At 40.1% G+C, this 216,800-nt stretch overlaps 18 protein-coding genes across 26 annotated transcripts; 6 read left to right on the top strand and 12 right to left on the bottom strand.

Moving 5' to 3' along the window:
* Window positions 1-1,391: 1,391 nt before the first annotated feature.
* Window positions 1,392-8,017, bottom strand: LOC119724300 (PCI domain-containing protein 2-like). Its single transcript, XM_038195288.1, has 13 exons — window positions 7,893-8,017; window positions 7,351-7,392; window positions 6,724-6,848; window positions 6,170-6,235; window positions 5,617-5,658; window positions 5,326-5,380; window positions 4,745-4,848; window positions 4,436-4,511; window positions 3,883-4,024; window positions 3,632-3,732; window positions 3,130-3,329; window positions 2,757-2,880; window positions 1,392-2,059 (listed from the first exon to the last, which is right to left on the bottom strand). The coding sequence occupies exons 1-13, from the start codon at window positions 7,926-7,928 to the stop codon at window positions 1,967-1,969; spliced, it is 1,206 nt and encodes a 401-aa protein (XP_038051216.1). The 5' UTR covers window positions 7,929-8,017; the 3' UTR covers window positions 1,392-1,966.
* Window positions 8,018-9,266: 1,249 nt separating this feature from the next.
* Window positions 9,267-32,128, bottom strand: LOC119724299 (filamin-A-like). Its single transcript, XM_038195287.1, has 19 exons — window positions 31,810-32,128; window positions 28,700-28,904; window positions 27,777-28,056; window positions 25,784-25,898; window positions 18,136-18,308; window positions 17,861-17,968; window positions 17,459-17,617; window positions 16,730-16,871; window positions 16,327-16,497; window positions 16,031-16,177; window positions 14,968-15,093; window positions 14,435-14,581; window positions 14,213-14,320; window positions 13,885-14,070; window positions 13,389-13,493; window positions 12,898-13,074; window positions 12,377-12,526; window positions 12,001-12,168; window positions 9,267-11,728 (listed from the first exon to the last, which is right to left on the bottom strand). The coding sequence occupies exons 1-19, from the start codon at window positions 32,126-32,128 to the stop codon at window positions 11,487-11,489; spliced, it is 3,228 nt and encodes a 1,075-aa protein (XP_038051215.1). The 3' UTR covers window positions 9,267-11,486.
* A 1,203-nt stretch (window positions 32,129-33,331) lies between these two features.
* On the bottom strand, window positions 33,332-36,594 carry LOC119724298 (trafficking protein particle complex subunit 1-like). Its single transcript, XM_038195286.1, has 5 exons — window positions 36,420-36,594; window positions 35,492-35,598; window positions 35,200-35,270; window positions 34,949-35,087; window positions 33,332-34,270 (listed from the first exon to the last, which is right to left on the bottom strand). The coding sequence occupies exons 2-5, from the start codon at window positions 35,588-35,590 to the stop codon at window positions 34,145-34,147; spliced, it is 435 nt and encodes a 144-aa protein (XP_038051214.1). The 5' UTR covers window positions 35,591-35,598; window positions 36,420-36,594; the 3' UTR covers window positions 33,332-34,144.
* Window positions 36,595-37,557: 963 nt separating this feature from the next.
* Window positions 37,558-42,675, bottom strand: LOC119724296 (cytochrome P450 2U1-like). The gene is made up of 6 exons (XM_038195284.1): window positions 41,812-42,675; window positions 40,396-40,574; window positions 39,711-39,923; window positions 39,042-39,278; window positions 38,249-38,582; window positions 37,558-37,804 (listed from the first exon to the last, which is right to left on the bottom strand). Exons 1-6 carry the CDS (start codon window positions 42,176-42,178, stop codon window positions 37,620-37,622), a joined length of 1,515 nt encoding a protein of 504 aa, XP_038051212.1. The 5' UTR covers window positions 42,179-42,675; the 3' UTR covers window positions 37,558-37,619.
* Window positions 42,676-43,921: 1,246 nt separating this feature from the next.
* Window positions 43,922-47,693, bottom strand: LOC119724297 (transmembrane protein 126A-like). The gene is made up of 4 exons (XM_038195285.1): window positions 47,615-47,693; window positions 47,005-47,195; window positions 45,953-46,206; window positions 43,922-45,011 (listed from the first exon to the last, which is right to left on the bottom strand). The coding sequence occupies exons 2-4, from the start codon at window positions 47,154-47,156 to the stop codon at window positions 44,746-44,748; spliced, it is 672 nt and encodes a 223-aa protein (XP_038051213.1). The 5' UTR covers window positions 47,157-47,195; window positions 47,615-47,693; the 3' UTR covers window positions 43,922-44,745.
* A 43-nt stretch (window positions 47,694-47,736) lies between these two features.
* On the top strand, window positions 47,737-115,668 carry LOC119724294 (disks large homolog 2-like). 6 transcript variants are annotated; one of them, XM_038195277.1, is made up of 24 exons: window positions 47,737-48,174; window positions 52,462-52,593; window positions 62,165-62,203; window positions 63,901-64,043; window positions 87,439-87,576; window positions 101,215-101,298; window positions 101,744-101,788; window positions 101,959-102,083; window positions 102,316-102,418; window positions 102,763-102,969; window positions 103,426-103,606; window positions 103,939-104,188; window positions 104,316-104,472; window positions 104,910-105,012; window positions 106,129-106,246; window positions 106,397-106,573; window positions 106,696-106,768; window positions 107,493-107,583; window positions 108,072-108,110; window positions 110,029-110,076; window positions 110,271-110,372; window positions 111,009-111,181; window positions 111,629-111,830; window positions 111,985-115,668. In XM_038195277.1, exons 1-24 carry the CDS (start codon window positions 48,156-48,158, stop codon window positions 112,089-112,091), a joined length of 2,856 nt encoding a protein of 951 aa, XP_038051205.1. In that variant the 5' UTR covers window positions 47,737-48,155; the 3' UTR covers window positions 112,092-115,668. The 6 variants fall into 6 exon arrangements, with proteins under 6 accessions (XP_038051205.1, XP_038051206.1, XP_038051207.1 ...); XM_038195278.1 differs by lacking the exon at window positions 62,165-62,203; XM_038195279.1 differs by lacking the exons at window positions 47,737-48,174; window positions 52,462-52,593; window positions 62,165-62,203; window positions 63,901-64,043 and adding an exon at window positions 69,065-69,223.
* A 1,105-nt stretch (window positions 115,669-116,773) lies between these two features.
* Window positions 116,774-122,321, bottom strand: LOC119724293. The gene is made up of 10 exons (XM_038195276.1): window positions 122,032-122,321; window positions 120,355-121,458; window positions 119,981-120,105; window positions 119,615-119,740; window positions 119,174-119,315; window positions 118,852-119,021; window positions 118,548-118,761; window positions 118,124-118,225; window positions 117,626-117,853; window positions 116,774-117,327 (listed from the first exon to the last, which is right to left on the bottom strand). The coding sequence occupies exons 2-10, from the start codon at window positions 121,448-121,450 to the stop codon at window positions 116,981-116,983; spliced, it is 2,550 nt and encodes an 849-aa protein (XP_038051204.1). The 5' UTR covers window positions 121,451-121,458; window positions 122,032-122,321; the 3' UTR covers window positions 116,774-116,980.
* Window positions 122,322-123,212: 891 nt separating this feature from the next.
* On the bottom strand, window positions 123,213-129,405 carry LOC119724289. Of its 3 annotated transcripts, none has more exons than XM_038195272.1 (11): window positions 128,407-129,405; window positions 127,517-127,641; window positions 126,944-127,069; window positions 126,392-126,533; window positions 125,662-125,786; window positions 125,260-125,452; window positions 124,897-124,998; window positions 124,408-124,653; window positions 123,940-124,212; window positions 123,820-123,863; window positions 123,213-123,744 (listed from the first exon to the last, which is right to left on the bottom strand). In XM_038195272.1, exons 1-11 carry the CDS (start codon window positions 129,221-129,223, stop codon window positions 123,724-123,726), a joined length of 2,214 nt encoding a protein of 737 aa, XP_038051200.1. In that variant the 5' UTR covers window positions 129,224-129,405; the 3' UTR covers window positions 123,213-123,723. The 3 variants fall into 3 exon arrangements, with proteins under 3 accessions (XP_038051200.1, XP_038051201.1, XP_038051199.1); XM_038195273.1 differs by having other exon boundaries at window positions 123,213-123,748; window positions 123,824-123,863; XM_038195271.1 differs by lacking the exon at window positions 123,213-123,744 and having other exon boundaries at window positions 123,820-124,212.
* A 464-nt stretch (window positions 129,406-129,869) lies between these two features.
* Window positions 129,870-132,826, bottom strand: LOC119724292 (nuclear cap-binding protein subunit 2-like). Its single transcript, XM_038195275.1, has 4 exons — window positions 132,729-132,826; window positions 132,130-132,311; window positions 131,147-131,285; window positions 129,870-130,868 (listed from the first exon to the last, which is right to left on the bottom strand). The coding sequence occupies exons 1-4, from the start codon at window positions 132,792-132,794 to the stop codon at window positions 130,770-130,772; spliced, it is 486 nt and encodes a 161-aa protein (XP_038051203.1). The 5' UTR covers window positions 132,795-132,826; the 3' UTR covers window positions 129,870-130,769.
* A 162-nt stretch (window positions 132,827-132,988) lies between these two features.
* LOC119724290 (nuclear fragile X mental retardation-interacting protein 1-like) lies at window positions 132,989-140,325 on the top strand. The gene is made up of 9 exons (XM_038195274.1): window positions 132,989-133,586; window positions 134,192-134,347; window positions 134,485-134,583; window positions 135,129-135,271; window positions 135,815-135,907; window positions 136,369-136,508; window positions 136,655-136,789; window positions 137,423-137,628; window positions 138,191-140,325. The coding sequence occupies exons 1-9, from the start codon at window positions 133,155-133,157 to the stop codon at window positions 138,926-138,928; spliced, it is 2,142 nt and encodes a 713-aa protein (XP_038051202.1). The 5' UTR covers window positions 132,989-133,154; the 3' UTR covers window positions 138,929-140,325.
* A 5,300-nt stretch (window positions 140,326-145,625) lies between these two features.
* Window positions 145,626-149,965, bottom strand: LOC119724288. The gene is made up of 4 exons (XM_038195270.1): window positions 149,620-149,965; window positions 148,830-149,071; window positions 148,507-148,670; window positions 145,626-147,937 (listed from the first exon to the last, which is right to left on the bottom strand). The coding sequence occupies exons 1-4, from the start codon at window positions 149,822-149,824 to the stop codon at window positions 146,788-146,790; spliced, it is 1,761 nt and encodes a 586-aa protein (XP_038051198.1). The 5' UTR covers window positions 149,825-149,965; the 3' UTR covers window positions 145,626-146,787.
* A 624-nt stretch (window positions 149,966-150,589) lies between these two features.
* Window positions 150,590-157,676, top strand: LOC119724287 (alkaline ceramidase 3-like). The gene is made up of 10 exons (XM_038195268.1): window positions 150,590-151,004; window positions 152,353-152,463; window positions 152,678-152,730; window positions 153,173-153,225; window positions 153,854-153,971; window positions 154,726-154,781; window positions 155,098-155,199; window positions 155,979-156,083; window positions 156,553-156,598; window positions 156,801-157,676. The coding sequence occupies exons 1-10, from the start codon at window positions 150,878-150,880 to the stop codon at window positions 156,960-156,962; spliced, it is 933 nt and encodes a 310-aa protein (XP_038051196.1). The 5' UTR covers window positions 150,590-150,877; the 3' UTR covers window positions 156,963-157,676.
* Window positions 157,677-157,810: 134 nt separating this feature from the next.
* On the top strand, window positions 157,811-160,681 carry LOC119725039. Its single transcript, XM_038196405.1, has 4 exons — window positions 157,811-158,115; window positions 158,848-159,188; window positions 159,627-159,789; window positions 160,060-160,681. The coding sequence occupies exons 1-4, from the start codon at window positions 158,024-158,026 to the stop codon at window positions 160,127-160,129; spliced, it is 666 nt and encodes a 221-aa protein (XP_038052333.1). The 5' UTR covers window positions 157,811-158,023; the 3' UTR covers window positions 160,130-160,681.
* Window positions 160,682-161,233: 552 nt separating this feature from the next.
* Window positions 161,234-167,272, top strand: LOC119724284 (phosphotriesterase-related protein-like). Its single transcript, XM_038195265.1, has 7 exons — window positions 161,234-161,439; window positions 163,280-163,439; window positions 163,991-164,175; window positions 164,724-164,879; window positions 165,327-165,491; window positions 165,864-166,081; window positions 166,512-167,272. Exons 1-7 carry the CDS (start codon window positions 161,406-161,408, stop codon window positions 166,644-166,646), a joined length of 1,053 nt encoding a protein of 350 aa, XP_038051193.1. The 5' UTR covers window positions 161,234-161,405; the 3' UTR covers window positions 166,647-167,272.
* LOC119724283 (amino acid transporter AVT1J-like) lies at window positions 166,860-175,011 on the bottom strand. The gene is made up of 9 exons (XM_038195264.1): window positions 174,921-175,011; window positions 174,532-174,652; window positions 174,062-174,158; window positions 172,673-172,829; window positions 171,830-172,015; window positions 170,947-171,236; window positions 169,073-169,294; window positions 168,157-168,343; window positions 166,860-167,502 (listed from the first exon to the last, which is right to left on the bottom strand). The coding sequence occupies exons 2-9, from the start codon at window positions 174,637-174,639 to the stop codon at window positions 167,343-167,345; spliced, it is 1,407 nt and encodes a 468-aa protein (XP_038051192.1). The 5' UTR covers window positions 174,640-174,652; window positions 174,921-175,011; the 3' UTR covers window positions 166,860-167,342.
* Window positions 175,012-177,775: 2,764 nt separating this feature from the next.
* LOC119724282 (probable indole-3-acetic acid-amido synthetase GH3.9) lies at window positions 177,776-183,089 on the top strand. Its single transcript, XM_038195263.1, has 7 exons — window positions 177,776-178,010; window positions 178,896-179,921; window positions 180,775-180,907; window positions 181,045-181,212; window positions 181,372-181,520; window positions 181,634-181,716; window positions 182,094-183,089. Exons 1-7 carry the CDS (start codon window positions 177,896-177,898, stop codon window positions 182,313-182,315), a joined length of 1,896 nt encoding a protein of 631 aa, XP_038051191.1. The 5' UTR covers window positions 177,776-177,895; the 3' UTR covers window positions 182,316-183,089.
* Window positions 183,090-183,799: 710 nt separating this feature from the next.
* Window positions 183,800-188,521, bottom strand: LOC119724286 (beta carbonic anhydrase 1-like). Of its 2 annotated transcripts, XM_038195267.1 has the most exons (6): window positions 188,370-188,497; window positions 187,798-187,861; window positions 187,488-187,618; window positions 186,923-187,153; window positions 186,553-186,804; window positions 183,800-185,822 (listed from the first exon to the last, which is right to left on the bottom strand). In XM_038195267.1, exons 3-6 carry the CDS (start codon window positions 187,575-187,577, stop codon window positions 185,571-185,573), a joined length of 825 nt encoding a protein of 274 aa, XP_038051195.1. In that variant the 5' UTR covers window positions 187,578-187,618; window positions 187,798-187,861; window positions 188,370-188,497; the 3' UTR covers window positions 183,800-185,570. The 2 variants fall into 2 exon arrangements, with proteins under 2 accessions (XP_038051195.1, XP_038051194.1); XM_038195266.1 differs by lacking the exon at window positions 187,798-187,861 and having other exon boundaries at window positions 188,370-188,521.
* A 1,828-nt stretch (window positions 188,522-190,349) lies between these two features.
* Window positions 190,350-210,225, bottom strand: LOC119724281 (retinal guanylyl cyclase 2-like). The gene is made up of 18 exons (XM_038195262.1): window positions 209,928-210,225; window positions 209,417-209,810; window positions 208,991-209,084; window positions 208,673-208,778; window positions 205,432-205,566; window positions 201,993-202,070; window positions 200,028-200,132; window positions 199,191-199,262; window positions 198,570-198,732; window positions 198,006-198,155; window positions 196,386-196,557; window positions 195,933-196,073; window positions 195,126-195,318; window positions 194,308-194,485; window positions 194,032-194,130; window positions 193,798-193,889; window positions 193,244-193,329; window positions 190,350-192,929 (listed from the first exon to the last, which is right to left on the bottom strand). Exons 1-18 carry the CDS (start codon window positions 210,165-210,167, stop codon window positions 192,380-192,382), a joined length of 3,048 nt encoding a protein of 1,015 aa, XP_038051190.1. The 5' UTR covers window positions 210,168-210,225; the 3' UTR covers window positions 190,350-192,379.
* Window positions 210,226-216,800: the final 6,575 nt, after the last annotated feature.

The following is a 216,800-nucleotide window of genomic DNA, read 5'->3' as shown; positions in this document are numbered from 1 at the left end:
TATTGTGGTGTACATGTATGTGTAGCTGTGTGAATGTAGCAATGCTTCTTAAATCGTGAGTGGAGTTTAACCTGTTAGGCCCTGCAATGCCCAAAAGCGCCCTGCCTTTTACTTCTTATACCCCCCCTGCTCTCTATGGTTTTCTGGATTTATCATGGGGTAAATACATTGTTATACTATGTAATACAATGTATTACAATGTAATGTAAGTGGTAATGGGTTAATTAACCTCAACTCCCTGGGCATTTTGCTAGGATGTCACCTCAATCCTGCAAAATCCTCCGACTCTTTCCATGTAAAAATTGCATACAGCCTCAATCCTGCAAAATCCTCCATTATTTCTTGATGTGATCCTTATGTGGTCCTTGGAGGGGTGACCACTGCCTCAATCCAGCAAAATCCTCCAGGAATCACTGTCAATATGTTGTTGTATGTTTTCTTATCCATATCAGAATTTTAATTTTGTGGCTCCTATTTTCTATTAAATTAAATCATTGACTGAAATAATTCAAAGGGACATTTTTATTCCTCAACCCCAAAAGTCTTCTTTTTTTAAATTTGTTCCCGAACGTCTATTCTGATCTTTAAAAGCTACATAGCATTGTGTGAAAAATGAAAGCAAAAACATATATATAAATAAATAAATAATTATTACTTTTAAAGTTTTTTTTGAAATTTTAATTCTGTTTTTGTGCACTTCACACCTGATATTCAGTTCATCTGAAACAAAATTAATGAGGTACTATTAGAGATGCATCCCCTATTTATTCTGGAACTTTTTTTCACGAAATCATTTTATATCAAGACATTTCAATATTATCACGGAGCTATGTCTGAAGCATGTCAGACGTACTAAATGTTTATTTGAAAGTTTTTTGTATACATTTATGCAAATATATCATTGTTTGGCGTACGTTTTTCACGAGTACAAATGAAGCACCCATAATTGTGAGGAAACAGCCTTTATGTATGGTGAATATAAATGTGTTAGGAATATTTATCACTTGTTCAGCATTAAATGTTATGCAAATTAGACTTAAAATGCGTTTGATTTTTCATGTACCCTGGGTTTTCTCTTTATCAATTCAAAATATCTGCATAGAACAATGTTGCGACATGGAGGGTTTCAAACATTCTGGACACAACATGGAGTACCATGGAGCACAATTAGTGTCTATGGAAAGTTGACAACAGCTGGTGGACACTTTACTGCACACTGACTCTTTAGGAAGACCTCCCATATGTTTTGTACACATCGCCAAATTGGGGACCTGTTGTCCTCTATTGTTCAATGTCTTCTATTGAATGCAGAAACAAACTCTACACACTGCGTGTCTATACACAATTTATTAAAAAAACCTGACAAATAAAAGTAAAAATACAACGAGGCATTTGAAGCAATGATTTTTGTATTCAAACTTTACAAACTGTACAAGTTTACAAGAGCAAATATCACCGAGTTTTTCCCAGAATGAAAATGATACAATCAATGATTTAAGTAGTTTCAATTGTGAATTGTTACCACACAAAAAAAGTTGTACAGATGTGATTATGGACTATGTGACGCCATGTACAAGTAAGCCGACAACGAGCAGTGATGTAGTCCAGTCCATCACACGTCCAGTCACGAGTAAGCAAAAATCAGATGACCAGACAAACAGACATTCAATATATCTGGTTTTACCCTGATTTTTGCTTCACACTGAAATCTGCTCATGTTTTCAGCTTAGCAGCTCAATGGAATCAGGATCCGCGCTGGTTGTGCGGCCCTTAAAGTTTTCCCTGCTATGAGGGACAATCTCAAAACTAAACACTCCCCATCAGCATATTTTGTCGGCAAAGAAAAAGGCAACGGAGGAAACGACTTTCTGTTCACCGATGACCAACTTCTTGTCCTGATTGGTGATGTCACCGTCGATGTAACCATGGCAATGAGAGAGATTTTGTCTTTTTCGACCAAGATCCGTCAGCAGAGAAATGAGGCCAGCGGTGGGAATGGATTCTGTTTACTGACGACCAACTTCTGGTGCTGATGGGAGATGTAACCCTTGATGTAACCCTGAAAACACAAGATTTATCACACAAATAAGCACAAAGATTTGAAAGAAATTATGCACTTTTTGCTTCACCAACGACCCAGTGACTTCCCAAATATTAATCAAAAGTCATCTGAAGTCACCTCAATATTAGTTATCGTAAGTCAATCACAAGTCATCATAAGTCAATCAGGAGTCATCACAAGTCATCACAAGTCATCACAAGTCATCACAAGTCATCACAAGTCATCACAAGGCATCACAAGTCAATCACAAGTCATTACAAGTCCTAAGTCAATCACAAGTCAATCACAAGTCATCACAAGTCATCACAAGTCATCACAAGTCATAACAAGTCATAACAAGCCATTACAAGTCATAACAAGTTAATCACAGGTCATCACAAGTCATCACAAGTCATCACAAGTCATCACAAGTCCATCACAAGTCCATCACAAGTCCATCACAAGTCCATCACAAGTCTATCACAAGTCTATCACAAGTCCATCACAAGTCCATCACAAGTCCATCACAAGTCCATCACAAGTCTTACAGTCCCAAGTCAAGTCACAGGTTATTCAAATATACTGTGCTCTAAAGGCATTCCTTTTCATTTGTTCATCCTGTTACTTGCCACCTGATTTGTGACTGACTTGTGATTGACTCATCAGCAACCATGCAGACAGAAAATGTGCTACAACTTGTCATCTGTGTACCCACCTGGTATATGAGATTAGCCAGAATGCACTCCACTTCTGCCGAGTCCACGTCCTCCAGCTCCAGGTAGGTCAGGACCACCATAAACTTGTCAATGCTCAGCTGGAATGACTTGGTAATCATGTACCTGAAACGGGAAAGAATTGGCACAAATCGAAAGAAAAATGTATAAATACAAATGTACAGACACAAACTTCTCAGTAAAGGATAATGCTTTTTTTATAAAGCGAACATATCCACCATTATGGTGATCAAGTTGCTACATTGTGTATGAAGTGTAAACATCAAGACTCAAGTTAAGGAGACATCACTTTGGTGAAAATTTGTACAGACAAAACTCTCAATTTTTAAGTATGATGAAAAACTTGTTACTTACACTTTCTTGAACAAGTTGCGGTAGGTGATGATTTTCAGCTTGTCCACTATGAGGTACACGCCGCACTTGGCAAAGAACGCTTCATGTGTCTCGATGGCTGAATTGAGGAGTTTTAGATTTCCCTCGATGACGGCCCGGGCCACGTTTGCAAACTGCATCAGGTCGTACTTCTGGAGGAGCTTGACCTTTGGCATTTGACCCTGATGAGTGAGTGTGGAGAACGAGAAAAACGAAACCAATAAATCTTCATAATAAGAATGCACTGCCTGTATTGAAGCATTGTGATAAAGTACACTACCCTAATGCCAACGCTGAACAGTTCAGATTTGTTTAAGTTTTAAGTTAGGATTTCTCTGAACAAAACTAACAAGTATAGTAGAACACCACGATAAGGAAACAAAATGTGGTACACAAAAGATTGTTCCACTGTGCTGGCCTTTGGTGGTTCAAGGTGTAACAGACAGAGTGGTTTGGGCAGTGTAGGACATTCTTCGTTTCTCACCAGAAGCATTTTGACAGGTAGAAGGTAGATCAGAATCAGTCTCTTGTTCTGTCTGCTTGCTCGATGACATCGCTGGAAAGCAAAGGTCAAGAACTCTTCAGCTGTGTAGAAAACAAATCCTAAATGTGTAAGACTTTCGGCAAATCTGAAATCTGCAGTTGATTTGAATTAGCCTGTAACATCAGTCTTAGTTGAGACAAGTGGATCAGTCCATTTAAAAACTGGACTTTGTTGAGAACCCGTCAACTCACCGCTCTTGAAGTCACTGTCAAACATGGCCTTCCTGCCGACATAGTACCTGTATGTGACTCGTTGGGAGATGCTGAACTGGTCCTTGAAACTGGAGCTGTCGATGGCTCGGATGAGGGGCTTACAGAGCTGGAGATTGTTGGTCTGAGTATTAAGGAGAAGGGAGGAATGAAGTTTCAGTCACAAGTCAATCTCTAGTTCATCACAAATCATCACAAGACAATCGAAAGCAATCACAAGCAATCGTAAGTCAATCACTAGTCAATTACCAGTCCATCACAAGTCAATCACTAGTTCATCTCAAATCATCACAAGACAATCGAAAGCAATCGCAAGTTCATCACAAGTCAATCATAAGTAAATCACAAGACATCACAAATCATTGCAAGTCAATCACAACTCATTCAAGTTAATCACAAGTTAATCACAAGAAAATTACAAGTTAATCACAAGTCAATCAAAAGTCGTCCAGTGTGACCCGACATTTGACCTGACTTGAAATTTACTTTTGCTTGACGTATCTGCTAATTTACTGCTTATTAAAGACTGACATACCTTGAAGTAAATCTTGAAGAGTTGGTTCACTAGGTAAAGCATCCCCCACTTTTTAGATTCTTCTACTGATGCTCGACTAAAGAACAGAACAAAAACAAAAACTGTCAATTTCCAGTGTTCATTCATTGTACACATACAGTGTAATCAAATTCTGTAACATACTTCACTATCTTGCTCGATATGGCAATATTATCGGATATTAACAGCAGCAATTTTGTTTATATCAATAATCTTATCAATTTTTTTTCTCAAAATATCGCCACACAAGGATATTTACTTTTTGAAAGTTTTAGGGATTTGTTGCATTACCTGTCGGCAGCACATATTCTGAAGCAGCCCATCAGCGTATCAGCTGCTTTCTCCAGCTTCTCCCCAGGCTTACACTTGCCTCGCTTGGCTAGCTGCGTATCGGCCTGCAGTAAACAATTAACAAAGGATGAATACCTGGCAGGTGCAACACGGCGCAACAGGTGTCAAAAAGTATGTGGGACCTTGCTGCATTGGGCCAGCAACTCCAGTGCATAAACCGCCATTTCAGAGACAATGAGAGCTAGTGCCATTGATCAATGCCACAGTTGTATCCTGCTGCAGTTGGTGACCACAGACTCTGAGGCAGTTTGGCCTTGAGATATTTGTTGGATATTGTTACAATGGGCGAGCTTCTCACTTTGATAACGTAAACATCAGTATTTCAATGAAGTCATGCATGACTTTTTACTTTTATACTACATTGTGCAATGGAAGTTGCATACTTATGAACTCAATGGATCGCCCGAAGGGGCTGTTTTCCTATACCATTTTGAAGCAGTCAATAGTTTTTATATAACACACTGTAAGTTTAGTTTCAATATAAAAACAATCTCCTGTAAATATGTTTCAGGCAAACTTACACTGTTGGCAAACAACCTCAGGTCCAAGGTAACTCCATACATGATAGGCAGGGCCCTGCAAAATATGCATATTCAACACGACCTGATGAATATTCAGGATGTGATTTGCATATCATAATCAACTGTTTCAAATGAGCACGTGCAAATTGAATACTGAATAGAAACATAACCTAATTAACCTTTGCATCAATATCAACATGCCTTAACCGTTAAGGACACATTCAACCCTTCGGTGTGTGTGAAGATTATTGTATAATTCAGGAGGAAGAAAACAAAATTTCAAGAACTTACCAGTTATCATCTTTGTGGCTCTGAAATATTTTATTGAAAGATCTGTGGGTTTGGGTTTAAGGTAACACAATTTTTATTAAACTAAAAGGGGGCTGAATTTTTATAACGAACCAACCCATCCACGGTAGAGCACTGAATATCTGCTACAATCAGTTATGACAATGAGTATTCCACTACGTTTACTGCATCGAGAGTGTATTTTCAACAAAATAGATACAGTGATTATTTCATGCATGTACATTGTAAACAATGATCATCAAATCTTCAGAAAATCAGATTTTTCAGTTTTGAAATTTCTCTTGAAACAATTTTTAAATTCATGAAAGAAAATTAAGCAGATGTGTATTGGAAAAAGCTTTGCGTCAGACAGTAATCTAGTTCATAACTGAACTCCGTTTTTCAAGGTAAATCACTTAAAAAGGCAAGGTAAATAACAATTTACGTCAAGAGGGATCGTAATACTTTGTGAAATAACCCAAAGTTTTGTAACACATGGCCCGTTTAATCTTTTTCAAGGAAGATGCAAAGTATTGAGTTGATCTGTTAAGGATACTGCACAACTACAGACTGGTAAGCGTAGGCTTCCACAAAGTCATGATTGGCCACACACTGGATGCACCTGCACGAGAATAAAGAGGCAACTTTAAAAAAAAAAAAAAAAATGGAAAAAATTGAAATAATTTATATTTGTCGTTTAACTGTTAACCAAAACTTCGCAAGTGTCTAATCAGAATTCAACTTCTGTTTGCCCCAAGAACAAACACAAAACAGCAGGAGATAGACCTTACAATGAATTTGCTTCAAGGGAAAGGATCAAGTTGTCTACAACCATACAAGAGGCTACATCTCGTTGTCCTGTTTTAAGAGGCAACTTAAATCCCACCTCTTCCCGATGCTAAGACTTTTGTGCAACACCAGCGACCATAAATGTTTCAAGAATTTTAATGAAATTTTAATGATACATTTGTTATGGTTTTTATTTGTTTGAATGAATTTTACATATCATTTTAAAGTCTTTTATAAGTGCATCTGGGGGTATGGGGGGGGGGGGATCATCACTGTGGCTCCTCCCCGTCAACAACAGAAATGTTTGTCCTCCCTACTCACTTCAAATGTGCTGCTATCATCTCGTCATAGGGCTGATCAAACCACTGCTCACATTGGCCCTCTGGATTATCGAGTCTCTGCAGCTTTGGGTTGGCAATGTGTGGATGCTTAAACGACAACAGTTCCTGCACAGAAAGAAAGCAAAACTCCTCAATTACGAACAGACACACTTGTACACGATCGAAACTAAATAAAGATCCATTTAATAGCTCAGTGTTCATAATGTGGTCTCATTCAATTAAAAGTGAAATCAAAAAAGCAATCCACTCATAACTGCTCAAGTTTTACACGCAATGAGCATCAGTAAAACGACAGAAAATTAACAAATGACTTCTTCAAAATTTACACTACAGTATAAATTTTGACACTCAAAACAAATTTTCTGAGATTTCGAAAACAAAACTTTTATTTGGCTGAAATATAATGGAATACAGTGTATTAAAAAATGCTTCAAAAAGTAAGCCAGTTATACTCGCAACAAAGTTTATACTATGATTTATCAGTATTTCCTAGATTGTTAAAAGCCGAAGTAGGCCACCTATCATTCTGAAATGAAATAAAATTTGTTTACAGGGATTCTCAGCAGTCTTTCTGAATATTTCAAGCACAAGCAAAAAATAATCCTACCGCTGCTGTTGGGCCATCTCTCCTGTTCAAGGCATTTTCAAGCTGGAAAGAAAATAATGCTGATATTAATATTAATACATAAAGGCCTAACTGGAAAAAAAACTGGCTAAAATAAAAATACACTTCCAACATTGTCCAACATGGACTCCAAGTTCCATAATTAAGATTTTTCTAAAATTTTGAGTTAATGTTAACCACTTGTGTTTTAAAATTAGTATTTGTTCAGAGTTCTGACCTCTGAATTATTTTCTTTGCCATTGGCACCCATAAAAAAATAACATTGTGCAGAAAACATCTCGACTACCATTCATTATCAATGTAACCAAGTGACATTGCATTGCAATTTGCATTTCATTAACATTGTCCGGAAACTGGACCCAAGATTTAATCACTTTATTTCATTGAATTCCTTGTATTCATGCCATTGTGACTTCCTAAAGAGTGTCCTTATAGGATATTGTTAATATAATAGTATTAATAGTGACCATGAAATACTTTGTAAATCGCTAACGAGAAACTTAACGAACGAAAAACCCACGAACCTGTTGCAAGTACTGATTGAGACTGGAGTGCGCCATTTTGATTCAAATGCAACCTCGTCCCCGAAGCCAATGCATTAATCGTAAAAGCAACTTCGTCCCAGAGTGTCGAGCAGTACGCTCCCACTGTCATAACCAGGCGCAGTGTTTCACGTGTAGGTGTTAAAGGGAATGTACATCATTGGCTTTTGCTGTAATTTTCAGAAAATGAACTATTTGAGGGGTTAGTATAATAGATCAAATATTGTTTAACTGGCATGTTTGAAGTTTGGTGTTGGAAAATGCTTGAAAAACTAAGAAAAACAAAAATGTTTAGGTAGTCTGGCACCCTGACTCCACTACAGATAAAAAAGATCAATTTATAGATGGTGGAAAATTGTAAGGTAAAGGAACCAGTCTAGCTGGCCTGCACCCGTTCATGAACATGTAACCAAGAGCAAACAAAATTTGGACTGAAAAAAAAAATAAAATTTGGAGCAGTAGTTGATAAAGTAGTTAGGCTTTTCCAACGGTGGTCGGCCGACCACCGTTGGAAATGTATACAAAAATACCATTTTCTTGAAAATGACTTGAAACCAGGTGCCATAATTTTACAGGATAATTTTAGACTGTCATTTACCAACATCCTAGTAAGGTATTTTGTAAAAACTTGGTAGTTTTATTTTTCGATGTTTGCAAATGTTGTATATTCCCTTTAACGGCCAAGAAATGTATTTATATGTCGCCGTATCTCTAAAACTATTTTGTCTAGAAACTTGGAGATTATGCACATACTTCCCCTACTATCCAGTTTTCTATCAATGTACATGTTTTTAGAAAAGAGTCCCACCTCTAGCAATTATAATCAAGCATCACTATATAACGGGTCTCACACACGGAATTTTTGAACACGCAACTGATGAAATTGGCCAATGGAGGATTATTAATTTATAACTCACTGTATTTCCAAAACGTTTTGGTCTAACGTAGGGATTGTTGCATGTTATCACCCTACTATCGTTGAAGCTTTCAGTCCATGCAAAATGTTTTCAGAAAGTCCTATTTCTAGTTACATTTATAATCAACCTAATAGCGGCCGCTGCGCTGTGCATGTTCCTTGCGGGAGCGCGCTTATATCCTACACACGGGACTTCTTGAACACACAACAGGGACATAATGGCCAAGAAATTATATATTAATTTATATATCACTGTATTTCCAAAACGTTTTGGTCTAGAAACTTAGAGGTTAATTGTTGCACAATGTTGCCCTACTATCCAGCTGTCCATATAAAATCTTTCTGGAAATCTCACTTCTTGATACATACCTGGCAAGCCGCTTCGTCCCGGGCGGGAGCGCGCTTATTATTGGAATAAAAGTTTTAAGCCGGGAGCAAAATTGTCTCGAAATCTGACCAAATTTTATTATTCTTAAGGCTTCCATACAAATTACGAATATACATATAAATGCATAAGCTTAATTCAGTGTTATTAGTAACAGTACTGAAGTTATGGCTCAGTAAATAAAAACAAAACATAAACAAAAACGAAAAGAAACAAGCAATAAAAAAAATCAGGGTAAATTTGCCAGTGTTTTTAAAATTCTCCTTTTTTTTATAAGATTCACTTGAAAACATGCTATCAGAAAAAAGAACGAACCAAAAATTATGAATTGGAAAAGCGGAAAGCAAAATTAAAAAAGCCAGGTTGGTTAGATCATGGATAAATCAAAGTTTAGATAAGACGCTTAAAGTGGACATGTTGCAAAATACTTCGTCAAATATAAAAAAAAAAAGCGTCAGAAGCGATTTCCAAAAAAAAAAAAATTTAAAAAATGGGCGTGGTTCAATTATCATAGATGTTGCAAAGACTCAATAGTGATGAACCAAACCTAATTTTCACTACCAAAGTTGGTAGAGACTTGCATGAAACTTGAATTGACTTTGAGTAGGCCTAATTTGTGTTGTATTAATAGTATATGCTGATTAAATGCACTTTGGTTCAAAATTAATTTTAAAATCAAGCTTTCAGTTTAACCATAGACATACATTTAGGATATTCAAGTTCAGGCTTAGCTGTATAAACTATAAAGAACTACACAAAAAAGAACACTTATTTAGTGCGGGGAGTTAATGGATCAGTATGTATCTGTGAAACTTGTTTTATCATTTTCAAAGGTAATTCTTCCAAATTGTCACCTTAACTATCCAAATTCCATCAAACAGATTCATACTAGTGATTACTTAAAGGCTAAATGATGTCTTAATTAACATTTTTACAAACAAATTACCCTCAAATCAAAGTTCAATAAGACCAATGTATGTAGCCTTAAAATACATTTTTTTTTTAAATCGTGATTTGTAATATAAAAAGGTGCCAGTTTTGTTAAAATCACTTTAAATTTGCCATTATGTGTGTGAACTATTCCTTAAGATATTTGTATTACAAACAGAACCATTTTTCTAAAAGAAATATGACCTAAATTAGCCCAGAGTATTAATTTTATTACTTATAATTACAATTCTATACACAAAGCTCGAAAGTGCCACAATCACACAAACATAATGAATATTTAATAACTATGCTGAACACATTTCAAAATGAATACTATCACACAAAAACGAACATTATGTATGTACAAGGAAGACTAAATTAACATGAAAAAACTTCAATTAACAATTATAATTTAACAGGTACAATTAAATAAGAGGTAAATGCTATATAATTTTTATAATATTGTAATATGAAAGTAAATCACTACAACTTTTGACCAGTGTTTGCATGACTACTGTGCAGGGACTGAACCATTTTAATACTTCTTAAAATAAAAAATTAAAAAAATTGGAGACATCAGTGGATTTCTAAGTTTTTAGGAATACAGTACAGGCTGAGATTTCAGGGTAACATCACGTACAAAAAAAACTTCAATCTTAGGTAGTTCTGTTGCTATGTACATGCCTTTTATTAACACCATCAAACTGTTTGAATGACTGAACCCAAACTCAATTACGGATAAACTGAAAATCAGCGATATTTACAATTAAGATCACAATTGAAAACTATCACCTGTTGGTCCATTTACTTTACAATGTCAAAAAATATAATCCTGCAATTTTGTAAATTAGGTGCCCCATACTTCATAATATGATTTTTGCAATCTTTTACAAGCTCCCAATTAGCTCTGAGATTAATTGTCCAAACGGCAAGGATTTTAAGCAAGAACGCAGCTCAATTTTGTTCACTAAAACTATGTTGCTCGCCTAATTTGAGTCTAAATATACCCGATTTTTTAAGTATACACTATATACACATGATCATTTCCACAAAGCTGTTTCTGTTAAAAGGGATTTTTCTGCCACGACAAAATCCAAATACCATCACACATCAGTCGGAAAACTCCTGAGTATTACAATTCTTGTATTACCAAAAAAATTGTTTCCATCATATGTATTACTTGACAAAGTAAGTAAGGGGGAAGTTAAGACGATTTTTATTTTCCATGTGGCACATAGTTCTTAAGAGTAGTGTACTATTTTTCATCATGGGTGGAAATTCTCACTTTTTTCATTTTACCACCCTTATACGCAGACATGGAAAGATGGCACTGTTGTCCGCAACTTCATATCTCCTCGGACCAGCCGTTCTGCTTAACCGGTCTCTCGTTGAAGGACGACATCTCTCTCATGAGCGCTTCCAGTTCTTCCCTGGTATCCACTACCTTGATGAGGAACGGGGAACCGGGCACGTGCTTGTCAGACCACTTGACCTGGATGGCGAACTCCCCACTCTCCTCGGGGTTGTAGCGGACGTCGATGGTGCGGTCCTTGGTGTCACTCCGTCGCATCTCTACCTTGAAAGCTCCTGAACCGAAAACAAAAGGTGAAAATTAAAGATGATTCACGTGACCCATGGTGATGTCATCATGACGTCATTGTTCATCGGGACAATTACGTTTAATCAAGATACAAGCTTCCAAAGTGACCAGAGAACCAAACGCAAAAACAAAGTAACAGATAAAGTCTTTGGGGTTTGGATAGAAGACCAACAGGATAAAAGAGCCAAAATCAGAACAACCTACAGCTTTTTTCGCAAAAGACAAGAAAAACCAAACTTCTTTTGACATGACCACCTACCTTTGGGTCCGTGCACCCTGACTTTCAGCTGTCCGGCCCCGGCTCCCTTCGTTTCACAGATAAACCTGCCGTTGAACGTGGACAGCACGCCGTGGTTCAACCCCGGTCCAAAGCAACGAACCTTACTGGCGTCTGGAGCCGCTGCAACACGGAGTGAGAACGGACTCCCTGGGGAAGGGGGGGGGGGGGGGGGGGAGAGACATGATGAAAATTTAAAGAAACAAGATGTTGCATCTTAGTCGGCAATTACAAGGCTTAAGCAACTACTGAGAAAAAATATGAGACGTAAACATGATTATAACTGATTATAATGTTCAATTGCAACACTAGGTTTTTTTTCTCAAAACTTTCTACTGAAATGACCGCCTTTTCTTACCTTGGATGTGTTCCTCTCCATATTTCACCTCCAGCGTGTGCCTACCGTGCTCCGAGGGACTGATTAGCAGTGAGTAGGTGCCGTTACGATTGTCTCCAATGTGCACCTCTGCCATTGAGCTGGGACCGATACAGCGCGCCGTCAATTCACCTGTTAGATCAGAAAGTCAGTCGGATTTGTGTTAGCGGCGCTGTGATTGACTGAACACAAAAGTTAAGTACTTCAGCTTCAGTGACATATAATTATTTAGAATTATTACAGAGCTAGTAGTTTTTTAGTGTGGGGGCGGGGGTGGGGGGTGGAGCATCAGCAATTATTATGGCATGAATCCAGACAAAAATAATAAAGTTATTATAACAATACTTTCTTTTTTAAGGAAGGGGCGTGGGGAAGAGGGGGTCTATAGAATAATTCTTTTTGTGGTAGGGGACCACCAGGGGGCCACTGGGAATTTGTGGGGTTGGGGAGGGGCACGTTCCCCCCCCCCCCCCCCCCCCCACTGTTTAATTGTCTCAACCTACCGGAGCCAGCCTCTCTGCTATCGATGACCAGTCGGGAGGTCTGGTTAGCCACGATGGTCTTGAGTGCCGCCCCGCTAGCGGTCACTCGACTAGCCCGGGCACTCTCTCCGACGGTCACTTTGAACGGAGATCCAGGCACCTGTCTGTCGGACCACGTCAAGTGAAGAAGATATGCACCTGTAACACAAGACAAAGCACACATAGTAAAGCTGGACCAAGAGTGCACAAAATTCTATTCATTTGATTCAGAATGGCTATTCACTGCAAGTCTTTTCATGCATCTAATATACATAATGAGTTGGCTTTAGCACATTCATTAGCATTACAGGGTAACCCTATACAATAGCACTGCCCGGCTCACAAAAAAATAACTTTATTAGTCTTTTACAAGAAAATGCAAAGGAAAAAACATGCTCCACCAAATGTATACTTTAAATATCCTCTGAAAAATTCTTTTGGGAATTTGTTTTCTGTTGGATTTTGTTTTTTACCTGAGACCTCAGGTGTGTAGATAGCCTTGTAGACATTGCCTCCTTGCGGTATGAGAGTCACAACAACATCAGATTTGACTCCGCTCATCCGCACACCCGGGGAACCTAGAATGGAAGGGGTACCAGTGAGCAGGGGAGCCAGTGGCACATCATAACAAAAATGGGAAATTATGACTTGAACAAAATACAAAAAAAAAAAAAAAAAAAAAAAAAAATCTATGTGAAGAAAAGCGTAACAGTCTACTGGTTAATGTGCCCAATTAACTCATGTGTAATGATACGCAGTTCAAGCCCTGACAAGGAACACATGTGCTTGTGTTCTTGGGCAAGACACTTTGCAGCAACTGCCTCTCTCCATCAGGGAGTATATATGGGTACCTGTGGAATATTAAAAGACCAGATTGCAGCTGTTGTAAAAAATTGGTTTCATGGCCTCATGAATAGGGGTAATAACTGTGAGGTGCTTTGAGAAACAAAGTGCTATAGATACACATACCCGGTCCGGCCAGCGATCCGTCCAAGATGAATTCACTCTGCTGCAAGACTTTACTCTGTTGCAGGCCAACGCCGTGACATTTGACCTGGGTGTGGTCGATTGGTACCCGCTGCCTCCTGCATGTCATCCTGTACGGGGAACCCTTGATGGGGTTGCCTGACCACAGGATCCGTAGCATGTAGTCTCCTGCCAAAAAAAAAAAGAAAAAAAAAAGGTGAGTTGAGGGGTGCGTAGGTGGATGTGCATGCTCCTAATAACAAAATTCTGTTCATGACAATTAGTCTCTCAAAAGTGGGGAAAACATACCAAAGTAAAACGTTTGTCCTACCTTCCTCGTCCGGTACAAATCTGATCGTGACTGTCCCGTCCGCCTCCACATCAATTGGCAGCTGCGTTCTCCGGTTGCTAGGCGTCTGTAACTCAGCAACCATCTTGCCTACGGGAGACCGAAAATATGCAAGGAACTTCACTGTTTGCTCTCAAAAGATTTAAGACTTCAAATAAAGACAAAAAGAAGGTTTTATAAATTTATTTTATGATTGATGCTTACCCGGCCCAGCCTCTGCGGTGCCCAGTTCCAGTATGTAGGCCTTGCTCGCCATCATGTGGATCATTCCGTTGTCCCCCATGCCGGGCACGTGACCCCCCATAACACGCACCTTACGCGAGTCAGTGACCTTAGGGTGAAACGGGCTCCCTGTGAAATCAGGAGAAAAGTCACGTTTTGATTAGCCTTTACACAAATCATCTTGTTTTTTTGGAGAGACCAAACTTTATGAGAAAAATCTACATCCCTGAGATAAAGTAGCCATCAGCGTGAAGAAAACAAGGCAAACATTGTTTTAATTTTTGGCTTCCATTTAGGGTCCAAGGAGTAAACAGCTTAAAAAACTTCCGAATTGGGGGAGGCAAATTTTCAAAACATGAGAAATAAAAAAACAAAGACATGCCACTTTATTGGCTTTCTGTTATAAACTCAGGTTAAATTGCATGAAAAACTAGACTCTAAAAGTAACGTGCATCGATCAAATTTGTACATGGAGATTTTTTCATCACTTAAAAAAACTTGAAGTAATCACATACCATAGATGTCTTTGCCGTTCCACGTGACCTTTATGCTAAACAGGCCGACCTCTACAGGCACATAGGTCACGGTGTACGTGCCGTTGCTATTTCTGTCAATGCTGCATTTGGCAATAGAGTGGGGACCTACAATGAAAGAAAAATATTCGTGTAAAACCAAGGAATTTCAAGGACAATAACACACAAGACAATGCGAAATGCATTCACAAGTTAATTACTCCAGATGAGAGTTTTTTTGGGATTCAATTTTTTTCTCGAGATGAGAGTTTTTGGGATTCACTTTTTTTTCCTGTTACATATTCTGAAAAGGCAATTCAATGTTATTACTGTGCAAATAAGAGATAATCATTAAAACTGACATCGTTTTTTTTTTTTTAATTGTCCAGCTTCAAAATTTGCCAAGCTTCAAAAACTAATAGCTAAAATGTCACAATGTACCACTGACTATGAAAAGAGAATATGAAAGGCGTATAATAGAGATAGAAAGCAGACAATAAAAGCTTGAATTTGAAATCTTTAATGATTTCTTCCATTAAAATGTATGTGAGTACAGAGAGAAGTTTCTGCAAAATTTGAATTCCTTTTAGAGGCTGAGAGTTAAGAAGCAAAACTTTTTTGTTAGCCTGGTCTTCTAACTGTTAGCATTACTGCAGAAAGCATTTGATAAAAAAAAAATGAAGCCGAAGTCTAACTGAAATCTGTAAGTCTCTGTAGCAAATGTTAAAACGTCTTTCATATGAGCACCATATCAAGAGGATATGTACAGATAGTTGTAGTCGATGCACATTGGATAAGTCTGAGTCCCAGTCCGAGTTCAAGTCCAAAATAACTTGGTTCAAGTCGATAAATCACGGGTCACATAATTGGTTCAAGTCAGAGTCTCAATCTCATGCAGGCACTTGTCTCACCCCGAGTCTTTTGTCAATATGTGTCTCATGATGCGGTAAAGACTCGAGTTCCAGTCCTGGCCTTGAGTCATAAACGTCTGGATACATCAGATCAGTATCTTTAGTTACGAGAGAAAGAAGTTTTGTCGATAAGGGAAAGAAAGCATGTGGCTGACCTTCTACAACTACCCTTAGCTCTCCCTTGCCGGCTTTGCGCGTGTCTACATTGAAGACAGTTGGCTGGTCTTCCCTAGCTTTGGAAAGACCCTCACCGGTAGCGATACACTGCGACGCGTCGTGGACCTCAATCTGCATCGGATTATCTACAAAGTCACAACAACAAATATCAATTAAAAATGGGTTTGGGCTTCATCCGTCGCTGACAAAACTTCATAAGGGTTGTTTCATCAGTTTCATCATGCAGGCTGTTTGCCCACTAGCCATAAGGGGGACTGTTGGATTGGTCTCATACCTGTGATATCCTCTCCATTCCACTTGATGTAGACGCTGTACGTGCCGCACTCCTTGGCCATCGTGTGGACCGTGTACACCTTTCCCTGTCGCACGATGCGGACCGGCAGCTGGGTGAATCCATTGCTGATCTCAACCGACAGCTCCCCGTGCCCTGCTTCCGCAACATCAACTGAAAAAAATTGTGGGACTCGTGTGAGAATGAGGCACTCCAAAGTACTGTCAAGTTCAAGGTTATTTCTGAGGATTTCCTTATTTTCAGAATTTTGTGAAGACTTTGAAAAGGTTGGACAAATTTTGACTAATAGTCAGTGATGTACATTGTATGTACTGTACTCTAAGAACCATTCTGCAGACATTGGTGAGCGGGGCTCAATCCCACAATCCTAGGTGCCAGGACTTACCCTGGAACTGTAACTGCTCCCCGACGGCAGCTGAAGACATGGTGCCGATACGGATGTTCCTAGGATACGATGTCTTGTCCGGCTCTATCAGAAAGTCGATGGGAAAGCCATCCACATTCTCATCCTTACACCATATTGTCAACTACAAAAAAACCCAAGAAACGAGAACTGTTAATTCCAATTTGAAATTTAAGACCAAACAAAAGCATGTGTCTTGTCTGCCCCCCCCCCCCCACCTAATAGATAAACGCCCTCTTGAGTCAAACATGGATCATCACCTGGCAAACATGTTTCACACATGCAGCTCAAAAGTCGGGGGAGGGGGAAGTAAATTCAAAGTTGCATTTTTCTTCAGTTTCACGTGGCTTGGTCAGAAATTTTAGAGAGGACAGCCTGAAGTGAAGGAAAATAGCATACCTGCTTTTTACTTTCAATACTTTTGAATATCAACCCAACTTTTTAAAATCAACCCTATATATACATAACTGGAAACTCTCTCTAAAAAGGGAAAACCAAGTTTACATACAAATATACCTTGAAATAGTACTCAAATAAAACAGTAATGTATTCAACCATCCATCAGAAATCGTCTTTCTATTAGACTAATCTATGACGAGTAGATCTTGGAAATCAGGCTGTCAATTACTTGGCATCTTCCCAATGATTTTGGCTACCCTGATCTGCCAAAACACTTTTGCGTTTATGACTGTGTTCCTTCTTAACCCTTACCTTGTGAAGTCCCTCCTGCAGGGGCGTGAAGGTGGTCTCCACTTGGTCTTCAGACAGGGCCTTGAGGGCGATAGCGATGGGTTGGCCGGGGGCTTGAAGATCGGCCCGTATGTCCTTCAGAGTCGCCTTGCTGTTGATCACGTTCAGTCTTAGGATGACCTGTAACAAGATAAATCAGACAGTCAGCAACGTATTCAGGTTTTATGGTCCGACAGATTGAGGGGGGGGGGGAGATTAAGAGCCTTCTTCTATTCAATATTAAAATAACAAAAAGACAAAAATAAGAGCAGAATTTCATTTGGTAACTCCATCAGCTATGTATTTTACTTCTTTCAGACAATGACTGCGCAAAATCTTTTGGCACGGCAGTAGTAAGGCAAGCATCAATTTGTCGGAACTCACCGGAACATTGACGGTTCCTTGCAGAGTTGTTTTCAGGGCGTTGTGTCCAGATGTCACGCGGTCTTGCACTCTTACGCTGGTCAGCTGTATGCACTCGCCCCAGTTTACCTGCCACCAAAGTAAGGAAAAAATAACTTTATGAAGACAGAAATGTTTTAAGAAAGCCTATCCTTAGCGACAAGGAAACTGTCGGAAGACGAACTCAAGACCTCTAGAACAACAGACAGGAACACTTCCAATGGATAAGCATTTGATTGTTTAGAGTCTGTTTATACCTTGGGAGGTGGTGGTTCACTATGCACCACATAGGACGCTTCCTTTGGCCATGGGGGCGTATGCTGGAAGCGAGCGGCATATGACATCACCCCTAGCTCATCCACGTCTGGGCTCGTGAACTCCCGAGCGCTCAGGGTGTGTTTGATGCCCAGCTTCTTCCCTGCTTCAATACCTAGAATTTGAAAGAAAATTCAAAAACTCTAATCCACAAATCGTGAAAGTTTTAAGGAGTACGATTTCTTAAGTAGGCTTAGAAAGCATGGGTGTAATTTTAGTTTTCTTGGCATTAATTACATGTAGTGTTAATAATTTTTATAAAAAAAACCAACCAAATGACCAATTTCGCACCTCCTGGACCCCAAAATTTGGATATGTTACTGAGCACCACAAGGTGTTCATGTTATTGTTTTGACAGTGTAGAAAGTTAGAGTTAGAGTAATGAACGACTACAAAACTGCAAAATTTGTTAATCAAACACAGATTAGTAAATAAACACACCAAACAAAATTGTGCATGCAGTTCATGTTGCATTTATATGCAACCATGTGTATAGTTATAAAAGCTGCTTGTAGCAATTCTATGGTAAAATACAAGTGCTAGCTTGCATCGTTTGCAAAAGACTTTGTAGATTATAGCAAGTCTTCTCTGCTCTGTTATGACAAAAAAGGAACACGGTTAGTCCGACTATACAAGTTAGTCATCAGAACGCAAAATTAAAAATGTGCTACAACACCACATACATTGTGGGATACATACAACTGAAAACAAATCTAGAATTAAAAGAATATCTAATGTACATCTATAATGTTAAATAGAAGCTATTTATACATATGAGCACCACTACTGTTTACCTGTTTTTTTATCCCGGAAATATACAGAGCAGCTACTTTCAGTGAGGTGGTTAGTGGAAGTAAACCAACTTCAAATTGAGACCAAAATACAAGCGACAGTACAGTGCCCCTCCTTTTCTATGGACGACCACTTACATGTAATGGGTACGAACTGACATGTAAGCCTCTTGGCAATGCATTTAAAGAAGGTATTATTCAACTTTTGAAATAGCCCCACCTTCTTTAGATACTCAGCTTTTGCTGCTCCATTCAGCAAAATAAAGCATTCGCCTTTTGGGCACAATGAGGGTTTTAGCGTCAAGGCTTGCTAAATTCACGAGTGAATGCAGCAGGTCGAGCGTCAACAATTTTATTTCGTTCAGAGGGTACAAAAGCCCAATGGAATCACGGCATGCAGGAAAGAACTATCACCTGGATGTAGGTGGGAGTTTATGTGGAAAGTTACAAGTGATTAGAAATATATGTTGCAAAACCCTGTCAAGGCCGTTGTTGTTGCAAGCAGTTACTTCTGCTTAAGTGACTAAACACTTTGACCCGATTAGTACTGAACTTAACACGGTATTTATGGTCAACAAATGAATTCAGGTTTAGGCTTTTCTCAAAAGTAACTTAGAACTCTGAAGTTTGGTTCAAATTTGACATGACATTTTAAACTTAAGTAAACTAACTTGAAACTTTCAGCAAATAGTCAAAATATCCTCAAGTCCATAACTTGGTCGAAAAGGACTTGAACTTTTATCACCAACTCAAGTACTATAAGCACCATTTTGTCCAAAAATAGTTCTTTACACTTTTCCAAAAGAATTTTGCGTTCTTTGGAAGTGACCTCAGATTTTTATTTCCAAATACGAACATTCGATGCTGTAACAGAGCAGTACTGTCAAGTTGCATGAGGAAAAAAACCTAGAAATGACAATGCGAACAAATGGTGCGTTGTAGGAATTCGCAACTAATAACTCATATTTCGATTTTTCTTTACATCTGTGCCAAACCGGAATAAATGCCCCTTTTGTTCACATGAATACAAACTTGGTGACCCTGTAGCACAAGCCTGTGAGTTCTATTGTAAATGGGTTTTACGCCGTTGACAAATCGTTGGGTACGTCCCAAAATTCCCCGCATTCCATTTGGATAAGTTTTTTAGTGGACGACTTCACAACATTTTAGTGGTGATGCTCAATATGTTTTTTTTGTTTTGTTTTTGGTTAAGAAAAACCTGGAGACCCTTTCATTTCACAAAATAGTTACAATTCAATCATACAGTATTCCCATGCATGTTGTATTTGGATTAGTAAATAAAACACATTAAGTTTAATTCTGTTGATGATTAGTAGCTAGAATACCAGCAAAGTTTGGTAAAAAGGCAAAACAAATAAGGAGTGTGGCACACAGGTGCGTACATAGATAAATATGATTGTAAAATAAAAAGCAAAGAAAGGAAAAAAAGTACATCAGATTAGAAGATATCTAAATGGAAAAATAAATAAAAGGGAAGTTCTAGACATGTGTAGCGTATTAGTTTTTTTTTTTTAGTATTGAAATGTTGTCAATGCTCTTGGGGTTTCCTGAAAAAGATCAAGTTGTTTTTCAAGATATTAGTGGGTCCTGAGCTCTCAAAATTTTGAAGAAAGTTAGCGGCATGCAGATTAGAGCAACATTTGTTAGTTTCCATGACCTGCCAGGGGAAGCGGAGATTCCTTAAGACGACGTAGAACGACGTACCATTCATGTGGCTGTACTGCTGGGATGTGCTGCGATTAACGTGATGCGCAGCCACGCCCCCATTGACGTGATGTACGGGCACGCTCTGTGCCCGCTGCGCTCCGTGTTGGACGTGCGAGGAGGAGCCATACTTGTATTTTTTCCGCTGGGCGGTCGAGGAGGTGGACGAAGAGGCAAACGTGGACGACGACATTATGCTGGCATTTCCTCACAGGCTGCTTCACCACAAAAGCCTCAACGGCTCAAAAAGGATTTTTGTTTTCGATTTGAAGATTCAGGATAAAAGTCCTAGGGTTAGGAGGGAAAATTGTTCATTTTTTTTATTTGATGTTTGAAATTAAAGACATTTTCTTGTGAGCTCCTCATGTACATGTAATTGAGCCACCCATTTCATGAATATACAATTTCTAAAGTTGCCCAAAGAACAGCCGGATCTTTGTGTAGGATTAGTGGTGTAATCTGATATAAGAAGTTGTGTAAAAATTTGAAGAAAAAAACCGAAACAGAAAACTTGGAAACTTTGCAGATTATATTGAGGCTCACACACACATTTGGAAAACCACACTATTAATTGTAGTATTGATGGCATCAATTGATTTCTGAATTTTCAAACCACTGCAATGCACCCCACAGGCAATTAAACAATTTTGAAATTACCACTTGTATTTCTGGTGCAATGAGGAGTGACAAATTATCTGTCCAAAGAATAAAAAAAAACTGCATATAGCACAATAAACGAAAAAAAGCAAGATTCATATCATTCACAAGAGGACTTTGAAATTAAAACAACGAAAATGTCAAAACAAGACCATAGGGGCCTACATGTACATGTTGGTTTCAGTTGATAAAGATGAAATTGATGGCTAAATCTGAAGTATTTACCAATTAACAGGGTGAGCTACATGCAACTCCAAAAATTAGAGTGAATCTTGGGGCATTTAAAAAGATTTTAATGGAAGTTGTTTCAGGTCATAATTGAAAACATTTTGATACTGAAAAAGAATTGCGTTCTTCTGAAACCGTCATATACATGATTTTATTAACTCTTCTTAATAAAATCTTGTTGCATTTATAAATCCTTCAACAGCAGATGAACTGACAAAGTTATTTGTTAATAATTACTGTGTTGACTCATTATAGTTTCTGTTGATTAAGTGAACAAACAAAAAACCCTCAAATATCAGACAGTTCCCACAGCTCCAGTTGTAATATCAGTGACTGTAACTTTCACTTCATGAGAATAGACTATTTAGAGCATTTTTAAAAAGGTGTTTGTGTCACAAAAAAAGTCAAAGGACAGAAACAATATTGACATGACATCCCTGGACCAATTTTAGCCAGAATGGCAACGAAGGCAACCCAACGAAGCAGAAGAAATACAGCTATTTAAAAAAAAAAAAGGAAAAGAAAGAATGAAGCATACAGTCACACATTTATCCTTGGACAGACAACGACGCTTCTATTTTCCCACACAATACTTGCTCATCCTTGAATCGACCAAAACTTGACTGGTGACAGACAAAACGGGAGCGACTGGGAGCGATGCGCTGTGGCCTTAACCTGGGGGAATAGTTCCCATGGCAGCCATTTTGATCCCATCCAACCATTTGTCCAAATCAAGGCTGCGAGCATGGGTATATGAAGGTGTTGACTAACCAATTCCTACACTTTCCAAAACCACAAGTATATAACTGTGAATAAGGAACTTCTACCATGGGAACTTAAAAATGATTTAGATTTTACGGTAAATACAAAAAAAAGAAGAAGAATAGACTCAAAAAGTGGTAATTTTCAAAGAACAACGGTTTAAAAAAAAAAGAAGACATTTGAACATTTTTTTTGAAATTGAAACCATTAAAAATCCTTGATTACAAATCAAATTAAAATTATAGACCCAGTTTCAGCTTTAAAGCTAAGGCAAAATAAAAAAAAAAAACATGTTTAGCGTCCTACCTCTTTGACAAAAAGGAAGGAGGAGGCCCTTTTTTTTTTTTTTTTTTTTTCAAAATGGCCGCCCGACACATTTTTCAAGACAACGCGGCCGGGCTATTTTTCAAGATGGTTACCAGCTTTTTTAAAAATGGCTGCCACTTGGACTCAGGAAATGACATATTGGCTTCTTATGGGCAAGATGCAACAGAAAATGAGACCAAAATGATCGTTAGACCAAAAGAGATCGTTAAAATTTATCAATTTGTATCTTTTAAAAAAAAAAAAAAAAAAAAAAAAAAAAGGAGGCGGCCTCTAAAAAGGAAGCGGGCGGGGACGCTAAACATGTTTTTTTTTTTACTTCGCCTAATATACACCATTTGCTTTTGCTGTAATTTTCAGAAATGGATGGATCTGTGGATTAGTATTTTATAGCAAATATTGTAACAATGACCTGTTTAAAGTTTTCTGTTAAGATACTGGAGCCCCTGGATTGTATAGACATCAGAGGAATTGTCAGGTTAGGGAACCAGACTAGCTTAACTGATTGCAAACAAAACGTGGACTATGATATAAACTAAATTTGGCAATTGTGGGCAGTATTTGAAAAAAGTCAGGTTTTTTCCAACGACACTTGTTGGATTTGTTTTGCTAAATCAAGCCACTCTAATTACATGTACATGTACTTGGCTACATGTATCTCTATTGGCCAACCAGGTGCCATGATTTCACAGTTTACAGTCAAGCAAGGTACATGTATGTCATAAAAATTTGGTAGTTTTGTTTTTTGATGTTTGCAAATGTTGTATATTAACCTTTAAAATTGTACGCCCAAATTTTTCATTGAAATTTACTATCTTATCCACTTTTAGAGGGTATAGGTACATGTAGGTTGGGACCTACAATTTTTTTAGGCTGAAGTTTCTTAACTTTAAAGGGAATGTACAACATTTGCTTTTGCTGAAAATTTCCGACATGAATGGATTTGGAGGATTAGTATGTGATAGAAAATATTGTTAAACTGACTTGTTTCACGTTTTGGGCTTGTAGATGCTGCAAAAACCAAGAAAACCAATCATATTCTAATAGTCTGGTTCCTGACCCCACTTAAGATGAAACGAAGCAATTTATAGACTTTGGGGAATTGTAAGTTCAGATAATTAGTCTAGCAGGCTTGTACCCTTTTCACATGTGTATAATCAATTGCAAAGAAAATGCCAAATAACTAAATATGAACATTTAGAAGCACTTTTTGAAAAAAGCCAGTTTTCTCCAACGCTGGTCGGCCGACCAGCGTTGGAAAAATACAATTTTTCTAGAAAATGTGAGCACACCATGGCAGCCATGATTTTACAGGATGCTTTAGACTGTCATTCCCTAGCAATCCAGTGAGTTTTTTCATGATTACTAGATCATTTCGTTTTTTGATGTTTGCAAATGTTGTATCTTGCCTTTAAAGAGACAAAAAAAAAGTACAAAAAGTCCACCAAAAAATTAATTTGTAATTTTGTAAGGAATTTATTCTTTGCCTTTTATTACTCCCGAAATTGGAGACAACTAGCTTTGAACTTTTGAAGGTCATCACATATACATGGAAATATTTGAAGAAATACTGAGGTAATTATGCAGATCAAGTTTTAAGACGTTAGAATGGTCAAGACAGTCGCACTACTGTTTTAACCAACACAACCGCTCTTAATGCAATGATTCTAAGTTGAATTTTTTTCTTTTCTGTAAGTACTGCGAACCAGACACCACACTACTTTTCATACTTCATATTCTGCGAATGAAGAAAAACTCAAGCACTGATAAAACCTGTCAACACCAGCAAATAAACTTCCACTTTATACATCCGTGCACAGACTAACACCTGCAACCTTGTATACCAACCACGGATTCCAAAGAATTCACCAATTCCAATGGAGTAAAGTTTTCATGGCACCACTCCGTGCAGCTCCACAAGTAAGACAACAGCCGGGCACACAACACAGCAAAATAGGAAATATATCCTTAAATCCAAAACTGATTTCAGTCCTTTCACAAGGCAAGTTTAGAATCAGCTTGACTGATACTTCTTCGCACTAGGCGTACAACTCCCTGGACAAGCTACATTACAAAAAGTAGTTGGTCACGGTACTATAGCCCTCACACTCTGCTGTCAAACATGGCCTTCCAGTACATAACCAGGAGTGTTTACTGCATGGGAATGGATACAGCTAGAAAGTGGTCATGCTTCAGTGATTCTCTATACCCTATAGGGGTGAGGCGCTGGTGAGCAATACAATCCTGTCCTTGCAATTGGGTTCCATTCCAGAGACTCGCTCATGCGTTACCCATGGCAGCCACTGGCGAACAGTGTTCAGAAGATTATGGTCTATTGATTATTTCTGGGCCAGGGAAGTAATTAACACTCAGAAAGTTGTGAGGTTGTTCAACCATGGTTAAACCTAAAGAGCTATAGACCATGACATGAATTTTAAACTGGAGTAAACTTTTGTGCAAATATTTATTCCTCGAGTGTATGAAAACTATTAGACATCCACTAGTGGCGTAAATAAACTTGGGGGGGGGGGCACTGAATAATAATATGTGTTTATGAAGCACTTTTATTATGAATGATTTTGCCAAAATGTTTCAAGCAGCATATCCCTATCACTGTGGGAGCATGTGCAAGTCCATGAATTGCGGTCACTGCCAAAGACACACAGTTATACCAGCGACAGAGTTGTAACTTTCTGTTGCTGAAGAAACGGGGGAATTGTTCGGCAACTATGCATGGTCAACACCTTCCAAGGTTCTTGTGGTTTGCGTTGGCTGCCTGTAACAATGTCAAGGCCTCGACCACATAACTACAATTATATTCCAAAGAAGACATCAAACCACAGAAAACTCAAGATATTTTCTATGAAGAAATACTAATTTGTTTCAATTGGGTACATATTTTAATTCACTTACTGGGCTATCAAAATAACTTTCTTACACTTTGCATAACAGTAAATTTATATTTAATAACAAAATGTTGATCTTAGTGAAAAAAATTAATGCCAGCACTTCCTGACAGCAAACTCAAAAAATACAGAGGCTGCCAAAAGAGGGCGCTATTTGCATTACAATGTTCGACTTTCAACCAATCAGCAACTATTACCTTTTTGGCAGTTGGCCAGCTTGTCGTCCTTATTGAGCTCCTTCCATTCGGGGCAGGCCCCCTCCGCTACAGCCTCCGCCAGTGCGCACAAGACACGCCCATCATTCCAATCACTCTTGATAATTCCAAATATAAAAGGATGAATAATTTTATTAATTAAAGGTAGTAATATACAACATTTGCTTTTGCTATAATTTCCAGAAATGGATGGAATTGGGGGGTAAGTATTTCATAGCAAATGTTTATACACTGCAGTTATGTGTTCGTAAATGCTGGGAAAACTAAGAAAAAAGTGCTGTATTTGTAGTCTGGTTCCCTGACGTAGGGTCAGGGAACCAGACTACAAATACAGCACTTTTTTCAAACGAAGCGGAGCACTTTATATATTGTCAGGTCAGAGAACCAGACTAGAAGGCTTGCACCAGTTCATGCATGTGTAACCAACTGCAAACTAAATTTGGTGAATTGGGGGCAGTATTAACAAAAAGTTAGATATTTCCAACGATGGTCAGCCGACCATCGTTGGAAATTATACAAAAATTCCACTTTCTTGAAAATGACAGCACACCATGCCATGATTTGACAGGATGCTTGACACTATTATTCACCAACAGCCCAGTAAGGTATTTCATAATAATTTGGTACTTAGGTTTTTGATATTTGCAAATGTTGTACTGCCTATTAAGTCAGGCTGCACAACTGGACCAAATTTGCTCATTAAAAAAATGTTACTTATATTAGCAATTTTCTTGTACAATAAAATGAGGCCCTACTAATAGCAACTCCTCCTGCTAACAATAATTTGTAAGAAACTACACAAACATATGGCCACTTTTTCAGAATTTTTTTTCAATTTTGACTCCATTCATTGGCTCAAAATCTGGCTACTTCACTGAATCACGCAAAAGTAACGACACAATTAAATCCTTAACACCAATAATGCAAACATATACAGTTTTACGTCCTGTACCCTAGTCTTGCCAAAAAACTAATCACTGATGCACTTAAAACGTAATAAATTATCTAAATGATTCCCCAATGTACATATGGTGTGAAAATATCTAATAGATCAAGTTAATAATTGACACATCAACGGAATTCTCAACAAACTAAGCACAAAAAGCCAGGGGAAAATTGTAAAAATTGTGATTTGTTCTATCTGCTTGTTTTATTTTTAAAACAGCTGAAAAAAATCTCATTATTTCTATACCATATGTTTCATTATTAGATTTAGTACGATTGTGATCCCTGTTAACGATTAACGCAGAGTAAACTAACGTTAGAAACACCTTGTTTTGCTCACAGTGACTGCAATATCTAAATGTCACAGGACTTTGAAGTTTGAACAAGCTTCAGTTGTCACACCCTCAGAAATACAGCACATTTTTTTTCTGCTGGTAAATTCAAGGCACATCCAGTATCATGCATTGATTTATTGTTTAAACCCTGCCAAACTAAACTAACATCATTAAGTTTTGTCCCTCATTCAATTTTTTTTAAACTAGAAATGATTTATCTGATGATAATTCATTTCACAGTAAGCCAGTAAAATACTAATTAATGCGGATTTTTATTTATACAATTTAATCCGGGTAACAGTAAAATAGTAGGAAGCATAAACCTAAATGAAAAACATTCAAATTACCATTTTATAACTCAAAACCACAATGTTTATGATACTGAGTTTTAGAAATTATCTGAGATTTTTCCTTTATTCATAGTGAAATTACATTTAGGGCACTGACCAAAACTGAACCAATATTCATCTTATTTTCTGAAGAATAGAAATTTGTTACTTACTTTCCAATTCTTCTGAAATAGAGTGGACACAATTGTTTTCCAGAACTCCTATGTTCATTTTGTAATTCCCAGTTATTGCCCCCCCCCAATAAAAACTCTTCAGCCCACAGTACCAGAAAAACATTGGAATTTGTTTAACATTTCATTTTGAGGATGAACAAAATTCAATCTCAAACAAATATGCTGGAATTACCTGAAAATTTTGCACGTTCATTTCTGGGACTTTCTTACGGACCCAGTTCAGGGTGGCGTACCATCCCGGCCCCTCAGTCCGCAGAAAATAAGACAGGTACGTCATCCCACTCAGTTCATCAATGTGAGGGTTGCACATGTCCTCTGGGGAGACGATCATCGGGATTTCAAATTTCTCTTTAGCCAGCTGCATGGCCCGGATGCAGTTGTCGTGGGCGTTGGTCGGGCTCATAGATTTGAAGTCGGTCATCAGCGTAGGGTCACAGTAATTGATCAAGGCGCTGTGTTAAAAATAAAGACAATGACTTGATGACGAGATGTTTTTCCTGTCCTTGTTATCTTCGTACTTTGTAATTTGCCCTTCAAGTATCATGAAGAATTACTTCAAATAATTGTTTTAATTATTGGGTAGCTAGTTTGCTATTTCACTCTTGGAGGGTGACTGTATTAAAGAGTGCATCAAAGTTATAAAATCATACATTTCAGATGTAATAACAGAGACAGGGTAAAACAAAAGTCAATGTATCGATATTACTTAATTATTCAATATTATTTTGATATCGATATCGCCGATAGCAATTTTTAAATCATATCAAAATTGGGACTTAATATTTTTTTTTTAATCAAAGTGTCATCTTTATATGGTCTGTAAGTTTTACATTGGAAAATTTATATCAAATATTCTCGATAATGAATTTCCGATATGCGAGTGGCCACTGATAAAAATAGCTGAAAACAGCTGAAAAAGGTGTAAAAAAGCTGAACTTTGGAAATCTCCTATACTTCTGTACACAGCAAGTGAGGGAAAAAGCTGAAAAAAACTGAAATCCAACACACACAAAAGCTGAAATCAGCTTTAAAGCTGAGATTTCACACCCCTGAATTATTGAAAATTCTGATATCGACAATGCTTAGGCAACACACCTGAGTGCTGTTCCGTCATTCCAATCCGTGGTGAAGTTTGTGATACGTCTGTCTGGTAAGACAGCGTCCATCCAATCCAACATGGACTTCTTGCTGGGCACCTTCGCTTGCTTGGAGGATCCCGTGCTGATCTGGTACTTCTGAATCAGTCGCCACATGATACCTAGAATCAGCTTGACATTACCATCTATGATGTCTTCCGTCCCTGAAAAAGGAAAACAAGTCGTATGGATAAGAATTTTTAATAAGAAAAAAAACAAATTCAACATGGTTTGAGGGAAAGTATAGCGAAATTATAAACCAAGAGACGAGTAATTTTGCATTTCTCCCCCACCCCGCCCCCCTAACAAAAATATGTTTATTTTTTATTGCACCTCAAAGGTTTCATTTTCAGAAAGGAAATAAAATCTGCAATAAATCCATAATCGTTCGACTATCGTAAAGAATTCAGCGTGGTACCACCAGCAACTTTCAATTGTAAATGTTGCATAGGAGTGTAGGAGCAAATTTTTGGTCACTACCTTCAGGTACCAGCAACCAATCGGGCGGTAGCACAGGTCACATGCATACTTATGCTCAAAGGTTAGCTACTTTTATTGTGGGGTGTAAACAAATTAAATCAACCAACAAAAAGCTAACTGGCTCACTAGCCGATGACTGACCAACTGAACAACCAATCAACACAATAATCATTCAAATGATAAACCAACCAACCAACCAACAAACAAACAAACAAAAAATCTACCAACAAACAACAAACAAACAAATGCACCATCAACTATTGCACTGCATTTGGAAAATTATTTCTACATGGAATATTATTTAAAAACAGATAACTTAGACAAAAAATATATAATACAGTAAAGGTGGCAAATGAAATGGCATATATATACCATTACAAATGAAGACCTATTTATAATATGCTATTTACATCTGAAATTAAATTTTAAAATCCATTTTAAAATTAAATATTTATCAATTGAAGAACACCATGTAAGCCTGCTCTAAAAACTCTCTCTTTCATTTCAAGTGCATGTTTACTTTTTAATGCAATGATGAATCTTTAAAAACACACCGCACTACGCAAGGTCATATTAAACACAAAGGCTTTGTTGGGGGAATTAACACACAGATCAATATAGCTGCATGTGTCATGTGGTTTATCCTTTCATACCAGATGGCTCAGAAATATAGGCAGAATGTTTTGAAAGACAAACGATGAATCGATTGTATTATGGAACTCATCCAATTTAACCCAGGAGATAGAGAATAATTTATGTTAATTTGTATGACTTGAAGCTTTGCATGGTGGATGAGATAAAAACAGAAACTTTGTGGGTAACACAAAGTGGAAAAAAAAAATCTCTTCTTGGAAGAAATGTGGTTATGAAAAGAAGCGGTTGGCTGAGTGTAGAACTCGACGTTTCGCACAGTGTGCTCTGTCCGTCCTCAGGAGGATGGGTGATGACATGTGGATGATGCTGGAGGTTTTATGGCTGTGAGTGTGCAGTGGCGTGTGACTGGATGCTTGTGCGCCGGGGTGTGTCGGATGAAGGATAATGGATAATTATGTTAATTTTCTGAGCACCAATTTTACAGTTTGCTAACAAGCAGACGAACAACTCACATTTTGAAACATTTAAAATATGCACACATTGCTTGTATACACTGTAAAATTCACAATAAACACATTATCGCTAACAGTCCTGAATCCTCCAATTTGAATATAATTTTGCACACCCCCTAGGGAGTTAGGGTTAAAAAATAAAATATGTACACGAAAGCATCTGGTTTATTTCATATAACATTGTATGCTGCAATGTACATGTATTTGCCACCTTCAATTGAGACCAAAACAGGTGCAATTTAAACTTCTGCTCGAAATCAAAGTTAAAAACTGGGCTGAACATTAAATTGCTTTTTTTTTGTCATTTTAATCGCCAATGTGCTGCTCTCTGGCAGAACTGCAGACAATACATGAAATCAGCATAAAATGAGGTCACGAAGATTATCTCTCACAATCAAATTTCTTTCATTTTAATTTCATTTGTCTCTTTCGTTGAACAAAATATTTGTTCTGTTGGTGACAGGAGCTATTCCGGATCTAATTCTGTAAAGTAAACACATTAAGATGGCATCAATGTCCACAAGTGCCTGCTGTAATATGTACACGCGTTCCAAAGTTCACTGGGCTTTATGGGTATGCAAACAAAAATGAAGCAATATGTGATAAAAACCGGATCCCGAGAATGGAAACAGCCTTGGAAAAGTTAAGATATTTCTAAGCTGACAATAAAAGGGGACATTGGTATTAATTTTGGTTGAAACCAAAATAAAAAATAAAAAATAATAACCTATACTAGGCATCACGTCTACTTTCTATAGCCCTGCTGAAACCCTTTTTAAAAAAAATAAAATAGTATCTTGCATATTATAACCTAAGAGGTCAAACTTTTATATGAACTTCACAACTGCTTAGATTATCTTTTTTATTTTCAATCATAAGATGTCAACAACAGTGTGAAATAAGATCTGCTAAAATATTTTACCATCCATAGGTAATCAAAAGCATTTTTCAATCAATACACTCCTAAAACCTTTATCATGCACACAGGTAAAATATTTCCCTCACATTCCCAATACTATTAATATTTATCTGAAAGTCCCTTTAACACCACAGCAAGTTGAAAATGGTACTTTTTTATTTTTCAGCACTTCATCATCCATTAAAAAACAATTGATACGAACAAACAAATACCACAACAAAAAAACTCAAATTTAAATTAGGGCCTGCAATATACCTACCTCTGTTAGGAATATCATGGGCGCAGTGGCAAGTTACACTTGAGAAGAATGTTGTGATATTCACTGGTGGATCCAAGGGGTGTGGAGCCCACCTACCCCCCCCCCCCCACCTTTTGTGACTGATCTTTCTTCAAATAATGCCATCTATCACTTGTGAGAGCCCTTCTGCCGCCCCTCCCATCCCCCGGCCCAGCCTAAGCCCCCCGCCCCACAGCCTCAAAATTCTTTTAACTACACACTTGTGAGAGATCTTTTTGAGGAATTGTGATGGACTCTACATGCACTACACTACCCAATGTACTCACCGATGTTGACTAACTTGATGCCTTCCCGTTCCATCATCTGCAAGGCGTGAGTGATGTTCTCCAACTTCTGGGCCCTCATCTTGGGGTTCTTGCTGTACCGACTCTGCCTCTTGTAGAGGGCCCCGCCCCGCGACGCCATCATCTGATCCATCAAGGCGATCAGGATCAAGCCGTCCTCCAAGTCCGTGCGGAGATTCTCCAGTTTCTTCCCCGTGGGTTTCAGCTGCTCGTTGCACCAGTTTATAAAGGTCTTCTCCTGGATTTGCACCCATCGCTGGGACACGGCAGGCTTGGGTTTATCCTCGGCTGAATTCTCCATGACTTTGTCAGTTTTATAAATCCTTATTTCTCACTCCGAAAAATATAGGCCTACGTTGGTTGGAAGCAGAACTATCTAATCCAATTTGGAATGCTACCGCGCGCTACACCAGCGCTCGCCCAAGTTTAAAGTTCGGTAACATCTGAATCGATAAGGCATGGGAATGATTATGATACTGTCCTACAGAAATTGTCGTGAAGTAATCTGACAAATCAAACACGGCTTCTGGTAGTGGTAAGCCTAAACATTATAAATAATCCTTGCTAGCCGATGATGACGAAATTCCTTCTCTACTAATAGTAATACGTCTGGAAACCGTTTAGTGCGTAACTGAACTCATTTCTCGTAGCAAAATAAAAAGACCACAAAATTCTCCTTGCTCAACCAAAGTTTTGACACAACTGCTTCAAATCGCAGTCCAGTCATAAAATGTCATCTCAATCAAAAACAATACCGACCTACTTTTGCCGCTAATCCACGGACAGTGCACGAGACAATTTACGATGTACAAACGCGCCAATTATGCAGATGGTGACACACCTGGCTACCATATCAAAGGTCGTTTCATTATGTGAATAATTGATCAATAACGGCGCTATCGGATTATAAAAAAATATGATCAATAGAGTTCAGATCCGTATATAGGCTTGTGTCTACACAATTTCAACCCAAAAGCTGCTTTGAAATTAAAGAATATTGTAGTAACTTCTTCGATCTTGCTTGCCTTAAAAAAGGCGTTAATTTGCATGCACCATCATCCCTGCACTATCATGATAAAAACGGAGTCAACATTTTCTGAAAACACGTGTTCCCAGCCGTGCGCGCAATAACAGGGCGCCCTCTGTTGATTCATCTTTTTAAAGGTGAAGTAATTTTTTCCCCATGGTGGTTCTTAATTTTGAATAGGTTCTTTGACTTGACTGTTTTTGCAACTTCTATTTTTAGCTTAATGTGCGAGGAACTGCAGCATACCTATGAAATTAAAATCTGTTTTTCTTTTCAAGCTGGGCCTTAAAAATGTTCAAAATTAACAAATGGATGAAAGCTAGACAGATTTCGTTATTTTGGGGTTTTTTTGGGGGGGGGGGGAGGGGGTTAGAACTACATGTGAACATGCATGGGTGGGATGGGGATTAGGGGAAGGGAGCACCTTGAATAATAAGGAAGAAAATAAACATTTCTCAGTCAGGATGCAAGTCAGCATTCAGTGTTAATGATTGATTTATTGTGTGGATTGCAATTTGATGATTTACAATAAAATACAGCGGCAGATCTGACATTTTCAAGGGGGGGGGGTGTTGGCTGGGGTGTCACAGCCCAAGATTCTTCAAGGGGGAGGGGGGTATTGCAGTCAATGTCTGAAGCCACACATCCAGATATTCAGTGATGATAATGAAATTATTCAAGAAACTCAAGTAACTTTGGGATTTTTGTATCTTAACACTTAACACTGGTCAGGGGTGATGGGGTAGGCCATTCCAACCCCCCCCCCCCCCCCCCCCCCCCCCCCCGAACTGCCCTTGCAATAGTACATGAACCTAGTATTCGTTTCAAAGATATTGACAATAATTCTTATTTAAAATTAAGTGGGGCTAGACGAAGGGTATTGGGAACTAGTGGGAGAATATACAGTGCATGTTAATTTTTAGCTAGACCTTCTTACAAACTCACTGTTCTTACTTCTTAGTCCAGATTTGTCCCAATTTCATGACTTTGCTAAACATGGAACTCTGAGCTTATGGTCATCATTTTATGCTTACAACACTTACACGTTAATATTGTAAGCTAAAAAAACACACTAAGAGTTATATGATGTATACATGCATAATATCTCGCTCATCCGTGAAAAAGGCAGAACTCAGTCTCTTCATAGCTCCAGCGCACATTGTTCACGGCGATCAAAGTTAGTCTGGGAATGCCACATGCAAGTATACATACTTCGATATATCAGAGATGTCTGGTTCCGACCTCCCAGTCTGCCATTTGTGCAGGGGGAGGGGGACACAGTTAGTTCATTCAGTTCACTTTAGTGAAGAACGGCAACCCCCTGACGTAGCTGTCCAGTTTGGTTTTAAAGAGTTGACTGTCGATGGCCTGGCCCAGTTTACTTAGAGGGTTCCTCACGACATGTTCGACAAATATCTACAGAAATATGGAAAGAAAGACCACAGAATCAGCAATTCCGATGGCAACAATTAAAGCAAGGAATGGGGTTTCAAACAGCCATTTCTGGGAATACCGTTCAAGACTACTTTTCTCTAAGGAAAAACAATTTCAAAATTATTGTGAGTTTTAATATTGTTTATTGCCAACAAGGCTGAAGTTGTTTCTCTACAAGTGGACATTATCATGAGATCTCATGCATATTTATGAGCAGGAAAGTGAGTATTTAATTTTTCAGTTATCAATTCACTACATATACTTCAAAAGAAAATGTAAAATCTTTACTAGTTTTGACTGCCAAATTGTGGTGTGTGAACAATTTTATTTATTTATTTTTTTGACTGGACAACTTGTCAAAGATGTTAATGTAAATTTGAAATGAGATTTGTATAAACTTAGAAGCCATATCATCGAATATTCAAGATAAGTTTTAGAAAGTGTTATCTGCAATAGGCCCATTACATTGGGCTTTGCTGCAGCATTCTCCTACATCTTAACACATAAAATGATCAGTTTGTAAACAAAGCTGATAATTTCATTGCGGGAAGAAAAAATGTTGAAGATGTACTGAAACCTGCAATTTATACCTGATAGAATGCGCCTAGATAATTATTTTTTTAGCAACTTATGTCGGAGATTAAACAAGATTTAACTTACTGCACTGTAGATGTGTTGCAGCTCGTCATGGATTGACCCCACGTTGAGGCTCGTGTTCATCACAAATTTCAAACCGCTGGCAGTCTCGTGGAAGTGTAGCTTGTAAGAACTGGTACAGAAACTGGAGAAACCATCCTTACTGAAATTGAAAAATCCATCAAGGAAAACAATAGTGTTGTTGGTAGCTGGATACAGCATCTGGATATGCTTGTTTTCCTTATTTTGTTTGGAATGTCTTTTCTAAAGGATACAAATCAACGGGTGCCATCCGACTAACAAACGACTTGATTGAGAAGATCATGCCATACATCAGCTTGAATTCCTGAAAATAAGGAAAGGAAACTGTCATTATGGATTGACATCAAGAAGCCAAACAGATTTTTAAAAATATATATACATTGAAGCATGACAAAATGTGGACTTAAAATGTACAAAAAACGATGTGAAGGGAAAAAGGATGGATAATAGAAATTAATTAAATGCTGTTGGTTAAGCAGGTTGCTAGAAAACTAAAGGTAGAGCAATGTTTGGTGATATACTGACCTCTTCTTGCGACATTCCTGGATGTTTTTCCCGTGTCCATTCTTGGTAGAACAGACACACGCCGTTGCGGTCAAAGATGTAAAGATTGTAGATGGTCATTCTTAAATCTGTGTTTGGCAGAAATTCAAAATTGGGTCAATGGTCAGAATAGCTGGATCTACCCAGTGTACGTGGGAGGCCGTCACTGCGTTTGTGGGGAAGTTTCTTTGGCAAATTTATAGCACCGAGTTATGGGGACTTTCTGCTGTCCCCACAGGAACAAGTATGGGTGAACAGGTGTATATACTTTTCTTTAGAATATGTTAAGCAACAGCTCTACTGACTGGAGCGCTAGACTGCGGTGCCCTTGCTACATTTAGTACGGAGTAACGGAGGGCACCACAATTCTAGCACTCCACTCAGTAGAGCTAGTTTAGCAACAGTTTGAAACTTAGGTTTTTAATTTTATCTATGAAATGTATGAAATACAGGCCTACGTGATGTCCAAACAAAACGTGAAAAATGGAGCGATATAATTAAAACACCTCCATGGAATGATCAAAATGATAAAAAGGTGCATGTGGCGGAACGAAGAATGTTGCAACCCGACGTTGCTTTTTGCTTCATCATGTTCATAAATCATAGCATAGCCATAGGCCTTGTAAAAAGTTGTAGCCCCTTTCATCTCAATAAAGCCTAAGGTCAGTCATCGCAAAAATGTGGAAAACACATGGACTGAGATTGAGAAACTTTCCAATTTTGTTAGGAAATAGGGCCTATACTCACTAGGCCCTGAGTACTAATTTTTTTTTTTATTTAGTTTTAGCCTTTACGTTAGGCCCCTTGAGTTGACTCTCAGCTCTCCAAGTCTCCATACTCCCCCATACACTTTGTACACAACCAAAATGGCGTCTAGATACTTCTTTCCTCCCTCTGAAAACCCACTTACCAAAGATGTAATACAATCAATATCGTCTATGACATGGTACACATAAGTGGCTCCCTTCTCAATGTCCACTGAACGCAAAAACTAGGATTATTTGTGATGGGAAATGCACCTTTTCTCGCCACCCCAAAACACTGGTTATACATGTATGACCTCTATCACCAGTAGAGGGCGGTATTCACAATTAACGGTACGATAGTTTTATGGGGGCGTGGCAATTCTACTTTTGAGTTTGAAGTCCGCGGACCAAATAATTATTGGAGATATTTAGACATTAGGGCCGGTCACGCATCCATGGTGTGGCTGAGTTGATTGATGTGCAGGATTAATATATAAGTTCATTTATCAGCGGGCCCTCGGCCAGCGATCACATGGTTGTGTTTGAGTCCCCTTGTCGTCATGAGAAATTCCCGGACATTATTTTTTTTGTATGAATGACAAAACACATCGGAGAAAAATGAATGTTTTTTTTTTTATTGTAGCCCCAATATTTTCGTCACACATGATGTTCAATGTCTTGTAGTCGCAGCTTTCTATCTAACTCTATTCAGAAGCAATTTATCATTTATCCCGAGAGAACGAATTCACCTTTTAACATGGTTCCCCCCTTCACATTAAACACACGAGGAGAATCAATACTTTGACAAGAGTGCTTTAATATTTATTTAAAAGAACATTTTCGACAGCTGTACATTTTAACTACTTACTTTAAAGTCTGATGTAAAATTGCAGGGATTGCAGACGCTCAGCATAATACATTTTTATTGTTAAAATAAATCTTACAAATTGACAATACGTTAAAGAAAAACCTAAAATTTCTATAACAAACATGGACAAAAATATATACTGTTATCTCGGAAGCTGCATATTTTACAAGAGGGCCCTTTTTTCAGAGGGTACACTCTTTTTTCACGAGCGCCCTTTTTTAAAGAGCTGGCACCAACGTCACCTATTGTCTGATGGTGCCCAATATATCGTCCAATTTGAACAGCGCCCCCATGGAAAGATGGTGTCCCCTACCCCTACCCCTTCCCTTTCCCTCTTTTTTTATTTTACGGAGGCCGGATGGCCTGTCCACCTTTTCAGCACCTTATGAGGCGAGTGCCCTTTTTCACGTCTACCCCCCCCCCCCTTCCCCAATATGAATGACCTTGCTAAGCCACTCTCTATAGTTAGTTGCGTGGATGGAATCGTGATGGTCTATCACGCATGCCTAGGCGTGGCACAGACACGGAAAGGGGCGGGCGACAGCGTTATCTCGAACACGCCGTCCATGCTCGGCGGTGGATCGGTCTCCGGCACGGTAAAAGTGAACCGCTGTAACAAGGTTACCGTGAAGAGAAAGAACTCCATTCTAGCTAGCTGTTCACCTGCACACACCCGTCGACCTGTGTAAATAAAAAAAAATAACGAAACTCCCAGGTGACTAAGCCAGAAAGCATTTTGAAAATTCATATTTCGGTCGCCAAGACCACAAAGCAATTAAAATCACACGAAGAACAAATAAGATAAATAATAACAACTCAATTGTTTTAATTAAGGGAGCTTAATGTGTGTTTGGCCGGTTTTAAACACTTTGTTTAGACCGGTAGGAGTTTGGATGCTGATTGCCCGAGTAGAAGACACCGGATTGTCGACATTTCATGTGACACTGGAAAAGTGTTTAAGACCGGCCAGCCATGTCTTTGTCCGTTTAGAACCTGTCACGTGACGGGCTATCGACCAATTGGAATGGGTAAACTGTCTTATTTATGAATGTAGAATGAAACCATAGGTGGGCGTGTATACATATAGTGACGTCACACTAAATAGGATAGCAGAAGAGCCTTTACCTATGCCGAATGGCAGGTACGAGGAATGCGTGGGTTTCACAACCTCCTTCCCGTCAGCAGACAGGAATCTTTCCGGACGGAACTGACCCGGGTTCTCCCAGTAAGCCGGATCGTGGTGGGCGGCGAAGATATTCACCAACACCATGGTGTCCTTAGGGATATTGAACCCCATAAGATCGGTGCGGTGTGCTGCCGTGTGTGGGACGGCGAGCGCGCCCGTGGGTCTGTAGCGGAGTAGCTCCAGCAGCACGGCCTCGCAGTACGGGAGGTTGGGTCGATCAGCCCAGGCCGGCTGGCGACCACAACCAACGACCCGATCAAGTTCCTCGTGCATCTAAATTGGGGAGCCAAAAAAAGGATAGATTGACTGCATTCAGTGGCCATCTTTGAGGTGTGTTTTGCTATGTTAATTTATTAACAATAATGCGCAAATCGTCTATATACGCATAACGTATCGCATGTTAAGCAGTTTCACGACCACACCCCTTTTCCAAGGCACTCACTTTCTCAACTTGTTAAGCCACGCCTACTTTATACGCGCTCCGGGTCACTTCGCCATCACAGTCTGGTCTCTTAACATCAGATTCATTATTATTTCGAGGGCGTGGTTGTCATCATGATTTTCTAACCACGCCCCTTTTCTCAAACCATATTTGCACCCATAATGACACTTCGGTTTCTACAGTTTTAAGCAAATAAACTTTTCCTGATTCGTCCCAAACATTAATCACTTAATTTCAGGCTTGGCTATCATCACTTGTTAACCACACCCCTTTTCTCAAACCACGCCTACCTTCTCTTGCACTTCCGGGTACTTTGTCATCGTCAAGATCACCCACATGAGCATGTTGGCTGAGGTGTCGGTGCCGGCTCCGAACAAGTCGTGGATCAACCTCTCAACATCCGTCTCGGTGAACGGAAACTTGGCCTTAGTGCAGCCGTCCCTTTGCTGGACTTCACAAAAGAAGAGGTCAATCATGTCCCGGATGTGTTTCGGGTCAAAGGTCGCCAGGTGCTCGTAAACCACGGCCTAAAGTTGGGGAAAAGATCACTTTAGATAACAGTCGTCATGGCCTTCAGCTAACCCCGTGCCAATCCCTGGTTTACAGGGCGGGGAGTTTGGCCTATAGTGGTTAGGGTTTGTGACTCATGATAAGAGGGTCAGGGGTTCGAATCCAGTTGGTGACCATGTTGTGTTCAAGCTACTTCATCTCCACTTGCCTTTCTCCACCCAGGAGTACTAATTGGCACTGGCATCAGCTATCATGTAGAGTAACCTGTGATGGACTGGCATCCCATCCAGGGGGAATAGAAAATATTCTCAGTCGTAAATTTCACGCCAAGGAACCGGAGATAAACGCCGGCCTGATGGGCCATGACTAGGCTAGTAATACTTGACTAATCTTTAGTTAATTTGTCCACTTTTCAGAACTTGTTGCCACACCATTTTGCTTGTACCCACCTGCATATCTCTCCTCCGTTCCTCATCTAGTTCCCTGAGTTCCTTATAGAGAGGCGTGTAGAAAAGCAAGGGGAGGTAATTGACTAAGGACGTCCGACCGAAGGCCATGCGCTTCCTGAGGTTGTCCTGGATGCGGACAAAGGTCGCATTGTCGTAGTCGTAGCGGTGACCGAAGGACATCTGACAGATGACATTGGAGACGGCACTCGAAACCTACAAGCCAAATCACAAATTAAATCACAAGCCAAATCACAAGCCAAATCACAAGCCAGATCACAAGCCAAATAACGAGCCAAATCAAAAGTCAAATCGCGAGTCAAATTCCCTTGTGCCTCACAAGGGCGGATCCAAAACCAAATTTTCGGGGGGGGGGGGATCGGTGCGGGGAGCAAGAGGGCTCGAATATTATTTTCAAAAAGGGAACTGGGGATTATAGTAGGCCTAGCTTTCGCGCGCTATTTCCACATTGTAATGTTAAAACTGAAAGGTATGTGTAGCTGATGCCTTGCGAGGGAGATACACATGAATGTAATTAAGTTTTATATACTCCTACAGATTAACAAAATCGTGGTGGAATGGCCCCCGTTGCCCCTCCTCCCCCCCCCCCCCCAACCCGGATCCTAGGATTGATTCTTGTCTTTTTCACGATTTGTGACTTTTTAAAAACAACTCTCAGTGTTATTACCAGTGTCAGTGGGTTAAATGGTTTGCCTCCGTGTTCCTCAAAGCTATCGCAAAGGATGCGTGCTTCTTCGTTAATACGGAGCGCGATGCTGTTTTTGCCGACGCCAAGGTTCCGCATGGCACCGACGGTGAAGCGACGCACCGCTTGCCACGGTTCGCCAGTCCCGAACAAAATGCTGCCTGGTGGGAAAATATATAATTATTGAACAACTTGTAGTAATTCCTTACATAATGATGCGAAATTGTGACGTACAATAGGCTAATGATCAAGACGAAAGAACCCAATACAATTAACAAAATGGCAAAATGGAGTGTGTAGTAGAAATTTATGTCTATGCTTTTAATTCGTAATAAATGAATACAAATTCGTAATAATTAGAAATAAATAATATATTACTTAATAAAATAAACAATTACAGTAATATGGGGAAAAGAATTTGTAAAAATGAGTTGGTAGACCTACATTTATTGTCACGGTGGGTGGATCCAGAACACAATTTCTTTTTTTCTTGGGGGGGGGGGGACAATTTTGGTCCCCCAAAAGTCGGTAAAAAAATTACGGCGTAGGGGCCCGCTTAAGGGCCCTGAAATGTTTTGGGATTCTAGATGGTCTGTGGTGCGATCTAAGGCATTTTCTGACCACTGTAACCAATGCTTTTTTTTCAGAAAAAGATGGTGGTGTACTCATTGCCTGTCTTTATTGTGACGTCACTTACCCCCCCCCCCCAACAAAAAATGTGTTCTTTTTTTTTGGGGGGGGGGGCATGGCCCCCTTTGCTCCCCCCCCCCCCCCCCCCACCACACACACACACATCCGCCCTTGCGGAATAGGCCTAATATGCCAAGAATTTATACGACTGAACAATAACATTTTAATGCAGAAATTTTCTCTTTGTGAAGGCTAGGGCGGATGGCGGGTCGAATCTGGACAAAGCACCAAGCTATGACAATGCGGCGCATTATCCTTCAACAACAAACGTTTCTGCGCATGCATATTTTGGCATTGACTATAATACAAAGCTCAATGACGCACGTACTTTTGATATGATTGAACATTAGTCAAGTTAGTAGCGCCCTATTTCCTTGTTAACTGTTCATGGTTGGAATCTGAAACCAAACTGGGAATATTCCTGCCATGAGAAAGAGTCAAAACGACAAAATATAGACCTATATCAGTTGCGATTTACCACCTGTCAAAATAGAAAGCATTTTTGCCATTTTGTGCAAAGACATGACACAAAGTGGGCGTGGAACAGACAATTCAGAAACAACGCTCGATATTTTTTCCAATACTTTTTCTTCATTATCATTGGAAAAAACTAGTAAACAAAATGTACTTATACGTAAAAAGCAAATTTCATGTTGGGGACATTATGTCCTTGCTGTTTTCGTCCCTACAGATGGCGGTAAAACTTACCTTTCATCGGAAAACATAGTCTGACCGACTCGGGCACTTTCCTCCCCGAGAACCGGTCCGCCTGTTTGATGAGAGCCTCTTGGATAGACGCGGCATCGTTGAGCACCACCACCAACGAGGTACCAAGATACAGGCTGAAGATCTTCCCGTACTGCCGGGCCAAATTTGTGAATTCCTGGTGGCAGGGTTTACCCTTGAGCTGCAGCGCCGAGCCGATGACTGGCCAGCCCACCGGGCCTGGAGGGAGGTTGTCCGGGGTGCGAAGCAGCCATCGCACGGCCAGGAGAACGACGGTGAAGACGAGCAACGCACGGACATCAGACGAGTCCGCTAGGACGGACAATGAGTGCAACACCAAACTACTCATTGTTTATTTGCTTGATACGGTTATTCAATCTCTAACTTCAGTAATCATTCATGGCGTGATGTAAAGATCTCTTGCTTTAAGTTATAATGTCACAGCGTGCAAACTATGACATGTATCTCAGAAAGCAGAAAAGGCTGCCATCAAGCACTGGTGTAATCACTAATGTGCTGGGATCGCCTAAGCATTTACAGAGCATCACTGTTTTGACAGCGAAAGCAAAACCGACAATTCACCACTGCCTGATCGACCTACGCGAACTACAATTCCTTCCTTTTTCACAATTGTACTGGTACAAACAAGCAATGTCAACAAATAATGATTGTTCACCCGATCCCATAGACCACTAGACGAGGAAACTGTAGTTCACGCACGGCATTGTATGACTTATTTTGGGTCAAGGTAGGCAGTGATCCAGTATACCAGGAAACGAAAGAGAACAGTGTAATTGTGCTTTCACGGTGACGTTTCCCGTTCACATTGCTAGTGTTAATTTCAAATGTTCCTATCGATAACCAAATTTCAAATGTGTTATCCCGGACTTTAGGAAGATTTGATGTCACTGCGGTGCACGTGATTGGCCAGACGAATTTCCAACGCCAGTAGCGCGTGTTACTTTCGACCAATGAGGTCCAACGACAGGGGGAGAGGGGCGGCACCCAAACAAAAATGTTTTTGATTGGCCATAATTTATTCATAACCAAACCTGCCGACCAAAAATTAGCATAACATCGTGGCACGGCATGCCACCACCATCTCATTTGCATGCCACTGCATAGTTTAGTGTTCAGTATTGTTTGCAATTAATAAAAATGAACTGAGTTCACAGTCGCTTGAGAACATTTTATTGAGAGCGAATTTGTGTATAAATGTGTGTCTTTTACTTCTCGTAAAGATTTTTAAGGGATTTTATGTGACATCAAAAGAATTGAATCCTGTTTTCTTTTCCATTCCACGGTTTGTCCTTGTCGATGGCGACCAACAATTTTGGCTTTAAAGGATACGTGTGAAATAGGTCACTCCACTCACCTGAAGGACACACGCACAGTACTTCGCGAGGTCATTCACAACTAAACGTCATTTTGTGATTCTAAGTTCGGGGTTTAGATTGGCGAAATAAAATTTAACAGAATGACATAAAGGGCACAATTATTGTGGAAAAGGGAGACCATGAAGGCACGATATGTTCCGAAATCCGAACCAAGTACTGATAAACAATGGCGGCGAAATATTTAGTTAAAACAACACTTGAAAAATCTGGGCTGAAAATTTTACGGAAAGTTGAAAATGGGGCATCGCCTCGAACGTTACACGAGTGTTACTTTTTTTCTGGATCTGGTTGTCAGCTTAATTTGGAAAATCTTTTCGGTAATTTCTGTGGAATTTGAATAAAATCTTTAAAATGAAGGAATACACTGTGCTGGTCGTCATTCAAGAACGACGTTATACAAATGTTGCATGAACATCATTTCTTGGAGGTAAACAAAAGAAGAAACTGAGAAATATGTATTCTTGTAAATTCAACTGCATGTGCTTTTGGGACCTCTGAAAGCTGTATAGCGCCCTCTCGGTTTCCACGTTTTTGCACGAAATAGCTTGTCTGGCGCCCTCAACGGGATAAGGAATGCAACATTTATGTACAAGAATCATTTCAAACTTTGGATGAGTAATTATTGAAGAGAATACAAATCCGTCTCTGTTCTGTTATTTACCAAAGTAAAAATGTAATAATCAAACGAAATCAGAATCAATTAATTTCTCATTGATTTTTTTTATCAAGTTTTGTGGGAACAAAACAGTTGCAGGGCTGTTAAAACAAGATGTTGAAAAATTGGGTGGGTATTAAAACTGCCAGCCTTAAGAAATGTCTTAAAACAAATAATTTGTGATGAAAAATCTTGAGCCAACTGGAAACAAAGCAGTACGCAAAAAAACCCAAAATGTTTTCTGAATTATACCGAATAAAATACAATTGCTACAGGCTAAGATATTTTAATGCTAGAACAATTGATGGAATAGTTGGATTTGTTTTTACTGGCAGTTCTAAACAAGTGCAACGATGAGATTTCAATTTTCCTTTTTTTTAAGCAAAAACTTTTGATGCTTCCGTCTTTTCTATTTCCTCTTATCAAATTAAGGTAGGATTTTTAAAGGTAAGTCTGAGCATAACCATGTATCCAGCATGTCACATTATTCACACACACATTCACTACTAAGCCATCATAATTGTGTGATACCTAGATTAAAAAAAAAATAGAAAAATTGCAACTTCAATTGTCACTCCAGATTGAAACTAAAATCTTCTTGCACTGAAATTATCATTTGTAAGCAATCCTGCTAGCTTCACTGCAGGAAGACTCTGGAGAAACTCTTCAAATTCTGTAACTTTGACCCGATACAGTTGGCCTTTCAAGGATAAACTGTCCGCAACTTTTCCTGGAGATGTCTCCTTAGCATCTGGTCACAATGCATGCAAAACATTCTCTGGAAAAAAGAACCAACATCCTTGGCTGTTACAAGGAAGAGCGTGCGATGTATTGCTGACAACGATGCCACAAAACCCACTCCTGTCAAGGTTCTACTTTGACAAGTTTCTGACCGAGGTCCTCCTTGGCGACCCGCATCTGAGATCCGGCGATAAACATCCCGAAAATGGTCTGGAAAATTGCGATGGTGACGAACTGCCCCTTGAAGTACCGGATCTTGCTCCTCCAGAATTTGACAAAGTGGCTCCGGTCGAAGTTCTTGAAGGACATGGAGGGTACCTTGACCGTGTCGTAGCGTCTGGCCAACGCTGCGTTGAGAGGAGCTGCCAGTAAGACAGGATACATAGCCCCTGACAATGCGGCAAATGCAAGAGAAAGAGAACAAGTAAACTCGACGATGACTGTTGACAAATTCAAGCATTTTCAGCTAAGTTACCCTCCCCAGGCCTCCCATCATTACTGAGAGGAAGCCAGACAATGGTTTTCTTTCTTGCGATATTCACTATGTTAGAAAAGTTTTGAAAATCCCCCATGTTTTATGTCAAGGATGTCTTAGCGAGAGTCTTAAAGCTTGACATCATGTTTTATCTTTTGAAATGCTGCCTTTGGATTCCTGAGAGCTACTAAAGAGAACATGCACAGAGTACCCTGTGCTTCCTGCCAGATTGTAAAACAGGCTCCGCTGCAGATACTAGGGACTCAAGGTGCGTTCCCAGGGTGCTCCAAGAAGGGAAAGCAGGTGTTCCAATTAAGAACAGGGGGTTCTCATTTTGGCGATTGTGTAGTGTTTAGTTTTGATCAAATTAGAGTCAAGGGTGTTTTTATCATTCAAAAATAACTTTTTCAACCTGAAGCAAACTTCGCTTAATTCTAATGACACCAGTTTTAGTAAATTTGAACAGTTTCTTGCGGTAGAAAACGTGATTTTCTTTACACGTTTTACAGTTGGTGCCATGAGAATCAACGCGATGTTGGGTGTTACTGTGCATCGCAGTGATCGCCATCTTTATTTTCGTGTTGCGTTGTGTCGTAATCATCGTCGCTTACCTCAAAATTTCCCTCAACAAATAAAAACCCTGCCCTCTATACATGTACTTGTTGGTTTGTAATGTCACTAACTAATTTGGTAAACGTCCAATAACCTAAAAGTGGATTTTTGTTTCCTTATAGGCGACAGGGCCCTACACAATTGCCCTCTTTTTTCCCCCAGTCAATTATTCTAAGGATCTAGTGTTTTCAGACTTCCATTATGTAGCCTTACCCCCACCCACCCCTTATCCCACGCTCTTACCAAGTAGAAAGTTGATCAATCCGCCCCGTATTTCCGCACACACCGCGCAATCCAAGTCGTTCAGGAGTATTGGGTGCGTAACAAACTTCATGTAAGCTGGAGCAATCAAAAGGGCAGGCATCAAGGTGCTTGGTATACTGGTCAGAAACAGACCTCTCCGGACCATCAACATCCGACGAAAGAAGGAGTTTCCGATCACGCCGACGAGACCCGCATTGATGGAGAGAACAAGTGGTCCGTAACCAAACGGCCAGCTGCATGGACAGAACAAATCAAAATTATATCTTCAATTAATTATATAAAAATGACATAACTTTGATTACTTGTTTTTATTAGGAAGTTTTTTCAACAAAATTTGGGACAATGACCTAACGAATAAGGACCAATTCACATCCTCTGAAAAAGGTGCTTTGTAATTTTATAAAAAATTAGCTGATCTGCAGACCACAATATTTGGAATACATATCAAAGTCTTCTCGTTGCAGACAGAGTGCTAAATTGAGTGTGCATGTACACATTGCTGACTGTCATTCATGGGCAATGAAAAGTCGGTGATCGTGTAGTTTAGGACCCCGTTCCATGTAAGAAAATGAAAGACACTTTTATGTTTTGGGACTTAGGCCCTAGTACCAGTACCTAAACAATTGGCTTAGTATAATACAAGCAGGAAAAGTCACTTTATGTGTTTGGAAAATCATCTAGATAGTTTTGCTAAGATACCATATTGCATATCAGCTAGAAGAAGGCAAGATTACCATATGCGAAGTTCACTAATTTTCCTCTGTATTGACTAACAAGCCCTCAGATAGCAATTTCATGTCATCAAAGTCAATTTGAGCCATGAGAAAATACAAGCATTTTCTTAGAAAACACTTAGAATTTTTCAGTCCAATCTCATAGGGTTTGTACACAGGGTGTTGAGTGAACTTCGTATATGGAAATCTTTCCCAGCTAGAATGTTGTGGAAAGAGGGCAGGGTTTTGATTTACGAACGGAACTTGTAAAACATAAGAGGTGTCCTAAACTACGCGATGACCAAAAAGTTGATTTACCTTTTGCTATCTGGTAGTTTCTTCACAAGCTGCAGCTGTTTTTCCAGCGCCTCGGAAGCTGACAAATACTCGCCCGTGCCAACCTGCTCCTTGGATTGGGTTGATGATTGCTCAGTTACCACGGAAACTACATCTTTGCGTGATATTGCCATGGTTTCTCGGATGTGGCAAAATCTGCACTCAAGTTAGGCCTATAATAAATGCAATTCAACTCAAATTAACTTAAGTCAAGAACAAATGGAGACCAGTTACTGTTGGTAGGCACAAGTATTATTTAGTAAAATATGGCTCAACTATTCGTACGGAAACTTTAATTTTAACCTTACATGACCATGTTTCCTACCTCCATGCACTTTTAGCTTAATAATGAGTAAACCAAAGTGTGCCAAGGAGTAAACGCAGTATTGAGAGTCCCAAATTTTCGGACTAGATTCCTCCATGCTTCAACTATCAAGTTCTGTCATCTGTTGGACTTGTTTTACTAGCTGGTCGCCCAAAACATTCCTCAAAATTTGAGATAAGCACAACCTTGCTCTCTTTATACACGACGTTCAAGTTGTTTTTCTTTTAGTTTTACTCAAGCCAAATTGCAATCAATAAAAGAACTTACTCTTTCCCAAAATGCCACTGTCATGACTGTTGTCGAATAGAATTTAGAAAAGTACATGTACTTTGTGCACATGGCATATAGGTCAAAGGTTAGTAGGTCATCAGAGTCACGTGACCAAGTGTGCGACGCGCGGTCAATCGAGGTCGCCATTTTGCCGTGTGGAGATTTAACTGCTTCGAAAACACGGGGAAAACTTCGCCCTAGCTCGCCGAAATTTGGTTTAATGGGACTGTGTTGAGGTGCACAGCCCTGGTCTGTCACCTAGCCTACTAGACCTGACGTTTAGCGGACTGCTTGTGCTTGTGATTGCCCGTGGGAGAGGATTTTTGGGACAAGTTGGGCGTTTACGGGAAAGTTTGTTGGTCGACAGTCAAGTCGAGTCCCGCGTGTACGGTGCAGTCAACGGTACCGTGTGGAGTGCTGACGGGCCGCATGCTGTGCTCGCTCGCGCCGCTGTGTGCATCGCAACTGTTGACAAGCGCAAGCTAACCGGAAATAGCCCACGTTACCGGATTTACGCTGTGTTTGTACCTCGGAAAATATGCCAGTTCGGAAGCAAGGTTTGTAAAAATTGTAATTTTACTCTCAAACTATGGAAAATTGGAAGAAAATGTACAACCAAAAAAAAAAAGTAAAAATTTAAGTCATTTTTGTTGGCCCCTTTTTGTTACCTGTTTTAGTTTGTCATGTTTGTTTTTATCATTTCAAAATGCCTTATACAATGGAAGAAGTTGAATCCTGACGCCAATTTTTTCATCATATAATATCTCAATCAATGTCAATAAAGGTCAGTCATTGCAGAAATGTTGAAAAGACATGAACATGATAATCTTGGACTGAAAAACATTTTCAATTTTGTTAGAAAATACTTTGAAAATGCACTCAACTCTTCATAGACTTTGAACACAACCACATTAGTGGCGTCAGGATCTACTACTAGTTTACTGCTTTCTTTCCTGACTTACTTCAGTAGCCATCCCTATTTTTGTAATTGTGAATTGTATCTTTCGCAAAATGTTATTTTCTCATGCATTTGTGTTGCCTTGCATTTGCAAATCAATGTGGTTTCGTGCATTCACAGTGCATCGCGGGATTTGCGGGTGATTGCCATCTCTATTTTTGATGGTCATTTTACCCCAAAACTCCCTAAAAAAATCCTGCCCTCTATCCACAACATTCCTGTATTTGTTGTAAACATCGTTAACTAGTTAGTCGAGTGTAATATAAAAAGTTATTATTGCCCAGATTGGTTTAATTTTTGTTTGTTTGTTTGTAAACAAGACTGTTTGGGGCCTCAAACTAATTTGTGTGTTGTGCTAGTACCGGTAATACTAGTACTTGTATTGAAGGTTTTTAATGGAATCCTTTCGGGTTTTAAAAACATTCTTACGAAATGACCACAGGCCCTACTTGGAAAGAATAAGATAGTGACTGCTCTATGTTCCGACACCCCTACATATGTTTCGACAACCAGCACTTAAAATTGTGTTACTTCCGGTTAGGGTTAGGGATAGGAATAGGAATATGAGCAGTTGGAACATATGGGTGTCAGAACATACATTAGAATAAAACATTCCCCTTTTTTTCACATCGTGTACATGTACCCGGTACATGGTACCTTTGCATACTCTTTGTAGGTCTATGGACGGTTTCACTATAATTATCACAGGCATGAATTTCAGGGTGGAAATTCATTGCCTAAGACCACTTCGCACTAGTTTGCAGCAGACATCAGTTACATAACCACACATGTGGTCAGAGGAAGTACCATTTATAACTGAATTCAGTGCTGAGTAAATGCACAGTATGCACAGAGGGGGCTCTGGTGTTATGACGCTGCAGAACGTCTTCAATGAATCATAACATTGTTTGATTTGTTTTTGACTGTGACTCATTTTGTTGTCCTTTTTTTTGGAGGGGGGGGGGAGGGGGATACATGTAGGGGGGGGATGTTAAGACAATGTCCATGTATTTATGACTGTAAGTGTGAACAACGATACCTTTTTTGATGGAGAAAAGAGTTCAATTGTCTTGTTGATGTTTCTTTTTCTTCTAATTGTATTGAGTATTTCAAATTGTTTTGGAGGAATTTTCGTTTGAACAAGATCAGCTTCTACCATGTAGTTCTACAGTAACATCCATGGCTGTCTTATGTCAGTGCTGTGCTGTATGGGTTTATAATGATAAAATACATTGTTAACATGCCTGTGACCTATGTAAACAAAGTACATGTATGCATAAAGTCAATCCTGGGTTGTTGAACAATAACAGTGCTCTGTCAACTGTGGTCAAAACATCAGCTGTGCAATGGATTTACCTTAAAAGGAGCATGGGTGTGGAGTCCTGCAATTCATGGTTGAGTAATTCCAACCTCAATGCCTTGATTAAGGGGATAGTACTAGTGTGCTAAAGCAGTTAGGGGCCTGGTGGCCGATAATGGCTGGAGCTGAAGGCTAAAGTAATTATCAGCGACCAGGTCTGTAAACAGTTTTAAACATGTAACTGCTTCACCACACTATTTATCCCCATTGTAAAAAAAAATCCATTAACAAGTCAAAAAGTGGACAAACTTCTAAAGATTTCCCCCCCCCTACCCCTAAAGAAAGATTGTGAGATGTTTTTGTGGCTGAACAATTTTTTTTTCGTTATTTATTTTTCTGAATAAGAAAATGCACCATGGATTTGTACATGTACAAACAAAAGTGTACACTATAGAGCCGAATTGTGTGCAAAGATTCATGTAAACATGTGCATGTATTTCACACCCAACAACAAGTACATTAACATGTAACTGGTCCAGCCTGTTAATGTTGCAGAGGCTGAATAAATTAAACACCCTTCCATTGAAAGAGGAGCAAAACTAATGGGATTTCCCCACGGACTTATCAAGTGGGATTAAGTGAGGGTTTAGCATCAAATTGACCCAGTATGGTGCACCTCTAAATCCCAGTAACAAGATTGAAAAAAATCTCATAACACTGAATTATACCAACGCATAATTTCATAAGTCTCTCGGTCGCTTTCTTGGTAATGAAAGCTTCAAACCAGGCAGTTGATTCGATATGAACTAATGAAACTAAAAACCACAAGGCCAAAAAAAGTCTCCGGTTTCTGGTATGCGCGCGCGTCACCGTAGCCATGCGCGTCGGCAAAATGAAAAAGTTTTTTTCAATAAAAGATGATGTCTCAAAACTGCCAAACTCACTGGTTTGACTGGAATCCTGCTGCTGCACAATTTTAACGTGTTTTTAGATGGGGTTATGATCGAGAATAAGCTTTGTGTGGCCTCTCCGGACTCCCATATATTTGCACTAAGTTTAGTCGGGCACCATTTGCAGTCATCAGCCGACATTTGAAGCAAAAAAGACAGGTAAAAAAAAAAGCCGCGTCACCGCACCACTTTTTGGGCAAGCTCCATACCAGAAACCGGAGACTTTTGTTTTTTGGCCCAAGGGATGATAGGGCTGTCCCGAATAAACGGAACATTGGAATATTCGATCACCAACTGAATATTCGAATAACTTTTTGCCAGTTTGAATTTTTTTTTAAAGAAAAGAAAAGCATGCGAGTGCACACACGACTGTGTTATTTTAATCGTAAAGTTGTGTGCTTTGTTTTAATTGTCAAACGTTGGTTAGTTGTATCCATTCTCTGGGTAAAGTCCTTGATAGTTATACTCACTGTAAAATACACCAGCGGACCATAATATTGATTGCCGCGTGCAAATTTTAACCGGCGCACTTTGCATGCAACTTTGGGCCAGTGAGAAGTACAGTTGCAGCTGGCTTGTGTAAAATTTGATTGGCGAGTTTTATTCGAAAATTCGGTCAAATGCAGATTTTAAGGGCTGTGTATCGGAACCGGGTACCGTTGATGTCAGGAACCGGTTCCAGATTATGGGATTGGGTACCCGTAACCAACTTGACAAATAACTTAGCAACTTCTCAGACAATGTAAAAGAAAGCTTTTGAATGTCATTTTCAAAATGAAAACCAGGCTACATGGGAAAACAACACATACTTCATGTTTATGGCGCTCGCGTAAAGTTGCAGTTTTCACCATAAAGCATAGCTTACTGTCCAAACTTGTATCTTGCTGCATTGACACACAAATATGGCAGTATTATTGTGCGGACCTTTATGAAAAATCTGAACAGCAACTTCCGAGATTTGAATTTTGGGTTGGGCTTCTTTAACGGGTACCTGGGTACCCATTTTTGTTTTCAATCGGGTAACCAGTTTCCATACTACCCGTAAATGCACCCTCGATAGATGCAGTTTCAAATAATCGAGTACTAAATTATTTGAAAATGGACGGCCTAACCGATGAAACACCCCCCCCCCCCACTATTGGGGTGGGTAGGTTTCTCACTCCACCATGTACATGTTCATGTATGTCTGCGTGTAATTAGAGTTATTAATAATTACAACACTTCAACTCTCTGCGGGGCCCATTAATAAGAATAAAAGTGCAGACCAATCTGAACCCTGAGACGCTCATTAATTACGTTCTGTGTATGGTGTAATCATCTTGCCCAGTCAACCTGCCAAGCGTAACCGCAAGTGTTAACGCTTTCCCCTCTTGGCCCATCTATCATCTAACCCTTGATAATCTGGACATCTCACAGATGTTCATGATCAGTAACTTTAAAGGGACACACAAGCTGGGGTGTTCGAGGAGGAGTGGGGGGGGGTGTTATCGTTTTCTTTCTTTCTGCTGAGGAGGTTTTTACGGACGCCATTCCTGAATCCATGTACGGAATCAATGTGGAGACCAGTAGCATTACTGTACAAATGTAACAGTGAATAATTAATAAAATCTCCAATTGTGTTGTGTTCTTTTCGCAGAGGCCCACAGGGCCTTGGAACTGTTGGAAGATTACCACTCCAAGTTGACCAAGCCCGGTGACCGTCCCCTACGTAATGCCATCGAGAGGGTCATTCGCATCTTCAAGAGCCGGCTTTTTCAGGCTCTGCTTGGTAAGTTCCGATCACATCTGTCTTTTTGGACTTTCATCGTTTCTGCACAGAACTTAATTCTGTCGTGTTCTGAAAGACCAAAAAGGTCTTAATCTATTTCGCCAGAGTTTGTTCTTGGCCCAACTTCATGGCTCTGCTAACCACAGAATTCCACGCTTACAATCACCGTTCTGTGCTAACAGCGCTAGCAAAAAGATACAGTGCTAACCCTGTATGCATAGAATCCTTAGTTACGGTTTGTGCTTTAAAAATGCACATTAGCCAAAATTCTTTGCAACCTGCGGAATATGCTAAGCGAAAGCACAAATTTCTCTGCTGACAGTAAGCAGAGATTGTTTTGCTTAAGGTTATAAGCAAAGCCATAAAATTGTGCTCTGGTCCTGATGCAATCATATTTTAGGTCTATATTGCAAGGGTATGAGAAAAAAAAATCAAAGTTGCTCAAAATTGCAGACTCCGTACAGCAACAGTTTGCACCCAAGCAAAGTTTTCCTTGCATACAAATAGCCAGGATAACATGAGGTATGGATTTTTGCATATAAATGTTGGCCCGTTCATGACTAAAAGTTGCTTGGTACAATGTAGGTGAACTGACTGCTTTCTGCTTGCAGCTTCGTGAAATTGAACCGATGTCTTTGCGCACACATCATATTTCACGTCACTTCACTCATTTCAAGTTAGCCTGCTACCCTTCATCATTTCAATTTCTTTTGCCAAAAAAAAAAGCCTCATCCATTAAATCATTTCCTCTCCATGCATCCTTCCCCCCTCAAAATCCCCTCCCAACAAAAAATCATAATTCAGGTATAACTCAGGATGTCCAAAAACTTGAAGTTTCCCTTGAAAAAAATATCTGCAACTCAGAACGATGAGCGCATGAACTTTTGCTCACACTAAAGTTTACAATGCAAAAAGTTGGTGGAACAATTTCTCTCAGAAAAATGTATACGTTTCCTTTGATGAAAATACATGTATTGTGGAGGCTTATTTCAGACTTTCTAATTTGTTTTTTTATTTTACCTCTAATGGGCCTTACGCATGAGTTGGCCATTTTTTGTCCAGTTCCCTGAATGTATTTCATAAATTTTTAACTGTTGAAAGGGATGGCGCCAGACTATCCATGCAGCCATACTTTACTGTCATTTTTTTTTTATCTGGCTTAAAACATTTGGGAATGTTTAATTACAAGTTTTAAATTATTCATTAAAGCAGACTTGAATTAATTAGTAATTTACTTGCTTTCCTTTCTCTTTGCAAAATCCAAAAATGTGGATTTATCATTTTACCGCACTTTTGATTCAATATGGCTGACTTGTGCATTAAGGCCCATAGTCCTGAATTCTCAAATTCGGGTTTCCTTTAATAAAATACAAATGTATGAAAAAGAAAAAAAGAGATTGTATGATTAATCACACACTCTCGGGAGTTAGGGCTAAATAAAACCTTGCTGCTGACAGTGTAGATGTCTTTGAACATCTTGTCTCACATTTAAATCTCTTCCTGTATTTTTTTACCATGCCACCAACCACAATGAATGTTTTTCTGGAGGTTCATGTGAGATCGTTCCCCTCACTACATTTTTATTAAAAGTTGTCAACCATGGGAACCAGTGCGCCTTGGCTCAAACATTTGTCTGTTCCACTTCTGTGCCAATAGTTTTGTGAATGCTGTGCCAAGGCCTTGTCTGGGAGTGGGAGTGATAAATCTTCAACTTTCAACAATAGAGACAAAGTTGTTTTTTTCATGTCATTTTTGCAGGGTCCCTTTTTGTTGTTAGTACAGGTCCCTGGGTCTGGTGACATGGATCACTGGAGACTTTTATTCTAATGCTTTATAATATTTTATTGTAATGATTTTTTTATTTTACTGCACATTCAATGACGGTAGACCAGCATTGGGGCAAACAGACCTGTCTACATTTACAATGTCTTCAATCAGTTCAGCTGCTCTTTTTTGAAACTAAAAATAGCATGACTTAAAAAGGGATCCACGCAATGTAATTTTTAAAAATGCAATCCTTGAAAATGCACCTTTGTGTCCCATTTAACCTTATTTTCAAATTTTCGTTTTGCCAACTTCAAGGGTATTTTGGTGCCGTTTTTTTTGTTTTTATGCTAATGCAAATGTCCATATTCATGAGCAAAAGTGTGATGACATTTCAGGCAGAAACCGCAATGTTACAGCTATTTCAGCACAAAAAGTTGCTAAAATTTTGGATATTTTGCTGTTGTAAATTTTCTTTTCTTTGGTGATTCTTTGGTGTGTCAGTGCATGTACATGGCAGTAAACCAATGAGCAAACCTTTCTCACAAATGTTTTCAGTGAGCAAATGTTTGGGTTCACAATTTGAACAGAAAACCCCTAAACTGAACAGTGTCTTCCTGAAATGACATCACAGCAAAAGCGCCCTCAGTTGCGTGTGCGTCGTGCCAAAGCTTGCACGTGCTTCACCAAATTAAAAAAAACAACTACTAAACGGAATTTTCCAACGAAATGACTCACCGTTGGAAAGGCCTTCTTTCATTGACTTCTTCAAAATGACAGCTTGCCAGAAAGAATAATTTCACAGGGAGTTTAGTCCCCTTACTATCTTCCGATCAAGTATGTTTTTCAACAATAACTGCGTCAGTTACTTTTTGGATAGCTGCAAATGATGGACTGTGTAGCTTGAAAGGGTGTAAATTGTGCTCTATTCACAGTGGAGAATCATCATTGTACAAATTTTCTACATGTGCATGTACATCATATAAATGACATGTGAGTACATGTGTATAGGACCCAAGAAATTACATTTGGTTCGTGTCAGTTCGTGTGAACATGCTGCATGCAACATGCACTGAAACATGTACAATGTACCCGATACATGAGTACTGTAGGCATTGTGCGTATGACGTCTGCGAACCACGACACTTAATTAGATCCTTCGATGACATCCTCATGCGGATTGCGGGTATTGTGTTGCCGTTTTGTAGGAACTGCCTCATCAGCGGCCAGTCAGCGACACCAAACGATATCGGTATTGCTGATTCACTGCAGGGCACTGTTAGTCATTTCACTTTCTGCCTGCTGTGTAATCAGAGTGCTTCTGTTAAGATACATAGTACGCTCATGTACTGTACATGTACTGTATGGCTCTGTTTATGTTGTCTTCAGTACTATGCAGGCAGGTAACACATGGACATGGACATGGACATGGACATGGACATGGACATGGACATGGACATGGACATGGACATGGACATGGACATGGCCATGGACATGGACATGGGTATTCATAGTTTTAACATGTCCCGATACATGGCATCAATCATACACATGTACACATCATGTATGATGAGTTACATGTGTGTACATGTACATCATGTACATGAATATGTTTTGTCTTGAATTTCAGTGCATTATTCCATACAATGTAATTTAGGCCTAAAAAAACATAATAGTTCTGCTTCCGGTTACCATGTACCTACCGATACCTATTTTGACAGCCCCTACCCTAATTTTTTTGGGGAAAAGTGAGGACCCCCCCCCCCCCAAAAAACCCCATCAATTACATACATGTACATGTACCTGTACAGGTACCGGTACTTTCAAAATGACTACATGTACACGCAGATACCTACCGATACATGATCAACACACAAAAAAATGCCCCCCCCCCCCCCAAAAGAAAAATTCCAACCTACACATGAACGGTACCTAGGTACCATTTTCAAATGCCATTGTAATCAGAAGCAGAATAAATTTTGGGGCCTTACATACATGTACACATGTACAGTACATGTGATGTACCTGTACATGTACGTGTATACATGCACAGGTATTTCAGGTGTATGGACATTTTTTCTCATTTTTTCCAACATGTACATGTAGAATAGACTTATTAACGGTGAATGCCGCTTGTACGTTGTGTGTACATGTACTGTACACATTTTATGTTTACTTCTGAATATCTGCACGTTTATTGTCTGAGCTGTTCTACATGTATTTACTACGTATGGTACATGTGTACATGTATGTATTATCTTGGGAAACAAGTTGTCTAACTTAAAAGCTACAGGTCACCAATATCGACCTCACATAAAACCTGAGGAATTTGGAACACCGCCACTTGTGCCAGACAGCAGTATAAAATGACATCAACATATATCACCTTTTTCCCAAAACACCCACGCAGGTTTTCTCAGTTCAGAATGTTGTTTTAAAAGAAGTAGGCCTATGGCTCAAGTTTTTGTTTGTTTGTAAATTGTATGTTACCTCTGGCTGGAACATATTAGGCCAAGTAAAAAAAATAAACCAGTTTATCGTCCCTGCCCACTTCCTTTTTTTCCCCGCCGCCTCCTTTAACAATTTTTTTTTTTTCATTTTTCAAAATTAATTTTGCATATATTGCATTTTTTGTCTTTTTATTTGTTTGCAACAAAATTGTAGAGCATGTACTAGTAATGTAGAAAGGGTAATGGCTCCCTTGGACACAATTTTGTATCAGCCACATACCGTAGTCGAGAAAATTAAAGAACTATCCGCCATCTTGGAAAATCCCTCATCTTTGGAGAAAAAAAAATTTCAATCCTCCTTTAAAAAAAAAAAGCCGTACAGTTGTATGAGAAACTACCTATTTTGTTTTTTACTTGACCTTACCATAAACTGTGTTACACTCAAACTATGACAGGATATACGTACTGTACATGTACATTTGTACGACGTGCACATGTACACGTACACATACCGGCACATGTACAAGTTCATGTTTGTAATATGCCCACGATTTCAGCATGAAAAATGCAAGAAGACATTTCACCACGCATGATGGTGCTTGTTGTGCCGTCATGCGGGACTTAATTTGACGCGCGGTTCGGTGCAATACCGATATTTGTTATTGACTTGTTGGTTGGAGTTGGGAGCTGGAGTCATAGTGGTCAAGGATACGGCATTGTGTAATTTTCATCATTTGACTGATACTTGATTTAGACATGTATGTAGTAATCATTGCAATACAGTGTAGTTCATTTCGTACATATATGTACATCATTCTGCTCAAGTTTGTTTTAAAAAAAGGTTCCGGTAAATATGTACCGGTACTCCAAATTCTTCAAAACCCAGTTTCTGTTGTTGTTGTTTCTTTTTTTTTGGTGGTAGTTATGTCACAAGGCCCCCTTCAATGGAAAAACCGTTGTGCGTTGCTTACATGTATACATGTACATTTTGTAAATTTATGTATTGTCTAAGGCAACTGCCTGTTAGATTAACTGAACAATAGCTAGCACAATGCTTTCGCCATTGAAGGGGGCCTTCGTGATACAATGTAGGTAACGTGTCGGGATTTGGCCTTATTCTAGAAACGTCCAAGTAAACAATATACAGGATTTTGTGTTCTAAACTTAAAAAAGAAAATATTGGTGAACATGTGCATACAAGTACCGGTAATGTAATATGTACAGTACAAATGCGTACATGTTTGTGCATGTAATAATAATAATACATTGTGTGTGTATACACAGTAATACGGGGTAATACAATGTATACAGTACATGTACGTGTACATCTATCAGTCAGTAAGCTCATCTTCACATGTACGTCAGCGAGATTCCCGTCACGATTTAAAGCAGCTATCATCCGGTATCGGACCCTAAAAATAAAAAAAAAAATTGAAATTGCTCTTCATGCTTCGTGAGTCCATTTACCAAACGTCATCAAATTCCACAGTGATGGACCTCCATGTAATGTCACGCTTTGGTGTGTTCGTCTCTCTCGTGTCAACACGGAGACACGCGGCTGCACACGGAGGTTCGAAAAAACAGTTGGCGTGTCATTCGGTAGGCCGTAATGCACGGGGGGGGGGGGGGGGGGGGGGGGGGGGGGAGGGGGGAGGTGAGGGCTGTGAGGTGGGGGGGGGGGTAAGAATGCCACATGTACTGCTCAGAATCTGAAAAAAGGTGTGAAGCTGGTGTGTGGGTGTGTGGGGTCGGGGGGGGGGGATATCATGGGTATTGTCAGGGGATTTGTCACAGAATTTGTCATAGATGGTCGGACGTATGATAGGGTGTGAGGAGATGTGTAGCGGAGAGATGAGGGGGATTATCAGGGGGTTTGCGGCGGTGATTGTTTTAAACAAGAGTTGGAATGAGTACGTGGCATTGACACAAGTTTGTGTTCGCTAGTCTGACACCGTGCTAAAACAACAAGACGCGGCGGCCTACGTCAGGATCAATCAATGTCAGCATTATGTACGTGTACCCATACATGTGGGAACATAAATACTGTGATATGCACATATGGAGGCCAACATTAATGTGTACAATAAGTACGTATGCAGTGTACACGCACATTTTACAAAATTGAAGGAAAACTGTTTCTTTGCAGAGTGGGGTATACATACAAGAGGAATATTATTATGAAATAAAAAATATAATTTTAAAACATTACTTACTAGAGTACATGTACTGTAATTTAACCTACATGTGTACACATGTACCGGTACATGTACATGTAAAATATATTAGGCAAGTCCACCATGTTTATTGTACACCGTTCATAATTTAAACTTGTGTGTTTACCGATGTACCGTTATGAAAAATCCATTAGTTTCCTTGACGGATGGCAAAGTGATATTGCACAGGAATGATGTCCCCCAATGGTTTGCTAACGTTAAAGGGAATCGCATCACTGGAGAATGATTCTAAATATAGCCACTAACCCGTAAACATTCCATGAAATAGCAACCTCCATTGTCATGATTGTGAGTTTTTTTCCTGATAATTTAATAACAAGATCTTAAAACTGAGAACCCTTTCGTCCTCAATCTGTTTTACTGATCAGTGGCCAGGCGTGCCATGCCTTTTACACAGGCTACTCACCAACAGTCAGATCATATTTCAAGCAAGCACTGTGATGTGACTAGTCAAATTCAGTCAACAGACAAAAACAGGCAAGTGGTACAAATGTACATGTACTTTTTTGTAGGCAAATTTGTGGTTGGCTGATCAGTCATAAACAGTCACACAACCATGTCGGCCAGTCAGTCCTGCTTTATGTGGGCTGGGAACTGTTGAAAATAGTCACTTGACTGATTTTGACTGAAAGTGAAAGGACAGCTTGGCACAGAATGCATGTTTACATTGGAGGGTTGATATTACACAATGTACATGTACATGTACATGTAACTACACATTGTAAAATTTGTGTTCGTCTAGAAGAAGGTTTTTTTTTTTGGGGGGGGGGTGTTGGTGTTTATAAAATAGGCAATTCTGACTCTAATGATGCATAAAATGACAATTCTAAGAGTGTATGTTTGGGTCGCTAATAATACTGCCAAGCCGAAGCTACCGATAAACCCTTGAAATCAAATCAGGAAATCTGCCCTGCCTATTGTGTGGGATGACAGCAAAAACTGGCCGTTGAATCGCCACAGGGCTGGCTTCCTTATTGGAATGCATGAGCTATTCTCTGCCACACTCACCCCCCTCCCTCCCTCAGAAAGCTATTTTTGTGATATATGGATCGTTATAATGGATGCACTGCGTGTAATATTGGGCATGGCTTTCCATGTAAATGACTTGATGAGTATCCCTTTTTATCTTTGTCCTTCATCATTTCTGTAGCAAACCTGTCAGTTTTCTGTGATTAAATTATTGATAAGGTATTGAAGAAAGAAATAAAAATGGAGAACAGTTTATCTGTGGAAATGAAGACCATAGCGTTTCTTTACTCATTACATTATTGAAGAGGCTGGGGGGGGGGGGGTGGAGATAGGGGAGGGGGTTTCGGGTGGGTTGGGGGAGGTGGTTAGACAGGGAGTGTATGCACTGCTCACCAAATTAAAAAAGTCAACATAATTAAAGCATTCTTTTTGTTTGTACATGTATGAAGCAATTGCTATGAGGTACAATACCTTCACAACTGCCTGTTAACACTCCTTTTGTCTGATCAGTCAAAGACAGTCAAAAATTCAATCCTGTTTCCCTGCCATGCCTTTCACACAGGCTAGTCACCAACAGTCAGATCATATTTCTTGTAGGCACTGTGACAGTCAAATTCCATCCACAGACACAGAAGCAGGTGACTGATAGGCACAACTGGCTTCTCCATCTCCTACAGTCAAAGCTAGTTACCCAGTTTATCAGGTTTCATAACAATCACAGCCAGTCAATCCTGCTTTACGAAGGCAGGGATCACTCACCTGTTAAAAACAGTCACTTGATTTATTTTGACCGCTGGGCTGGCCTTGTTGAAATTGCCAGCCAGAGAGGGAGGGTTAAAAGATTACGTTTTCTCTCGACACAATATTGTAATTAACAAATACATACCGGTACATGTACACAATGAAACTTGTTAAATGAGTATGTGTTGGTTTGTGTACAAATCATGAAAGCTTTGTGTACAACTACAAGTTCTAATGAAGATGATCTGATGTCTTGAGCCTAAGTACATGTATGTATGCACCCCACACTTGAAAACCTGCATGCAGGCCTGCAAGTATCGGCTTTAATAAATGTTGTTACAAAGTTATGATTCACTCTTTCACACCATCCTTTCACTCACTGTAATTCCTTCCATACACCCCCCCCCCCAGTCCATATTTACTAACGAACAGACAAAATGACGGACTTGGCCGCTTTCACTGAGCTGTTCTGCACACTGTTATTGCTAAGTACCAGGCAGTCTTGCTTATCAAAATGGCTACCAGTCAATGGTCATGCCGTATTGTGGGAGTATGACTGCCTTGCAGCCAGTTAAACTTGCTTAGAAACATTTTTCAGCTAAGCTGCTCAACAGAATGGAGTACCGAAGTAGGACGTCATTTAGAACCAGAAAGTGTAGTGCAAACGAATGGAGTACGCGCGCGTGTTGGTTCACGGGCTGAATCACGCGCTTATGTCTTTCACACACATTTTGTGCGCGTGACGTATTCACTTAGGTACTCCATAGAGTTAGACCGATTCATTTAGCTCCGCCCATGAAGTTTTGACCAATCACATCCGTGATCATGGTGATTAATAGCTGACATGCATACACAAAAGTCCGACAAGCGTGCACGTGCATGCGACATGCATATGAAATCTCTTGACAAGCGTGCTTAAAAGTCTGACATCCATGCCCGTGCGTACGGCATGCGCGGATGGAATGTGCAGCGAGGCATTGAAAAGGCGCACGTCTTACCGCCTACTCTGCGTAGTGGGCGGGGTTAATGATCGGTCTGTTGGCCCTTGCTTAACATCTGTTGCTAAAATTGCTTTTTAAATATTATTAGGATTTGCAAAAAAAATGAAATATTTGAAAAATGATATTTCATAGTCCCTTACTTAAACATGTGTGGTTACAGGTTGGATTTTGTTTTCTTTTGAAGACAAAACACAACCTGGGAAAATTTTTCAAAAGTTAAAAATTCTTCAAATTTTTTTCTTTTTCTGTGTTCTGTCTTACTGCCTTTTTCATTTTGAAAATCAAAAGTTTACAAATGTATGCCTTTACTTAAATTATTAATGCTTATTACAGCTGCACATGGTAGTTGATTGCGACCAATGTCTATTCCCTGTGTTTTGTTCTTATTTATTTTTCTTCAAATGTTTTGCAGATATTCAGGACGCCTGTGTCTTGTTACCGGTTGACCAAAGTAAGCCCCGTAAAAAATCCTTCTTTTTTGTTGTAAAAGACCAAAGAATTAAAAAAAAAAGTCATTTCATTCAAATTACATATGTATTGTATGGTGAATATATTAATTTTTTGATGGATAAGCATGTGCAAGTTGTATAAACACACAAAGCATGAATGGAATGCCCCTGTTTATTTGTGAAATAAATTGAGTTGTAGACAGTAAAGAGAAACAAATTATAGTTTATACCAAATTGTTTGAGATTAGTTTCTGGAGAGATTTTGAAAAGATCACAATGTTCTTTTTCAAAATGTAGTCAACTTATCCCTTCAAACATCGTGTAGATTTCATGTATTTTATTTTAAATTCCTTTTGCCCAGTATTCTTTGGTTTTTATTATGTTTTTGATTGCCACAAGACACAGTGCGTCATCGGCTGTTGCATGCACCCTAAATGCATCTTCTCTGCGCCCCATTCTGTACCCGCAAGGCATCCATTTCTTTTATCGCTTTAACTCCGTTTCGATTGAGTTATCCTGCAACTTCAAGCAAATATATACGATGCTCTGGTGATCACTATGCCCTACCATGCCTATAGATGCATTATTCATGAGTTGTCAGTGTGTGTCACAAGAGGGCGCTGTTCAGGTTCTCCTGCTTTGTCATGCTGTGTACTGTGTAGTCCTGTTTTGCAGATGTGCAATGTATTGCTTTAGTTTGCAAATGTTACATGTTGCTTGCTGCACCTTGATTTTTTTTACATACAGTGTTACATTGTATACATCTTTGGTGTACACTATGTACATGTAGATGTACATATTTCATTTGTCATTTAAATACATGGTTTAAGGTTTACATGTTCGTGAAGTTCTTTTTAATATTATCCATTTATTGTCTTCAGACGGCACTGAAATTGACATCTCCAAAAGGAAACAATTTAAGAAAATGTCTTTTAAGAATTTAAAAAATAAAAAGAAGTAGGCCCCGTATACTTACCGGTATTCTTTTCACATGAAATCATTTTAAAATTGAAAAGTTTGTAATAATCTCAGCCCATGATTTGAGTGAAGTTTTAATTCGAAAGATCCCAGACGAGTAATTTTGCAAGATGGGAATTAAGAATTGCAAAAATATAAAGAGTATATAATTATTCTTTTCTCATGAGATCATCTTAAAACTGAACAGTTTGTCTTATTCCTCGCCCGTGAGTGAAGTTCTATACCTGGAAAGAGTCCAGACTTGTAATTTTGCAAGTTTGGAATGACATTTTAGTTGTTTTATCCCGGATGCGGTGACCTACAGAGCATTGACAGTTGCTCATAGACCTTTTGCATTGAGGCCGATTCAGAGGGCAGTGGTTCTGTGTTGCTTGGATAGGAAAGAGTAAACTCATTGTTTATGTTGTTAGTGAACTAAAATAATGAACAGGCTCTATAGGCTCAATGAGTACCAGCAAAACATTTGTATTCACTCACAAAACTACCAGAATATCATTAAAAAAGGTACATTTACATACATACAGTACATTTACCCAAGTTGCACATTGTCTGCCTGAAATTTCAGACGACAGGAATGTGCAAGTCGAGCCGACAGCATATTAGCACATTTTGCATTGTGTTATTTGACTCTTGAAACGGTAGTATATTTTTCTGGTCTGAATACAACTTGACACCAACAACCCAGATTTTGTTCTTTTCCCCGTGCCGCTTCACCCATCAGACATCCAGGAGTTCTACGAGGCCACACTCATGGACGGCAGCAAGAGCATCAACCAGAAGACCATGGAAACGCTGGAGGTTGCGTCGAAATGGGAGCAGCAGACGTACACGACGCCGGCACGAATGCCCATCGACAACTCGCCGGTAAGTACATAACTTTGATTTTATTTTTTTGCAGACATTATTAAACATCTCAGCATGAGGGTATAGCCGCACTCAGACGAATCAAGTTTTGAGATTTTGTTGTTGCCAAAGCATTTTTTTTAATGAAAAGTAAACACAAAGAGCTCTCATAAACTGCTCACTGACTGGATTGACCTGAAATAATACAAAATTGTAAAAGTACGAGGGCAAGACGTTTTGATCCTAAAAGGAATTTCTTTGAACATTGTAATTTTTAGGGAAAACATATAAAGAATGGGCAGAAAACCTTTGTGGTAATTTCAAATGAATGAAAAAGTCAGCTGTTTTGTTTTAAAATATTGTTACAGCCCAGAACAGCCCTTGTATCGCGTATAACATCTGTAGTCCTCTAGTATTTTCATCTGAAAAAAAAATATAAATGGAGCCAGCATGAAGCATGGTGCTGTCAAGAATGAATGGCGCCCTCTCTTGGTCATCATGCAGCAAACATAAATAGGAATTAAATGCAGATGTATATTTTTCCCCTCAGTATTCAATAAGTTCCGATCGTACGTGTATGTCAGACTTTTTTCTTGATACATGTCAGATAACTATCATGGCTGTGATTGGTTCAAACACCAGGAGGCGGGGCTTAACGAATCGGTCTATTACATGTACCGTAGTTCAAGTGTCATCATTAAGAATATCTGTGTGATGTACATGTACATGCTGTGTACATGTGTAAATGGCACATCCAGCTGTGCGAATAATGTCTCTAACAGCTCTGAAAGGTCAGTCGCTACTCATGAGATGAATCTTCTTCGTATCTATCCCATCAAACTTGGCCATCTGGTCTTTCACTTAACAGTTCATTTTTGTAGAACATTAAAAAATATATATATCGGTTCAATCTTTGAGAAGATTTGGCAGAAATGAAGTAGCTGTGTGTTTATTCCAGGGTTGTAAAATAACAATGTTAATCAGTCTGTCTGTCTGTCTGTCTGTCTGTCTGTCTGTCAGTCAGGTTTTTTTGGGGGGGGGGATGTATTATAAGCTGGATCTAAGTTACCACTCCAGCTGATGTAATCAATTCCATTCCTTGCCTCCTGCCCCGTCAATCTATTTTCTTCCGTTTTCCTCCCGATGTCCCCCTTCCCTTTTCTTCTCACATCTCACATCTTCTCAGCTGCTTCTTCCTGTCTCACCGGCCCATGCTGAGAAAACCCGGATAAAATCTCCCTTCATGTTGTGCTCCCCAAATTGAACATTAATGTTTCCCTTGTACATGTATGCTTTGAAAAAAGTCAGCTGCTTGCGTTATGTTTGTTTTGAAGACATCAGAGGAATCATTGCGATGCTACACCGGTAGGCCTGTGCATTCCTTCCTGTTATACCGGTAGTTAATCGACAAATAGGAAGACCCTGTAAATAAATTAGACCACACAGATGATGGCATGGTGGCTTTTTCTCTCTCTCTACTACATTGTGCATGAACTTCAATTGACGGAAATGTTTGTGTGGAGGAAATGTTCATGAAGTTCAAAGGAACTTTTTCAAGGTGAGAAGTCAAGAAAATTATAAATTATAGTAGTTAGGGCCTACTTGATGGTATTTTATTCTGCGCTGAGAACGTTAATGGGATTTTGTGCGATTTTGAAACATTTTTGCTCATATTTTGACTTTCATGTAGGCCTATACATGTAATCCCACACATGTGATATAAAGATGCCATGCCATTGACCTCATGGGGGGGGGGGGGGTTGTCTTGTCTGGTGACCAGACTCTCCCTAGTGATTACCAACCTAATTACTGACCTTTGAGAGATGATGGCCCGACTAGCAATGATTGGAATCCGTGCAATGAACTGACAGGGACATAAATCTACATACATTGTAAACATCTGTGGTTTGTAGCGAGGTAGTGCGTGAAGTATGGTTCAAGTTGTCTCGAATCCTACATTGTAGGGCAAGAACGATGGAAAGTCTATAAAAAATATTTTCAATGGCACATTAAAACCCTCCAATGCCAAAGTACATTCTGTGCCAAGTTGTTCTTTCAGTCAAAATCAGTCAAGCGACTTTTTTTAACAGTTAAGATCTCCCAGCTTACATAAAAGCAGGATTGACTGGCTGTGACTGTCAATGTTTTGCTCTGACTGTAGGTGTGCTTTGACTGCGGGAGATTTACATGTATGTAAGCCAGCTGTGCCTACCAGTTGCCTGCTTTTGTCTCTTGACTGAATTTGACTAGTCACAGTGCTTGCTTGAAATATGATCTGACTGTTGGTGACTAGCCTGTGTAAAAGGCATGGCAAGGGAGAGGATTTTCTTTTGACTAACAATTAACAATTTAGCTGTTACATTACACTGTACTACAGTACTGCTACATTGTATTTATATTCCGTGATGAATCTACAGTGGTGGGGCAGTTTTGGGCAGTACAGGAAGGAGTCAGCAGGGCGCTTTGGGGTGGTACAGTTGACTAATGGCTTTAACAAAATGCCCTGATCTCACGCTGTGATTTTTGTTTGTTATCCAGACCAGCAAGATAATTAATCCTGCACTACTGTTTAAAAGATGTGTCTGTAGCCGTTCATTCGATCCGCCAAGTTGTCATATTTCTGTCAGCTTAGATTATTGATTCCTGCGTAGATGCAGCGAGGTTGAAACAGTAACTGTCTGGGGGTATGTAACTTGGGAACTTGCAGAGTTGAGTTTCAGTATGAGTGACCTGCCACATTGAAATGTCAAGTTATAATACTTGCCACTCCCTCAATTAAAAAAAGGAAGAAAAACGAAAGAAAGATACAAGGGAATGATGCACCGTACAATTTGTACACGTACATATGTACATTGAAAGATCTGTCCCCTGTAAGCTTGTTTTTTTAATACGAAGATTTCTGGTTGTATCCCGGAGTTGGGCAAAACTTGACAAGCTGTTCTGTTTGGGCAGGCTGAATGTTTGCTTTTTTAAACTTCTGCCCCCGAGCGATATCATGTGTCCTGTGTGACATTACTGGGCATGCTTGCTAGAGATAGTCACCTTAATGAAAACCCCCGTGTAGTGATCTGGCCCGCACCGTGCGCGTACACAAACACGGCCCCTGCAGCCTTGGAATACCTGATCCCCTGAGACTGACAGATCCGACGGATGACTGGTGTACGTGGTAGCGGGCACCGGGCACCGATGACTGTTTATTGCTAGCATTCCTCCCCGACCGCGGACCGACAGTGCTGTGATCCTCAGACACGAGCACGTACTGCACATAGCGTTATCACCTACAAGGGTACTGCACCAGCGTGGCATCAGAAACCATTTGTTAATCAGCTGTTGTTCTATTGTGAAGACGCTTTGATTGAGAACAGCCGCGCTTCATCATCCAAGATGCCCGACATCTTCTTTCCCTGACGAACGGCACGACCCGATTGCCCTAGCAGAAGTTTTGGAGTTTCTTCGTGACTTTACAACATTTCTCATCGGTTGAAGAGAGGAGTCCCCAGAACATTACCGACAAAATTAAATTAGAGGGCAGATTCCCGTCTGAGGATGTGATCCAGTGATCTAATTTTTAAGCCGAGGGTACATAGGACATTCTTGTACCTTGCAGCCAGCTGACATGTTCATCCTTACTGTGCGCACCAAGACTGAAAGTATTTATGGATGCAAGCCCAGACAAATAAACAGCTGAAGTGCCGAAAATATCTCGGTGTTGACGACGATTCCTTGATGGAAGTTTCGGAGCTATATCTCCGGGGATTCATCAACCGCCTTGTCGCCGTGACCACCACCAAGGGATTAGCTTACCAGTAATAATTTTCCTTGTGATTTGTCCCATTTTCGGAAAAGTAAGAAGCAGTAAAGTTGTACCTTACATGTGAGGATGTTAACAGGAGTTTCTTCTTGCTGATGTGCTGAATCTTGTTACTCATGTAGAAGGTTCCAAAGTTTGATTACGACATCTACAGAGTTCACGTGCCCTCTTGAAAACGTCCAGATTTTTTCTGGGGTAGTAAAGAAACTTGTCGTCTTCTCTGAAATGGTCGATCTCACCAGAAATGTTTGCCTGAAAATATTTCCCCTTCTCTAGCAGCACACTCTGTGGCACAAGTCACCTCATCTATCAAGATATTGATTTTCAACTGAGACTTTCATAGTCTCTTGATAATTTTTTTTTTTTTTAAAAGGTTTTGCAGCATTTTGAAATGTTGTCAGTTCTGATTGGTCATAGTACATTGTACTTTTGGCCTCGTTGGACTGCAGTTTGTTTGACTCAAGAAACAAAGGGAGTGCTCTGGCGATGAAATTGATATCCAAAGCACTCTGAACTTCTGACTCTTGGGAAAAATTAGCACAGCCATTTCTTGTACTTGAAAATGGTTTTTGGTGCATCCAGGAAATCCAGCGAGAAAAAAGGTGATGATAATTACATTCCAGGAGGGTGATCTCAAATTGACTTTGCCAGTAACATGAAGAACTGTGGCTGTCACAGAGTTCAGTCTTAATGCGATGCATAAATGGACACGTGGACCGTAAATTTACAGTTGGTTTCCATGGTTACAAGGAATGGAAGGTCTGTGCCTGATAAGAGCTGTACACATGTTTGCCATGGAAACCTAAACAGCCTTTGTGGCGATAATTGGCATAGAATTTCAGAGGAGGCATATTTTTCGTGAACTTGCCTGTTTATTGTTTTGAAGGCTGTTTTATCTTCTCCATCAGACAAAAGATTACTGACATATGTTCCTTGGTCAGTGTTCCAGGTTCAAAAAGTTGACCGATTTATGCCGTGACATCACTCATGCCTGGCATGGGATTAAGTCAAGGGTGATTATTCGCTCCTTCCTGCAGACAGAAGTGATTATAAGAAAGCCAGGCGATACTCAGCTTGACGAGCTCCGCTACAAATGGATGCAAAGATTTTGGCTTCTTTGCGTGAGAACCCTCAAGGCGTGTAATCTCCGTACACGGATCCGGCCAACGAAGTATGAAATCCCCACATATTGAAATATGAATAATACACCAGTCGGCGAGGTGTCTTGAGCGGGGCGCCGGTGATCATGGATAGCATTTCCACGTCGTCGCGGGGTTCCGTTGGGTCACTGTCGGAGCCGGTGAAGATCCGTTGCTCTTACATGCGGACGGCACGGATGCGGATGCGATTTGGACTGTTCGGACCACCAAGAAGATCTTACAAAGTACCGGTAGGTAAATAATGGTAACGTACTGATTTCTCATGTATTGAACTCTTTAAATCTTTCTTTTTATTCCCTGCATGTTGTTTTAGATTTAATTTGTGAAGGTAGACTCTAAATGCGCCACTGATTTCTCTTCAATCATTAGAAGGATTTTTTCTCTAATCAATCGTCATCCACCAAGTACCGTGACTTACATTGTGTACATATTTATGTATAGAGTAAGTCACGGGAAAAAAGGAATGCCCCATTACATGTACAAGTAGTTATTTAATGGTTCATTCTGCATTGCACTTGTACATTGTACGTGTATGTAGGGACCCATTAACCTGGCTTTAATTTGTCACAAGAGGGGGCTGTTTACATAGTCCAATGGTTGTACAATTCTCTTGCATTTATAACCTTTCTTGATATCAAGTTCTGTTCCCAAACTATAATTGACAAATGTGGAAGGAATTCACCCACGCTTAGAAAATGTAATATTCTCAAATTTCGGAGTGGCGTGCCTTTTACCCTTAGGCACTTTTTTTGTTTGCTCAATTTGTATTGTCATTGCTTCATTCTTTCTCCAGTTTTATCGTCATGAGTCTCAAAATATTCATGACTATAATACTAGAAAAAGACCTTGAGTTGAGGATAATTACATTTGTACATGTACAAGTATGTATCTTACACCAGTGGTAGCTTGGCATGCTTGGTGCAGGAAAATCCATTTGGACGGATAAACTGTAGGCATAGCTGAGGACAAAGAGCAGGTAGTTTTTTCCCTTTTAATTATTATTATTTTTTTTTGCATCAGGCTGTGCAAGTATGTCTATTGTGTGAGTGGCAACATTTTGTTTCGCCTACCATTGTTACCATTGCTTTGGTTTAGTTTGTGTTTCTGTTTCTATTTTAAGCTTTTGAATTTTGTTGGCCCTAACTTCCATCAGTAAATTTTCCCGGAAGCTTTCTGAATCCGGAAAAATGCATCACTGTTGCGTTTCAAAGAAAATTATGTGAGGCAGAACATGATATGTACTGGGTATGTATGTAATTGTAGCTTTTGTTTAACTAGATCATTGAAAAATGGTTAGTTGTAATTCACAAAATAATAAGCAGTTTTGTTACAATCCAGTTATTTTTTTTGAGCTAATGAGGGAGGTGTACCTGGTATTATAGTTTACCAATGGTTCCTTCCTCTTGTCCCATTATCTTTGTAACTCACACCCATCATTTCTGTAAGGAAAGTGTCAAAAACGAGAGAAAAAAAAATGTAGGCGTTGATGACAAACTTGACAAAACACACCTGGCGTTGGACAAGCACTTGCAGTTTTAATGTCCACAAAACAGAGCTTTGCTCGTCATGTTTCAACACTTTACTCTATTGATCAACAATCTCCCACTTTCTGTCGGCCCGTAACCGGCATCTCATTCATGGGAGCCGGCTACCTTGGCAGTCACATGTCAAAGGTCGTCGCTAGGTCACATGGGCCAGATTCCAAGCCGGTGCCCCGCATGGGAAAGTGAGAACACACACAATAAGGTGCACAGTTAGCGGTTAACAGATGAGCACAGGTACCGTGGAAGGGAGTTTTGAAGCCCGGTGCCCCGAAGCAGCCAGAGCATCACGTTACAGTGTTTTTCAAAGACTCGAGCAACGCATACCTTTCGCTAGTAGCGGATTCCTCTAACATTCGGCCACGATTGTCGCCATGGTTGAAGTCCGTTGGCCGGGGTTTTGGGAGTTACTTAGCCTCGCCAAATAATGTCTGTGGATTCGACCAACAAGAGCCGTTCTAATGGAATTCATGTGAGTTTGTAGATTGTGATGTAATTTGAAGCAAAATTGAATTATAATATTCACAGGAATTTGGCTAGTCTGCCTGTGTAGGCCCAAGTACATAGTACATTTATTTTGTGAGAATTATTTTTGTCACTGGTTTAGATGATTGGATATTTCTGTGGAGGAAAAGAGACCATAATTTTAGATCACATTTTTTTCTAAATGGTTTCATTTTCGTGTAATACCTACTGCAGGATTCCATATCTGGTGCCCAAATGACATTGAAAGGAATTATGAATTGTAGGAATTTTACAAATTGTCTTGATACAGTAACAATTTCAAGCAACTTCCAAAAAATGTAATAGGCCTACAGTGTAGCACATGTACCATTGTATGCTATAATGGAGTGAGCAAAATAGGCATTTCTCAGTTCCAGGCTAAGAAAATAACATCAAGAGACACCCTGTGGTTGATATCTTGTTGCCATAGTAACACTTAAGTGAGCACTTCCTGCAATTCTACACACAGAGCTGGGATATAATTGTTTTTGCAGCGCCCATTTTGTCGTCCATGGGTTGAAAGCTTTGAAATTAACATGCCTGGCACTCTATGGCAACATTCCTGTGCATGATCGTGTGTCGTTGGGTTTACAGATTCTAAAGTTACATAGTATTACCTTCAATTCCTTCCTGAAAGAGAAGAATATGCAGTACAGTATAATGTATAAATGGGTTTGGTTGCGTTAAAGGGAAGATACAACATTTGCACTCATCAAAAAACGAAATGATCAAATTATCACGAAATATCTTACTGGATAGTTAGGGAATGACAGTCCAAAGCACCCTGTAAAATCGTGGCTCCTAGTGTGCTGACATTTTCAAGAAAACTTGCATTTTTCCAACGCTGGTCGGCTGACCAACGTTGGAAAAAACTGGCTTTTTCCCCTAAAAACTGCTCCTTATTGTTCATTTTTAGTTATTCCGCATTTTCTTTGCAATTGATTACACACCTGTGAAGGGCAACAAGCCTGCTAGACTGATTCTCTGACCTAGAGTCTATAAATTGTTCCGTTTCATCTTAAGTGGGGTCAGGGAACCAGACTACAAGAACATGGTTGGTTTTCTTGGATTTTCCAGCATCCTCGTCACCAAAACGTGAAGCAAGTTAGTTTAACAATATTTGCTACAACATACCAATCCTCCAAATCCATTTATTTATGAAAATTGCAGCAAAAGCAAATGTTGAACATTCCCTTTAATGAGTTTTGTTGCGTAAATGGGTTTTGAAGTTGTCTTGTGATCAAATTGTTATCACCAAAATTAAAAAAGGAAACAGTATAATTTTGAAATGTGTAAACTGCGATAATCTTGAGGCTTTGAAGATTTTGTCCTGCCAGATTTATTGATATAACAGGAGATTGATCATCAACCAATGGAATTTGAAAAAAATTATTTCCCACTCAGTGATTGATTTACCTATAATCAGAGAAGTCAGGGTACTATGGTTTAAGGGTGAGGGGCACGGACTGACAGAGCACCGACTTAATGTAGCAGAACATGTTACGATGTGGTTTCTGTCGATAGCAATACTGAGCGCAAAAGTGGATTTCAGGCTAGCCTACCTACATTTGTATATTTTGTACATTTTCAGGCTTCATGTTGCACAATTTTACTTCAGTTTTATATCCCCTGAAGGAAAACAAATCTCAGGTTTCAAATATTGTAGTTTCGCTTTTCAGTGCTGTTTTAAATGCCAAACCTGATACTCGCATACATTTCTGTTTTCTTTTTCCCCCCTTTTTTTGTAATGCTTTCTTTTCATAACACAGCCCTGCATTGTGTCAACCGCATTTAAGAATGTTCGAGAATTTGTAAGGCAAATGAAACTAATAGAGGTGTACATGTAGGCAGCAAGTCACTCACAATACAATTTAGTTTTTGTTTCGTGAACCTAAAAATGGGTATCGTATTGTGGCATTTTCATCTTCATTTTTTCTTGAAACAACTTGAAGAGGTACATATATGATATGGTTTCTTAACCAGTTTGTGCCGGGAAGGTTTTGTGGTGTTCGGAACGGATGACGGATAAACATTAAACACGCAGGGAGCGAGGCCAGAAAATATCTCTCAGTGACCCGCTCGCAGCGAGCAAGGCCGGAAATATGGGTGTGCTGCCCGAGATTGATGGCTTCAACCCGCCTGGCTTAGGACAAATGCAAAGTAATCCCGCGCCTCGTTCCGTTCTCGTCAAAATAATCCCGGCGTGAACTGGTTAAGGCAGGAAATTCTGTTGCAGGAATTTGTATGAGTGCAAAGTTTGTGCGGGGTTTATTTGCGTGCTCTAGTCTTGAAGTTTCTGAGAACAGTACAGTATGTTTTTGTGGTGACGTATTGATTTTTCTTCAAGTCTTGGGTATTGGATTGCGAATCACCGTGACAGGCCCGGGCAAAGCTGTTTGTCACGTCTCAATGTGCCAGTTGAAATGGATATTATTTCAAAAGTCTTTGTAAGAAATCTATGCTCATAGTTGAAGAGCCAGAGCTTCATAGCCCGACAAAGCCTGTTTATCAGAGGAAAGAACAAATGCAGGAAGGCAGAGTATCAGTTTCATCCGAGGTGGAAGATTGACTGGACTCCTTGTTAAAAGGACACATTTTTGTCTTCTAAAAACGGCTGAAACTCAAACCTTTGATGGTGATTTTCAAATCAACTTGGGGCCAGCCATCTATAAGTAATATAATCAATTCAGTTTTCTCGTGTCAGCTACTAAAAGATCAATGATAGTTCGGTTTCTATTATTTTCCTCTCAAATTTTCCTTAGTTTAATTTTGTTTTCATGAATACTCGTCAGATTTACTGCTTTACGGTAAAGCACTCTTTCCAGATGGATCTGTTGGACTTTTTTTTTTTTACATGAAAAAAAGTTATACAGCTAGACTTTTTTTTGGTTTTCTATTAAAAAAATGTTTTTATGCATGTGCTCTAATAAATAATTTATTTTCAGCAGTTATTAAAAAATATAACAATTATAAAAAAAGGATTTCAGGGAAATACTATAAGCTCAAGTATACAAAATAAATAAATAAATAAATCACAACTGTGATGCATAATATCTGCAAGCATTATATATTTTATTGATTTCATTTGTACAGTATTTTGAGAGGACAAACTGAATGTGGCCCTACCTAGCTTGAAAGCCATACTCTCTGAGGCATTAGTCCCCTGTTGTGCCTATCCACTCATGCATACCTGCGCCTAGACCAGCTGGTAAACCAGGCTATAATGGGTGCACAGTTAAATCCTTTGCATTGCACAATTAACTCAAGGTCTGTGAGCGAACCTACAGAAAATAGAGTAGGCTATTGTTGTGCACCAGGGCAAAGGTTTTACATGTAATGTGTGTGTGTGTATTGGAGGGAAAAAAGCTTATGATCAGCGTTCACTGCCCGTTGTTGTTGGACATGTTGAAAGTGGTTACAAATGCATTAAAAAGGAATTACTGATCTTGACAGAAGGCTTTTGCTCTGTTGGATGTCACACTCAACATAAAAAAACAGTCTGGTGTATAAAGTGTAGCAAAGCAGGTATGTTTGTGTGAGTATTTTTCAGCTTTAATATTTTTTTGTTCAGGAGTTGATCAGATTCACAGATTGTGTGTTACTGCAGTGTTAGGGGTGTACCAGTAGTTTATGGCATATGTTTGAATATGTGGGTTAATAGGATTCGTGCAGGTATGGGTCAGGGTTAGGCTTGTGGTTTTGTGGTTTGGGTTTTGTGGAAATGCTTTAAAGCAATGTGTGCTCACTACCAATCATGACTACCGGATGGCAAGAACTTACATGTAGAACATGTATGTAGAAGGTGAGTTTAATTCCATGTTTTGGACATGTCCACAGTGTCTGAAGAACAAAGTTTCTACATATATTCTGTAATGTGTTGAAGTCCAACCTTGTAAACAAATGTACATTACATGTACCAGTAGTTTCAGGCAATATGTATTTGTACATCATTACATTTGTACATTGGCGATCGTGTATAGTGTAGGGCCCCTCTTTAGTTTTGATCAAACTAAAGTCAAGCATGTCAAGGGTGTTTTTTTATCATTCTAAACTGTCCTTTTCAACCTTTTAAAACAGACTTCTGGCAATTATAATCGCAGCTTTTTTTGTAATTTTGACATGTTTGAACAGTTTTTTGAGGTAGAAATTGTGATTTTTCGTACGCGGTTAACAATAACAGTTGCTGCCGTGCGATTCAACGCTGTATTGCGTGTTCACGGTACATCGCGGTGATCTTTGTTTTCGTGTTATGTTTACTATATACGAAGTCAACATACAGTGTTCATTTCAAATGTACCGGGTATGTCTGATGTGGACATGCTGTATTTTGTTTTTTTATACAAGAACTGATTGCATTGTTACTTGTTCTTGTGATAATCAGTTGTTCATTTTGAAGTGCTACGATAGGGTTTAAAATATTTCTCATTTACAGAAATTTGGAATATTTAAAGTGTGTGTTAACATATTAAATCGCCAAAAAAAGCCTCACTACCGTGCCTGTGCTGACGTGATGTAAGTCACACGTCTCTGAAACCAAAAGCACAAATCACAAACCTGTCCTGGGTGTGCAATTTTTCTCAATTGTGTGTAAGTTAGTACATATGTATAGGTTATCAATGGGTAGTTGTAGCTTCCAAAATCAATTGCATACAACATTGGGTGGATCATGGGTGGATCAGGCTGTTTCATGACCAAATGCCGGACGGCCATGTTTAAGGTGAAAACACTTTGCTTGTTCAGTGTAACGACCGTGCGGTGCAGTATGCAATATTGACATGCATGGATTATTCATGTGGGGCCCTGCATTCTCAAGAGTCTATTCCCCACTGAAGTGGTTGGCTCTAGCCGGTTCCCCATACCTCGTCTACCAGTCGCCTGGGCCCCCGTTTGTCACCTCATGAGAAGAACATTGCCATCAAGGCGTACGTAGACTTAGTATCCAATGTCACATTAAGCTGTGTGTGTACCGATCTAAGCAAATTCTACCCACGACACTTGCCGAGAGAGCTGCGCGAGGCCCCCGAATGCTTCCCCGGCGTGAATTTGTTATTCCACGTGCGACGGGCGCATGGAATAATCCACATCAGAGCGGCAAACAGAGTTGATAATCGTTGTGCTAAGATCGTACCGAGAAACAGACTGGCTTGGAATTGGGATTGAAGGATCTGGAAAAATATTTGTGTCATGGTTAGGAGAGAGCGAAGCAAACTCAGACATTTCTGCATGTGCTGCATCGCAAGAGTAAGTAATGTTTGTCTTTAGATGTGGACAGCAATTATGCTAAGATGTCCACCGATTACATGTAGATCTTATCCTACTGCGTCCCTTGTAAATTAGACGGTTGCCTGCCATGACTGTGTAAGCATGGGTGACTGCTGTTTATTTGGCCGGGAGTGGACCGAAATATACTGCGTTATGGATGTACATGTATATGTTCATGTACCTACCGTACATTGTACCCTTCCCGACTAATAAATGAGTGAACCTGGCTATAATTTGGCAACTTAAGAACCCAGCTGCCCCCTAGGCCCTTTTGGCTAGGATAGGAACCATAGGAACCATCCTCAATCCTGCAAAATCCTCCAACTGCCACCATGTAAAAATTGGATTCAGCCTCAGTCCTCCAAAATCATCCGTTATTTCTTGAATTTGTTCAGTAGAGGGGTGACCGTTGCCTTGATCAATCAGAATCCTCCACTGTTAATGGGTTGAGGCAGTGTGGATGATATGGAGCATAATGCAGGGCTCAATTATGCATGACTGAACATAAACAGTGCTGGGTATACTATACAGCCTACGAACTCGACTCAATGAATCTTCCCAAATAAACCAACATTCCATTCAGCCTCAATCCTCCAAAATCCTCCAAAACCGCCTGAAGAATTTTAGAGGATTAAGGAGGGTTAGGGTTAAGGCTTTTGCAGAATTACATGTATACTTCATGATTTAGTGGAAGAGTTCCATGTATAGTACCGGTACATGTACACAAAATGTACAAGTACTGGGTACATGTAGGCTTGTCTTGAAATGTTTAAATGTTAAATACATGTACCGTACCGCAATGTACGTATGCATATTATGTACATGTACATTCCACCAGTACTGATACATGTATGTACCTGAACATGTCATGTACATGTACATGGTACAACATGTACATGTTATGCTCTATCTTGTAAAATTCCAAATTATTGTCAACAATCGGCAATACAATAGTCTAAAAATACATGTACATTTTTTGTAAATATTTTGTTTACAAAGTTCTGGAAAATGTGAAAGCGTATCAAAATTTATAAAAATTGATTGTTTTTTTGCAAATTAGTTGTGACATGTTCATGATTTGCATGCAAATGTATAATTTAAACTTTCAAACTTTCATTGTCAAAATCCGACAATGTTCAACTACCTATAGTGAAATCAATTCAATTATGCCTCGCCCCACCTCCCCCCTTCCTTTCCGTAGCTCAGTCATTATTTATGAGTATTTATTCTAGCCAGGATATGTATTTACTGTGCCATTCCATTATCTCAAGCAAGCAGTGTTGACAGTGACGATAATGCCAGAAAATTCACCTGCTCGACCAAAGTCCAGATCTGAATGTGTGCGCTAAGAAATAAAAACCCCTCCCCCTAAAAAAAAGCGTTTCCGTATCTTTAAAAACATTGAATTCCGCACACATTTCCTAAACCCTCTTCAATCTAATAAAATCATCCAGGTGGTTTTGAATGATTTTGGAGGATTGAGGCTGAACGGCAAGTTAGTGTTGGTTGATTTTGGAGGATGCATTGTGTCGAATCCGTGGGCTGTATCCAGCAAATCGTGACGTAATAAACAGGACTCGTTTATACTACGCTGCATCGGGAGTCCTGCTTATTACATCACCATTTACTATGTTTTGTTTGCTCCCACCAACGACGACTTTTACACAAATTGCACGTTCGGGTCGAATCAGGACCTGAAAAACAGCTCTCAAAAGTACCTTTTGTACTCATTTCATGACAGACACAATAGTCGTTTTTATTTCATCACACCTTAGGCTACATATACCCGAAAAATGACGGAAATGTCTTTGAGCAGTTCACAACCTCTTTAAACATCAAGCATGTCAAGACTGTACAACCCCTGTGAAACAGGGTATCAGTTTCAGCAGAAATTGTGAAGTGAGCCCTCTTTTGTTTGGAAAGACACAGTCACTTATTGGGTGTATTACATTATTGACCGGCTGTTTGTTCATGATCCACTACGTCTGCATTCATGTCTGGCACCAGCCCTTCTCAAGGACATAATATTGATGTAGTGAGAACATTAATGAGCTCATTGTTATCTTTACATTCCCAATCGTTAATGAAAATTAACGATTGGGAAAAACACGTATCACAATTGAATGCATGCAAATAAAATAAAAACAAAAATATTTTATCAACCTTAATTTCATCCAATTTTTTCTACCTATAAAAAAAATTAAAAAGGGCAAAAAGTCTTGTTTTATCCACCTTTATTTTATTTTCAATGTAGTAGGAAACAAGTTTTTTCTTTGCCTCGGAAAAGTACGTTATTTTGCATGTGCCTCTGACACACATCGTGTACATGTACATGTACATGTACGTGGCATGTATCGGTACTATTTACATACACCACAGCGCGGACCTTGTTTTGAATTAATTAAGATGTAAAACAAGTCCCCACTGGCCCAGTTGACTCGTTGATCGAATCAGGCGTTAAATCAACCCCCTCGCTGTAATCAGATTCCAAAGATTGAATTGACACTGTTTGAAATGCTAATTCCCTAAAACAATTTGTATTCAGTAAGCTATGGGCCTCTGGGCATACACCATCAAGTCTGTTGACCCTTTAGCATTTGTATTACATTGTACTACATTGTATTACATTGTATTACACTGTATTTATTCTTTTTTGAATTGGTAAAACCTTAACAGGCTATGGTGGTTGTACAAGGAGTGAAATATCAGGCCTGGCAGGGCACTTTTTGTTCATACATGTAGGAGAAATTTTCACACAATTTGCCAAAAGCTGACAGAAAAACACCATTATAATTCAATTAACTTCTCAACCAAATTCAGTGTAAATGTTCTTGCATTACACGGTAAGTTATGTGTACATGTACAGGGTTCGAATAGCGTTAGCCCGCTAGCCGAATGCTAGTCAAAACAGCGGCGGGCTAGGCAAACTATTCCTTGAGTAGCCCAGCTGGCGAGTCAAAAAATTATTGGGCTATGGCAAAGACGAAAGGACAGGAAGAAATAAATCATTAAATTCAGAAAGCAAACCTGTATCAACTTGTGTCTAATTGTATTAACTGTTTAGGGTTAAATTATTAGATCTGTTTATTAAAAACACCGACAGTATTGTCTCAGGATACACGTTTTACATGCATGCAAATTGTTGTTTATGAGACACTCTAAAGTAGAAAAACATGCGGGCTAGTAAAAATGCCCACGGGCTAGTTAAGAGTAATGTTTTAGTAGCCCGGCTGGCTAGTGAAAAAAAAGTTAAGGTCGAACCCTGATGTACTCCATCAATTGCACTTAATAAAATAATGTCAGTCCACGAAATTGTTTGTATTTTTTTTTCCTAGAAAAAGTGTGACGTACTGTAGATCATGTTGGCCAGGGCATAGTTTGTTCAGAATTTAAAAATTTAAAGTCCATTCACAAATATTCAATCTAAATTTAAGCTTTCTTTGTAGTCCATTTTTGTGCTTTTTAAACGAAAACTGCTCATTGTTTTGCATGAAAATCCAAACGCTTTTCAAGTATTCAGTATTCTCCTTCTCAATAATGCTGCCATTTGTCAGCCTATTCTACATTTGACTCTGTGAAGGCACAGCCATGATGGACTGTTCGCCGCCTATTGCCTCCAGCTGTGCGTCCCAGCGCAGGCGCAAGGTTTTAAGCATTGATTTCTGTGTCAAACCAACTGGAAGTATTTAACCCATGCAGTCACTGCTCCCAATGCCTCTCGGCACAGTACTACATCTTTTTGTCAGATGCAGATATTTTTTGAGTGCTTTGTCAAAAGCACTTTCAGTTAAATTTTTCTCTTGTTACCGTTATATGGCTGTATTGGTGTAAAAAATACTGGTATAATAAATGTACATTACATTACCGGCTAAAAAACTTAATGATATTTGATATTAGTGCAGTGTTTGCATATATCATGTGTACATGTACATGCACGGTAGCTGTACTTTTGTATACATAAACTGCATTATCCATGTAAAGTGTTTGGATTTTGTATGTTCTTGAACCCCTAAGGCCAACAAAAAAAAGTCTTAGGTTTCTGGTATGGAGCTTGCCTCAAGAGTGGTGCGGCGATGCAGGTTTTTTCCCCCCTACTGTTTTTTCCTCAAATGTCGGCTGATGTTGCAAATGACGCTTCAATCCCCTTAAAACTGTCAAAAATACACATGTACAGGTACGGTACATTGCGTACATGTACATGTATAATTCATTCAATTCAACAGGGCATTGTGTGTGGCACCTCACTAATTGCCACTTTTTGTTGGCATGACTGTGAGCTGAATGGGAGCTTCTGGTAAAATCGGATAACCATTATCCGGTTTAAAAAAAAAAAATAGGATAACTGGATTTTGAAATCTCTGATGTCTCCCACCACTAGTACATATTCACAAGTTGTAAGTGGTCTATATATATAGTACATCTATTTCCAATCTATTTTGCAATGCAAACACTTGTGTAAGGACGTTCTGAGTGACACATTCTCCTCGCATTATTGTTGCCACAATATTTCTTCGGTTCCGATTAATATTTCATCCAACCATCTGACAATCTGTTATTATAAACACGAGTGGTGATATGAAATCTAGAGAGCGCAAACTGTCATGCCATTTCGAGACCTTGTTTTGCTCGTCGCTAGATCTAATTGCCAAAAGAGATGCTCGATATAGGTGCTGTCAAGGTTTTTATGAGGTTCGTCCTTTGATTCATCAGAACAAGATTTTTTCCATCAGATCTTTTTTTTCTTCTCCTTGTGGATTTGTCATTATGCTGTCGTTGCTCATCAGCGATTAGGATATCACGTCCCCTCACTGTTCCCTGTCGCCGTGGTGACCTTCTGGTGGCAGGTTCCTCTCATCATTTTCCCCCACCGCATCGTTGCTTGCTCCCGGCCCGTCTCCATCCAGCCTTGATGCATCGCCGGTCTCCAAGGGGACCCCAACGTAGTCCGGTTACAATCAATGACCCGAGCGATACAACCATGAATAAGGCTGAGTCACAAACACAATAGCGATTAATAATACATTGCTGGGCTGAAGCGCCGACTACATCCGAGGATGACCACACCATGCTCAATCAGCTTTTTTTTTACTGTCCGTGTTAAGACACTGCACGCTAGATTATATCATCTGAGACTGAGAGGCAACTTGAGCGCCAGTTATGATGCCAGGAGTTTCCCATTAATCAACTCGTGGCGTAACCGTCTACCAATTACCAAGCAAGCCGCCGTCAATGTATTGGTTCTCATGCATCTGTTAAAACAACAGCCGGTTCTACTCTAGGACGCCCGTGCTATAAAGAGACCACTGAAGGCCTCTCGTGTATTGCCCGATTTTCATTTTTTTTTTTTTTTCGTCATCACCGCCGATGCGCTCACCAAGTTTACAGTTGGTAGGTGATGCATGTGCATCCCTCCTCAGCCAGCTGTCGTTTTCCTGGCTTGATTTCCAGTGAAACAAGAAAACTGCTCTCGAATCCAGCATTTGGCGACTCATCTTCCGGTGGGGATAAACCTCCGCATCGTCGATCGTCCCCTTTAAGATACATCAAGCTCTGAGCTCTCCACTCTGCATTTTGGATTTGGAGGTTGCGGTTACCGTTCTCTCTGAGTCATCACAAGCATACATGGATGTATTCATCTGTCACACTCCCCGCTTTCTGCCTCTTGTCTTGTGCTCAGGATTCAGTACCAACACGGACCCAAAGCATGGATCTTTTTCTTTCAAGTCAACTATCACCATCACTGGCTGAGATACAATTCAATAATCTGTGATTTACGATTAACAGGTCTGTGCCAATGTGTGAGGACATTTAACGTGGATGTCAATCCGGAATCAAGTTTTCATTTACACCCCCGTAGGATTTATGTCCGAGGTGTTGAACGAAGTTTGGTCATTGATCTGGTGTAGATGTCACCTGCTGCTCTGTGTTACGCAAACATAAATATACATTGTACTGACTAGTATATGGAAATAATGCTGTCCATCGTGATTAAGACAATTCTTGAAAAGGAACAAACACGAAATAGGGGTTGACCACGAGGCTGCGTCATCCCATGTGAACGAGATTGCCGTCGTCAGCTGTTGTCAACAAGAGGCAAATATTCAGTTCGTCGCTTTCATTGGATGAGAAAGGATCAGTCAAGAAACTGGAAAATGATTTGTGGACTGCTATTTTAAATCCACTTGATATCTATAAAGTGTCTGTGACAACAGCTACCCACAGCCACAGTCTTCATAATTGGCAAACCGCAAGCCGCTGACAGGATTTATGTCTCAACAAAATTTGCATGGATTAAATTGGATACATGGTCGTCTCTCTGCCTAGAAATCTTCGTAGATTGGCCATCGTAGGGCTTCAAGTATGCACGCTCAGCTTGCAGTTGTCACAAAACCAATTGTGTGCTTTTAATCTGCCAAGGCCAGCACTCCAACTGCACGTCAATTTGAAACGCATGAGGTACCAAAGCTTGTAATAAATTTGCTTGTGTCCGTACTGATTGTGGACATCATACTGAGCTGGATCATGCATTTCTTGTAGTTTTGACGAGTGATTCAACGCGAAAATTTTGAAATCTGTGAGAGGTCAAAGTTCTGTTAAGTGACACTTCCTTACGGACAAGTGGACAGCGTGTCGTACATTTACGTGTGATTCAGACCGAAATTTGACATTGTCGTCATCAGCGGTCATTTCTTGTAACTTGACCGACGCAAGTCAGCGGTCAGTTGGCCAGCGTGCGTAATCACCGCTTTGTGTTGGTAGGGGAAAATCACTGGTCACAATGTGGGGTGCGTATGACGTCAGGCACCGGTCACCTCATGAGATCCATTCACCGGACCCGTCTTCCAATGCCTGGTTCCCCTGTGAATGCGTCGTCAGTCTGTTTGGATGCAAGAAGAAAACGGTGGTATGCATTTTTACTTACAGTTCTTTGGTTGGTTTTATTTCTGAATGGATAATAACAAATGATTTACATTTAGATGTACCAGTAGCTATTTACTCTCAGTACCAGGCATGCAACTTTTCCCCGGATCCGCTGATTTCTTGAGTTTTTTTACTTCTCATGAATGCCATTACAAATTGAAAAGTACTGTACAAAGTCTTGTGTGGTTTGGAATTTCCCCGTTTTTTTTCTATATTCCCAGTGGCACACCCACTAACGAAACCCACAGTATAAATCACTATACACTGTAGGTACATGTATATGTACGTACATGTACTTCTTGGTTCTCTGCATGTACATTTTACATAAATTGTACATTTACATCGTGGTAATGTACATTAGCATGCAACTTTTACTGCATATATGTACATTTAAAACTCTTAACATTTGCATAAGAAATTGAAGAATATAATTGTATTTTAAAATTTATTCCATTAGTGCATAGTATGCCCAAGCAGTTTAAAAACTGATTTCCATTGGGGCCCTGCACACCTTACAATTTATTAAATAATGTTAACCCTAATGATCCCCAATCAGCCAAACTCCAACACAAGGGTTTAGTGCACAGTTTAATAGCACAGGGTGTTGGAATTTGCAAGGATGAGGAAGGTTCCTAGTAAATCATCCTTGGAGAGTTAATTAAAAGTAAAGTTAAACTCGTAAGGAAAAGTGCATTTGGTGAAACATTTGACGAACATTTATATAATTTACAAATAGAAGTATTTCAGAAATACAATGTAGTACAGAAATAAAGCTATAACTACATATATGAATATCAAATTTAAATTCGTTTACAAACCGGTAGATGCATATTAAGTAGATGGATATTTTTACGCAGATACTGAGGCGTTTTTGATTTAAAAACTTCCTCTGTGAAGGCCCTAGTATAGTGCACACTTTCTATTTTCCGCAAATTTTACCGGTATGTGTACATGTACATGTACATGTACATACAAACAGACACGTCTTTTTAGTGTACATACATGTAAATGTACATGTACACACATGTATTCATGTATCTCTTTCAGCGCAATGCCATTTTGTCCCCAAAGGAATAGGCCGAATGCGTAAGTGCCTCAAATTATATCCACAATTCCACATCAATATTTTTACATTGGAAGGCCATCCCGCTTCCTTACGTACAAAACAGACACACACAGAAAGCTTTTAAAAAGCGTTTGTACGTCGTAATTTTAATCACTCCTCTTTCCTGTCTTTTGGCTGGCTTAAGTCAGCTGCGATTCACAATTCCTCGCATTATTTGCCCCGCGATTCTAAGCATTCCATTCATTGTACATCACACCATGCATCCAGTGTCCGTGCACTCCTGCCTAGGGAACACGGGATTGAGAAATCGACCTGTCGTCTTGGCAACCAGAAATTGAAAGGCTTTTTTTATTCCCTTTCCCGTCTGCATATATAGCTGTCCATTTCCAAAGAGTATCTGGGTTTTGTTTGTTTATTACACTTGATGTATCAAAACCAAATGCAATTTCTCTTTCATGTCTTTGTGGACTGCGAAATTGGGCATCTTTTTACTAAAAATACGTGTAAGGAATTGGAGCCTTTCCAATTAAGAATCTGACACTCTTTTTGATTTATTGAAAGAGATTGCTCAAAATAATGTGTTCACCATATGTAAGGATTTATTATTAGTGTATTCAATGTACACGTACACAAGCAGTGAACATGTACCGTACATTATGTACAATGTACAATGTACATGTACATGTACATCATTTGATGCATTGACATCAAAATCACTGAAAAAAACACCCCAAATTATTTAGGCTAAGTAAAAAAAAAAATTTCTTGTTAGTAAGGAGGAATACTGTTTGTTTGTTTGAATCATCTTTCTTTGCACTTCTTTCAGAGTCACACAGTTTATAAAATTCTCAAACCAAATGGTGTCTCGTCCACAAATTAATTATGCAAAGTCACAAAGTAAATTAGGCCAGCTCGTTTGTTGATCAATACTGGAGGTGCTTGCTTATTACGCTGAGCTGACGCCAATCGATCATAGGTTGTGTAGATACAGCACACCTAACAGTTATTGGAACGAGCACTAACGGGCTATCATCCGCCGTCTTAATGGGGTTTCCATATCGACCGGGCAACAGACAGTGGTAGTAAGTAAACAGAACCACGCAGTTTTTTTAATTACTCAAAAATTGGTTCCAAGTTGTACTTAGCTTGAGAATTCTCATTTCTGGTGCCAAAACATTTTTTAACTAACAATTAACATACAGTTTTGTACTGTCCTTGCTATGGTTTGAACCCATCCCGAAAAAAGATTTGTTCTTTGATCAAAATTATCCTGCAATACAAAAATTATTCACTAGTGATCTTAAAGTGACAACTTTCCAATAAGAAGGACCTAGTTTTGAATTTGCGGCCTGTAATTCAGTTGAAGCAGGGCTCATCTGTCTGTGCTTATTATGCCAAAAATCTCATGTTCGTGTAGCCTTGAATTTGTTACAGTACTGGTGTGGTATCCACATGTACATAAATTGTAAATTGAACAGAGTATACACAGAGTACATTTCATCTACATGTAAATTTAGTGCCTTTCTGCCACGAAAATTTATGCTGACATAAATTTCTGCGCATAATGAGTTGCCATCGCTACTCTCGAGTGACACTTCATGAGTCAGGGTGACTCAGTGACGACAAAGTACTAATGGACACAGATCATGGTCACTACAAATGTGGCAAAACAATTATCAAATGATGACAGGCTCTTTCTTTGAATTGATTGCAATATGACAGTGACAAAATGCAGGTCAGAAATATCCATTTTCTGTTTTCATAATGTTCATGTTTCATGTAAATGTAGCTACTTCACACAAATGCAATATGCAGCATGAAGATGACTTGTCGACACAATCCTTGAGCAATTTCCATTGATATTCATTGCAAGATGCACCGTAAAAAGCACATTTTAAAAACTTTTTCTTTTAGAAAAATTCACAGATTGCCCACAAACATGTACATGTTTGTGGGCAAAAAATGCAGATCTATTTATTTATTTATTAATTTTGTTTATTTATTTATTTATCTTGAGAACATCCAACAGCGAAATGCCAGAACAGGATGGATAATACTTAGCAGAAGACGTGGAAAGAAATTACAGTTTTAGTGGTGGAAGGAAATCCCCAGAATGATATCTTGGCAGGGACTGAAACCCAATCCACATGTTGGCCCAGGCGGGATTCGAACCCGGGTCACAGCAGTGGAAGGCGAGGAAATCTCATCCCCTTGTAAACAATTTTTCAGCTTACATTTTTGTTAATGACTTCACAAGTCTGAATCTGAGGTTCATGACACTCCAACATTTTTTTTCATTTTTGAACACTTTTGAAGGGATGCAAAATTTAAGAATATGTATTTTTATTCGCCATGTTTCATGTTGCACATGTACCGTACATGTATATGTACCTGTACGGTGAGGTTTTGTACAGTGTCTCTGAAACATGTGAAATCTTTCCCATTGTTCCAAATAATGAAATTACATGCTAAATTTGTTTACAGCTTGTACAGATTTTCTTCAATCTTGTTGTCTAGATTTGTTATTTTTTCACCCCCCACCTGAAATCATGGTTTTAGGTTTCCTCCCTTACAATAAAAACAATTTTCAGGCAAATTTGTAAACAGTACCAGTGTCTTTATGTCTATAAATTGATATTGATCATGCGGAGTGCATGGCCAGTAGCAATTTACGGTGCTTTTAGGGCTTGGACGCTTTAGTTACACTGTATGTGTACCGTAAAACACATGTCGCCCCTGTAAAGTGCCGCAGCGTTAATTTCATAAAAAAACCAAGGATGTGTGGGATATTTCACCTCGTCCGTGGAAGGCATTCGCTGAAACAGCTCCCGTTGAATCATTTGAGCGCTGGAATTCCGAGACGCGAGAAAGGAGACCGAGAAGATGTTTCTTTTTCGTAGCGGGTGGAAGAAACTGGTGACCGAGGAGACTCAGAAGGGGAATATGAGGAGTACAGCGTGCGGTTTGGTAAGGGTCGGTCCGTGGCGAGTTTGACACCGATTAAGGTGGATTGTCTTCGAAATCTCGACATATCCTCTACGAGCAGTGCATATGTGCAGAAGGAAAACATCAACACCGATTGCTTGCAATTCACCATGAACTATATTCACAAATTATGGAATTTTCTTTCAATTTTTTGTTTCCAATGCAGCAATACCACTATCCGGATGAAGACCCACCAGCTTTAGATGGCGCCCCGCGGTTGGTTCCCGTAGTTGGTTCCAATGTGACTCAACCCAAGGAGAACATTCAGAGCTACGTCACGCAGACTACCGTGTCGCCAGTTGAGGTAAGATTTAAATAATTGTTTCGGTTAAATAAATTTCAAGCATCTTGATAATTTTGCTGGACAATCGAGGGCTAGCCTATGGGCTCTGCGCAAGAACAAGAGAGGGCGCTGTTTGACCACTTTTGAGAGCCCAGTGGATGGGGCACACCATGTGCGTGTTCTGGTTCATGTGCGTAGAACGCAAAGTACACTCGACTGATTTTATTTTGAATGTGCACAAAGCCATAGCGTCTTCACGTGAGCGTCAGGCGTCGTCGATGATGCGTTCGAATGTCTCTCCCAGTGGTCTCCCCTAACTTTCCCTTTCTTACCGTTGAGGGGGTACTTGTGCACGGAGCCCATAACCGTCTCTTAAATGACTGACTGAATGACTAACAGACTGATTTACTGACTTTCTGACTCATTCACAGTCACTTATGCGCTGGGCAGTGCTATCATATAGGAATACCCCGTGACGCCAATGAATGGGGTAAATCCGGCCCATTGTGTCGACCAGATGCATGAACAGACTTCCAGTGAATAGCCATTCTGAGTCAATTAAATAAAATACTGTGCACTCTAAGACCAGCTTTAGTAGCCTTGTCTTGTTTTGTATTATTAAGGAGGCCCCGTTTTTTTGCCAATATCACACTGTGCAGTCAATCAGATGTGACACATTGTTTGTGTTCAACCCACTAGCATCTGTATTACATTGTATTACTTTATACATGTACATGTATGTACTACATTGTATTACATTGTATATTTATACATGTATTACATTGTATTACATTGTACTACATTGTATATTTATACATGTATTACATTGTATTATATTGTACTACATTGTATATTTGTTCCCTGATGAATTCATGAAACCATGGAGTGCTGAGTTGGTTTAGATGGTACACATGTACAGGGAGAAATACATGTACATGGAAATGACATGTATCGATATTGTAGCAGTTGTACATAACCACTGTTCTTCTCATTAAGGCTGAGTAAAAAAAATTAATAGTTTCTCATCCAGCCTTTGTGAAAATAAAATGAAGGAGGCGGGCACTTTTTTCTCGTTTTTTTTCCCCCAAGATGAGGGATTGCCCAAGATGGCAAATACATTTTTCAATTTTCTCGAATATTTTTCTGATACAAAATTCGGTGTCCAAAGGAGCCAAATAACCCTTTCTACGGTACATACCGGTACCTGTACCTACAATTTTGTTGGAAATAATGAAAAGACAAAACATTAACAAGACACGTGCAAACTACGTTGCAAATGTATGAATAAACAAATAAAAACGAGGCGGCCGGGAAAAAAAGGAAGCGGGTGGGGCCGAGAAAATGGTTAATTTTTTTAACTCGGCCAAAGCATGAAGCGTAGCATTGAAAATCCTCACACTTACAACCTCACAGTAACTCTTAACTCGATTACATCCGTTTGCCCAGTCACAAAAAAAAAATGCGTTATTGCAACTGACTTCATTGCAGACAGGGGTATGCATCGTAAGACACGCCTGCACGATGTGGGGTGGTAGTAATTCCGTTAACTGCGTGTCGGACTTTATAACATCCCTGACATGTGTTGTGAATGGGACCGTATGAATCAATTTACTTGGAGCCAATTACTGCGCCTGTCCATATCTTGCGAGATAAATTCTAAATGACTCATGCATGCTACCGGTGCACTTGTTCATGTTACATGTAATTTTTCTGGAAGCTGTCAAATGGAGAGATTAATCAGGAAAAAAGGAAGATTTGTCTTAATTGCAATTGTCGTGCGTAAGAAAGTTCAAACAATCCACTGTGCCGCCTTTGAAACATGGACTGTGCATGTTATGGGTATGATAATTATGGCTTGGCAAGCACACACAATATAACTCTGGGAGTCAGTGTGTGGGACTATTAATTCTGAATGGCGCCCTCTGTTGAAGGTTTGTGGTAAGTTCAAACACATGTTTACAATGTATAAACTGTACATGTACAATTAGTGGTTTTTTTTAAAACGTACCAGACAAGCAAATTCCATTACGTTTGAAGCAACAAAAGTGCTCAAAATTTAAAGACGGGTGCTGAACAACTAACCTGATTTGAAAAGTTTTAGCTCTGTGGAAGCTGTACCGGTATATTCTGAAAACAACATTCTAGGATCTAGATTTCAATTCAAAAGTTGCCTAGTCGTTATGATTTGCGCCCGAAATCAACATCCAAAACACGTTCTCATTCAGCCAAGTGCAGCTACATGTACGCAATGTCACACACTGAACCGATGAATAATGGCAACCGGGCGTGTGTGCGTCGTGTCCCCGCTTGCACGCACCCATTCACGGATTCGCCCAATTACAAACAAACAACTAACGGAAATTTCCTACGCAAAGTAAACGCACTGAACCGACAAATAATGGCAACTTTGCGCGCTAGCTGTGCGTCGTGTCAACGCTTGAGCGCACCCATTCATGGATTCGCACAATTACAAACCAGCAACTAACTGAAATTTCAAAAAATGCGCCACTTGACTCATCTTTGGAAATGTCCTTCTTTTATTGTTTTCTTCAAAATGACTAACATGCTAGAAAGAATTTTTTCACAAGGACTTTTTGGATAGCTGCAAATGATCTACGTTACTCTATGTTTAACAATTACATGCAGATGACAAATTCAACTAACACGCAGTATGTACATGTACATGCGTGTACATGTACAATGTACTATGACAGAAATATCAACAAATTGGGTCACGCGGCTACATAGATCGCCTCTAGACATCCAGCCATACCCAGAAGCCTCAGCACTTCCTGCTGGCTCCTTGCAATCGGAAATCAGGAGCAACTCGCAAATGTCCTCTCACCAAGTCAGATGTACATGTACGTGTATGTACTTGACACCTGGGCCTGCTGCAACCTGTACCCGACGTGCTTATTCCCTCATTTGGAGTTTAGAGAATTTTATGCGCGGCGCAGCGGGGTCAGCCAAAACGCCGAGCGCCTCGCGTGCTGACACTTGGCAGACCACTGGGGCATCTTCTCTAAGGCTTTGGCGTGAGGACCTGCACTTTTAAGACCCTTGAAGATGATTTTTTTTTCTGCCGACTGATTGACGAGAGATTTGTTGTCGGCAGATTCCTCCATGAGTGCCTTGAATTGTGCCATCGGGTATTTTTTTTGACACCATGGAGTACTGTATGTACGGTACGTCGTACCCTAGGACATCACCTTGATTGTTTTTAAAGACTTGGCAAATATTGTTATCCCTGGTGCTATACAAAAGAAATTAAAAATTGATGCTCACCTTAAATAAAAGCCAAATACGTACAGTTGTATACATACATTTACATACTCCGGGATCTTTTACACACATGTACATGTATCACTGGGGAAAAAATAAATCAATTTTGACAATACATAATTTTGTAAATAATAATTTAAAAACAACTGAAGCACATAGAAACAGAAACTACGAATTAAAAATATGAATGATTAATAGCAAGAATTTTTTATCATTTTCTTCTGCATGTTAATTTTTGCATGTACCGGTAGGTGTACATTTGTACCTTTAATATTAATTTAGGCCCCAGGCTACGAAGTCACCAGAAACACCTTTACAGCAAGCGCCGGATATTTAGAATATATCAGACTTTTTTTCTGTTCAACAACAGGCTCTCTTTAATATGGGTGATTAACTCTCCATCTCATTAACCTAGAAGAAACTCCCTCCAAGCGAGAGGCCGCATCCCGCCATGATGATCAGGCCTTATCAGGGACACGGTGGAAAATAATCCTCAACGTGATGAGTAGAATTTCCTCTTGCCGTCCCAAACGGTACTCTGATATTTTTATTGGCTAGAGGGTTGGGTTGTCTTTTGGGAACAAGGTTCTCCTGGCCTTGTTCTACTTGTAGTTGGAGCTAAACATTGCAACACCTATTTGAAGGAGTGGTCTGTTTGGATGGACTTGAGCTGACACGCGAAGATAATGATTGTGTGGAGAGTCTCTGTGTGAAATAGACATCTGCTCATCGTGTGTGGGGGCAAACCATCAAGTGCATGTACAGCACGGACACTTAGCATACAGGATAGCACGTGTGTGTTCCGAGCGTGCCTGTGATCGCGACGTCAGTGAAAAATTTTTGATCACTGTGTACGCCGAGCGCTAACGGGGACGACACTGGTGTGTTTTGTACGGACCACCTGTTTTGCTGTGAAGACACACATCGCAGGCCTGACGGTACCCCAGTGTGTTGTTCGGCTCGCTGACATCCAGTCGTCGTGTCGGCGTGTTATTTGTTTTGATTTGACGTCCCAGTTTCGTACTTTGTGTCCATGTTTGGCTAAATCCCTGGTCGTCGTGACCGTGGAGGTGTGGGGCTGGCGTCAGTGACAAGCCACCGGAGGCCGGCTGTCTGTGCTCTCTCTCTCCGCAGTGTTTTCCCCCGTTGCCATGATGCATGTTTTCGTCAATGTCTCGGCTTCACTGATGTACGGCAACAAGAAGAAGGTTCGACTCGTTATTCCCGTTAGTAGTTTCCATTCAGACCTACAAATATAATGTATTTATCACAAGCATGAAGCACGTACATTTTTTTCATCACACATACATTGTTTGCATTTATTGTTGCACACAGCATGTGAATGTACATGTACACATGTACATGTACAATGTACAGCACACGTGCATAGCATTTACATTCCCATCCTACATGTTGTACGTATTTATGTACATGTAAAGAATTTCCAATAAATTTTTTTTGTTAGTTTATTTGAATGGAATTGTAATGTAGCGGTATGATGTGAACTCAATACCATATTGTTGTGAAGAAAAAAATTTATACTGTGTACATGTATCGGTATAACATGCATTTTGGAATAGATAATTAAGATTCTTGATATTCATCATGAAGCATTACTTTTCTCCCCATGGTAATTATTGAAATATTATACTCACGAAACTTGGTCATTCAATGTGAATGAGGACTCAAGCTCATCATACACGTAGAAGGATACAGTATGTGTACATGTACATGTTTGTATACATGGTATATGTGACAACGTGGGTTTTTTTTTTGTGGTTATTTCTTTTAGAAAATATAAAGCTGTTGGCACAGTTGGGGACAAATATACCCCATTTTGGGCAAATTCTAATTTTTTGAAAACATTCTCAGTGCCAGTGAATTTCAGTTCAGTACATCAAACTATGTTTTTTTGTCTTGTAAAAAATTGCTTTTCAAATGGAGTTTTGTGTGTGTGGGAAGTCTTTTCCTGAGGAATTTTAATAATGGCAGCGCTTTTGTATTGTGTTCAGTGACATGTATGCAGTCCACAATTATTGTGGACAAGTTGTGTAAATTGTCAAAAAAAAAAAAGGAAACAAAAATTTACAAAAAAAAAAAAAAAAAAATGGTCAGTGTTTCTTCACTATTAAAATTAATAGAGCTTTCATTAGGCATCAGAAATGTCTGAAACGCTTTTGTTCATGAAACTGAAACGATTGCTATTGTTCTCATTTCAGACATTTTGTCTGAAACAAAAGCGTCTCAGATATTTCTTGTTCATATTGTTTGTTACAGTCAGCACTGTTGTCCACCCAGTCGTGCCAAACGTGCCATGCCTGCCCCGATCACGATATCAAACTGCAAAATAATTCATGCAGGCCGCGAACTTCTTATGATTATTACCAATATTGCAGCGTGTCAATACCTGAGGGCAATTAAACTGCAGTACATCATGACTACCGTGCGGTCATTGTCTTGTCCATGTTTGTTACCTCGCTACATGTACGTACATCAGACTGTTTCCTGTTCCCGTGGTCACCGTAGTAACCGATTGTAAGATACACACATCGATAGTGATTTGATATTTTTTTTTTTCATCCTTGGTTGGAAATGTCAGAGTTAAACTGAGTCGCCTAATGGATGTAATTTTTTACTGATTGACTGCATGTACATGTTTGTACACACTATACACTGTACTTCAATATTATTATGCACTACGGTGGTTCAAAACTAAACAGCACTTTCCCGCTGTCAGTGAAAAATTGTTGACTGCTGTGATGTGGGAAGTGACGTTTTTAACACCTGAGGGACGCCTAGCACCCGAGACGAATTACTCAAAAAGATAAATGGTTGTAACTTACATGTACATGTACTGTGTGAGAATATATTAAAACACTGAGGTGTAACCTTTGATAACTGCAAGTTTTGATGTTGTGCCGGACATGAGACTAAGCGTTTGACGTTGCAGTTCTCATTGCGCAAAGCTTGTGTGCCGGCAGAACACGCGCAATGAACGCAGTGCGATATCACCCTCGGTGTGTGGCATGCATTTTTATTGTCCAGACACGTGGCCGTCCTGGACCAATGAAATAACAGTATCCAAGTGCACGATGTAACAACGGAATTCAATATTTATGGTGGCTTGTATGGGACACCAGTCTTAAATTTCCTTCTCAACATTGCACATTTCGACTTAAAACTATTTCTTTTATCTCAAGATGCAGTTTTTTTATGATGAATTTTTTTAGCAGTTTGTTTTGGATGTCATAATTCTTTTGCAATTCTTTGGTGTTATTTTTTGGTGTTTTTGAAGATACATGCATGTACTGTTTTTGTACTTAAATGTTTGAGTGACAAACTCAAAAGTGAATCCTCATTTAACCCTTTTTCAATTGGAACACCCTAAATCTTCCAAAAATTAACTTCAGTTCAACATCCAAATAAACATCTCCATGTATCAATGTATTGTACCTCAACACTCAGTTTCCATCAAAAAGCCACTATTTCTTAATCATCTCTTAGACATGGACTCGTAAATATTTGGCTTTAAATAGACTTGACGGGTTGGGAGTGCGAGGGAGGATGCGAGGGGGGGGGGGGGAGTTGATCATCATCTGTGTCAACAAGGAATGCCACCTGATTATTGATTGCGAAGAAGAAGGAGACAGGAATGAGGTGAGGAGGTGAATAGAAAAATTGCCCCAAATCTTGGCAATTAGATTATCCTTGCTAATTTTCACCAGTACGCTAAAATAAAAAACTCTGGTAACCACCAGTTCATTGAAAATGTGTGAAGGGAACACTTCCTATCTTAGTGATAGTAGCACTCTCAAAAAAATGTGCATGTACGTGTATGTACATGTACTTTGGCTATAAATGTCACTCGCAAGAGCGGATTAGACAGTTTAGGCTAATTAATTACACAAGTTGCGTTAATTCTTTTCAATTAAATCAAATTAGGTTTTGCCCTTCACCGACATAAACACTGTATACTCAGTGTGTTACCTCCCCAGTGAAAGTTGGAAAAAAATCACTCGGGTGGGACTCGAACCCACGACCTCCTGCTTTATAGTGCAGACGTCTTACCACTCGACCACCGAACTAATGGGATCGGTTGGCTAGTTCGGATTTGTCAAATATAAAAATCTTTTCAATTAACAATTTGTTGTTTTATTCAGAAGAATTTCATTGCAAGACTTATTTTGTCATGCCTGAAGACGTGATGAAATTTTGTTTCTTGAAAACGGGACAGTACTGGCTCAGAAATACATACGTGCGTATTGTTCAAAGCCTGAATTTGATTGTTTCCTGGTTTACTAACTTCAGAAAAGCCAAATTTGCTACAACCCCATTTTTGTAAACAAAAAAAAAGGTTGATTTTTTTTGGGGGGGGGATAAATGGAAGAACCTACTCTTTGATATGTACAAATATATTTTCCTGACAGAGTAAATTTTTTCCTTGTTTGCGTTGTTGTTTGTGCCATCCGACAACGCAACCCGATACCTGTTTACCAGCGCAGGAAAAGTTGTTTTTTCCAGAAAGCCGGTGCCCAGGGAAACGCAATACACGTGGCTTATTGGCACTCTACGACTCGATACACTTCCTTTCAAAGTTGTTTTTGTTATTAAAATAAAAGAAGTTGTCTGGGGGATGGATCGGACCCCGCTTCGAGTCATAAACACTTCAGCTAAAGTGTAAAAGCAGTTCAGCAGTGTGATGATGTACATTTGCGTATCGGTTTTTTTAAAAGCAAAATTGCCTCAGAAAAAAAAGAAGAAGAAGAAAAAAAAAAAGAGATCAATCCGTGACTTGCGATAATATTGACAGCTCCTTGACAGTTATCTTTTACTTGTTGGAAATAGGAAAAGGAGTGCGTTTTTTTTTTATCTGCGATGTACATGTAGTGTGTTCAAAATCGTGAATTTTTTAGGAGGGGAGGGGTTATGTGGGGAGGAATGAAGTTATTGATTTTTTATAATTTTGACAACCATTAACCCTCCTGCCATTCAAACAGTCACAGACAGTCAAAATTTCCATCACTTCCCCTGCTATACTTTTAGCAAAGGATAGTCACCAGCAGTCAGATCATATGTCAAGCAAGCACTGCGAGTCAAACTCAGTCAACAGACCATGAACAGACATAGCAGGCAAGTTGTGTACACAGCTGGCTTATCGATTACCCACAGTCAAAGCAAAGCTGTATCGAGTTACATAAACAGTCACGGCCAGTCAATCTTGCTTAACGTAGGCTGGGAATTCTTAATTGTCAAAAACAGTCACTTGATTGATTTTGACTGAAAGGACTACTTGGCACAGAATGTACCGGTATGTTTGCATAGGAGGGTTAATAAATATGCATGAAGATTTTCTATAGAAATCTTGCCTGCAGGTCTTAATTTTCATATTAATTTGGATATCTAATTAGCGATACATTTTCCATTATATGAGTAGTTTTCATATAGTCTCCTTGACCCCGATATTTGGATAAATATACGTGTACCGGTATGCTACATGTAGCTGTATTGGAACAACTACCGGTAGGTTTGAAAGCCGACATGAAACAAATATAATATCCCTGGAAACAATTTATGAGCATTAAAAAGGAGAACACGCACAATGAAATTTCACGCTTTTTATGACTCTATTTTTTTAAACATAGTCAACAGATAACTTCTCTGAAATCCAGACAATCTGCACTGCCAAGTGACTTGCGCGACAATGAATCGCAATCTAGGTTCCAGCCTCCATTTTCTTTTAATTCCGGCCGAGAAAAAAACCCAGGTGCCGTATTTCACTCTTCCTTTATTTTTTCTTCCGGAGGTCGCTTTGTTGGAAGATGGACTCGAGATATATGAGATTTGTGTTTGACGCAGCCATGATAGGGTGTCCATTCAATTAGCTTATTGGCTGAAAGGGAAAGACGAGACGGGCTTTGTGTTGGAACAGTCTCTCCTCATCGCGAGAGCGAAATCGGATTCTTTTCTATTTTTGATCTCTTGTCTGTATCTGTTCTAACCAGAACTGAGACACTTGATTTTGCATCTTTTTCTATAACTACAATGAATCCTTTAAAAAAAAAGACGGTGAACAGTTCTTGATAAGTTTCTTTAAACAAGTCCATGGGATGAATTTGTTTTTAAGAACACATTTGTTGTGCAACTTTCTACTCTTAAATGTATGAAAACGATTTAACATCCCTTTTTGGTTAATTGTTTTGAAAAGTACATGGTTTAAACATTCAAGAAAAATTCTGTGCTTTTCTGTTCAAATTGTGAACCCAAAAATTTGCTCATTGAAAACATCTTTGAGAACAGATTGCTCATTGGCTCACTGCCACGTACTGACACAACAATGAATCACCAAAGAAAAGGAAATTTACGACAGCAAAATATCCCAAATTACGCAACTTTTGATGCAGAAATAGAACCTTGATGTTTCTGCCTGAAATGATATCACATTTTGCTCACGGATATGGCATTTCGCATTAGCATAAAAACCAAAAAGGCACCAAAATACCCTTGAAAATGGGAAAACGAAAATTGAAATATAAGATTTAATGGGATACAAAGGTGCATTTTCAAGGATTGCATTAAAAAAATTATATTGCATGTGCCGTTTAATTTAAAAATCGTGATTCGGGTACATATATTTTTCTTTGGGTATACACTGTAATATTGAATGTAGGGAGAACTCTGATCTGTAAAAATGTAAATAATATACCTGATGATTGCTGATGATGGCAGACTTTTGAAAATCCAAAACAAAATGCAAATTGCACATCAGGCTTTATGAGGCTTCATCGGAAGACTGTTTATTATGCATGATACACAGAACGCGGTTCCTTGCTTCAAGATGTACTGTATGTAATGCTGGGAGATATTCCAACGCCACGGATGAATTACGATGTGGTTTTTATCCAACCTAAGAAAAAAGAAAATATAACAGTTTGACTGACTAGCTTAATGCTGGTCTGTGGCCAGCCAGGCACTGGCAGGTTGATTTTCTTCCTGCCTGGCTTCAGTAATTTTCCGCTCGTTGCAGCCCAGTAAATGAATCAGAGGAGAGCAATGCAGTCTTATTAAGGGAAGCCAGTATCTTTGAAATTCGAGCTTTGATTTCATTTGGTCCGAGTGAGTAGTTAATTTTTCCGCTGATAGGACGGCAAGCTATTTTTAGTTTTGTTGCATTTTTTTTTCTTCCGGTCGTGGAATGATTAGGGTAACTGAACTCTTTTTTTTGTTGCAGTCGTGGATTGTGTTTTAAATAGTTCCAGCTTCGAAACAAATACATTTTTGTGAAATACAATATGTAGAGAAACAACAGAGTGTTTTGGGGATGGGTTAATATATATGCGATTCTGAAACATACATGTAAGTGTGTCTGGATCGAGTGTTTTTCCACGTACATGTACGTATCATTAAAAAAATTCAAACTATTAAATTTACTGTACTGTATGTACATGAACATGTTTTACAGCAGACATTGAGTCATACATGTACTGGTACATTATAATATTTATAAAAGTAAAATAATGTGATCATCTAACTTTTGGATATTTAATTTCCCCAACTGTACCCTGTTGCCATGGTTCCTGGAAATTGTGCGTTGCACCGCATGTGGTGTTTGCTAACATGCATTGTACATGTATACATGTACATGTACATACTTTTTGACCTTTGGCTATTTACAAGTATTAGCAAATACTCTGCATGTTTGAGCAAACATGTACACGAATGTACTTCTACATTCCACATGTACATGTACAATGTACATGTACGTTCATGTCCATAATGTGCCATACACATGTACATGTACATGTATGTCCAAAATATGCCATACATGTCCATAATGTGCCATACACATGTACATGTACATGTACATGTATGTCCAAAATATGCCATACATGTACATGTCCATAATGTGCCATACACATGTACATGTACCGTATGTCCATAATATGCCATACATGTCCATAATTTGCCATGTCCATTTTGTGTACAATATATCGACCATACATTGTACATGTATGTATTCTTTGTGTTATTATTGCCTGTATAAAATTCAGGTGTGTTATGCATTAAACATACGTGTACCGGTATACCTGAACATGTACATAAAATGCTGCAGTGCACGTACTTTTGCCTGACTTACCATAATGCAATGCAATTTGGCAAACATTTGCGTACCTGGAAAATACACTGATTGGCACGGTGCCAAGAAAGTCTTGCGCTATATCGGCTATAAAAAAACCTGCCATATTGAACAGACTTTTGTAATTTACAAAAATGTATATTTGAGTAATTATTGAATTCAGATTGTGTACATCAGTGTGGCTTTATACTTTGTGTAAAATAACATACGTTTACATGTATCGTTATGTGTCCCATTTTCTATAACTCTTTTAAAGGGAGGGAAACATGTAGTTTTATTGCGTAAATACAAAATTATACACATGTACAAAATGTACATGTAAATCTGTTTGTTTAATTGTTTACTTTTTTACATTGTTTGTACATGTACCGTATGCATATCTGCAATATTGATTAAATTCATGTATGGAGAACGTAAGTGATGATTCATAAAATTGACGTTTGAAAAAGAAGCATTTTTCTTTTACAAAAGCAGTTTCCCCATAATGTACAAATGTACCGGTAGGTTTAACAGTTTCAAACCCCCACAAAAAGAAGTATTTTTCAAAAATCAAAAATTCACTAACCATTTAGGACAAAACATGTCAGCTCAAGAAATTGAAAACCTCATTTTCTACTTTTTTAATCATGTTCTCACGTCGGAAAGTCAATTTTTGCGGGTGGCCTAGATTCCCCAGGTCTTGTTTGTTCACCGTACTGCCCTGGTACACATACACTGATTAGGCCTACATCCTAGTTTTTCAGTTTTGTTTTACTATAAGTGCGCACATTTGATCTTAACAAGACCACCCCCAACTCCAATCAACAACCGCCGACCGACTGACTCCACGGGGCCCGAATGGCAGCCGTTCCTGTCACGCGAGATGGAAAACTGTTAATTGATATATCAGGTTCGCTGTTAATAAAATGTGGCAAGGGAACACTCGGGGCACTGATGGTTACATGAGTTCGAGGGGGAAGTGGAAAGAGGAAGGGGGGGGAGACTATGCGTTGCTGTTGAAAGGCAGGCACTGAAATGAACCTGTGCCGACCGTCACACGATTGATGCAAGATCGTCGAAGCATTAATGCTTTGGATTTCAGCCTCTACCACATTAATTGTGAGGCGTTCTGGAAAAATAAGACGGAACTGGGCACATGCCGTAGTGGACAAAATGCCAAGAAAAATGCAAAAATGCAAAATGCAAAAAAAAATGCAAAAATGCAACAACAAAAAAAGGGAAAAAAAAAACCACGAATGGGGGCGATTTTTGTTGATTTTCAGATTTAATAGTACATGTATTTGTAATCGTTGATCAATACGTGTACTACACATATTTTAAAGAAATAGTATAAAAATTGTGGACTTAAAGTGTTTTAAGGAAAAACAATTGGCATCTTTCATTTTCACGAATACAAAACTGGAAATTTTAAAGGCCTTTTTCTCAGTATTTAAAATTTTTTGTTGACATGTCGGTGAGTGTGAACTTTAAATTTTATACCCTTTCCCGATACCCACAAACCCTCATTTCGACCTCTGCCCGTTCCTGTCTCGTTTTGGCAGAATGCCTCGTAGATGTTCTCCGACACCACGAAATGGATGACAGAGATCAAAATAGCAGGACTTGATCAAATTGGATTGCCGGCTTATCTCCAGCGACCTGCTGTCAGATTGAATAATGAAGAATAATGGGATTGGAATAAAATTCGGATCGGCGCAATTTTATTTTTATTCGTGGACAATTTAGGAAAAGCTGCATCAGCGAATGATGAAGTCACATTATTCGGATGCTATCATCATACAGGTTGACATCTTAAATTGATATGATCTTGCCACGATATGGGATATGAATCAGAAATCGTGAAAACATCTGTCAAAGGTCAAAGAATATTGCAATGAGTAGACAAGGCAACCCTCGTAGAGCTGGTCACAGAGTGCACACAATTCTCGTCAATCGAGAGAATGGCTATTCATTAGAAGTTTTTGTCATGCATGTGGCCTTCACAGTGGGGGGACATTTCGCTGTTTGATTTCAACTTTTTGATTTTTGGGCCAAAGTGGGACTTTAGACATTGATTGCAAATGTATCTCGAATGTTAGCCGGACTGCCATCTGTAGCTTACGGACAAAGGCATCAGAACTGCTCAACGATAAAGACATGAAACACCTGAGCAGTCCCACTTGACAGCTCACCCAGCATCAACCAAAAAGTCTAATTGTCAACAATCACATCAAATATTTTCTTTTCTTTTTTCCTTTCTCCAGCCTAGTCCCTCCCCAGTGTTTGTCAATGCTGATCATCTGAAACAGTCTCCAAACGATATTTCACCAAGCGACAGCCTTCCAATGGTAATTAAAAAAAAAAAAAAGCAGGATTTTTTTTATAGAAAGGACAATATGTTGTTTGAAGTAAAGACACAGACAAAAATAAGAAAAGTAATGTGAGAATTGAACAATGGTAAGCAAGGCAGTCTGTCATTAGCCAATGTGGCCCATCAGGCCGGCATTTATCTCCGGTTTCAGTAGCATGAAACGACTGAGAATATTTCTACTCCCCCTGGATGGGATGCTAGTCCATCGCAGGTTACTCCCCAGCTAATGCCTGGGTGGAGAGAGACAAATTGGAGTGAAGTGCCTTGCCCAAGGACACAATTATGGCCAACGGCTGAATTTGAACCCCTTACCCTCTGATCATGAGTCACGAACCCTAACCACTAGGCCACATTCCCTGCTGGAGCACTGTATAAAATAACCTCTGTAATGTGCGTGACTTTTTCTTCCTCCTTGTTTTCAGAACAATATAGAGGAGTGGGAGTATGAAGACATTATATTAAATCGGGTAAGTCTCATCTTAAGATTCATGAACATTGTCTGCTCATGGTTTGGTCAACCAAGGGTTCCTCAAAAGAGGCTTTGTCACTATCTTGCAAGCCTGAAGAATCCCACGAAGGGAAGACGAGGATGAAATATTCTCCAGTTTTGATAGATTTGTCCATTCTGACTTCTCAGGGTGGAGCTGGGCTGGGCTTCAGCATCGCAGGGGGTGTCGACAACCCACACGTCCCCGATGATCCCAGCATCTTCATCACCAAGCTTATCCCAGGGGGTGCAGCGGCGGTTGGTGGAAGACTCAGGTATGGACATTTGAGCTGTTGAATTTTCAGCTGAGGATTGAACTTATATTTGATCTGACTATAAATGTGTGTCTACCAGTGGGGGGGAGTTGTAGTAATTGTAATGTCCAAATAGGGTGATTAATATATTTAATGCCGCAAGTGAGGAATTATGTTATCACGTTTGGGTGAAATTTAAATTTTTCCTATTTTTAAAAGTTTGTTTATTTATCACATAATCTTTTTTGTCTAGATTGAATGATGTCATTATCAGAGTGAACGAAACAGAGATCCACAACGTTCCTCACCAAAATGCCGTTGATGCCCTCAAGAAGACCGGAAGCATTGTCAACCTGGTGAGTTGTAGCCTCACTTGAGGTCAAAGTTCGTATCAGGTCAAGGGTCAGTTTAAAAAGGGGCAGTTAAAAGGTAATTTAAGGTAAGTCAAATGTTTCATCGGTTCACTACATTTCAAAGACTGGATCAGGTCAGTGCAGGTCAAAGGTCGCACCTGGTAAATGCAAGTCTAAGGTCATATCAGGTCACTTAAGTTCAAAGGTCATATCTGGTCACTTAAGGCCAAAGGTCATACCTGGTCACTTAAGGCCAAAGGTCATTTCAGGTCATTGTAGGCCAAAGGTCATATAAGGTCAGTGCAGGTCAATTCTGTATATTTGAACACAATTCTCATTCCCGACAGGTCGTTAGGCGGAGGCGGCAGCGACGTACCGGTGATGTCATCCGCATCAAACTGGTCAAGGGTACCAAAGGGCTGGGCTTCAGCATCGCTGGAGGGTGTGGCAACCAACATGTTGCCGGGGACAACGGTATCTTCGTCACCAAGATCATCGATGGGGGCGCGGCCCAGATGGATGGCAACCTCCAGATTGGTGACAAAATCATCGCGGTGAGTTTGGAGAGACAGCTATTTAATGCTTAAAGAACAAAAAAAGTGTTCAGTGCTTCTATCAATATCAAATTATTACCCCTGTTCATCAGGCCTATCAAGCTTCCTCAGACAATCTCAGCTACCAGGGAAATAAACAGCTCGATGCAACCACTTTGGCACAAAAACCTTTTTTGCTCTTTGATGGGGAGGAGCAATTAGTGACAAAGTGTTTTGCCCTTGGAAAAAAAAAAACAGTTTCTTGCCCCAAAACACACAAAAGACCATAATCCCCTTAGCTGGATTCGAACCCACAGCCAGCAGAATTAACCCACAAGATCTTGAATCAACTCAACAGACCATGAAACCTCAACACTCTAACAAGATCGTGTCCTCCTGACGAACCCAGATTCCACTCTTAACCGTTGAATTTCCTGTTGATTTTCATCGTCACTTTGGGTTGTTTTTTCTCCTCAGGTTGGCAACGATAAACTTGAAGAGGTAACCCACGAGAATGCGGTCGCTGTCTTGAAGGCGACCAGCGAAGTGGTCTTACTGACTGTCATCAAAGGTGCTGTCATCAGCTACCCGTCTCCTCCGGCCAGTATAACCTCGCAACCAGACGTGTCCACCATGCAACCTTCTTCCCCGCCTCCACGTAAGACAGCATTTTGTTTGATTTTCACTGACAATTCCCCTACGTCTATAAATTGCCTGGTTTGTCTGAAGTAGAGTCAGGGAACCAGACTACAAGAACAGTATTTTTTTTCTTAATTTTCCAGCATCTATGAACACAAAACAGGTCAGTGTAACAATCTTTGCTATAAAATGCTAACCCCAAAATCCATCCATTTTGGAAAATTACAACAAAAGCAATGTTGTATATATACCGTTAACTTCTCAAAGAAAATGAGCCCTGAGAAAAATGTCAGCAAGTCTATTTGACCCCAAACTGACCTTGATTGACCTCTGGTTGACCCCATGACACAGCGTATCCCGAAGCCATAGTGTCCAGCGTTGCCGGCGTGAGTTTACAATCGGAGCCCGCCCTCCAGCGACCTCCGACTCCGCCCCACCAGGAGATGTCAAACATGATGAATCCTCCGTTAACCTACCACCAGCCGCCCCAAGACACCGCGTATGGCTCCATGAAGAAGATGCACGTGCCGCCCTCGCCTACCGCTAACTATGAGGGCAACGGGGTAAAACCGTACGTCCAGAATGACGACGATTTCCCCAGGTTAGTACGGGTCCTCAGTCCAAATGATTTAAAACCTCTTTGCTAATACTTCTAATCTCTGAAACAATTATGTTTACAATCGCTATATTCTGACTTAGTGTCCTTCTCTGTTCGTTTTTCTCCTCAGGGAAGCAAGGACTGTGGTCCTGAATAAAGGAGCAACAGGTTTGGGTTTCAACATCGTCGGTGGTGAAGACGGAGAAGGCATCTTTATCTCCTTCATCTTGGCCGGAGGTGTGGCTGACCTCAGCGGGGAACTCAAAAGAGGAGACCAGATATTATCGGTACGCTGGATGTATTTTTGAATAAACACAATGTAATACAATGTAATACAATGTAATACAATGTAATACAATGTAGTACAGTTGCTTATGATTCAAGGCCAAGTACGATCACTTGGAGAAAACATTTTTCACCCAATTTCATGTTAACAAACTAAAAGTAGAAATTATAGCTCTTTAGACAATATGCTTTTTGAGAAAAAAATGCTGAAAATCTATACTTTTTTTGTTCAAGATTTGTTGCTGCTTAACTAAGTTTGGTCACCTGAGAATTCCTGGTTCCTGCCTCTACATAATTATTAGGCAGGGTGATAATGGAGAGACAGGAACCAGTCTTAACAAACCACCACATACAGTGTTGGGAGAATCCTAAATTATTGGTCAGAAAAATGTTTGCTTGTTTAGACTACTGGCACTGATTTTTTTTTTTCTTTCGACAGGTCAACAAGAAGGATTTACGGGGCGCGACCCATGAAGACGCTGCCTTGGCCCTCAAAGGCACGGGACAGACCGTTCTGATTGAAGCTCAGTACAAACCAGAGGGTACGAGGAGCCTACAAATCAAAATCCTTAACCCTAAAGTATTTGAATCTGTTGACAGATTCCTTAGATAGGTTAAAGTGTATTTAGGACCCTGATCCATGTAATAGAACAAAAAGACAGTTTTATGTTTCGGGTCTTCCCTAAATAGTTTGGATTGATACCAGCAGGAAGAGTCACTTTAATGTGTTTGGACTCGCGTCAATAGTTTGCTTAGATACAATATTGGAATTGACAGTCATTTGCAAAAGTCATTTTTGAACAGACCTAGGAAAGAAAAGGAGATGTCTTAAACTACACTTATACCCATAGAGAAGTCAATTACAAGTGCAACCAGAAGCCCATCTTAAGTCAAGACACAAGTAGCGGGGGTGAACATTCGCAGAGAAATGCTGTTGACTAAGTTTATTTTGTAAGCAAGTGACTTGACTTGGGACTGGATGACTTGTGATTGACTTGTGATAGACTTGTGATGACTTGTGATTGACTTGTGATTGACTTGTGATGGACTTGTGATGGACTTGTGATTGACTTGTGATGACTTGTGATGACTCGTGATTGACTTGTGATTGACTTGTGATTGACTTGTGATGACTCGTGATTGACTTGTGATTGACTTGTGATTGACTTGTGATGGACTTGTGATGACTTGTGATGACTTGTGATTGACTTGTGATTGACTTGTGATGACTCGTGATTGACTTGTGATGGACTTGTGATGACTTGTGATGACTCGTGATTGACTTGTGATTGACTTGTGATGACTAGACTACATCTCCTTGATGATGCCACAGCCATTTTGTGTCCAACTCCACCTTCCGACTCCCATTTTTATTCTGTGCCTTTGCCGTGATGATAACCACTTAAGACCAGAACTGATGTGTCCTAGACACACTGACTGCCAAACTAGAGGCTGTTTCTGAGCGAGGCTTATTGAAGACAAAAGATGATAATCATTATCTCAAACCCCCCCCCCCCAAATAAATGTATATCCCAATCAAGATTCAGTAACATTTCTGCTCCAGTTATCAGCAGATTTAGGGTTCAACTCCCACTCGAGTAATTGTTATGTACGTAGCAAAATTCATAATTATATTTTGGTGGTTTGTTTGTTGGCAGAGTATAACCGCTTTGAAGCCAAGATCCAATCGCTGCGAGAAGAAATGATGAACAGCTCAGTGAGTAGTACGACGACGGGAAGCCTACGTACATCGGCAAAGAGATCGCTCTATGTCAGGTAATAACCACTCACACAAAACGTCGACCAGATTATAAGTAGCTTAACACCCATTCAAAACCGACACTCTAGTTTCATGCTAAATTCAGCTAGCTGCTTCTGTTCGTTTTAAATGACATTGGTTCCATATTCTTTTGTCTCCTTCCCTAGAGCGCTCTTTGACTACGACAAGACAAAAGACAGCGGTCTGCCGAGCCAAGGGTTGAGTTTCAACTACGGCGACATCCTGCACGTGACCAACGCCAGTGATGACGAGTGGTGGCAAGCCAAACAGGTGCTACCCACGGGAGAGGAAGGCGAAATGGGTGTCATACCAAGCAAGAGGAGGTCAGGAACTAGACCTGGGACTAATTTCTATTTGTGGATAGAAAAAGATTGGACTTGCATATTTAAATCAAGTGGTTTAATTTGAAAATTTTTGATAATGCAGGTTTTTATTTGTTCCTCAGGGTGGAGAAGAGAGAACGAGCGAGGCTGAAAAGCGTCAAGTTTTCTGGAAGGGGAGGAAGTCTGGAAAGCAAGGTGAGGAATAGGCCTTCATCATGCTGCCACCATTTTAGTCATGTTCCCTATATCCAATAACAGTACTGAATTAATTTTTTTTGTGCAAAAAGAAACCAGACTATTTTTCCTTCCATTGTGACATCTTGTTAACGCGTTAAGATCTTTGTAGTAACCCTAACTTATGAGACTATGTAGGACAGGCATGAAATATGTCAGGATTTTTTCTTGATTTCAGGATTCTTTTTCTCAGGATTTTCCTGATTTCCGGGTTTGTAAGAATCCTTTTTGAAAATCTGGAATTTGTTAGGTTTTCGGTTATGGTGTTTTTACCTATAAACGTTCATAGAGAACAAAAGAAAAGGGTATTTTAAGGGGTGCCTTTAAGCAAATACAAACATATACCGAAGAGCTTTGAGGTCTTGACGACCCTTGAACCCTCTACTGATAATGCCACGGCCATCTTGTGTCCAATTCCACCTTCCAACTCTCATTTTTTTTCTGTAACCATAGTAATCAGTGCCTTTGCTGTGATGATAACCACTAGAGACCAGAAACTGACGTGTCTCACAGACACACTGACTGCCAAACTAGAGGCTGTTTCTGAGCGAGGCTTATTGAAGAGAAATTATGGTACTCATTATCTCCGCCCCCCACTTGCCAAATATAGATGAGGATGTTTACTAGTCCACCGTGTTCTTACTTACATTTTGTCAACTTTGCTCGTCTTTGGGGTTGTTTCCAGGGTTCCATGAACGAGAAACGTAAGAAGGGGTTCTTCTCCCGGAAGTTTAAAAAGGGACGGGAGAGCGACTTGGACACGAGCGACGCCGAACGTGAGTCTGCTTGCGAGGATTGTCCAAACTGTTTGTCTGTCTTCTGTTGCTGTGACTGTCTGTCTGTCTTTCTGTCGGTCCATGTATTGACTTGTGTGTTTTGTTTGTTTGTTTAGCGTGTGAAATCTCATGTTTGTCTCTTTGTAATAAACGTGTGTTTTTGAGTTCATACACAACGTCTCTGCAGATTGTGTTGTGTGGTGTTGATGCTGTGTAAATTCATGAAAGTTTAATCAAATCTGCCTTTATTTTACTCTTTGAAACCGTTTAAGTTAAAGACATCGATCCAATAACAAAAAAATGCTGTAACCAAAACCATCAGATGGAAAGCTTGAAAAGTAGTGTTTTTATTTTGTGCAAGTTTTCTTAAATCGACTCCTGGTATCTCTGTGTTTTTTCTGTTACTCTGTTGAAAAGTTTCTTATTTGTTTTCCTTTTCCTTTGGTATTTTCCGTCGTGGAAATTTTGCCTCCTCTTTACGCCCACAGACATCACCTCAAACGCCAGCGATAGCGAAAGTAGTTACAGTAAGTTACGCCCTCGACCTTGACGTTTAACACTTTGACCTTTCAACCCACGGCCCCTTCACTGCACTGTGACCTTCACTGCATTTAACCTTAAACCTTTGACCTAATCATTCCATTTTGTGGAATTCCTCAGTGTCGTGCTTTGTTCCAATATTTGCTTCGTATTTCTACATTTTTAACATTAACAAGATTCATAATTGTGGTTTTGGTGTTAATAATCCCATGCTTATGCAAATTTCCTGAAGTAAACAGTTGTTTACTTTTTTGTTTTTGTTTACATGTTGTGCTGTTTGCATGCTTCAAGACCAAAATGAGTCTCTCATGCTAAAATGCTACATAAAATGGACCATTACAGCTTATGAAACATCCTTGTGTTTTTGGTTTTCATATTTCACATGTAAGGATAGAAAAAGAATATGAAATGTCATTTTCCCCCAAATGAAAAATTATCCTTAATCCATCTAAATTTCAGCCCCCAATTAACTTGAAACTTTGTGAGATAATTGTGGCTTTTTTTTTTAAACATCTGGCTTATTCATTCCCCTTATATTTCAACAATTTCACTTCATTTTATTTGTGACATGGAATGATGAAGATTTTCAAGATTGTAACAATTTCCTCCCTCTGATGTCCCAAGCAGACTGCATGCAGTCCATACTCATGAATTTGTAGTTAAAAAAAATCAAACATAACCTGATCACTGTTTTATTTTACTCATTAAACATATCTTTCACATTTACCAACCATTTTCCCCACTCGTCACTCTTTCATTCTCGTTCCTGGACCCCCCCCCCCCCAATTATATTAAGACTCCTCCCACCCAGGAGCTTGCTTTCCACTTCCACTTCCAATCTTCATTTTTGCTGCGGCCATCTTGGTCAGTTCCCTGAGCGCAATGCATTGCCATTGCACTATTGTGCCAATATGTCACCAGTCTAAATTTGCTTCCAGACTTTGCTGTAGTCAAATTTATATTTTAAAAAAGTTTCATTTTAAAAAAAAAAAGAGCTCTCTTTTTTCCTCGCCATTTTGCACAATCCTAACTGTGGTGTACAGTAACAGCCCAAAGAATGGTGGCTAGGAACTGTTTGTGTGCTGCTTATTAAAAATAAAAGTCTTTTCCGCCCCCAACCGACCCTACCCCACCCCACCCCACCCAACCTAACCCCATACCCCCACCCAACCCCACCCCATACCCCACAACTGCTTTTAGCTTTCGATTCACTCACTATATCCGCTGTGATCTGTTGTCATGTGACTTTTGCAACATGAATAAATTGAAATAAGCACTCTGTTGCCAGTGGGCTTGGCTATGATGCAAATAACACTAAATTATGCTGTATATTGTTACATTAACTTGTTTGTTTCTAGCTGGCAGAAAGGCCGTAGAAACACTGTCTGCAAATTGAACCAGTATTAAGGTCGGGTCATACTTCACGCGAAAGCTAAAGCGAAGCGAAATTCGTGACAGCAACAACGACATGAATTTCCCTTCGTGCTTGCTTTCGCTAGAAGTATGAACCTGCCTTTAATCAGCATTTACTAACAAATAACTAATCTTTGTCCAATTAAACTAAAATAATGGTGCAGAGATAGCTCAAATATCCTGTAAAAACACCGGTGAATTACCATACTAAAAAAATACGTACCGTTTTGACAATGCCTGTCAAAATGTTTTGTCAGTTGTGCAGATGATAAAGCTTCAGATTGGTGCCAGTCTGGGACACAAATTCTCTGTCTTTTCATTACATCTTGGGTCTTGGTGTCAGACCTCCAGGATTCTGTCTCGACTTAAGGTTATGGAGCTGTCAATTTCTTGAACGGTGTCCGTATTCACAAAACCCAAAACAGCTTGAAATAGACGTAACTTTAACCTTGTGTATTTTTTGTTCAAACAATAATTCTTTTTTTTTGTCAGGAAATGACGAGATGATTCTCTCCTATGAGGGCGTGGTTCAGCAAGAAGGTAGTTGTTTCTTAGATATTTGACAGGAATCCTTAAACAATTCACTGTTAAATTACCATCATGTTCTTGGGATGAAGATGTGAAGATTGAAGAAATATGCCTGTCTTTCAAAAATTAGATGTGATTGAGAACTCAAGCATAATCTGTCGCAGGATTCAGCTAATTTCTTTCCACCATTCTTTTTTGTTTTTCAGTCAAATACACCCGGCCGGTTATCATTCTCGGTTCTGGCAAGGATCGCGTCAACGACGACTTGATCTCAGAGATGCCTGAGAAATTTGGAAGCTGCGTACCCCGTAAGTCTCTCAACTTGCCTTTAAAAGTTGTTAGATTTTGCAAAACTGAGGCTTTGTATCGTTACTTGTTTAAAAAAAAAAGGGAAACATGGGATAAACTTTGTTTATCCTAGAAAGTGGAGAAGGCAAAGACAAATGTGAGCAAATACGGGACAAAAAGAGAGGAGTGTTGCAAAATATATTTGACAAGTTTCAAACTTGCCTTTCCTGCCCGTGATTCTGCTGTTTCTTGATAACCAAATTCACCTGTTAGATGATTAGGTTCTTGGTTCTGGGTTGGTTCTTCTCCTAAATGCTCCGCGTGGGAGTTTATACAGGAGGCCAGAAACACCGGGGCAAACCCCTTCTCTTAGCGATAAGTGTCACTGGGTTCTTTTACATGCATTGGATTACACAACACACGAGACCTACGGCTTTACGTCCCATCCGAAGCATGAAGCAATAATGGTTCAGTGCCTTGCTCAAGGGCACAAGTTTCCACCCGGCAGGCTGGAATCCACGTCACTGTTGCCTCTGAAACACCAGAGCATGAGTCCGGTGCTCTTAACCGCTAGGCCATGACACTTCACCACATACCAGCCTACCAGGCCAACAAGTCAATTTCTTGTCATTGTTGCTCTGCCCTTTTGCCCCCAGACACGACGAGGCCGCGAAGGCCCCACGAGGTGGACAAGCGAGACTACCATTTTGTCGAGTCTCGCGAGCAAATGGAGAAGGACATTCAGGATCATTTATTCATAGAGGCTGGCCAGTATAACGAGAACCTGTACGGCACCAGCGTCGCCTCGGTCAGAGAGGTAGCTGACAAGGTACGAACTGCAGTCAAAAATCTTCCCTAAAAATGTAACTTTGCATTTAACTATTTCCAAGGTTCGCAGCATTGCTAATGTTGCTAGCATCATGACTTTGGGTGTGATCCCTGGCTACATGGCATATGGGTGTATGGCTTCTGACTAGTGTCCCTTGAACAAAAGTTGTGATAAAATGGGGAACTGCCAACATAGGGCTGGATAGCTCAGTTGGTAGAGCACTGGAACGGCAATCCGGAGGTTGCAGGTTCAATCCTCACTCCAGTTCATTTCTTTGTTCAAACTATCAAACTTAAAAAAAAAAAAAAATTGAATTGCAGAAAGTCGCACCTTAGCAGTTTTACAGCAAAGCATATTAGTGTCGTTAACGTGTGTTAGTACCTGTATTGTAGTCTTGTATGCTTCCCAGGTTATGAATTTATGTATAATCGTCAACCTCCTTCCCAGGGTAAGCACTGTATCCTCGACGTGAGCGGCAATGCCATCAGGCGATTGCAGGTGGCCAACCTCCATCCCATCGCCATCTTCATTCGTCCCAAGTCGGTGGAGTCGGTCATGGAGATGAATCGGCGGATGTCTCGGGAACAGGCCGAGAAGACGTACGAGAGAGCCATCAAGTTGGAGATAGAGTTTGGCGAATTCTTTACAGGTGTGTCCAAGATTCCGTGCTGATATTTTTTTTGTATCATTGGGGGATGGTTCTGTTGAAGCCCTTTGCCCTAATATTTCTTATCAAATTTCTTCATTGATGATGCCTTAAAATTAAATTGAAGAACTAAACAATTCTTTTTTTGTCCTTATAGCCATTATTTCAGGCGACACGTTGGACGAGATTTACTACAAATGCAAAGAGGTGATCCACGATCAGTCAGGCTCGACAATCTGGGTACCTGCCAAGGATAAATTGTGATCCCTGCACCACCCAGTAGCACCCACTTCAGTCCATGTCACAACCTGTAAGGTACCCAGTTGAGCCCGATGCAGCCTGTTTTGGAGGAACCCAGATTGGGCAGATCCTGCTTGATGTAAAATAGCATAATAATAAAAAAAGATTTGTATAAAGTGTGTAGAAGGCACAGGGCTGGTTTTTGAATTCCAAGCAGTCCCAGTTTTGATCCTTGTAGGCCTAGCCTTGTAGCACCCGTTACACTCATAGAGAAAGCAGTGAGGACACCCATAGGCACCCATTCAAGTAAAGGTAACATGGGTGTAAGGTGGTGGTACACAGGATTCGGTAATATGTGCAGTGTCACTCATGAATTTTTGTATGGACACTCAAAGCACAGGTGTGATTTAGAGCCCAGTAGCGCCCGTTTCATTCTATACCTTATCCCCTGTGGAACCCACTTGTACCCAGTTGTACCCAAGTTTTCTGGAGAAACCTTAACTCTAGGTTGGATTTTGAAATGAGGACAGATTCGCACTTGTTTGAGTAAATGTTGTTATACAGGCGATGTGAGTCAGTGTGTTTTAACGTGTTCCATCCCGTTGCTGAAGCTGTGGGATTAAACGGGTTTGGTGCACTGAAAGATTGTTGTTTGTTTGGGTACCAGTGGGCGTATTCTGGGCGTAGTGGGTTAGTAGATTATCCCCCACCCTTGCAAAGCCTACTCCAACCTTTCCACCCTTTTATCTCAAAGACTATAAATTTCTCTGATGTGTACAAAGTGTAAATTTAGCACAGTAAAGAGGCCTATCGAAAAATAATAAAACGCTGTCATTTTACGTCAATTTTTTTGGATGTAACGGAAAAATGCAGCGTGCAGTTTGGATTTCTTTATTTGTTACATTTAGCTTCTTCGTAGAATATAATTGGAGCTTTTTGTTTTTTTCAAGCTTGTAATATACAGCAGGAATCTTGGTCTATTCTCAGGACGATTTCTGTTTGGCCTTGTTCGGTTTTTTTTTGCCTCGGAAGTACAACTGTGAGGGCAGTATTTGATGACGTTGCTGTTTTTGACGTGGAAACTGACAGAGAAATTTGGCACGACCACCTGCAGTAGTTGCATTTCAGTCGTGCTTGGATGCATAAATACAATGGGTTTTTTGGAGTAGGAAGCTGCTTCCATTGCACTTTGCAAATAGTTTTATTCGAAGTGTTCGAGGAGCCATATTATTGTTTTTGCAGCTAGATCAGACAACTCCGCAACACAGTGAAAAATGCCGCTTCAAACTGTCCACCTGCCAACCAATAGAGGGCGCTATCCTATTAAATTTTGTTGGTATAGCAGAACGCCCCGGAATTGATGAAGGAACCAGGACAAAAATTGTACAGATCCGTCAGTGAAGTGTTACATGCTTTGTATACATAACAGTCTTTGGTCACGGTGTTCGTTACAGTGACTTTCTGAGTACGATGTAAACAGAACTCATCAACTGTATTATTTTTGCTACTTTTTACTAAATCTGTTCAATTGGAATTGAATGGATGTCACTGAAAATGTACATTTAATTTCAGTGAATGTCCTCTGAAGTTACAGCCCGCATCTGTAAAAAAAAAAAGAAATGGCCAAATAAGCCTTGAATATTCTCAAACATTCAACAAACCCACTTTGCTTACACTGGCTTTGTGTCACAATTGTTTTAGTTGATTTCGTCTGTTTACTCACTAGATTGTTGCCATGGTATTTTGTATTAAAGTTAGAAACATTAGAACCTCTTGCATTATAGAACTTTTATTCTGTCGGTCAATTCAATGAATTATAATTATGATCACTTCCCCCTAACTAAGGTTACAGTAGTGTTACATTTTGTTGTATTTTGAATCATGCTTTCGCAGTTTGGATATTATTACATCAGATTTTAGTTTGAAAACATAATTGCAAGTCTTTAAAAATTTTATTTTTTTTTTTTCCCAACAATTTTGTTATTTAAAAATTGACACACATACATTTAGAGCAGTTGTTATATTTGGTTTTTCATTTCTGTTTTGCCATTATCACTCAACTTGATTTTTTTCCAATTTTAATTGGAATTTTTTTTCCTTTCCTTTTTGGTGAATATATGCTTTCTATGTTTGTTCTTTTAGAAAAAACTTATATCAAGTTACCCTGTTAAGTTTGCATTCATTTTTAAGATTTGAGGATGTTGAAGTTGGGTAGATTATGATTTTGAGCCCTATATAAGGAAATATCGTTCATAACTTCTGATTGTGGTCACAATACACAAGTTGATGCAGCATGCATTTTGTACAGCATATATCAGGGCTGCTTGGAGATGGCCACATTAAACAGGTTGGGCTCTAAATGCCACATAGTCATTTCTCGTTAATTATAGTTGACAAGACTTGAAAGTTATTGAGGTGCTTGAATAGCAAACAAGGAAAGTAATATTGAATAATGAGTGAGGTTGTTTAAGACTGGAACATTTTGAGTTAATACTTATTGGGTGACATTTTTAAGCTTTGGTTAAATGATTTGCTTCTCTTTCAGTTTTTTCCCTTATTTGGTACTGGATTTTTTTTCATGAGCAAGCCTTGGAAGATTACTTAATGTTTGTTTTTGTTTTTCTGTTTGGATAATGTGGTCCTTGTGGGCCTATTTTTGTTACTTCTGTTTTCGTTTTGTTTATTAGAGGAAAATAATCGGTTTGACATGGCGTGCACAAGCCTAATTCTGCGATTCGTGTAGTTCGTGTCTGTATGTTTGGTTGCCAAATTTCGCTGCTTCAACTACACTCTGAAATTGAAGTACAGAAGCTATGCATCTGCATGTAATGCTGTCAGAGTCGTAGTTGGAATAATAAGGTCCCTTTTATTCGTGTGGTAAAAAAAAATATCGAATCAACCTAAATTGTTCGTTTCATAGGTAAAAAAACTCATTGTCGAAAGAGCTATCTAAACAATTTTTAATGAAAGATTTGGATGCAGGTGGATTTTGTAATCATGTTTGATTGGACGGGGGCACAATACGGGAACGAGGTTGACGTTTTCAACTGAGATAAGGACAAGGTAAAAATACCAAAGACTCTAGAGCTTCCCTTTTCTGGATGCGAGGTTGACAATATTTCTTAAACATTTAGATTTTAAAAATGTCACCTTCAGTGCGTGCCCACTAATATGGCATTTTTATTAGTTCCTGTATTTCCATAAACATTTGAAATTTACACATTGAAAACAAATGTGCCATCCACATAAATATAATCACTGAATGCGGACCCTAATTCGCCAGCCTCAAGGTTTTAAAAGCCATGAGAAAACTGATTGTTAATATGAACACTTTAATTTCATATTTTTTTTTAAAAGCAAGCTTGTAGATTACGCGTACTTAAAAAAAACCTGCTTTACATATAAAATGCATGCCACTTTGAATATCGGTTAATTAAAAAAAAAAGAAGACCTACAGGTGTTTTTTAAGCACATTAATCAGACTATAGGGCGGTGTATCATATTAACCATGACAGTAGACTTGCACAGTTATTGGAATTAGTTATTATTTTCCTATTGTATGAGAATTATAATTAAAAAGATATTGGGCTTATTTCAGAAATCGGAGGAGTAACGTGTGGATTTTGTTAGGAGTTTGTGAATGCAAGGTGTGTGTGAAGATTTGACGTCCTACGTGGTGCAAAACTAAGACTAGAATGTTTTTGTCTACAAACCTGACAAATACATATAACCTTAACATGTTCCTTCATTTTCATTTTTCTCCGATTCCGACCCCAAGAAATGTCCTGTCCCTAAGACAAGGAAACCAACTAATAAATTCATGATTTTTAAACCAATAAAGCTGTGATATCTTCCTAATATTTCATTCTATATTTACAAATCGCTACAATTGGTACATTATTTACAAATTATTCGAGTTCCGCATAATTGTCATCTTAATGACAACAACTTAACATCTTATTAGTTTGAAATTATATAATTTTTTAACAGACTATACCCGTTACTGCTTTCTGTGGAATTAAATATTTCAGATATTTGGTTTGGTTTTAGATCATTGGTGCTGGCATATACATCAGTTAATGGAAAATATAACAATTAATGAGAACATGAATAAGAAGAAATATTGCTACAAATAGTTTCTTGAAAGTCTTGCTCTGCCTTCTACTTGACTTCCCCTGAGACGTATGGGATTATTCTGATATCATTTTCAGGAAACGACATTGTTTTATCTTTACCCAAATATCACGTGCCTTAAGTGATCCGTGGACAAGGTTAAAAACAGCGTTTGTGTTCACAATTCCATAACTGGAAAAGTACATTGAGCGATTTAATAATAATAATAATAATACAAAGTATTTATATAGCGCTTTACAAAGAACAAAGCGCTTAACACTCATCCACAACAAAAAATAACAGGAAAGAAAAACAGACACAATACGATTACGAATGGACTTGGAACAGATGTGTCTTCAGGAGACGTTTGAATACAGGCAGCGAGACCGCCTCTCTCAGACGAGAAGGAAGCTCATTCCACATGCGAGGGGCGGCCACAACGAAAGAGCTATCTCCAGCCTTCTTCCTACTTCTAGGGACAGAAAGCCGGGTCTGATCAGATGATGAGCGGAGTCGCTGTCTGTAAGAGTCAGGAATATTTGAATGATTCTTTCACTATTAAAAGAAACCTTTTTAATTGGGCTTTCATATCCTAGATTTCGAAAGCACTAAATGCATAACTTCTTTAAACCATAGGCGGGCACCATTTTTGGTTTCATTTTATCTACTCGCCCTGTATTTGCGTTTTGTATTAATAACTATAAAACATTTTTCTTTAAAGTACAAGATTTATTTCGCAGTTCGCGATGAACCAGCTGCTTTATTTCTTACCCCTAGGCCTAGCTGTTTCCCACCCCTTTTCAGATAATCTCATCCAGAGCTTGCTTGAATGACACAATCTCCAACAGACTTTTAAATCCCAAGTCTTTCCTAAGCTCCGAGTAGAAGAAGTCCGGAGCCTCCGCGGAGATCGTCTTGAGACCGAGCAGACGCTGTCCGCTGTACCCGTCGAAACGGTTCTTGAGCCCCGCTAGTCCGTGCTTGGTCAGCCAGGCGTTGACCTGGTCGTTGGTCCACGTTAAGACCGTCTTGGCGTCGATGTGGCGATCTTGGTTGACGGGGTTTTTGGCGTTAGTGTTCCGGCGAGTAGGCGCACCGCGTTGGGCTGTTGCTAAACCTTTCTGATCTCCGCTCGTATTCAGAGGGTCTGTAAAACAAATAAATAACTTAAACGCATTAAATCCGTCACAGTGTTCTTTTATTAACTCAAAAACAACATGTTGTCATTGTGAGAAACATATCATGTTGACCTAAGATGATTGACCAGGCGTTGAGCAGGATGATGCTTCTCAAAGCTGATGTGAATTAGAAGCAGATGCAACGGCCAATTAAAGTTTCAAGATATTTCTCACTTTTTGCAGTGACAATAAACATCCTCCAAATCCTGCGCCAAAACAAACGACACAAAGTACGACACAGTGGTCTTCAAAAGTCAAGTCACGCACCTTGTAAAGTGGACTTGAGTGTGTTGTTCAAGCCTTCCTTTGCCACCCTGCCTCTCTCGCCAAGCTGCTGCTTTAACTTGCTGAAGTCTTCCTCCAAGTTGTCCGGTCGACTCATGTCCACGTACAGCTTGGCGCCGATCATGATGCCCAGCCAGCCGTCAGGGTCGTAGTCTGACTGCAGACGGAGCGGGATGATGGGCTTCTGTAGCTTGTAGGTGTACTCGGCCTCTGTATATTTGGTAAATATCAACGGCCAATAGTATTCCTCTATTTCATGTATTTTGAGATGAAGGGAATATCTCAAAAGTAAATCACGCCCGTCTATATTTGCGGCTAGTTTTCAGGCCAGTAGGGGAAATATGAAGGGGTTTTTTTTTGGGGGGGGGGGAGGGGGTGGGGGGGGGTAATATATTTAAGGTACAACACAACAATGAAATATTAAGAGGTCAATATTACGAGGGCAACATTGTCCAAAATACATTTCGGTGACTATCGTACCTGTTCGACAACTGGCGCTCCGTTTGTATTTCTCGGTAAAGCACACAAGCACGACGGCAGATTGTTCCACGGCGGCGGCCATAGACTCGAGGGTAGAGCCACCTGCGACAAGTACAGTAACGACAAATCATTGACATTTGCACTGATCTCGTCGCTATCATTGTAAACGTCGTCTACATTGTCAATATGTCATCGTCACCATTATAACCGTTGTCACCAGTGTCACCAGTGTCACAATGCCATCATTGTCACCGTTGCCACTCCTGTCACAACTGTCACCAATCACACCAATGACACCACTGCCACACAGCCTACAGCCTCCTCCTGGTCATAGGACGCCATCACTGTCATGACAGACACGTGACATGACAGACACGTGACATCATCGTCGTCATCAGAGACATTAATGACACATGCTACCTACCCATATTGTCCACGTCCATCCACACGTTGTACCCAGCCGCCTTCAAGAGCTCTTTGATTCTGATCATTTGCTGCTGGACACCCCATTGGTAGCTGATCATCACGTGGGGCATGTCGTCATCAAGGTCATCGAGGTCATCGCCGTCTGAAGACGCCATATCTTTGTCGTTGTCGTGGTCGTTCTTTTCAGCCTTGTCGGGAGCGCCAACGGACGTCTGTATAGGGAACCAAAGAACCTTTATTATTTCGGCTAGTCGTCGGGCATGTGTTGAAAATATATTATTTATCCTAAAAGTAACGCTTACCTTGTCCGAGTTCTCAGTTGTCCTAGCCTTGCTCCTAGCAGTCGTAGGCCGGTTTCCACCGCCGCTTTTCGACTCAGCGTTCTCTACGATCACGTCTAGCATCCACAAGACAGTCTTACAGGCTTTGAGAAGCTTCGGATCTGACTCGTTCTTGTGAAGTTCCTTCAAGACTGTACAAGAAAAGAATGAATTTTTATTTTAAGAAACTGCAACAGAAGATTCAGTTAATCAATTCAAACAATGTGCCTAGGACATTTTTTTTTAATCTCCTTTTAAAAAGATTTCTTCAAAATTATGACAGTGATGGGAAAAAAACACATGCCTGTAATTAAGACGGTGTTTTCCTTGAACAGTTTCTTGTTATCTTCGTGGAATGCTAGCTTCCACACTGCCTGTGCGGCGGTGCGCTTCTCAGCCACGCTGTCCGTCTTCAACATTTTGATCAGCAAATCGGTGACGCCTTTCTGTTGGCACAAACAAAAATATCATATTGTTTCGGAACACGTAGTAGGCCTAGGATTCCTTTCGATAAATCTTAAGGTAAACACAATGGTAAAGACCAAATTGTGGTGCGCAATATTTTCATGGCACTAATACCGAAAATACGAATCTCGGGAAAGAGCAAGACATTTAAACTTGCAGGCCGAGAGCAGAATTTGTTATGCCAGATAAGTATGACATAATTCAGCGAACACAGAAAATAGTTCGTGGTAGGCAGAGCCGAGATCTATACCATCATTTTGTCTCGGTTGATGAAACGTACCTTAACCAGCTTGACCTTATTGGCGTCGTTGTCTGCTAGGTAAACGATTCCGCCCACAACAACCTCGGCCGAAAAGGTGTAATGTCTGGAGTAGTGACTCTTTTCATCAAGACACTTGCCAAGAATCTGAAGAAAAAAAACCACCAAAACAATGGTTACAAGAAAATGTCATCTACCTTAAAATTTACACCGCAAATTTGGTTTTGCAGTGAATCTTAACAGCGACGAAAATAAACATATTTAATCTATTTGTAGATAAAGTGTGTGTGTGTGTGTGTGTGGGGGGGGGGGGGGAGGGCAAGGAAACAACTTGGGGGATGCCCCCATGGCCCCCCTATCGCCGCCACTGGTTGCGTCTGTAATCACCTTGATAACGAACTCAATGTTGCTACTTGTAGTGTTGAGAGCCTCATTTTCGTCCTCGTTGAGAAGATACACAAGACAGAAGAGCGATTTAGCACGCATGATCATGAAGCGACATTCGAGTAGGGCTGCCAAGATGAAAAAAAGCCAAACATTTTAGCTGTTATATTTTGATGAAACAATTCAGCATTAATGTGCTGAGTTCTACGTTAAAATGGTCTTTGGAAAATGATTCGGGAAGAGCTGAGAAAATTCTGTACGATTCAGGTTTGGTTTTATTATTATTAACACGTGTCCTCTTTTTGCGACGGGGAATTGAACAGATGGCTAGTGTTCGTTTCATAACTTTATCCAAATAACTTTTTTTTTTACTTTACCTTTAAGATGAGGCATGACGTCGGCTTCCCGAAAGACTGGCTTGCTGTCGATGTCTCCCCGGATGATGTTAGCTAAGACGTTGACTGCCTTCTTCAGTGTTTCTCTCGACGAGTCCCAAAGGGCCTGCGACTTCATGTTATTCAAGGCACTCAACTCCATCAAGGGATGTTGGAATTCCTTGGCGATGAGGGGAACAATGCCGTACTCGGCGCTGCCCATAGCCGCGCACAGCTTGCGACTGACGTGGGTGAAACTGATAGTGGCTTGCTTCAGAAGATTGTAGACGATGTACTGTCTCAACAGTGCTTTTGAAGTGTATATATCGTCGTGATAGACCCCTTTCCAGATCTTCACGAACAGGGCTGGGTATCCCTTTTCCACCAGCTCGTCGGCAGTCTCGGGGTCTGTTATGTTACTCATGTTACAGACGGTAAGAAGGCTTTCCATCGAAGTGTCGTCGGTGTGGGTGTCTGTCTGGCGTAGCTGCTCTAACGATTTCAGAAACTCGGAGCGGAGGGCTTCTCTGGGCTCGGTGTTCTGTGCAAACGCCGCCGAGTCGCCTGGGCTGCACTGGATGGTTTGACCACCAGTCCTGGTCGCCACTTCCATGAACTTGATACATTTGGATACGATCTCTGAGTTGTCTTTCTCAGGTGGTGTGGCGTCGACAGCGGGAGTGGCTTGTGGTTTGTCGGTTGGCTCATCTAATGTCTCATTCGGTGGTAGCTGCTGAGCGGGTTTGTCGCTTGAAGTCTCGCCGTGTGTGGCAGGCTCAGATCCCCCGCTGTCCTTGTTTAGTTGGCCGGTAGCATTGGCCGGTACGTCCCTAATGCTCGGGCTGGCGGACTGAGAGGGTTGAGCTGGTGGTACAGAGTCGGGGGCAGTTTGGCCCTTGGCGATTTGGCCTGTGGCAGTTTTGCCGGTTTTGGGTTGGCCGGTAGAAGTTTTGCCATTGGCCGGTTTGCCGGTGACACTTTGGCCAGTTGCCGGTGAGCGTGTGGCAGTTATTTGGGGTTGGCGGATGGCCGGTTGGCCGATGGCACGCGGTACTGGCGGTGGGCTTTTGCTACGCGCGTTGCTTGAACCGCTACCCATTTTTTTGGCTATAAACATGGGATAACAATAAAAGGAGAAATATAATCGATGTGTGCCTCAATCAAAACGATCTGCCGCGCGCAATGTACACATTTTCATCGTCATTATTAGAGTTTTTGTCATCACTAAAATCAACCTCATCTAACATCTTACTCATACCATACACCATCCCCACACTGTGACTTGGTGTCAATCGCTTCTCAAAAGATGGGATGCACATTCCTTGATCAGAACTGCAAGCGCAAAGCGCGAAACCCTAACGAGGTGGGGTTCGGGGACCGTTTAAAGGCCAGAAAAATTTTGGATTCTAGATGCTCCGTGGTGCGATCTGAGGCAATTTTCTGACCACTTTAACCAATTCTTGTAACAAAATAATTCATAATTTAAACATAATTTTCCAGTTTGGAGTATTTGAATCATCTATCCTGAGCTATAGAATCTAATGTGGGCTACAATGTTATTCGGAGAAGAAATAAGTGTGTGTAGGGGGGTGGGGGGGGGGGGAGAAACGAAATAATATCCCCAACAGGGGGGGGGGGGGATATTTTCCCAGTCCGCCACCGGTCGACGCCCATGCTTACCTCATAAACGCAGTCGTGTCGACAAAACCCTTTTTAATGGTAGAACCATCAGCAAAAAATAATCCAAAACCAGCACTGTTTAGTTATCCAAAGACAAAGTCAAAGCAAGTCACTCTTTGGAAATATTCCACGCCTTAGTGAACGACGTCAGAACCCAATAATTTCCACGCGGAAAATGGCCGCATTATTTGTCCATCATCAACAGGTTAAAGTAGACCTATAGGCCTACCAGTTATGTGTGAATATTGTTATTGTGCACGACATCATTATATTTTCCCCCGCGACAAAACATGTACATGTATAGGAGTTGGCTCCTATACAGTATACACCAACAGCCAAGGGTTTATTTTAGCCGTTGCCATGTGGCGCTGTACTGGATGAATAGGTCTATAGAGAAGCGTCTCTCCGTATCCTAGCAACCGCCTCATTGCTAGGGGAAGTTCAAGGCCATTATGCAGCATAACGTCAGTTTCAATTGATTTTCCCCTGTTGCACGCCTCGTGTACATAACTACCTTGCTTATTCATAATTCATGATGATTGATGAGAACATTTTAGTTAGGTGATGCGAATACCTCCCTGCACAATATCTTTCTTGGTGTTGCCGCGAACAATTTGATTGTCTTTCAATGAAATAAGTAATATTTAAACTACGGAGTGGAGAAGGGTGCTTTGTCCATTTCTAAACGAATACATCACACAACCCCAACTTTGCTAGTAATATAGATATACATGTAGATGTACATTTACAATGTACAATAATAAATATCCACCACTGTTTACACTTCATCTTCATTAGCCCTAACCAACCCAACTCCATCAAAATCCATCCCCCCATTTCGGTGGATTTTAGGGGACTTGGTCCTGCAGGCCTGGTTTGACTGAATATTGTTGGAGTATGATGGACTTGGGCCTGGGGCCTGAAGCAGTGCAAGAGGTATCCGATTGGTTTTGCCTAGCATCCTGCACTGCTGTTGTTAATTTGTTATAGAAGCCATGTGGACTATATCCACCAGTATACGTCAGTGGTGGATTCTATTATGTCATATACATTGTACATTGTACAAATGTACATGTATTGGAAGCAGAGTAAGTGATGGATTTTGGCAGACTTGGTCCTCTACTTAGTATCAGACAGTAGGGGGAAAGGCAAGAACAACACAAGGATTACATTCTTTTCCTTTTTTTAAATAAAAAAAACATTTTCGCATTTAGTTTATTCATCAGTAAGAATTCAAAGTCGGAGTCGAATTTATGGAAGGCAGCAATTAAGGTGGTTTTGTAATTCGGCTATCCTCCAAAATGGCCAGTGTGACCTATCAGGGCGTAGAGGGCGTTCGACACGACGATTGCCAGATCCAGACATTATTTCAATGCGATCTTAATTGACATAATCATGATAACGATTCGACATGAGGATGCGATCATACAAAATCTGTAGTTCTTTAAAGCAACACTTTCTGTTAATTGCATGGAATCATGCAGTTTAAAAGCTGTGAAAATGATACCTGTATGTTCTCTATAAACTTACAAACATTCTTTGAAGCCATTCTTTCATGTTGGAAAGGTTTAAACAAGGTTTGAAAAATCAAATGTGGAAACATATTTCTTATGTATGTACACTCAAAGCAAATGTCGTTGACATTTCGAACAACATCTTTTTAGAAAGTCCAGGAATTGTATTCCTCTACTGTTAGATAATCCCATCCAAGGCCTGCCTAAAAGTCACGATCTCCACAAGGCTCTTGAAGCCCAGATCTTTCTTGAGCTCAGATAATCCCATCAAGGCCTGCTTAAAAGTCACGATCTCCAACAGGCTCTTGAAGCCCAGATCTTTCTTGAGCTCAGATAATCCCATCCAAGGCCTGCTTAAAAGTCACGATCTCCAAAAGGCTCTTGAAGCCCAGATCTTTCTTGAGCTCCGAGTAAAAGAAGTCCGGAGCCTCCGCGGAGATTGTCTTGAGACCGAGCAGGCGCTGTCCGCTGTACCCGTCAAATCGGTTCTTGAGCCCCACTAGTCCGTGCTTGGTCAGCCAGGCGTTGACCTGGTCGTTGGTCCAGGCTGAGACCGCCTTAGCGCAGACGTTTTCTTGGGTGCCCGTGTTTTTGGCGTTCATGCTCCGTCGTTGGGTCGTCGAGCGATTGAAATCCGTTCCTTGGCCTCCACTGCCATCAATATTTTCTGTAGAAAATTAATGCAGTTTTATACTTCAAGAAATCCAAATGTTACCTTGTGCTTAAAGACTGTTTGGATGATTTTGACTCATAAAAAAAAACCACACGTCACATTTAAGGTAACGGTTGTACCAATTTACCGGTACATGTATATAACATCTTTAATGAACTGGAAGTTTAAAGATGCAACATGCGTCGTTACCTTTCCTTTCTTTGCGAGTGGATTTGATGGTGGACCTCAGTGTACCGAAGCCTTCCTTTGCCACCCTGCCTCTCTCGCCAAGCTGCTGCTTTAACTTGCTGAAGTCTTCCTCCAAGTTGTCCGGTCGACTCATGTCCACGTACAGCTTGGCGCCGATCATGATGCCCAGCCAGCCGTCCGGGTCGTAGTCTAACTGCAGACGAAGCGGGATGATGGGCTTCTGTAGCTTGTAGGTGTACTCGGCCTCTATAGAGTCGCCAAAAGTGAAATAGAAGGAAAATATAGACTGAGGGTAATATATACAGGGGAATATGTGCAAGAAGGAAAATATTGTTGTGGCGATATCAAAATAGTGCAACATGAAAGCTAGTCTCCGTAAATTGTACCATTATCTGCATTCTCAAATAGACATACGTGTACATGAATATTTTTTTGATGAACAGAAATAATTTGCTCGATATTTTGTGGTAGTTTTTGTGACTGCTGTACCTGTTCGACAACTGGCGCTCCGTTTGTATTTCTCTGAGAAGCATACAAGCACGACGGCAGATCGCTCCACTGCAGTGGCCATAGACTCAAGCGTCGAACCACCTGAAACAAAGTCATGCAAAATGTTAGTTTGACGGAAATTGGTGGCCATGATATGTTATGGCTTTGACTTTTCTATTGACATGCTGCAGACACAATCCATAGCCGCGTCTAAAGTCTCGCGTACTTTCGCTTGTATTTCTATTGGTCCATAGTTTGTTTAACCGCGCATGCTCAAAACCTCTTTAAACGGACAATACAAAATGGCCCAAATCACACCCGTTTCTTTCAGAGCTTTAAAAAAAAGATTTAAACGAGACACACCCATGTTGTCCACGTCCATCCATACGTGGTACCCTGCCGCCCTCAAGAGTTCTTTGACTTTGATCATTTGCATCTGGCATCCCCATTGGTAGCTGATCATCACGTGGGGCTTGTCGTCATCGAAACCGTCTCCATCCACGGACTGAACCTCCATTTCTCCGTTATCTTTTCCGCCCGGAAGTGTTGGCGGCTTCTATTAAAAAAATAGGAATAAAAATAATTTGAATGTGAAAATTGTTCAAAAACGATCTTCACGAAAAGTTTCCTTAGCTTTAGCCGGGGAATTTAAGAAGTATTGAGCAGCAGATTTGAAGTGATTCGCGCGCCATTGTTGCGAACTTTAAGTCTGCTGTCAAACCTCCTTTTAACTTGTATTTTAAGACCATCCAAAAGTTGCATTACCTCGACAGTTTCATGTTGTCCTTTCTCCACACCGTCCCCGCCCGTTGCGTCCAGCATCCATAAGACTGCCGAACAGGCCTTAAGGATCTTATGTTCCGTTTCACTGCTTTGGAGTTCCTTCAAGACTAGACCACGAAGCAAAAAATATAAGAAATAGACATCTATTGAGTATTGCGTCTAAGTGGGGAATCCCTGGCTGCAGAAGGACAAGTTTGTGTTGGAAAAGGTGCAGAGACGAGCAACCAAGTTGGTACCTGAATTGAGAGATCTACCATACAAGCAACATCTCCGAGGAGACCTAACTCATAGAAACTTTTAAACTGTTTGATTTGAGAAGGATTTGAGAACCTCGACAGAAGGACGATTTTTAAGACAGGAACCAGCACCAGAACAGGAGATCTTCAAAAGGCTGAAGAATATTGGCTTCAGGAAGAAATGTTTCCTCCCAACGAATCATTAATGTCATAATGCTCTCTTTCAGGAGTGGCGAATGCTAGAACTGTGCTAGCATTTAGGAAAGAGCTTGCCTCACTTTGGGAGAGAACAATGATAGGATATGGGGTCACAATGGCTAGTGCCTAAATAAATTACCCCAAAACCGTATCTATGTAAGTGTTTTGAATCCACACTTCAGAATCACGTGGCTAGAAATAAAATCAAAGTGACAAGAACTATAATAGCCCCAAGACTTCCCTATCCCCAAAGAACACCAAGACTCCATATAATTTACCTGATATCAGAGTGTGGTTTGTCTTGAATTCTTTCTTGTTGTCTTCATGGAAAGCTAGCTTCCATACAGCTTTGGCAGCGGCGCGTTTCTCGGCTATGTTGTCCGTCTTTAACATGGTGATCAGTTTCGGCAGCACGCCATTCTGTAAATGTGAGGGGGTAAAAGGGCAATTTTTGAAGTGTTACCATGTATGGAAATAACTGAAGGAATGATTAGAATTCTGGTTTTATTTTCCGGATTAAATTACATAAAATAATATTTTGCTTCACAGGGAAGAACTCATGTGATGATGACTAGGTTTTTAGTTTATTTTTATTTTTATTTTGTTATTATTATTATTATTATCTTAAAATAAAAAAAAAAATCGCCTCTTGGTGGCAGCAGATTTTTTGCCATTGCAGTAAAATGGTACTTTCAATTAAATACTTGCGACAACTGATTTATGGATACAATATGCCTTCAATGGAGAGGTATAGTCTACATCCCTACATGTAGCATCCTTTTTGTGTCCAGCTTGGACGATGGTCGTCCCTACACTGCCTTGTTTCTTACCTTGACAAGTTTCACTTTGTTGGAGTCATTCACCGCCATGTGGACGATTCCATTGACGACCACCTCGGCCGAGAACGTGTAATGGTCCGAGTAGTGGCCCCGCTGATCTAAACATTTCCCCAACACCTTGAAGACAACACAAACAGGTTTGGTGGAAATCTTTCGCTGAATTCATTTAAAACTGATACCAATATTGTGTCATTTCGTTCCCGTCATTAACACGACCGACTTGACGAAGAAATAAAAACCATAATAGGAATACATGTAGATGTAGGCCTAGGATTTTATGCATGATAATAATTGTAGGATCAACAGTGAATGTTTTTGAATAGCGGTGTTTCTTACGGTATGTCTGCCGAGTTATCTGATCAGAACAAGGCGGTCAAGCTTGTGTTCTTGAGCAAGCCACTTTATCAAATTGTACCACTACAAGTGTGCGTTGCTCCTGTGGTATGGTTGTTTTCGAGCACATTAGGCACTCGATTCCCGAGTTACAAGAAATAGCAAGGAAATTGTATTTTACAAGTCAACAAATTGTACTCCATTTAAAAAAAAAAAAGACTCTCGACTCACCTTGAGAACGAAATTGATGTTATCGTCCGCTGTATTGAGAGCCTCGTTTTCGTCTTCATTGATGAGGTAGACGAGACAGAAGAGCGCCTTAGCGCGCATGATCATAAATCGACACTTCAGTAATTCTACAAGGAAAGATAATAATACATGTACATTGTAGAATGAACATAATATCTTTGTCAGGGCTACCGACCTTGACGAAGCCAATACTGTCCGAAGATTTGGCTCCATTTCTTCGGTTATATGAACACTGTTTTATGTTTATTTTTCTACACTTATAAACATGAAACACATTGAGTTTACAATTAAGCAGTTTGTTATACGGGCATTTTTTCATCGTCTAAGGCAATGTGAAATACTGCGAAAATTTATTTAAAAAAATCTTTTCACTCACAAGCTCTTGCAGCTGTAAAATTGAAGGATTCATAAAAAAACAAACGAAGTATTATAATTGTGTTTTCATTGTGTATAATGTGTATTGTAAAATGTTTTTTTTTTCAATTGCCTTGTATAAGATCTGGTGGTTTTCAAAAGGTTCTGTTAAAGTGGTGAGTTTGGATAGACAAAAAGAAAAATTTACACCGTTACAATCATACGCACGCCTTCCTGACGAATGTTTCAACTCTACGGGTGCAGTATAAATTTGCACACAGAGGCCGAATACAGTGAAATATCGATAAATCAAACTCTACTAACTCAAAACAACTGTTTAATCAAACAAAGAATCCATTGCCTTCAGTAGTGCATCAATGATATACAACCCTGCTTAACTCAAAACTCTGCTTAAGTCAAATTTTGAACCTGTTCCTTGAGATTTGACTTATTAAGATTTCACTGTACATTATGTTTTTCGTGGTAAGGTCCTGGCCGCAATGATTAAAATCCAATACCTTGAAGATGAGGAACAATTTGAGCTTCTCGGAACACGGGCTTGTTGTCGATGTTCTTCCGGATGATATTGGCCAAGATGTTGATCATCTTCTTCAGTGTCTCCCTTGGTGAGTTCCAGAGAGCTCTCTTGACCCCGCTCCTCAATCCCTCCTGGGTCATCAGAGGATGGTCAAACTCCTTGGCAATCAGCGGGACAATCCCGTGTTTAGCACTGCCCATTTCCACGCACAGGTTCCAACTGACGTGGGTGAAACTGATCGTGGCTTGCTTGAGAAGGTTGAAGGCAATGTATTCTCTCGTCAATCCCGGGGACAAGTAGATATCCTTATCGTAGACCGCGTTCCAGATTTTCACAAAAAGCTCCGGGTATCTCTTCTCCACCAGTTCATTCGCAAGTTCTGTGTCCGTCAAGTCACTCATTCGGCACACAGTAAGAAGACTTTCCATGGAGCTGTCATCGATGTAAGACTGAGTCACGTGAAGCCTCTCTAAAGATGCCACAAACTCCGGGTACAGTGCCTTCCGTTGGCCGGCCGTCTGCTGTAGACCTTCGGGGTCCAGCGGGCTCCGACGGGCCGTCTGGCCGCCGGTAGACGTGGCGACTTTCAGGAACTCTATGCACCGACGGACGATCGGCCCATGGTCAGTTTCATCGACTTCGGGTGCATGGAATCCCGAGCTCTCGGTCGGAGGACCTACGATCACTGTCTCTACATTTGTTTGTTTAGGGCGCCGGCGGGGGATGGCGGGTCCTTCCTCCACGGACCTACCATGGAGTTCGGATCTGCTAGGAGTAGAACTAGTACCGCACCCCATGGCGATAACTTTCACTCGCGAGAGTTAAAACATTTGTTCTGGCAGTTGTGATCTTGTGAACTCGGATGAAGACTACGAAGGTCTGTCTTGCGTATGTAAAACCGAAAAGACTCCGTATCTCTTCCTAGGATATGAAGGAACCCTTTTTCTCCACCATTAACTACAATGTCTTTTCTTCTGAAATGTTCATCCTTCAGATAACATGGCTGCCTGAGTCTACGGGTAAAACCAGTCTACGTACAGATGCATGCATGTACATGTACACGATTTATTCCTCATACGTATAATGCTTATTCATACGTCCACTGTTAACTTTATCGATTAAGATGCAAATAAGGCGATCGCTGATCCCTATCAAAGGCCGATTATTGAATGCGCTGATGGTGCGGATACCAGCGATTATTGTGTACTGGACCGTCCAGCTCAAAGTAAACCAGCCATGCGTTACTGTAACCTAGCAACCAGTATGCTACGGTGGCCGCCGATTCTAAAAAGGGTCATTATTTTTGGAAAACATAGATTTCCGTTTACCCCCATAAAGGCACCATTCCATAAATTTATTGAAATGGACTTTAGTGAACACCAGATTAAGAGATACTTAACTAAAAACATCTGCAAATCGACAACAATTTGCAATAACCAAATGAACACTGTTTTTTTCTGTGCGACTTTATTTACATGAAATAACTCAAACACAGACAAACGTAGGCCTTTTGTTTAACACATGAAAAATAAAAACCAAAAGTCAAGGGAAAAAACTATTAAAAGTGAACGATATTGGTTTCAGTAGTCAGTGAGTTACACTCAATCTCTTCAGAGCAATGAATTCAAACAAAAAATTCCTTTTCTCAAGTCTGTTTGTTGGATCATGACAATAAAAGATATTTACTGGAAAGCGATCTGGTTTGAAGCGTATGAAGGAAACGTGTGAGCTTGACCAAGACATTACTGGCGAACTTTCCCGCCTCAAACTTTCCAGTTATCTTACAAGAACCCATTACAAAGATCCTTCATTGAGACGACTACTTCAGCTAAAAACCCTCCTATGCAAACAAACGTTCCTTGCCAAGTTATCCTTTCAGTCAAAATCAATCAAGTGATTGTTTTCAACCCTTGAAGAATTCCCAGCCTACATAAGGCAGGATTGACTGGCTGGGACTGTTTATGTAACTTGATACAGCTACATTGTATGCTTTGACTGTGGGTGATTGGTAAGCCAGCAGTGCCCACAACTTGCCTGCTTTGTCTTTTGACTGAATTTGACTAGTCACAGTGCTTGCTTCAAGAATGATCTGACTGTTGGTGACTAGCCTGTATAAAAAGCATGGCGGGGGAAGTGGATTGATTTATTTGACTGTCTGGGACTGTTTAAATAGCAGGAGGTAAATTAAATAATCCATCAGCTGAGTGAGGGTCGGAACCCCACTCATCAATGCCAGAGAGTTCTTCAGCGACTTCACAATCAACGACTTGGGAATGTTTGTCCAATCCGAATGGTCCACCTTCCTTGACGACCGTCGAGTCTTAAGAGTCTAGAAAACCCCTCTCAGAACATGTTTTGGTCCAGCGTCTGTAGCTGCCGTAAGGCAGCCTTGCCGTATCCTCCCCGATCACTGTCAAAATCTGTCCGGTATTCATCCCTCACCTAAAGTAAAATCAAATCAAAAAAATCCAAATTATTAAATGAATAAATTACCGTAATAATAAATAGCAAATAGGGCCTATAAAATTTCTGTGTACGGATAATCTGTTTCCTTTCAGGAAAACAAGCACTTTTAATTCCATATGAATCACTAGACGATGAAGTTTGCCAAAAATAATTTGAGATAAGTAACTGATAAACTGTCATATTGGAGAAAAATCCCTTTTAACTGTGGATTGACAGACCCACTGGAAATAGAACAGCGGGTGGGATCTACCAACCTGTCCACCGCTCTTCCCTCTACCGAACTGCCTCCCCTCGATGAATCCAGCATCCCAATCCGTTCTGATGATGCGGTCGTCCAATCGCGTACCGCTGATGAACCTCAATGCATTGGAGGCATCTTCTCTTGCATAATATCTGATGAACTAGTCAAGGAACTTTCTCTCGCTTTAAAAACAAGGTCAGGCAAAACAGCGAGTGTAGGTGGAAATTCTTATGAGGACATTCTCCCGTGAAAAGGTACTTTGTGAAGAGACCATAAACACTGATGAGGCTGGCTGTCTTTGTTTATTTTAAAAGTTTGTTCATTTTAATGTCAGCAAGCTAATTTTTAGTCGGAGTATCATCCGTTGTTCAACAGAGCCCGCAAGCTCTGCAACAACGTCCGATATTTATGTGACCTGGTGCTATGTTACCTGGTGCACCAGTCGATCGCAGACGACCTTAGAAATTGTGACATCATTTGGAGCAGACATTCAGCCTAAGCTGTTGATTGGTCAGTTGGCTGCCATGTTTCTTTAATACAACAATAGGTTACTGAAAACCATACAGAAGACGCCTGCTGAATGGCCAGAATCTAGGGGTCAAGACGCAGTCATGTTTTGCACAAGTAATCGTCAAATCTGCGCGCATAATCGTAGAAGCTTGCTTTGCCAATGGCTATTTCATAGACTACTATTTTTAGTGATTTATTTTAAAATTTGTTAACCCAAAAGAAAAACAGGAGGATGATAACATTTAAAACGGAATTCATGGGTAAGGAAGGCTGGCAGTGAATTCAACAGGATGAAAAATATTACCAACATTTATAAAACTTAGAAAAAGAGCTAATTCCAGCATAAAATGTCCCAAGCCTTTTTTAGAAAACTAAAAACAACAGGTAGTTTCACTGCAAAATTGCATAATCTCGTCTTTGAAGAACATCCCACAGAAGGAAAGGAATTGCTTTCCAATGCTTTCTGTCATATTAACAAAAGGATACTCTATGAAGCAGAATCCACAGGGGGTTTTCCTGACTTTGTCCAGACCCATGATGATTCGCTTGAGGTCACCGCATTTGGAGAACAGCTCGTAGATTTGCTCTTCCGTCGTGAAAAAGGACAAGTTGCCGACATATAGTGTGGTGCTGTTCTTTAACCGTTTCTCTTGCTGAGAAATGGTTCCCTGTCAAGAAGTTAAGAGTAAACAATTAACAAAATGTACATATCGATAATGACCTCCAGTGACCTTAATTCTTAAAAAAGAAATGCTTAAAAATAAAAGACGTTTTTCAATAAAAAATTATGTAGGCCTACGTCACAAAATTATTAATCTATTTGAGATATGGCAGACACAATAGAAGCCCGCTATTTTGGTTTGGGTAAATAAATACAGAAGACTTGACTCAGATCAAACAGCGCCCTCCTCTGCCATACCCAAATAAACATAAAATAGGCACAATAATACTCCGAACCGCAGTTTACATCGTCCATTTTAAAGCCAAACAAGGGGAATTATTTCCAGATTTCGGGTTACTAATGATGTTTATTGTTCTGGTTTTGCAAAATACTCTAAAAATATCCTTAAAACACAGCAACTCACTCTATAATGTTGATCTCTATAAGAGCCAAGTTCCTGAGCGCGGTCGACTCGACTGATCGTCGCCATGTTGAATGCTATAATTTAGCGCAGAAAAGAGAGGGCGCCATTTCATTTTCCAAAAAAATTATTTCAGGCTGGTTTTCGAAAACTAGGATTTGCTACCAATTCGGCTTCATTACTGGCTCTGGAATAATTAATTACGAAGCTTTCACCGTCAAAATAAAATTAAAAGAATGTAATATTTTGGTCCCGATTTTTGGTGTAGACTAGTTCCCGATAGACTTTTAGCAAGTCTAGTGTTTAAAGGACAAACTTTGACCCCACGAAGTAAATATCAGCCTCGTGTCCATTCATAAAACAAGCTGCACATTAAGGTGTGTAATTACTAAAAGCACTGGGTGTGAGGCTAACATCGAAATTAAAAAAATGGCGTACTCCTTTCCACCACGAGGTTTTTCTCCAGCTTCAAACAATCAACAATTTACTCCGAATTTCGGCTGGCCACCTTTTCCACCTCCTTTTCAACAATCACAGGCGCCTCCGAGACCACCGTGGAACTATTCAGCCGGGCCTGACAGGCCTCCATTCCCCGGTGGAGGACCGCACTTTGGACCGCAAGTCCCCGTAAGGTTTGCCAATTTGGAACCGTTCGCACGCGGTGATCATGCTCAGACACCGAGCGAGCGAGGCGGGCTTGCGCCCGGTCCGCGCGCCGCCGAGCCCGGGGCGGTACCAGGGGAGTTCCCGCTGCAGAGACCTGCCGGACGCGAATCACGGAGTTTTCACCGTTCAGCCGACAGGACCAGAACCACAGACATCACAGAGTGTGAGACTTGGCCGGGAGTCGTGGGGAGAAAAGTGAGTTTATCAATATTTGACAATAATCATAAAAAGCTTTAATTTTATTTTATTTTTGCAAAGATTCCCATATCTGGCCGTCACTACTATTTCCCTTCAGTGACACATCAGCCACCAAAAAGTGACGATATGTCCTAAAAAGTCAAAATTAGCAGGGAAAATATTGAAGTATTTACTGAGAAAACACTTAGAAATTTTCAGACCAGTCTCACTCTCATTTGCGCACAGGCATGGCATTGTTGGCAGGGTGACAAGTGATGACCAGATATGGGAATCTTTCTCAAAATGGGAAATGTTTCTCAGTCCCTGATTCATGTCTTATCATTTTTTGCAATGACTGACCTTCATTGAGATCAGGTTGCAACATTCTTTCCGCCATTTCTTTGGTTGTGTACAAACTATATGGAGAGTTGAGTGCATTTTCAAAGTATTTTCTAACAAATTGGAAATGTCAGTCCAAGATTCATGATTTTTTAACATCTTTGGAATGACTGACCTTCAGTTGTTCAGGCCTCATTGAGATAATATATGATGAAAAAAGTGGCGTCAGGATGCAACAGTTTTTCCAATTCCAAAATGATTATCTGTAGTTTTACTTTTACTAGAATCGGCGGCATTTTCCAAATGATGGACAACACACAAGCAAAAACAAGAATGGACCCCAGAATTACACAAACGGCGGACCTTCAGCTTGGAAAAACCAACGAGACAAACCATCCAAAAAGAAACGTCGTGGGACAGGATCCAACGCTGCAAAGCAGGTTGGTTGAAAAACAAATGACATTCAAATGATGTAGATTTGAAAATCACTGTAGTTTGTCCTACAGAAGAAAAGGGATGACATGTCCATGTTGATGTAAAAATTGATATCTTTAATTCTCACTCCTGTTTTTTTCAGTTGCAGGCATCAAGCCAGTTGGAGCACTACTGTGATGTGTGTGACCGGGGCTTCAAGTCTCAGCAATTACTTGATGAACACATTGCAGAACACGTCAAGGTAACATTTTTTAATTGGCTAAGGTGTATGCCTGCTTACATTCGCATGTTACAAGGACAATCTTTTACCATTCTCTCTTTGGTGTTACCTGATGTAATTAACGGCTCATTTCTACATGCATTCACAATTTTTAATGTCCATTTAAAAAAAAAAACTTTAAAAACTTGGAAGAGAGTCTTGGAATACACAGGGGTGTGAAATCTCAGCTTTAAAGCTGATTTCAGCTATTTTTGTTTGGGATTTCAGCTTTTTTCCCTCACTAGCTGTGTACAAAAGTATAGGAGATTTCCAAAGTTCAGCTTTTTTACACCTTTTTTCCACCTTTTTTCAGCTGTTTTCAGCTATTTTTATCAGTGGTCACTCACACCCCTGAATACAGTATGTCAGAAATTCTTGTCACTTTAATTAACACGTTAGTAAGCCGGTGATTTCTGGAGGTTGGATCCATCCATTTTTTTGTAATTGAAAAAAACAATTGAAAAATTGTATTTTTATGAAATAAACTCAACTTATCTTTTACTCAACTAATCTTGTCCCCTTTCCAGTGCAACCATGAAGGCTGTAAGTTTGAAGCTCACTTCAAGGTCGTCAAGCTCCACACCAAGTTGCAGCACAGCGCAGGAAGTAAGAGAGTGGCTTGGATGGATACTCCTGCTGCGGTATCCAAGTGGAGAGAGGAGCGAAAAAGGTACAAATGTGCGACACATTTATCTGGTAAAAAGACGTAGCAGATCAAGAATGGGGTCTTAAACTTTCTTTGTTAGTAGCATTTACTGTTTAAACAGTGATGAAATTGAGTAATACTGGATCTTATCCCAAGATTTCTCTATAAACCCTTACCCCCTAGTAGTTCCTCAAGACTACCCTGCTACATATTAATCTAACAGAGTCCAACAGAGTCTTTCCTGTTCAATCCACTGTGCCTTATTCTGAGTTGTCTGCTGGATCCAACAGAGTCCAACTTGGCATTATAATGTGGTTCAGTTGCCTGCTGAATCCAACATATTGCAATTAGGATTGTCCACCAGGGGTTGACTGCTTAATCCAACAGGCTCCATCAGGTATATGATATAGTTGGATTCTGTTGGATTCTGTTGGATTCAGCCTTGTCCTGTTGGTGGTCTGTCTTTTCAATTGTCTTCTGAGCAAGTACTTGAGAGTAGACGTTCCTGTTGAAGTTCTGTATTAAATGAAAGGGTGAATTGATGTGTTTGAATCAATTGAATGACAGGAAGTACCCATCTCTCTGCAACATCACCAAGAAAGCCGAGGCCAGGCAGAGCAATGAAGAGAAAGGGGTTGTCCTCCAAAATAAATACTTTGGGTAAGTCAAGACAAGTTAATTAAATTACATGACAGGCTCATGCCAAATTTTGAGCCGAGAAGATTCTGATTTGGAATGCTTATCCAGATGTGACTGACATTTTGTTTAAAATATATTGATTTTAAACAAGTTGGTGGTGAGACAAATCCCTCCCCCCTGCCCCAGCTTCTGTCACTACTCACTAATAATAAAATAATAACAAATATTTGTTTTAACAGGGGTGTGAAATCTCAGCTTTTTGTTTTGGATTTCAGCTTTTTGCCCCTCACTTGCTGTGTACAAAAGTATAGAAGATTTCCAAAGTTCAGCTTTTTACACCTTTTTCAGCTGTTTTCAGATATTTTTATAAGTGGTCACTCTCACCCCAGTATAAATAGTAATAACAAAAATGCATATGTTGAAAACGTTTCATTTGAAATATTTACATGTAATTTCCATTTTTTTGTTTTTCTCTTTTCTAGCAAAATGCGACGGCCAAACCAAGGGCGGCAGAGACACAGGAACTTCCAGGGGGATGACGGGATTGATACGAAGAAAGCAAGAATGGATGCCATCCAGAACACAGAAGACAGCAGTCTGGAAAAGTCAAAGTCTAGCAAAGGTGATATCCTCTTCAGATTATGTTCTTGCGTTTAAATTGTCATTTATTAGCTTAAATAAAAGTTATAGAATTCAGAAATTTTCAAAGAATGCCAACAGTTACCGAATTCATGCAATAAACTTTGTGCCTTTTTTTCTCATTCTCAGATAAGAGCGATACTGCCCCCTCTTCCCCTACAACTCATCACCAGGGGGTGGTGGCCTCAAGCGGACAACTCGGATCTCTGTCAGCTCTGACTGCCTATGGCGATTCCAGTGAAGAAGAGGAGGGAGAAATTAAAGGTGGGTCTTGTCTGGGCTTCTGTCCTTATGTTGAGGACAAGCAATGCCTGGATAGGTGTTGGTATGCACCATGACAACGGACCGATCCATTAATTAGGCCCCGCCCTGACCATGATGTTCTGACCAATTACAGCTTTGCAACCAAATGTCAGATATAAATCTGACAAACTGCATTTAAGCATAATAAGCGCAGCTGTGAAATGCAATTTGGAACTTGTATTTTCCTACATGCAAAGTGGGCGGAGCTTATGGCCAAAAATGGAACAGTCCATTCTACCCTCCCTGTAGTCTAATGGGCTGATCTGTTAGGCTCCGCCCACTGCACACATGTTCAAGGACACATGTGCCTCTCCCATGCCACACTGCATGTTCCAGCCGTGCGCGTCATGTATGTGTATGTGCACAAATGTCGGACATTGATCCTAACACCATAGGGCGGGGCTTAAAGGATATTCTTGTTTGATTATTTAAATTAAGTTGACCCCACATCAGAGGTCATAAGGACAGTTATATGCAACTGTTCTCAGACAGTGATTGGAATTGTTCGCAGCATTTCAGACAGCTTCCATCACCCAAGGATAATTCAACCTGGAGTCGAAATCCGTCTTTCACTTTCTTGTTACTCACTTTAAGACGACGCCCCCGAGCCAGAAGTGGCCACGCCCCCACAGAAGCAGTCCCCGAGCATCAGAAGAAACAACGGAAGACGCAAGGTGGGTTGGAAAGGTTTCAAAGGAAGGAAGGCGACCAGATGCTCAAAGGCAGACCGAAGAGTTAACAACAGAGAACAGAATGATCTCCAACTCAGACTAAAGAAGAGACCCAACTTGTTGGAAATGGTAAATATATCGGCAAATGAGATCTTTGTGTTCAAGCTAATGGTTTTTACGAGTCCAAGAGGGCAGGCCAAATGCCCTCTCTGTACCTATCTCCCAGACCGCTCACTGACTGACTGTCACTTGTGACGAGCCGGCCACACACGAGAGCTATGTGCTAAGCAAAAAGTCCTTCAAGGCGATTTGTTCAGCACGTACATTATGTAGCTCACCATGTGCGGTGAACTTTTACATAGTTTTTTTGCCTCACGACGCCTTGAGGCAAATATCTGTCCTTTTTCCCCCCCAAATGTCTAAGGCATACCATGACTTTTATCTTGTTGACCAAAAATGAAATTTGATACGTGTAACTGTTGTGAAGGCTACAGCAGTAAAGTAAAGACAACTTGAAAAATACATCTGGTTTTATTTTAAGGATATAATTCTAAGTCTTGAATGCATAGAAGTCAAATGTAGCATCAGAGGACTTGAACACATCTGATACTAAAAACTGAGAGAGTTTCTTGAAAGTATTAACAGTTTATAGAACTTCCGTTAAGTACATTTTCACCCTTCCTTTGTACAGCTTCTGGCACCAGAGATCCGCAAGGAACGTAACATCATTCTTCAGTGTGTACGGCACGTGGTCCACAACGACTTCTTGGGTGTGAATCAAACCAAAGAGACGGAAAGGGATTCAGAGAGCAGACCTCCGTCGAGCTCGGAAGAATCTGTCAACATAGAGTCCAAGGTAGAGTCGAGAGCAATGATCGGAAATCCCACAAATCTTGATGTTGGTGTGGAGGATTCGCAGTTGAACGAATCGGAAGAAAAGACAGTTGAAAACGCAATCGCCGTTCAAGGATCTGATTGGACAAAGATACTGGACACAGACATCGCAAAAATTGCAGATGAGCAAACAATTTCTCAAGAAGGCAAAGAAGGCGTTTTGAAGGAAGGGACCAACGCGGAAGTAGCTCAACAAGATGACAGTACCAGAAACGGGGAAAGTGATATTGGGACTGACGCAGTCATCACTTACAGGGAAGAAAGAACTGACGGAATAACAGAGGTAAACAGTTCAAAAATTGGACTTGATGTGGAAAGTGGTGAAGCGCTTATTGCAAAAGGAAGAGAAAGTCACATCGTCCAAAATGGTGCTAGTTGTGATAAGGTTACGACAGATTGCAATGCAAACCCAAGTGTAAATGGAGTTCTGGGTGTTACAACTTCCATTGGGGAAGAGAGCAATTTGGAAACTGTGGAGAATTTACCGAAATTGGAATTTCTTTTCACAAACCGACAAACAGAAGCATTGTTTTAAAGCAGAAGGTCAGACGCTATGGTTTGAAGTAATAATTTTGTCAATTCTTGGTACGCTAAAGGTAATACAGTCGACTCTCGTTAGTACAAACTCTGTTAATACAAAATTCTGGTTATAACAAACATAAAGCCTTAGTCCCAACTGTGCATTTATGTGCAGATAGAATGGGACTGATGTTCCTCTTAATATAAAATTCTGATATAACAAACAATTTGGCTAGGTCCTAACGAGTTTGTATTAACGAGACTCGACTGTATACAACATTTGCGAATATCAAAAATCAAAACAAAATTATTATGAACTATCTTACTTGACTGTAACTGAATACATAATAGTCTAAAGCATCCTGTGAAATCATGGCACCTGTTATGCTGTCATTTTCAAGAAGAGTGGAATATTTGTATTCATTTCCAAAAACGATTGACCAACCACTATTGGGAAAAAAACTGACTTTTTATTGCCCCCAATTTACCAATTTACAAAAATGTAGTTAGTACACATTTTTTTTGCAATCGGTTACACATCACGTGAACAGGTATGGTGCAAGCCAGCGAATCTGGTTCCCTGACTTGACATTGCCCTGACGTCTATTAATTGTGCCATTTCGTCTGAAATAGTGTCAGGGAACCAGACTACAAGAACAGCATTTTTTTCTTGTTTTTTGCAGCATCCATGAAACAAAACTTTAAACAGGTCAGTGTAACACAATTTGCTACAAATACTAACCCCCAAATCCATCCATTCTGGAAATTACCTCAATAGCAAATTTGAATATTACCTTTAACTCAGCCAATAGACTCGAGGAATGTGAAACAGGAGGGGAATTGATCGAAAGAACACCAATAAAAATCACATGTATAAAACATAAAGAACATAAAAAAACCTGTTTTGGAATGAAATCCGAGGAAGAAAGGGCCTGAAGAAATGTAGGAAATTGGAGGTGTATTAAGCCATTTTCAAGTAATCACACCAATGACAGGAACAATGATTATTAATTACTCATTTTGTGTTCATTGCGCATAAGCTTCTCTGAAACTTTTCCTTCAAGAATACATGTTCACACATTTCATTTGGCTTATTCATTTACTGACCGCTTGCAGGTGTTCACAGCATAAAGTATTTCACGTTTGAAGTGGAAAGTTCCAAGTCCATAGACTCCTTTAAATCATGGTCTTTGTTTTTTGGAACATGGAAATTGTCTTAAATTGTTTACAGATTAACTCGCCTTTTTTAAATGCTGCATTTAGCTGATTCTAATTTACTACATGTAAGACTAATGAATTAATTCAGTGCATTTTTTGTCATCGCATTTTGGAACTAATCTTTGATATTTCATTTGATTTTTTTTTATCTGAATGCATCTCCTTTGAATAAAATATTCACGACCTCATAATGTATGCCTTAAAATTGTGGCTTTAATTTTTTCATGATTGATGTTCCTCTTGCATCCAGATGAATTTCTGCCTTGTTTTGAGAAAAGTCAATTTTTGGCCGATTTTGACTAAAAATGTAAGGCTAACCCCTTACATTTTTTTCAATTTTGGCCAAAAAATGAAATTTCTTGAAAGCTGCTAGAAAGATGCCTTAAGGCCTCTAGAACGCATTCCAAATCGATTACTGGACAGATGTGCTATTAAAGGGGAAATTCCGTCGAAAAATTTAAAGGAAAAATCGCTCAAAAAATATTTATTTATCCTCCAAAAATCGATGATTTTTGCCCAAATCTTCCAAATTATGCGTGTTAGAGTATTGATTGATGTTCCTCTTGCATCCAGATGAATTTCTGCCTTGTTTTGAGAAAAGTCAATTTTTGGCCGATTTTGACTAAAAATGTAAGGCTAACCCCTTACATTTTTTTCAATTTTGGCCAAAAAATGAAATTTCTTGAAAGTTGCTAGAAAGATGCCTTAAGGGCCCTAGAACGCATTCCAAATCGATTACTGGACAGATGTGCTATTAAAGGGGAAATTCCGTCGAAAAATTAAGGAAAAATCGCTCAAAAATATTTATTTATTCTCCAAAAATTGATGATTTTTGCCCAAATCTTCCAAATTATGCGTGTAGGAGTATTGATTGATGTTCCTCTTGCATACAGATGAATTTCTGCCTTGTTTTGGGAAAAGTCAATTTTTGGCCGATTTTGACTAAAAATGTAAGGCTAACCCCTTACATTTTTTTCAATTTTGGCCAAAAAATGAAATTTCTTGAAAGTTGCTAGAAAGATGCCTTAAGGCCCCTAGAACGCATTCCAAATCGATTACTGGACAGATGTGCTATTAAAGGGGAAATTCCGTGGAAAAATTAAGGAAAAATCGCTCAAAAAATATTTATTTATTCTCCAAAAATCGATGATTTTTGCCCAAATCTTCCAAATTATGCATGTTAGAGTATTGATTGATGTTCCTCTTGCATCCAGATGAATTTCTGCCTTGTTTTGGGAAAAGTCAATTTTTGGCCGATTTTGACTAAAAATGTAAGGCTAACCCCTTACATTTTTTTCAATTTTGGCCAAAAAAATGAAATTTCTTGAAAGTTGCTAGAAAGATGTCTTAAGGGCCCTAGAATGCATTCCAAATCGATTACTGGACAGATGTGCTATTAAAGGGGAAATTCCGTCGAAAAATTAAGGAAAAATCGCTCAAAAAATATTTATTTATTCTCCAAAAATCGATGATTTTTGCCCAAATCTTCCAAATTATGCGTGTTAGAGTATTGATTGATGTTCCTCTTGCATCCAGATGAATTTCTGCCTTGTTTTGGGAAAAGTCAATTTTTGTCCGATTTTGACTAAAAATGTAAGGCTAACCCCTTAAATTTTTTTTCAATTTTGGCCAAAAAATGAAATTTCTTGAAAGTTGCTAGAAAGATGTCTTAAGGGCCCTAGAATGCATTCCAAATCGATTACTGGACAGATGTGCTATTGAAGGGGAAATTCCGTCGAAAAATTAAGGAAAAATCGCTCAAAAAATATTTATTTATTCTCCAAAAATCGATGATTTTTGCCCAAATCTTCCAAATTATGCGTGTTAGAGTATTGATTGATGTTCCTCTTGCATCCAGATGAATTTCTGCCTTGTTTTGGGAAAAGTCAATTTTTGGCCGATTTTGACTAAAAATGTAAGGCTAACCCCTTACATTTTTTTCAATTTTGGCCAAAAAATGAAATTTCTTGAAAGTTGCTAGAAAGATGCCTTAAGGCCCCTAGAACGCATTCCAAATCGATTACTGGACAGATGTGCTTTTAAAGGGGAAATTCCGTCGAAAAATTAAGGAAAAATTGCTCAAAAAATACATATTTATTCTTCAAAAATCGATGATTTTTGCCCTAATCTTCCAAATTATGCGTGTTAGAGTATTGATTGATGTTCCTCTTGCATCCAGATGAATTTCTGCCTTGTTTTGAGAAAAGTCAATTTTTGGCCGATTTTGACTAAAAATGTAAGGCTAACCCCTTACATTTTTTTCAATTTTGGCCAAAAAATGAAATTTCTTGAAAGTTGCTAGAAAGATGCCTTAAGGCCCCTAGAACGCATTCCAAATCGATTACTGGACAGATGTGCTATTGAAGGGGAAATTCCGTCGAAAAATTAAGGAAAAATCGCTCAAAAAATATTTATTTATTCTTCAAAAATCGATGATTTTTGCCCAAATCTTCCAAATTATGCGTGTTAGAGTATTGATTGATGTTCCTCTTGCATCCAGATGAATTTCTGCCTTGTTTTGAGAAAAGTCAATTTTGGCCGATTTTGACTAAAAATGTAAGGCTAACCCCTTACATTTTTTTCAATTTTGGCCAAAAAATGAAATTTCTTGAAAGTTGCTAGAAAGATGTCTTAAGGGCCCTAGAATGCACTCCAAATCGATTACTGGACAGATGTGCTATTAAAGGGGAAATTCCGTCGAAAAATTAAGGAAAAATCGCTCAAAAAATATTTATTTATTCTCCAAAAATCGATGATTTTTGCCCATATCTTCCAAATTATGCGTGTTAGAGTATTGATTAATGTTCCTCTTGCATCCAGATGAATTTCTGCCTTGTTTTGAGAAAAGTCAATTTTTGGCCGATTTTGACTAAAAATGTAAGGCTAACCCCTTACATTTTTTTCAATTTTGGCCAAAAAATGAAATTTCTTGAAAGTTGCTAGAAAGATGTCTTAAGGCCCCTAGAATGCATTCCAAATCGATTACTGGACAGATGTGCTATTAAAGGGGAAATTCCGTCGAAAAATTAAGGAAAAATCGCTCAAAAAATATTTATTTATTCTCCAAAAATCGATGATTTTTGCCCAAATCTTCCAAATTATGCGTGTTAGAGTATTGATTAATGTTCCTCTTGCATCCAGATGAATTTCTGCCTTGTTTTGAGAAAAGTCAATTTTGGCCGATTTTGACTAAAAATGTAAGGCTAACCCCTTACATTTTTTTCAATTTTGGCCAAAAAATGAAATTTCTTGAAAGTTTCTAGAAAGATGTCTTAAGGGCCCTAGAATGCACTCCAAATCGATTACTGGACAGATGTGCTTTTAAAGGGGAAATTCCGTCGAAAAATTAAGGAAAAATCGCTCAAAAAATACATATTAATTCTTCAAAAATCGATGATTTTTGCCCAAATCTTCCAAATTATGAGTGTTAGAGTATTGATTGATGGTCCTCTTGCATCCAGATGAATTCCTGCCTTGTTTTGGGAAAAGTCAATTTTTGGCCGATTTTGACTAAAAATGTAAGGCTAACCCCTTACATTTTTTTCAATTTTGGCCAAAAAATGAAATTTCTTGAAAGTTGCTAGAAAGATGCCTTAAGGCCCCTAGAACGCATTCCAAATCGATTACTGGACAGATGTGCTATTAAAGGGGAAATTCCGTCGAAAAATTAAGGAAAAATCGCTCAAAAAATACATATTAATTCTTCAAAAATCGATGATTTTTGCCCAAATCTTCCAAATTATGCGTGTTAGAGTATTGATTAATGTTCCTCTTGCATCCAGATGAATTTCTGCCTTGTTTTGAGAAAAGTCAATTTTTGGCCGATTTTGACTAAAAATGTAAGGCTAACCCCTTACATTTTTTTCAATTTTGGCCAAAAATGAAATTTCTTGAAAGTTGCTAGAAAGATGTCTTAAGGGCCCTAGAATGCACTCCAAATCGATTACTGGACAGATTTGCTATTAAAGGGGAAATTCTATCGAAAAATTAAGGAAAAATCGCTCAAAAAATATTTATTTATTCTCCAAAAATCGATGATTTTTGCCCAAATCTTCCAAATTATGCGAGTTAGAGTATTGATTGATGTTCTTCTTGCATCCAGATGAATTTCTGCCTTGTTTTGGGAAAAGTCAATTTTTGGCCGATTTTGACTAAAAATGTAAGGCTAACCCCTTACATTTTTTTCAATTTTGGCCAAAAAATGAAATGTCTTGAAAGTTGCTAGAAAGATGCCTTAAGGCCCCTAGAACGCATTCCAAATCGATTCCTGGACAGATGTGCTATTAAAGGGGAAATTCCGTCGAAAAATTAAGGAAAAATCGCTCAAAAAATATTTATTTATTCTTCAAAAATCGATGATTTTTGCCCAAATCTTCCAAATTATGCGTGTTAGAGTATTGATTGATGTTCCTCTTGCATCCAGATGAATTTCTGCCTTGTTTTGAGAAAAGTCAATTTTTGGCCGATTTTGACTAAAAATGTAAGGCTAACCCCTTACATTTTTTTCAATTTTGGCCAAAAAATGAAATTTCTTGAAAGTTGCTAGAAAGATGCCTTAAGGCCCCTAGAACGCATTCCAAATCGATTACTGGACAGATGTGCTATTAAAGGGGAAATTCCGTCGAAAAATTAAGGAAAAATCGCTCAAAAAATATTTATTTATTCTCCAAAAATCGATGATTTTTGCCCAAATCTTCCAAATTATGCGTGTTAAAGTATTGATTGATGTTCCTCTTGCATCCAGATGAATTTCTGCCTTGTTTTGAGAAAAGTCAATTTTTGGCCGATTTTGACTAAAAATGTAAGGCTAACCCCTTACATTTTTTTCAATTTTGGCCAAAAAATGAAATTTCTTGAAAGTTGCTAGAAAGATGTCTTAAGGGCCCTAGAATGCACTCCAAATCGATTACTGGACAGATGTGCTATTAAAGGGGAAATTCTATCGAAAAATTAAGGAAAAATCGCTCAAAAAATATTTATTTATTCTCCAAAAATCGATGATTTTTGCCCAAATCTTCCAAATTATGCGTGTTAGAGTATTGATTGATGGTCCTCTTGCATCCAGATGAATTCCTGCCTTGTTTTGGGAAAAGTCAATTTTTGGCCGATTTTGACTAAAAATGTAAGGCTAACCCCTTACATTTTTGCAATTTTGGCCAAAAAAAGAAATGTCTTGAAAGTTGCTAGAAAGATGCCTTAAGGCCCCCTAGAACGCATTCCAAATCGATTACTGGACAGATGTGCTATTAAAGGGGAAATTCCGTCGAAAAATTAAAGAAAAATCGCTCAAAAAATATTTATTTATTCTCCAAAAATATGATAATTGCCCAAATCTTCAAAATTGTGCGTGTTAGAGTATTGATTGATGTTCCTCTTGCTTCCAGATGAATTCCTGCCTTGTTTTAAAAAAAGGCCAATTAAAATGTAAGTTGACCCCTTTCATTTACATACACGAATTTTGTAATTTTGACTGAAAATATTATTTTTAGACAGACTTTTCAAGATTTTTAAATTTTATTTCATGAAATATTGTACATCTTTATTCTCTAAATTGCACATGACTGGGTGTACAGAAACAATGCATACTTACAAACATTCGTAAGGTGGAAACAGTCCATTGAAGATAAAAACGAGTAACATTTCATAAGGATCTTTAATTCCAAGGACACCACTGATTTTACCTTTGACTTTTTCAACAACTCTTTCCCAAAACACAAAATATTGAACACTGTTCTGCTCTGCAATCAAATAATTGTTCCTGCTTAATACTGTGTCACATTCCCCTATTTCAAGCACCATAATCTAGCGATGCTTCAAAATCTAATAAAACATGTTGCAGCATTTTGTAGTAACTCATCAAAAAGTTTTTCATGCATAAATACACGTAACATAAATTACTAAAACCAAATTGAAACCTCAAATGAACAACTGTACCAGAAGAAGAGATGTTCATTTCGCACAAGTCTGAAAAAATGTTGAAATCTATACATTTTCTCACTTAGTCATCTAAAATGTTTACACACGTATGTATTTCAAAGTTTATCAAAAGGTCTTTAGCAATAAATAAACTGTTGTGGGAAAGAATGTGTCAACCTGACGCCACTTCAGAATTTCCTAACATAATTGGAAATGTTTCTCAGTCCAAGATTCATGTCTTATCATCATTTTTGCAATGACCGTCCTTCACTGAGATAATTTATGAAGAAAAAAGCAGCGTCAGGTTGCAACATTCTTTCCCTTTTGTGACCTGTATATATTAATATTCTATGTGTTAATGGTACCATTTCAATTCATTAAAATAGACATTCACTATTACATGTATATGCTATCTTCCTTGGATAATGGGTGAAAACCCCCCCCAAAACAACAACAAAAATCAAGAAATCAATGCCTGAAATAGTTGGAAATTAGACGGCATATCAGAGGGTGTATTTTTTGGTTTTGTTTTAGGGTTTTTCCCCCGTAGAGCGTTTCATCAAATTTTTACATTTCAGGAAAAGTGGAGATGATGAATTAGGTGAGGGGAAGCGGGGTAGTTCGATTTTTTGTTTCCTCTGAAAACAAGGTCAGCTTTTGAAGTCACTGAATTAGTGTCATATATGTACTGGATCTTATATTGTGGGCCAGTAACATTTTCAATCAAAGTCTTCGTTCAACCTACAATGTACGTATGCCGGATGAGTCAGGATAGAGACTTGTCTTGAAGTTAGCCAGAAGTGCGCATACCATCCACATTTCATTGGCCGACTCCGCCAAGCTCCTGGGAATAATGGTTCGGAAGACGCGGTAATCCTGGACGTGGGCAAGCGCTCGCTCTATGTGCTGTTTCAACTCCCTCATTTCCTGCGTCGGGTGCGTTTCTCCGTTACGCGACCAAAATGAGGGGACTACGATGGGAGACTTGTAGGTACTAGGGACGTCTGGGATCTGGAAGCTTTCGCGTGCCAGGACGGTACAAGGGTCCACAATCAGGTTTAAGATTCTAGATGACTTAGTGATTTGGTAGTTTGAGATACAACCATCGTACAAGTTGCTCACAAATATGACGGCTCCGTTGGGGCTAATGCCAAGCAGGCCCTTGAAGGTGAGGATGACGTCCGAACTGTCGCGTCCTGGAATCTCCGTTCCAGGCATTTGAACCGTGACATCTGTGCAGTCCAGGATTACCCGGGTGCTTGGATACGTCGTCCTGAAGCACGCGGGCATGGTCGCATCCACGGCCTTCCTGCTAGGCCAGATTTGGAACTTGCGCAATGAGATGAACAGGTAGTTGATCCACACCAACAGAATATAGGTGACGGACTTGACCGACAGGTTGAACCTAACGGCAAGATCCTGTTCGTGGAAGCCTTGCTTCACGTAGCACAGAAACATGAAGAACTGATCGATAAGTTTTAACGGCATTCCGAGATCTCCAGTTGTCCCCATCGTTAGATTACAATATCTCCGTACCTCGGTCCATCGTAAGGAATTGCTTTTACTCAGGGGATCTAGGGCCATGTAAACGGCCTTCAGTGTCTCGTAATCGGCAAAGCCGGTGTAGTACTCGATGCACTCCGAGTCGCTGGAAAACCTCTCCAGGAAGAACAGTTTGCTGATCAGCGTTTTGCACTGTGACTCCAGAGCATTAATCCTGTCACTGGCAAGATGAAGCTGGGTCTGAACGTCTTGGGTTTCATTGTCGGATGACCAAAGACCGCATGTTGAAGTCTGTGCTGGTATGTTGGCCGATTCTTGCTCATCTGGTGCCTCCTGCTTGTGGACGCTGGGACCAGTTGTGTCTTGGACCGTGCCTTCAGTAAGACTGCTGCAATGCAAAGCAAAATAAAGACACATGAGTATCCGTTTTTGTGTCAAAGTGTAGTGTGTTCTGCAACCAACTCAGACAAGCTAAATGGGGACAAGTGTACTCATAAACACTGCCCCAGACAGTAGCATAGATATAGAGTCAGATGACAGCCAACATTTCAATGTTCCTGTGACCTCTCATATTAAGTCACCATGTTCGAAGCTTTTAAACACAGAGATTTACTGAAAGAGAGAGGGCCATGATGTACAAGAAGTTTATATCAAGAGAAGAAGGATATGAAACAAAATAGGATGTACATTGTAGTTGACTCCATCACAAGTCCAAGCAAGTTCCAATTCAATCGCAAGCTATTCAAACGAGCTTAGACGAAGGAATTCCTTTCTCATTGTTTATCCATTGTTTCTTTTGACTGGACTTGTGATGAACTCAACTAAAGTATATCCCCGATATGGTCGATATCTTTTCTATCTCCTTCTGCTTTGTCTTAGTATTTCAAGCAATAGTTCCTCGGAAACATTAGAACTTCATGACAAAATAACTGGTGTAAATTCACGATGCTAGCTTACCTATCAGCGACGTCAGATCCCAAAGCAGTCATTAACGAGTACGCCCTGGAGAGCTGGAACTTGGACGGCAAGACTCGAGGCTTCACAACTCTCATCCCGCTCTCGTCGGTGACGATGTCGGACTTTCGAAAATGCCTTGAGCAAATCCTGGTGTCTTTGGTTACCTGTGGTTACAAAATAATAAACAGATGGGCATAGATTTTAGGAATTTTGTTAATTCAATGCGAAACGCAAAAAGAGAAAAGAGACAAACAAGAAACGTGAATTGAGGAAAACAACTTGTCCATGAAATGGAGTTTTTTTTTCAAAAATTGTGAGTTCACCTGCAAATCCTTGCCGAATTTCACTGTGATTTTTTGGACCCATCGGTGCTTAAGTTCAAGACTCTTGGGAAACGGATGGAACGACAGACTCTGGGTTTGGTTGTAACGGGAATCGTTGCAGCAGTTAGGAACGCAGCACTTGTCCATGTGCGTACATGTTTGCGGCAGGTGACGGATGTTGCTGTTGTAGGAAAAAAGACTTGGGACGTAATCCGGATCCTTAGGATCATCTGAAGCTGCACCTGTGGGAATGAAAATAAGTTCCGTGAAAAACGTTATCCTTACATATTTCAAATCTTGATTTTTGCTTAAGCCTTTGGTCTTTTAATGTGCGACGCCTCATCCCCACCCCCCCCCCCCCCCCAAATAAAGGATTTCAAAGTAAAAAAAAATGTGACCAAATCCCCACATAAGACCCGGGGTGCATGGGGAGGGAGAGGGGACTTTGCGTAATTAGGCAGTGGGTATTTTGCCGGATCGCACTCATAGCAAATAAGCATCAGGCATGTCAGGAAATATAATGCCGAATATTAATTAAGATTTGTAATCCAATAACTCTGTGGAAAGAATGTTGCATTTTGACGACTGATGCCACTTTTTTCTTCATATACTCATCTCATAAAGGTCAGTCATTGCAAAAGTGATGATAAGACATGAATCTGGGACTCACTGAGAAACATGTCCAATTTTGTTAGGAAATACAATTAACGCTCCATAGACTTTGTACACAGCGAAAGAAGTTGCGTCTGTATACTTATTACCACATTTGTTTTCCAATTCTGCAACTGACCTGATACGAAATGTGCACTACAGATCCGAGCGTGTTCAGGCAATTTCTTCCGGCATATGGCCTGCATCCACAGCCGTCGTTTCTCGATCTTCTGCGGTGTGCGACCCCACGGAATCCGGTAGAAATGCAGCTCCACTCCGTCGGTCGTAGCGCGCTTCCTCTGCCGTCGATTCTTGCAGCCGACGGCACTGCAAGTATCAGGCATTCTCTGGCAAGGCTTCTGGCCTGAAATCTGGAGAATAATGTTGAGAATTTGGACTTTTGGAGGTTTTCTTAGCGGAATAAACCATGAAAGCAATGAGATCTTTATTATGCCTGCCGGAAGTGCTAATGTGCAGTAGTTGAAGCCCGCCCTCTATTGTTAACTTGGGAACGTTGCTTTTTTTTTTAAGGCCATGCAATGATTATGAAAATAAAGAAGTTTTCAAATGAAAAGAAAGAGGCGTACATTTATTTCAACGAAAATAAAGTGAAAAAGTTACACAGATTGTCGTTCATGAATTTTGAATTTCGTGTCGTGGAGAGAAAAAAATACTGCGCGAAGTGATTCTGAAGGGCGCCACCGTGCGACGCTCATAAGCAAGTATAGCTCTATGGTTGAAGTTCGGACATTTCGGCCGGGAAAATTCAGATACAGCGGCCTCAGAGTACTGACACGACAGAACGTATAATTATAGGACTTTTTTCGCCATTTTTTTTTAGCACTGGAAGACTTACTGGTAGTGGGCTCATTGTATTCTTTAATGATTTGGAAGTACAAAATGTTGGCCTACATACCTGCATAAAAATCGGGTAAAGCCTGGATGGGTTTTACTATCCAAAAAGCAAGGTCAGCTGAAATCTTGTCTCCGATCGATCGAACAGCACTTGAAAAGCAAACCAAAATGCACAATGAAATACTCCTGTAATTAATTAGTTATTCATTTATTCACCAGCCAGTGTTCTGAATTGAAGCAATAATTTGCACTGTGACTGCATATGCCGACGTGCAGACCGCAATTTGGCCTTACTGAGCAACTCCAGCTTCTAACGTCACATGCTAGACTTTTTTTTCTTTTTTCAATGATCCATTTTCCAGGGTTCACTGATCAGTACTGCGTGTTACACCGCTAACCGATTTTACGAGCTCATCCTTTAGAAACGAATAAAAGTCATCCAGACTGTTCGAGGACATTACAACAGCCTCCCCGCCAGCAACAAATGAATATCGCATGCAGATTGTGTTTTAGTGTGCGACGATCGAGGTGAAAGCAACGCAATGGCTCCCGTTGGAGCGGAGGATGGTTTAGGAGTCCAACCCCACGCAGGATTCTGGGGGCCTAAATCCTCGACCCTAGACTGGTGCGAACGGAACTATGCCACTACGACCTACATCGCTGAATTCTGTAAGTTCCAATGCAAACACGCTGTTTTAAATTCGCATTATATTATATATCGTTTAGAATAATTATAGCAAGAACCGAATCAGCCTGATCCGACTAAAGTCAAATGAATTGTTGCAAAATTAAAATATTTCAACAAGAAAAGGATAGGAGGATAAAATTGCTGTCTTCCGACAATAAGCATATTGGAATCCAACAATGGGTGTTCATATTGTGCAGTGGACTCAGTCATATTTTACCTATATTCTATAATTTTTTTTACAAGCAAAGACACAGCGTTGTATACTGAAATCAATAACTCTCCTTTAGAACAACGAATCTAAACACAACCATGGTTCATTCAGTACAGACAAAAACAGCTGGTTTGTTAAACGCGAACGCTAACCGATCTATTTTTAGCAGCGAGTTCAGTGACAGACTGCAATTAATTATAGACCAACGCTTGACATTATATGCCGTTACATTTAAATGAAAAGATTCAATAATTTGTTTGATCCGACAATGGTTGCTCGAAGATGGATTCAAATATGAGCTGAATGGTGTTGGAACTCAGAAGTACATGAAATAATTATTTGATTTCAAAATTCATGATGAATAGGCCTAGGCTATAGGCTTAATACTAGAACTGATTTTACATCGAGCCTGCGAAATCTCAAGTTGCAGACAATCTGAAAGTGTAATGATGTATGTATACAACTAGTCTGGGACGGTCTGCGATATGCTCTGCATAAGCGTGTCTCGCGATCGCCTGCTTTAGTCTCAGACACGTGCAATCTGGGACCAATATGGGTTCAAAATCCCGATCGTGGAGCCAGAAGTTATGAATATTCATTATGATAATTATCATCATTCATGTGCAACCTTCACGTGACACCACCTAGGTATCAGTTGCACATCGTAATGCATGTACAACATGTGTATTGCCACCGACGTCTGACACTAAATTCAGATAATCCATGTAATGATAAGCCACCACAATTTCATACTGGGAAAATAACACCTGTGTTATCCATAATCTGCTTATGAAGACACTGGGGATCAGACCGATGATAGAATTATCTTATATCTTATATTAACACAAATCCAAAAAGAAGAAAACTTTAGTAAACTGACACATTTTCGTATCAGGCTATTCTAATCTGGGCACGCTATAAATTCTATCATGAAGGCCCCCTTCAATGGCAAAAGCATTGTGCTAGCTATTGTTCAGAGTCACTTTGCACTGACAATAGTGTGCACAATGGTTTCTCCATTGATGGGGGCCTCGTAAGTGTATACAGTTATCACATGCTCGGATACGATCCAAAGGTGGATCGTATTATTTGAGTCCCTTTTATATTGTGTTCCTCAGGGAACACAGTGAGTAACATCGTCTTCATCATTCCGCCACTGTTCGGCATCGCCTTCGCCTGGAGAGACCGAGTCGACCTCAGGTTCATCCTATCCTACATCGGAGTAATCTGTAAGCCCTTATACTTTTCAGCAGTCTGAACAAAAAAAACTATACTATTTTGTTGTATTTTGCAGATTTTTGTTTGTGAGTAATTCAGGTACAAAATAACTGAAGACTGGCCCTCTGTGACCAGCAAAATTACCCAGAATGCACGTGAAATTTTCTCTGTGTCTGCCTCTATAGCTTATTAATCAGTGTTCTTTTTGTTAAAATTCTGTTCCAGTTATTGGCATTGGATCGATTAGTTTTCATCTGACGCTCCATATCTTTTCACAGGTTTGTTTTAAGGTTCATTTTTGTTTTAAAGGGAAAGCATTAACAACGTAGGGTCATGCACTGTCGCAGGGGCGGAGCTAGCTTCCAGAAAACGCACCGAGAAGGGGGGTCTCGATATTGAGTAAAGGTGCACTCCTGCTATTTGGGATCCGGGGCATGCATTGCCCCTCCCCCGTTCCAAGGCAATTCGAGAATAATTTTTGGGACTTTGAGACAAATTTTTAGTATATTTGGCCCCATGTTACTGCTAGAGGGCGGCCTAACGATTGGCTTCTCCAATGGGTGTAATATAAAATAATAGAAATACCAGCACCTTTTACGAAAAAAAAGCTGGTTGAAATGTATTTGTATACTGTTTTAATAGTCTCAAGTTGTTGAGATTTGCAGTACAGTATCTAGTTATTTCACTCAAGTGATTTTCTCTGCTTGTTTTTTCCTTCAGATGTTGGATGAAATCTCGATGTTATGGGCCACCTCCTTCTTTCTATACTGCATGTAAGGTTCGACTATTCATTCCGTCGAGAACTACCAGGAATTAAAAAAAAAAAATAATAACACGGTCAAATGATCAAAAATGGTAGTACTAATACTCGAGTGTCAGTTGAAAGCAAATAAAAAGGAACAAATATTATTATTGTCTCTTACCACAAGGAATAAGCCTACTTTAAAGAGTCCATGCAATTAATTTCACTGAAGAACATATTCTTTGCAACTTCATTCTCTGCTTAAAATAATGTATAAACACTATTTGATATCCCTTTTTGGTTGATTTGTATTCAAAAGTGCCTTTTTGTAAACATTAAAAACATTTTAAATTAGGTTTTTGCCCTTTACCGACGTATAAACACTGCATACCCAGTATGTTACCGCGGGAGGTAGTATACAGTGTTTATACATCGGTGAAGGGAAAAAACCTTATTTTGGTTTACATCGCCCCGACGCAAAATTCCATCTTATGAATATAAACAAAACATTTCCATGCCTTTTGGGCAACTGAGGGCGCTGTTTCAGTGATGTCATTTCAGGAAGACACCGTTGACAGTAACGTTTCATATTTTTTTAACAGCACAATAATACAGACAAGAATGCATATTCTGGATGTTTTGCTTTTCTTTGTTCAAAGGATGGAAACAAGATCGAAACCAAGAAGTACCAATGCAGGCCTGATACAGGTCCTATACCTCTACAACACCTTAGCAAGTCTGGCCCATTTCGTAATGCAGGAACCATTATTTTTCCAGGTAGGCCATCAATTAAAATGAACTAAAAACTCTGAAATGTTGAGCCACTTTCGGCACTTGACAAATCAAATGACAAATCAAATACGATTAGAACGATACGCAGTAGTGTATCTACAGGGGGGGGGGGGGGGGGGTTGGCAGCCCACGTGTTGCCGCTGACTAATGTAATGAAACTAATAAAATGGGGTCAAAAATAATAAATTTAATGCTGAAGATCCTAAATTTATTCCTGAATTGGCTTAGAATGAAGGAGGAATCATCGTACATTTCCAAATTTTCCGGGGCATGCCCCTAGTAAGGCCTTACACTCAACCCCTTATATCACCCCCAGGTACGGTACAATATATCGAAACAGAATACAAAAGCAGACATAAATTTTATATTACAATAAATGAAACTATTTGTCATTGGTCAAACAAAGAAATGTGTGAATTCAGTCATATGCACGAAGCACATTTTCTTACCATGAATCTCCCAAAATACGTTTGAGTTCATATGCAGTGGTTTTAATTTTGTAACATCATACTCGTATAAGTTGTCAAACGTATATGAAATATCGCGACCACTCGTTTAAAGCTTATACAATGTATAACATTTCTTGTATTTTTTTCTCTTATAGTTTTAGAAATACAAATATCGATATGTTGTGAGGTATATTAATTGGCGCATTTCGAACTCAGAAAAGGAGAGAAATTCTCATGATTTATTTTTCCATCAATTTATTTTTTGAAATTATTGTTCTACTTTATTTCAGGTTGCCTTTGGAACGCTTACCGTCCTTATGCTGGCCCGTGGTTGCTACATAGCAATGTAAAACAATTCGTTTCTTTGTTTTGTTTTAAAAGATGATGGTACAAAACTTTCCTTTAACCAAAAGAATTATTCAGTTAAAAATAACCAGAGCAAGACGGATGACGCTTTGTCATGAAAAAAAATCCATTTAATTTAATTTTTCAAGGGATAATTCACCTGCGACATAATGACGTCACGCTTTGTTTACATGTGCGCTTTCCTATGGGAGTTTGGTTTGATCTCATCCCCACCTGGCTCCTATAGGAAAGCGCACATGTAAACAAAGCGTGACGTCATTTTGTCTCAGGCCTATTTATATTTCTCTTTCAAACAGGAATCAAGATTGTTGTCGTTACCTTGTCTGGTACCCTGTGGTCCTGTACGTTATTGCATTCGCCTTGTGGAATATTGACAATCTATGCTGTGAACACGTGCAGTAAGTAACACAAAATCTGAGAGAAACAAAATGACGGAACAAATACGATAAGAGACCCCCGGATGGTTGAAGTCTTTGCGTTGGTCGCGTTTTGTTTTGAGTACAAGGACTTTTAATTATACAATTGTGTGGTTTCTTTCCGCAATTGAGATATCTGGAGAAGGTGTATTTTTAGTTTCATAATGTCGCTTCTTAACAAAGAGCTAAATATAGTCTGATGTGTCTGTTTCAAGATTTGTTTGGTAGTCCGGCTTCACAACCATAGCACGCACGCTAAGAATTTTCCCACCTTTTTAACCTCGTTGGCTCAATCTACGTTCACAATCTGATGATTATTAAAATCATTCTAATGTCAGTATTAATTGTGTTGAATTCTTTTGTTCGTTTCTAGAATCAAAACGGTAAAAAAATAAGATGAATTTCGCTTCTGTTTTTTTTTAGTATGCGCCTGTAAAATATCAAACCATTAAAACCAAATAGGGTTAACTGGCTTCACATACATTCCACGAAAAACGTGAGAAAAAATGTCAATTGAATAATGTCGAATTTTGTGAGTTCTACCTTTGTGTGTGAGTTTACTGTATAGTTATGAATATTCTGAATATCGGAATACAAATTCCTAATGAATATTCATTATTTTCGCTTTTATCCAATCAAATGGCTCCGAGATTCTCTGCCGTCGGCATTGGCTGGTGTTTCCTACCTCCATGGTTTGACGCAGCTAGCTCCACGCATAATTTCCTGATAAATATTCATTATTTTGCCCTTTATCCAATCAGATGGCTCCGAGATTCTCTGCCGTCGCCATTGGCTGGTTTCACGCAGCTCCACGCGTGGTGGCACGTGCTCGTCGGCATAGCTTGCCACGCCCAGATTCAATTCAGGTAACTTCAACCTAGTAAAACAATATTATTCACGAATTTTGAATACATTATCTGAGATAAATAATGAGCAAAAATTAATGTCTGACACATAGGTACATGTTGTATTCTTGAGAGACAAAAGGACCATTTTATTATCCTGTCTTATCAGACTTGTATTCATCTAAATCATTATTTTCTTACGAAGAGGCCCTTTTCTTGATCGAATGGGTGCGATATAGTAATCTATTCGGATGTATAACCATAATGTGAATCCAAGGTAACTGATGCAACGAAGTTATTGCTACAGCTAAACAAATCACATCTTTTACAATCTTCAGTTTTAAATATATTTTTTAGATCTTAGTAAAGTTACCTAATTGCATCAATACACGGGATTTGTTTGGTGTTTGAATCCAGCAAAAAAATGCGTCTTGAGAGCGTCATCTTTCGGCCTGTTGTGGTTTGATTTCATTATTTCTTTTCCTGACAGTTGTCATTCGAGGAACACCTTCCTGAAGCGGGACTGTACCGTTTGGGTGAGAACACTTTCGTTGCTTTTTCAAGTCTTATAACATCATAGCCTGCATGAGTAATTTGAAATTTTCCGTAATTGTAAATCATACGAAATTTCTTTAATTTCTGCATGCGAAATTACAGTTTCGGAATTAAAGTACCCCATTACATTTACCGTATTTCTAACGAGATTTGGTTGAATTTTCTAATGAAATATCTCCTTAGACTTGGTGCGGATTTCTTCCTTTCCTTAAAATCCACGACAAGGAGCAACCAAGCCAAACCGACGTCTCCAAGCAACCACAAAACCGAACAGAAGATGGCGCCAACTGCAATATAACGCACAAGGTTTCGACAGAAGGGGGCGCCCTACAGAGGAGTCACTGAAAGCATAATGCTGTGTAGCTTAGTTTAATAACTTTACCTTTAAAATACCCCATGAGTATAATTAGCGTTTCTAAACATCATATTTATCATCGTATTTAAAATATTATGGAGTCCATGAGTTTTGTCGTTACTAATAATATTGAGGACATTAGTTCAACAGAAACATCATGTTAATGTTACATCACAGTTTCTGCATTTCTGTAATGTTGAAAGAATTGATCATGGATGTGGATTAAGGCAGCTATGTATCCACAAGCTATTCGAATAAGCTTTGGCAAAGAAATTCCTTTGTTTTTGTCCATCCACTGTCTATTGTGACTGAACGTGTGAATGAACTTGTGATTTACTTGGACATAATTATGTTGGACTCGACTATACATCCCTGAATTTAGGGAGAGGTAACGAATAGGCGAGTGCAGATGGGGTAAGATTAATGGTCAAGCTTAAGTCATTTAAGTTATAGCAAAGAAAAATGTGTATTATTTTCCGCGCATTATACACCAGCTCTATTGGTGGTAAGCTCTATTGCTAGGTGAATAGGCCCAAGCCTCGTTCATTTTGATTGATTGAGTAACATCATGCTTCAGTCACTGTTTGGTTGCTCAGTAATGTTAAGATCGAGTAGACAGCCTTACGTAACTATAGGGCCTACACCTTATACATTTCATATTTTACACAACACAACATTTTATAATTTATGAGCGAAATAAAGAAAACAAGGAAAACAATGTACTGATTTGTAATATACATCTTCCCTTTTAAACTTTTTAGCAGCTGCAACACACTGACCTTTAACCTCTACTCCAGGGTTGCATTTTTGGGGGGGGGGACGATCTGGCCCTGATAACTGCCATGACAAGGTTTTAGTGTTGTTCTGTTTACTGGACGAACGATAAACTCATCAACGGACCTAAATTTGCACAAGAGATACGTCTATTAAAATGCGCATCTGCATAAAACCAAACAGTACAAAATTCCAAAGTGCAAGAAAATCGTAACACTGCCATCTATTACCGACATTGTGGCACAAAGCTGTTAGAGACTGAAGCGAGGATTTCAAAATGGCGATGGCGGCGATTCTCAGTCGAGCGGTGCTTGCTACTACCAGATGCGCAGGGGTTCGTGCAGCTTCGGTCGCCCCTCAGTACAACAGGTATATATAAAAAACACTCAAAGTAACTGTGACACTTTATTTTAAGGGTAGTCGTTTTATTACCGCCGCTATATCCGCCAAGGAGGTTATGTTTTCATCGGCGTTGGTTTGTTGGTTGGTTGGTTTGTTTGTCTGTCAACATGATAACTCAAAAATGTTATGGACGGATTTGCATGAACATTTTTGTAGGGGTGGTCTTTGGTACAAGTACCAATCGATTAGATATTGGAAGTGATACGGATCTGGGTCTGGACCCAGGAGGATTGGATTTTTTTTTTTTTTTTAAATGATTCTTCACCATTTAAGCGAGTATTTCTTTTGGGTGTACTGACAATATGGCGGGGAATTGTTTAGCCTTGGCGGAGGTTTGCGCTCTCTGAGTACTTTCTAGTTTTCAAATGAAACCAGGGGAAGTGGGCCTACCGCATTGTGTTATATTTTGGTCGCTTTGCTGATGATGTACATAATCTACACAAATGAATAACAAAAACATTCTGGTACTAAATTTTGTCGGTACGTCAGGGCAAGTCAAGAGTGTCGATATCAAATTATGGAAACTCGTATGAAAGTCATAATGCCAAATATTCAGTCGTGATGTCACAAAAGGTTACGTCAGGAGTGACGCCAGTTTTCACCGGTTGCTATGTGTTACCATTCAGCACTCTAGGCTCAAGAACCATTGAGTTTCAGGAACATAGGTCTGGGAGCTAGATAAGCCAATGTAAAAAAAAGTCCCGGATGTCTGCGTCCACCTATAACGTCAGGTATAACTGTATATATCTGCAGCTTTCTCGGCAGTGGAAGCAATGACCTAACCCAACAGCATCAGTGGATCCATCGCTCGCTCTACACCCAGTACCCCACCGAGAATCCCTCCCTCATCCCCGGGTCCGTCGCCTCGATTCGCCGGTCCCTCAGCACCGACTCCTCGCAGCTGGAAGACGCCGACAATGTCTACTTTGACGGCTTGCTGAAGCGCGTCGAGAGCGGTGACATGCAGATGATTGACGTCAGAGATGCCTCAGAGATTGAGGAGTTTGGGACAATCATCAAAGATATCTGTCACATCCCTGGTATAAAAATGTACACTCGTAAAATCCCTGGCTCACATTTCGACCCAGATCCGGCTCAGCATTTGACCTGACACCCTTCTGAGTCAAAGTGTCATTTTTTGAGTCAATACACACGCAGTTCCGGGTCAAGTGGCCGGAAAAGTGAATCAGAGAAGTGCTATTTTGACCTGCCCCAAGTCGGCCAGACTATTTTGTAATAATTGAAGTGCTTGCCTTGTTCAGACAAAATAATTCTCGTTGGGGTCCAAAACAAGAAACGATTGATGTTTCATCCATGCATTTAGAAAACGTATCTCAGCACAGCAACATTAGTCCACATTTATTATATTTATTGTGTAGAGTATAGGTTATCCCTCCAGCACTCTATTGGCAACAACCCTTAAACTTCAGAATAAATTAAACCAGAATAAACTTGTCTTTGAATGTTCCGTTTTACAGTTCTTGATGTAGAGGCCGCACTGCAGCTACCAGACGGCGAGTTTCGTTCCAAATACGGGCGCGGCAAGCCGCAGAAGTCAGACGACAACATCGTCTTCACGTGCAAGAAGGGCATCCGGAGCCTGAAGGCGCGGGACACTGCGCGGAGCTTGGGTTATTCAAAGTAAGTCAACACAGGGCGAGTCATAAAAAAACAAAAACATTAGCGGCATCCTAAAACAAAGAAATATATTTCATCAAAACAATCTGTAGCACCGAAATGTATTATGACTTGGAAGCCCATTTATTCAGCTACTTATAAGTGAGAAAATTATTTCAATTATTGCTCTACACGTTAAATTGTATACAATAGGATTTATAAAATGTATTTTTTTACAATCACTATTTCCAATAAACCATAGCACAAATACTTCCATATTTTTTTCCCATACAGGGCAAGGCATTATCCGGGCGGATGGATGGAATGGGGCAGGAAGAACAACCTGCCTTACCCGAAGGAATAGAGAGGAGAAAGAAAAGGAAAAAAGGAAAAATGAGGAAAACATGAGGGCACTGTGTTCTTATCCCCCATTCAGGTCGTTCAAAGTTAAATGTGCTTATTGTTGATCTGGAATCATTTGCTGGTTTCGTAAATTATACTGAAATATTAATTATAAAATATATTGCTTTATGAAAATTAAATCATGTTTATAGTATTTCTTTAAACACTAGTTTTGAAAGTATTACAAATCACCAGCATTTTATAAAATAATGAGAATGTTACTTGCATTGAGCGATTTTTAAGCCAAAATTATTTTGTCATACAAAGTTGCATACAATGTATTATTCCAACTTGTCTGAATATCGTATTTCAGTTTAGGCTATATCGAGAGGGAAAAATGTCGAAATCCATTCGTACAATAATTTACAGAAAAATTCACGACCTTATTTCGTTCAATGCTTATCTAATTCTAATCAACAATTTTTAATTTTTATTAAACGTACAAGTTAATAACGCAAGGAAACATTGATGCGTTTTTTGCAGTTAGTCAAGATTAAAATAAAATGCACAATGACACTGTTTTTATGCGTCTTTACGTCATTTTAACAATTCAAATAATGTTGAGAGGGATAATGCTAGTAGTTCTAGTCTAAATAAGTTCTGGGTTGCAATCAGGATCGAGGATTCAGGTTCGTTTGTATAGTGAAATCACACGACAGCAATCATCAGGTCCAATCGCGTAAAGCAACTAATTTTTGTTCCCCACAGAGGCGTACGTAAGCAGTAGGGGACATTTTTTTAAAGAAATGTTTTCAGTAACTTTTTCCATAAATGCTTGGAGAGTTCTGACATGAAAAAGAAAAGAAAACCAAGCTCCAATACGCCGTGAATATCGGCATATATTTTCCAGTATGCATAATAATGGTGAGTTTGTTAAGAACGCCCCCATTTGGAAGATGGGTACCCCCCCCCCCACCCCCCGACGTCAAAAGCTGGATAAGCCACTGGTTCCCCAAAATTAAATCTAACGAAGCACGACCGACTTTTATAAGCAACGGAAAGACTGGGACAAGTTCAGTGATGGTGCTTCGAATTACCGCCATAATGTACGTACATGTACATGTACTTGTAATACCGGACCGCGGCCATAGTACGCCATATCACGGGCGGGGCATGCAGAACATGTTTTGTGAAGTGCAACGGTAAGTGCAGCGTTTTGCTCTGTGGTTCCGGTTGCAGGCAGTGTGGTGACAGCGCCAAACAACTTATAAACAAGGTCACTCACTCGTCCACTCACAATGGCCAGTGAATTAAGTGGGAAAATACAAACCGGTAAGTACAATGTGTTTTGGTTTGAATTGTTCACGGTGTGAATAAACACAGCGTGTTCTTAGTTATGACTAATCGATCATAACATTAACAGTACATGTACATGTACACACAGTACATGTACATGTACATGTGTATATGCACCAGAAGGCAAACTCGCTGCGTGCACACAACGCATAAAGGCCACTGACTTTTTGCCCGACACGAAATAAACATACAATGTAGGCCTATGTACTATAAGCTTTTCGGCTTATCAGTGAGAAGTGACTTTCTCAATAATGGGACGCTACTATATATAGAGGCAAGTGGGGATGAAGTGGTTTACCCAAGGACACAACGTATAATTATGACCAGCAGCTGGATTCGAACCTCTGACCCTCTGATCATGAGTCACGAACCCTAACCACTGGGCCACACTGACGATCCGCCCTTCTGAATTATTTCCACACAGTATACTACCACATAAGCAGTTTTCATTTCATCAGTCTATAGTAGCAGTCAATACTCTGTAATTCTCCAGTATAGGATATATAGTTAATATTATACAAATATTGAATGCTTCGAGTGGTGTAGTAAAACTAGCCTCCCGCGGCCCGAGGTTATCCATGGACATTCTATTTTCCCGAGGCGAAGCCGAGGGAAAATAGAATGATCCATGGATCACCGAGGGAGGCTAGTTTTACTTCACCACGAGATAAAGCATTCAATATTTGTTTTATAACACTTCACCCACAGATTCTGCTTGATTTTAATATTTTAAATTATTTAAATCTGAACACATCTGAAATAAACTTCAATTTCAATACAAAATTGGTGGAAAATGTATTTCTCTCTTAAAAACTAGCCCTTCACGAAATGTTTGAACCCAAGTCTGCAGCGCGCTCTCTTTGGAATAATACGCGCTACGCACAACGGGCAACGCGCACACCAGCATGCATTTGCACACAAATACCGCGCCGTGGAAATAGTACTTTGGTTGCTAATGGTATAGTACTTTGGTTGCTATGCGCATAGTACATTTGGCCGTGCACAGAAAGATAGCAACATTAGAAAGTAACATGTGACTCGCTCTAGGCCAATCAAGACAAAGAATCTGTTGGTGAGGTGTTATAAATAGTCAATATTCAGTAATCGTTCTAGTTAACAATAAATAATCAGTTCTTTCCACGGTTCTCATTTTAATGAACTCAGTCCACATTAAAAAAAATTGCGCCGGGATTAAAGTCGCTGTTAACACTAGTCTTTCACTATTTGTGTATTCCTATATTCCCCATAAATTGGCGACATAGTGCACCCAACAAAATGTTCACATGAAGTCATGCATGTCGGTGTAAACCGTTGTGTTTTCCTTTTTCTAAATTGAAAGGCAGCACGAGTCCATGAAAAGGAAAAAGCATCGACCTGACTCCACCAATTGTGCTGCCCTCATGCACTGCAAACCGTGATGCATTCTTTCGTTGGTGCACTTTTTTTAAGAGCAGTGGCGTAGCCGGGGGTTGTTGTTGTTATTGTTACCCCCCCCCCCCCAATATTTTGTAAAGACTGCCCTTCCCCCTCTTCCACTATTTGATTTTACGGAGGCGAAGTGTGTCAGGAGAAGAAAAAAACTGTCTAAATTTCAGCACGGATGTGCCAGTTACATTTTTACCCCCCCCCTCCCCCAATGAAAATGACCTTGCTACGCCTATGAAGATTACGAACTTTCATATAAAATGTCTTTATAAGATTGGATCGGTACGTAGGCATACATGTAGGCAAAAACCTAAAATAGGATTTACAACTCCCGACGCGACACCAGTAGTTCCACAATAATCAATTCATTCCTGTTTGCTTTTCACTGCAGTGCTAGGGACCATAGATCCCTCGGGTCTGGGCATGACACTGACGCACGAACACCTGAACATCGACTATAAGCCGTGCTTCGCTGAACCGCCTGCAAAGTATAAGGATCATGTGAACCTGCCGCTTACCATTGAGAACCTGTGGTGGATCCACCGCTATCCGTGAGTTGATAGACGTCATAATGACGTCACGCTTTGTTTAAATGTGCGCTTTCCTATGGGAGCCTGGTGGAGCTCGTCTCGACCTGTTTCAGTGAAAGTTTGTTCCGTGAATGAAAGTTTGTTCTAAACTTCCAGCCTAGCGACAGCTAGAGCTGCAGGTCACTGTCATTTGCACAACGACCTTTTCCCGCCAGGTGGAGTGGTTATAAAATGTTCAAAGCCTGCAGAATTCTTGATTCCGAGTGATTCGTCCACTATACAGCAGCACAAACGTGCTCGCGATGGGAGTCGCCATTTTCTCCAGATCGATACCAACATTTCATGAGACGCGGCCTGTGATTGGTCAATATAGTTAAAACATTGGGCTTGTACTTTTCGAAATACATGTTCAAGCAAACATTAAGCAGGGGAAAAAACGTATTTAAAGGCGTTGAATTTAGTTGTAATGTCGTTTTGATAATCAAACATTTCGACTTACTTGTTTTGGTATATTTTTTTATGTAGGAAACATTATTTCAAAAATGAAATCATACTGCTATTTTTGTTCGTAGGTATTCGTGTTGGGACAACCTCGAGTTGAAGACCGTTCAAAAAGATGTCACAAATGAGCTCAAATTCTTTTACGAGAACGGAGGTCGGTCCGTCGTGGATGCAACGACGATAGGGATTGGCCGAAATTTGACCGAGCTCGCCGAACTGTCCAAAGAGAGTGGAGTTAACATCATCGCGGGCGGTGGTAAGATTATGTCGATTTCAATTGGTCATTCTAATGCTTGCAATGTTTTGCTTGATTTTCTATTGGTCTGTTTATTTATCATTCACGTACTCATGGTAATGACTTCTGTTTTATGAACTGATTACCTCTGGGCTTGAGGTGATAAGCTCCCCGATCAATCAAAAAATGTTTCGAAACCACGATGTCGTTTTAGCGTTAGTCATCGCGTTTATGATTTTGAGGGACCTGGGCTGAAATCTTCTGGCTCTATGTAGCACCACTTTCTGTTAAAGAAAGAGAGTAAATCGCAGAACTGAAGTCAAATTTTAGAGTAGTCTTGTTTGGTCCCTCCATTAAATCTAAGTGAGTCTTGAGTGTGTGATTGAGCCAAAACTGGAAACGATCCAAGATTTCGAAACTGGCTTGTAAACAAACATATAGCGAGTCAGTCTGTGTTGAAAAACAACTGTTTGAAAATATTTCAAATATATCAAAATCACCAATCACGTCTGGATACCACCCACATCTGCAACTTTTTTTGGTATCTTTTTTGCCCCCCCCCCTTGCAGGGTATTATTTGGGATACACCCACCCTCCTGAAATGAGTACCATGACCCAGGAGGAGCTCGTACAAGGAATGGTCCATGAGATCACCGCAGGGGCCGACGGGACTAAACTCAAATGTGGACTCATCGGCGAGATTGGCTGCTCCAATGATATATTGCGTAAGAAACTCTCCAGTTTAACTATTTGTCTTTGGATGCAGAATTGAATGGCAAAGGCTGTTTGTAAAATTCATTGCTACTTTGTGATAGACTTGCAAAAGCTACCGCTATGGTTTATTTATGGATTTCAAAGTGCAATTGTTTCACCTGTTGGTTTGATGGTTGTTTGTTTGGTTGAATTCGTAAACAATGTAGCCTTTGTTTGGATCGCCAGTCATTATTGTGCTAAATTTTGGACAGTGTTATTCTACTTGACGATTGGTATACGAAACGATTGTATTGTTAGTTAATTCGCGTAAAATGTTTCCCAACTTTGGGATGGATTTTTTTCTTCGAAATTGACGACAGTGTGTTTATAGTTTGACCAACATTGGGCAACATTATTTTCAAGCAACAAGTGGCAATTTTAGGGTGTATTATTCAGCTCTTTTTAATTTATTTTGCTAGCTAACGAGAAGAAAGTGCTCCAGGCGACTGCGGAAGCCCAGCGGCAGCTGGGTTGCCCCGTGCTTATCCACCCGGGCAGGTTGCCCAAATGCCCCGCCGAGTGCCTTCGCGTCTTACAGGAGGCCGGAGGGGAGGCTGACAAGACGGTCATGTCTCACATCGATCGTAAGTGATATAACGGGGACATCTCTTGTCATTCGAGGCATTCGAGGGCATGTGTCATTCGAGGGCCTGTGAAAAGAACTTCACAAACTACACTCAAGTGGGACTCGAACCCACGACCTCCTGTATACAAGTGCAGCTTGCCGGGGTCGGCTGGCTGGTTCGAATCTGATATAGCAGCGGGAACGTCGAAGTGTGGAGTTTCCCCCAATCATTCTTGTCAAAACCAAACAAGCTCACACGCGGTGCAACCACAATCGCCAACTTTACAAATGCAAACCTTCAAATCTTTATGTTTGGAGACAACTTCCTGAACTAACAAGCTTGCAAGTGTTTTAGATAAGACGTTTCCTCTTCCTGTCTCCAATAATTCAGGTTGTCTTTTCAACCGCGAGCAAGTCTTGGAGTTTGCCGAGATGGGCGGCTACCTGGAGTTCGACTTCTTCGGTACCGAGGTAACTTACTATCAGCACGACGAGACGGTACCCCTGCCCAGCGACATCCAGCGGATCAGACTCATTAAGATTCTCGCGGAGGAAGGCTTTGAGGATAAAGTCGTCATCGCTCATGATATACACCGCAAGATGCAACTGGTTCGTAAGATTCCTCCAAGATGCTTGGATAGGACTGTGTATATTTCAGCTGACATTTCTGGGGTTGTTGTTCATCTTGGTATAAACTACACCTTTGCATACCAGTCTTGATTGATTCGCCACAAATTGACAGTACAAAATGACACCTAGAGTAAAATACTATTTTAAGTTATTAAATAATATTTTTTGTTTCTCGGCCGAGGATTAATATTTCCCCGGATTTTAATTACAGAGTGTTTGCATAAATATAACCTCAGTCTTTCCTAAAGCATGAATCATTGAATCAGATAAGAAAGAGGGATACACAACTTACTTTAGGTAACGACCTTCGAAATATTGTCTCGAATTGTACACAGATAGAGCTACCTAGTCCTAGTTTAAGCGATAACCAACAAAATTACAATCGATTTTGATCTATTCCCGATTTCAGATGAACTACGGAGGCCACGGCTACTCGCACATCATTCTCAACGCCCTGCCGAGAATGCTGGTGAGCGGCTTGTCCCAAGATGTCATCGACAAGATCACCGTGGACAACCCGCGAACTTGGCTGACGTTCAAGTAAAGGCACCTGAGTGTACGGCGGTGTGTTGCCGCGATCGCTGCCCGGTGTAGAGGTGGAGATAAACTTTCTCTCGTGTCGCGAGTAAGGTTTATATTAATAATTGCCATAGGGCAGCGTACAAAGTGAGTCTTTTACAAGTCCAGTCAGGCTTGATTTAAGACTAGATGGCGTGTAATTAACCTGTGAATAACACCTGACTTCTGAGCACTACTCTAAAACTGAAGCTGGAGACACATACCTTTTATTAAGTGCCTTATTAATCCTAAACTAATATTTTTAATACATACCGGAGCAGTAAACGAATATGAAAGGTATTAACACACTGAAGTTGGTTTTTACAAAACTCAAAAACACATTGAATTTCTACAGCAGTTAGACTTGCTTTGCATTACGAAGTAAAAAAAACACATAAAATATTGAGATAAATATTAAATAAACACATTAACAATTCAACCAATTAATATAAAAAATATTTAAAAATACGATAACCACCTTGGTATTTGCATTATCACTGGATCACTGTATTCATGAATAATTTTCATAATCTAGGAAAAGGCACATTGATTGTAACCCCTGCGTTATATTAACCAATTTCAGTTTAATAAAAATATAAAATGCTGCAAAACTCTGCTTTGTTTCTTGGAAGACGCAATACTAGTTCACGCACGGAGTCCTAGAGTGTTTTGTTCTCAATATTCATAGAGCAGCCCGGGTCGCATTGACGTAACATGGCACAGTAAACGCCGTGTCCCCGCGGGCAATCGCCGTCCCCGTGCCGAGCAAGATGGCTACCATTAGACAAGGAGTTGCTGCGATGATGAACAAGCAGACGACTGTTTCCAACACGAACCAATTTCTGCAACGATCGAGAAATGGTCTTTTTTAACTACATGTAGTATCATATTTTGGTCATTTGGCTCGTGTGTGGAAATGGTACTGCTGAAGTACCAAGGGGAATGGAGTTTGGAAAAAAATACAGACGACCGATAGCTGATATTTACGCTTAAACTAGAACATTTCTTTAAGAGCTTTCAAAAGTACAATTAATTGGTAAAAAATATAAAAACACCAAAGTGGGAATGTTGGACTGGAATCAAATAATAGTGAATAAAAAAAAGAAAGAAAAAGACATTCATGAGCCAATATGGCCGGCGTTTATCTCCAGTTTCCTTGGCATCAAAAGACTGAGAATATTTCTATTCCCCCTGGATGGGATGCTAGTACATCGCGGGTTACTTCCCAGCTAATGCCAGTACCAATTAATTGAATTCTCCAGTGTGGAGAGCCAGGAGAGGGGCAAGTTGAGGTGAAGTGGCTTGCCCAAGAACACAACATGTGGCCAGCAGCTGGATTCGAACCCCTGACCCTCTGATCATGAGTCACAAACCCTAACCACTTGGCCACACTCCCAAATTAAGTAGGATCCGGTAAATTATGGCTCCCGATACCGCTATACTTAGGTAAGCAAGCAGCTAAATGATAAAGAAAAAGGGGGAAAATAAATACATACGAGGGTTTTTCTTGGCGTTGACTCCGAAGACGTATGTAACACAGACAGGGAATGAGTAGAGCAAGGAGTGGGGTCAGGAAGCCGCCCGAGATGGAGGACACTAAGGTGAAGTGAGGTAATGTCTCCTGGATGAAGACCTGGCCGAGGAGAATGGAGGAGCGGAGCACCACTCGCTTCCAGCTGAAATCTGTAGAAGAAAAAGGAGGATATCAATTAACAACTAGTCTTTACATGTTAATACAATTACCGTCACTGAACATTAATTGTGATCATGGTTGTTGCTCACAAATACAAAGTCAATGATATAAGTATATAAGTGTCCATCTATTTTTGAAATAACTACAAAACCACGAAGCAAATTTTGAATTTTTTTTTATTGTGCAGATACTCCTCATCCTTGGCCTAAACCCATATGAGTTTCGTTTAATTTCCCTCACGCATGCACCACTGCACAATGGTCAATCGATCACAACAATATATTGAGACACTGTGACCAAGTTCCTTGCCTTAAATATTTCCAGTGCTGTGTTATGCAAACTGTGTAAAATCCTGCATGTTGTGAAAAGGGCTGTGCTTGGGGAGTGAAATCATTTGCCGGGCTATCAGTCATCATGCTGGCAAGACATCAGTTTCAAACACCAGGGCAAATCATTCCAATCCCAAGCCACATCAGTCCTTGTTTTTCACAGCACGAAGGATTTTTCACAGTTTACATAGCACAGCAATGGAATTGATTAAGGCAAGGAACTTGGTCACAGTGTCCAAAAATGTTCTTGTGACCAATTGATCATTGTGCAGTGAGGCGTGATGGCAATTATATTAAACCCACAGGGGTTGAGGCCAGGGATAGGGAGTATCTCCACAAACAAACAAATTCGCAATTTGCTTAACATTTGTTTAATCGATCAACTATTACCCGGGGATATATTGAGCACCTCTTCGAGGTACTGGAACAGTGGGTTGTTCACGACCAAGACGACCCCAGCCAAATGGATTAAGATGAGAAAGGCTGAGACTTTCTTGAGGGCGTCATCGGGCAGCAGCGTGAAGACAATGGCGTTACCCGTCACGTTGGTCAGCGTGTCACCATAGACAATGAACAAGGCCAGCATCACAGGAAGACATAAAAATAACGTCACTGGAAAAAAAAAGACGATCAAACAAAAACGATCTGGTGAATCGTCAAAAATATACGTATTTTGAAGTATCTATTGGCATGTTGATGAAATGACTAGTGATGGTTATCAATTTAACATGATGTACACTCTCCATCACAGTACGATGCGGATGCAAACAGAAAAAAATAGTAGTTTTGCTACCGTGCGAAGATGCAAAACTGCCATGCAACAGCCGTATAATTCTTTACTGCAACTTTGCAAACCAAATTCTACATATTCCTCCAAATCGGAAAGAACTCAAATTATTTCATTCCGTATAGTATATTGGGTGTTGGTTGAAAAAAAAAACTCAGAATAAAAGCAAAACACGTAGCTGGTTTATGTACTGTATGGATGAGGCATGGCTTGGGTTGTCCACTTTTTGGCAGCCATTTTGAAAGCATTCAGGCCTTTGTTTTGATTTCAAAAATCGAGCGCTATTATGAAATGCATTTATTGGTTTGTATAGTGATGGCTGCTATACTTTACCAACCACTGAGTACGGTTTAATGTCGTGTATAGTACTAACAATGGCCTAGGTTTCAAACGTTGTTAAGCCTATATGTATATTATACAAATAATGCTTCTTTATGAGTGCAATGGTAAGAACAATTTCATGAGGTGACAGATGGAATGTTCCATTCCATGAGGCAAAGCCGAATGGAATGGAACATTTCATCTGTCACGAATGCAATTATTCTTTCCATTGCACGAACGTGAAATATTCATTATTTGTTGTATACAACACCTAACCCCTGAATAAATCCTCGTCATTGGTCAGAGACACAATCGTGTCTGTGCAATAGAACTTCTATTTACCGTGCAATATAACTTCTATTTACCGTGGAATATAACATATATTTTTGTGGAAAGGCCAGGCTGTACGTAAGTTGGGACGATCGAATAGTTCAGTGACATGATATTATGATGAACAACCCACCGATCAGGTGATAGGGATTTACTCAGGCATTGTAATTGTCCTTCATGCAATGCTAAATAGAGGAATAGTGGCAGATGGCGGCGAATCTATAGAGTTTTCGTTTACATGACTTTTAATAAAAAAAACAAAAGAACGCAAGTCTGAATATCGATAGCTATGCATGCTGGCTTCATTATGAGACGCTTCATTGATTTGGAATAGCAGATATGACTTTGGGATGTGTTTATCATTAAAAAAAAATTATCATAACAACATTGATATTTAGCTACCGTTTTTATTAGTTGTTATAGCCGTATGCGGTGTATACATAGCGTCTGACGACGATTATAGCATACTGGTCGAAACGTTGACAAATAATAGAGCTATACACTGCAGAAACTGTGTTTAGCAATACAACACTTCTCTAAACACTTTCTTGCTATCAGTTTGTAAACAAGTTTAAATACTAAACATGTTTGGAGTAAGGATGGATAGTGTTTAGCTATTAAACATTGATGTTTAGGAATTGGACACATAATGTTGATTGATAAACACAGTTTTTAGAGTGTACCCCTGACTGAAGTAGGCCCTAGACATACAAATGGAAGGAAACACTAACAATCGGAGACAAACGACAACAAACAAATAACAAACAAACAAACAAACAAACGGGAAGACAAACGAACACATGAGAGAAAAAAGCTCAAAACTCACTTAAGTCAGCAAGGATAATGGACTGTGTGAAGGCCTGCGGCTGTTTCATGTCTTGCTGCACGGTCGGGAAAGAGCCGTGCAGGCCGACCAGCCATATCACCGTTCCGGCGATCTCAGCAAGGTGCAGATATTGGCTCTCTTGCTGTGTTTCGTCTGAGGCGCCGGCGTACCCGCTGGAATTAGAATCGCTGGCGTACCCGCTGGAGTGAGAATCGCCGGCCAGGAAAATGGACATGATGATCAGAATCACCGACAGAACGACGGTGAAGAAACTGTTTGCCAAAATCCACCTGTCAACGGATGCATGAGTTCAAAGGTCACCAAGGGGCAAAGGTCATGGAGCTGCAGCTTAGCATAAGCAAGACCAGGTTACCAGTCAAACTGTCATGTGGCTAGTATTGCTTTTCTCAACTGATGTTTAGCAACATGATGTACATGTAGGCCATGAATTTAGAACTGAGTTTATCCTGCATTATCCAATTTATTCGGTAAACTGGATTTACTTTAAAACAAAACCCTTGATTCAATAAAATACAGCACCGGCAGGTTCATAAACGTGTACAAATTGTCAGTTATAAAGTAATTATTGTCAAACTGGCAATCTTCCCCTGAATGTACTGCGCATAAAAGGTCGAACTTTCAGCGCATGATTGTAGTTTGTAGAATGAAATTGTATTGTGTAGAGGTCAATTTGATTTGGGTTTTGTCCTTCGCCGAATTTATTGTACAAGTATACCCCCGTGCTCTCCCAGTGCTTACGAGTAGAAAAATTCACATGTTTGAACCAAATAATGAAACAAGAATTAATAACACATTGTATTTTAGGACTCCACTTGCGTTATTTTCAACAATTCCTTTTTTTACGGAATTTGGCACCGCTTACCAGAAATTCTTGGGTGTACCTAGCCACAGAAATGGACAGATAAGTAGACCATAAGCAAGCGGCCAGTAGCACAGCGTGCCCTGCAGTGCCGGTCCGCCTATCGTCAGGGTCAGCTCCGTGAAGCCGAGTAGCGAACCAATGGCATTGGTAAAGCAGGTGGCTGCCACTAGAAAGTTGATAAGTTTTCTATAGAAAACAGTGAATCAGGGAAGTCAAAAAAGGTTAAGAGATCCTAGCGTTTCGAGGCCCAGGATCTTTCTCTATAAAACGAAATGACAGGGGTACAGAAACAAACAGGTAGGCTCGAGACAAACAAATTACATGCATCGGTGTACGGCAAAATACAAACAGGAAAACAACGGGGGAAGAGTACAAACAAACAGATTACAAGTAATTTAAAAAAGTAGAATAAGATCAAGCATCTTTACAATGATTGAAATACAGTGGGAAGTACATATTTTAATATAATAAAAAATGTGCAGGTTTCATTTTTTTTTAATGTTTCTCCGTTTTACGTGTTTTTATACTTAAATGAAGATAATAATTATTGCATGAAAATGACACGCACACAGTGTCGAAACAAACTCCACGTGTTATTTATAATTCACCGCAGTATTTGCAGTGCATATAATACATTGTACATTGTGATTGAAGTCTTTGTGTTTTTATGTAAATTAATAAGTCTTTTTGAATTAGCGTTCCATTGTTTGACAACGCAACGTACTGAACGTACACTCTGACTTCAACAAAGCAGTGGTTTTAAAAGTCTTGAAATGATTCTGAAATATAATTCTAAAAACCCTGCAAAAGTGAAATCATTTCAAGTTTCTGATAAACTCTTACCGTGCCCAGTCACCATAGGCCTCGTAGCCAATGGCGCCGTACGGATGCCGCTCATTGCCCCATTTCTCCCGTACCATATTCCAGCAGCGGCCCAGTATCACGGACGTGTAGAACAAAGCTAAGTACAGGGACAAGAACAGACAGAAACCGTCCCAACCTGAGGATGGAGAGCAGGCAGGATAAAGAGTAAATGCGATCGTCGAAATTTCCTCCATAGTTGCACTTGTGGTTGTGCCGGTATTGCTGCTCCAACACAACTAATTCTCACACGATATTAAAATAAAAACCTAAAAAATAACCTGTTTAAAATCATTCACAGTTATGAATCAGTCGCGGATCCAGAGGGGGGTTTTGGGGGTCGACCCCCAGCTCTGACTCAAACCTATTTATTTAACGGAGGCTAAGGGTCCGGAGAAAAAACACCCTGTCTACATTTCAGCATTGATTAGCTGATGAACCCCTTCCCCCCGCAAAACTTCCTGGATCCGCCCCGGGACTTTTCTTCTCTGTTATATTTAACAAAAATTATGTTTACAAAATTAATACATTATAAACAAAATGACACAAACTTCAAATCAGTTTTACAGTCCTAAATAGGGACAGAAGTAAAGACATACTTTCGATAAGGCAGGTTTAGAGTGTAACGACCCCGCGTTACGTTAGGGAAGCCGGGGGGGGGGGGCAGATATTCCCAACCAAGGTGAGTAAAAAGAAAACCGCATCCCAAATGGCAGGATCAATTTTTGAACGTTTTTAAAAGGTTTGCCTGTAGCACTTTCAAAATCTAGGATATGAAAGCCCAATCAATGAGCTTTCTTTTAATACAAGAATCATTTAAAACACTCATGTACTTTTCAAGTAACAGAATTTTGAACACAACACCGTTTTAAAGGTCTGTCCACGGATCACAACAAGCTAAGTGTTCTTTCAGCAAAACGAAAACATTTCACATGCATCCCTATGAGAATTGTTTTCGTTTTGCTGAAAGAGCACTTAGTGTTTACTGATGAAACCAAGGGCGGATCCAGAACACAATATTGGGGGGGGGCCAAAAAAAATTTTGGTCCCCCCAAAAAAGTGGGTCTAAAAAAATTACGGGGTGGGGTTCGGGGCCCGTGAGGGCCCCGAAAATTTTTTGGATTCTAGATGCTCTGTGGTGCGATCTGAGGCAATTTCTGACCACTTTAACCAATTTTTTTGAGGAAAAGATGGTGGTGTACTCATTGCCTGCCTTTATTGCGATGTCACATTAAAACAAAAAAAATTGGTTTCGTTTTGGGGGGGGCCATGGCCCCCTTTGGCCCCCCCCTGGATCCGCCCTTGGATGAAACATGGATCATATTGAAGGGGTATCCCTTAGTGTCAAAGGTCAATCATGACGTCACTCACCCGTACTGACGACGAGAACTTCCACGGCAAGGAAACCCAAGCCGGCAAACGAACCTGATAAGGAAATAGCCGTCTGCCAAAAATTTATGCCATCTGCCTGTATGTATAAAACCAAAAAAACCAAAAAAATTTAATAGCGAAAGAAGACCACAATACGTAAGTAAAATTACCTTCAAATAAAAGGTACAAATTACAATGCTTTTACAGGTTCTGAACCAACCACATCCCCACCAAAAAACTCACTTTTTTTAAATGGCCTTTTTTTTTTTTTTTTAAATAAGATGCAAAGATCATTTTTTACCATTGCATTTGTTGCACTTCAATATTTTACTCTCCGGTTCCGAAAAATATGTCTCACTTGATGGATTTGTTTGTGTCTTCTCGCAGACCAACCCCCCCCCCCCCCCCCCCCCAAAAAAAAAGAAATGGAAAATAAGAGGCAAAGTGACACCAAGGAATTTAAAACAAACCTGGACCGGTTCCCCTTCTTCAGTTTCCTTGTCATCTTCACTCAAATCCTGCCCTCCGCTTTCACTTCGTGGTTTCTCAATGAGTCTCAATGTTTGCCCATCTGCCATTTCGCCAACGCTTCTGAAAAAAGAGACATTGCCAATTTAAAAACTATACCTAACAGTCATAAAAAATTAATCATAAAATCCACACCGCAATGTTATTGTGTTGTGTCGTTGGGTAAGTCACACTGTTGCTAATTATGATAATGATGAGTCTGCATGCATAATGATATACAGAAGCCTAGACAACACCAGCAGAAATATTGTCGTGCACATGCTCTCTCTTAAATTTAGAATGCACGGACAATAAAATAATAATAATAAAAAAAATAAGCATTTACCATTACCTCTGTGAATAATTGGAACCATACAGCTGACAAGAGAACCACTGTTTCAGGCTTTGAAAGTGAGAATTGTGTGCAGTTAAAATCAATACTTCACTGAAAATTTGCCTGGGTTAATTTTACCAAAGAAAGGCTGAAAACTGGAACTACCCAAACTTGGGTTGTTCTATTATCAATTGTTTGGGTTAGAATTTCTGCTAAATTCAATTAAAACTTGTGGTCATTCAAGACAAAATTTAATTTGGTCTTGTATGACTACAACTTTTGGTTGAATTTAACATAAATTATAACCCAAACAATTGGTTATAGAACAACCCAAGTTTGGGTAGTTCCAGTTTTCAGCCTTTCTTTGGTAAAATTAACCCAGGCAATTTTTCAGTGTAGTCAATTCCTCTACTTCTTCAAAACTGACTGGAATATAACAATATGGCAATCACGCACCATAGCTTGTACTTACGAAGAGATTCAATTCATTGTAGATTTTGTTCAGTAACGTGACTGTAAAATCCTTTCAAAGTGGACTCTTTTACGGTCAAATGGAATAGGCAATCAGTTTTTCAAGAGTTCGAGGAATCCCTAAAATTCTGGTAGAATTATAGAACATTACTACATTTGTGTTTATAAAACAATGACTTGCTAAATGTATACAATAGGGTGTAATAAGCGGCTTAGTTAAACACCGTTCTACTCTCGGCGGTCATTATATAATGATAAATTTTAGATGAGATAAGACTTACCATAAGAAAATATCAGTCCGTTCACCGTCAGGTCCTCCTCGTTGCATGCGGATTTAGTTGTTCTGGTTGAAAACAGCCTGTCAATGGAGCGGACAAAAAGCTAAAAGCCAAACGAAGAAAGATCATGGATGTCCACTTCGGTCCTCTTTATACGCAAGTTAGGTTCTTGCGATCACGGTGACTCTCTTCAAGCCCGTGACAATACAAAATGGGCGGGAAAATAGGTCCGGTGAAAATTATCGCACGCTTCCGTCCACCACTGATCGGGTGAAATATGCCAGAAGTCTGTTTGATATTTCGATATCTGCGCAAGTCCTGTATAGCAGGGCCTACACTTAACCGTGACATGCAATCGTCTGTACGGTAAGAACGTTAAACGCTGCATGGAGTCACAATTACACTTCTGTCATGGATCAATTAGTATGAATGTCTAAAAAAAACCACCAACAACACACACGGGCCCATTCTTTATTCAGACGCCTGTAGCTACAGCCAGCCACCATATTGTGCTTGCTACGTCAGCGGTGACGGTAAGAGAAATACATGTAGTACAACACCAAGTTTGAATCCTTTGTCGGACTTTATCAGACAGAACCCCCACTGATCTGGTGGAATCTAAAGCTAACTCAAGTTGACAAAAGATGCGCTGTTCACTCGTTTACAGCGAATAAAGAAGAAAGCTTTCTCCCCCCCCCCTAAAAAAAAAAATTGAAAAAAAGAAAAGAAAAAAAATCAAGGCAAGTTATAATTAAAAACGTGCTCAAACGTTCGATTTTGTAAATGTAATAGACAAGAAGGTGGTTCTCCATCCACGCGTCTCGCCTGCTTTCGCGATTATATTTAAAGAGTGACCCTTGACCGACCGTGGTGTGTGGTGGGTGACCTTTGACAGCATTATCATTTGGACGTTACCATGTTGCATCTATGACCCAAGTTTGTTTTCAATTGGACCTCAACTTTTCAAATGAGACCAAGTTTACATGTTCAGCCTATTTTACAAGTTGACCTCATATGACCTTTGACCTTGGTATGTGACCTTAGAAATCATGATCATATGAAGGTTCCCATGTTTGATCTATGACCCAAGTTTGTTTACAATTGGACCTGAACTTTTCAAATGAGACCAGTTTTACATGTTCAGCCTATTTTACAACTTGACCTTAGATGACCTTTGACCCTGGTATGTGACCTTATACATCATGATCATAATGAAGGTTCCCATGTTGCATCTATGATTCAGGTTTGGTTCGAATAAGACTTCAAATTTTCAAATGAGACCAATTTTACATTTTCAGCCTATTAGACAACTTGACCTCAGATGACCTTTAACCTTGGTATGTGACCTTTGACATCATTATCATATGAAGGTTCCCATGTTGCATCCATGACCCAAGTTTGGTTCCAATTGGACTTCACCTTTTCAAACGAGACCAATTTTTTGAAACTTTAACCAAAATGCCACATATACTATACATACAATAGTACAGACATGGTGATTGCATGTACATTTAGTCTATTTTCTGAACAAAGTTCAGGCGAGACAAAAAACATTCAACGACATCGGAGTCAGGTAATTGGAGTAGCGGTAGTGCCCTCGCCTTCCACCGCTGCGACCCCGGGTTCGATTCCTACCCTGCGCCAATATGTGGATTGGGTGTTCAGTCCCTACTTGATTCCATGAGTTTTCCCCAGAATATTCTTCTGAAAATCTTCCCCATTTTGAAAATGACCGCCATTACTTGTTATTCTACCTATTTTTATTTGCACAGGACAAATCTGCGATGGCCCTATAGCCAAATATCTTTCTCATGACATTCTCTGACTGTGTGCCAAATTCCATGCTTGTATCATCAAAGACACTATTTCCCCAATATTTCCCCCTATCCTTGGCCCAGTAAAAAAAACAATAACAAATAAACAAACAAAAATCCATCCGGATTTTATCTTTCACGTAAATAAATGTCTATACTTCAGATATGGCCTCCAGTTGATGCTTTTATGTATAAGGGTGAAAGGTTCACCTACACTGTGTCATCTGCAGTAGGGTTCAAATTAAGTTCAGTCGCACAATTATCAATACTATCGCATCGATTATTTGTACAATCGCGGTGCGCGTAACAATAATAGCCATACTCTTGTAGAAAAAACCCCAGCTACATACACCTTCGGCGTGAGTTGGAGGAGATGCTTTAGTTTTCCATCCTGATATATTGTCAGTTTTTGGATTTGCTCGACGCCAGAATGACATGGGCCTTTCGTTTCTTACTCCTGGGGCTAGGTTCAACCGGGCTAACCCTTCAAATTTGCAAGTACTGCCTGAGTCCCGAAACACACGGTATGCGGAAGGCTTTTGCAGGTAGGTATTGCATGCTGCTAGTTCTATTTGTATACAGTGTGATTTTTTCTGCTATTGTGTGGTTGGTTTACTGATTACTAATCCAGCGACCAAACTAATTCTCGCGCAAGTCGTAAGTACGCGCGCACTCTTCGTCCAATAGGGTTGCCAAAATCCGCGCGCGCCTTTTATTTAAGAGCGCGCGCGAGATGCGCGTGGAAATTATTTATTCGTGCGTGTGGATGCCCGGCCCTCAGGCAAGTTCTGTTCTTAGAGGGGTACTTGGTCCTGAAATCCCCGAAAATTTCATGTTTTGGATTGTTAACTTATCCTATTTCAAACATCTGGTTGAAAGGAAACCAACCTAATGTCTAACCGTTCCCGAGAAAAGACGAAAAAAACCCGGTTGTTTACATCGGACATGTCGCAGTTCCTGTAGTTCAATGTACGATATACACGTTGTGTGTGTGTGTCTATTATAACGTACGTATAGCACCGTGCTCGCAAACAGCGGTGACCAATCACCAATGCATAAAATGCGGTTTCTTACACGTCCGCAAAAGGCGAACACTTCACGGATGAAATCACGACTACGGCAAAGAAACAGCTCGACTTTTTGAGGTCACAAAAGTGGACCCGAAATTCGTTCTCGCACGCATAATACAGGAATAACACAAAACGCCCAGTTTTTAAAGGATAGTTGTGCAGGTGTTTATATCCTACTTTTAAATGTTCCTTCCGATCAACATCACATCGTTCAAAGTAGCCCAATTGGGCTGTTCCAGGACCCAGTGTCCCTTTAAGGATTTGTCGACAAATTTGTAAAGAACGTTTAGTATTTTCTTGGTGAGTTAATAATAAAACAGTAAAATGTGTATCCCTTCCCTATCTGTATTTTTTCTGCAGTTTTCTTGGCGCTCCTAGGCGCTGTTTTCTCGTTCGTAAACTTCCACATATCCAGCCTCCGATGCTCTCAGAGCCATACTCTACGCACATTGCTGGGAAGCTACGTTTCCCACACCTTAATACGCCTGGCGTATCCCTTCGTCGCGTACAAGGTGTCCAAGCAGTGGAAAAACCCCAGAGATTCGCAGGAGAATCGACTTCGACTACTGACTACCAGAGATGCCAAGACAGAATACGGGAGGAAGTTCCAGCTCGGAAAGATCAAGACTCTGAGAGATCTACAGAGCAAGCATCCCATCACGACGTACGATCACTACCGACCGTACGTTCAGAGACTGGCTGACGGGGAAGATGGTGTTTTCCTCGGAGACACGATCCGAAGGTTCGGTATCACTTCGGGGACCACGGGCTCCGGTAAGCTTATCCCCATGATCCATGCAACAATCGGCAACGGTGCTGTGACTGTCCTCAACATCAAGGTCACTGATAGAGCCTTCGGACGTCCCAGTCCACTTCAGCGAGGATGCATCCTCTACTGCAAACCAGCACCGGCTGTGACCAAGTCAGGGCTTGACGTAGCACCTCTCATATACTTCTCAGAGAAAGATAAAACCATGCTAATGGCGATGCAGAACGCACCATTTGAGGCCTTCCAAATTATGACCGACTTCGAGGCCGCTTATGTCCATCTCCTGTTCGGGATTGCAGATAGGAACCTCAGTTTCTTCTACGGTGGCTTCACGTCGATGACCCACCGGGCTTTCAAACTCCTTGAGGACAACTGGGAGCAGATGCTGACGGACCTGATCACAGGGAGGCTGAACCCAAAGCTTAACATCGAGGACAATGTCAGAGCAGGCCTGGAAGCGGTATTGGTGCCAGATCCAGACCGCGTCGATCAGCTCAGGTCCGAGTTCTCCAAGGGCTTCAAGGGTGTCGTGGCCAGAATCTGGCCGTACTTGCACTACATCTTCTGTGTCGATATGGCTGGCTTCAAGAAGAAACTACAAGAAGGTTACGCAAAAGGTAAGGATGCGCACACATCTATTTACAAAGTGACAATCCTGCCTGCCTTGGCAACTCTGTAAAAGGATAGGAAACATAAGAGCTATAGTTCGGGCGAGGACAGTCGACAAGTTGTTGATTCGTGACGTAACTCACGCCTGCGCACAATAATAGCAACGTGCGAACGCCTCTTGTCAAACGACGGTCAACACGTCATCACAATACTCTTGGTCCAAGCTCCCGACATTGTGCTTTATGATGCGTGCAGCTATTGGGAACCAGCGATGCAACCATGTCCCGTTGTCCGGTTCCAAATAATCGACCAAAGAGTAGGCTAGTCCAACTATCCTTCGTTCGAGAGAAGTTGGTGACTCTATGGTTGAGTATAGTTCGTGCCCGAAATTGCTCAAAGTTGGCATGCAGACTGGATCCCCAGACCAAGGGCGGATCCAGGGGTGGGGGGGGGGCCAAAGGGGGCCATGGCCCTCCCCAAAACGAAACCAATTTTTTTTTTTTATGTGACATCGCAATAAAGGCAGGCAATGAGTACACCACCATCTTTTCCTCAAAAAAAATTGGTTAAAGTGGTCAGAAATTGCCTCAGATCGCACCACAGAGCATCTAGAATCCAAAAAAAAATTCGGGGCCCTTAAGCGGGCCCCGAACCCCACGCCGTAATTTTTTGGACCACTTTTTTGGGGGACCACTTTTGTTTTTTGGCCCCCCCTAAAATTGTGTTCTGGATCCGCCCTTGCCCCAGACATAATCAATTTCAGTATGTTGACACATTTTGTTTCCTTCATCATTTACCCAGTTTTGACCACAAGTTGAGAAGTTATTTTTAAGAGATTTTGGTTTTGTATTTCCCCTCAAGGAACGCCGATCTTCACGGGAGCTTACAGTTGCACGGAGACCTTGCTCGGTATCAACCTGTGGGTTGCAGACGAACCGAAGTACGTGTTGGTACCTGGAGATGTCGTGTACGAGTTCATCCCAGAAGAACTCTGGTAATTCAAACACTTTCTTTTTTAACTTTGTAATAACATGGATGCTATAGATTCAACAGAACAAGCCAAACCTTATGGTAGGCCTACTGTCAAGGCCATAAAGGACAAACTATTCAAGCAGTTCCTTTCTCTTTCAGCCAGGAAAAGTATCCATTGCAGATCTACCTCATCGACGAGGTTGAGGTCAGCAAGCGATACGAGCTGATGGTGACGATAACAAACGGCTTCTTCCGTTACCGCTTCGGCGATGTGGTAGAGGTGGTCGATTTCCACTACAACTGTCCAGTCATTCAAATGAGATATCGGTAAGAACGAGATCTTGTTTGTAAGAAAAGGTCTGCTTTGCGTTAAGATTGACGACCTAAAAGAGTTGGATATTACACTAATGTAAAAGACTTGAATCCACAAATGCAAAGTAAGAACACATTCTGATTTTTTTTCCCCTTGATTTTTGATCTCCATAGAACAGGCGAGCTCCTGAATCTCAACGGCGAGAAAATCGACGTCAATTTGATGTTCACAGTCATACGCGAAACTGTGGCTGGTTGGCCGTTAAGGGCGCTTGTGGATTGGACATGCGCAGAGAGCCCGCTGCTGTACGCTCACAAGAAAGGTAGGCTAAGCCAAATTAGATTAGACAATATAACTTTGCACATACAGTACTTCGTATTTTTCTTATCGAGAGATTTTGACGTGATTTAATTTGATTATTTTTTGCATCCTTAGATCCGTATGAGATGTATTATTTGATATTCATTGAGGTTGAGGAGGAGGTGGGACAGCGTCTTACCGAAGCCGAGAGATCAGAGGTAAGTTGGGTGGTGTTTAAAAAGAAAAAAACACTTGTAGTGGGGAAGCTAAGATAGGGGAAATATTTGGAGGGGGATGGTGCCTTTGATGATACAAGCATGGCATTTGGCATTTTAACATTAATTTTAGAAGAGCCACCAGATAGCGATTTCGTTCGCTTTCGGGCAATATTGTTTTTGCTTTTCGTCTGTCTTTGTAACATTGTTACTCATAATGTTTGTATGGTGTCTTGTATCTGTATAATGTCATTACCTGAGAAATAATAAATGAAATGGGTACTCGAAAAAGCTATAGAGCCTATCAGCGCCCTTGGATGGACTCGCATAATTATGATAATTATGCCACGTAATTATGACAATTTCGAACTTTTTTGCAGTTCGACAAGATACTTCGCAAACACCACAGCCTCTACGACCATTACAGAGCAGTGGGCACCATCGCAGCACCGCGCATGCTTCGCGTGCGGCCAGGCTCGTTCAAGAAGTTTCAGGACTACATCATCGCCAACTCGACAGCCTCGTACAACCAGTTCAAGATGCCTCGCAAGCTCCGCACGAAGATGATGCTGGACTACATGATGAATATGACGACCGAGTGAAATGAATTTCATTTGAACAAGAAGTAACAAGGAAAACGCGAGACGAGGGAAGACACTTTTGGAAGAATGAAAACGTCTGCTGCAGTGCGTGGAGTAAAACTATTTTTAGAGAGCCAAGCGTTCTTGTTTGTGTAAATAAAATTGTTGTTTTGCTGAAAAATGGGTCGACCGGACAGACGAGTTTCCGATGTTCGGTTAATCAGGGCAGTGCGCACAGAGGTCAAACACAGGTCAAGTGTGCGAAAGTTCGAGTATCGATAACCATTGAGTTCAATAATTTTTGATGATAATCTCCACTGTTTGGTGGAAACCGGAATTCATTGACATACATTTTAATGACAGGTTTTCCATTGAAAAGACTTGGTGTGACAGTTACAGTCACATATTTACGGGAACATAAAAGTTTTGTAAAAAGAAAGGGGAAAAATGTAACTAATGTATATGCTAAGTAATACAATGTATATCATAATTTTACCCATTTTGCCCATGATAACTTCCGTAAAAAAGAAGAGAATTTTGATGGCAGAAAAAAGGTTTCGAAGAAAAATCCTCAACAGAACTGTAATGTATTCTTTACATCTATTATCTTTTGTTTTAAGTTCAATTGTTAAGATGATAAGGTGGATGGAATACTTTTAAGAGGGACATTATTGTCGTTATACAATGTACCTATATTTATATTTTCTGTATGGTATTGCTTACTGAAGATCAGGTGGAAAATGATGTACAAAATATTTCACATGCCATAAGCTATGAGAGCATCATTTTGATTTGCACTGGATTAAAAAAAAATGATAAAATACTATAAGATTTATCTGCAATTTTCGTCATTTGTAGGTATGGCGCTCACTGTGAAATTAAATTTGCCACAGTTCACATTTATTTCAGTGCTAAAGATTTGCTCAAGCATACGGAAATTCTTAAGTAGCAACTGAAAGAATCTGTGCAAATTTTGCCTGCATCTCTGACCAACTGACACCGGCTTTATGTTACTGAATAAAGAGTGGCAAAATCTGTCACGAGCCAATATGGCCCATCAGGCCGGCGTTTATCTCCGGTTTCAGTAGCATGAAACGCCTGAGAAAATTTCTACTCCCCCTGGATGAGAGGCTAGTCCATCGCAGGTTACTCCCCAGCTGATGCTGGTACCCATTTATACTCCTGGGTGGAGAGAGGCAAGTGGGGGAGGGGGGGGGGTGAAGTGGCTCGCCCAAGGACAGACCACATGGCCAGCAGCTGGATTCGAATCCCTGACCCTCTGATCATGAGTCATGAACCCTAACCTCTAGGCCACACTCCCCTATAAAAAAAATAGAGGGCGCTCTTTAAAATTCAGGGGAGGGGAGGGGCGGGGTCTGGTAAGAAGCTCATGAACGCGTCCCTACTGCTGTATAATCAACTGCATCTAGAAACAAAAAAAACATCTAGAAACAAAAGAACGAAACACCTCAGTGCTACAGGAATAACACACCGAGCAACAACACTCGTTTCCATAAACAATAAGCCCAATGATGTGGCTCTTTATTTTCATCAAGGAGCATGGTGGCACAAAATATTTCACTGAAGTTCTCTAATTTCTTTTGGTTGATCAACTCCTTCAAAGACTGAAGATTTCAATACTGTTTGTACGTTACAGGTATCGTCAACATTAAGCAGTGTATTTTACTGGCCACATCAATGAAAACAAAAATTACATTTGGTTGCAGACTAATTAAAACAGCCACGAAAGTAGGCCAGGGCGAGTAGTGGATTTTTCTACTCGAGTACTCGCAAAGAAATTTACCGCGAGTAGTCGAGTACTCGAGAGTAGTTAACCGAAAACCCATAAAAGCAGATGAATGACATATTTTAGTATGAAGTGAAGTAACTTACAAGCAAATAGCTTGCAAGTCACACCATATTCTTCAGGACTGAGATATCCTTACTGCGCGAAATGTTGGGTCATTTAGATGATTTTTTTTTCAACGAATGGAATCCTAGGGAGAGAGAGGTGGAGGGAGTGATTCCCTGTTTGCAGGGGACGTATTAAGCTGTGAACCCTAGACCCTCAATTCCTACTCGCGAGTACCTGCTTCTACTCGCGCCAGGACGAGTAAAAGAAAAACCACGAGTAGAACGAGGAATCGAGTTACTCGCCCAAAGGCACAAGAAATGTTTAGCATTTGAAACAAAATTTACAAACTCAAAGAAACTTCCGGTTTCTCAATTACAAGAAAGACTTCATCAATTGAGGACGGAGTGGGGTTGAAATCACCTAGCACGCTAACAGTGTACATGCCGGGAGGCCCCCTTCAATGGCGAAGGCATACAAAGAAACTGCCCTCTGTCGGGTTACCTGAACAATAGCTAGCACAACGCTTTCGCCATTGAAGGGGGCCCAGTGAGTGTATATCGAACATACCACACTGATTATCATACCTCATCAATCTTTAACATTTAAAAACGATTGCACACCAGTGAAATATCCTCAAATATCAGAGCTGTTTTTCATTTTGGGTGATTTCAGTGGAAATAAATGGGGAAAAAAAGAGATTTCCTCGGCCGAGTTCAAAGTTATGGTCACTACCCCTATATACATTTAACACATGAATCTCTACAAAAGAAACCCTGATTTGCCCGAAGTACTGACTTTTGCTTCAAATATTCAACTACATGTAGTAATAACAAACTAATCATGATTCCTTTCAAATACAGGCAATAAAATACAATATTCACAGTCTTACATTGCAGACCCATGGATCAAATCTTGTGTGTGAAACAATATTTCAATAAATTGATGAAATAAAAATTTAAGCTAAATTCGGAAGGTATTTTAATAGTTCAACACACATTCTTTTGTTGAAAATCGGGCAGTATTGTTAGCACCCTGTGTATTTCCTGGAAATATTTACACCTTATTGCTTCTAAATGCACTCATCAAACTTGTAATGTTTTTATATTTCTATACCTCCATATATTTCATTACACTTTGTTAGTCTTTTGTGTGCTTTGGCATACACAGATGTTAAAATGTATACAACTGTACGTTTAATTTCACTATTTTTTTTTCACAAAGCTGACATCGATCAGAAACATTGGACATTATGCACAACTCTGCAAGCCAGAAAGGAAATGGATTATTTTCAGGGAGGAGAGGGGCTGGGCTTGACACTGCACTAACTCAACTCAGCTAGGAACCTTGCACAAGGGTTGAGTGGGATTTGAACCCGGGTCGGAGGGATGGAAGTTGAGGAAAGAACCAATGCGCAACTCTTCTCAGCTGGGAACTTTGAATCCGATGTCATTCGGAGTTGTCGTATCCGTGACTGTCGGCTGGCAATCCTGGACGATTTCCTCAATGTTGTCTTCGTTGATCTCCAGGAACATCCTGCGAGCTCTGCTGAACCAGTAGACCGTGTCGGTCGCGACGTCGTACCACATGCCGTGGAGGGATAAGGTGCCGGCGATCACGCGACGCCGGATGGAGCGATAGGACGACAGATGCTCCAACTGCTGCAAAACATTCACCTTTTAAGGAAAGAAACACAGGCTTTTATTTAATATCGCCGACGATTTATTTAAAAACGTGACGCTGAGCAAAACAGATTTCCAGAAATTAAAACTGGTTTGCCCATTTGTGAATGTTTGCCTATTTGAGTACACTACATACAGTGAACATCTCCCTATAGCAAGACAACTATGAGGCTGTGTTCCCGAATGAGAAGGTTCTGGGGGAACAGATCGTTCTTGAAGGCGCTTCTCTCATCACAATCAAGTTGACATTAATGGCTCTTCCTAGAAGGTTAGCCTAGTGTCATCACTGTACCCATCTCACTGACTTCTGTTTATGAGCTTTAGACTCCATAGTATAAACCCTCCTGCTGTCCACCTGGTCCGAACAGTCGCAGATAGTCTAAAAATCAATGCCATGCCTTTATACGCAGGCTAGTCACCAACAGTCTCATCACATTTCAGACAAGCACTGTGACTAGTCAAGCTCAGTCAACAGACAAAAGCTAGTAACTGGTAGGTACAGCTGGCTTATCAATCACCTACAGTCAAGGCAAAGCTGTATCAAGTTACATGAACAGTCACAGCCAGTTAGTGCTTTGTGTAGGCTAGTAGCTCTTAACTGTGAAAAACAGTCACTTGATTGATTTTGACTGCTGGGATAGCTTTGTTAAATTTGACACTTGACAGCCAGGGAGGGAGTTAGACCAAATTGATCCAGGACCAGTTGTACTCGTCTCGTTCCTACCTTAGAGAGTTTGTCTAACAAGCTCTTTTCATCTGTGGAGTCAAAGTCTTTGAAGTAGGCTTCAATCGGTGTTGCCCCGACATCGAATGTCATGACCCCTTCACTGGGAGTCCTAGCACTCAGATCTTGTAGCTTGTTGAGGCTGGCCTCTACGCCGTGGGTCCGGCACCACTGATGAATGACCTGGCTGACTCGCTTGAGGGGTTTCTTTGTTTCTTTCTCGGTGTAGTGACTGTAGGCAGCGTACAGTGCCTGAAAGTAAAAAATGCCCAAAGAGTATTTTGCCATTCATTTGACTCTGGATTCTTTATACCAGAACAGAAGATCAGATTTTCTCTTGAAGTTGTAAGCGAGGAAAAGGGTTGCTCACCTGACAATCTGAGTGTCCACACACGACCACGTGCTCCACCTTTGAGCGATTGCAGGTGATCTCTAACGCCACGACCTCGCAGCTAACGTGCGTGGGCTCGCCCTCCGAGTAGTTGGCCCGCGGGATCACGTTACCGGCATTGCGCAAAATGAACATGTCGCCGGGGCTTGTTTGGCAGAAGTGGGTGGGCAGAACGCGGGAATCGACGCACGAGACGAAGAGAATCGGAGGCTGGATATGTCAATAGAGGGAATAGGAATTTCAGTTTTGGTTCAGGACAAAGTTGGGGTATGACGTTTAATATTTGAAAGAAATCTGAAAGCCAAAAATGTGATTCAATATTGCTATACATGTATGTACCAGTCCTATGAGGACAAAGTGGACCCCCCCCAACAAAAACAAAATAGATGCTGTGTTACTAATCAGAACATAAAACACAGACACAGCAGCATGTACATGTATGAGTACAATTCTATATGATTCCAGCAATCTTTGAGAAAAGTTTGGTTGTTTTTGGCAAAGATCGATTAAAATTGATCAATAAAGGTACGTATGTGGTACTCACTTTTACATGTTGTTTTTGTGCATGCGTAAACCATCGCACTAAAAAGTTGCTGGCTTTGTACTTAATGATCCCTCGTAAAATTTTCTCCATCGCGAGAACGGCTCTCAAAGTTCATTCACTTCAAAGCCTCACTTCAAGGTGAAAATAAATTTACAACAAAGGTCAATTTTACAATTAAAACATGAATCAAAAAGAGCAAATGTGAGTGAATTTAACTTCAGATTTTAAGAAATAGGGCATACAACTTTTCAAGGATCTATTCATGAAACATGTTCATAAGTGTAATTAAAACACAACTGTCAATACTCACATTTTATCAACATGTTGGAAAGAATATTGCAACCTGACACTACTTCAGTGGTTGTGTACAAAGTCTATGGAGAGTCAAGACAATGTTTTAAGTAGTAACAAAATTGCAAATGTTTCTCACTCATGTCAGACTTGTCAGTCCCAGATTCATGTCTTAATATCATTTTTGCAATGACTTATCTTCATTGAGAGATGATATTTGAAGAAAAAAAACAGCGTCAGGTGGCAACATTATTTCAAATCTTTCAATTTTCATGTGAAATCTTTCTTGTTGTAACATGGTTAAGACAGAAGTCAGAACCAGAAGACATCATATTATTAATATGGCTGGCACAGAAGCAGACTACATGTAGTCGACCATGTGTTGTGACTGAGCATGGATTGAATAATATATATATTATATGTCAGCTATTCCTTCCTCCATGGTTATAACTTCAGATACGTAACTTAGCACGTAAAAATGTTCTGTGGGTGCCACATGCCGCCGTGTGTAAAGTCACGTAGGCAACTGGCCCTGCAACACTTAACATCGTAAGCCAAATGTCAACATAAAAACATGTTATCAGCACTGACCTTTCGGTTTCTTGAAGGTAACCAACTCGCATAGATGAACTGAAGACCAACTGAAATACAGAAAAGTGATTTAGTGCTGTTTTCTCCCCGAAAATACCATCGATTTAAATGAACCGACTCTGCGCCTAGCCTGGTTAAGGTTGTTCACGAATGACCTTACTATGAATAGCGCCACCACGTGTTGCAAAAACGTACAGGTAGACTTGCACTAGTCTAGCCATTTCACTTTTTCACTAGTCGTCAGTTGGCCTGGCAACTCCATCAGTATAACTGTAAAAGCTCCATCCCCGGTCTGTGTCTAGAGGCAATACGTGATCTCATGTGTTTCCATGGGTATATGGACACCTATGAGGCGGGATCAGTTGGTAATCGTGTGCTGATATGGTTTGGTTTTTATGGCTGAATAAAGGGAAGCCGGGCCACTTCCCCACATCTCCATGCCTAGTGCCCGGCCCATCCTTGGCCTTGTGCACCCCAGCGTGGCCACTCCTTGGGATTTATTCCAAGATCTTGGGATTTTGGTGTTAAAATGTATTTTGTACACTTTTTTTCCATTGCCTTGGGAATTCTCGGGATTTTTATTGGATGTTGGGAATTTCAATTTTGATGAGTGGCCACGCTGGTGCCCCCTTATATAGGCCGGTGTGACAGGTAATTCTGTCTCCCTGGTAAATGTGTCCCCCCGGACACATTTACCCGCTCGTTACCCGGTAAATGTGTCCGGGGGGACACTTTTACCTAGGTAGATTTGTCCCCCTCCAGGTAAAATTGTCCCCCTGCCCAACGGTGAAAGTGTCCCCCTGGTAAATGTGTCCCTATGCAGTATACATGTATACTGAGAGCAGCAGCGTGTCGCGCGCGCCAGTACATGCTGCAAGATATGTGGCAGTGATTATCACATGTGTACATATGCGTCTCCCTCTACAATGGAAATTCGTCCAATAGGAAATGTCGTTACGCCCCCCCCCCAATAAAAAATTCCTGGCTAAGCAACTGAATACACGTTATATTAAAATGAATTTTCGTACACTCATTTGTCACGATGTTTGACATCAAAAGATTTCATTTCATAATAAAAACGAGAATAAATAAGAAAGAGACCAAAAAGTTAATTTTTTTCATCTTCATGAAGGGCAGACTAAAGAGTAAAAAATGTATACCTTGTAAAGTGAATTCATGAAAACAATATAGAGAACTGGCCAAGTTCTGCATTGCAAAACTAGGGGGACAAACAAACCTGGAGGGGACAGAATTACCTGAAGGGGGACAGAATTAACGGGCCGGGGAGGACACTTTTACCTAGGTAATTCTGTCCCCCGGACACTTTTAACGGGGGACAGAATTACCGTCCACACCGGTATTGTCTGAAACTTTAATGAAACCCATTCAGTGTGCCCACTTTAGAAAAGAAGCCCCCGGTGCCACTTGAAAACGGGTCCTGCGGCTAGTTGAGGAGCCCCGGACAGTTTTTTCTTCTTCGGGACGCAACGACAAACAAGTGCGAGGGAATAAGCTCCGGCCGGCCGTGTTGCAAGAATCTTGCATGAAAGTCTTGCATGAAATCGATCAAAATGATCCCTGCCAGAGCTGAAAAATGCGACGCCGATGGCACATAATAGAACACCATACTTTTGGTCAATTTTCGGGACAGACAGCCATACAGACAGATAGACCAACTACCAAGTGAGTGTAGAAGCTCAAGCCAAGAGCTTTCAAACTGTTCTACATACTAGCACAAAATGATTCATCGTTCTTGCCACCGATGAATAAGCCTACTTCACCCTGAGACGAAATAAGGGCACGCGCAAACATTGTTTATATGTAAACAAACAGTGATGTCATCAGCGCCACATCGTGCTCGCCTATGAAGTGTCTTATTAATTGTCACGGTGCATTTTCCCCTTTTAATAAAAATAGCAAGTTTTTGACAAAACCAAGGTATTCTAACACTCCAATTACAGCAAACTATAAGTCAATTAATGTGTTACTCTTATTGTGTTTTAATTATCTTCCTGTTAATTGCATTGCACAATAATATGCTCAATAACATTAAATATTGTATCTTATCAAACTATGTCATTAACAAACTATACAATTATCATTGTTATTCCATGCATAAAAATTATTAGTGTTCGTGTCGGTAATAGTATACAAACAGTGCATATAAAAAATAGTGCAACCTTGTTCGACAAACAACTCAGATATATTTCTTATAATGCATGGACACATTTAAACGTTAATCAATTGGATACAACTTCAAAATAAATTGGTACTGTCATTTGCGTTTTATTATAGAGATATATTAAGCTGTACATGTTACTGTTTATGTATATTATTGCACTCTAGTTTTTAAAACACACACTGCTTTGACTATGGATAATACTTTGTTCACTTCATAATTAGCTGCAAAAAGTCAAGGCTATCCCTCAGTTTCTGTGATTCTTTGTGATATTAAATGTTTCATCGGCAGCTTATTCGGTACTTAAATATATATACAAATTACATTTGTTTGTTTGCCTCACTCACCCAAGCACTCCATCTCAATAATTCACTCACATGAGAACCTCACACATCCGTTCACTCAGACAGACCTACCGTACACACACCTACTGTGGACATTCCTTTGTATTCGTGTAGTTAAGAAAAACCGGAGAAAAAACCCCCTTTACTCCCACTGTGAACACTCTTTCAACTCAAATTTGTTTATCATGATTTCATTGCGTGCTCCTCTTCATTCTGCGACGGATAAACCTAAATTCCCAAATGCCTGTTTTCCCAGAGAGGGGGAAACCTAGTGTGGACGTGGGCAAGTACGCGTTCACGCTTCCTACATCATGCGGACCTCTTTTGTTCACATGTCCTCAAAGAGTAAGGTTAGAGCACACTCATAAGACATAGGCCCTTACACTCACAAACCTCAGTGTAAAAACACCAGCCACATTCATGTCAAACTTATTAGCCTATTTGAGGTAATGCAGACACATAGGAGGGCGCTGTTTGAGTTGGGTAAAGTCCACAGACTTATAAACGCAGTCTTTTGTATTTACCCAAGCCAAATAGCGCCCTCATATTGCGTCGGCCATATCCCAAAGAGGCCAATATAGCCACTCCTTTTCGGCAAGGCTTCGTTGGTGCAATTAAGGTTCGTATCAAGTAACTTTATATCCCATAATTTTCATATCAAAGATATTTGACTATTACTTGGTAAGCTATAAATTGAACAGTCATCTACGTTTATACAGAAAGGCATTTTGTGCTGTCAACGGGTTCTCTTATCTTACTAAAGGTGAATGGGAGACGCTTCTACCCACGGCTGAAATATTGTAAATTAGCTTATTATTTATAGGCCCAAAATTCGTGTCGATTATACTCTGTACATATCCTGTGGGTTTCCCCAAATGAGTACAATTGAATTTCTGAGGTGATGATTCGGCCCAAAATCAAAAACAGCAATAGGTGGGGACGAGCTGACGTCATCCGATGAAAACATCTATTCATTTGCACACCAGTTTTCATCGGTTGCTATGTGATACCATTCAGCACTCCAGACTCAAGAACCATTGAGTTTCAAGAACATAGGTCTGGGAGCTAGATAAGCCAATGTAAAAAGTTCCCAGACACCCGCGCCCACCTAGACTGGAACGCGTTTCATCAGTATCGTAGTTAAATGTCATTACAGTTTACAAAGTACGTTTTGTACGGATCCTGAATATTCTACTTTATGGAAGTGAATACACATGGGTAAAATTTATAAAGGGCAAACCGTAGAAAAAGAACAGAAGAAGTGAAAAAAGACCCAAAAAATTAGTAACTAATAGAATATCCAGATTACGTGCATAAGGGCTCATTCTTCTGGGAAAAAACATTTACATCTGCATGGGAAAGAAATTGCAGCTACATAACTTAGGACGGGTGCATGTCGGGCGAATACAATTCCTCTTCATCATCGGAATTATACAAGTCAGCTTAACGAACTGCAGCTGGAGTTCCTTGACCTTCGACCTTTAGTTTTACGCGGTTGCTGTGACATTGGTGCTGACATCGGAGTCCGTGATGACGATGTGTACTGCGCGCGGCTTGGGCGAGGCACTGCCCACGGGCGCGGGGGAAGGCGAACGACTGGAAGGACGGCTACTGTTCAGGAAGTTCGACATACGGCTGGAGACTCGACTTGTCGGACGACTGGACGGATCGATCGCGCTGCCGGGACGGCTGGAGGGGCGACTACTCGGATTGGCCAAGCTGTTGCCGCTGCCGGGCCGGCTGCCGGGAAAATTGCTGAAGAAGTCTTTGGTACGAGAGTAAAAACTGGTCGACATGGCCTCGGTTGACAGGACGCCCTCATCGTTGGACAGGGAGGAGTTGTCGTCGGGTTCGATCTCAATGTCACTGCAGCCGCCATCAGGGACAGTCAGGAGACTAGACACCGAGCCTACGCGCTGCCCGAGGCCTCCTTGCAGCAGGCTGTCCGTGGGCGGAGCCTCCGATGTATTGGGGTTGATGGTGGACGTTACTATCGTCGACGGTGGATCGGGGACAATGCCCGGTGTTGGAGCCTCCCTTGAAAATTACATAGGAAAAAAACCAGCAGATTAAATTTCTCCATCTCGACATAACCAACAACCAACATGCGTTAACTCTGTATGCCATAGTTCTATTCGACTCACTGTCCAACCTTTGATCACGTGGTTCTTTCAGAACTCAGTTATTGGCCAATACAATGAAACACTTTCCATGACGTCACAGGAGTCCCAAATGTAAGCTGGTGGATTAGTAGGGCCAAAAACAGCAACACATTCCATTTTTATTTCACCTTAATTCAGATTGGTGGAACCGATTCCGTTCCAAAGGTAACCTTTGCATTTAATACTTACGGTTCTACGGCACTTTTCCAATCCGGCAGTTGTTTAGTGAAGCCATCCCTACCCGTCAACCAGTAAGTCCGTGCCATACCTTTACCCTTTGACACAAAAAGTAAATAATTTTGATATTTTGTAAAGTTCTTGGACATTTGGAGACATCTTAATTTTTTCCTCTGAGTTTCACAGGCACTCACATTATGTCGTACAAGACATTAACGAGATCTTCTTGGTCACTGACTGTAAGACATGTTACTCTTATACGGAGATAATCAACTTATTGCAGTAAAGTCTCTTGCTCAAGGGCACAAACAAAATATTCTACGGTAAAAGAATTTTAAGCCTGGTTACCATCGAAAATGTGAGGTAATGTTCATTGCTTGTGACTGGCTACCACTTATTGCACATTTCTTTCCTGAGCAATGTTTTTTGGCCCTAACATCTCCATGATGTAATTAAGCCAACATGCAGGCGCACGACAGTCACCTTTGACCCTTGTGACGTCACTGCTAGTCTCCTGTGACGTCAGTTTATAATCAATGGCTATATAGTTACTAAATATCAGTTACCTTAAGGTAAATGTCTCCTCTGAGATGGACATGATATCCTCCAAGTTCTTCAAGAATATTTAGGGTGGGCTGACTGACATGGATGCGAAAGGCTACGAGCATGGAAAAATAAATGGTTTACTTGGGTGAACAAATAATGCAAGAAATTGGAACTTTTCAACATTTTCAACAACATTTCAACGACAAATTTCTCGCTTTTACTTCTCTGAGGTACAACGTCAACAAAAATCTTACCCATGCCATTAGACTCCATTCGTGACGCTGTGTTGACCGTGTCTCCAAATAGACAATATCGCGGCATTGCTAGGCCAACCACGCCTGCCGCACATTGTCCTGGATTCGAAAAAGGAAGAAACATACATTCCATGATGCTCAGTTGCATGAAAATCGAATGACTGTGGTTAATGAAAGCTTCATCGTTACATCGCAACACCCTTTTCATTCAAAACTTATGATATTGCTAGATATCGCCCAATGACTGATGAAAACACAGACGGTGGAATCCCGTACCCGAATGAATGCCGATTCGCAATCGGAGCGGCTTGTCTGACATGTGCCTGATGGTGAACTCGAAGCCGGCCACGTGCAGGAGATCCAGGGCCAGATTAGCGATCTCGCCCGCGTGTCTGTTCCCATTCGTGATCGGTAGGCCACTGGCGACCATGTAGGCGTCACCGATGGTTTCCACCTTGTGAGTTAAAAAAAAAAAAGGTATCGGGCCTAGAAATTGCATTAGCTCGAAGTGAAAGAAACTTGGTGAGAGAAAAATAAAGGTGTCTGTCTGACACAATTATCCGGTTCGTAAGTGTGACGTCATTTCAAGTTAAACCACGCCCACTGCACACCGATTAGCACTGAAACCATAATTGGTACAAAGTGGCGTGTTTAGCCAACGGACGCCAAGTGTGTGCGCGTTTGTTCATGGTGTAAATCGAGGACACACACGTGCAACATCATCGGTGAATCGAGGACACGGAACCTAATCGAGGACGACCTCGATTAGAAAACGTGTACAAAACCGATGAGAGCTGTTGCGAAAAAAGGTAGAGTACAAACAAAGGAAAAGGGAAGAGGAACAAAAGAAAATCCTCGATTTACACCATAAACAAACGAGTACGTGCGTGTGTGTGTATGATACAGTCACTTACGAACCGGATACAATGTAATGCAGAGCTCGCATCACGACTGCGCGCACGTCGCACGCGCATTTGGGCAGCCCTATTGGTTGAAGGAGCCGTGAGTACGCGCGCACCACCTGCTAAACTGCGTGCGTGGTGAAACCTCATTGGTTTAGGGAAACAAAGTTTTAATGAGCCGAACCAACCAACCTTGTACACGTCGTGGTAGGTGAGCGTGTCATCAAAGGCTGTGTAAAGATCATTTAAGAAGTCCACTACTTGGAAGGCGGTGCTTTGAGCTGAGATGTTGGTGAAGCCGACGATGTCTGAGAAGAAGATGGTGACACTGGAGTAGTTGACGGGAGGCACCGTGCGACCAGCCTTCAACTCGGCAGCTACGCTCCTGTAAGTACAGAGGACTACGAATGAGTGGTCAAACTTACGATGTGGATTTGTGCGCATCTATAGGCAAGTGGGATTGCCAAACCTTCTTTAATATTTAAGAATGTTAAAGGTAGAGTTACGGATGAAAGACCTTTCCAGTACTATCGTTATGAGCAGTCAATGGACAGATCTGCAGAGAATTCTTAAGGATACAGAAGTTCGTCCCTCAATGTACACTACTGTTATTTTAAGAAACTTGGAAAATGGAACAGATTATCCAATCGGAAGCTGGATTCAAACGAGATGTACAACAGTGGAAAGAATATATACCCATGCTATCTTATTATTCCATTGTAAATCGAAGAGGACGACTGCGAGTGTCAACATTATATTCACCCCAAAAGACAAGTATTAAGATTTCAAAATTGCCGACTTAGTTAACGGATATTCATGATGAAATAACACCGATTGTGTCTATTGGAACTCGTCTCAGGTGCTAATTTTACACTTAAGCCACAGGCGTCAACATTGGAGAAATAACTCGATTCTGATATTTCATAGTGTTAATTTTACACCTAGTGTTTAATTTAACACAGAGTGTCTAAATTAACACCGTCTATTAGATTTCCTTACGGTGGCAGCATCCGGTTGAGCAGCATGTCTGTCTTGGCTTTCTCCTCATCCAGTTCGGCCGTCCTCTCCCGGATCAGATCCTCAAGATGGTTGGAGTATTTCTCCAACATCTTAAACATGGAGTCCACGATGTTGGCCCGCCTATGCAAAAACATAATTTATTTGGTAACTCAATGAGCCTTTTTGAAAAAAAAAAGTTCTTGAAAAAAATTAGTCTGCTATACTACACATTAAATTTAATGGAAAACATTCGGTGGCAAGATTCTTTCAGGTAACGGGGGATGCAATTTATTCGATTTATAATGAATTTCATTCTTAAAAGTCTTGTCGCTATACTTTCAGTGACCTCTAACTCTTTTATAAGAGAAATTTTGAACTGTTTAGTGGTGTTTGTGGGGTGTAAAATCCCCAGAAACCACGACAATGATGGTTCTTTTTGAGTTTTGTTTTTACCTTCCCCTGTTCAGCTTTTTCAGTTCCTGATAAATGAATACGAAGTCGAGTCTCATGTCTGGCATTTCCGACCAGCACTGCTTCATGATTTCAATGACTTCTCGCGGGGCTTCGTTCTGTGACACGGAGGGACGGCACAAAGGCGGTGGCTTCCGGACTTTGGCAACTATTTCTTGAAGGAAAAAGAAAAGAACATTGTCATTCTATTTTTAAATTATATTGATACATCATTAATAAGCTGTCAAACAAGTGCAAGTTACTTAGAACATAAGGTTATTTCTTTAGCATAATTGGGAGATCTTGGTAACCGATATTAATTAATATCTTCCTTCTCAATTTGGTCTACTGATGTTAAAAAATTCCTCTTTGTTACAGAATGCACTATAAGGAACACGTCATTACGTGGACCCAAAATGGATGGAGTACACGTTTCGTTACTGCGGTAACCACTCTTTTGTCAATAAACCTAGTCTTTCATCACGAAATTGTCGACTTAGCCATATCCCAATAAGGAAAACGTGTTTGCACCGTGTTTGCTAATTGTCTGTTTTAGTCAATCATCGGTAAAACACGTTGTAGGCTGTAATTTTAACAACGAAATGCTGACATTTAGCGGGAAAGGAAGCGTGACGACCAAAAACGTGACAACGATCACGTTTGAATTTCCGCGGACTGCGTCGGCGCGCTCCGGTCATTAACCGCCTGGTTTGAAGTCCGTCAGTTATTTTGTGTAACACTCGAAAGGGAATGATCCTACGGTTTAACGGCAGTATCCACACGTCGTTGGGTTTTTCCTGGAGCCAGATGAAATTAAGTGTGACCCTGTGCGTGTGTGATGTCGCGTGATACCAGTCAATGTTTAGTTAAGCTAATATCCTCCATGTTTTGAGGGTGCGGGTAGATGGTCGTGTTTTGTTAAATAAAATTTGCAAGTGTGCTGGCCAAAAATCGTTCTAACGTCTTGCAGGGAAAAAAAGAAAGAAGAAGAACAAAGCAATTTCGACTGAGTCAACAACAACACCATGACGTATGGTTTTCAATATAGCATTTAATTTCTGATTCAAATAATTATAGTTATATTCTAACCATTTCTTGTTTCAAGTACCACAAATTTTGAGGCTGAATCTGAATTGGTTGCCGCATTGTGGCACCCAATTTCTAATGTTTCGAGCCATTTTTGAAAGTGTTCCTGACAAATAAAATTAGAGCGACACCACAAAGGAACACCCACACGATCACGATTTTATGTTCAACCCAGCGAAAGAACATTTGATGATTCGTGTCCGATTGGTCTTTGGTAAAGGATTCTTAATCGAAACCCCGGAAATCATATGCCATCTCGAAAGAAAAAAACGTGATCTTTATTTCAGGTTTGTTTTCTGAAATTGGCTTTTTTCGGACCAAAAGAACTCACATTGCTATTTCTTTGCCTTCTCAACTTTGTTGCAATAAAAACGAGGTCTCACTCGCAAAACAGACTTTTTCGCGTTGTTTAAAATGTGGACTGCAAAACAATTACGTTGTCAAAGCTTGTCAGACTGCCTCTCTGTGACCCAACCAAAATGACAAATAGCTCGGGAATATTCATTAACCAACATGTATATTTATATCTGTTCTTACCTTTTGGGTTGATACTAAGCATAGAGAAGGGTTCGGCTCTCGTAAGGACTTCCGACAGGATGATCGCGAAGCTATAAAAATCTCCTTTTGGTGTTCCTGTCCTCCTTAAAATAGGATCACGGAGTAACTCGGGTGCTGTCCATAATAACTCTACAGATCAAGAGATAATAAATGTAATAAATGTCAATTTTGCTCCTTGACATGATGTACCAATCTAGGTAATTACTTTTGTATAGTGGGTTTTATTTCTAGAATGTTTTGATGGAGCGTGTATTAAAAACTGCAGGAGTGACGATAATTGGCATAAATTTGACAAACGTGACGTCAAAAGCGTCCCGTGTGTAGCTTCTTTCCAGACGATACTCCTAATTGTACTTGGCATACCCATTCCATCTACCACGTCTGATTTATGATAAAAACGGAATTCAGTCTGGTGTGAAATCTACACGGTGCTAATACCGTAACAAACAGGCTGGTTATCTGAATTTAGACATGACTGTGCACGTAGTATGGTGTTTGCCTGCCACTTTCTGTCCGTTCTCGACAGAGGGCGGTAGTTGTTACCTTCGGGCTCTTGCTCAATGTCCTCGCTTTGACTTTGCGTGGAAAGCATCGCCGGGATTCCGTAGTCGGTCACTTTCAGGACCCATCTGCTGTCGATGACGCAATTTGATGACGTCAGTCGGCCATGTTGCTTGATGGGACTGTTATGTAAATACCGCATTCCCTTTTGACAAAAAAAAACGAAGACAAAACCTGATGAATTCAACATTCGCACTGAGTTTCCTCTTTAAACAGATTCAGAAGTATCAACGATCTTCAATGGTTTGAAGAGATTAGGACGGAACTAAAAGTAAAGTGACTTTTTGTTGTAATACAAAACTAAATTTTGACCAATTTTGACGTCATTGATGGAAAAGTCCCATAGACCTTGAAATCAAATTAGTCAAATAAAACACATTTGAAATCAAATTTTGTTAGACAATTTGCCAAATTTCTTCAGTCATGACAGCTACGGACATTGCATCTTGCGATGGTGAGTCAACTGACAGGAACATGCGAAATGTAAGCTCGTCTACGGCTCAAGACTTCGAATAAAAAAAACCCCGTTTTTTCTACAGTGTGCTTTAAAATCAACGGACGAACGGATAGGATGAATTAATTCAAACATTAAAATCTACTCACTGAGACCAGGTCCACCAGAAGAGAAGACTTAAACGTCCAGTCCAATTTTAAGTTTTCATTGCTATAGATATCCTAACGAGAAAACAAACAGAAAAACAACACTGTGCTCAGCAAAACTGATATCTGTTATCCTTTACACACACAAAAACAATTGCGGCAGGTGTAGAGAAAAAGAAAATGGTCACATATGTCCCTGTTTTTGTGAATCAAGCTGATTAATTGATCGCCTTGGGCAGAAATTTCGTCTTCAATACATTGGTAATTTATCGAGTTAGCCCAATCAGCTGCATCGCCTTAAGCTACGCTTCACAAGGAGGGGAAAATCGGCTTGATATGAATAATTAAAAGGGCCGTGAAGCTAATGGGTTGATGAATACATTATCTGTGAGTATGATCTTTTGGAATTATATGCGCCGTGGGGGATGTTTCAGTGATCGTATTTACACAAAAACAGCATGTCAGAATTATTTTGTTAGCTCTCGAAGTAGCCGCTATAAGCAACGATGTGTAAAGGAAATCGAAACAATAAATGATCTTCTTAGTATGTTTTTATTTCTAAGATCCGGGTTTTTGCGAGTCACTTAAAAATATTACCAAATGCAACTCTTTAAATACTTCAAACGGATCGATTGAAATCTGAAAATATTTTTGGTTATGTTGTGAGACAATTTGTTAATGTTTTTTAATCTGTCCCCCCGGTAACTGCCGTGTAAGCCCAGACATTTTGTTCACAAGAAGGAAATAGTTAATCCTGGAAAGACTCTAAAAATCCAGGAATGACTAGTCCCTATAAGCCAATCAATCAGGGGTAATAATATTTCATGTTTTGGTACCTACCCTGAGACTCAACCTGGTGCAATACTCGTACACCCAGTAGTAATCCCCCGGCTCCGTGTAGCAGCCCACGAAGGGGTTGACGTTTTCATGTCGTAAATCGCGAACCTGCAAAAATACAAATCACACCAAAATCATCGGGATCCGTCGAACACTTGAGGGCGGCATATGGGGTATGTCACGTGAGCTTGCAGGGCATGCGCATGATGGCCAAGTCTTAGAATGCCAAAGATTTGAACGTCGAGTTTTTCACAGCCAACCTGTTCGTTTTAGAATCCCACATCTTCACAAAAGAGATTATGCACATGCTGTTACCGCAAACTCTACTTTACCAAGGAATGTTGCTACCGCATTTTAAGAAAAAGTCTGCCTTAAAAGATGGGTAACTTGAGATGTGGTAATTGAATAGTATGCCTTCGGCTAAGTTTTACTTCAAACTAATACTAATTTTAACAATTTCAACCATCTTGCATCTCAAATGTTTACCCTTATATCTTAAAATCTCGTGTCGAATTGGCACTTATCACAGAAATAACACTATGGCCAATTGTCCGTATTCCTCAGTTGCTATGGTACTCTTTTAAGAATGCGTTTTTTAAAGTCCCTTAACTACGTTCCTTACCCATTCAGACCGACCATATTAGTTTATATTAGCCACGAGGGGAAACTCGTATACCAAAGACGAAAAGTATACTTATCGGCCCCTGAGCGCTAGCCCGCCAAAGTGTTTGATCCTATCTGAACCGTGATGTTCTCAGAAAGTATGATGGATGAATCGCACTGTCATTCTTAATCACATCGGGTAGAAGTCAGGCGGTCTATCGAAGCCATAACTTGATGTGATAAGTCATCTACGGACACCTAGTAACCACTCCGCTTTGCCGCGGTACGGTTGCTTGGTAACTTATTAAGTTAAGACCTTAACAAAAATTGCTAGTTTATCATCTTGGTACATATATATGCCCTTTAACAGTAGCGTTTTTATAGACAATTTGTTTTATCATAATAAGTGCTCATGCAAGTCCATGTATGATACAGTTTTCATTCAGTTTGCATTAAGAAAAATGTTTGATCAAGAAAACCATTTTGTATTTATGATTTACATGGATGAGTTTTTCTCTAGAATTATTTTTTTTCCGTCTTGATTACTAAAAGTTATATAGACCCTACCTAATAATTTAGGTAGAGAGTAAATTCTGCGTAAAATGTTGACACCAAATATTATCAACACAAGTATGTCTATTCGTACATTTAATACAATCTGGTTATTCCCAAAATGTTTGCCAACTGATGGAGAATAATTATAGACATCCCTTAAAGTGAAATGACATCGTGGTTACAAGAGTTCTTCAAGAAAACAAACAAAATGGAAGTTTTCATTTGTGGTAAACGAGTCATTGTATTTCACTGGCTTCAGTCTTTGAATGTGTTCACCCTCCCTGTCCAATTATTTTAATTCATTCTCAATACAGCACGCAATGTTGAATTGAAGTGCGACCCTTCAAACTGTCCAATTTGGCTCTGAACGAGTTAACAGCAAATTCCTGGGGAAACCATCATGAATTCCATTTATTTTATGCAATGAATGAATAATCTGTTCATTTGGAAATGTCGAAACCCCCAAACAACATTTTTCTTTAGAATATTATTGATGAATTGTGTCGAATATTCTGGGGCCACTATGGAAAGAAAATTATTTTGTAGATTGTTTTGGATACTTCTCGTGGGTGAAATATTATGGCTCTTATAATTAGTCGGAGCTAAAGAAGAAAACATTTCGGTGAAACAAAAAATGCCTTCATATGTTACGCTGAAGTACCCCGAGCAGAACGAAAATAATAACGTTATTATAATCTTTCGAAACAAAAAATAGGTTGAACATTTTCATTTGCTATAGGATTCTCCAATTACCAAAGGAAGAAAGATGACAAGGAATTCGTTTAATATTGGTTTAAGAAAGCACCTTACCAGCTTCATCTGTCGAAGAAGGGAGCTTTTCATTTCGAACGAAGATTTCCTGACATTCTTGACAAAAACCAGTTCTCCCTGAGATGAAATTTAAAGAAAAGGATGCTGATGAAAATATTCAAAGGGAAGCGCGGCATCCCGCTAGTAATAATAATAATGATCATAACATTTATATCGCACCTTTTCCAAAGGTTACAAAGCGCACCAAAGACTTCTCTAATAGTCTGGGGATAAACAAACAAACAAACAAACACCCCAACAACCCAACAAACATTCACTTGAATCAAGTGAACAGGTAGGTTTTAAGTGAGGATTTAAACATATGTATTGAGGTGGAGCATCGAACTGATTGCGAGATGGAGTTCCAGATTCTTGGATCTCCCACAGTGAGGAGTGTAATATCTTTGCAGAGCGGGGAATATGTTTAAGGGTAGCATATCTCTCCAATATTGCAAGCTCTCATTTCGATTTTGCGAATGCTCCAGTGTCGGAACAAATTTATCGCGCAGTTTGTAGGTTTTTACTGTGTTTATTCATCCATAAAGAGAAAGCAAACAGCGCGTATGAGTAAAAGAAGTCTGTCTCGGTGTAATAAAGACGGCATGAACAGTCATACGGGTATCTCGGAATGGACGTGACAGTTTGTTTGGTTTGCGCACATTGCAAACCATAATTGGAAAAGAAATCACTTTTGGTCTGATGTCCAGCCGTGACAGGTCTTCTGACCTGGAAAAATGAAAGTTACCTGAGGAAAGTCTACAATTAAATTTATAACTTAAAGCATAAACAATGACCTGCTCCATTCTTGATTTACAGCCTTATTTATTTTGACAAGCGCTCTTAATATTATCAATCTGATTATTCGAAATTAAATGAGACCGACTATCGAATGCCATAAGAAACCTGAGGAATTTAATCAGACTTGAATTCACAAGTATCGCACTCAAATGAAACTGTAATTAAGATTCGAAATCAAAAGCTTGGCTCCATATCTTCGATACTCGACTCTATCGGTTAAGTACTTAGATCTTAAAAATAGAACTTGATTAATAAGAGTACACATACACTAGTTCCGAGTGATAGACTCTGAAGGAGGTCATGGATTTTAAAGGCTTCACAGTGAGAAATTTTCTTTAAAATCTAAAAATGCTGAAGAATTGCCCGAACGGTTGAAATGAGCCGTGCGCGCGTGGTCATGCATACGTTATTCGCTAATACAACTTTGAACGTAGTAACCAAAATCACGTTCGTCTCCGTGAATATAATTGAAAATGTCGAAATGGTGGAAAATATTCATCAAGGACAGGGTTTTCACGCGGAACAGAAATGTGCCCTTTCCCTTGAAAATGTTACCTCCCCATAATATATTGACAGGTTACGAATTAGCCTACGTGACTGCACATTGTAATCAAAAGTGCAGCAGCCACGAAATCTTCATCACGAGTGACAGAGAAACAGAGAGACACAATGATTACATTGTCCTAACACAGTTTGAAAGATTCTCTGACAAGTTTGAAATCTAGGCGCTAAATCTGTCTTTTGTAACCGGAAAGAAATTGCCAAGGGATGCGGACTTTGGCTAATTATAATTATGCAGAAACCGGACAATAAACTAATACCCCTTCGCGATACAGAAGCAGAGGCGTAACCACGAAAAAGGGGAAGGGGCATGGGGCCCCGCTTGAGGTCTGTGTCCTCTTGTCTCCCCCGGTATGAATATTGAGGAAGGTAAAACTGAGCTTCATAGAGTAAAACAAGTGCGAATGCACAATAATCGACGCCGATGACACATATGGAACACGATTCTTTTCGTCCATTTTCATTTCCTCCTTCTGGGTACCGCCCAACCACTACAAAAAATACCATGTGACTATAACAATTCTGCACATATCTTGCCTCCGTTTACACAATTTCAATAAATAACTTACGAATTGTTACGAACAATTTCAGAGTGCATTTACGGACGACGGCATGGCATTAGTTTTGGTCAATTTGTGTGAAATATTTTTGGTCAATTTTTCGGCAACCGACCGACTGACCGACCGACACCAAAGAGTCGTGTAGAAGCTCCGGCCAGAGCTTAAAAACCACTATAACTATAAGGGATGTAGTCTGAGTATCAGCCGTTGTCCAACGGAGCCCAATAATTATGTCTCCTTGCTGCGCAAGGGTCTGTTTCGACTATAAACTATATAGTGACTCCAACCAGAAAATGAGGCCCATAATAAGTGCCCCTATGTGGACTCCAGTTTACGCCACTGTGCAGAAATCAGACATCACAAAAACTATAGACATTCACAACTGCTCCCATTAAATTGTGAGTTATTCCTTGTCTTGACGTTTAATGGGTCGCCATGTTTGTGTGTGCGGAGTATCACCGTCTGAACAACCAATACCTAGCTCTTGAAGTGAGTACACTTGTCCAAATGGCATAGTCAATATTGATTCTCGTCAACGCGGTGCAGGTTTTCCATTCCACTAGTGTGTAAATTTCTCAACATTACACTCAGTCGCTCGGTCGAACAGGGAGCATTTTTTTTATAGACGGTATAATTCACGTGGATACCGCGAGAACACGTTTCTGTGAGATTGTATTTCTTTTGCGCGATCACGCACTGCTACCAGATCAGTCCGAGTCACGAATGAAGGCTACTGTAACTTCAGATTGTGTCACAGACAAAAAAAGTCAACCGTTCGCGCGTGATGACGTTATCATTTAGTTCAAAATAACACTAATTCTTGGTGGAATGTTTTCCTCTTATTGTCCAAACAAGATCGGGATTCTGTAAATTTCACTGATCGCTTCCCTCATCAAAATATCATTTTCATGTCATTTGGATCGTCGATATCATTAACCCTTCTCCGTATATTCAATTCGATTGTTCAACTCATGCAACTTTTCGTTCAGGTGAAACGTTGCGGAGCTGATTTGATCACGTACGTTTGTTTTCCAAGGAAAATTGTGTTTGCAAACGACAAGGCATGACTCCCAGCCGCTGGCCAGTGCTGCTGTCAATGCTTTTTGATACTAAGAGAGCACTAATACACATGTATCTGTAAAACATGTTCTTCTTGTTAAAAGAAATATCAGTTACCAAATTTAGCCCAATTCTCCGTGTTCATTTTCGACATGACAGTCAATGCTGTCAAAGGAATTAATGTATCATACGTTTTGCATGACGTGTTTTTCTCACGGTTTTTGCGATGTTTCCTTCCACTATTCTTTGCACATCTTTTCTTTGCACATCTTTTCAAATACTATTACGGGTGAATACATTTCAGCCGGAACCTCAAGCCCGCATGGACAAGATTGCAGAACAATTTCTCAATGAATTCTTGAATTACGGCGGTGCCTGATGGGTCTCAATGCAATTAGGCGAAGGAATTAGACAAAGCCATCGGAAGGGTATTAACTCCGAAGAAGCGATGGGCTACTCACATTATAACGGGCCACTTTGTACTGCTTATTGGCTTCAGTCTTTAGCGGCACCGACTCCCTTCTGTGGGCCGAGTGGACGGACCGCTCCTTCAGCGTCTGCTGGCTCCCGCGGGTCCTTCGTCCGTCCGGGATGCCCTTGGAAAATACAAATGACGTCACAATAACATCATGCCGTCTTACAAAATCTTAGAGTTTTCTACAAAATCAGGCATTAGGTAAGGAGCACGGGGATAGTGGTACAGAAGTGTGCCATTGTGGAGAACAATAATGAGACAGCAATTAAGAAGGTGCTTTATGTTCACCTCAACTATACGACAATTTAAAGATTAATGTCTGTACCTGAGATTTATTTAATTTAAATTCAATTAGTTCGAGGCAAAGTCAGTTAATTGCAGCTGAAAGCATAAAATGTCATTCCGTATAGCAGTGACAACATTTCACTTCATTTTGAAGTGATTGGTTTTCTATATGTTCACAAAATTACAAAGTGCTTTCATATAGATTCTATGTGATGTCGTTGATTTTTGATATTTAATTTAATTTGTTTGTCTGCACGTCACCAAGGTTTCTTTAAACCTGCACAGACCCTGCAGCTCGAGATCCCGATGAAATCTGGAAGGAGAAGACATTGAAGAAATGAAGAAACAGAAGAGGCAGGAAAAGTTGGAATGATAATATCCCATGGAAAATCCCATGGAAAATCCCATGGAAAATCCACGGAATCAGGAACTTCAAACCCAATCCATATGCCAGTCTGGGCAGGAACCGAACCCGGGCCATATAGGTGGAAGGCGAGGAACGTACCGCTGGACCAAAGCTTACTCAGCTACTTTCTATCCGGAATTGAATGCACATTACTCGAACAGGCCATCGCACCTCAGATTTCGATAGAGATATTTTACACTGCACTTCGAGGTGCAAGTAGCTTTCTCGCCAATGATCAGATTTCAAAAAAATACGCATTTGGAATCTTAAAAAAAAAATAACAGAAACTCTCGGGAATAACAGTAATTTAGCAGGTGGCAAAAATGTGAATAAAATAACGACGAGACAATTTGAAAAACTGTAATCTGAAGTTAACATCAACTTGAGAGTCGCTAAAGGACATCCCCAGGGATTGGAATATCAGAGGAAGATCAAAATGAAGGCAGGATATCAAAAATTAAATCTGTTTCGAGTGCCGCGGACAAGGCGATGCGGATTTCAAGCACTCAAACCAATGAAACATTAATTAGGGATGTGCTCTTTGCGAGACTAGCCGAGCAGATAAGACTGCATGCATGTGTTGATACTCCAAGGAAAACGATTAGCGCCGCTTCGGTTGATCTCGACTGCAGTTGAATGACCTGAGCATATGAGAGCTTATTACCTAGACCTGATGATGACTTCGCAATATTTTCAGTCTAAAGCCACATTTTCTTTCCTGAAGAAAGTAGCCCCAGGAAGAATGAAGCTGTTTTCCTCGCCTCCCACTGCACTGACCAGGGTTAGATTCCTACCTAGGCCAATATGTCGATTGGGTTTTCAGTCCCTACCTGATAATACCATAGGTTTTCCTCCCACGTCTAAAACCGTAATTTCTTCACATTGTCTTCTCTTTACTGGGCCCCATTATAGACCAGTGGATTCCACTGAATGGGATACCCAGTTGAAATAAGAACTTAATATAGTCTCTCCGTAGAAAGGTCAACAGCGGTTGCATCGCATTGATGTTGTCATAGTGAGCGACTGTAAAGTCGTGCTGAATTATTTGACAGACACATTAATAAGCAATATGAAATTTGAATTTCAGACATAAAACTTTTAAATTTGTTTACTCAGAGATTTTTCTTTATAAATTAAATTGCTGAATCAGTTGATTTTTTTTTAGTAACTCAACTGCACTCGGTGAAGTATTTGCACATATTTCATGAATACTACATGTATATGTGGCTTGCCCATGCATTTAAAGAGTTATTCATACTGGAGGTTGTGACAAAGCATGAATTTGCCGAATATAAGTTCTACAGCTCATGTCGCCGTCGGCGAAATGTCCGATGAGAAGAAATTTATCCTCACGCATGCCCCCCCTTTTACATTGCAATGTCACCCCCGCCTCTTTTCATGTTCACTCATGACGCACACTGTCAGTTTGGCTAGATCAGTCGCCTTCATGTTTGCTATTTTCTGTCCTGGTTGTCAATAGAAAAGCATCGAATCAATCATTTTATGGACAAATCATTGCCAATGGGGCTCACCACTTGTCATTTTGTCCAATATTGAATTTCAGGCTGGAGCATGTTCGGTCACATTCAGATTGATTTTGTGAGGCGGAAACACACGCAACATTCTGCACATTGATTGCTATACGAAAACCTGTGAGTGCTGTGAATATGAATTCCAAAAAATAAAAAATATTTCTTCAAAGAATTACTGGCAATGACACTTAGAGAAACTCTGCGGCGAATTGAGCATTACGATTTTAAACATAAAAGCTCTTTATAATACCTAGTAAAAAATACCAACTTTACAGGGTGAGTCAAAGAAAGTGACCGAATATATTTTTTTGTTTAAATATCTGGTTCGCTCCATTTTATAAAAATAACATAGGGATAAAGTACGTTTTATTGACTAGAAACTGTGAAAATTGCACGTAATTTGCATACTCCATTCCCAAGTTATGTCTATTTTTTTTTAAAAGATCACAAACTTCAGCTGTCCACCACTGATCCTTGTTCTACGAAATGAAGAATACCATTACATACAATGAAACATGGACGTTTTCCCACCTCCATGAACAAACGAAAACGTGCAAAGCGGGAAAACAGACAAAAATCGCCATTTGAATATTTCAGAGAAAAAAAAGAGTTGACTTGTTCCTCATATTAAAACACAAAGTCAAACGGGAAAAACAATGTTTCAGTCTCGACTCAAATGATTTAAATCTCATTTGTATTGAAAAAAATGTCTGTCTGTAATCTGTAATTTTCACTCAGCTCCATAGCTTGCAATGACATTCCACAGATAGCTATGGCATCAGCTAGTAAATCTGTTAGTAACATGCATAACTTCTGATAGCATGGATCATTTCAGTAATTTTTTTTTTTCCAGATGAGCGGAAGAATATGCACCTTTAAGACATTCTCATCAGTGTATCAAATTTGATTGGTTTTAAGAAAAGAAAACATTACTCCAGTTCACTCTCTTTTTGACTCACCCTGTATTTACTCTTTATTTTCTTTACCCTTGCTCTTTTACTTACATGTAAGCTTCCGAACTCTCCAGGAGACCTCTCAAACATCAGGTCTCCGTCCGTCATGAGGACCTTGTTCAAACCACTTGCCATTTCCTTCTTCAACATTCTCCTCCTACAAGAACAAAATAGAACCAATGTGATTGGATGATTGTTTGATTGACTGATTTACTGACTGGTTGGTTATTAGAACTGCCAATCCAACATGACTTGTGCACAAATCACCCAGCGTTCTTTCAAAACCACTAATTATCTCGACTGAATTAACATAGGAGTTCAAATCGAAGAGCAGTTCAAATGGATGTAGAAAAACCGGAAGTAACTTACCTGACTATAATAAAGAACGCTATGGCGACACTTATTGCCAGACAAACGCCTACGGCGCCACCTACGCCAGCTATTATCGTGGACACCACTGGGCCTTCAAAAACAAAAGACAGGAATAAGCGTCGACAATTTGGGCGTAAATGTATTTTTATTCTTTACACATTCCTGAAACAAAAGTAAAGCATGTGGAGAGTCGTTAGTGGAATTGGTTCTTAAAACTTTCCTTGGAGGTGTGGCCTTGATTCTCGATTGACTTCCACTGTGAAGTTTGCACGCAACCGCGGGGCTTGCTGGGATACATAGACTGGTTCCAGCATGATAGATTCACATATGGAGACACTATTACAATGACTTGATTCTAGATCATAGATCAGAGACTTGGAACGGCCATTACGCCAATTGAAAACACACTTCGATTCTACTTACCGTCAGGGACGCTTGTCGGGCAGACAGTCCCGTCCAAGATGCACTGTTCATCCGGGTCTAGGACAGCGCCACCGGGCCACTCGATTTCACTCCCCGTCCATTCCTGGACCACATATCGGCCTGAAGCTGTCCCATCATTTTGGTCAAAGACCCGTTCTATAGTCCTTACTACCCCAAATCTCTGAGAATCCCTCTTGTAGTCCAGCAGAACGAAATCAAAAAGCCGAGCGCCCTCAGCGTCGATGGTGACGTTACCCGAGATGCCCTCGAAGGTGAGATTGCGCATAGCGGTCCAAACAGCCGTCGGGGACGGCTTGACGGTCGCCCATGTCGACCCGACGGCTATTGCATAGAGATACACGGAGTCGTAAACGTAACCGAACAGCGTGGAAACCTGCAGGCAAAGTTGTTAGACGCTTATTAATTGCCTCATCGAACTTTGTCTTTGCCACTTCCCAAACGAGCTTTTTTAAAATTGTATTAATAAGCATTGTTAAATGACGTCACTTACCTGATGACCTTTGACCTTGCTAGCAAACGGCTCCTCTTCCAATATCTTGTAAAACCTGTCCATTCCCTCTCCGTACTGCGCGCCAAGGCCACCTGGTTGCACAGTCAATACAAATGCGGCCTCGTAAGCCGCACTCAGCTGGTCCAGACCGGTCCGATCCGGTCTGAACCAGTCCTTGGTATCCAGCCGAACTCCGAAGAGGGTGCTGACTAGGAAAAAGGCGAAGCTGCCCGCGGTCATCCCGAGGTCTGACGCGGCTAGTAGAAGGTTGTTTTGGTCTTCACTCCCCAGCGCTGGTGAAGGCATGCATAGGATTATTGCTAAATTCGTAGACAAAAATATAAATTAAAGAAAAAGAAATAACATCAGAATGATAAATCCATAAAAAAAACGCTCACACACTCCTTAATGGTAAACCCCTTGCTTCTGACTCCACAGCTGTGGGCACGTCTTTGTTTATATGTGAAACTCAGGAGTGGACAGTTTGCAATTTCATTGTTGTCACTGAATTCGAATAACAAACACTAACCTCAGAGAGGGCGCACCGTGCAAGCGATCTGTTTAACGCATAGATAATTTAATGAAAAACAATTGGTGAGGATGTTTGTTTGTGGGTTTTCTCTTTACTGTTTCCATTGACATTTACACACACACACAAACAGTTTCCGATTAAAATAAACTGAGCATCTGGCGCGTACACTACTACAGTCCAAAGGATCAACCTAAGGTATGGAATTGTTTCAGCGACCGGATTTCAGCCATCGAGTTATCTTATGAGGAGGGAGTATTATTGTTGTCTTGTTCAGATGAGCACGCAAATGACCATCATCTGTGGGCTGGCGACCGGTAATTGCAAACCGTGGTTCCTGCTTGTGTACCAATTAAGACAATGATATCGCGGGAAAAAAAGACGAGGTGGATTTCTCACAAATTTAATAAATATCGTGCCAGCAACAAACTGGAAATGTCATCACATCCGTCACTCTACTAAACCAATTATTACCAATGCCCTGAAATTATGAAGGGAGGGGGCTGATTTTAATTTGCAAAAACAGCACATATCAAGACATTCAGTTTTATAATCGTATGGAGTGGGGGATGAGTAGGGCGGAGCTTAATAATGGAGAGGGAGGAGGCTGTTGACATCTTCTTCTGAGCTGGGTCGATTTTAACTTGTCACACTGCTGAACAGCAATAACATTTTGATTGGTGGTAGTTGCTATTTGTACGAATTATCAAGGGAAGTAGAGGAAGATACAGCTAACCAAAGTAGTATCTGACCTCCCTAAAGATAAGTCAAATTTAGTTATTCATGCTTCTAAAACTATTTATTGCACTCACAAGTAATTATTGTTTTTTTTTTATTGGTTCAGGATCAAAAACATGCACAAATGCGATCGAGTAAAAAAACAATTTTTTTTTTTACAAGAGAACCAAATATTTAACTTGGATTTTATTTTGGCCTCTTCTCGTTCTTTCTCATGAGTTTGTCTGTCTGAGCACATTTTTCAAATCTGTCTGTTCTCGTGCATAAGGCGTGTTGGTTTGTCTCTTTGCAGTGCGTCTACCCATAATGCCATCTGCCTGCACACAATTTCAATGGCTTTCAAGGGCTGGTCTTTCTCGAAGTAACACCCCGATAACCGACATTTTGAGTGTGAGTTAATAATTATCCACTAATGCATTTTGTTGTTTTTGGAGAACCTCGTAAAAACACGTCTAATACTTCCTATAGAAAAGTACAGACCAAATCATCTTAAATAAGAAAAAGCTATAAAAGATGTGTATCTTCTGGGATTTTGTTGAATTTCATTAGTCACTATTATGAAAAGATGATGTGTTTGGTGCCCGTACATTTTCCTTGACATCCGTGACGGTTGTAGAAACATTGTCCTCCATGAACTTGCATTGCCTCCGGCGAGCAGTCAATGTCTTGCAGATAGACATCTTCAAGATGAATCCAAATGAAAGGAATCGGCATTGTCTTTCTCAACAACTTCGAGAACAATCACCATCGATTATTATGACAAGTCGAAGAACGGAAACGCGAGAGTTTAAGTACAATGCCTCACAGCGGCACTATTACAGAAAATGTTTTCATTGTGATGACAAAGCTAGATATTTTTCTACGTTCGACCATTATGGCAGATTGTTTGCCCAGGATTGTCGGTTTTGTGGCGCATTATTAGCGGTGGGCACTGCAATAAAAGCCAATTAAATCACAGAAGTGCAGAAGCAAGCACATATTCATATTCCAGAGAATGAGTTTATTTTGGCTCGGTCTTTTTCGCCAGTATCTCGCTTCGGCTGCTTTCTTCGTCTACGCCGAGAAAAGGAAAAGACGTTGAATCAATGTTGAAAGAAAGACTTCAAGAATGATGATTTTTCAAAACGTCGACAGGAAATTCACTCATCACTTATCGATAGCGGATGGAAATGGCTTCTTTAATAGCGCATTGAAAATGTGCTTCCTGATGTAGGCCTTTTTAATTATACATCTTTGATAAGGAAAGATATTTTCCATGCCAGGAACCACATTTGGTGCCTCTTTAATGAAATTTAACGCTTTACAAATGAAACGAGAACTCTGCGAGTTTTTTTTTTAACTTTCAAGATGACATTCACGATCCAGACAATACAATCAAATGTTAATTTATCACATTACCGTGACCACAACATTTTTCATTGTCAAACCGATCTCAAAATCAGAACCCTTAATAAAAAATAGTTGCTGATCCTTCAACGAAATATCTTTAGTGGGCAAAATCTGTATCTCATGACGTCATATGACCTAAAATTTGGTATTGTTTTGTTATTGCCCCATACATTTTGACACATTTCAGAAACGGGAAATTCCCCCTTATCGTCAGGTCACCAATTTTCACTGGAAAAGAATCTGATTGATAAAGTCTTGATTTAATGAATCAAAACATATACAAGAAAATAATCCTGCAGCCACTTGATAATCTAATAATGTACACTGGGAAGTCAAACAACTGCTGTTCCAATACGATTGATACAAATTCTTAATTTACAGCCTGAAAAAATATTGCATCTCTGCGGATTCATACTTGTAATATGTATCTGTGCCGCGAAGCACTTGTGAACATCTTGCCGGTTACTCGGCAACATATGAGGTACTCAGATACTGCACCAAAGCAACCTCGCAATGTGTCGCCTGAGCAGGACAAGTTTGTTGTCTTTGTAATCAGTCTTGAAGTCAAAGTACATCTTGTATAAAAAAAATAACAAATGGAGGTGAATTGCAGGGGTTTTATTCACCCGATGTTTGCTGGGCCAAGTGGTAACGCAAAGCATCGCAAACTACTCTCGCTAGATGTTTGTCTTGTTTTCTTACCCATTGCAAATTTCTTGGCCAAACTACTTGACGAAGTTATGTTCTGAGAACATAACTGGTAGCTGGTAAACTTGTTTTTTTTTCTAAACAAGATTTTTTTGTTGTAAGCTCATTGAAATTATCCCTGAATCCTTCTTATATCGTCATTGTTTTTTTTTTTAAATAATTTAAGTACCACTTTCCATATATGCGTCAAGACATAGCAATTTAGTGGGTCGCGATGACAACACACGATGCGTCTATCAAGGAATCGAATACGAGTAAGGGCGGTAAGTTTTTTTTAAAGACATCATAATCACAAAATTGTAAATGTAATCGACTCCCTTTTACGAGCCACAAGTACGTCTCCCGTGATTTCTAACATTTCCAGAACGTCTGGATCTAAGCATCGGTGGTCAAGATAATGCCATTACAGGGAGCAATGGCTCCTATAATAGGTGCTTGATGCATCGCCGAGGGCATTGACACTGGAGTGATCACTCAATGTTTTACTGATCAAAGACGTCTAATTGAGGGTGATGAAGCGCCATCGACAAGACATCACCTAATGAGATTACACTCATGTGAGTTTGCGTGTTGCTTTTCCCGCGTTTTTTTCCCCGCGCGTTTTCCCCTGCTTTTAAAGTGCGCGGCGAATCAAAATGCCTCATCAGGTTGAGATGAGAAGTGTGTGCACGCATGAAATGGAAGACGCGATGCATGAACGTAAGGCAAAATCACTTCAACTGAACTCAACCGAAGTCATGTATCATTGGCAGTCTCTCGTTCCATCAAATACTAATCTGATTAGTCGCAGGGCCCTTAGTCGCAGACGCATTGATAATGTTTGTCTTCGTGACTAGGTCAGTGTTTGTTTGTCTGTGTTCGTCCTGGAATCTGTCTATGGTAAGCCTATGTCCGTAATATGTTAACATCGGTTCCTCTTACTATTTCTTTTCGCTTGTGCATGACAAGAATTCATGTCTCCGCCTAGAGAAAGAGTAAATCCTTCATTATCGACTACCGTTGACTTTTTTTTTCAAGACAAACTTAATAGAGAAATTCGCATTCAAAACAAATCTCTTCATTTAAAAATCTTCCATATTTCCATTCTATCGGCCAACTCTGTTCAATGGTAATTGATGACATTTGCAACAAAACTTCAGGCCTTTGCATTATTTTAACAATGACATCGCAGGAAAATTTCTCCACCAACTTTTTATTTTAACGCGGAGGAGGAAACAGTAATCACAAACCAATGTTTACGTCAACGGAATCAAGCCAAGCCAACGAGGTCATCTGTATTATTTTGGGAAAAAAGGGTATTCACTTAAGGATAACTCCAGCGGAAGTTGATCAACAATCTAACGAGGACATCGAATAGAGATCAGGTGGTCGAGGACCTAATGAACAAACCTTGGCAATTATTAAAGACAAATTTAATACAAACCCGGGAGAAAATGAAATGTCAAAGGTTATCGGTATTCATAACAACAACCAAGCAGCTGTGACCGACTTGAAAGGAAGAGGATATAATGCAGTCAAAGACAGAAATTTGAATCACAAGTCTTTAATATAAATAAACACTTGAGGGCTCTCGAGTGACAAGGCTCACAAACTCTTGAGGGCGCTTTTCCCTTCCCATTTTAAAATGTCGGCTGCCAGCGGTTACTGGTACTCGATATAACGACCAAGCAGCTCTGACTGACTTAGAAGAAAGAGGATGGTAGCCATGACGGGAATTTAAATCAAAAGATTTGCATGTAAACTCTTGAGGGCGCTCGAGCAACAAGGCTCGTAAACTTTTGAGGGCGCTGTTATTTTCAAAATTCAAATTTCGGAAGCAGCGCGCTCCATGACATTGTTGGTTTTCTTTACTTGTTTTGCTTTTTGTCGGGGTTGTGGGGTGGGGCGGGGTTGGAGGGGATGGGGGGGGTCCCCCTTTCGTCCCGGCAACGCCAAGTTGGGGGGGGGGGGGGTTCCGTGTTATATTAAAAACTCTACATAACGGTCTAAAATTGCCGGTTAAAGTGCGATTCTGTGTTGCGCGATCATTATCGTACATCGTCGTTCAACGCACTCCGTTGCTAAAATGACGAGCTTATATTAAGCACTCATCCTTTGTACACTGATCAGACTATATTTGTAAAAAGTATAGCGACCCACGGGAATTGGAAAGAAAAAGCGAAGAAAGTGAATTGAACGCATCCACTTGCCCACTTGAACATGTAAAAGTGGCGTGAACAGAACGACAGCGAGTATAAGAGCCAAGCAATTGTCTGCAGCAATCGACCGCTCTTCTGCAAAGACAGACGAGATGACGAAGACGGACCACTCGAATGGAATCGCTAGATTGGATGTACTCTAACGAGTTCATGGGGAAAACAAACATACCATAAGACACAATGTAACGCGGAGGGACGGTAAGCGATCGGAAGATAATTGGACCAATCTATATGCGCGCAATCCACCAACTGCAAGGCCTGGGTAGTTTATTGTTTCACAGTCTGTTGGAACGAGTCGCTATTGCGCGTTGATGTTTGATGTAGCAATTCGTCTAGCCCGCTGGACTTGGAATTGCAACGGCTCGGAGTTTTCTAACAAGAAGACATTGTGTTGGGCTAAGATTGAAGGACAGTAAACGTATTTCTGTCACCACGAACGAACGCATAACCTCACCCAACAGTCGTCGGATATGACTGGGAAACATATCAACCTTGCCCTCAGCTGCCTACGGCTGGTTGCATGTTTTTCTATTGTTTTAAGTAAGCAGTGATGTTTAAGTGTGTCTTTGAAGAAGGTTGACGAATTAACGCTCATGAACTCTTCCCCAATACCACCTGGTTCGCGTAACATCAGCAAGACGTGAAACTCCATTCCCGCAAATGCCAAATACCTGCCGTTGCGCGCTCTGCGAACGCACGACCTTCTACTACGAGTTGTAGAATCCAGAAGATTACATTTAACCCACGCTTGATTGAATCTCCAATCAAAATATTCCATACAGTGTATTTTGGGCCAAGTGAAATTTGCGAAGTAGGACGTACGTTCGACGAGGTAATTTAATTGTTGGATGTCTCAGACCTATATTATTATTTCTTTTGGTGACGTGATCGTAGTTACACATTACATGGTTACACCAAACGGCAAGTGGGCCCAATCAAGCGATACGTTTCCGTGCGGTAGTTGTGAATTCTGCTTGATCAAACATTAAATTAGGTTTGTTTTAATTGAATAGGACATTTTAGACGGTGCAGCTCCACATGTGTTTTAAGTCAACATAGATTGTGTATAATTGCGGAAACAGTTGAAGGTGTTTCCAGGGTAAATGTCCATGACAAACTTTCTAAGAACATCGGTGAAGAAAACTGACAATGTATTTTTTAAGTCTTATACATCCATCATCTACTGGGTGAGTAAAAAAAGAGGAAACCCAACTGGGGCCCCGTATTTATTTATTTATTTTTTTAAAGAAGTTCTGCATGTAGCGCTTTCCAGATCTAGGATATTAAAGTCCGATTAATAAGCTTTCTTTT

The sequence above is a fragment of the Patiria miniata genome, unplaced genomic scaffold, assembly GCF_015706575.1.
Source record: "Patiria miniata isolate m_02_andy unplaced genomic scaffold, ASM1570657v1 HiC_scaffold_18, whole genome shotgun sequence".
NCBI classification, from domain to species: domain Eukaryota; kingdom Metazoa; phylum Echinodermata; class Asteroidea; order Valvatida; family Asterinidae; genus Patiria; species Patiria miniata.
The sequence above is the reverse complement of the archived record's forward strand: the minus strand, read 5'-3'. Positions and strand labels throughout refer to the sequence as shown.

Excerpts from the sequence above, each read along its gene's own strand:
- LOC119724298 (XM_038195286.1), bottom strand. The coding sequence starts at position 35,590 with ATGACCATCTACAATCTTTACATCTTTGACCGCAACGGCGTGTGTCTG. Across the intron at positions 35,271-35,491 it reads CAGGAATGTCGCAAGAAGAG|GAATTCAAGCTGATGTATGG; the intron begins GTCAGTATATCA and ends CCTTATTTTCAG. Across the intron at positions 35,088-35,199 it reads CGGATGGCACCCGTTGATTT|TAAGGATGGTTTCTCCAGTT; the intron begins GTATCCTTTAGA and ends TTTCAATTTCAG.
- LOC119724287 (XM_038195268.1), top strand. The coding sequence starts at position 150,878 with ATGGCTCCCGTTGGAGCGGAGGATGGTTTAGGAGTCCAACCCCACGCA. Across the intron at positions 153,972-154,725 it reads AGGAACCATTATTTTTCCAG|GTTGCCTTTGGAACGCTTAC; the intron begins GTAGGCCATCAA and ends ACTTTATTTCAG. Across the intron at positions 155,200-155,978 it reads CTATGCTGTGAACACGTGCA|ATGGCTCCGAGATTCTCTGC; the intron begins GTAAGTAACACA and ends TTATCCAATCAG.
- LOC119724292 (XM_038195275.1), bottom strand. The coding sequence starts at position 132,794 with ATGGCGACGATCAGTCGAGTCGACCGCGCTCAGGAACTTGGCTCTTAT. Across the intron at positions 132,312-132,728 it reads ATAGAGATCAACATTATAGA|GGAACCATTTCTCAGCAAGA; the intron begins GTGAGTTGCTGT and ends ACTTCTTGACAG. Across the intron at positions 131,286-132,129 it reads TGTGGATTCTGCTTCATAGA|ATATTATGCAAGAGAAGATG; the intron begins GTATCCTTTTGT and ends CTAGTTCATCAG.
- LOC119724293 (XM_038195276.1), bottom strand. The coding sequence starts at position 121,450 with ATGGGTAGCGGTTCAAGCAACGCGCGTAGCAAAAGCCCACCGCCAGTA. Across the intron at positions 119,022-119,173 it reads AAACACCGTCTTAATTACAG|TCTTGAAGGAACTTCACAAG; the intron begins GCATGTGTTTTT and ends TTTCTTGTACAG. Across the intron at positions 117,854-118,123 it reads GAGCGCCAGTTGTCGAACAG|AGGCCGAGTACACCTACAAG; the intron begins GTACGATAGTCA and ends CCAAATATACAG.
- LOC119724290 (XM_038195274.1), top strand. The coding sequence starts at position 133,155 with ATGGCGTACTCCTTTCCACCACGAGGTTTTTCTCCAGCTTCAAACAAT. Across the intron at positions 135,908-136,368 it reads CTCCAAAATAAATACTTTGG|CAAAATGCGACGGCCAAACC; the intron begins GTAAGTCAAGAC and ends TCTCTTTTCTAG. Across the intron at positions 136,509-136,654 it reads AAAGTCAAAGTCTAGCAAAG|ATAAGAGCGATACTGCCCCC; the intron begins GTGATATCCTCT and ends TCTCATTCTCAG.
- LOC119724282 (XM_038195263.1), top strand. The coding sequence starts at position 177,896 with ATGACATGGGCCTTTCGTTTCTTACTCCTGGGGCTAGGTTCAACCGGG. Across the intron at positions 178,011-178,895 it reads TATGCGGAAGGCTTTTGCAG|TTTTCTTGGCGCTCCTAGGC; the intron begins GTAGGTATTGCA and ends TTTTTTCTGCAG. Across the intron at positions 181,717-182,093 it reads CCGAAGCCGAGAGATCAGAG|TTCGACAAGATACTTCGCAA; the intron begins GTAAGTTGGGTG and ends ACTTTTTTGCAG.
- LOC119724289 (XM_038195272.1), bottom strand. The coding sequence starts at position 129,223 with ATGGGGTGCGGTACTAGTTCTACTCCTAGCAGATCCGAACTCCATGGT. Across the intron at positions 127,070-127,516 it reads ACATCAATTTCGTTCTCAAG|GTGTTGGGGAAATGTTTAGA; the intron begins GTGAGTCGAGAG and ends GTTGTCTTCAAG. Across the intron at positions 123,745-123,819 it reads AGATCGTGACTTTTAAGCAG|GCCTTGGATGGGATTATCTA; the intron begins GCCTTGATGGGA and ends ACTTTTAGGCAG.
- LOC119724281 (XM_038195262.1), bottom strand. The coding sequence starts at position 210,167 with ATGACCGCGGGCAGCTTCGCCTTTTTCCTAGTCAGCACCCTCTTCGGA. Across the intron at positions 202,071-205,431 it reads ACAAAGTGGCCCGTTATAAT|GGAGAACTGGTTTTTGTCAA; the intron begins GTGAGTAGCCCA and ends ATTTCATCTCAG. Across the intron at positions 196,074-196,385 it reads AAAAAGCTGAACAGGGGAAG|GCGGGCCAACATCGTGGACT; the intron begins GTAAAAACAAAA and ends GTTTTTGCATAG.
- LOC119724300 (XM_038195288.1), bottom strand. The coding sequence starts at position 7,928 with ATGGCGCACTCCAGTCTCAATCAGTACTTGCAACAG. Across the intron at positions 7,393-7,892 it reads TCAATCAGTACTTGCAACAG|CTTGAAAATGCCTTGAACAG; the intron begins GTTCGTGGGTTT and ends TTTTCTTTCCAG. Across the intron at positions 4,025-4,435 it reads TCTTCAAGATTTACTTCAAG|ACCAACAATCTCCAGCTCTG; the intron begins GTATGTCAGTCT and ends CTTAATACTCAG.
- LOC119724284 (XM_038195265.1), top strand. The coding sequence starts at position 161,406 with ATGGCCAGTGAATTAAGTGGGAAAATACAAACCG. Across the intron at positions 164,880-165,326 it reads CTGCTCCAATGATATATTGC|CTAACGAGAAGAAAGTGCTC; the intron begins GTAAGAAACTCT and ends TTATTTTGCTAG. Across the intron at positions 165,492-165,863 it reads GGTCATGTCTCACATCGATC|GTTGTCTTTTCAACCGCGAG; the intron begins GTAAGTGATATA and ends CCAATAATTCAG.
- LOC119724297 (XM_038195285.1), bottom strand. The coding sequence starts at position 47,156 with ATGGCAATATCACGCAAAGATGTAGTTTCCGTGGTAACTGAGCAATCA. Across the intron at positions 46,207-47,004 it reads AAACTACCAGATAGCAAAAG|CTGGCCGTTTGGTTACGGAC; the intron begins GTAAATCAACTT and ends CTGTCCATGCAG. Across the intron at positions 45,012-45,952 it reads ATTGATCAACTTTCTACTTG|GGGCTATGTATCCTGTCTTA; the intron begins GTAAGAGCGTGG and ends CCGCATTGTCAG.
- LOC119724283 (XM_038195264.1), bottom strand. The coding sequence starts at position 174,639 with ATGGCAGATGGGCAAACATTGAGACTCATTGAGAAACCACGAAGTGAA. Across the intron at positions 174,159-174,531 it reads AAGAAGGGGAACCGGTCCAG|GCAGATGGCATAAATTTTTG; the intron begins GTTTGTTTTAAA and ends TTATACATACAG. Across the intron at positions 171,237-171,829 it reads GGTACACCCAAGAATTTCTG|GTGGATTTTGGCAAACAGTT; the intron begins GTAAGCGGTGCC and ends ATCCGTTGACAG.
- LOC119724299 (XM_038195287.1), bottom strand. The coding sequence starts at position 32,128 with ATGGAGAATTCAGCCGAGGATAAACCCAAGCCTGCCGTGTCCCAGCGA. Across the intron at positions 16,872-17,458 it reads TGCAGGAGGGACTTCACAAG|TTGACAATATGGTGTAAGGA; the intron begins GTAAGGGTTAAG and ends GTTTTTTTGTAG. Across the intron at positions 12,169-12,376 it reads TGGAGAGGAACACATCCAAG|GGAGTCCGTTCTCACTCCGT; the intron begins GTAAGAAAAGGC and ends CCCCTTCCCCAG.
- LOC119725039 (XM_038196405.1), top strand. The coding sequence starts at position 158,024 with ATGGCGATGGCGGCGATTCTCAGTCGAGCGGTGCTTGCTACTACCAGA. Across the intron at positions 158,116-158,847 it reads GTCGCCCCTCAGTACAACAG|TCCCGGATGTCTGCGTCCAC; the intron begins GTATATATAAAA and ends TGTAAAAAAAAG. Across the intron at positions 159,790-160,059 it reads CGGAGCTTGGGTTATTCAAA|GGCAAGGCATTATCCGGGCG; the intron begins GTAAGTCAACAC and ends TTTCCCATACAG.
- LOC119724296 (XM_038195284.1), bottom strand. The coding sequence starts at position 42,178 with ATGAGTAGTTTGGTGTTGCACTCATTGTCCGTCCTAGCGGACTCGTCT. Across the intron at positions 40,575-41,811 it reads ACTATGTTTTCCGATGAAAG|GCAGCATTTTGTTCGGGACT; the intron begins GTAAGTTTTACC and ends TTTTCCCACCAG. Across the intron at positions 39,924-40,395 it reads CATTTAACCCACTGACACTG|GTTTCGAGTGCCGTCTCCAA; the intron begins GTAATAACACTG and ends TTTGGCTTGTAG.
- LOC119724294 (XM_038195277.1), top strand. Across the intron at positions 52,594-62,164 it reads GCTTTTTCAGGCTCTGCTTG|ATATTCAGGACGCCTGTGTC; the intron begins GTAAGTTCCGAT and ends AATGTTTTGCAG. Across the intron at positions 104,473-104,909 it reads GAGGAGACCAGATATTATCG|GTCAACAAGAAGGATTTACG; the intron begins GTACGCTGGATG and ends TTCTTTCGACAG.
- LOC119724286 (XM_038195266.1), bottom strand. The coding sequence starts at position 187,577 with ATGGAGAAAATTTTACGAGGGATCATTAAGTACAAAGCCAGCAACTTT. Across the intron at positions 187,154-187,487 it reads CACAAAAACAACATGTAAAA|CCTCCGATTCTCTTCGTCTC; the intron begins GTGAGTACCACA and ends TGACATATCCAG. Across the intron at positions 185,823-186,552 it reads TGTTAGACAAACTCTCTAAG|GTGAATGTTTTGCAGCAGTT; the intron begins GTAGGAACGAGA and ends TTTCCTTAAAAG.
- LOC119724288 (XM_038195270.1), bottom strand. The coding sequence starts at position 149,824 with ATGCCTGATACTTGCAGTGCCGTCGGCTGCAAGAATCGACGGCAGAGG. Across the intron at positions 148,671-148,829 it reads AATTCGGCAAGGATTTGCAG|GTAACCAAAGACACCAGGAT; the intron begins GTGAACTCACAA and ends TTGTAACCACAG. Across the intron at positions 147,938-148,506 it reads GGATCTGACGTCGCTGATAG|CAGTCTTACTGAAGGCACGG; the intron begins GTAAGCTAGCAT and ends TTTGCATTGCAG.